Below are 270,008 nucleotides of genomic sequence, written 5' to 3'. Positions count from 1 at the left end.
GAATGAATGAATGAGCAACAAAGGCCTTCATTAAGCATAACTTCATATTCAGCAAAGTTTCCTTCTTTTGAAAAAAATATACACAAAGACTACAATAATGTAAACAGCAAAAGAACCAAACAATTAACCTGAATGCTTTGAAATTAAAATAATCAAGCTAGGTCCCAGATAAGAGTTATGGGAAGGCATCTCTCTCCAACCTCCCTCCCCCTTATTTCTTTGAAGGAAGTATTTTGACTATAGATGGAACTAAGCATGGAAGACTGCACATAACAGCAAACTTTTCCCAAAATCTTGGCTCATTTTGATGAACATTTCTTTCTCTTCTAATTCATTATAATAAGGAATAGTGTACTGGGAGAGAGGAGGGAGTGAAGGACAGATCACATTGAGAAATGTAGAAGATGCAAAACCATCAAACATTTTTTTAAAATGTAAATGAAAATAACAAAACACAAGAAATTAATGCTAAGAAGTCATAACAAGCTAGATCCTAAAAAAGAGATCTGTTTTTTCTTCCTTTTTTGTAGAGGCGGAGTATAAGTAAAGAGTAGTCATATTCTAGGCTTTAGTTCCTTTATATTATGTCTTTAAATTTTTGTTATATGGCATAACTCTAGAAAAGAGAGGTTAGGAAATGTGGGATATGTAATATATACATAGATATGTGTACATAAATTCCCAAAAGAATTTCCTTTCTTTAGGACTTTGTCAAATGTATGGAATTTGGTAAGATCATAATGTGCCTTGATGAGCACATACTTATTCTATCTCTTCAGTATCACAAACTCAACATTTTCAAAGTTAAATTTCTTTTCCTCTCCAAAAGTGCCCCTCCTTCAAATGTCCCTCTTTCTGTGAAGGATGCTATTATCCATTCAATCACCCACATCTAATAACTTCCCTGTCACTCTTAACTTTACATTTTCCCTCCCCCTTCACCCTCACATAAAATCAGGTGCCAATTCTTATCCAATTATCCAATACAGTACATCCAAATCTCTTACAACTCAACAACAATTCTTGCTTGGACTATTATAATAGTCTCTGAAATGATCTTACTTCCATATGCTCTCCCCTCTCCAATTCATCTTCCACACAGCTGTCAAAATAATCTTCCCAAGACTTTGTGATTAGGTCACTTTTTTGCTCCAAAGTCTTCAGAGGCTCCCAGATATTCTCTGGGATAAAACACACACTCCTCAAATCTGGTATTTAAAGCTCTCTGCAATCTGTCTCCAATCTACCTCTCCAACTTTATTTCATATTATACCAAATTCCAACCAAACAGAAACTATTAGCTCCTCTCAGAATTCAACGTTCTATTTTACGTCTATGTTTTTTTCAAAAATTGTTTCCAACTAATAACCATCCCCCCCCCAATTGTTAATAATCTCTCCTTTCACTTACATGAATTAGTACTGAGTGAAGTGAGCAGAACATTGTATACAGTACCAGCAAGATTATGTGATGATCTGCTGTGATGGATTTAGCTCTTCTCAGTAATATGGTGATTCTAGACAATTCCAATAGACTTGGGATGAAAAGTGCTACCTGCAGCCAGACTGAGTATGGATTGAAGATACTATTTTTTGTTTGTTTGCTTTTTCCTTTTGTATAGTTTTCTCCCTTTTAGTCTGATTTTTCTTGTACAACAAAACAATATGAAAATATGTTGAAAACTATTTTTACACATATTTGGAAAAATAAAATACTATTGAGGAAAAAAAAGACTAATCTCTCCTTTCTTAAATTACTTTTGTTAATTATATAAAAGTTGTATCCCAGTGATAGAATAAGTTTTTTGAGGGCAAGGGTTTTATATATATAGTTGCTAGGCAATTGGGGTTAAATGACTTGCCCAGGGTCACACAGCTAGGCAAGGGTCATTACTTTAAACATTTTGTCTTTGTATCTCTAGCCCTGTACCTTCTAAATAGATGGTGCTTAAGTTAGGTTTATTGAATTAAATTCCCAACTAAAAACCAACCATTAAAGGAATCCTTTGTAAAAAAAACAAAACAAAAAGAAGTCCTAGGAACTGCACTGATACAAATATAATCTAGTAATTCATTGTAGAATTTTGGCAACTATGAAAACCGGAAAGAGATATATCAAGAGGTTTTACAATAGTCTGAAGAAGAAGGGTAATTTCCTAAATTAAGGTAACACCTATGAAGCACAGTGAGGGAGGCAGCTGAAATGGAGTAAAACAATGGACTTGGAAGTCAGAAAATTGAGGGGGGGGTGGGGAGGTATCTTGACTCTGCTATTAATCCACAGTTTGAGGCAGGCCACTTCAATTCACTTCTCTAAGCCTCAGTTTCCTGATACATAAAATGGGGATTTGGACAAAGTAATCTCTTAAATCCTTTTCAGCCCTAAATCCCATAATAAATTAGCTAATATCATTTTTCCCCCTCTTCAAAATGTCTAGGTTTTTTTTACAAATGCAAGCTTGGCTAGAACAAGTCACATTTTCATGCCAAAGCCTCAAGCTTTCTCCAAAACCAGCCTTTCTTCTATATCACTGAGAGATGGTGAATGCTTCTGAAATGTTATGCAATTCAGGTAGGATTTTTTTTTCAAAAACTTTTCTCAATTTGCTTATAAATACATGTGATTTACCCACTTACATCTTGATAAATCAAATATAGAGCACTGGAAAATAAAGAAATGGTGGTGGTGGTAGGGTTTCCCATTCCATAATTCTAGCTAAATCAAATAGGTCTTTTAATCTATTCTCCCAAATTACTGAGGGTTTGTTGCATAGGGAATTGTATAAGGTAAAACTTTCAAAAGATTGTAAGTGTCTCTTCTTCTTTCACCCCCTCCCCCACCCCTCTCTACCCCAAGAAAGGGAACATAGGATCTCAGGAATGAAGCTTTAAAATTTGGGAGAGACTCTTAGAGATTATTAGCACAACCCACTTCATTTTTATATAATCTAAAAAACTGATATTTATTTTCCTTCAGTGTATTCCATCTCTAGTAAAAATCATCCAGGGCTAAAAACTTAAGATCTGTAAGAATCCCTACCCTATCTATAAGCTTGAGCAGAAGCTACAGACCAATTTTAAGTAGCAAGCTGAAGGCTCCACTCTTTGGTAGGAAATTGCTGAATGGGCACAGATGGCACAGAAATTTTTCAGAACATCTAAAATCTCAGGTTGAATAGCAATGAATTCTGGAGCTGGGATAGTCCATGAACCCTGAAACTCCTCTTTTTGTCTTTTCAGCTGATTCCTTTTATTTCTAGTCCATCTCTTCTAAATCTCTGCAGAATTTAGGATCAGGTTGTGATTTACCATTGCTGTTCATGTAAGATAGTACTATTCCTGTTGACCCAATGGGCCAGCATTCATCCACAATGGACCTAGCGCACAAGCTGCCTAATTTGTCCTATGGAGTAGCAATAACTACATGTCAAAGTGAAGAGCCCATGTTATTATTCAATGCAATGGCTGGCAGGTTCTGGTTTTGTCCAAGGTTTCTGATCAGACCTAAGACAAGCAACCACCAGGGGGCCAAAATCCCCAAAAGCTGCCTGCATTTGACTAATGCAGTTACTGGATGATGACAACAGCAATTTTCAAAATATACTGGGCAATATTCCTGGATAAGATGACCTTCAGGTCAGTTGGATTTTCAATAGCACAAAGTTGCTAGCACAAGCTTTTCCCAAGTTGTCTAAAGATTTATAATGTAGCTGTCGTTACCCTTCCATCCATACACAAGTAATTAAATATTATATGTATATGTATATATACAAATTATATGTATATATACAAATATTATATGTATATATACAAATTATATGTATATGTATATATACAAATATTATATGTATATATTCTTAAATATTATATGTATATGTATATATTCTTTCATTTGAAAGTCCACATTAGTGTCATCCAAGTGTGGTTTATCCTGACCCAGTCCTGACTCAGTTTCTCTATTTGTTCTACTTCAGTTTATAATTATCAGCTCAAAGCTCAGTCCTGCAAAACCTCTTCTCCCTCTTTATCAGAATATTTGATAAGGATAAAAGATCTTATGTTTTAGAATATCAGAATGCCTCTCCCCATCCCAAGCTATCGGAAGACAGTCAGATACCATCTTATCAAGATGCCACCCCCATCTCCAGTGGCTTACCCCACCCTGTCAGAGTCCTGTTCTGGCTCTCAGTACCCTGACTCTGCCCCTGCCTCACTCTATCCCCGGAGTCTGAGCCATGTATATATATTTCATTCTTCATTCAACTAAAACTTCTTTCTTCAAAATTACGAGTTCCCTTAATTGCCAAATCTAGTATCTTTTTCTCAATCTTCAGTCACCTGGATATCTCTGTAGCATTTGAAATTTGGTCCCATTCTCTTGGATATACTCCTTTCTCTGAGTTTTCATGATTGCTTTCTCCTTGTTCTCCAATTTGTTTAAACACTTCTCAGTCTCTCTCTCTTGCTGGTCCCTTCATTGATTGAGATCATGTCCACTTTGCAGCAATTCTCCATGACTGGCTCAATCTTCTCTTTTCTTTCATTTTATTTCCCGGCAATTTCATCAGTTCCTACAGATTCATTTATGACTTTCTGATCCATTTACCTACCTCTAAACTTCTTTCCCTTTCTCTAGATTGGAAGTCTTTAAAAGTATTGTAAACTCAACATTTCTCTTTCCCCTGGGCTCTTCTATATTCTCAATCACTCCAGGGTCAGTACTACCGTGTCATCTACTTCTCACTCTCACTCAACCAATATATTCCATTCATTATCAATTTTTGTCATTTTTGCCTTGACAGTATCTTTTATATAGGTTCTCTCCACTTACACAGTCATCATCCTAGCTCAGTCTTCATCTCTTTCCTGGACTCTTTTAAAAGCTTTCAAATTTGTCTCTTTACTTCAAGTATCTTTACTCCAAATCTGCTGCTGCAAACCAGAACTATATCAAAAGCAAGCTGCCACAACCCATTTCTAAATGGCTACAGTTACGAGCTTGTATTGATTATGGTAGATCAGCTCTTGCAGTTCTACAGCCCAGGGATGGGGGTGGCAAAGGGGTCCGATAGTTTGCCCTTAGCAATTTTTTTTTTTAATTCAGTTAAAACTTTAGTGAAATTTGATTGGACTAGACACCAGAAGGCCTGTGTTCCTATTTGGTTGTTCCCCATAATTCACACTGTATTGTTAGGAAAGTATGAGAGCTGTACAAATATTGTGATGACATGAATAGCAAACCAGAAATAAAATGAATTGAATAGCCTTTTTTCCTACCTTCAAGAACAGAGATACATAGGATTGAATCTGTGTCTAATTGTATTTGGCTTCCTTCCTAACTTTTTAGGAAAATGTTCCCAAGTGTTCAGACAGAGCCCTGGATGACTTACAGATGAAGAAAATGTTCTTGAATTCTTAATTGCAAGAACCTCACTTGGATGACACTAATGTGGACTTTCAAATGAAAGAACATATATACATATATATATTATTGTAACATATAAATAATATAAAATTCTGGTCTGACCTTGTCAACCTCCATCTCAGTAAACTTCAGTTGTTTCCTATAATCTGGATCAAATATAGTCTTCTGTTTGGCTAATAAATTTCTTACTAGCCTGACCCTTTCCTAAATTTTTCCAGTTTTTTGGCCAGTTTTCTCCTCCTTGTATTCTAGGTTTTTTTTTTATTCTACTTGCTGTTTCTGTTTCTATGCATTCTAATTGCCTGTATTCATGTCTGTAATGCTTGCCCATTTCATCAATTTCTTCCATTGGTTTCCCTGGCTTCTCCCAAGACTATTCAAATCCTGCCTTCAGAAACAGCATTTCTCTCACCAGCACCAAGGACAGGGATTTACACTCAGTAGGTGGGTGCTTGAACTGAATTTCCTAAGATTTAGAACAATCCTGAGTTAGTAGACTGGATCCAGGAAACTGCAGTGAGGTACAAAGGGCTTTAGTGGCAAACCTAGGGCCATAGAGGTAGTAAAAGTTAGAGGTAAGTATTAAAACCAAGCCTTTCCCCAACTATACTAAGTCCCTAATCTTTTAACTTCAGCAAAGAATAATTCCCTTTTTGAAACATCTCACTCCATGTCTGCAGAGTGGTGCGATGGAAGAAAAAAAAAAAAAAAAAAAAAAAAAAAAAAGGCAGGATTTGGAATCAGAGATCCTGAGTTCAAATCTTTACTTTATCATTTATTCTCTGTGTAAACTCAAACAAATTACTCTCCATATATTTTCTTCTATAGAAAACAAACCCTCTCTAAATCAGAGTACATGATGTTCTGTGGTTCCTTCCCACTCGTGATAGACAATCCTCTCATCATTCCATCTCTCCTATGTGTGCTTAGTTAACAATATTGTTTTTGTGAATTTATCCATTTGAACACATGATTTTGGTGGCATAGGGAATACCCAAAGGAAATTCCAATGCAGGTCCATACATGCTCTTCAATTAATTCAGAGTCATAGACATTTGCCTGTGGCACTGAGACTGTGACTTGCTCAGAGTAACTTAGTCAGCATATGTCACAGGTAACAGATTTGAAGTGTCTTGAGGGAGCTCAGGTTTTACTGATTTGCTTGCCCAGCTCTAGCCAATATCTCCTGGAAGGTAAAGGACATAAAGAGAGCTACTGAGGGATCATGATATGGCAGAGACAGAACCCTAGATTGGGACCATTTATCTGCCTAGTTTTCTTTTTAACTCACTATGTGAATCTTAAAGTGGCTTCTGTTTAGTTTTCTCATCTGTTAGTCTTGGATAATTATATCGATCCTACCTATCACAGCAGAGATTGTGGTGAGGTATTTATTGTGAGATATACCAAATGAGGTATAATAAGCTTGAAAGTGCTTTGGAAAGTATCAAGAATCAATCAATATAGGGCATTATTATTTTTTTAACTCTTATTCAATCTTGTCTGGGCATTTAAACTTGGTGTCTGCAACTCAGTCAGCAAGCATTTATTAAACATTTTCTATTTTCCAAGTACTAGGCTAAATATTGGGTATGCAAAGAAAGTTCAAAACACCCTTTAATGGAGGAAACTACAAGCTAAAGTCTACAATACCCTTACAGTATTAATGAAAGGTAATTATAGAGAGAAGGGGGAATAGGAAAGGCCTTCTGGAGAGTATGTGAGCTTAGTCTTTTTTCCTCAATTAATAGTATTTTTCCCCAATTATAGTTTTCAAATTTTACTTTTACAAGTTTTTGCTTTTAATTTTTCTCCTTCTCCTCTCTTCCTAAGACAGCAAACAATCTGACACAGGATAATCTATTTCCACATAAATCATGTTGTAAAAGAAGAATCAGAACAAAAAGGAGAAAGAAAAAGAAAAGAAAAGAAAATCTACATCCATCTACATCCAGACTCCACAATTCTTTCTAGATAAGTATAGTATTTTCCATCTTGAATCTTTTGGAATGGTCTTAGATCACTATATTGCTGAGAAGAGCTAAGTCTATCAAAGATGACCATTGAAAAATGTTGCTGTTATTGTATACCATGTGTGAGAATGTCTTGAGGAAACCAAGAAAGATAGGAGTCAGAGGGGAGGAGGGAAGAGCACTCCAGAAATGGGGTATAGGCAGTACAATTGTATGGAATCCAAAGATGAAATGTCATGTGAAGAATATCAGAACACATTAACAGGAACACAGCGTAAGAAGACTGGAAAGGCAGGAAAAGGATCATGTTGTGAAAGGCTTTATAAGTCAAACAGAATTTATAGCTGCTCCTAGAGAAAGGTATTGGGGAAGTATCACTACTAGGTGACATCTTGCTAGATTTACAGTAGGTACTAAACTTTTTCAGTCTGTAGTAATTTTTTCTTGATTAGCTTTTATTTATTTATTTTTGTTTGTTAGCTTCAATTTATTTTTTTCATTTTTTTGCATATTCTATACTGATATGGGTCCAGGATCCTTTAGGATAAGTCTAAATTTCTGGCAGATAATGGCTTATATATTTATGGATCATATTGCTGTTATAATTTCCTTTCCTCCACAGCCTGGGAAGCCAAAAGATCTTGATCTCCCCAAATTTAAAATATTAGACTATTACATTAAAGAACTTTAAAGATGATCACAAGAAATCTTTTTTACTGGGAAGGAAACTGATACTCCCATTGAGAAAGTGTGCCCCAGGTCTTACTAAAATAGCTTTTCTTTAAAAAGAAAGACAAAAGTAAACAATTATGCAGCATTAAAGGTTACACCTGCAACCCAACTCCCTCTCCCCCAAGCAGTTAGAAAATGCAGATGTTAAGGTCTTCTAGTAAAATCCATTTAATTCATATACACACACCCCAGCCTGTGCATCATAATAGAATTTTCCTTTTCAGGTGGAGGAGATAGTTTCCTAGTGGAGACTCAGAGCAAAAGAAGTCTCCTTAAAACTTCCTAAGGGTAAATGAAATCAATTACCCTTGAAAGAAGCATCAGAAGCTTAGTATATATATATATATATATATATATATATATATATATATAAAAATAATTCTATTTTATCTTTATCAAGTTTAGATACTAATTATGATGATAACTTCCACTTTAGAGCACTTTATTTTCATAACTTAAGTTCTTTGTTATTCTGTACTTAAAACACCAATTCAAATGAATATTTCTACATATAAATAACAGGAAAAAAAAAAGATGTTCTGTAACTTTTTACAAAGTGCCTTTCTTCTCATACCATTATTATGTAACCATTAGTTATAGCTGACATTTTATTTTTGCAAAAAATATTCTCTTACAACTTACATTATCTTATTTGGTCCTTACTATTGGATAAAATAGATGTTTATTACAATTATTACTGCTTCCATTTTATAGACTAGGAAAATTAAGTTCAGAGGTTGAGTGGCTTAGGGTCCAGTGTCTGAGATTGAATTTGAACCTAAGCCTTTATGACACGAAATTCTGTCCATTAGCTACTACATCAGGCTGCCTCAGATATGGAAGTTTTTTTCCCCCCCAATGAGGAAATTAAACTTAGATGACCCAACTTGTCTAAGGTAACACAGTAAATAAGGGGGTTGAGAAGGGTCACTTCTGAGTCCCAAGTCCACCTGTTCTCTACACCAAATCCAGATTAAAAAGTCAGTTGGTAAGCGTTTATTAAACATCTATTATGTGCCAGTTAAGCTAAGCAAAACCCTGGGGATACCCTCCCCCCCCCAAAAAAATTGGCAAGAGCCAATTCCCTTTTCTGAAAGTGTTCAGAGATCTAATGGAAGAGACAGAAATTACAAACCACACATGTACAGATATGAACACACAACTATTACAAATTATACACACACATACAAAATAAATTGGACATAGTCAACAGAGAGGACAAATTAGAATTAAGAGGAACCAGGAAAGACTTCTTGTAGCAAGTGGAATTTGAGATGGGACTAGAATAGGGGCAGAGAAGAGAGGAGAGAGAGCATTCTAGGCATGGGAGAAAGCCAGAGAAAGTGACTTATCAGTAATAATTTTTTTTTGAATTGGAGTATCTAAGTAATCCTAATTTAATTTTCATTTAGCCCACACCATTTCATTTTGTTCACTAGGATATCAGAGACTTCTGTCTCTCCTGTTCGGCTCCATCTTTTGCATTTACCACAGGTTCTTTTGGGCAGAAGTGATAGATTGTCTAGTGAATAGCCACAAGGCCAAGGCCACTGAATCAGAGTTGTGAGGAGTTAAGAATACTGGAAGGGGTAAGGGTGGTAGCTTATAAAGGACTGTGAATGCCAAACAGAAGATTTTATAAAGTTTACTAAGGAAGGGTGAGGTGGTCAGATCTTCACTTTAGCTGGGAGCTGTTTGGAATGTGAACTTTGGTGAGGAGAGACTTGTGGCATAGAGGCTATCTAGGCGACTATTGAAATAGTCCAGCCCTGAGATCATGAGAGCCTGTCCCAGGATGGTAGCAGTGTCAGGAAAGAAAAAGCAATTTGAAAGATGTTAATAAGACAAATCAACAGACTTCAAAAACACTCAGTGTTGCAGGGGGAGAGGCAGGGGAGGATTGGGGACCAGGTGGAAATAAAATGAAGTATCATGGATGAACTAATGGGAGTTCACCGAGTTTCCAAATTCAATGGAATTTCAAGGCTCTCTGGGTATGAAGTCTGAATGAAGCCTTCTGATTCAGATTCCAATTCTAATTCTGATTTCAATTTACCATTGAAGGTAATCCTCTAACCCTGTTGTGAGTCAGGAAAACCCCCTATTAACCTAGAAGAAATGCGCTCAGGATTTTGCAGTGCCTTTGCAAACAGCAGTGTCTGTGTGGAGCCTCAAGAACCTTCCATGGGAGTTTAAACTTCACAGGGAATATTTTTCTCTACTCATTGTGTCTACCAGGCTAGAGAAGGCAGATCTTTATCAAAACCCGTTTTGACAGTATTACAACTAAAATGATTAATGCTGTTACTCACAGACTCTTAAGTAATTACCAGGAGGTGAAGAACTCTCTAGCCTCCTTTGCAGAGAGTGGTGGAAGCAGGTTTGGTTTGTTACTGAAATGTACATGGTGTTATTTGAACTGGAGAATAACCCCCAACTAATTTAATATTGGGTCTAGATTTTCAAAAGCATATATCCCAGCTCTCCAGCTACCTTCCTACCTGTGTTTAAAGTTGTGGAAGTTTCCTTTCATCTTACTTTTATTTTAATAAATTGAGGTCACTCATCTACATGCAATTACCACCCCCCAACTCTGTTCAAACTCAAACTACTCAAATACATTGTGGAAAAGTTTCTTTAAAAATATGAGAGTCTGTCCAGCTGGCAGGTATTAAGGCGAACTGGCCTTAGGAAAACCTGTGTTCAAATCCTCTCTCAGATACTTATTAGCTGTGTGATTCTAGATGATTAATTGCTTAACCTCTGCAAGCTTCCTCATTTGGAAAATGTTGATGACATCATAATTGTGACATGTAAAACACATATGTAGGCTGTTTTATTTTCTTTTTTGCTCACTCATCTTTTTCCTCCTTCTCCAGAACCAAAGACCTAAAGTTACTATAGGATTTATAAGCAAAGAAAACAAAACAAATCAATAGGAATTTCATTAGGAAAGTTTATATTAGATACTTCAACTTTTTATCCCTTTGAAGATCTCCAGGCACCCACAGGAGACTGTCAAGTAACTAGGAAAGCCCTTCACTCAGAATGTCAGGCACTTTCATATGACAAGGTTTAAAAAGATATCAACTATTCTTACTCCCTCTACTTCTTTGTCCCATCACTTTGACCTATCTTCTATAAATTCTTTGAAAGCAGCCACTATTTCCTTTTTCTGTCTTTGTATCATTTGTCCTTGCAATAATGTTTAAGTCAAATTTGCTGCTAATTTCCATCCAAATTCAGCTAGATATACTACTAATAAAATTTTGAATACTTTGAAATTGAATAAATGTATCTTAGATTAGGTTAGCAAAGCAAATTTTCAAAAGAGACAGATTGTTACAATGGGTCTTAACCAATATTCCAGCAAGCACTAGTTCCATTCAATAATTTATAAACAACTTTTCCCAGTCCCCCTTCAGACATAGAAGAGATGCTACAAACCAGTCCAAAGAAAGTAGGATTACAATTTCCAATTTTTGTAAATCAACTTCTTCATATCCTAGGGCAAATATCTCAAGCTTTCAGAGCCAAAATTTCCTCATTTATAAAACAAAATAAAAGCCACTTATGAAATCTAGCACTACCAAAAAGTCTGGTTTTACCCAGGCTGTATTTTCTTTCTTTATATCCTTCACCTCTTCTGATAGAGGGCCAGGACACTTTTCATTCTAACTGCCCACAGAATCCAGCATTTTCCATTCTTGCACTGACTTAGTGAGCTAAATTCATTCAGAAAAATGAAAGCCAGGTAAGTAAATCTGTAAAAGACCTCCTAAAAAGCCCATAAAGTCTTCTTCCATCCTTTGTTGTTATTCAATCATATCTGACTCTTTGTGACCCCATTGGGGGTTTTCTTGGTAAAGATACTGGAGTAATTTGCCATTTCCTTCTTCATTTCATTTTATAGATGAGGAAACTGAGGCAAACAAAATTAAGTTCTTGCCCAGGGTCACCCAGCTAGTGTTTGAGGGTGAATTTGACCCCAGGTCTTTTTGACACCAAGCATGGCTGCCCAGTGAAATAAATCCCTATTTAGATAAATATTTGCTTCATTGAAAATAATTCCCACGAAATAAGTCATTGATAAAGTGTGCAATGCACTTAACCTGCAATTCTCTCATTTGTTCCTCACAGGAAGCTAGTGTTAAAACACATTCCAGAAATTTGTAAATTTAACTTGTCCAGGATCAAAGATTATTCTTAAGTACATTCCACCAAATATGTACCAGTGGTTTAAAACAAACCTTAGATTTGGAGGAATACATTACTTACTAACTATATATACTAGTAATAGAACATAAACTTCTTGAGGGCAGAGACTGTTTCATTTTTTACATTGACTGGCTTATAAGTCACTAAACAAATACTTGTTAAATTAAATTGTCCAAGTCCCTAAATTTTCTAAGCCTCATCCTTCTTACTCATAAGATGAAGATAGGGTTGTCTTTACAAATATCATGATCTGCTATTTACTTTTATTGTATTTTAATATCCATAAAGTACTAAGAAGTTCTGGCAGGTTTGAATCATAAATGAGCTGCCTTAGATATTTAATTGGATCTTTAATGTAGTTTATTTCTTCCCCTGCAGAAATCCTACTTCATCTTGCTCATACCTTTTCCTAAATCTTCCATAGAGGCTTCAATGGGCTAGAGGGCTTCCTCTACCCATTATATCTTAAGAATTTCAGTATAGCATTTGAGCTATCCTTCCCTTTCTTATTTCTCCCTCTTAGCCTCATTTTCTCTAGCATGTCATTACTGTTCCAGTGATACCAAACCTACATTTCAAAAACCAAGCTTTCCACAGTATGATCTATAAATAGCCTTCAAGGACCGAATCCCATTGGGGATCCACAGAAGAGGTGCCAGAGAGTAAACAAATGAAAATGGGATTAAGAATTACAATACTGGTACTGTCAGTTATTGTGTTGCCATGTGCAAATTGACTAGAATTGTTTACTCCCTGGAACAACATCATAGAACCATAGAATATGAATATAAAACCATAGAATCTCAGAATTGGAAGGGAGCTTAAGGGATCTCATTTAGCCCAATATAAGCAAGGATACAGGGAGTGTCTTTTTTTTAATAGCTCCCTGATCAGGGGATCTTAGAATCCACCTTAAATGAAGAAGAACAGGAAGACCTCAACCACTATCACAAAGGCTCCTTGTAGCCCCACTGTGGGCTGCTTAACTATTTTTTCAAGGGTTAAACAAAATACAAATCAACACTTATTACTTCTGATAAATACCTTACCACTGATTCTGAGTCCTACCTCTAGGCTCTACAGTTCTCAGCAGTGTCATCCACTCTACTTATAACTAACTTAAGGATATCTAAGCTTTCCATTTCTGCCCTGCAGCTGAACTTTCTTTTACTGCGGTGTCCCCTAATTAGTGTGAGCCCTTGTAAGTAAGGGCTTGATTTTTAAAAATTTATATTCCCAGTACATAGCAGATATTATGCACTTAATGAATGTATTTGTACTTAGCCATTCACCTTACAACATTAGTGTAAGTCCTTTGCCCACAGTTATTTTTTGATAGCTCTCAATGTTACAGTGTTTTTTCTTTATGTTAAATCAATTTCTGCTTCTCTGCAACCTTCACTTTGGAGTCTTGGGCTCAAAAGTGGCAATCCAGAAACAAATCCCCCTAGACTGGGACTCAGCTGCATTTGAGTTACAATTCTTCACTAGGACAGAGAGAACTAAAGTGGGATATTTAGAAACAAGAGGAGCTCCCCCAGACTCAGACTCAATTCACAAAAGATTACCAATTTTAAAAATACAAAGATTTTTTCGATAGCATGAATGAGAATGGAATGGTAAACGCAGTGGTTTGGGGTGGGGGGGAAGGGAAACCTGATGGGGGTAGGGGAGAACTGATACAATACAACGAACTACTCCCATTCAGTGCCTGGTTTCCATTTCAATATGCTTAAGCACTGGGATGGTTTCAAAACTCTTAACACCCAAACTGAGTCATTGATTTTATTGCAAAATAGTTAGTTGCTAATTAAGTAGGAGTGAGTGGCAGGGAGGGTCATCTCCAGGCTTATTATTCCAGCTTGGAGCCAAGAAAATATAAACTGGGAACAAAATAGATAATTTTTAGGGGAAAATAATACCAATTTGGAGGAGGGATATTGTTTTGTGTACACGAGTGCACATTAGGAGTGGAGTAGATTAAGGATTTATAACATGTTATCTTCCAAACAAGAAAAGTCAGAGCACAGAAGGATGAACAGATGTGTACAGAGGTGCCCTAGCCCTTCACACACAAATTCTTTTCTTTATTTTAAGCTAGCTGCCTGCACAGCAAGGTGGTCTAATTCGGCTGTTTCTCAATTAGCACTATCTAAAGTTTTGCCTGCCTTCAGAATAATTTAGAACAAAACAAACCCCCACATTTCCCAACAGTAGCACCCCACCCCCAATAAGTCAATGTTATGATAACCACTTTTACATATGGGAAATCAAAGGACTGGAAGTTACCCCTTAAGCCGTCCCCAAAACCCAGTGCTCTTACTACACTGTAGGACAGTGAATAGAGAGGGAAGGGGGAAAGCACAGCAAGTGTGTGCTTGGAGAGAGGAGGGGAATGGGAATCTCCTGTCTCCATTTGTATATTCCCTCAGGGAATAATGCTAAAATGTGGCTTTTGCAAAAACTCTTTATTAGAAGAGCCCAACTGTTGGTCATCTTTACAAATTGTTATCACATTCTACTCTCTACTCCACCTAATTCAAACCTTCATATGAAACAGAATATTTTTAACTCTTCTTTCCCAGTGTAAACTAAATTTAATCCTCATCCTTGTTAGAAGCCCAGAAGATTTTGTTTTTAGTTATCCTCTCTGACCTGCCTAGAAGAGGTCAGTTCCTTTTACTTTGCCTCTCCCCAAGGACATAGGCATCTTTCCCCTACCCCTCACAATATTGCTGAATACACTATTCCGTATTGTCCAAAGTAAGATTTTATTCATTCATTATTCATTCAATGCCTATTCTTGAGGGGTATAGGGGAAAGATACCTAATGTTTTAGACTGGTAGGAAGATGTGGTACAAACATCAAATCTTTCAACAAATTTTTGTTAAATGTTTGATAAATGCTATAAGAGAATATAGATGACACAAGTGCCTGAAGTCTCTTCTTCCTGAATTCAGTCCAGCCTTAGTTACTTAATAGTTGTGTGATCCTGAACCCATTTCCTTCAGTTTCCTCATCTGTAAAATGAGTTGAAGGACATGGCAAACCACTCCAGTGTCCTTGCTAAGAAAATCCCAAATGGGGACATGACTGAAAATGGCTAAACAACAAATGCCAGGGACCGTTAAGTGTTGAGAATTTAAAAGAAAACCAAAAATACTGTTCCTTCCCCTAAATTCTAATTAGGGAGACATCATGCAAACAACAATACAGACATTGTAAATGGAAGATAAATCTAGCAATAGTAGGAGAGGTGGGGGAACAGGAAAGGCCAGAGAAATGGGGACAAAATGAGGAGGGAGAGCATTCTAGGTTCTCCCTCTAATACGTGACATTTAACTTTCTAGGCCGGGGGAAGATGGGAGGGTGTGGAGTCACAGGGAAAAAATGGGATGAATTTGTAAGATAGAGTCACATGGAAGGGATCTCGAGTCCAACTAGGTAATAGAATGTGGGGAGGGGAGTGAAGTGTAAAAAGATTGGAAAGTTAGAAAGGATTTTAAATGTTAAGTAGAGGATTTTATATTTGAGGAAATAAACAGAGTTGGTAGAATAGAGAATAACTTCAAACAAGCTTTTTTAGGAAGATCTGTTTCAGTAGCTTTAGGGGAGAATGAATTGGAATTGGAAGAGACTTGAGGCAAACAATAGAAAGCTATTTCAGTAGAACAGGCCCAAAGTAATGAGGGTCTGTACCTGGCTGATAACTGAAGAGACTAGAAAGCCATAAAACGTTGTGAAGGTAGGAACTACAAGACTTGGCACCAGTGTATATATGGAAAGAGTACAGGTGAGGAAGATCACAAGGTTGGGAAACTGGTGGTGCCCTCACCAGTAATGTTGGTGTTCAGTGTTTCACTTGTGTCTAATTCTATGACCCCATTTGGGATTTTCATGGCAAATACTGGAATGGTTTGCCACTTCTCTCTTCAGTTCATTTTAGAAGAGGAAATCGAGGCGAACACGGTTAAGTGAATTGCCCAGGATTACACAGCTAAGTAAGTGAAAATGGCAATGAATTTGAAATAAAAATCTGGATTCAAAAAAACTAAGTTCCACCAGTTACTACCTCTGACTGGCCCTTGGCAAGCGGATCCAGAGCGGTTGGGAGGATAGAGCAGATGGAGCACAGGATTTGGAATCAAGAAGACCTGAATTCACACCTGGCCTCAGAATTTTACTAGCTATGATAGTCCTGGGCAGTCACTTAACCTGTTTGTCTCCATTTCTTCGCCTATAAAATAGGGGGTAACAGTAGCACTTTTCAGGGTTATTATAAAGATAAAATAAGATATTTGTAAAATGCTTTGTAAATTGTAATGTGTTATATAAATGCTATTATAATTGAGTCAATCTATCCAGCCTACAATTTCTTTATCTCTAAAAGAAATTGAGCTAGATGGTCTTTATGGTCCCTTTCATCTTTAATCTCAACACTGCCTCATAAGTCTTCCAATAGGCAAAAGGGTAATAATAACAGTCATTAAGCTGGAGAGCCTCAACTGTTCTATTGTGAGCTAATGTATGTAAAGCATTTTTTGCAAACCTTTAAAGCACTATGTAAATGTAACCTATTATTCTGGGGCAAAGGAATTGTTTAAAACTATTGGAAGGCTAGGAAGTAGAATCCTAAAATCCATGATGGGCTCTCCTCTTTCAGCCTACAAAGTGCTAATTCCAATCCAAATCGCCCCTATTCTTTTAAAAAGTTTTATTGATATGTCTCGCTTTTTCTTTATAAACATTAACTGTTTACCCCTACTTCAAGAGATTTCTTGTAACAAAGTAAAAGCAATTAATTAAAATAGAGCAGCCAGTCTGAAAATGCTTTTAACACTTTTCTATAATAAAAAAAAAAAAAATTAGTAGAAATCCCTAACTTCTCCCTACTATCCTTACTTCATAGTAAAAAGATAAATTTCTTATGTATCTAGAAGGCTTATCACTATTTCCATGTATACATACATATATGTGTGTCCGTCCATCCATCCATCCATCTCATCTATCTATATCTAAGACCTTTAATTTGGCAGTGTAAGGAGTTAGAAACTTTCTCTTAATGCTAATCATCATCTGGCTCAGAAATTGAGAATCTTAAAAAAAAAAAAAAAAAAAAGAAAAGAAAAGAAAAGAAATTGAGAGTCTTAAAGAGTTGCCCTGAATGGACATTTAAAGGTTATGCGATTTACCTACAGTTTCATAGCAATGGATTATGTCAGTGGTTGGACCTGAATTCAAACCTTCTTAATTTTAAAACCAGTTTTGTGTTCATTTTTGCCACATTACTTCTCATGCTACTGCTATCCTAAGTCAATCATAATTAAGTCAAAAATTTTGAAACTTTTATTTTTGCAGGAAGTAAAGAAACATTTATTAAACACTTATTATATGTTAGGTATTAAATGCTTTACAACTATAATCTCCTTTGATCCTTACAGCACTAGGAGGGAGATACCATGATCATTGCCATTTTACAAAGGAGGAAGCTGAGGCAAACCAATAATATTGTCCTTTTCCTAAGAAATGCCAAGTTTTTTTTGAGTGTTTCTTGAGACAATAGTAATCACTTTCACTTAAGAGTGTGTGGTTCAGTAAATTTCAGTGTCCCAACTCTTAGTTGACCCCATTTGGGATTTTCTTGGCAAAAATACTGGAGTGTTTTGCCATTTCCTTCTTCAGCTCATTTTACAGGTGAGGATACTGAGGCAAACCATTTAAATGACTTTCCTAATCTAATAAATATCTAAGGCTGGATTTGAACTCAGGGAAGACTCCTAACTCTAAACCTAGCACTTGATTTACTGCGCCACCTAGCCGTCCTTGCTGGTAGTAGATGATTCACAAATGTTAAATTGAAATGACTGTATAAAATCTTCCCCGGAAAAGAGTCTTCTTATTAGATAGAAATTTCAAAGAAACAGTCAGCTCAGCGTAGTGGACAGAGAGCTGGCCAGTGGATTCAAGCCTTCTCTCCAATGTTTATTGGCTGTGTGACCCTATGCAAACCACTTAACCTTGCAGTGATCTAGGCAGCTCTAATCTCTGAGAAGATGCAGGCCTGTATTTGCAGAACTCATCTTACTAGGGAGTTCCAAAGACCAATAAAGCACAGATCTAGTCCCTAATTCCTAATACACACACACACACAGACACACAGACACACACACACACACACACACACACATACATACACACATGCAGATTAATATAGAATTTACAATTGGAAGGGACTTTAGCGACCAGAGACATAAAATTGCAGTCAGGATCACAAAGATAGCAATAAAGCCAAGATTTAACCAAGATTTATGACTCCAAACCCAGATCTCTTTCTATTATAGTATGCTGCTTTTCTACAATGCATATTGTTTCAGGACTTTAGAACAGAAGTGCAAGGTGAAAGACAGGACTGAGTGATTTAAGAGGAATCTTTCTTCAGGAGAATAAAAATTGAGGACAAGAATTCTGAAAAGTCAGGTAAGAAGAAACTAGTTTCCCCCAACATCAGAACAAGGAGAATATGAAAGTAATAATTTTAACAAAGTTTTTGTTAAAAGGATCTAAAGGGAATTCATGCAATTCCCCTGTCTCCTGCCTCTTTCCCTCATTATTTTCTTTAATCTATAGGCTATTCATTCTGGGAATACTGTTCATTTTCAGTGTTCATTATGCAGTAGGTGTTGAAAGTCACCATGAAGATAATTGGGGTATTTCCAGCCAGGTATGTCCCCTTCCCAAGTTCCCACGGGGTATTTGTCATCAATATATTCTTAGGCTACTCCAAAACTTTCACAATCTCAGTTTAGACCTTGCTTCCTAGACTGAATTCAACATATTTACATTATCTGGAGGATAAGAAAAGGAGGACCAAGAATTCATAAAGAAGAGAAGATAAGAATAGCCAACATTTATATAGCACTTTACACACCAATGTTTTCTAATTTGGTCCTCATCACAACCCAGTGATATGGATACTATTATTATTATTCATTTATGGATGAGGAAATGGAAAGATCTAGTACAATGAATCATAGAAGTATCTGAGATAGGATACACTATCTAGAGTAATATCTAGTTTCTTTGAAGAGGTGCTACCTGTGCTCCCCAGAAATCTGCCTTTTCTCCTCTCCAACTGTCCTTCCCTTATGACTTATCCCTCAAAATTGTTACATAAAGACATTTCATTCATACTAATTGATGACCTATTAAATATCTATTCAAAGCAAAAATTTTGAACTGGAAAGGAATTTAAGAGATTATTTAGCCCAATAGAGTTATTTTACAAATGGAGGAATTGAGTGCCAGATAATTGAAATATTTCCTGTTTTTCATGTTTTATTGATTTTTCTTATCACTGTTCTCTCCAATGATTACCTTTACCTCCCAGAATGAACTATCTATGTTCAACCAAAACAAATCAATTAATTGGCCAGTTCTAGAAACAAAACCTGTCCTAAATTTCACAAAAAACATCTGCCACTTGTCTGTCAAGGAGTAGATAAGTTCATACAACTGCCCCCAACTCTTGATAGAAATAGTTTCTTAGTGATGAAATAATTTTCATTCCATTCATTTAATATGCCAATTTATTCAAGACTCCCTAAGTGATGAATCTATTACAAAATGGGCTGCTATTAATTAAAAAAAAAACACATATGAGAACTTTTTACTCTTTGACTTCCTTAGAAGTGCCTAATGTGCCTAATAGCAATATTACTGACTCAAAGAATACACATAATTTAATGATTTTTAGTATAATTTTAAATTGATTTCCATAATAGACCAATTCATAGTTCTACTAACAATGCATTAATGTACTTATCTTCCTACAGTACCTCTGAAGCTTACTATTTTCATAATTTACATTAGATGACTTCCAAATAGCAGTCTAGATTCAAATCCAAATCTTTTGTCTCCCAATTTAGTGCATTTCCCATTATTTCTTGCAAAGTCCTATGTCATACGATGGGAGAGGTACAGTTTGTTGAGGCTTGGATCTATAAGGAGAATTAAGGGATATGCCAAATAGATAAGATACATAGATATAGATTTACTATTGGGGGGAGGGAGGAGGGGGAAGAAGAGAAGAAGGAGGAGGAGAACAGGTAAGGAGATTTTGCTAATGTCAGAAATGTTAGTAGTGGGGGACAACAACTATTCCATACCAGGCTTTCCAAATATATTGCCTTTTCTGCTTTAGTACCATATTGACTAAACAATATTGAAAAATTAAAGACAGCATCACATGACAGAATGACATTTTAGTCAGTGATAGCTTATCACGGTTTTCCATGGAGAGATAGTTACTAGATCGTTAGAAACAGGACATGAAATTATTATTATATTTCTCAAATTATATTTGCTCTCTGTGTGTGCGTGTGTATATATGCTGATAGAAGACGATTTTTTTGAAGGTAGGGATTTTTTTGTCTTTGTATCCCCACAACATAGCACAATGCCTGATATATAGTATCAATATGCTTTATGCTCTATGCTCTTATACTTATGCACATAGTAATGTATATTAAGAATTGGATATTCAAAACCTAAAAAAAGGGACAATTTCTGTCCTCCAGGAGCTTATATTCTTTATGTGTTTAATAAATGCCCATTAATTAACCAATTGATTTAAGAAGTGAAGACTAAACAACTCTACGTGTAGTGTTGATACTCACTTTAGAGAAAACACTTCACAGAGAAGACAAGCTTTACCAGCACTTAAATATACCATTCTATCCCATTTTTCAAAGAAATCTTTTCTCATTCTGTCCAAAGACAATGGCAAGGATGGATGGTGAAATCTATAGCCAAGTAGCTCCTTCAGCACTTTTGTGTCCATCTTACTCAATCTCAGAATCATAAAATGGCAGAATTGGAAGAAACCTCTCCGGAAATCTAGTCCAATCCAAACCCAAACAGAAATCCTTTCTACAACATCCCTGACAAGTAGCCATTTAACCTCTACCTGAAGTTCTCCAGGTATGGGAAACTCACTACTTCCCGAGGCATTCCAATTCACTATAGTCAGCTTTAATTTTTTTAGGAAGTTTTTCCTTATGTAGGACAGAAATCTGCCCCTGGAACTCTCACCCATTACTCTCAGTTCTTCTCATTGGGAACAAACAGAAAAAAATCTCATCTGTCTTCCACCTGCCAGTTCTTCAGATACTTTAAGATGGCTATCATTATCCCTACTATGTCTTTTGTTTTTCAAGCTAAAATATCCAAGTCTTTCAGTGATCATCATCTGACATTTATCATATACTATCTGTATTTTAGTCATCCCCGCAGGTGTCCTGTCTTATCTCCTCCACCCTCTGCAGAAGGAATTGAATCCTAGTTTGAGTCACTAGTAGTATAACCCTGGGCAAGTCTGGACCTTTCTGAACCTTCATTTCCTTAGCTATAAACTAAGGATAATAACACTTCTATCATCTATACCATAGGGGTAAAAAATAAGAGATGAACAGCTGTGGTATGGGAGCAGCACTATATGTGGAATCACAATGCCTGTTCTTGTTACAAAGTAACTTGCTTCATGAGCTTGTCCAAGTCACTTAGGCTCTCTTTGACTTTGTTTCCTGACCTATAAAATGGGAATCCCATTACATCCTCTTAGGGTTTTGAAGAAAATGCCCTAGCAAACTGTAAAGCACCATTGATAGAAATGTGAATTTTTATTAAAATCTCGAAAGTATGTGGTTAGAAGCAAATTAAGGAAACAAAAGGCTGTAAAACATTTTTTAATTGTTCTGCATGGTTTTCTTTTAAAGATTGGTATAAGAATTTTGACTTTTTATATTTGAGATAAAAGAATAAAAAAATTTAAAACAAAATGCTTTGTAGCTCTAAAGTATGATAGAAATATAAAGGATTATGATGATAATTCATTATTTTGGTCACAGACCGAGGCACAATGGAGCCAGATTTGGATACCCGATTTGGAGCCAGATGGACCTATTCCTTAGTGAAATGTGTGACACTGGATAAGTCAAGTTAACCTCTTGGCCTCAGTTTCCTTATCTACAAAATGTTGGGTTTCCTTCAGCTCTGAATCCTGTGAAGCTAAATTGTACAGCAAATAATTGTTGAATGAATCAAGAGAAAGTATACGTCTGGAAAATCGGTCTCTTAGTGAAGCAAACTAATAGTCAAATGATCACAGGAACCCCATAAAATCCTGTTCTCTCTCTTCCTGATCAGGGTAGAATTTCTGGGTACCAAGAAGAAACTATGAACTAGAGATGTCAAGCTCTGCTGAGGACACAGCCCAACCATTAATCTGGAGTCAATACTGAAAATGGGGGGAGGTATTGTTTATGAATTGTTTAAGGATTCACAAGCAGCTTCTTCCACCTCAAGATACTAAAATTTCTGGAAATGAGTGAAATGATTATCAAGAGGAGCACATGATGAGTGTGATCTCTATGAACTGCAATCCTGATTAGTTCTGAGGTCCCCAGATTGAGGGGGGGGAGGAGGGGAATAGAAAGAAGGGAAATGGAAGGGGATTCAAACCTGAATCAAACAAACAAAAAAATTTTAACTCCACATACATAGCCAACCGTTATAACAACAACAACAAAAAAGCAATTCTGTAATGCTTATTCATAACCCTGACATTAAATACAGTTTTCTACATCCACCTATAGTGTCCTATCTCTTGTCAAGAAGAGATAGAATATCCTCCACTTTTAATAAATACAGGGGAAATTATTTGCATTAGTAACATAGTTATTAACTAATAGATCCAGGATCCAGATCTAGGTCTTCTGACTCATGAGTCCAAACCAGTATTTTTTTTTCCCCAGGGTATATCAATAGCTAGTTATATGACTCTGGGCAAATCAATTCAGTTCAAATTAGCTAAACAAATATAAAAAGCTAGGATCTAGATCAGCTCTCTCATTTTACAGGTAAGGCTCATTGCGTAAGATCACACACTTACTCAGCAAAGTCAGAATTCTAAGTTCCTTCCATCTCTACCATTCTATGATTTTTATATTTTTTTCTTATATACATCTAATTTTACATGTTGTGTCCCAGATAGAATGTAAGCTCCTTGAAGGCAGGAATGATTTCATTTTTATCTTTGTAGCCCATATCTTGTACAATGACTAGTACATATTTGGTATTTAGCAAATGCATGTTGAATGATCGATGATTTATCAAAATACATGGATCTTTTGCTATTCTCTTTCAACCTGACAACCTTCATGACATTTTTTTTAAATAATAGCTTTCTATTTTCAAAATACATGCAAAGATATTACCCAAAATCTACTCCCATAAAATCTTGTGCCCCAAATCTCTCTTCCTCTCTTCCTGCTACCTCCTCTCTTGGACAGTAAGCAATCCAAAATATGTAAAGCATATTCAATTCTTCTATACTATTTCCACAATTATGCTGTATAAGAAAAACCAGGAAAAAATGAAAAAAAAAAAAAAAAAGCAAGCAAACTATAACAAAAAGGTGAAAATACCATGTTATGATCTACACACAGCCCCCACAGCCCTCCCTCCAGATGCAGGTGGCTCTCTTCATTTTTTCTAATTCAAAATTGAGTTATCATTTAATAAAAACTTGTACTAAGCCTTTTGTTAAACAAAGCCCAAAGACAATTTAAACACATATAATTGATTTTAGTTTCCAGTAAACGCCCAGAATTTTTTCTTTTTTAGTGTTGTAGTGAAGGTAACACTATTTTTTCTTTCTAGGGTAGGGGAGAATTGGAGAAGTGTCTCTGGCTTTCTCTCAGAACGGAGGTTTAACCAAAAAAATAGGTAGCTACTAGATAATGGCACAAGATAGAAAAGAGCCATTGTTCATTCTCCCAGTTCTCATTGAAAAACAACAATCCTGACTGGGAGCCATGAGTCTAAATAGGCATTCCTGGAGAATCCCCAAGAATCCAAGAAATGATTTTCTCCTAAACAATATGCCTTGTTTTTCTTCTCATCACTGGTCACTAGCTTCCCAACAAATACTGGATAATTTCTCAATATTGGCAGGTGAGTTAAAAAAAAAAAAAAACTTATCATCATAAAAATATGATCTTTTTTATTATCTTACAATTATGGGATTTAGAGTTGGAAAGGACCCTAGTTGTCATCTTTGTAACTACCCCAAATCCATAAAGGAAGTAAAGACTTAAACTAGGTATTCCTTCCTAATTTCTCATCACTGTATATAACTACCATTTTTTCCAGTCCCAGAATGCTTTGGGGAAAATATAGGGAGAAAGCAAGGAAAGGGATTTGGGAAAAAATTAAAAAGCCATGTCCTGCCATCTGTCTCTCAGTGCTGTTTTTAGAATATTCCCATAATTTTTTTCCAGACATTCTTCAAGCTAGGTCCTGGGCCTGGGCAAAATCTTGAGGTTTTCTTTCTCACTCAAACTCCAGTTCTATCTATCTCTGGCCACCCACAGTGGTAAGTAATAATAATAGCTAGAATTTATGTAGTGCTTTAAAGTTTTGTGATTATTAAGTCATTTCAATGTCCAACCTTTTGTGTTCTCATTGGAATTTTCTTAGCAGAGATACTAGAATATTTTGTCATTACTTTCTCCAGCTCATTTTGCATTGTTAGATGACTTGCCCAGGGTCACAAAGCTATTAAGTGTCACATTTGAACTCAGATCTTTCTGATACAGGTCAGGTACTCTATCCACTGCATCACCTAGTAGCCCTTCCTTAAAGATTTTACAAGGGGCTTTACATGTTCTTTCATTTGATCTTCATAACAACCCTGGGAAGTAGATGCTATTATTCTCCTCATTTTACAGATGAAGAAACTGAGGCACAGAATGTTAAGGGATTTAACCAGGTTCATATAGCTATTTTGTGTCGAAGGAAGGACCAGATCTCAGTTTTGATTCCAAGTCCAGTTTTATGCTATCCCACAGAGCCGACTGTACTACTTAGTGCCTATTTATTAATTTATACCAATTTAGAGCTACTTCATCTATCGTTTACTCGCCAGATGGTGTGTTCTTGGACTAGTATTCTTTTATTTATTCATTTACTTCTTTTAATGAGCATTTGGCTATGGTAATACTTCAAAAGATCTGTGATTTCATCAATGCAAATGTTTTCTTCATAGATTACAAACACCAGTACCTGTAGTAGATAGCTTACATTGGATCTGAAAACAGGATCAAATCTGGCCTTAGACACTAACTGTATAATGCGGAGTAAACCCTTTAACCCAGTTTACCTTAGTTTCCCCATCTGTAAAATGAACTGGAAGAGGAAATGGCAAATCATTCCATTATCTTTGCCAAGAAAATCCCGATTGGTTTCATGAAGTGTCAGGCATGAATGAAAAATGAATGAACCACAGCAAAATGCAATCCCCAAAATTCTACTAGGTCACCAGCCTTTCCAGCTCACATTGGAAAGTTAAGATTTGGTTCTTGAAACTCCATAAAAGCTGGCTCCAGCACATCCCTGGGTGGAAAGGAATAAACAGTACTTTTTGTAGTCAGGACCTGTAGCTCTGTTACTGTGTGACCTGTCACTGGAGTCAAGTTCCTTAGTCTCTCAGGGCTTTTGTTTCCTCATCTTTAAAATGATAGGATTAGAGGAGATGAGCTCTATAAGACTGCTTCTAACTCTCCATTCTGTGATCATTTTTAGATTGGCAAAGATCAGTAATAGTGTATGATATTATCATAGACTTTGGAGAGCTCAGGATCACCTCCAACTCAAAAGGAGGCACCAAAGCTGAGGAGAGATTTCGGCATACTTCCCTAAAATACATGACTTCTTATCCCACATGGATAGCAAGATGAATGAATTTAACTAGAATTTAATCCTGTAGATACCCAATGGTTACTTTGTAATTGTTTCCTAGGACAGAGAAATATATGATTCATGCTAGCAAGTGATTTAATTCGGGGTATGCGGGAAATAATTTATCCTTATGTTGATAGTACAATGGCTTCATTGTGAATCTTATACAGCATAATTGTGGAAATAGTATAGAAGAATTATGAGAAGAAAAACAAGAAAAACATTGTGAATATAATATTATATATTACATATATATAATCCTATATATTATATATAGGAAGTGATGAGACTTCCATAGGAGTCAACAAAGTCTTTGAAGTGTTGGTTAAAATCCCATTTCAGACATTTACAAGTTTGTGTGACCCTAGACAAGTCACTTAACCACTCAGATTCAGTTCCCCATCCATAAAATAGCAATAATTATATCCCTAGCACTTTCAGCACAGGGTTGTTGTGAGGAACAGATGACATTATATATGTAAAGTTTTGCAAATTCAAAGTACTAAAAAAATATGAAAATTATTATTAAAGGGCAGCTAGGTGGTACAGTGGAAAGAGAGCCAGATCTGGAGTCAGAAAGAAGCAAATTTGGCCTCAGATACTAGTTCCGTGACCCTGGGTGTGTCATATATCTGTTTGTCTCATTTTCCTTATCTGTACAAGGAACTGGAAAAATGGCAAATCACTCCAATATCTTTGCCAAGAAAATCCCAACTAGAACCACGAAGAGTTGGACACAACTGAAAAACAACTAAGCAAAAACTGTAAATACACTTATTTCTACTTTGTAACACTTTCCTCCCTTTTATCCTCCCTCCCCACACTGTAGCTTGATCTTCCATTCCTGGGAAAGAAATTAGAAATAGTTAAAAACCCCCAAGTTTAGATCCTAGCTATATCACTTAAGAGTCAATGAGTCAGCATTTATCAAGCACTTTTTGGATAGCAGACACTGTTGCAAGTGCTAGGGATACAAAGAAAAGTAAGAGTCTCCTCCTCGAGTAGTTTGGAACTATGCTCAAAAAGTTATCAAACTGTGCATACCCTTTGATCCAGCAGTGTTACTACTGGGCTTATATCCCAAAGAGATTATAAAGAAGGGAAAGGGACCTGTATGTGCACAAATGTTTGTGGCAGCCCTTTTTGTAGCGGCTAGAAACTGGAAACTGAATGGATGCCCATCAGTTGGAGAATGGCTGAATAAATTGTGGTATATGAATATTATGGAATATTACTGTTCTGTAAGAAATGACCAACAGGATGATTTCAGAAAGGCCTGGAGAGACTTACACGAACTGATGCTGAGTGAAATGAGCAGGACCAGGAGATCATTATATACTTCAACAACAATACTATATGATGACCAATTCTGATGGACCTGGCCATCCTCAGCAACGAGATCAACCAAATCATTTCCAATGGAGCAGTAATGAACTGAACCAGCTATGCCCAGAGAAAGAACTCTGGGAGATGACTAAAAACCATTACATTGAATTCCCAATCCCTATATTTATGCCCACCTGCATTTTTGATTTCCTTCACAAGCTAATTGTACAATATTTCAAAGTCTGATTCTTTTTGTACAGCAAAATAACGTTTTGGTCATGTATACTTATTGTGTATCTAATTCATATTTTAATGTATTTAACATCTACTGGTCATCCTGCCATCTGGGGGAGGGGATGGGGTAAGAGGTGAAAAATTGGAACAAGAGGTTTGGCAATTGTTAATGCTGTAAAATTACCCATACATATAACCTGTAAATAAAAGGCTATTAAAAAAAAAAAAAAAAAAAAAGTCTCCTCCTCCCAGTCTGATGGGGGAAGGGAAAAGGAATAAGCATTTATATAGCACCTACTTTGTGCCTGACACTCAGCTAAGTACCAGGGATAGGAGGAAGTCATATATTTTAGGGAAGTATGTTTGAAATCTCCTCAGCTTTGGTGGAGGTGACCCTGAGCTCTTGAAGCCTATGATAGTATCATATACAATATTGCTGATCTTTGCTGATCAGCTGTAAGCTGAAAATGATCACAGAATGAAGAGCTAGAAGCAATCTTACAGAGCTTGTCCTCAAGGAACTCAGTCTAATGGGAGACAAGGTACAAAACACTATGTGCCAACAAGCTATATACAAAAGAAAATGATGATAATTAGAGAATCATAGAATTAGAGCTGGGAGAAATTTTAAAAGGTAATCTGGTCCACAACTAATTTTTTTTTTTTTAATTAAAGTATTTTATTTTCAAAACACATGTAAGGATAATTTTTCAACATTGACTCCAAACCAGTTCCAATTGTTCAGTAATGAAGAGATCAGTTATAACCAGAGAGAGAACTTTGGGAAATGAGTGTGGTCAACAACATAGCATTTCCACTCTTTCTGTTATTGTTTGCTTGCATTTTTGTTTTCCTTCTCAGGTTTTTTTTTAAATCTTTGAGTAATAAGATAACTGTATAAATATGTATACACATATTGTATTTAATATATACTTTAAAATATTTAACATGTATTGGTCTACCTGCCATACAGGGGAGAGGGTAGGGGGAAGGAGGGGAAAAATTGGAACAGAAGATTTTGCAAGGGTCATTGTTGAAAAACTGCTCATGCATATGTTTTGTAAATAAGCTATAATAATTTTTTTTAAAATTGACTTTTGCTAAAACCTTATGGTCAGGTTCCTTTCCTCTTTTCCCACCTCTCCTCTAGATAGCAAGTAACACAACTAATTTTTACAGAGAAGGAACTTAAGGACCAGAGAGAAAGGAAATGATTTTAGGAGAATCAAACCGCTAGACATGGGCAGGGCAGATTTGAATTGAGGCCCTGTGATGCCAAATCCAATCTTTATGCTATACCATCCCCTCCCCCCCAACTCACTGTGAACCTGGAGCAAGTCACTTGTAATTGCTGAGCCTCAGTTTCTCAATTTGTAAAAAGGGGATAATTATAATTGTTCCTGCACTCCCTACTTCAGAGTTGCAGGGAAGAAAGTGCTTTGTAAACTTTAAGGCACAATATAAATGTGACCTGTTATTATTATTGCTGATAGAAGCAGCATACCATACAAAGGATTAAATTTGGGAGCAGGAAGGTCTGAGTTCAAATCCTATTTTGGTATATTACCATCAGCACTGCTTTTAGCTACTTTCCTCACAAGGTTGTTCTGAAACTCTGAAAGAGTTTTGAATGTAAGATGCTTTGTGAACTTTAAAAAGGGGCTAGATAAATTTCAGATCTGATCACTATACCTCAATATTCTTGGGTCATTGCATTGTCCTAGTTATAGGACACCTAACTGGGTGCCTGTCCTTTGTCTTAGCCACGTCTCTTTCCTGTGGTAGCAAGTTTATTATTCTTCATGTCCCTTTGGTAACTTCTCATATTCAATGACAACTCAGTAGCTTTGCTACCCATATCCAGCCTTCCTTTGATATAGAATGTTAAGTAAAGTACCAGATGTGAATCTAGGACTTGAATCCTGATCTTCTAACCGATGACTCTTAGCCATTATGGCCAAGGGCAAGTCAAATCCTCTCTAATGGGAATATTTAACAGTAATAATATCAATATCCAGCATTTACACAGTATCTAAAAGCTTTACAAATATCATTTGTATTTCTAGGCATATGAAAAGATCAGAGAAATGAAAATTAAGACAACTCTGAGAAACCACTACACACTTCTCAGATTGGCTAAGACGACAGGAAAAGATAATGACGAATGTTGGAGGATATGTGGGAAAACTGGGACACCAATACATTGTAGGTGGAGTTGTGAATGGATCCAACCATTTTGGAGAACAATTTAGGAACTATGCCCAAAAAGTTATCGAACTGTGCATATCCTTTGATCCAGCAGTGTTACTACTGGGCTTATACCCCAAAGAGATATTAAAGGAGGGAAAAGGACCCATATGTGCAAAAATGTTTGTGGCAGTCCTCTTTGTAGTGGCCAGAAACTGGAAACTGAGTGGATGCCCATCATTTGGAGAATAGCTGAATAAATTATGGTATATTAATGTTATGGGATATTCCTGTTATGTAAGAAATGACCAACAGGATGATTTCATAAAGTCCTGAAGAGACTTACATGAACTGATGCTAAGTGAAATGAGCAGGACCAGGAGATCATTATATACTTCAATAACAATACCATATGATGATCAATTCTGATGGACATGGCTCTCTTCAACAATGAGATAAACCAAATCAGTTCCATTTGTTCAATAATGAATAGAACCAGCTACACCCAGCGAAAGAACTCTGGAAAATGAGTGTGAACCACTACATAGCATTTCCAATCCCTCCGTTTTTGTCCACTTGCATTTTTTATTTCTTTCTCAGGTTAATTTTACATTATTTCAAAGTCCAATTCTTCTTGTGCAGCAAAATAACTGTATGGACATGTATACATATATTGTATTTAACACATGTAGCATATGTATTAACATATGTATTGGACTACCTACAATCTGGGGGAGGGAGGAAGGAAAGGAGGGGAAAAGTTGGAACCAAAGGTTTTGCAAGGGTCAATGCTGAAAAATTACCCATTTAATTGCTTAATAAAAAGCTATTTAAAAAAACCCCACAAATATTTTGTTTACTCCTTAACAACAAACCTTGGAAGTAGATGCAGTTATATCTTGTTTACAGGTCAAGAAACCAAAGTAATTTTTCATAGTGGCAAGAAACTATAAACTAAGTGAATACCCATCACTTGAAGAATAGCTGAATAAGTTATGGGATATGAATGTTATGGAATATTATTGTTGTATAAGAAACAATCAGGAGGATGATTTTAGAGAGGCCTGGAGAGACTTACATGAACATCTGATGCTAAGAGAAATGAACAGAACCAGGAGATCATTGTACATGGCAACATCAATATTGTATGATGACCAATTCTGATGAATGTGACTCTTTCCAACAATGAGATGATTGAGGCCAGTTCCAATAATCTTGTGATGAAGAGAGCCATCTATACCCAGGGAAAGGTCCATAGAGACTGAGTAGGTATCACAACATAACATTCTCACACTTTTTGTTATTTGCTTGCACTTTGTTTTCTTACTCATTTACTTTCTTTTTTTGATCTGATTTTTTTTTTGTGCAGCAAGAGAATTATATAAATATTTATACATATTGGATTTAACATATATTTTAACATGTTTAACATATATTGGATTGCTTGCCATCTAGGGGAGAGAATGGGGGGATGGAGGAGAAAATCTAAAACACAAGGCTATGCTATGCAAGGGTTAATGTTGTCAAATTATCCGTGCTTGCTTTGAAAAGAAAAACCTTTAAAAATTATTTTTAAAAAAGAAAGGAAAAGAAACAAAGGCAAGACAGACAGACCCCAAGTGATTTGCCCAGAATCACACAGCTTATAATTTTTTGAGACTGTATTTGAACCTAGATATTATTGACTACAAGATCCAAAACTCATCCATTATGCCACCTTTCTACATCACATTACTGTAGAGAAGATCAGAGTATGGCTGTACAGTGCTTTGAAAACCTTGAAGTACTATAAAACTATCAACTATTATTATTACTAAATTTAAAGTCTGAAGAAATTTGCTGGTAGAAGATAACATTCTTATGGAATTTTCATGTACATGGCAGAATATTTTTGTAGTACACAGATGTGTATGTAGATAGATGGTAGATAAAGGCAATATGTATAGATGTAGTGTGGAGGGTCATGAGTACAATTATCTCCATCACCTAATATAATGCCTAGCCTAGACGAGAGTAAACTCTGTGGATTATTATTTAGTAATATTATTTGAACCTAGCTTTATGCCCCTTAGTAACAAGTGATTAAATTGATTTGTTAAATTGCCCAGCGGCTAAACTTTCAGTAGCAGTCCTCTCCACGCTTCATTTGACTTTCTCAAAGGCCAAATATCTAATCTTTTCCCAAGTCCCAGCCTTCAAGAGTCCAAGATTCCCTAGGTACCACCATGAGGCAACTATTTTAGGGAGGATCTCGGCACCATTGCGACTTTGCCACAGAAACATCAGCTCCAATCAAGAGTTATAAACAACCTTCAAGGAGGAAATGCTGCCTCCTGGCATTAACTGGCTAAATGCCACTGGCCAGAAACACCAGCCAAGGGGGTGACTCAGGCTTGGCACTATTGGCTCCCTTCTCAGATGCCCTGGTTCCTCTTCTTTGAAGGTTCTTGGCAGGCTTCTGGCTCCTCCCTAAAACATCCGTGCAAAGACCTTTTCAAGTTGTACACCAACGGGAGCGACGCCCAGTCCCAGCCCCATCCAAACAAGGCCCTCAAGAAACACTTGTTACTAAAGGAATTCTTTAGCAATATTTCAGGTCTTGTCTCTACAGAAAGGAGATGAGAAATTGACAAACAGGCCTAATCCACACTTAATCCTCCCTAATGCAAAGCTGTGATCGCACATGTTGTCCTGTGATTATATTTCTTCAGCTGCTTATTTAGTCACTTATTAAAAGATACCAACCGACTTTGGGCATTTAAAAAGAGAAAAAAAAATTGGAGACAAAGAAGGGAAGAAGGAGGGAAGTTTGCTATGTACAAGAGCATGTTTTAAGAAAAGGAAATTTTTAAAAGGCAGGCTTCCAAAGAGCCCCAAAGCCTGCAGCCCGGGCTGCTGGAAGAGGCTCTGCAGCAGGGTGGAGAGGCAGAGGCAGCTCCTTTGCATGATCTGGACATTTCGACATGGCCTTTTGGAGATGTGTTGAAAACCAGATGTGGGGGGTGTCCTAGATATGTTGATAACCAAATGGGAGGGAGGAGGATTCAGTAGATGTGTTGACATGATAACCAAATAGATGTGTATGGGGGGAGGGGGCAGCAGATGTGCTGATAACCAGCTGGTGGGGGCAGCACCTGGGTTATTTCAAATCTTGATGTTGGAAGAATCTGGGTCAGATTTTATTATGAGAAAAGAGCTGCAGATGCAGGTGTAGCACCAGCACCACTGGTTAGAAAGAGGCTATGGAGGTGTGTGTTCAACCCTTCCAAAGGGACCTTTTGAGGGCAAATATCAAAAAGATCCTTTTTTTCCCCAGTGGTAAGGGACCACGGGTTTGGAAGAGTGTATACATACCCAATGTCTTTATGTAAATCGATTTTGCTTAATTGACTTTTTATTTTACATGTGAATATTCCCTGGAATGAGTGGAATTATAGAACAAAAGACATCAACAAAATCTAATATAAATGGCCTATTTCAATAGGATATTTCTAAGAATCTGGATCTGAGTAGCTATCTTCCCAGATAAATTTCTGGAGGATACTTTTATTAGTTTTCCCCACACACATAATGCAATTTTTGTAATCCCTTTGGTACAGTAGTTATGCCCCACAAAGTCAAATTAATTTGACTTTCCTTTGACCTTGTTCTCAGAGACATCTATAAAACTTTACAACATACACTTAAGTACCTACTGTGTACAGAACATTGTGCTAAGGGAACAGATGCCAAATCTTAAAAACATAATCCCTCTACAGAGAGAGTAGGACAGCAACTACAACATTATAAGATGGCTATAATATACAATATGTATCACAAAGGAAATGCTTTAGAGTTACAAAATAAAGTGTTATATAGGATCCAACTCAAGAAAAAATTAATAAACATTTATTAAATACCTACTATATATGCAGGATCAATAGTAGGTTCTGTGCTTACTACTGCAATCCAAGATGAGAAATCATTAGTAAAGAATTCCAGAAAAGGTTGAGGTAGGAAGTTGGGCAGAATTCAAAGGATCAAGAGAGATGAAAAGAGCATTTCAATTATAAAATTCAAAAGATAAGGAGGCATGAGAATATTGGATATGTTTGGAAACAGGCCTATTCAACAAAAGCCTAGGGTCTATAGAGGAAAGAATTTTGAGCTGAGGCTGAAAAGGAAAAATGGTACCAGACTGTAGAGGACCTTGAATGTCAGACACAATCTGAATTTTGTTCAGCAGGCAATTGAAAGCTATTCAACGAAGTCCAAAAGACAGCTCATTATCTTTCTTCTCAAACCTTCCCTTCTCCAAACTTGTCCATTTCTGTCCAAGACACCACCATTCATTTCAATCACTCAAGTTCAAAACCTCAAGTCACCCCCACCTCCTTATTCCTCCTAATCCCAGAAATGTGGTGGATTCTACCTCCACAATATCTTCAAAATATGTCCTGCATCCAATCCTTTCTCTGCCCCATGGCTATTACCCAAGTTCAGGACATCATCACCTCTTAACTGGATTGCTACAATGACTTCTATTGGGTCTCCTTGCCTTTTCTTACCTCTGGAATCCATCCTTCATACATTTGCCAGTGCTTTTTCCAATATGTAGATTATGTCACTCCTCTATTTACTAAACTCTAGTTTATTGCCTCAAGAATTATATACAAAAAGAAAAAAAAAATCTGTGCAAACTCCTCTATTTCTCATTTAAAGCTTATTTTGACTTTGTTAAACAGGTTACCCTTTCAGTTTCATTAGAATTTAAACTTTTTGAGAGCAAAGGTTGCTTTTCATTGTAATATATCTTCCCAAGCTTATTAAAAGTACCCAATACATAATAAACTCTTACAAATGCTCACAAACTGATCATTCATTATTCCCCTTCACTAACCCCATACATGTGGACATTGATGGCTCTTACATGTGAAAATCCATCTTGTCTTTTTTGTATTGTCTGTCTCATAGACCTGAGATGCAGTCTCTCCTGCCCTGTCTCTTACAATCTTGCCTTTCCTTCAAAGCCTAGCACAAGCATCACCTTTTATCTGAAGCCTTGGTGTCTCTTTCCCCCAAATTACCTGGAGTTTATTCTCTATATCCTTACATACTTTAGAATATAGCTAGAATGCAAGCTGCTTGAGGGACAGGCCAGTTTCATTATTATCTTTCTAAGTCTCACGGCTTGGCACACTACCTGGAATGGAATAGGTGCTTTTTAAATATTCTTTATTTGACTGATAGTAAAGTTTTGGTCTATCTACTTGATATAAGCTGGCAAATAATATTTTCAGCATTTTTCTATTGTTTTGTACTATGAAATGTTCATACCGTAGCTGTAGAAGTGACTTTCCCAAGCCATGTATGATATAGTCTCAAAAAGTGGGCATTTCCTGGATGGAAAGTGACAAAAACAAAGACAAAAGAATCTGGAACAAAGATGAGGGGTCAAGGGAATGATAGGCAATTTGTTTTTTGTTTGTTTTTTGTCTTATCCTGTAATTATTTTTTTAATTGAAGCTTTTTATTTTCAAAACATATGCAAAAATAAATTTTTACCATTGACCCTTTTGTTCTAATTCCCCCCCTTCTCCTAGATGACAAGTATATGTTAAATATACTTTTATTTATATGTTAATATATGTTAAACATGGTATAAATATATGTAAATCGAATATAGGCATACATAGTTATACAATTATCTTGCTGCACAAGAAGAATCAGATCAAAAAATAAAAAATAAAAAAATTCAAGCAAATAACAACAAAAATAGTGAAATTACTATGTTGTGATCTACACTCAGTTCTCACAGTCCTCTCTCTGGGGGGCTCTCCATCGCCACAGTATCATTGGAACTGACCTGAATCATCTCATTTTTGAGAAGAACCACATCCATGATAGCCAATTTGAATGGAGTGGATGGTTCCTAGAAAACAGTCATGGGAGATAAGATAGAAAGATAGAGTCAGGCCAGAACTCAAAAGCAATTGTAACCTTGTTTGTAAAATGGTAGTATTGCCAGTCTGGTGAAGTCTATGTACCACCTCTCAGAATGTTTTTAAAAGCATAAAATAAAATCCAGAGGATTACAAAGAAAATTATGTTTATGTAATAATCCAAAAATACATAAATATTTTTAAAAGTTCATAGACTCCAATGCCTCAAATATCAGGCTAAGGAGTTTGGACATTCCCATTAAATTTCAATTAAATTGTGGTTATTCCCAGTTTCACTGTCACATTCACATCTGGCAATGAGTTGTCTTTAAACTGTAAACCAACAGTTACATGATTGGTTCCTCAAAGAAAAAGAGGTCATAAGATCATAGACTTAAACCTGGAAGAGATCTCTAAAATCATCTCAGGCCCCCATTTTGCTTTAAAGTGCAAAGAAAAGTTTTACTTGTCCAGGGTCACATGAGTGAGAAGTAACATGGGGAATGATGAAAACAAAAAAGTATATTAGACTTAAGCAAACCTCATTTTGTGTTTTGTATAGTCTTTGCCAAAAACTAACTTACCACAAGTCCAGAGGACTCATGTTGAAACATACTCCCCACTTTCTGAAAGGGAAGTGATGGACTCAGAGGGCAGATTGAGGTAAACATTTTTTGGACATGATCAATGAGATAATTTGTTTTGCTTGACTACTATCAGGTTTGTAGTAAGAGTTTGCTTTTTTTTCTTAAGGAGTGGGAGGAATTAAAAAGGAAGATTTTTTTAACTGAAAAATGTTTTTATTTTATTTAAATAATAGTTTTTTATTTCAAAAATATATGCCAAGATTGTTTTCAACATTCACCATTGCAAAACCTTCCTTTCCCTCCCCTACACAGCAAATAATCCAATAAATGTTAAACATATGCAATCCTTCTATACATGTCCACTCACACAAAAAAAACTTTTTAAAGACTTGCTATAGGATCTCAAGCAAATTTAGAAGTGGAATGACCCCAGAAAATGTGTTTTTAGTCTATCAACAACTAAAGACTGATATTAGTGAGAAGAAAATAGATGGCTAAATTTGCTCTATATGTTGTTCTCTAATCCAGTCTCCCAAACAGTGAAATTTCTCAAGTATATGGTACTTGCCATAGAGTAATAGTCTGATAAATGCTGATTTATGGTTTGATCATCTGAGTGCTGTTGTACAGAAGATGAACATGAATACTGTTGAGATTTGTTGAATTGCATGCCTGCCCCAATACAGAGGATTTTAGAAGTTCCATGTATGAACCTCTATGATGTATGATATATATCCATGACATATCTGATAAATGAAAGGAACCTCAGAAAGGATCTGCATAGGAATGCAAACTGGAATACTTTTCCTGAGTCTGAATGAACAGATGTTTTTAAGTTGCAGAGCTTATATAGAAAGTTGGCCAGTGGACAGGGTTGGAAGGGAAAAATTGCAATTATTTTACAAACACCTAACCAAACTAACTAGGCAAAGACTAAACGTTCTCTACTCAAGTCCAGAAAGAACATTTGGTTCTCCAAGATCCTGAATTATTTGCAAACTGAAGCACAGTTTCTCCTAGAAAAAAGCAAAACCCAGAAAGGAAGCAACAGGCACTTTCTAGATTACAAATGAAAAAAAGAAGTTTGAGACTCCCAGCATATTCTTTGAATTCAAGACCAATTCATTAGTAGTGACCCCAAGACAACTTGATATATTATGGCTCCTGGCAAACTGAATCCTCTTCTCCAAACAAGACTATCCATAACACTATAATTATGGAAAACAAGACTGTGAGGAGCACGTTGAGAACAGTTGAAAGACAGCTCAGCACGGAAGAGATTGGATCACAGGTCTGGCAAGAAGAGCTGCAGAACCTGATCCAGTTGACTTCATCACAGGGCCAGCTGGATTCTTCAGTTCCTCAGTTGAATCTCACTTTAGGGGGCTGTAAAGTAACTGCTACAAGCTCAGAGGCAAAGAGAGAGGAGAGGAGAGGACAGGATGACCCTGGGGAAAAGTTAATTTTATTCTCTTAGAAAATAAAGGGCAAGAAAGGCAAGAAAAGTAGTTAAAGATGGTCTGGGAGTTGGTTTTTGTCCAGCTTTCCAAAGCTGAAATTTCTCTCCTCTGACTTTGGCTTTGCCAAAGTTTGCCACTAAGGTAAACATCCAGAGGAAAAAAAAATACCGACATTGATTTGAAGTGAAATCTCAAGGTTTTGGTGTATAGAATAACCCCTAAAGATAGGAAGGGCAGGAAATTGCAGGTGAGGACCCGTGTTCAAATTCTGGGTTTTTGTGAATCACTTTTCCTTTTCTGATATTCCTTTTTCTAATCCATCAAATAGAAGGGCTGAATTAGATGATTCCTAATCCCTTTTAACTCTAATACTTTAAAGTTTAATTTGTAGTGAGAAGGGGAAAGACTAAAAACACACACACACACATACATACACACACGTGTGTGTGTGTGTGTGTGTATATATATATATATAAAATCTTAGTCACAAAACCTAGAATATGCTTCAATATATGGAAGAATTAGGCATATTAGGCACCGAAGCCACCTTTCCTGACCCAGCACAATCTGATAGGAAAAGGTGGCTTTGGCCAGACGAGGTCAGCACCCACTGAGGTTGTGATTTTAAGGTAAGCAGCAAAGTCTACATTTGAATTCAGGTGTCTATATACTAATACATGTTCTTAAATGCACCCAGGAATAATGCACCTTTTTTTTCTGCCACAGCAATGACCAAAGAATTGGACCAGCAGGATCAAACTTTATTCTTTCTGGAAAATAGAATAAGAACATGGATAGGGACTGGACCTGAGATTTTACTAGCATAGGGAACTCACAGATGAGGAAACTCTCTCCACCAATACAAGACTGCAACTTCCAATCTCAGTGTTGTCTAGAGCAGCAACAGGTTAAGGTCACATAACCTGTAAGTGTCAGAGGCAAGACTTAAATACAGGATTTCTAGTTGAACACCAGCTTTCTACCCAAGTTTGACCATGTATTAGTTCAATTCAGCTTCATTTTTATAGATGCTAGCATGGAAAAATACTGCAAGTTGCCTGTCTAACCTTCTCTCTTCTCTCTTCCTTTTTTTATTTGAGTGCCAGCATAAGATAAATTTTATCACTATGTTCAGTTTGACATATGTGTTCTTTTCATGTACAAAGATGTCATGATAGCCATATCACATTTACTCAGCTTAATGCAGAGAGCAAAGGTAGGGGATGTACATAAGTAAATTTTAACCATTTAGGATATAATTCTTTCTAAAATGTACTTTCCTACTATCTTAAATCTTTTAGAGGTTATCATAGTACCTGGCACATAGTAGGTGCTTAATAAATATTTAGACCGAATGACTACTTTTTCTTCATGATTCAGATCATTTCTACAAATATACATTATTCTATTATAATAATATTGTCTACTTTTTCATTTGTCTCCTTCCTACTTTGACATCAGACTTTTCTTCCTGCTTTCTGCCTGCCTCTAAGAACCTCTACCTCTCCTAATTCCCTGGTTTTTCTAATCCTAACGGGTAGTTGCTTCTTCTATATTATGAGCTGGAAACCGGACAAATCGTTAAGAACTTGAAGCTCATCTAAGATTTAAGGGTTCTTTTCTCTGGCTTTAATAGAGGGAGACTTTATGCCCCCTAATTCATGTGCTCACTTGCATCCTGGTGTTTTGGAAAACTTGAAGTCTATAAAAAGCATGACCTTTGTACAGGATTTGAGTTGTACTGGTATTTTCCCTTAAATGGGGACTATGTATGTTAATCTCACATTTTCCAAAATTCCTCTTAGCCAGTTTAATCATAACCAAATAATCTCAGAAAACACAGACTCAGTAATGATGATACATGTGATCTTATATTTTGACCAAAGCTAGTTTGACCTTTCCAAGGTTTGGACTCCTAACCTTGGATTATTTGACCAGTTAGTTCAACTTATAAAATACTATATTATCATTGATAAGCTCATTATCAATTGATAAAAATACTATGTAATGTATTTCTTAGAAGCTGCCCTCTTTAAACTAGGCTACATCATGATCATGCCCCTAGGAAATCTCGTTACTAGGAAATCCACCATCCTTTTGCGACTGGATAGGCTTTAGTATTTATACCTCTTCAGTACTCTTAGTACCTTCTGCTCCTCTGATTGGAGAACTGGAGGGCAAAGCAAATAACTTCCAAAGCCTCAGCTTGAAGAAGACTCCCCAATTTGGAACTATGCCCAAAGGGCTTTAAAATTGTGCATACTAGTATCCACTGCTAGGTCTGTATCCCAAAAGGATCATTAAAAAGGGAAAAGGACCCATATGTACAAAAATATAACAGGATTTTTTGAGGGTAGAAAAGAACTGGAAATTGAGAGGATGTCCTTGAATTGGGGAATGATTGAACAAATTGTGGTATATGAATCTAATGGAATACTATTGTTCTATAAGAAATGATAAGCAAGTGTATTTTGGAAGAATCTGAAAAGACATACATGAACTGATGCTGAGTGAAGTGAGCAGAACCAGGAGAACATTATACACAGTAACAGCAACATTGTGTGATGATTAACTGTTATAGACTTAGCTCTTCTCAGCAATACAATGATTCAAAACAATTCCAAAAGACTCATGATGAAAAATGTTATTCATAACCAAAGAAATAATTATGGAGTCAATGTAGATGAAACACACTATTTTCATCCCCCCCCCCAATTTTGTTCTATTTTTTCCCACAATATGACTAATATGAAAATATACTTAACATGAATGAACATAGATAGCCTTAAAAATATATTAAAAGAAAAATAAAGAGGTATCCCAGGCCAGTCAATTCTTTGTTTCCCACCAGCTGGACTGACTCTACCATGCCTTATCTATGGTACCTTCTTCTCCCCTTTCTAGCTTTTTTTGTATGTGTGTGTTTCTCCTATTGGTCTGTAAGCTTCTTGAGAGCATTTATTTTTCTTATTCCCCAATGCTTAGCATTATGCCTGGCATAGCAGGTGCTTAATAGATGTTTATTGATTGTAGAGTCAGTCAAGCAAAGGAAATGTAGACACATGGACAGTTAGGTGAAATGCAGAGTGCTGGTCTTGGAGTCAGGAAGACTCATCTTTCTGAGTTCAAAGACATCTTCAGACAGTCAATAGCTCTGTGACCTGAGGAAGTCATTTACCACTGTCTCAATTTCCTTTTCTGTAAAATGAGACTAACAGCACTTACCACATGGGGCTGTTGTGTGAGATAAAAGTTTGCTGTTGTTATGTCACTCAGTCCTGCCCAACTGGACCATTTTGTCCATGGGGTTTTCTTGGAAAAGATACTTAAGAAGTTTGCCGTTTCCTTCTCCAGTGGATTAAAGCAAACAAAATTAAACTTGCCCAGTCACTAGTAAAGGTCTGAGGCCACATTTGAATTCATGTCTCCCTGACTTTAGGTCTAGCATTTGGTCCCCTGTGCCATGTAAGCCGCTCCTTCTTACATAGTACCTGGCACATAGTAAATCCCGTGTAATATTAGCTGCTATTATGATCATTATTATTATAATACAGTGTGAGAAAAGGACAGAACTAGAATTCTAATCCATAATCCAGGTTTATTCAAGAACAAATAATTACCTAATCCTTCTGAGCCTTATACTCCTTATCTTTTAAAGGAGAATTTTCTAGTCTAGCCTCCTTAATCACACCATGAATTCTTAGAATCATGGGGTGTGAGGTCAATATTTGCCATCTAAACAAATAATATAGATTCACAGATTAAATTCATATTCATTCATTAGTGTAAAAAGGGATGAGAGATCATCTTGTATAACATCTTTATTTTATCTCTTTCCAGCATTCTTATATCTTACTCTTTGAACTAGTGACACTGGCTTCCTGGCTTTTCCATGAACAAGACTCTTGATCCTGGAAATTCTCTTTGGCTTTCCCCAAAGCCTGGAATGCTCTCCCTCCTCCACTTCAACTATTGACCTGTCTGGCTTCCTTTAAATCCTAAGTAAAATCCTGCCTTCTGCTTCTTAATTCTAATGCCTTCTCTCTATTGTTTCCTATTTATTTTGAATATAATTTATTTTGTAGATAATTGTTTCCACCAATAAATAGTTTAAGATCTTTGAGGGCATGAATCTTTGAGGGGTACTTAGCATAGTGCTTGGCACATAGTAGGCAATGTTCATTAATCAATTGATTGAGATGAAGATATTGAGACTGAAAGAGTGACCTGTCCCTAATTGCAGTCAGTTAACAGCTGATTTGAGATTCAAACTCTCCCAGTTCCCACACCTAGCTTTTCTGAATTGTAAATCTAGTCTTTCTTTAAAATGAATATATGCTTGTTGACTATTACTGGGTTAGGAGAAATAAGATGAATACAAGAAAAGCATGATGAATACAGAAAATAGTTGAAATAGCTCTCTGAACTGATGCAAGGTGAAATAAGCAGAATCGGGAAAACTAAATCCAATGATTATAACAGTATAAATTAAAAGAACAATAACAATGCTGAAATTAATGTTTCAAAACCATAATACCTAAGTTTGGTCTCAAAGAAGAAAGATGAAAAGTCATTTCTTCCTACTTTCTTACAGTCGTTGGAGTCTACAGGTGAGCAACATTACATACAAACATCAAACTTATTTCATGTGTTGAATGGTTTCAAGGAATATTTTTCCTCCTCTATTCTGTGTTATGAGGGATTGATCTCAAAGTAGGAACAGGGAAAGAGGAATGGGGATTGAATGATGGGTGCAGGGAAATATAGATTATGTAAAAACCAGATATTAAAAATATTTTTAAGAAAAAATTTAATATGTTCAATGTACTCTTCTTAGATAGGCAAAGAAGGTACAAAAGGAGAATCAGAAAAACAATACGCAGAAGGTACAGAGATAAAATTTACCTCTCTCCTTTTCTATAGAGAGAGGGAAGACTATAGATAAAGGAATGTTGTATACACCGCCGTGTGGTGACTGAAGCATTGGTTTTGTATAATTTTTTTTTTAGTTATAAAAAGGGGGAAAGATCTCAGTGAAAGAAATCCAGAAATTACTAATGAAAAAACAAAACCCTAATAATTCTTTCTCCAAAGGAAAGCTCTGTTACAGATTCTCTGGGCTTTACTATGTCACCTTTCTCCTCTACCACTTTGGTCATTAGCTATCTCCCTTCTTTCATAAGAATGTAAATTCTTAGAGAGTAGAGACTTTTCTTTTTGATTATATTTGTAACCCCAGCACTTAGCTCAGTGCCTGACACATAATAAATGCTTAATAAGTATTTGTTGAAAAAAAAATTGACCAATAATTTTTTGAAGTTAAAAATGAATAAAATCTATAAGCCAGATAGAAAAGGAAAAAAAAGAAGGCAAAGAATTATAGAATTTTATGAAAAGCTTTACTCCAAATTGGTGATAAATTGTCAATCAGGCTACAGAAAAAGGCTATAATGTAGTTAAATCCTCCAGAATTAATGATTTAGAACATGGTGGAACCTAATGTGTTTCAGTGACTGTAATCTCATTTCCCCTCCCCAATGAATTCCCTCGGCTCCTCATTATCTAGGTATACCAATATCCAGCACTAGTGCCAGAACCCCCCCACCTTAAAGGCATTGCTTTTATTCAAATTTCCTCAGGCAAATTCAATTTTTCTTTTACATTAGTCATGAAGTATGCTATTTTTCATGGCCACACCAAAGGGTTTTTCCTACCTGGAAATTACAAGACCTTTATATGTTTGTGATTCTTTCATATGCCCCAAAGTGTCTAGGGAAGGACTTTCTCCTACCAACTTAAGTGTGGTGTTGCCATTTCATTATTCTTCTTCCTTCTCTGAATGCTAATCTCCCTTTTCATTATTACTGAACTCTACTGTGACTGAAAGATTTTAATGGGACTTTTCCAACAATTTCAGCGAGTTCTGTGAGTCCATATTCCTACCCTAAGCAGACATCTGCTCTGTAGGCAAGATGTCAGAGGGCAAAAATCTCATTAAATGAACACTGAAATTTCAGTGAGAAAACTGAAATTCAAATCTTAATTTTTCCATTTACTCTTTGATCTTGTACATCTCATTTCCCCTGCTCTTCATTTCCCTGTAGCACTCTTATGGATTTCTGTCTCATGACCCTAGAAACCTCATCATACTGCACAATCAAATTAACCTTGGTGTTCACAGCTCATTATACTGTCTCTTTGATTGGAAGTGAGAGTGAAAAACTCTTCCAAAAATCCACAATTGAGCTAAGTGTTGAGACCAGAATCATCTCTACATTTCCCATTAGTCTTGTATTTAGGATTTCTCCATCTTTATTTGCCCATCAAACTCCTAAAGTGGATATTTCCCCCTCCCCTTCCTTTTATGTGTTTTTCCCCAATTGGTAGTAAGTTCCTTGTGGGCCAGGGCTATTTACCCCCCACATTTGTATTTCTAGAGCTTAGCAAAAAGCCTGGCACAAAGTAGAAACTTATATAGCATGTGTTCCTTACATTCAGTCTCCTTAGTTTTTTCTCTGGTTGCAGATGGCATTTTCTATCTAAAGTCTATTGGGATTCCTTTGGATTACTGAACCTAGAAGAACCAAGTCTTTCATAGTTGATTGCACATTCTTGTTGTTACTGTGTACAATATATTCCTGGTTCTGCTTGTTTCACTCAGCATCAATTCATGTAAATCTTTCTAGGCCTTTCTAAAATCAGTTTGTTCATCATTTCTTATAGAATGATAATATTCCATTATCCTCATGTACCATAACTTATTCAGCCATTCCAATTGATGGCTATCCATTTATTTTCAGTTCTTTGTTACCACAAAAAGTTGCTACAAACATTTTTGCACATGTGGGTCCTTTTTTCTCCTTTATGATTTCCTTGGGATATAGACTCAGTCAAAGGGTATGCAGTTTGACAGCCCTTTTAGCATAGTTCCAAATTGCTCTCCATAATGGTTGCATCAGTTCACAACTCCACCAACAATGCATTAATGTTCCAGTTTTCTCACACCTCCTCCAACATTCATCATTATCTTTTCTTGTCATCTTAGTCAATCTGAGAGGTATGAGGTTAATGATGTATAGGAATATGAGAGAAAGAGATCCCCTCTGCTTGGAGCAGGTTCAAAAGCTTCACAAACCCCAAAGTCTGTGGCAAAAAAGGGAAGTTTTATTTTTCACTAAGAGGCTTTCCTTTAGTAGGGCAGATTTCTTAATGAAGAAATTTGCAAAGAATAGATCAGCAAAAGCCTATTTTATGAGCAAATCTGGGGGCAGTTTGAACTGATTATCAGACCAGAATCTCCCAATTGAATGAAATTATTTTGAAGGCTTTTTCAGCTTGAATGGGGGGATCCGGATTTCCCAAAAAGATCAAAGGGGGGAGGGGGAGCAGAGAGATTTGCCCAAGATTTCCAATTGAATGATACTGGTCTGAAAAATATGCCTCTTCCCAGACTCTCTGGAGCCTTGGGGACTCCAATCTCTCTTCTTTTGCAGCTCAAAGGGGACATAGTTTCAGTGATTATTTTACACAATTTTTACAAAGTTCACCCGCCAAGGTTAATAAATGTTTATTGATACACACTGACTTTGGGCCTCATTTTCCTTATATGTAAATTAGAAGGTCATTGAATTAAAAGCTGTAAGGCCTGTCCCAATAGAAAATCAATGATCCTAAGATGCTAAAAACAATAATATTAGTATGGCAAGAACAAAAAGCAAATGGGAGCCAATGGTCCATATAGCTCCCCTAAAACAGTCTTTCCAATGTGGACCTCACGTGAACCACTGCTAAGAGAAGGACTAACAAGATAGTAAGGGCCTAAAGACCATTAGGCCTTATCATGTGCCTTGCAATGGTCTCTCAGTGACACAACTGGACCTTCCATTCACCAAGGAACTGAGAATTCTTATAAATGTTGCCTTTCATTTTTAGAATGTGAGTTTCTTGAGAGCAGGGACTGTTGAACTTTTTACTTTTATCTTTGGAGATAAGCAGAACATTTGGCACATAGTAAGTTCTTAATGAGTGTAATTTGTTAAAAATTAATTCATTCCTTTACAAAAACCTCTCCATTCAAGGAGAAACAAATGTAGTATAAGGAATAAATAAGGAATATGGAATATCCATCCAGGGAGATTTTCAGGAAAAGCAGATTCAACCTGTCATCCGCTTTAGCTCTCTTCTCCCTGACAATATCTTCTCATCAAAAAGCATTTATAAAACACTTATTCTATATCGAGCACCATGCTAAGATCTGATGGCAAAGGGAAGCAAAGCAAAAACACTGACAGTTCACACTAGGCAAACAATATATATGATACACTGGTGTCAAAGGGAAGGCACACAATGTATTGTGTGGAAGGACAAGCCAGTTGGCTTCTAAGAAGATAAGATTTGAGCCAGGTCTTGAGGACTGGGAAACCAGAAGGTGGGAAGTGGGGAGGTGAGGGGGGAGAACGTTCTGGTTGTGGAGGGCAGTCAATGAATAGGTAGAGTCAGGACAGGGAATATATTTGTCGAGGAATAAGAAAAGGTCAGTGTTCCTGGATTATAGAGAACAGGAAAGTCAAGACTAAGATGATTTGAAAAGAAAGACAGGAAGGGTCAAGTTAAAAAAGGCTTCCAAAGCCCAACAGAGGATTTTATATTTGGGCCAAAAGATGAAAGGGAGACACTGGAGAGATTGGCCCAGATCAGAAGCCATAGGGTGTTAGAATTAGAACTGAAAGGAATTTCAGCAGCCAAATAACTTAACTCTCTCATTTTACAGATAAAGAAATTGGGGTGAGAAGTTAACTGGCTTGTGTAAGGTCATACATAGTGAGAGATAATATCTAACCCCATATCTTTGAGATCCCTTCCATTTGTAGGACTTGAAGATTTAATACCTCTGCTCATTTTCTAGTTTAACCTAGTTAAAATACCATAAATAAATGAACAATTCAAATTGATGGAATAAAAGGCTGATAGTCTTTGGTCTCTAAATATTAACATCTATTTTGAGAATTAGATGTTTTTCCTAGACTTGGTGGAAGTTCTAAATTTAAATTTACATCAGATATCAGCTATATGACCATCGGCAAAAAAATTAGTTTATAAACCTTGGTGTTCCCATCTGTAAAATGGACCTAATATTTGTAGACACTTCACAGGGTTAGATAAAAGTTAGCTATTGTGATATCTATGGCCAATCTTCATTCTACTCCTACTGTACTTTTGACTTTCTAAACTTCAATGCTACATCCCTGTGTTGGTATTTTCATTATCTCCCAAACTCTTTTCATGTATCCTTTGAAGTTGTCTTCTCCCATGAAGTTAGGGACTATCTGGCTTGAATAGTCAAGTACTTAACATTGTAGTTGACACATAGTAAGTACATAATATTTGTTTTTTCATGAATGGTTACTTTATGAAGCACATTGTTTATGGTAATTCTAATATCTCTCAAAGATTCCTCATCTCATGCATCTGGGCACCCCTCAAACTAACACATCCACCCAAGCCTCTTCATACTTTACCTCAATAGACAGTCATGAGGGAACTGCTAGTCCCAAGCCCCCCACCCCTAAAAAATATTGCTTAAATGGCCCAATTTCTGATGATGAGCTCTTTTCAGCTCAATTAGATTAGTGTACAAATATACAGGAGAGTCATACATGGAGCATTTCCAGTTTACTATGATCTTACAGAGCTCAGGCTCTGCTGCTATAGGCTTTGTGAATCCCAGGACACCTACCTACCAAGATGCACCAAAAAGAAGACTTAAGAGTAGACAACTTAAAAGATTCTAACTTCCAATTAGACTTTAAGATCCTTTTCTTTGTTTGTATTGCCATTTTACTATGCAAATTATGTGCCAAATGCAACTTTCTGAGGATGGAATGTTTCAATTCAATTCGAAGGAGAGGTTCAAGGTGAATCTTTTGTGATCATTTTGGCTCACTAAGAAATATGGTACAGATAGATTTAGTTTATTGTTGCTGATTCATTTCTATTAATCCCATCTAATCATGATCCCAGAGAAAAGGAGAGCTCAGAATTAAGAGTGGAGGGGGGAAATATTTTAGTATTGGGGAATGATTTGAGCAGAGAGGTATGAAGTGAATCAGACTCATGCTAGGTCTCACGGGCAGCTTTGGAAATTGGGAATAAAATATCTAGGCATCTTATTTTTAGTTGTATAGGTCTAGGCCAGAGTCAACCTCTGAAAGAAGGACCATAGTTAACACTACCTGCTTCTTTATGTTCTTATGAGGACAGTACTTTACAAGTGTTACAAAACTATACTGATATGAGATATTATTATTAGTGATGGTATGAATACCTTCAACAACTGGATCTTATGCCTTAGATCTGGAAGTATTAAAGTCTAGTTTTACAAATGAGGAAATTCAGGTCAGGGAGAGAGTAGGTAATTTTCCCCAATATTTCACAGGTACAAGAATTGAGCAACCATAGTAACATATAATATCATTTGTCTTAACACAAAATAAAGGGCTGCCTGTCATAGAAAATGGATCTTTTGGGGGTCACTGAAAATGTGCATTTGTAGAAAGTGATATTAAAAAATAGATTGCATACTACAATATGTGGTTGCCTATCTTGTCCAGTCTCAATATTGACAGGGTGGAATAATTTTAGAGAAAAGTGCACTAAGACATAGCACTTAGTATAGTGCCTAGCAGATAGTCTACATTTAATACTGCTAATTGACTGAGACATTAAGAAGCATCATCTGGCCTCTGGGCAGTGAGGAAAGAAACTGAGAACTGTTAAAAAGCAAACATCATTTTATATAGCTCTACACTTTTATAAACTTCAAGCTCATATTGCTCACTATATTCTGGCAAAACACAATAATTAATGCTCATAATGGTGATCCTAGCCAATGAGAAGACAAAGTGAGCACTGAACTTGTCCTGTTTTGATCATCAGATAGAAATCTTGCAAATATGTAAACATGCATCTCCTTGAAACACAGACCACATCTGTTTATCTAGGTCCCTTAGTGGATAGAATATTGCTTTCAGGATCACAATGATCCAAGTTTAAATCTTCATTTCAGATACTTAATACCTCTGTGTTCTTGAGCAAGACACTTAATCCTTGAAGCACTATTTCCTCATCTGAAAAAGGGGATAGATAATTCACAAACATGCAAAGTGTGTGTGTGTGTGTGTGTGTGTGTGTAAAATTTGATTTGATTTTATATACACACATATAATTAGATCTAAAATTTTATTTATATATACATATAGTGTGTGTATGTGTGTGTGTGTGTGTGTGTGTGTGTGTGTGTGTAACTACATAAAATTTAACTATCATAATGTGTGTGGGACCATGAATTCTTGTAGTAAATTTAATAGATTAATGGAAAATTTATGGATTTTAAGATGTGAAATGCATTCTATTTATATGGAGGTAGAAGAAACTTCTACCAATCTAGGGAGTTGCCCTTTAAAACAATTATGGTCAGAAAACTGACGGTTTAAATCACTTGCCATATGTATCAAAGTTTTTGCTAGCTCTGAAGCCAGCTTTCTATCCATTCCTTCTTATGAGCCTAGAAGATGCTTAATAAATGCTCACTGGAAGAGAACCTTGTATAATGTACAAAGAGACAACTTTGTAATAAGATCTAGGTTCAAGTCAGTCTTATCTCTGATACATAAGAGCTATATGCCACTGGGAGTCACGTAATCACTCAATACCTCAGGCAACTTTTTAAAATTGCAAGTTACAAAACAGGTGCAAATCTATACTGATAAGAGGCAGTGAGTCAATAATTGGAAATTCCTTATACCAATAAAATCACAGATCTAATCCAAATAAACGTTAGTTGATTGAATCAATCCCTAAATCATGAAGTATGTGAGCAAAAGTATTTATTACCCCCATTTTACATAGTTGAGGAAACTGAGGCTCAGAAGTTGTGATGAGACTTGCCCAATCCATATTACTAGAATGAAAGAAAAACCCAGGTCTTCTGACTTTGATCTAATTCCCCTTTCCCTATCACTAGGACTATCTTAAATCCAGTTCTCACACTGAGGACAATAGAATGGAAACCCCCCATTAACAACAACCTAAATAAGGGATTTTTTCCCAAACTGTGAAATGCTCCACTCTAAATTCTTATTACTGTCCAGGGATTAAGAACCCACATACAGTCTATTCCTGTGCCTTATAAACTACATCCCAGTTGACACACAGACTAATGGTAGAAAAATGCTGTTAATTTCCCATCTCATAGTACATGTGCTTTGATCTACACATCTCTTAAGAACTCACTAGCATTTTCCCTTCCTCCTAAAGCATTTCCAAAGTTTTGCATTGTATAGGACATCAGATCCATCCAGATCCAGAAAGAAACATGGAGAAAAGGGGACTAGAAACACGGAGAAACGGGACAAGAGTCTTATATCTGAAGGAAGGGAACCTTCCTTTTATCTTTTTAAAAATTATTTGTCAATATAATCATTGAAGCCCTGAATAACACTGAAAAATGAAAATTAAAGAATGTTTTTTTCACTGTCTTGCCAAACAAGTGAGTAGCTGATTCCATTTCAATTCTTCTAGTTGATCTAGAAAAAATAAAGCTGACAGCCTCTTGATAGAAACCTCAAAGATTTCTCATATATAAGAACTCAACATTTCTATGTCCCTTTAAAGTTAACAAAAAAAGTTTCCTCATTTCATCACAAAGAAGAGAAGGGAAATTACTCATCCAAGATCACAAAGCTGGGAGGTGTTGGAGTAGAGATTTGAAATGGTCTCCTGATTTAAATGTTCTTTCTACCTCAACACATGATCTCTAATTTACATGGAAGTCAGCGAGGAGAGGACTAGAATTGAGTTTCTCCTAACTTGGGGAAGACTTCCCTTGCTAACAACTTCCAAGTTTTAGGTAACTCCTATTTTCAGGTTCTTTTTCTCTTTCCTAGAATAAATGGGTTGGAGTCAATTATCTCTGAATTCCAGAAAGAGGACATGTCTAGTTTTGAGAGTTCCCCTGCTAATTATTTCTAATAGAAGTCAATGCATAAGCACCAAATGAGTATGTATCTGTCATTCTCATTAGAATATAAAATCCTTAAGAAAAGGGATTATTTTATTTTTGTCTTTGTGGCTGCAGTGCCTAGCACAGTGTTTGACATACAATGAAGACTTACTAATTGTTTGTTGAGTAATTTTAATCCGAGTATTGAACCTTCTCTTTTAGTGCCATTTAGTGAGTCGACTTGGTTCTCAATGGGATGGATTGTATAGTCTATAGGATAATCCTAGTAAATGTGATTCCAGAAAATACCTCCCAAAGCCTTTGCCATAGCTTTTTAATTCCTTCATTGATGGAGACAGAAAATCTTACATTTCCCTGTTCTTGTCTATCTTTTCCCCCATGATTCTTCTAAAAAAGACATAAAAGTTTTGTTTTTCTTAATTTTTTTCCCCATTGATCAAAGATCTATTTTCTCTTTTACCTCACTTTCCCACAAGGAAAAGAAAAAAACCTTAGAATAAACAAACAGATGTTTCAATAGATAGATTTATGGATGCAAAGACAGACTGGTAGATAGGCAGGCAAAACTAATGCCTTCATTGTCCATATGTAAAATATGTCAATTTATATTCTGAGCCTTCTGGTCCTTTTTATTTTGGTTGGAAGTTTTTGATGCCATCAGGGTTAAACGACTTGACTAGGATTACATACTAATAAGGCCTGAGACTAAATTTAAACTCAGAAATGGTGCTCTATACCACCTAGTTGCTCCTGCTAGTCCTTGTAATACTGAGCTGCCACTTACTGGCTATCTATAAGTAGTCTTACATTCTTATTCTCCAATCAGCCTATCTATAGAGTTATGCATGGCATCTACATTGCTTTCATTCCATTTCCTGATACAACTTTTTTAGTACAAAATATCACAGAATCCTCTTCTCCCACCCTTTGAGCCATAAAATGGCCTCTCTCCTCATCTCTGCCTCCTGGCTTTCCTGATTTCTTCAAGTCCCAGTCAAAATTTCAACTTCTATGGGAAGCCTCTTAATTCTGGTGCCTTCTCTCTTTTGATTATTTCCTGTTTGTTATGTATATACCATGTATATATCTGTCATGTATAATTATTTGCATCTCCCTGAAGGTAGTTTATCTGTCCAGTGCCAAAGCACAACAAATGCTTACTGACTGACTGAAGGAGGATCTGGACTGGAGAAACAAAGCAGGAATGGGGAAGGGAGGAAAGCTGAAGAATCCTGCCATCCTTCTGAAGTTTTTCTGGGACTGAACACCCCAGGGCTGCAAAGCTAGTAAAACGAATGAGTTGGAGAATTCCAGATGAAAAAGTATCTTGACTGGGTAGAAAAATGAATCAAATTGAATAATATTAAGTGTCCTAGGGATAAATATAAAGCTCATCGTTTAAGGAAGATCAGTCAGGCAACACAGTGTGCCAGACCTGGAGTCAGGAAGGCTCTCTTCATAGTTCAAACCTGGTTTCAGGTTAGCTATGTGACCCTGGACAAGTCACTTAACTCTGCCAGTTTCCTCAACTGTCAAATAAGCTAGAGAAGGAAATGGCAAATCATTCCAGCATCTTTGTCAAGAAAACCTCAAATGGGATAACAGAGTTGAACACAACTGAAAGTTAAATGACTTTTATGGAAATATTTTGCATAGCTTCACACATGTCTACTCAATGGGGGTGAGATGGGGAGAGAGGAAGGGAGAGAAGCTGGAACTCAAAAGTTTTAAAAACAAATATTAAAAATTATTTTACATGTACCTGGGAAAACAAAATATTAAATGGAAAAAAAAACCTGAAAGTTTTTCACTCACTACCCAAGCAGATCCTCCATATTGCACTTTAAGTAGATAATCTATATTGAGTTGCTCTAGCCAGAAATTAATGTCTAGTTTTCTAGGTCTGGACCTCTCTCTACCCAGATAACAGACATACAGTCCCCACAGCTCCATCTCCACTCCAAACTTTTCTAATTGGTTAGGACTTTGCCAGAGGTTATGATATATTAGGACATACCACACAATTACCTCTGACACCCTGAGGTATCCAAAGAGGAATTTGGTAGAGGCGGAAAAAAATTGTACTGGACAAATAATAGCATCATAGGACTTGGAAGGAAGGGGATAATCCTTTCAAGTGTTAAGCATGTACTCTGCTTAGTACTATATAAATATAATCTCAACTATGGAGACTAAATACATATTGAAGCATATTCTTTTCACCTTTTAAAAAAAATTGACTTTTTCTTCCTCATGTTTTTTCCCTTTTTGTTCTGATTATGGTTAGGTGACTTGCCCAGGTTCATTAAACTATGAAGTATCTGATACTGAATTTTAACTCAGTTCTTCCTGACTCTAGGCCCAGTGCTTTATCCACTATGCACTTAGCTGGCTAGAATTAGATCTAGAAGGAATCTTGGAAACCATTTAACTCATATCAAACGCCTTACTTAACAAATAAGGAAACAAAGGCGTTGAGATATGAGGAATATTGCCCAATGCCTTCTAGGTGACAAATATAAAGCTAGGCAGATGTCAGCTTTAGACTCTGTTTCACTACCTGTCTAAACCTCAATTTCTCCAGCCATAAAATAAACAATGAGTTTTAAGAGCAGTCTCAGCTCTAAATCCATGGTCCTATGAATAAAAATAGAGATAGTGACTAATCTGTGATTTCACTATAAGGACTCTCCCAAATGAGGAAATTCTATCAATGGAGCTCAGCACTTTCCTTAAATATTAGGGTCCTATAGAGTTTCCCAGAACACTGAGAAGTTAAGACTTGTCATAGTCAGGGTGTTAGAGAAAGGGCTTGAAACCAAATCTTCCTGACCTCAAGGATCACTCTCTAACTCAATCATAATGACTTTCTTATAAATGATAATATTTAAAATATAAATCTATGTTTTTAAAGCATCACATGAGAGTATTTTCTTTACAAAAGCTCTTTGAAATATTTAATTAGTAGATATTCTTTACCCATAGGTTTTATAGAAAAATTAACTAATTGTCTCTGCTAGGTCTATATCTCTAAGAGATCATAAATAAAGGAAAAGGACCCACATGTGCAAAAATGTTGTAGCAACTCTTTTTGTAGTGGCAAGAAACTGGAAACTAGAATGGATGCCTATCAGTTGGAGAATGGCTGAATAAGTAATGGTATATGGATGTTATGGAATATTATTGTTCTATAATAAACAATCAGCAGGATGATTTCAGAAAGTCTGAAGAGACTTATATGAACTGATGCTAAATGAAGTAATAGAACCAAAAGAATATTGTACACAACAACAAAATTATGTGTAAATTAACTGTGATGGACTTGGCTCTATTCAACAATAAGGTGATTCAGGCCAATTCTGATAGACTTGTGATGGAGAGAGCCATCTGCATCCAGAGAGGGGATTATGGGAATTGAATGTGGATCACAATTTAGTATTTTTACCTTTTTTGTTGCTTGTGTACTTGGTTTTTTTCCCTCACTTTTTTTCCTTTCTGATCTAATTATTCTTGTGCAGCATGACAAATGTGTTAATATGTTTAGAATAATTGCTCATGTTTAACCTATATTGGATTACTTGCTGTCTAGGGAAGGGGGCAGGTGGGGAGGGAGAGAGAAAAATATGGAACACCAAGTTTTGCAAGGGTGAATGTTTACGGGTATTTTGAAAAAATAAAAAGCTATTATTATGAGAAAAAATCCAAATAACAAAGGGAGAGATTAATAAAATTGAAAGAAAAAAAGGGAACTAAGACTACTAGTGACATCATTATCATCATCATAAATAACACTTTAAAGTTATAGTATCTCATTTCATTTTCACAACTTGGGAGATAGGTATTATTATTATTATACCCATTTTATAGATGAAGTAGAGATTAAATTACTTTTTAAGTGTCTGAAGTTGCATCTGAAGTTAACTGATCCAGAGCTCTTTATCTCCTTCTCCACTTAGCCAGAACACGATCCCTTGGCTAATAGAAAAGTAAGAATTTGAACAAAGGCACCCTGGCTTGGAGTCCAATTCTCCATATATTCCATGCTTTAAGCTCTTTAAATCATCAAGATGAGGTTGGAAAACAGACTAGAAAGACTTAAAAAGCTAGTGAGAGGAAAGGAGTCAGTACTCAAAAGAATTTAATTACAACTAAAAGGAAACAACATATACTAGCTTTGAACAGTGCAAAGAGTACTGTTTTTAGATCCCAAATCCATTTTCTACCTGTGAAGTAACTAAGGAAAAATCATTTCTATTCCTGGGCTTTGATTTTCCCATCTGTAAAATTAGGAAATAGAATTAAATAAGTGTTCTGATTCTTCTTCACTCTGGAATGTAAGTGTCCTAATGAGTGATTCGTGGTAATTAGCACTGTTAATTAACGTTTACACATCATAAATGAGATCCAGAAAAGTTCAATAACTCATCAGAATTCATCAGCCTGTTTAGTCAGTAGAGTTCATGGTCACCACTACTAACCATTGGAGATGTCTCTGGTGCTTAAGCTACAACAAGGACTGAGTCAATTCAATGAGCATTTATAAAGTACCTATTCCTTGCAGGGCACTCTGGTAGACACCGAGGACATAAAAATGTCTGGAACCTGGAGGAGTTTTCTATTGGTCACAAGTAAATCCCACAAAATAATTCCCCGAGGGAAAGAGCATTAACAATAGGGGGAATCAGGAAAGGCTTCCTGTAAGAAATGGCACATTAGCTATGTTCTAAGGGTGTTGGTCATGGGAGTTTCCTAACTGGGTTCCTTGAAGCCCAGGAAGAATTTTATTTACCACCAGATCTGTAAGACTTCCTGTCAAATAAAAGGAGTAGCCAAACTGAAAGGAGAAGAAATTTATTAGCACATTAAGGAAGCCATTTGGACTGATAGTTTCATTTTCTTGGAGTATACATAGGGTTTTTATAGCTTTCCCAAAATGTACACACCTCATTGTTCATCTTCTTCCCCCTTGGGAACTAAAGATTGATTCTACTGGGGGAAGGAGAAGAAAGAATGAGTTCTTGGCAAGGGAGGACTGTGCAAAGGCTAGAGGCTGAAGAAAAGTAGTATATGGTAAAAAGATAGAAAGCCAATTTAATTGAAACATTGCGTGTGATGGGAAGTAAATAGTAAGGCTACAAAGGTAGGTGGGAGCCATAGGGTTATCACCTACCTTAGGCAGTAGCAACAACAAATGCGGAGTGTTTCATCTTTATGAAGTGCATTAAATAAAATGAGAAAAAGAGTTTGCCTCAGGGTTTGGTTTGGATTGGCTGTTAAAAATCTCATTAGGATTCTCAGCCTTGGTTAATAGTGGCTTGCTTTCCACTTAGCTAGTAGGCTTGGCAAATGGATTTTCTGCTGCTCAAACACCTTTATTTCCTATTTAATCTTAGAGGAAGAAGGAAGATTTATAGGACTTCTCCATGAGACTATCCCTGACCTGTTTTAGGAAGTATAGCATGAAAGATTCTGCTTATATATACATCGTGACTTCAGACTTTAAAAGTTTAAAGGATTACAGAGAACTAGTGGTGAAATATGCATCCTGCCTCCCATCCAAAGGGTGGTGGACCACATGTGCAGGATGAGGCATGTATTTTCAAACAATCAATATATGGATGTTCTTCTCAACCATATTCCTTTGTTTCTATTGATGTGGGGGTGGATGGGAAGAGAGGATTAAGAGGGGGAGAGCCATTGGGAAGTGACAAAGATTTTCTTAAATAACCATAGAAAGGTCCAGATGTTGTGATACACACACTATGAGACTTGTAACACTTACAGAGCTATAGCTTATGAACATTAATAGTGGTCAGCTAGTCTAAAATTTATTAAACTATGGGCTGAGACCCCAAATAGGGTCACATAACTGAATGTGTATGTGTGTGTGTGTGTGTGTGTGTGTGTGTGTGTGTGTTTGTGGGTATGACAAAAAAAAATTTGGCAACAGTAAAAAGATTCTGAATGCAATTACCAAAAATTAATTAAAAATCAAATGAATAATAATTCCAAGGTGTTTCTGGCAATGCTTGCTCATGTATTTTGAGACTTTACTACAGCTTTGATTTTGAACACACAACATGTACACTTTGCATTGCACATGCACGAATGCTTCCAGAAACACTTTGACTCAGATTTGAAACCGAGTAAAAATTTCTCTGGGGAAAAGGGATCACTGAATCCTGGAATTTTAGAAAGTTAGTTTGTGTATTAGGAATAGGGGACAATCCATGATTCTCTCCTTCTCCTTGACATTCTATTTTCTCTAGATTTTTGAAAGGCTAATCCTTGGTTCTTTTAATTATCTTAACTGTTCCTCCTCCATTTCTTTTGCTGGATTTTCAAACTGATCATACCCTCCCCATCTATGGGGGTTCTATGAAACAAAGCCATCTTCTCTTCTCTGTTAATTCACTTGGTTATCTTAAAAGTTAGGGCTGATCTATCCAGTCCCAACACTTCTGGTGGACTTCCAGTCTTGGAGCATCTTCAATTGCCTTTCAGACATCTCAAATGAGAGGTCTAGTAGACATCTCTGACTCAGTATGCCCAAAACAGAACCCATCTTTCCCCTTTATTTCCCCCTTACTGTTTAGTGCACCCTATCCTCCCAATTCCTCAGGATCACAACCTAGAGGTTTTAGTGAACTTCTCAGTCTTTCTCACCTTACATATCCACTCCGTTGCCAAGGCCTGTCTAGATTTCATCTTTTTAACATTTTTTTTAACAAGAGAACTGTTCGGTTCTGCACACATATATTGTATCTAGGGCATACTGTGACATATTTAACATGTATAGGACTGCTTGCCATCTGGGGGAGGGGATGGAGGGAAGGAGGGGAAAACTCGGAGCATAAGTGAGTGCAAGGGGTAATAAAAAATTACCCAGGCATGGGTTCTGACAATAAAAAGTTAATTTTTATAATTAACTAATTATTATATAATTAGTTTTATAATTTAGTATTTTTATAATTAACTAATAATTATATAAAATTATGAAAAAAATAAATAAAAATAAAATAAAAATTGCCTTCCCACTATTCATTATTTCATCCATTCAATTTACATATCTTGTTCCTGCTATTATTTCATCTTTCACTTATATATCTTGTTTGTACATAGTCATTTGCATGTCATCTCTCCCACTGGATTGTGAGTTCCTAGAAGGCAGAAATTATCTTGCTTTTTAAAAAATCTTCTGTACTTAAATGCTGGCACACAGTGGGCACTTAATGCTTATTGACCCCCTAAGTAATTCATAGTCTTTAAGTATTTCCTGAAACAGGATCTGAAATCAGGTCTCCAATCTAGGCTTGAATGCTTGCTTTTTATCCACTACACCAAAGCTTCTTTAACTGAGTTTTGAGCAAAACATGTGACAACAGTAGTCAAAAGGTTTCTGAATGGTTTCAGTCCTGCAGTATGAAATATTCCACCAAGATTTAATCCTTTATTTAAAAATAATATACACACATACATAAAGAATTGTCTTAAAATAAATTTCTTTAGGATTTATTATTAGTAAATATTTGATTATTACTATTTGATTATATACCTGGGGTCACATAAAAATTCCTTGGGCAAAAGGGCTTCCAAAGGACAACTAGGTGGTACAATGTATAGAGAACTGGCCCTGGAATCAAGAGCCCGGGAATTCAAATCTAGACTCAGGCACTTTACTTGTTGTATGATCCCAGGTAAGTCACTTAACCCCAATTGCCTTTAAAAAAAAAAAAGGGAGGTGGGGGGAGAAGTCGAGAAAATAGTAAAAGTTTTTAAGAAGCCCTAATCTATATCATAATGCCTTTGGGTTAGCACTGTTATCACAAATCAATAAACATTTTTTCCAAGTTCCACATTCACTCTAGGAATACAAAGAAAACAAACCATGATGGAATGCCTCATTATTCACATTGCTCAGACAAGCCTCATTTTCCTGTGTTGGGGTACATTGCTTCTCCTGGAGAATTAGGAAAGTTCTTAAGAGAGGAAATCTTTTCTCAGATTTTAGTCTTGTAAAGGCCCTCTTGGAGAAATATACTCTAATCCTGTATGTATACAGAATATTCTCTGCAGTGAATAACCCAAGCTCTACTAGAAGATCTCCAGGGATGTAAATTCATTACTCCACAGGAATGAGAATCTATTGCTCCCCAGGGAGCCATTTCCAATTTAGGATATTGGTAATTTAGGAAGTTTGCCTCACTACAAAACTGAATTGCTCCTAGTTTTTCCCTTTAGGACTAAGGGGCTTTATCAAGTCTAGTAACAGCAGAAGATTTAGGATTAGATCACTTGGGTGGGTCCAGATTTGAGACTCCCTTGCAAGGGGCAGTGGGGGAGTGGGAGCAGGGAGGGGAAGTCAGAAACGATTGCAAGAGAGAGATATTACAGCCACAAAAGGTTCTTTAGGGAGTCAGACTACAGAAATTCTACTCAGAATTCAAATCATTCAATCCAAGCTCAGTGTATAAGATTTAGCCCCACCCTATCTTTAAGTTTAAGGCTTTGATCTCCAAAGTAAAAAGATCAGATAAACTCAAAACCATGAGTTGCTAATAACTGATAACTTTTACTTAAAGTGTGACCCACCCTGGGGGGAATTTAAAAAGCAGGTTTGCTAGGAAGAAGGAATGGGGGAGTAACTACACTGGATTCCACCAGTTAGGAGCCTCCACTGATCTACTACAAGAATCTTTGATTTTAAGATTATAGCATTTCAAAATTACACACAAAGTTCCAATAAATATAAGAAAAACAACAGCAACAAATCAAGGTTATCTATTGGACTGGCCTGGAATCAAGAAGACATGAACTTTAGAAATTAGCTTCGTGATGTGACCCTGGGCAAATCACTTAACCTGTCTCAGTTTCTCTTATGCAAAATGAGGATAATAATACCTACCTACTAAGACAGTAGTGAAGATCAAATGAGATAATCATTGTAAACATCTTAGCACAGTGCCTGGTACACAGTAAGCAACATATCAAACGTTAGCAATAAAAACCATCTAGGGTGTAAGGTAAATCTAAGCCACTTCCATTAATAAAAAAAAAAAAAAAATTAATGAAAACTTTAACAAGTCATTGTACAATTTACTTACTAGAAAGGTAACATGCTTTACTGTTTAGGGAGGGGAAAAGAACAAGCATTTATTTAAAAACCTATTATGTATTAGGCACTGGGCTAAGTGTTTTGAAAATATATCTCATTTGAGTTATACAACAATCCAGGGAGGTAAGAATTTTACAAGTGGGGAAACTGAGGCAACTAGAGGTCAAGTCACTAAATTACTAACGTTTGAGAATTGAACTCCCAACTTCTAACTGACAGAGTGGATGGTCTTTCAAAAGTTTAAATCACTTCTCTGTGTGACCAAGGTAAGTCAATTAAATTCTTTGAACCTTTAGGCAAACTCTCCAGGACTTTTCTATTAAGTTATAGAGGATTAGCCACAAAGGAAATCACAGACCCTTGAAATATTGATTTACTGGCTGTGCCCTTGATTTCAATTCTGCTTTCCTCATTCTGACCCACTTTCTTGAGCTTCCTGTGTTTTTTTGCATTCCTCAAACTTGTGATAGTAAAGCAGCTCTCCCCACCCCTCCCAGTCAAGCTATTGGCAAGACCTACTGATTTCACTTTTGCAACATGTCTAGTATGCATTTTTCTCTCCTCAGATATTACCATTACCACCTTCATGGTGCAGGTCCAAGTCATCACATCTAGATTATTGCAATGGCTTGCTGGTGGGTCTGACTACCTCATGTCTCTCCTTATTCCAACCCATTGATTCAGGCACTAAAAAGTGACTTTCTTCAAGTGCAGATATGATTATGTCATCACATATCTCTCTCTCTCTCTCTCACCCCCAGCCTCACTCAATAAACTCCAGTGGTTCCTTGTTGTCTCTAGGAGAAAAAGCAAAATGCTATTTGACATTCAAAGTTCTTCTTAGTCTAAACCCATCTTACCTTTCCAGTCTTCTTACACCTTCCATCACTCAAGATACTCCCCAGTTCAGTAGTAATGGCCCCCTGGCTGTTCCATGAAAAACAGGCTTCAACTCTCCCTTCCAGGAGTTCTCTCCTGCTGTCCTCCATGTTCTTCCTCTCAGATTATAGACTTTACTATATTCCTTTAAATCCCAACTAAAATACCACCTTCTGCAGAAAGCCTTCTCTAATCCCTCTAAATATGGGAGCCTTCCCTCTTTTAATTACTTCCTATTTATTTGGACATTACTTGCTTTGTATATATTTGTTTGCACAATGTCTTCCCTTTTAGATTGTAAATTCCTTGAGGGCAGGGATTATCTCCCCCCCCCCCTTTTTTTATGCCCAGCATTTAAAGTATCAGACACATAGATGTTTACTAAATGTTTATTGAATGTTTTATATTTTTGTAATGTCAAGTCCTTGGGATGTGAAAGGATGTGGCCCAGTGGATAAAGTACTTTAGAGTACAGAAGACCTGAATGCAAATCCTGCATTAAGATATTTACTTTCTATGTAATTCAAAGCAAGTGACAATTTTTCTGAGTTTCAGTTCCTCATCCGTAAAATGAGAATAACAAAATTTCTCTCTTAAGGATTGTTCTGAAGGTCAAATGAGATAATTTATATAAAGCACTTTGCAAACCCCAAAGTGCAATATAAATACTATGCTGTTATGTAGCTCCTAAAGTACTCCTCTTTCCCTTTCTCAGCTCCTTTTCTTTTTTCTCTTATCTTTTTCTCTTCAGCTCATCCCAGCCTACTTTCCCACTCCCAGCCTCCCTTATCTCGTGTTTATGCCTTCAAGGACATTCTCAGGACCAGCTCTCTCCTCAGTAAAGGATGAAGAACACTAGTCTAGACTCAGTTTCGACTTCTAAGACTCAACCTCCAAGATATTTACAATAAAAAGCCTTGGCTTTGTTATGTAGGAAGGAGGCAAAACCTATCTGGTAGTCAGTCCTCAAAGAACATTAAGTGCCTACTATGTGTCAAATACTATACTTAACACCTAGCACTGAGGTCTGGGGAATACTAGGTAAGCAGAAGTCAATCCTTGCGTTCAAGGAATGCACAGTTTAATCTGTAAAAACACTATGTACAAACAAGTGATCTATCAGGTCAAATTAGAAATAATCAAGAAATGCTGAGTGAAATGAGCAGGATCAGGAGATCATTATATACTTCAACAACAATACTATATGATGATCAATTCTGATGGACGTGGCCCTCTTCAGCAATGAGATGAACTAAATCGGTTCCAATGGAGCAGGAATGAATTGAACCAGCTACACCCAGAGAAAGAACTCTGGGAGATGACTATGAACCATTACATAGAATTCCCAATCCCTCTATTTTTGTCCGCCTGCATTTTTGATTTCCTTCACAGGCTAATTGTACACTATTTCAGAGTCTGATTCTTTTTGTACAGCAAAATAACTGTTTGGACATGTATACATATACTTTAACATATTTAACATGTATTGGTCAACCTGTTATCTCGGGGAGAGGATGGAGGGAAGGAGGGAAAAAATTGGAACAAAAGGTTTGGTAATTGTCAATGCTGTAAAAATACCTATGCATATAACTTGTAAATAAAAAGCTATTAAAAAAAGAAAAAGAAATAATCAAGAAAGAAATCCCTAGAATTAAGGGGGACTGCTTCTTCTCTCTAGACTGACCTCCTCTCCTGTTTCTATTGAGGATGCTGCCATCTTTCTAATCAACTCGGTTCAAATCCTTGATATTATTCTAGTTCTCCCCAAACCCATAAGTCTAACTAGTTGCCAAATTCTTCCTTTTCTACCTTTAAAATTCTTCCATTTCTACCTTTATAACATCCCTAGATATTCAGATCCTCATCATGTCTTATAATTTCTGAATTGACCTCCCCAAGTTTCTCCCCACTCCAGGTTCACCCTACATTCTATTGCCAAAATGATTTCTGAAGGACTGGGCTGTTCCCCTTTTCAATAAAAGTACACTAGCTCCCTATTCAGGATTAAATATTAAGTCTTCTGGCATTGAAAGTCCTTCATACTCTAGCTTCCATCTGTCTTTCTAGAGTCAGTGGGCATCATTCCCCCTCCATTACGCTGCAATCTATAGTCGCCAAATTGTCTTTAGACATGTATTTTTGCGGCAATAGGGGTTAATTAAATGACTTGCTCAGAGCCACACAGCTGGAGGACTAAGTGTCTGGGATCACTCAGGACCGCCAGAGCTGGTGCTCTACCACAGCGCCCCCAGCTGCTCCTGTACTAATTCTTACACCTGGTACTCCATCCTCCTGACTCCTTTGCACAGGGCTTTAGTTGGAGACTTCTGTCAACCCTGCCTGAAATGTACTCCTTCCTCGCTTCTGCCGCAGAGTCCCTGGCTTCTTCCAAGCTCCAGCACCACCTTCTCCGTGAACTATGGGTTCCCGCAATTACTGGTGCCCTCCCTCCCTCCTTCTGTAGCCTTCCATCTATTTTATATCGATTCACTCAGTAGAATATAATCTCTTTGAAAGGAAGGACTTGGTTAATTTGACTTTGTATCCCAGCACCTAGCACAATGTACTTTGATAAATGTTTGAGTGAACGACCTAGATTATAGTTTATTAATGGCAGAGAAAACATCTTATACTTCCCTCTTTTTCTCTGCTAAATTCCTTAAGAAAGCTTCAACTTAACGTTTCTGCAGCACTGGACACTTCTCATCACTTTTCCCTCTTGGCCACCCTCTTCTCTCTCTGGGTTTTCATGCCCGTGTTTTTTCCTAGTTCTCATCTAATCCATCTGACCACTCTTCAGTTTCCTTTGTCGGGCCTGATCTATAACTGGCTCTGGAAGGGAAAGTGAGGCAGGGGACCTTGCCAGCCCTCTCTCACCTAAATCCAATTCACTTGCATATCGTGGTATCTCCTCCCTGATGTCTTAGTCCTCTGGAAAAAAACACTAATTTCTCCATCTTTGTCAAGCTCACTAACCAAGACGGTTCTGGGGTTTTTTCTCTTTCACTCCATAAAATCACACTTCATGATCTCATCTGTTTCTTGGATTTAATTATCATTCCAATGCAAATGATTTAAGATGTATATATTCCATCCTAATTTCTATCCTGGGGTATAATCCTTTCTGGGCCACACTCCTAACTTTTCCTGACATTCTCCACAATGCCCCCAAACTTCATCCTGACAACACATTCCACACCTAAACTCACACTGGAAGTATTCTCCCTTTCTACAATCTCCTCTTATCTCTCAAAACTTCCATTTTAAGGAGGAGGTCTAAGCCAGCTGGATTTTTATTTCTCTTCAGCCTCTACTCCTGACTCTCAGACTTTCTCCACATTGGTTTCTTTTCTTTATCCTTCAACCCCTTTCAGCTCTGTTTTCTGTGTTATCTTCCCTCATTAGAATATAAATTCCATAGGGCAGAATATAAGTTCCATCTTTCTTTTTGCTTGTACTTATATTCCCCAGGCTTCGAACAGTCTCTGTCTGACATATAGTAACCATGTCATAAATTGATTTGATTTAACAATCCCATAACACCAATTGCCTTTTGGCTAGCACAAAAGTCTCAGAGCCATGTCGGATTCAATATAGACTTTCATAGTCTCATCTTCAAACACTTTCTTCTCAGCTGCCAATGTGACTTTATTTAATTTATTTTATGTCATTCTTCTAATTATTTTAACCTCCTACTCAATAAACTCCTCTAGGAACCAGAGAAAATTGTCAAATAAAGGAAGCTAGATGGCAAAATGGATAGAGCACCTATGCTGCAGTAGGGGAAAATCTGAGATCATATCAGCACTTAGTTACTAGTGTGATCACTGGGCAAATTATTTAACCGCTATCTGCCTCAGTTTCCTCATTTGTAAAACAGGAATAATAGTAGCACCTATTTTCTAGGCTTAATGTGAAAATATTTGTAAAGCACTTTGCAAACCCTAAAGTACTTTATAAATGGCAACTATTGTTACAAAGCCTAACACATGGCATTTAGAGTTATTCCTTACTTGGCTCTTTCTAACTTTTCCAGGTTTTTTAAAACTCATCTTCCAAGGACTTTACAATCCAACTACATCAACCCATTTGCTATTCCTACAAAAGGACATTTTGTTGCTATCTTCATATCTTTGAGCTGCCTGTCTTACATACCTGGAATGTTCTCCTTCCTGACCTTAGTCCCTTAGTTTCCTTCAAGACTCAAATCCCACTCTCCGATAGATCTTTCCTCATTCCTTCCACAGCTAATGCTTCTTACTCTTTATATGTACCTAGTTATTTACATGCTGTCTCCATTAGAACATGAGTATTTTTTCTTGGCAAAAAAACCCTGCAGTCTCCCTGACTTCAAGCCCAGCACGTTATCCACTGTGTCACCTCATAGCATATAGTTCGCTTTTAATAAAATGCTTGTTGACTAAACTTAAATAAGTCACGGCAACTGGAATATTTGGGTAAATGTTTAATAACCAGCTCTTTGGTAAGGGGGATATGCAGGGAAGAACACTTTTAAGTTTAATACGACTCCTTAATTTTTTCTCCATCACTTTCCTAAGTCTAAACAACCAACAAAATAAGAAATCAAGCTATTGTTTGCAGAGTGAGGTCAGACATGTAAATACTCACACAGAAATTTTAACGATTGTTGAAAGCCCTTTAGAGCTGGCTATGGCACACTCCTGCACCCGAGTGAAAGCCAGTAGATTATCTTTACATAAAACAGGACTGCTTTTCCTGGAGGGGATTGGGGGGGGGGAAGGGGGGGAGAGTCACAGGGCATTGAGGTGGCACAGTGAATAATGTAATGTAGAATATCTTCAGGAAGTCTGGATTTTCCTTCAGTCACTTAACTGCTGTGTAACTGAGTAAGATACTTAAGATTTTCTCACTCAGTTTATTCATCTGTCCAATGTGGGTAATCATAGCACCTACACATGTCACTGGGTTGATGTGAGGGTCAAATGAGATAATGTATGTAAAATGCTTGGTAAACTTTTAATAGTTTGGTAAATACTTGCTGTTATTATGAATGAGAAAGAGAGATGCTGAGTAGAGCTATAAAAGCACTTTGAGTGGGACTAGGAAAAGAACTGACTCAGATCAAAACAACTGGAAGGGTTCAATTACCTTTCCAGTTCAATCTCTCATCCTAGAAAATCCCACTATTACTCTCAGGAACAAAACAATGACTAAGGAAGAAAGAATGGAGAATTGTTTATGGTGCCTCCCTCTATGGGTCTCCAAGCTCGCCTTATTTCTTTTCATTTGCTAATTCACCCCAGAGACACTGACCATACATATCCTCTGAGGTCGAGAGATACAACAAAATTCCATTAAGGAATTTCAGTGGGATTGCCAGAGTACAATTATGAACAAGGCAGCCATTCTCCTGGGAGAAAGAGAAAGAAAAAGTCATAAATCAAATCCCCATTATGTTTTTAGTTAGGAAGAAAATAGGACTTAACATTTCCTTCTCTGTTCAAGAAACTATAACTTTTGTCTATATAATAAAACCAAAAGGTCAAATTCCTTAGGGATTCAACCCACTTTAACCTGGCCCCACCCTACTATTCCTTTTCAATTAACAAGTACCTATTTTCTCTTCTACCTCCTCCCCACCCATTTTTTAAAAAAGAAAAACAAAACCCTTATTATGTAGAAGTAAGAAGAATCATGAAAAACAGATTCAAGCATTGGCTGAATCAAAAAAGAAAAAAAAAAAAAGCAAGTTCCATTCTGCATAATGAGTCTCATCACCTCACAATCAGGAGGTACCCCACCCTACTTCTTCAATTTTATTTTCTATCACTTCCCAATCCAGAATACTTTCCTCCATATAAGGATGTTGTCATTCTTTCCAGGTGAACATTCCATCTTTTTTTTTTAAACATTTCCCAAATAGTTTTCCCTTCTCCATCTCCTTTTCATTTTGCTCCTAATCCTGGAATACCTGAATTGGAAAGGATTTCTGAGGTCATCTAGACAATTCATCCTTAACAAACATTTGTTAAGTGCCTATTATATGTAAGACATTGCTCAGAGTGTTTAAGGATAGAAAGAAATAAAATCACCTACCTTCAAAGACCTCAAGGGGGGAAGGGATAGAGAAGATAATCACATATATACATGTTTAAAAAAAAAAAAAAAGGAAATTTGAGATTGGAGAGAATTGTTAAAAATGGGAAGGAAATCCTGGGAGGTTCCAGAAAGGTGACTGAGCGGAATTGTAAAGTTTGCAAAATGTTTTACATACTTAAGTACTTATCTCATTTGAAATTCACAAAAACCTGTAATGTAAGTTCTACCGACATCATTTCCATTTTATAGATGGGAACCAACAGAGGGTTGGAACTGTAGGTTAAATGACTTGATGCATTTAAAAAATTCTTGTGACTGCCTGAGGTCAGGCTGCTATTTAAGTGTTAGAGCGGGGATTTGAATCTAGCCCTAGCTGACTCCAGGCCTAAGTTTCTGCCTACTACATCTCATTTCAAAGGAATTCTAAACACCTGGTACACCTCATATAAATGTATGGAGGCAGGAGATGGAGTTCCAGTTTCAAGGAGAAATCTATAATGACTGGAACATAAATAAATGAAGAGAGTAAAATAATAAAGTGGTATTGGAATAGGAAGTTGTCTTAGCCATATGGAGAAGGAACATCTTTACTGTTGAGGGGAATGTGTTGAATCTTAGGCAGATAATTTTTTTTATGATTTGGGAAGGAAGCTAGGTGGAGAATAGCTTAGAACAGAGAATAACTGGAATCAGGAAGAGCACTAGAAACACATGTAAGAAGGATTCACAAAAACATACAAAACATTTATTATACAAAATATTTAAAACATATGTTACTATTTATAGCCTTGAGTCTGGAAGATCTCTTTCAAAATCTAACCTCAGACACTTATAAGCTATGTACATCTGGGCAAGTCACTTAATCTCAATTTGTTTCATCTTCCCAATCTGTAAAATTGGGATAACAATAGCATCTATCTCCCAGGGCTTTTATGAGAATCAAATGAGATAATGATAAAGGCTTAGTGCCTGATACATAACAAGTGCTATATAAAAGTTATTGTTCTTGATAGAGAATTAAACATAAAGACAAATCTTTTGTGAACAAGTTGTACTTATAGGGTTTGGAGATGGATGATAAAATAGCAAAGAAGAAACAGGTAATTTATTTAGTACACAAACTAATTCAGTTGGAAACAAGGAATTTGATTTAAATATCAACTTTTTCTTTTGTTTTGTGGGTAGTCTTCTCCAAAAAGTTGTTAGCCTACTTATGATAAACCTCTCAGTGAAGTTAATCCATTTTGTGATGAGGTCTGGTTGCATCTTGTGATGGACTCTGCCAAAGCTTGGCAAACAGTTTGGGAATGCAGGGTCATCCCTTTGCCATGTCATGGTTCTGGAGTAGAACTTAAAAATCCAGTAAGAAAGTAAGAAGATGTAAAACTGAATATTCCTCAGAAGACAACAGGGAGACAAATGGAGGGTTGTGAGCCAGCTATGATTCCTAACTAATAGAGTTATAAAGCATTCTCCACAGTGGGAAGTTGTATGATCTGATGCAGAGTGAAGTGAGGACCAAGAGAAAATTGATATTGGGAATGCAAATAAACTTGAAAGCTTTAAAAATTCTGATCAATGTAACAATCAGTCACGATTCCAGAAGACTGAAATGAGACACTGCTCATTGGACATGGGCAATATAGAAATTTGTTTTCCTTGACTATATTTATTTGTCACAAGGTTTTGTTTTTCCTTCCCTCCTTTTTTTTGTGGTGGAGAGAAATGAAAGGGAGAAAACAAAATAAATGCTTGACAAGTAGGAGGAAAAAAATGAAAACTCAGGGTAAAGAATGTCATCAAAGAAAAGTCCCACAGAAGAAGATGACTGTTTCCATGGAAAGGGTCTGTTTCAATGGAAAGCCATTGGCATCTCTATGATGTTACAAGAAACTGAAAAGGGTTCCCAACATGCTGAGTAAATCCCCTAGGGTGAACTTATGGGAGGGTATGAAGAAGAATCCCACAGGATGGGAAGGCACTGATGGGTTATGACATGCACTGTTGGACAGAATAGGATTATCCAAATGAGTAGTCTCAAGTTCATTTGAATACTTAAGAAATGATAGTTTAATTATGGACAAAAGACTAAGCATTTAGGAGAGACACATATTGAACTATAAACCAAGAAATAAATGAGATAATACTTGTAAAATGCTTGGTACAGTCCATGGCACACGGTAGGCACCTGATACATGTTTGTTTGTTCCCTTTCTCTTCTTTCCTTCTCTAACCTATTTCCCCTTTAAAAATTGGAATGGAACAGCCAAGGTGACTTCCAGGAAGAATGTGAATTTGCCTTAAAATAATGATGGGTAGGATGGAATGTTGGACCACTTGCTGGATTGTTGTTAGGTAGAGCTGGGACTGTCTAATTGCCGTTTCTTAGACCTCATTCTCTTTTCAACAACTATTAACACTATTCAAAATATTACCTCCTTCAGGGTGAACCAGAAGAGAGGATGGTGAACTTAGAATCATGAAGACTTGAATTCTAATTTCACCTCAGACATTTAATAGCCATATAAACCCTAGAAAATCACTTAATTTCTCAGTCTCAATATGTTTACCTATAAAATGTACTTGTAAACACCCTAAGTCCCTAGTTCTGTGATTACTTAGTTTATTGACCTTGTTCTTACCTGGTTCTCCTCCTACCGGCCTGTCTCTTTCTTGCATTAGAATTTCACAAGATAATCAATTTGCAAGAAAGAAGAGATCTTGGAACTTAGAGGAACATGGATTTAGGAGGCAGCGGGAAATTCAGAGGCTGTTTTGTTCAAACTCATCATTTTATCACCGAAGAAACTGAGGCAAAGAGGAATTAAGTGACATGTCCAGGATCATGCAGCTAGAAAGCTTTAGGAGCAGCAGCCTTCCTGCCCTATGCCTGGTTGCTCCATCCACTGAGTCACCCACTCGCTCGGCTCCACAACCATCACCATCCCTTTGGAAAAAACAGCCGTCTCTGTTCAATGGAATAGGTTTTTGCTGCCATCTGCTGGCAGAGTTTTTTTCCTTGCTTTAAACAGGCAACTGCCTTGAGGAAGCTGGTTGTATCAGAATTAGGACGCAAGGATGACGTCAAAGGTGTGCTGCTGTGGCTAGTTAATTTTTCCTTGTGATCCAAGGCTAACCAATAGACTTTGGAAAGAAAATGCCATCTGCATCCAGAAAAAGAACTATGGAGATTGAATGTAAACCAACACACGCTATGTTCACTTTTTTCCTCTTCTATAGTTTTTCTCTTTTGTGATGATTTCTCTCCCAACATGATTCATAAGGAAATGTGTATTTACAACATAGTTTTCCACTCTTTCTGTTGTTTATTTGCATTTTTGTTTTCCTTCTTAGGTTTTTCTTTTTTTCTAGATCTGATTTTTCTTATGCACCAAGATAACTGTATAAATATGTATATGAATATTGGATTTAACATATATTTTAACATATTTAACATGTATTGGACTACCTGTCATCTATGGGAGGGAGAAGGGGGAAGAAGGGGAAAAGTTGAAACAGAAGGTTTTGCAAGAGTCAATGTTGAAAAATTACCCATGCATATGTTTTATAAATAAAAAGACATATATAAGTAATGTGTATTTAAAATAAATGAATCAAGGGCAGCTAGGTGGTGCAATGGATAGAGTTTGGACTTGAAGTCAGAAGGCCTCAGACACTTAATACTTCCTATCTGTGTGATCCTGCGCAGGTCACTTTGCCCCAGTTGTCTTAGCAAAAAAATTTTAATTAAGTAATTGAAAAATAACTTGAAAATGGGGCATGGGGGTTACACATAGCATACTTTTATATTTAATGTTCATTATTAACATTTTCTTCAGCACTTTCCTAAGTCAAAACAATCAACAAAGCAATGACTGTAGCATTTGGTGATTTCCAAAGTATAACTAATCACCAGGAAAAAAAATTTTTTCCTAGTTGTGTCCTTTATTTTTTCAATTAATTAATTAATAATTATTATTATTGTTAAGGCTCTGTGCACAATGGAGCACCTAGCTGCCCATTTATATATAATTGTTTGCATATGGTCTCAACTGTTAGATCACTGAGCTCCCAAGATAGTTTTTTGCTTTTCTTTGTTGGCACTTAGCACATAGTAGTCATTTAATGAATGTTAATATTTATTTAGAACTTTAAGGTTTTCAGAGTGCTTTACATATATTGTCGTTTGATCCTCACAACACCTGAAAGGTAGGTACTGTTATTATCATTACCATTTTGCTGATAAGGAAATTAAGGCTGAGAAAAAATGTAACTTTTCCAGAACCTAGTAGCTAGTATGATTTGAACTCACTTTTGTGGTCCACGACCAAAGCTTTAGCCACTATGTCCTCTGCACAATAGAAAACAAATTGACTCCACTATTGCTTTTCTGGAAGTGGAAAAGACCAGAGTCCTAAAGCTTCTGTGGATGTTCATGTTTTCCACGCTTGCAGTGTAAATTATTTTGTTGATAGACTAAGAAGATAAGCTTGACCCGGAAGGACAAGAAGAGACTGCAGATACTTGGTCCCTGCCCTTATGGAGCTCGATTCTTTGATTGTTGGGGACATAAACTCAACAGCAGAATCCATGGGGAAGAGAAATGCACAGAAATAAGTGATAATAGTGTAACACCAACGGGGATAGGGGTTGGTCTACCCAACGCAGTTTAGACTGAAACTTAGTCTTAGGAAAAAAAAGGGCTCTTAAATTTTTTTTTCTTTAATTTTGTTTCATAGAATCCTTTGACAAACTAATGAAACTCTCAGACAGCTTCTCAGAATGATATATTTAAATACATAAAATAAAGTAAGTAGGATTAAGACGGAAAGCATTTATATTAAGAAAAGTTTATGGAAATGATTTCAAAAAGCAAATTCCTAGAGAACAAGTTTTAAACCTTTTATGTTCAAGTAGTGCTTAGAGTATTGAAAGTGATTTGCTTATAGTCATAAAGCTAATAATATGTCAGTGAAAGGACTAGAACCCAGGTCTTAAGATTCTGAGGTAACTCAGGCTACTTCTAGTAATACTGAGAAAGACAATTTCACAGATGGCCCATGTGTTCCTCTGGTATTATTCTAGAGGGTGAGGAAGGCCCCATCAAGGCTGAAACCTAGATTGCTCCCACTATCTGCCTATCCCACTTCTACTCACATGTTAATGAACAAAGCTACAGAAAGTCACACAACCATATTGAGTGGGCAGATTATAAATTGATGTTACACAATTTTAAATGAGCCCTCACTGCTTTAATTCTTCCCTAATTGATCACATCTCACTCTCCGCAAAAGATATTTTAAACTTTCTCTTCTCTCAAGACTCCCATACCTCTAGGGGTCGGTAGATGGGGCAATAGACACCAGGAAAACGAGAGTTCAAATTTGATTTCTAACAAGTTATGTGATCTTCGGCAAGTTACTTAATCCTAATTGCCTCAAACAAACAAACAAACAAACAAACAAAAAAAAACCCTCTCATATCTCCCTCTTTTTTTCACCTGAGGACCTGGCCTTCTGCTTTCCTGAGAAAACAGAGACCTTTCACTATGAACTCTCACTTTTCCCCTTCTCTTGGTTTCAAACCTTCACATCCTTTCCCAATCTCTCCTCCTTCCCCCTTATCTTGGACGATGAGGCGGTCTTTCTCCTTTCTAAGGCCAGCCCCTCAGCAATGGCTCTGAATCCATGCCTCAGGCACAGAACCTAGGAGCCGCCCTGGATTCCTTACTATCTCTCACCCCCTATATTCAAGCAATTGTCAAACTGTCCATTTTATTTTTCCGACATCTCTCGAATGTGCTCCCTTCTCTCTGCTGACACTGGCACCTTTCCAGGTCAGGCTCTCATCGCTTCATACTCAAATTATTGCATTTGCATGTAGGGAGGTCTGCCTGCCTGTCTCCCTCCACTCCAATCCACCTTCTTATTAAGCTACTAAAGATTTTCCTAAGAACACAGGACTGACCACGTCACTCTCTACTCCCCACTCGACAAACTTCAGTAGCTCCCTATTGCCTTCAGTATCACATCCAAAACGCCCTTCATAAGCTCTTTATAACTACTTACCTTCTTGGTCTTCTTATACTTTATATCCCCCCATATATTCTTCAATACAATGACACTGACCTCCTGGCTATTCCACAAACAAGAGACTTCATCTCTCTGCTCAAAGCATTTTCTCTGGCTGTCCTCCATGCTTGGAATGCTCTCCCTTCTCCTTTTAGCCTACAGACCTGGCGGGCTTACTTTGAGGCTTTCAAAAAAAAATCACATCTACTGGAAACCTTCTCCACCCCTCCACCCACTTCCATTCCTTTAGATTCCAAGTTCCTTGAGGGCAAGGACTTGTCTTTTGCTTCTTATTGTATCCCCTGAACATAAAGCACATTTGTACTTAATAAATGTTAATTGATTGCGTCTCATTTTCTCTAGCAGATTGCCTCCTGTTCTACTTTGGGATGTCTCTGACTTCACCATACCCAGGAAACTCTTCATTGGGATGACTTCATTATCCTATAAGACTATAAACTTCAAACCTCCATTTTAAGAAGAGCGCTAAATTCAGACTTCTCATTCCCCACTACTTTGGGTATTATTTTGGGGCTTCTCTGACTGACTTTTCCATCAGGTATCCCTTCCACCTCTACCTTTCAGCTTTCTTTTGTGTTTCCTTCCCCTTTAGATTGTAAACTCCTTGAGGGTAGGAATTTTCTTTTTCAATAAAGCATTTAGCTCTGTATTTGGCACAATGGAAAATGTTTAATAAGTGTTTATTGATTATTGACTCACCATCCTTTTCCTCACCAACTTTTTTTTTTTTTTTTGGCTGAGACAATTGGAGTTAAGTGACTTGCCCAGGGTCACACAGTTAGGAAGTGTTTAGTGTCAGATAAGATTTGAACTTTGGTCCTTCTGACTTCAGGGCTGGTGCTTTTTCCACTGCATCACCTTGCTGCCCCATCCTCCCTTACCAACTTTCAATCTCTACTTACATTTTACTAGTTTCAAATAAGCCCAAATCTCCCCTATCCTTAAGTCCTGTCTTTTGTTTATGATGTTATTCTTTATGTCTAGGTCCTATAACCATTTCAAGCTTGTCTATGTGAGATGTTAGTCTATGTCTATTTTCTGGCCAGAATGTTTTTAGAATTTTTTGAAGCAGTTTTTATCAAATAATGGATTCTTATCCTAGGAGCTAGAGTCTTTGAGTTGACCAAGCCTTAAGCTACTATACTATGTACACTGGCTTTGCTGCATACTTAATCTGTTCCACTGAATAATATCTCTATTTCTTAACTAGTACCAAATTATTCTAATGATTACTATTCTGTAGTATAGTTTGAAATCTGGTATTGCTCTTGACCTCTTTCTTCTTTTTTACATTATTTCCTTCATGGTCAAGTTTCTTTAAAAACTGTCAGTAGACCCTACACACATGCAAATTATTGTCCCATATCTCTACTCTTTTTCTCAGCTATACTTCTTGAAAAAGCAATCTATATACTTCCTTTTCTCTCTTGACTCACTTCAAATACTTTTCAACCTGATTTCCTACTTTATTATTCAACTGAAATTGTTCTCTCCAAAATTGATTTCTCAAATACCAAATCTGATGGTCTTTTTTCAGTGATTGTACATCTTGGCCTCCCTACTGGATTAGACACTGTTGATCATTCTCAATATTCAATCCTTTCTAGGGTTTCATGATACTGATGTCCTCAGCTACTACTATCTGCCTGACTTCTCCTCTTTTTTCTTAAGTCATCATTCTTATCATACTTCCTAACTGTGGGTACTTCTCAGGTATTTTCTCAGATTCTCTTCTCTCCTTTCACTACATACTTTCTTGGTGACCTCATTAGTCCCCATAATTCAATTACCATTCATTAGATTAACCTCAGATCCAGTTCCCCTCTCTCTTTGGAGTTTTATTTTCACATCAGCAATTGCTGTTATTTCAAATTGAATGTCCAAATCAAAACTCATTCTCTTCCTGTCCATTTCCAAACCTGCCACTCCCAATCTATTCTTCTGCCAAACATCTCTATTTCTGTTGAAATCACCACCATTTTTTCAAGTTTCTCGGGTTTCTAACTTCTTCATTAGCCTCAACTTCCACTTTGTCTCAGATATTAAGAGTAATCAACTAATCTTGTCATTTCTACCTTCAGAATATCTCTTAAATCCATACCCTAATACCTATTTACACAGCCCCTATCTTATCTCAGGTTTACATCTTCTCTTATCTAGACTATTACAATGGCAGCTTCATGGACTTCCATGCCTCAAGTCTTTCTCCATTCCAATCCATTCTCCATATAGCTGCCAAAGTAACATTTTAAAAATTGTAGTTCTCGCCACTTCAACCCATACTCAACAAACTTCCATGGTTCTTTGTTGCTTTTAGGATACAACATAATCAACATTTATTAAATGACTAAAAGGTGCCAGGCAATGTTCTAAAAAATTGACTACAAATAAGAAAAATCCCTTAAGGAGCTTACAATGGATTGGAGAAGTCTATGCAAAAGGAAGCTGAAAAGAAAGGTGGGATGGAGTAGACCAGAGATGGGGGTTGGGAGAGGAACATGAATAAAGATGGTACAGTACAGGAATCTAAACCAAGCAGAGCAGTTGGCTTTGGAAGTAGTTTTTTTTTTTTTTTTTTTTTTTTTTTTTTTTTTTCCTGCCCTCCAGTTTTATAATCAGAGGGGCAAAATCAATTGAGGGTTGTTTGATTATTGTTCTTTGTGATAGAAGAGAACCAAAATGACATCATTATTTCATGGTCGAGGAACAGTGAGTCTGACTGGCTGATCAGACCAATATGAACTTAGAAGACTCTACCACAGGTTGAGCACAAATAGTCCATGTGAATGTTTGAGTTTAAATGTACGTGTCTCATGTTTCTTTGTGTTACTGCAACTTTGTTTTGCTCATGGACACACCATGCTGGATGATCCTGTTGTCAATGTCTCCTGATCAAATCCAGAGCTTTTCAGAGAGAATTGAGAGTGTCCTTGTATCACTTCTTCTGACCTTCATGTGAGCACTTACCTTGTAAAAGTTCTTTGTAAAATAGTGTTTTAGGTAGTAGCATTTGAACGCTTGGCAGTTCAGTTCAAGTACTTTGGCTTGTAGGGCTCTTTTCAAACTGTCCCTAACTTATCTTTCCAGCTCCTTTAGACATTACTTTTCTATCCACCCTGTTCAATTCATCCAGTTGGAACCCTTTACCTGTTCATCAAATGCAAAGTAGGTAGGTGTGCTTTCAAAATTGGTTGTATTGATGAGAGTTCTGTTACCTTTATTATTGTTTTCCTTTATGTTATTGTGATGTTTATATAAATTTTTCTTTTGGTTATGATTATTTTGCTCTTGATCCTTTCCATACAAGTCATTTTGATATAATTAGTCTTTCTATAGAACATTTTTAAGATTTAAAAAGCTCTTTACATATGTTATCTCATTTGATCCTCCAACAACTTTGGAAGGTAGATGTTGTTATTATCCTCATTCTACACATAAGGACTTGGGAGTCAGGAAGGATCAATGATCTATCGATTGTCACAAAACTAATAAGTGTCTGTGGTTACATTTAAACTCAGTTTTTCCTGATTCCAAATCTAGTATAACATGTATTATCCAGCTGCTTGGATCTATTCCTTGATTTGTTGTAGTGGGAACAACTCACTTCTCACTTTGTTGTAGTGAAGCCCCTTCTCACTTTGATTTCAATTCTATGATTCCAATTCTATAAAGTACAAGCAGTTATTCCAGGAAAAAAAAAAAAAAGGCATTCTTAGAAATTTCAGAAAAGAGAGAATATGTTCAGTTGAGGGGGATGTACTTAATAAATCAACTGAATATTAATCTTTTCCTATGTGTGTTTGTGAGAGTGGGTGAGGTGTGCAGATACAATTAGAAATAGAGATGATTTTTCATAGAAGTATTTCACACAGAATCTCTAAGGTGGATGATACCATGGGAGACTGATCAGGATAGGCTTCCTGGAAGAAAAGAGATTTAAACTTGATCTTGCCTCCTTTTCACCTATTGATAACTGAAAATACTTCATTGGCAGAGAGGGAAAGGAGGAGAAGAAAAGAATGGGAACAGAAGTATGGAGTTCTGAAAGTGCAAGATATCAGTCAATAAACATTTAATAAGAGCTTACTATGTCCAAGCACTGTGCCAAGCACTGGGAGCTTACTATCTAATAGGAGAGACAACCTCTAAACAAATAAAGTGAGCTATATATAAGACTGTGTGGAATATAGAGAGATAAGGTGAAGAACTTACAGGAATGTATGAATTCTTTTTCTGTATTTTATTTTCATTATTTCTGTGTTTCCCCTATGACCTGTATGATATGTTCAAGCTCATATTTACTTGAGCCTTGGCCAGCTATAAACATATTTACTTAACCTGAGCTGATGACATTTATCAGTATTTGACATTTATCGATATTTAGTCTATTAGCTTGACCACTATCTGCTTGATTAAGCCTGAAGGCCTGATTTTCTGTTTTCTAGAAATCAGGAGATTTCAGGGAAACAGAAACCTTCCATTCCAATCTCTCCAAATAGTAACAACCAATTAGATGCCTCCCCCTCCCCTTCTCAATGCTCTCTTACTTGTGATATAATCTCTTATATAAAAGCTATGTATCTTTTCTACTTCTTCAGCCCTCCTATCACGAGCTTTCTTTTTCTTATCTTGTGATGGGATGGCTCATCCTCCGGAGGTTTTCAATAAACAACTTTTCTGCTTTTTACTGAATGATTTCCAAGTAGTCGTTTTGGGTAAGGGACATCCCTCACAAGACAAATGGGAATAATTAAAAGAGGGAAGATGCTGGAATTAATAAAGGTTGCAGAAGTAGTATTAGACAATGACAGGGCTGGCTTGTTTCTTAATGTTGAAAAGTAAACAGCTGCCTCCCAGCATGGTGTGACCTTAGGTTAGTATCAAACCAACTGAAACTCAGATGTAAAAGGAACTGGGTTTTTTTGTTTGTTTGTTTGTTTGCCTTAATAGAAGGGTGAACAAAAAGGGACAAGGTGACTTGTAACTTGTTATGATTCTATTGCTTAACCCTTCAGTGTGTCTACCTATGGGATTTAATATTTGCTTAATCTGACAGAGAGGCTCTGGGTCACGATTTTAAAATCAGCTTTGTAAATGGCAGCTTGACCACTTTTCCAAAGCAGAATAACAATCAGGCCTTTTGTACCTTAGTTGGCATAAGTCAGCTTCCTGGGCAAGGTAGGCAGGAAAGAAAATCTTTGATATTTAGCCCAGCCTAGCAGCAGATCCTCATCTTCTTGGTGAAAGAGGGAATGCTATGAGTCGGTCGCTCCCATCACTTTCCTCCTCAGCTCCACTTCACAAATCCCACACTGGACTCTTACAATTGACCTTCTTCCCTCAAATTTCTCCCTCCTAATCCACTCTGTACCCAACTGCCAAAGTGATGTTTCTAATGTGCAATTTAGACTAATTCAACCCATGTTCAACAAATTGTAGTGGATCTTTTTGCCTTTAGGACACAGTACAATAAGCATTTATTAAGTACCTACTATGGCTCCAAGTCATTATTAATCAGAGAAATGCAAATTAAGACAACTCTAAGATACCACTACACACCTGTCAGATTGGCTAAGATGACAGGAAAAAATAATGATGATTGTTGGAGGGGACGCAGGAAAACTGGGACATTGATGCATTGTTGGTGGAGTTGTGAACGAATCCAACCATTCTGGAGAGTAGTTTGGAACTATGCTCAAAAAGTTATCAAACTGTGCATACCCTTTGATCCAGCAGTGTTACTACTGGGATTATATCCCAAAGAGATTATAAAGAAGGGAAAGGGACCTGTATGTGCACGAATGTTTGTGGCAGCCCTCTTTGTAGTGGCTAGAAACTGGAAACTGAGTGGATGCCCATCAGTTGGAGAATGGCTGAATAAATTGTGGTATATGAATATTATGGAATATTACTGTTCTGTAAGAAATGACCAACAGGATGATTTCAGAAAGGCCTGGAGAGATTTACACGAACTGATGCTGAGTGAAATGAGCAGGACCAGGAGATCATTATATACTTCAACAACAATACCATATGATGACCAGTTCTGATGGACCAGGCCATCCTCAGCAACGAGATCAACCAAATCATTTCCAATGGAGCAGTAATGAACTGAACCAGCTATGCCCAGAGAAAGAACTCTGGGAGATGACTAAAAACCATTACATTGAATTCCCAATCACTATATTTATGCCCACCTGCATTTTTGATTTCCTTCACAAGCTAATTGTACAATATTTCAGAGTCTGATTCTTTTTGTACAGCAAAATAACGTTTTGGTCATGTATACTTATTGTGTATCTAATTTATATTTTAATGTACTTAACATCTACTGGTCATCCTGCCATCTGGGGGAGGGGTTGGGGGGTAAGAGGTGAAAAAATTGGAACAAGAGGTTTGGCAATTGTTAATGCTGTAAAGTTACCCACGCATATATCCTGTAAATAAAAGGCTATTAAATAAAAAATAAATAAATAAAATACCTACTATGGTAAAACTAAGGAAAAAAATCTGGGAATTTGGTGAATGTGAGCCTATGGATCTTGTGATTAGCAGAGCCACATTTTAGGTTTGCTTGACACAGAGAGGGTTTGTCAATAATTCAGGCCTCTTTTTTTTTTCTCCATTCAATGATTTCAATACACTCTTTGTGACCCCATCTGGGCTTTTCTTGGAGAAGATGATGGAGTGGTTCACCATTTTCTTCTTCTCATCATTTTGCAGAGGAAAAACTAAGGAAACAGGGTTAAGTGACTTCTTCAGGATCACACAGCTAGTTAGTGTCTGATGCCAGATTTGAATTCAGAAAGAGAGGCTTTCCTGATTCCAAGCCCAGCACTTGATCCACTTTAAGGTCTCTTAGGTCTAGTTATCATTGCCATAAATGCATACTATAAAAACACTGCAAAAGTAAGAGCTAGAGAATTTCAGGCTTCCATAACTAGTCAAAAGGCAGGATTTAAGCTCAATAGAAGGTTCACTTAGGGAGTAATAAGTTGGTTTGGTCTGCATCTCTGGGGAGTAGGCCACTGGGAGGTCAGTGTAGTAGTGGTTAGTATCACCAGCAGCCAGAGAGCCCTTTGGCTCCCAGGACATCCAGTTATACCAAAGTCCCCAACTCAGCCTAGATGTAATGAAGAAATCATATGGAAATCTCACAGCAGTTTAGAAATCATATAAAATCATGAATATGAACCTAGTAAGCTTTGTTTTCACTTTGGATATGGTAAGTTCAATTCAAAGTAGTTCAGCCAGTGTTTTTTGTGTCTCTTCTAATTGTAAGGGCTAGGCATTGAGAAAGGGAATTAGATTTAGGGGAAGAAGTTTAGATGACAAGGGTAAGGGTAAAGATAGAGACTAGATCTGATGACTCATGGTTTTGAGAGCTCAGGAATGAGGAAATTCCCTTTTTCAATGCAGATGAACACCTTCCTTAAAATTTGAGAGAATTACCTAGATGGAACACTGAGGTACAGTGCCTAGAATCATATCTAGCATGGATCAGAGGTAACCCATAAATCTGGCTTCAAGAGTGGCTTTCTATTATTCCATGGATGGGGAAAGGAAATGGGGTGGAGTGGTAAGATATGGAGGCAGAAGGACACCAAAAAATGTCATCCCTTGATATTCATGGGCTTCACATCTGTGCTGATAATTAAAAGAAAATTTTTGGGAAATATGGTACATACTTTGGAAAATTGCAGATGATTCAGGTATGTAAAGAAAACCAAAAAAATTTAGTAAGTCATACAAAAATAAATACTGTCTATTATAAACCAGTTTTTTACCATTTATGACCTTAAGTATACCTAGATACATTTATTTAAAAAGTTAAATTTTGTGGAAACTGAGTGGATGCCCATCAATTGGAGAATGGTTGGGTAAATTGTGGTATATGAATGTTATGGAATATTATTGTTCTATAAGAAATGACCAGCAAGATGAATACAGAGAAACTTGGAGAGAATTACATGAACTGATGCTAAGTGAAATGAGCAGAACCAAGAGATCATTATATACGTCAACAACGATACTGTATGAAGATGTATTCTGATGGAAGTGGATTTCTTTGACAAAGAGACCTAATTCAGTTTCAATTGATCAATGATGGACAGAAGCAGCTACACCCAAAGAAAAAACACTGGGAAATGAATGTAAACTGTTTGCATTTTTGTTTTTCTTCCTGGGTTATTTCTACCTTCTGAATCCAATTCTCCCTGTGCAACAAGAAAACTGTTTGGATCTGCACACATACATTGTATCTAGGATATACTAGGACATATTCAACATATATAGGACTGCTTGCCATCTAGGGGAGGGGGTGGAGGGTGGGAGGGAAAAATCGGAACAGAAGTGAGTGCAAGGGATAATGTTGTAAAAAAAAAATTACCCTGGCATGGATTCTGTCAATAAAAAGTTACTATAATAAAAAAAATAAAAAGTTAAATTTTGTTAAAAGTTTTAGCATGCTAAAGAACTTTGGGCTTTGCACTCTTTGGGAATGTCTCTTCTTTGTCTCTACCAGCCAAACTCAGGCATGTGATTTTTTTTTAGCAGAAATTGTATCTTGTTTATCCTTTTTGTAGAAGGAAATTGTGAAGCAGTTGCAATAGCTGTGCCAGGGCTTCAAAGATTCTGCATAATGTGCAAGATACTAATCTCTCTCAAGTAATAACTGCAACTTATTTTATGGGTGCAATGTATTGTTGTATTTGTTCTGCGTATTAAATAATTGTGATCAGAATTATTAAAAAACAAAGATTTGGGGTGGGATCTAGAGTTATTCAGTTTTTGACATTGGCAGGAGTTCTTTACCCCTGATGCCTGAGAATGTCGACAGATTAAAAATTGTATAAGATTTATGTGCCCAGTAGCTATCTTGAAGAAGAGAGGGAAGGATGGAAAGGAGAAAGAAAAGAAGGGAGAATAAAAGGAAAGAGGAGAGAGAAAAGGAAGAAAGATAAAAGAAAGAAATTAATGAAGTACTTTAAAAATGCACAGAATAAAGTTGAAGGAAATTCAGAAAATAACACAGGTGAGCAGGACTGATTTGATATTGCTATGTTAAAATGTGTGTATGTGTTTGTATATTTATACACATATGCATAAATATATATTAAACATATATATATATACGTTTATAATACACATTTTAAAAATCAATAAATGTAACAGATGAAATGTTTCATTCAAAACCCTTCTTTTCTGGCATTCTTTACATATGAAAATGTTCATGTTTGTTGATAAAAAATTTCTCAGTAATAATAAAGTTAAAATATTGTTGAATTGGATTGGATTGATATACTATCCGGGGTCTTTGTTTCACCATTTCACTGATTTCTTGTCCAGGCTGCTCAAGTTCACACTCAGATTGTATCATCCACATTGTCTTCTTATGATTCCTCTTGGAGTGTTGGTGACTTTAGGTTCTTAAAGCCATTCCTCAAAAACTGTCCTGGAGACGGGCTATGTGCCAGCCATTCAAGGACCAGCCTAGCTAGCTAGGTCTAGACAGAATCCTCACCAAATGATGAAATTTTTGGCTATAGCATCTCATAAAGACCATCTCCTAATGTCTGGAGGAGGATGTTTCCCTGCCCTGGTGAAAACAGCACCTGTACTGAAGAAATCAGGGATCTTTTATTGTATTGAAGGATTGTCTTAGATACAAGTCAGTCAAGACAATGCAAATAATTTTGAAAGGATTCATGGAAGAGGCAGGACTTTTAATCTTAATCAAAACAGGCCAGGTATAGGCCAATTCTCTTTCAGACTTTTCTGTGTGCAGGCTCTAGACAGGCTCTAGATTGAGGTGATTATAGATGGCTTGTGATGCCTTTTGGGACTGCCTTATACTGTTCTCACATGTCTCTGGGGATAAGCAAGTTGTGAGAAGAGGGTGGAAGGAAGCAAAACAAATCAGGCTTCCTCTGAAGTTTGGCTGAGAATCACAGAATTCCAATTTAAATTCTTTTTGCTTGTAAGCTACAGCTGACTTAATTTGCCTGGTGAGGAGGCAGGGAGGTTCCAACAGCCTCAGCTATTGATCTCTGTGAGAGGCTGCTTCACTTTCTAGCTCTGTGGTAACTTCTGCCTGTTTTGTCCCAGTTCTGCCCTCTGGGGCTACGTAGAATATTTGAATCCCTTGTTCTCTCCTATTCGGAACCTGCTGTCATTTCCACATGATAGGTTTCCAATAATCTTCCTTCTGTTTGACTAAATATTTGGGGCATGGCTGAGAGAGCTCTGGGTAAGATATGGCTTCCAGAGACTTGCTATTCTGGACACTCTAGGTTAACAGGGATCAGATAAAGGAAAGTCTGTTTTTCCCAGTGTGATGCACATGTGTACATATCTGTCCCATTAGGAACTTCATTTCCTATAAGGCTCAAAGCTCCAAGATTTGGGCCTTCAAATTCCTGTAGAAAATTGAGCTGGCTAAGACAAATTTCATAAAAAGATGGGAAAAAAGAGAGAAAAGAGGAACTACATCGGAGAAATAGCAAAAGCATCTTGACTCATTAAGTTGACCAAAACCAGAGCCAAGGAAATACTGGACAGACAGGCTACTGGCCCCACTGTAAGGGGATGAGCTAAAATAGCTGCCAAAATATTAGTGGTACTGTTTTCTCTAGACAAGAATCTGGGGGGAAAGGAAGCTAAATTTCTGGATTATGCTGGGAAAGAAGAAATTAGAATTATACTCATGTGAGTTATGGTTGTTGAGATGGTTTCTAAGGTTTGTTTCATTTTCTTTTCCAGTTAAAATGTGGTACTAGCATATTTTATGTTATTCCTATTTTCATGATTTATTGTTTCAATGCTATAGTTTGTCCAGGTTTTTTGTTAGCATTGTGATATCTATCTAAATCTAAAATGATTTTTAGAAGTTCCTAGTTTTATTCAGGGGCTCATCAATTTAGGTAAACTTATTTCCCAAAACCCTCACACTGAACTCAGTAATCTGTGGGAATGCCAGGGTAGAGTGGAAGAAAATGGGGCATATGTAGTAGTTTTTGGCAGCTCATTTAAAGAACAGCATTTCATAGCTTCAATATACTCTGATGCAAACTTTATATTCCTGTATTAATGTAACTACTTAAAAAGCTAATCTATTCACTGCCAGAATGAATGAGGACAATCAGCCAGACCAAATTTTGAGTATCACAAGCTATTTCTACATTATACTGTTGGCTCATTTTGACTTTACAGTCAACCAAGACACAGAAGTCGTGGGTATGGACTAGTGTTAAGCCTCCCTCATTCTGTGTTTGTTTAATTCCTTTTTTTTTCTTCCTCAATTTAAATGTAGAAGATTAGCTAAGGCTCAAAATCTAGAACTACTGCCTCATACTTTTCCCTAGTGTTTCATACTGTCATAATAACTTGGGACTATTGCCTTATACGATTTTCAAATATGGTTTTAATATTCCCTTTGCCTGTGCCATAGGAGGCATGCTTCTCAAATTAAGGACAATAATTTAAATGAAACCACTCACCAATCTGCCACATCAACATTTTTATCCACCTAGGTGTTTACATTTACAGGACTCTTTACTCAGCCATGACCTGTTCAACACTATTAACTGTCTGAATAATCATATCTAAATGTATTATTACTTTACCTCTTTATCAAACATACAAATCCTTTTCCTATCCACAAGAATATTGTGAGAGACTTTATCTCAATTTCAAACACTTTATGCCTTTGACCTTCTTGGGTACCAGTACCTCACAGTATACAGTACATCACTAATATAATGAACCCATGTCGACTCCTAATGATCACTGCTTTCATTTCCAATTGCTTACAAGTTATGTTAAAAATGTTTGTCCTTTCCTTTATTCATTTACTATACAAATTAAGCAATACCTGTTTACAGAGCACTTTGCTTGGGAAATCCCTTGTAAAGATGCATAATTTACATAGATGCTGTTACAGAATTAATGGTAGTGGTAGTGGGGTCTCTGTGTGTGAGTGAGTGTGATATTCTAGTGTACACAAGCACAGATAACAAAATAAGATTTTGGATTCAATTCATTTAGAGAACTTTCACTGAGGAAAAAGAAAGAATTATCTTAAATAGCAAGAGAGGCAGAAGGATTTGCATTGGGTTACACACTCAGTATGAGGGATGGCTTTGCATTCAGATATTACTGACTCTAAGGCTTTTTCTCTATCCATTAAGTCATGCTGCTTCTCAGATTATTATAATAAAAATAAATAAATCACAAGTTCATTAGAGTGATGGAAAATCATTACTAAACTTGGGGAATCAGGGAAGGTTTCAGGAAAGAAGTGGTAGCTGCATTAGGTTCTAAAGACTACGTAAAAGGAAAAGGGGAAAGAGGACATTCCAGGCATAGGGCAGAACATAAAAAAGGCACAAAGGCAGGAAAGGATAGGAACTTTGGGGAAAGAGGAGAGAATAATACAGTTTGGATTAAGGAGGGGAATAAATAGAGGGAAGAAATAGAATAAAAGGCCAGAAAGTTGTAATGTTAGAAAAATAGAATGTTAAAGTATTTATTAAAAGGCTACTATGTCACAAACTCTTTGTTATAAGCTCTGGAAATCAAATGGAAAATGGAGTTCACTAATGGGGGAGATGACCCAATATAGGAGAGTTCAGTTGTAGTGCAGATGGTAATAGGTAGGATTAACTATAACTAACCTGAAGGCCTATTCAGACAGTCCTTGGGAAGGAAAATTGTGGTGAAACAAGAGCAGAAGATGGGCTGGAATACTGGGGAAAGGATCCCAAGCTGACCAGGTAGTTTCCTCCCTTGAGACTTGATGTTGGACATTCCATTTACCATTATTACCAGATGGTGGAAAGGTCCGAAGGCTAAGCAAAGAAGGTTTTGGAATATACATAACATGACTAACATTACATCATAGAAACTTAAATTTAGAGCTAGAAGTCTAAAAGATCAATGAATCCAATTCACTCATTTTCTTGATGAGAAAAATAAAGTCCAGAGAAATTGTGATTTGCTTTTAACACTAAGAAAGGTTATTCCTTCCAGTTTGGTGAATAAAAGGCAAGAGGTTAGGAAGAAGGATGGAGGCAGATAGCCCTCTTATGAGCTAGTTGAAATAATGTATGTGAATGTTCAAAGCCTTTACCAGAATGATAGTTCTTGGATTAGAGGAGAATATGGATACTAGAGATATTGCAGTATCATAAATGTTATACTAGAGTTGATGGTATCTGACAGAAGGAAAGAGATGAGAGAGAAAGGGTTCACAGATAACTTGAAAGGTTTCTAATATGAGAAACTGGATACAAGATGTTATGGGCCAGAACTTTGAACTTGAAACAAAGGATTCTTATAAGGTACTAAGTGGAATTGATGAGACAATGGTTATCTATTTTATCATGGTGCTTAATAGTTCTCTAAGTTCAGTATGATTGATTTAATCTTATAACAAATAATGGTTTCCAAGAGATATAATGATTGGTTTATACTCAGCGTAGAGCATATAAACTGGAAGCCTCAGCTAGATTCATTCAGAGGCAAAGAAGACAAGACAACTGGAGGCAGGAGCTTAAACTCTCGGAGCCAATGAGAGATTCATTTCCACCTTCAGTCAGGCTCCTGGTGGCAGGCTCTCCTTCTGCATTTTCTCCACTGAAACCAAGACTCTGGAAGGTCTTTAAGAAAGCTAACTCAGCCCCGGGAAAGGAAACGAGACTTTGAAAGAGATAATAAAGGATTTGGCCTTTAACATCTGACTGTACTTATGATTACTGAACTGAAACAAAGACTGCCTCCAGAGACCCCAAGGAAACCGAACTAGAGAACATTACAAAAAGATGCTACTATAGAGAGAAATAGAGAAGTCAGAAGGAGGAGATGGTTAAATAGGAAAGCTAATTAGTTCAGTTTTAGATATGTAAATTTGGAGTGTATTAGGACATTCAGGTAGAGATCGAAGAAAACCAGCACTTATTGTGTGCTAAGTACTTTTAGAAATATTCTCTCCTTTGAATCTGGGAGATAGATGCTCTTATTATTCCCATTTTACAGGTGAAGAAACTGAGGAAAATAGTGGTTGAGTGTCTTGCCTAAGGTTACACAATTAGTAAGTAGGTGAGATTTGATTTGAACTTCCTGATCTGATCTTCCACTACACAACTTAGCTGCCTCTCTTTAATTAGAGAAATTATGTGAATAGCTGGAGATTTTGGTATAGAGATTAGAAGAAAGATTCAGACTAGGGGTATAGATTTGGAAGATCTGTACAGAAGAGGTAGTAGAAGCCATATCAGGGTGGACTGTGTTTTAGAAAGAGATGTTCGTATGTTGCTCAGTTTTATATTTTTTTTTCTTTCCTTACTTTTGACCCTTAATATGGATTTTAAAATTTTTTTTCTAATTACATGTAAAAACATGTATTTTTACTGTTTTTAAATTAAATTAAATTAATTAAAATAAAATTAAAATTAAAAAATTTAACTGTTGGGGCTTTTTTGTTCATTTGTTTTACAATTTTAAATTCTAAATTCTCTTCCATCCTCCTTTTTTTCCTCCCATCATTGAGAAGGCAAACAATTTGACATGACTAATCAACTGAACAACAATACATCTGCAGTCTTGCAAATATATTTTGGAATATATATATTTTATTCCAAATTATATATTTTGGAATATAATTATTAGTCTTGTGGTAAAAAAAAAAAAAAAACAGACCAAATCTCTCCCCTTCCCTCAAGAAAAATAAAATAACAGTATGCTTCAATTGCATTTTGATTCCATCAGTTCTTTCTCTGGAGGTAGATAGCATTATTCAGCATAGGTCCTTCAGAACTGTCTTGGATCTTTCTATTGTTGAAGATAGCCAAGTTATTCACAGTTGATCAGTTTTAAAATATTGCTGTAAAATATACTCTACTTCAGTTCAGCCTTTTAATTTTCTTTGAAACCATGCTGCTCATCATTTCTTTATTTATATATTTAAGAAATTTTATCTCAATTACATGTTAACAAAATTTTTAGCATTCATTTTCTTCCCTTAATTTTGAGTTTGAAATTTCTTCCATTCTTTCTTCCCCCTCATTGAGAGGGCATGGAATTTGATATATACACATGCAGTCATGCAAAACATTTACATATTAAACATGTTGCATCAGAAATCCTTTGGAATTGTCTAGGATCACTGTATTGCTGAGAATAGCTAAGTCATTCTCAGTTGATCATTGTACAATTTTGCTATTACTGTATACAATATTCTCATTCTATTCACTTCACTCAGCCTCAGTTCATGTATTTCCAGGTTTTTTCTGAAAGCATCCTGCTCATCGTTTCTTATAGCACAATAGTATCAATCATATACTACAACTTATTCTGTGATTCCCCAGTTGATGGGTATCTCAATTTTCAGTTGGTTACCATCACAAGAGCTGCTAGAAATATTTTTTGTACATATAGGATCTTTTACTTTTTTTCTTTGATCTCTGTTGGGTACTGACCTAGTAGTGGTATTGTTGAGTAAAAAGGAATGCAGAGTTTTACAGCCCCTTAGGCATGGTTCCTAATTGTTCTACTTAATGGTTTGATTAGTTCACAACTCTACCAATAGTGCTTTAGTGACCCTATTTTTTCATATCCCCTCCAACATTTGCCATGTTCCTTCTCTGTCACATTAGCCAATTTGGTAGGCATGAGATGGTGCTTCAGAGTTGTTTTAATGTACATTTCTCTAAGAATAATTTAAAGCATTTTTTCATATGATTATAGTTTCAGTTTCTTCTGAAATTTATGCTCTCATAAATTTGACTCAGTTCTTTATATATTTGAGAAATAAGACCTTATCAGAGAAAGTTGCTGTAAATCCTTTCCCTCCCCCGACTTTTCTGCTTTCCTTCTAAAACTTGGCTGCACTGTTTTTTTTTTTTTTCTTTTAATTTTTATTAAAGCTTTTTATTTTTCAAAACATATGCGTGGACAATTCTCCAACATTAGCCCTTGCAAAACCCCATGTTCCAATTTTCCCCCCTTCCCCACACTTTCCCCTAGATGGCAAATAGTCTAATATATGCATATATATTGATACAATTATCTTTCTGCACAAGAAAAATCAAACCAAAAAAAAAAAAAAAAAAAAGAAGCAAAATAAAATGCAAGCTAACAATAACAAAAGAGTGAGAATGCTATGTTATGAACCACACTCAGTTGCCAGAGTTCTCTCTCTGGGTGTAGATGGCTCTCTTCATCACTGAACAATCGGAACTGGCCTCAATCATCTCATTGTTGAAGAGATTCCCCATTCATCGGAATTGATCATCATATAATCTTGTTGGTGCCGTGTCCAATGACCTCCTGGTTCTGCTCATTTCACTTAGCATCAGTGTATGTAGGTCTCTCCAAGCCTCTCTGAAATCATCCTGTTGGTCGTTTCTTACAGAACGATAATGTTCCAACATTATCGTTCTGTAAGAAACGACCAGCAGGATGAATACAGAGAGGAATTGATGCTAAGGGAAATGAGCAGAACCAAGAGATCATTATATACTGTATGAAGATGTATTCTGATGGAAGTGGATTTCTTTGACAAACAGACCTAATTCAGTTTCAATTGATCAATGATGGAACAGAAGCAGCTACACCCAAAGAAAAAACACTGGGAAATGAATGTAAACTGCATTTTTGTTTTTCTTCCCAGGTTATTTTTACCTTCTGAATCCATTTCTCCCTGTGCAACAAGAAAACTGTTTGGATCTGCACACATACATTGTATCTAGGATATACTAGGACATATTCAACATATATAGGACTGCTTGCCATCTAGGGGAGGGGGTGAAGGGTGGGAGGGAAAAATCGGAACAGAAGTGAATGCAAGGGATAATGTTGTAAAAAAAAATTACCCTGGCATGGATTCTGTCAATAAAAAGTTACTGTAATAAAATAAATTAAAAAAAAAAGAAAAAAAAACATTCATATACCATGATTTATTCAGCCATTCTTCAACTGATGAGCATCCACTCAGTTTCCAGTTTCTTACCACTACAAAAAGGGCTGCCCACAAACATTTTTGCACATGTGGGTCTCTTTCCCTCCTTTAAGATCTCTTTGGGATATAAGCCCAGTAGAAACTGGCTGCACTGGTTTTGTTTGAGTAAAAACTTTTATATGCAAGTTAATCAAAATTATCTACTTTGCTTTTCCATAATGTTCCCTGTCTCTTGTTTGATAATAAAACTTTCCTTTCTCAATAAATCTGCCAGGTAGATATTTTATAGTCCCCTAATTTAATTGTCTCCCTTTATGTCTAAATCATGTATCTATTTTGACTGATGTGAGATGTTGCTCTATACCTAGTTTCTGCCAAATTATTAATATACTTTAAAATTGAATATTAGTACACATTAAAAATGTTTCTTTTTGTTCTAATTTCTCCCACACACTTAATGGTATTTTTTCCAATTATATGCAAAGATAATTTTCAACATTTTTTTTTTTTTTTTTTGCTGAGGCAATTGGGGTTACGTGATTCGCCCAAGGTCACACAGCTGGGAAGTGTTAAGTGTCTGAGACTGAGGACCAGTCAGGTCCTCTTGACTTCAGGGCTGGTCCTCTATCCACTGCGCCTCAACATTCATTTTTAAAAGATTTTGAGTTCCCAAAATTTTCCCTTATTTCCTTCATTCCTTCCTCTCTAGGACAGCAAGCAATCTGATATGAGTTATACATGTACAATCATTTAAAATATATTTCCATGTTAGTCATGTTGTGAAAGAAAAATTAGAACAAAAGGGGAAAACCATGAGAAAGAAGAAAAAAGTGAAAATAGTATGATTCAATCTGCATTTAGTCTTCAGATTTCTTTCTCTGGATGTGGATGGTATTTTTTTTTTTTTTAATCACAATTCTACTATAATTGTCTTAGATCACTGCATTGCTGAGAAAAGCCAAGTCTACCATAGTTGATCATCACACAGTCTTGCTGTTAACTGTGTATGATGTTTTTCTGCTTCTGCTCATTTCATGCAGTATCAGTTCATGTCTTTCTAAGTTTTTCTGAAGTCTTCCTGCTCATCACTTGTTATAGAACAATAGTATTCTATTACATTAATATATAACTTATTCAGTCATTCCCCAATTGATGGGTGTCCTCTCAACTTCCAAATTCTTGACACCACAAAAAGAGCTGCTACAAATATTTTTGCCCATGTGGGTCCTTTTCCCCTTTTTTATATCATCTTTGGATCCAGCAGTGCCACATTGAGTCTCTAGATCAAAGGATATGCAGTTTGATAGCCCTTTGGGTATAGTTCCAAATTTCTCTAGAATGCTTGGATCAGTTCACAACTCAACCAACAATGCAAGAAATGACAGTTTCAAAGGATCTGAGAAGACTTGTATAAATTGATGCAGAGAAAAATTAGCTGAATCAGGACACAATTTTTGTTCTTTTCTGTGTCCTCCTGAGTCAGCTCAGCTCTCCTTATAGTGCCCCCCCACTACCAAAGAAGGTCTTTTCTATATGCATCATGAACTTAGTTTGGACACTCAATCAGCTTTAGCTCCACTTCAACTCAGAAGTTCCAAACTCAAGTGATCAGTTAGTCTCAAACGCCCTACAAAGTAGACTAAAGGTTTGTGCCACCATTCCTAGCATAGCTAATTCTTGAAAAGGACATGACATCAGGAAGGTGATCTTTTAACAAGCAAGTGAACTGGACTTAAGTGAGGGAGGGCTGGGCAAGGTCCCCTGTCTCACTTTCTCCTCCAGAGCCACCTGGGTCCAGTGGCCAGACAGAGATCAGGACACCTGGAGAGGCCCTGGGTGCAATGGAAGATCTTGGCCTTTTTAAGCTAAAGTATTTAATAGGTCTCAGTCTGACTGAGGCTGCACCTCAGAGATTAAGGCTAGGTAGACAATGAGGCAAATAATCTCTTTCACCTAGTCAAGAAAATTATAATCTAATAAATCTGGGGTTCTGGCCAAAGAGGAAATGATTGCTATTTATATTCAATCTGAGTCAATCAGGACCCAAGCAGTGACCAATTGGAGCTTGGCCTAGGACCTCTTGGTGGCCAATGAGCATTAGAATAGTTTTGGTTTAAGGCCTGGTCCTTAGGAAATCTAGCCAGTAAATCCCCAAGATATCAACATTGTAAAGAAAACATCTTGACTTAGAAATCTGATTGATCCAGTGATGAAGGTGCAAAATAAGACCATTTTGAACACACCACAGAGAATTGTGCTTTTATTGATCATGTATATGTTATTAAAGGCTTCACTTAGTTTAAGTAGATCCAGACCTCATCTTAAAGCAACAAAAGTCATGAATAAACTAGCTAAGGATGCGCACAAAGATTGGTAAAATTCTTTTGGTGTCAGAGGCTCTTATTTATGGATTAACAGATTGCTCACCATCCATTCATCTGTTCCCTCTCCTTTCTCTGAGGGGGAAGGGGTTTAACCTGAGCAGACTAAGCTTGTGTAAATAATCTGTGACATGAGAGTCTTGACAAGGTAGCCCCATCTATGCCCTCATTTGTGAGAATTTGTCCTAGCTAGTCCAAATGAAATGAGTTCATAATCCTTGATGGAGATGTAGAGGTAATCCTGAACTTAACTTCTCTCAAGAGATGATGGAAACCATGGCTTGGGTAAAGAGTGCCTGAAAGCAAAACAATTCTGCTTCTTATAATTGTTCTGAACAAAACTTTATTAAGCATTTGTGCACAATTTTTGCAACCTAATTTCAAGGGCTCATACTCCGAATGCCAAATCTGCAAGGACACTTGTCCTTGATCCTAAATGACTCATATTTAATGTTTTAATCTGAGCTCATTAGAAAGCTGTTTGTACCATTGTGTTGGTTTCTTTACATTAAACTTTTTTCTCTCCCCTATAATTCATCTTCTAATTTCCTATAAAATTGACATTCTTAAGTTCCAAGTGTAAACCATGTCACTACATTGCTCAAAGAGCTTTAGTGGCTTCTCATTATGACCTTTGGGATAAAATACAAACTCCTCTTTTTGGCATTTAAGACCTTAGTCTGGCTCCAGTTTATATTTCCATGCTGATGAGGCTGATGACATAGTTCTCCTTTTTGTGCATGCTAGGCTGCTGAGACAAACTGGAATACTTTACTATTCCAGGTCTGCTTCTATCACATACTCTGAGGAAGCGACCTTTTCTTGCAACAGTTTTCTATTTGTAAGCGCCTATCTCACAAAGTTTTTGGTAAAATTCAACAAGATGCTAGAGGGAAAGTCTTGGTTAAAAAAGCTCACCATTCCACATTGCTGAACATTTTTGAACTCTGTAGTGCTGCACAAAGTTGAGAATTTGGAGTTGTGCCATCTCACTGATTTAATGGTAACTCTCTCCTAATTCCTACTCTCCCCAGTTACCAGCTGAAGTATAATAAGGTGTGCATACATTTTTATATTATAGTGAGTTCATGTGAAATTCTCAAAACAAAATTCCTACTGCCTCCAAGATTACATGATACATCCAAGAAAAGGGTCTATGTGAGAGGTTTGGGTGGAGTGGATTATGAGGGTGGTTTGAAAAAAAGTAACCTGGGAATCGTCATAAAATAGTGATTATGATATTGGTTGGAGCAGCCAGACCTGAACTGACTCATGAGCTGGCAGAGTAAATTAGCATGTTTTTTTGTGGACCAAAAATCTTAAGGTTTAAAATTTGAACCAAATCTCATTGATACAATGTGATTAAAGTACATCAGCTTTCAAAGTTTGAATCTTTCCTTCACTGCTACCCAAGTCATTATTTAACCTCTCTAATCCTCCATTTTCTTGTTGGAAAGATGAGAATGATGAAGAAAAGAAAAAAAAAAAAATTAAGTACTTACTATGTGCCAAGCACTGTGGATGTAAGTACAAAAATTAAGACAGTTCCTGACCTTGAGGCATTTACATTTTTCTTGTTTAATTTATTTAAAACTTGAATACAAAATGAAAAAAAAATAGAAAAAAAAATTGTCATATGCACAGTAAAACATCATAGGATTCAAAATATGTAACAATAAATTTCCATTTCAAGAAAATGCTAAGTATATAATAATAGAAAGACATTACATTCATAAGTGTCCATCCTTTTGCTTCCTTGTAGATTTTCTTTTGTTCTCTGCTGTGCACTTTTTACTTTATTCTCTTTTCCCCTTTCCTTGCCCCCACCTCCCATGCATGTACACATACATATAGATACCTATTATCATATACATATATAAAATATACATATACATCTTCATAAGACTGTCCACTGTTTCTTTGAAGTTGGATAACATCATCCTCGTTAGGTACAATTTTTTCTAAAGACTTGTATGTTTTTGTAAATTCATCATTTCTTATGCCACAGAAATTATCCAATCATATGCTATTCTACTTGTTTTGAATAGTCTAAAGTAATATTAACATACTTGACATATAATGTAGTTTGTCTATTTTTCTTTTTTGATTGAATCTAATTTAATTTTGATTTAGAGATCAATGATTAATTACTATCCCTGGTTTTTTGTTTGTTTTTTTTTAATTAAATTTAATTTTTTCCAAATACATGCAAAGATAATTTTCAACACTCACCTTTGCAAAATCTTGTGTTCCAAAATTTTCTATCTCCATTTTCCTCCCCTTCTCCAAGATAGCAATCAATCTGATATAGGTTAAACATGTGAAAGTGTAAACATATTTCCATATTCATTATGCTGTGCAAGAAAAATCATATCAAAAGGGGAAAAAAAAGGAAAAAAAATAACAACCAACAACAATAAAAGATGAATATACTATTGTTTTGATCCACATTTAGTCTCCATAGTTCTTTCTCTGGATAGAGAGGATCTTTTCATTATAAGTCTATTGGAATTAAGGCACTTACATTCAAATTTAGTATACAAAACACACATGGTTGAATGGTAATCAGGAGGAGGATATTAAGGGATACTTTGGAGAACAAATGAAAACATCACTTTCTAGCCTTTGCTAAGCATTTTGCAAAATTTAAGTTCTACATACATGTTAGCTAATACATACATATTATTGACTGATTTTGGTCAGGTAAGGGGCCAGTTTTTATGACTGAAATCTTTTGCAGGGAGCACCTCTCTCTTTTTAGAAATATAGATAGTAATCTAAGGTTAATAATATAGCACTATTTGCACTTTTGTGTGTATCATACGTGCCATATGATTTTATAACTTCCTAAAGCAGCAATAATATTTCAATAAGATAGAATAAAAATGTATCAATACTGGAATGGTTAATAAATCCCATTAAGAAATCTAGAGAAACAGCTGGAAATATAGATTTTTAAAAATTTTTTTTAAAGTGTCAAGTACCTAAAGTACCTAATGTTTTTTTAAAGTGTCAAGTACCTCACATGCATCATTTTATTTAGTCTTACCAAGAATCCTAAGGTAAGCAACATTACAGTCTCCATTTAAACATATGAGGAACTAAGGGCCCAGAAAAGTAATTTACCCAAGATAAGGGATAAAAGAACTTAAGACATTGATTATCCCTTAACACTTCATATTATAAAAATGCCCATGTTTTTGTTATTACACGAATTTCAAGTAAAATCTTGACATGACAGTGGACTAGATTCTTGGATCATATCCTCATTAAAATCAATTTACATGGGGTAAATTAACTCCAATAAGATTGATTTTCACTTGAATAATATCTTCATCTACACCAACATGCAGAGAGAGAATATGACCAAAAAAAAAATCAGTCTGATAAACTCTTTGAAAGGACATTACGCATTTAGTATATCAACATCTAGAGACTTAAATACTCAGATCCAATTTAAGGCAAACACTAGAAAGACATTCTTATCAATCCAATCACATGTATTAGCTCCATATGATTTTTGGCTGTTTCCTATAATCAAATCAATATTTAAAAGAGTCAGATTTACAACACTTGAAAAGACCTAAAACAATGGGAATTCTCTTCATGTCCCAGGTAGCAAAGCAATTTCTAGACATTCCAATAAGGGACCCATTTCTCAGAACACATCACTTATTAAAAGACAGCTGATACTTATTTCAAAATTATATATAAACATGAGAATTTTTAGTTTCATTGCTAAAGAATCTATATTTTATGAATAATCCAGAAAGTTCCACCATTCAAAAATAAGCTCTTATAATGCAACATGTTTGGAATTTGGAATGCATTTTCTATCAAAACAATTTTATTTCCCTTTTACTGTCAATCTAACCTTGTTCAGTTGTTTCAGTCATATCTAATACTTCATGATCCCAGTTGGGGCTTTCTTGGTTCATTTTATAGATAGGGGATGAAGCAAACAGGGGTAAATGACTTGTCCAGGGTCACATAACTGTCTGAGGTCAAATTTGAACTTGACTCTTTCTGATTTCTGGTCTGGCACTCCCATCCATTGTGCCACCTAATAGGCATTTCTAATTACAAAACACAAATATTAGCTGGTCTAATCACAAGGCTTTTCTGGACAACGATTTTGGAACCAAAATGGTATGGAGATCAACACTGTAAATCTAAATTTTCAGGTAGCATACATCAAACTACATTCCTTTTTTGTTCATAATAGAAAGCATACAAAGGATACTTGTGAATTGAATCAGCATCAAATTCTCTTTACTAATGCAAAAAATGCTTTACTTTTCCTAAATCAGAGGACAATTGTATGTACACTTTACCAAAATTTCCCCAAATTTTCAAAACTGTTACTGTTTGTTGCTCCTCTTAACAGTTTACAACCATACTACTGGCAAAATCCCTTTTTATGGTGTTTATGACATTCATTATTTCAGAGGCTAATCATTTATATTCTACTGACAGAAAACGTGACTGCATTTTACTTCAGTGTAGAAACAGCCTTAACCATCCAAATGTTCTGAAATCATATTAACTTTATTAAGGTTCTTGTATCAGATATTTATAAACAAATACACATTTGATAACTACTGACTTGGATGGAAATCTATTACGTTAGCTTTCATAACACAAAACACAAAGGAGAAAATGATATCTTTAAATGCTGAAGTTTTCATGCTTATAAAATCCACTTCTAAGAAATTCTTTACATCATCAATATTAAAAGACAAGGAGCAGGAAAGAGAATTTTCATCTAATCTGACATTCAGACTCTTAGGAATGGTACGAAGAATTATAGCTTCATGACACATTCAGTAGGATCATACATTCCAAAACTAGTATTTGACCTTTGCCCAATTTTAATACAATTTCCTTAGAGAACATAAAAGCTCTTTATTTAGGCATCTGTATCAAAATCCACATTTCTAAGATATATAACATTGGAAAAGAAAAATACACTTCAATGACCATATATTTTTGTAATTGGAGAAGAAAAAAAGTTTATACGAAAAATTTTGCCCTTACTACAACTATCTTTTTCCAGTAATTCCTCAGACCCAATTAAAATAGAAAAAAGATCACTATGCATGATGGCCAAGGAGAAAGTCTCCCATGGGGAGAATGTGTTGACTATTAGCATAATTCCCCATTTAAATAAAAATAAAACCTAAAGTAATCAGTCTCACATGACAGAGAAGTTCAAGTTTTTAAAATATTAAAAAAGGTATGAAATGAGGGAATTATTTTCTTGGGAATAGTTTATTAGTTTGTATAGTGTTTGTCAATCATTTGACTTTTTTTCTCTCTCTTACATCCAAACCAATCTAGTCAGAGTCATCTTCTCCCCATATTTCATATATCGTAATATTGTTGTGTGGATCTGAAGGGACCTCTGAGTCTGGAAGCTTGAGGGAATTCCCAGTTGCCATGGCCACTTTGAGACTTCGCACTTTAGACACAAATGTCACCAGATCCATCTCCAGTTGGGTTAAGGTATTCAGTGCATAGTCTTTGTTAGGGGCAGCATTCTGATTTTTCTTTTGTAGAGGGCGGTACAAACAGTTTCCACTGTTTGGATCCTTATCCTGTCAAAAAAAATGATTGAGTCACATACTTGGGGGTGGGGAAGGAGGAGTGAGGATCAATCTAAAATGATGGTTCTTGTCAAAGTATAACTTAAAACACACTAGCTGCCATTCCCTGCCCTCCCCCCCAGATGGCAGGATAACCTAAATATTACAGAATCATACTGTATTAAAAAATGATAAATGTATATTATAGATTATAAAATTATGTAAATGTTTATCATAGAAGGTAATTATAGAATTATTTTCATGTTGTTAGTCAGTAGGAAAAACATAGCTGTATTCAAATAGATGAGCCAATTTTCATTCAAAAAAGCTAATGCTTTAATTTTCCTGCCTTGTTAATGCCTATCATCTGAAGAAAAATCCAATCTGAAGACTTTGTGTATTTGAATCTGCTTGTGTAAATATATATATTTTTTCCGAATTAGCTTCAGAACAAGGCCTTTGGATACTTTCTGCCAATTAATCACAGAAGAAATGATGGTTCCTTATGTTGTCAAGCTTAGAGAAGTTTAAAAGGGCTCATTTAATAAAGCTGATTCCCACTGTGAGTTCTAAATCTGTTTGGCCAGGTTCTCTTCCTGACATAAAGTTATTTTTTAATCCAATGATTTCCTCGACACAGGTATCTTCCGTTTCCACTGACATTTACCTCTTCTGCCACCTATATTGAAAATAAAGCCTGATCAAACTCACACAGACCAACATGTGACACAAAATGTAAAGGCAACCCAATACTTCTCTTCCATTCAGAACTGGATCCTCACCTTATTTTTGTCACCTTCCCCTCGGAATCTTACTACAGCATAGAGCAGTCCAACAAACAACAGCCAGATCCATTTGCTCCCAAGCCAGCCTTTGGCCTGGTCAGATAGATTCTGCCTTATCCGAAAGTGGCCTCCGCAAGGCACATCACCGGCAGGTTCTTTGGCTTTTTCTCTCAGAGAAGAGAACATAAAGGCATATCCTAAAGTAGTGCACAGCAGGAAGAACAAAAAGCATCTCAGCATATGCATGATGAGCAGAGAGGGGCGAGTATTTGCTCATGGTGAGTGTGTTTCCCCAGGCATCTGGGAACCTGAAAGCCAAGTTGTCTGAGTCTTTTGTGACATCACCAACTGTCTGAATCACCAGAATACATCACAGCTGCTCAGAGGATGGGGGGGGGGGGGGGGGGGGGGGGGGGGGAAATGTGTATGTAATGGCCAATCCCACCAGGCCAGAGAGAAGGGCTTAAAGAAAGAAGCAGGCAAGAAAGATTGAGGGGGATTAATATGAAAGGGAATCTACTTCCCTGTTCCTTCTTTATATTGCCTGTGTCCTACAGCCTTGATTCCAAATACATCTTCCCATATAAACAATACTTTGATTTCTAGGAATATCTTTATCATAGATTGCAAACTTTTTTTAAAACTCAACATAAGACCAAATACCCTAGTTATATATGGAGTCGTATACCAACGTGTATCCTGAAGTTAGGGATATTCTATACTAAGTTTGGAAAACAGGGATTGATGTGAGCGTGTGCACGTGCATACGTGGGCAGAGACACACAAACACACTCATTAAAAAATGACTAGCAGTACAAGGTAGGGCATTATCAGGGCAAAATTGCCTGAGGCTGATAATAAGGTGGTATAAGAATTAACAAAAGGAAAACAAATTATGGAGCAATCACAATAGAAAAATCTCACAACTGAGAAACTTCTGAGAAGATCTAAGTCAATCTATGTGTAAACAAGAATACCTCCAACCACATCTCTTGAAGACTTCAGTGATATCCATGAAGTCAGGGAGCCTTCAAGGAGAAATAAGGTTGTATAAAGGAAGGCTTCATACAGAAGCTAGTTAATGAGGGGACGTCTTGCCTATTTTTAGGCAACAGATATATGCTGCTCCATGAGGGAAAGGAAGTAGCAGTGGATTTCATAAAACAAAGTAAAATTCCAACAAATACTCAATTTCAGAATTTTCAGTATTGGCATATATATCTAGTTACAGAGTCAACAACAGGGAAATTATGCTTATTACATAAATTATTTTCCTTTCACTCTTACGTAAGAAAAGTAAAAATTTTTACTTAAAAGAATAGGAATCCAAAGGAGTAAAACAAAGAAATGTTAGCTCATTGGTTAATATTGAAGAGCTGAGTCTAGAGAAGATAAACAATATCTAAGGATGTATTCATTTAATAAAAGCTTAGGCTCTGATTAAGGATTCTCTTCAGGAATTATACTTGGAATGAAATATAATGATTTCAGATCTATTTCTGGCATGTGTTTCATTTGTCTCCTTCTCTTCTTCACTAACCCAATTCAGGACTTCATCATTCTCCCTTCCCCCCCAAGCTATTTTGCTTTATTATTTTTTCAAAATACATGCAAAGATAATTTTCAACATTCACCCTTGCAAAATCTTGTGCTCCAAATTTTTCTCTCTCCCTTCCCCCACTTAGATAGCAAGTAATCCAATATAGGTTAAATATGTGTAATTCTTTTACACATATTTCCACATTTATCATGCTGCATGAATTACTTGCTGACTAGGTTAGGTGAGAGGTGGGAATTGTTCTAACACAAGGTTTTACAACGGTGAATGTTGAAAAAACTCTTTGCATGTGTTTTGAAATAAAAAACTATTATTAAAAAAAAAAAAAAAAAAAGGAAACAAATAAACAACAAAGGTGAAAATTACATATTGTAATCCACATTATTTCCATAGTTCTCTGGGTGCAGATGGCTCTCTGCATCTATAAGTGTATTGGAATTGCCTTGAATCACATCATTGTTGAAAAGAGCCAAGTCCATCACAGCTGATCATCACATAATCTTCTTGTTACTGGGTACAATATTCTCTTGATTCTACTCACTTCACTTAGCATCAGTTCATGTGAGTCTTTCCAGAAACCAGCCTGCTCATCATTTCTTGACTCTAGGACACAAGCTTCTTGAGGATAGGGAATTTCATTTTTGTCTTGGGGTGTTTGGTTCTTAGCTTATCGGTGTTTCACAAATGTTTGTTGAATGAGATTGAAATCTTGCAAACAGTCTCCTGACTATTCTCCCCTACTTTCACTTCTCTTTCTCCTTTAATCAAGCCTACAGAGTAGCACTTCTACATCATGCAAGAGTAAGAGAGAGTCACTGAAAGATTACCTAGCCAAAGGAGCAGTAAAGCCATTCATAATGTGTCCTCCATAAAGTGGCACAGACCTGGCTTTCCTGCCTTCCCTCTATTTCCCTATCCTGCAGGTGCACTGGAATGCTCTTATTGTAAACACTCCAGAATTTCCTTCATCTTCTTGCTACTGAACATGCCATTCCACTAGACTGCTCTCCCCTAACTACTCCACTTGCTGTAATCTTAAAACATCCTTCAAAATTCTTCTAAACTTCTCCCCTCTTCCACTAATACTTTCCCTTTATTCCACAAATTATGGGATCTTTGAGTTCCAGGAGAATTCTCCTTTCTACTACAGAATTGTGTACTTTTAAGAATTGGAAATAATAGTAATCATTTGAATTCAACTCTCTCATTTAAGGAGAAAGGGGATGTGACTATACAAGAGCACAATACTGGCTACACAGTCAGTTTTGACCTTATCTCCCCATGTTTTTAGTTCATTTCCTGATTATCTTTTGCTCTGCATAGCATAGGCACACAGTGTTGCTGAAATATAGCTTATGACAGATGATTTCAATTCAACATTAGGTATGTAATAATTACAAAATGACCATGTCAATTTGGGACAAATTATGGTGCTGCCCTTAAGGAAACTGTATTCTATTGGAACTTATATCTATGCATCAATCAAAATATTAACCAACTTCTACTGAAACAACCATAAAATGAAAAAAAAAGAGGACATACATAATGTCTTTGAATGGAAATATACAATGAACCACATTAATGGGAACATTTAGTATATGAAAATGCTTTTATAGAAAAAAACTTCTTATATGAAAAAGTAGTGTTGAACATCAAAACTATAACTAAGAATTAAAACCTTGAGAGCCAGAGATATATCCAAGTAATAGGGGACTCTTCATTTGATTACATTAATCTGATTTAGATAATAATACCAATGTCCTAAGACATGGCCTAATAACATTATATAACATTAATGAGCTAATGCTCATTTAAAGATTGTTCTTTTCACCTATTTGACCTTTCACCCCAGCTGCATTTTATATACAGAATACCAGTGTCAAACTATATTCCTTCTCTCTTTAAAGTCACAGATCAAAGATATTTTCCCTAATTACTTTAGAGAAGTACAACTTTCTGACTCCCTCTATGGCTGAAGTTAAGGATATGAGATCTTTAGAAATGCCCTTGAGACATCATAATAGATATTTTATCTCCTCTGTTCAGGTCTACTTTACTGGTGGACACAAAATCAAGACAAATAAGGGACAGTTTCATTATTGGCATATACTTTATTTGAACTTAAACTGTATCTGAGATTTAAAATGAAAAAGAATATTGTTAAATTTTAATTTTTTTGATGTAAATTAAAACTTCAAAAGTCAAGATGAAATAAAAATCTCCTTTAAGCATTTAATGTTTTAACAGTTTTAATATTCTCCAAAAATAGGTTTGGAGAATATTTAAATTTTCAATTATCTGAGCATCTACCATTTTTCCTACACACTCAATAATTACAACTATTATACTTCAAACAGACAAGGGGGCAAGTTTATAAACACTTTTCAAAATATAACAAACCAGATATCAGATTACAATGGCTAGTCTATGTGAAAACTATTCTTCCTTAAGGAAGAGAAGCTGCAGTCATACAGAATAGTACTTTAGAAGCAATATGATGTGTGAGTAACCCAATTGGAAGATTCTTCCTTAGAGCGTTTGGCTGAGCTGTGTGTTGTAAAAATAGATTTGTAGGCTTCTGATTCTTCACTGTCTGCTATGGATCTCTTGGTGGTTCCAGAAGATGATTTACTGATTTTTCCTGAAGAATTTCCATTTGTTCCTAGAAAACCCAAAAGAAAAAAAAAAGGCATGAGTTTTAATTTTAGCACTTCAAATTAACATTCTTTTTCCCACTGAGGGAGAACATTCCATGTTATATTTACTTATGTCAACCTGCTCAAGTACATTTTCTTCCTATCTTCCTAATAACCATAAATTATATCAATACAAAAATTATGTGAATCACAAATTATGAATGATGATATAGTCATATATACTTTCCAAATATTGATATAGCTAGGAAATGTAGCTCTATCTTTAGTCAATAAAAGGGAATTTCTATACAATGATATTTTAATGACAGATTCATTAATATAATTTTATTTTATACTGCCCTCACATGTTTTACATCAGGAAAACAAACATTTTTCCTCATAAAATAAAGAATGGTTTGCAAAAGAGCACTATATTTGGAGTCAGTGTGAAGGACCTGGATTGAATGCCTGACTTGCTCTTGCTGTATGGTTCTGGGCAAGTAAGTCACTTAATCTGATTTGCTTCATCTATAAAATGAGTAACAATGGTAAAATGGCTAACAATCTTGAAGAGATCTGTCCAAGTCATAAGTCAGTATCTACATCACAGTTTCATTCAGTTAATTTTTTTTTTATCCTAAACGAAACAGAAACATAATCACCATAAATCAATTTTAAGAGAACCAATTTCAGGTTTTCTTATTTGCCTACTCTATTAAGCAATAAGACAGTGGGGCAAAAACAATGTGTGTTTCTAATTTCTCCTTAAACCAGATCATGATTTCTACCTCTTTGGCTGGCTCCTCCTTAGAATTTTTTAAGATGCATAAAGTAAAAGATAGTATTATGAAGTAAATCAACTATATTGAAACAGTTATGAGTGAGTATATGTGTGTGTGTGTATCAAAAGTTAAGAGACTTTAGGTTAAGAACCCTACCCTAAATTAATAATTATTTTCTCTAGAGGAACAAACCTGCAGTTTTCTGACTAGAAATGAGTTTCTTTTCTTTAGAATTTAAGCTTGTTTCTTCATATTTTAAACCCTTAACTTTTGATGATCCTGGAGATTCTGTAAAAGAATTAGAGAATGAAATTAGGAAGGGGAGAGGGCAGAGAAAGTAGCTTTTTAGCACAATGAAAGTATATTATAAAATGTTACCTTTGGTGACATCTGACTTAGAAGCCGATTCTACCGCCTTGGGCTTCTTGAATTTCTGTCAATTTAAAAAAAAAAAAAAAAAAAGGCAGGGAGGGAGCAAAGGGGGAGAGAATGAAATGTGAGATTGTATTTAAAACAAGCAGGGAAGAAGCATAGTGTCAAATATGAATTTGAAATAAATTGAAGTCTATTGATCAGATTAATGTGCTTTATACAGTAAATTTGTTCCCTTAAGGTACACCTCTGAGATTCAATTAATTCACAGGGATCACAGGATTTTAGGGGATGAAGCTATCATAGACATCCTTTAATCTTTCATTTAATAGGTGAACAAGATTCAAAGATTGTGGTTGTGATTTTTTAAGATTATTATCTAGTTTAAGCAGCAAAGGAAGTAGCAGAATCTCAATGGGGTTCTAATCTACTCTAGGGCTTCTCCTACTAAAATACACCAAAAATTCTGATAAAGTATCATTCATTTTACCTTTAAATACTCTTAAATACTTAATACTCTTAAAAATATGCTGAAATAATAAAATTATTGCAAGTCTATGTTTATCAATCCCTTGATTATACTTAATGCACTGTATGAGGAACTGGGGATACAAAGATGAGACAATATCACAAGCCCTGTCCTCTAGGAGTTTAAAATTTACTAGGGAATGGGCAAAGGACCAAAACCCAAATAACTACAACTGAAATTACAATAAAGTGCATCAAAGCTTGGACTATATTTTCTTGGAAGTATCGTCTCAACTAAAATTTGCCTAGAGCACTTGGTCTGGATTTAGGTTATACTCCATCTGTATACACCCTAGTTTGTAGTATGCTTATTTGTGAGTATAGCTAATACCAACCCCACCCCCCTTTTCTCCAGACAAAAGATCCCCAAATCATTATTTTTATTAATAGTTTTTTATTTTTCAAAATATATGCAAAGATAGTTTTCAATATTCACCTTTACAAAACCCTGTTACAAATTTTTCTCTCTCCCTCCCCTACATAACAAGCAATCGAATATAAGTTAAACATGTACAATTCTTCTCAACCTATTTCTACATCATGCTGCACAAGAAAAATCAGATCAAAAGAGGAAAAAAAGTGAGAAAGAAAAAAAAAAAAACAAGCAAGAAAATAACAGCGGTGAAAATAGTATATTATGATCCACGTTCAATCCCCATAGTCCTCTCTGGATGTAGATGGCTCTCTCCATCACAAGTCTATTATAATTGGCCTAAATCACCTCACTCTAATCATATTATTTTCCATTGAAAGAAACCTCTAGTTCAAGCCCTTCATTTAACAGATATAAGCATTTAGGTCTGCAGAGATTAAATGATTTACTCAGGGCAAAGATACTAAGTAACAAAAATGACAAAACAGACAGTGAGACCTATCCCCTCCTAATTCCAAATCTAGAATTTTTCACTGTACTCTGCTATTCATCAGAGAAGACTTCAAGGAGAAAGTGAATTCTAGGCTAGGCATTGAACATAAAGATTTCAAAAGGTAAGGGAAAGACAGTTTCAGACCTATGGGGAACATAATATACAAAGGCATCCAAAAGAGAAATGACAAAACAGGCAAGCAACGAATATTCCCAACATGACATTCCTATTCAAATTAGTGTGTTTGTCCTATTAAAAACACTTGAGAGTATAGGAACAAATGGACTTTTCCTTAAAATAATCAGTAGCATCTATTTAAAACCAGCAGTAAGCATCATATGTAATGGGACAACGCAACCATTCTAATAAGATCAGGAGGAACAAGGTTGTCCATATCACGCATTATTTAATATTGTATTAGAAATGCTAGCTTTGGCTATAAGAGCTGAGAAAGAGATTAAAGGAATAAGAATAGGCAATGAGGAAACCAAATTATCACTCTTTGCTGATGACATGATGATATACTTAGAGAACCCCAGAGATTCTACTAAAAAGTTATTAGAAATAATCCACAACTTTAGCAAAGTTGCTGGTTATAAATAAATCCACGTAAGTCATTAGCATTCTTATATATCACTAACAAAATCCAACAGTCAGAGTTACAAAGAGAAATTCCATTTAAAGTAACTACTGATAGTATAAAATATTTAGGAATCTATCTGCCAAGGGAAAATCAGAAACTTTATGAGCAAAATTACAAAACTCTTTCCACAAATTAAGTCAGATCTAACCAACTGGAAAAATATTAAATGCTCTTGGATTGGGCGAGCAAATATAATAAAGATGAATCTATTTATTTAGTGCTATACCAATCAGACTTCCCAAAAACTATTTTGATGACCTAGAAAAAATAACCACAAAGTTCATATGGAAAAACAAAAGGTCAAGGATTTCAAGGGAATTAATGAAAAAAAAAATCAAATGAAGGTGGCCTAGCTGTACCAGATCTAAAATTATATTATAAGGCAGCAGTTGCTAAAACCATCTGGTATTGGCTAAGAAATAGACTAGTTGATCAATGGAATAGGTTAGGTTCAAAGGATAAAACAGCCAATAACTTTAATTATTTAGTTTGAAAACCAAAGACCCCAGTTTTGGGGATAAGAATGCATTATTTGACAAAAATTGCTGGGAAAATTGGAAATTAGTATGGCAGAAACTAGGCATTGACCCACACTTAACACCATACACTAAGATAAGGTCAAAATAGACTCATGATCTAGGCATAAAGAGTGAGATTATAAATAAATTGGAAGAGCATAGGATAGTGTTTACCTCTCAGACCTGTGGAAGAGGAAGGAATTTATGACCAAAGAAGAACTAGAGATCACTACTGACTACAAAATAGAAAATTTTGATTATATCAAATTGAAACGTTTTTGTACAAACAAAACTAATGACAAGATTAGAAGGGAAACAATAAACTGGGAAAACATTTTTACAGTCAAGGTTCTGATAAAGGACTCATTTCCAAAATATATAGAGAATTGACCTTAATTTATAAGAAATCAAGCCATTCTCCAATTGATAAATGGTCAAAGGATATGAACAGACAATTTTCAGATGATGAAATTGAAACTATTACCACTCATATGAAAGAGTGTTCCAAATCACTACTGATCAGAGAAATGCAAATTAAGACAACTCTGAGATACCACTACACACCTGTCAGATTGGCTAGAATGACAGAGAAAGAATAGCTGGAATGTTGGGGGATGTGGGAAAACAGGGACACTGATACATTGTTGGTGGAATTGTGAACACATCCAGCCATTCTAGAGAGCAATTTGGAACTATGCTCAAAAAGTTATCAAACTGTGTATACTCTTTGATCCAGCAGTGTTTCTACTGGGCTTATACCCCAAAGAGATACTAAAGAAGGGAAAGGGACCTATATGTGCCAAAATGTTTGTGGCATCCCTATTTGTAGTGGCTAGAAGCTGGAAAATGAATGGATGTCCATCAATTGGAGAAAGGTTGAGTAAATTGTGCTATATGAATGTTATGGAATATTATTGTTCTGTAAGAAATGACCAGCAGGATGAATACAGAGAGGATTGAGACTTACATGAACTGATGCTGGAGTGAAATGAGAGAACCAGGAGATCATTATATACCTCAACAACGATACTGTATGAGGATGTATTCTGATGGAAGTGGATTTCTTCGACAAAGAGAAGATCTAACTTAGTTTCAATTGATCAAGGATGTACAGAAGCAGCTACACCCAAAGAAAGAACACTAGGAAATTAATGTAAACTGCTTGCATTTTTGTTCTTCTTCCCAGGTTATTTATACCTTCTAAATCCAATTCTCCCTGAGCAACAAGAGAACTGTTCAGTTCTGCACACATATATTGTATCCAAGATCTACTGTAACCTATTTAACATGTATAGGACTGCTTGCCATCTGGGGGAGGGGTGGGGGGAGGGGGTGGAGGGAGGGAGGGGAAAATCGGAACAGAAGTGAGTGCAAGGGATAATGTTGTAAAAAATTACCCTGGCATGGGTTCTGTCAATAAAAAGTTACTAAAAAAAAAAAAAAAAAAAGAAATTAGAGTGTTTGATAAAAAGCTAGTAGAGTATTCGGGATGCTTTTAGAATTAAGGTATTCTTCAAAGACATTTAGAATAAACATGGAAGTCCCCAAGCTAAAGAATCACTTTAAATCAGTGAACTCAGTTAATTTTACCATCAAATTCCACAAGAATGCAACTCCTAAACACCCCCTCAAAACAAAAACAAACCCACTATGTAGCAATATAAAACTTGTAAAGGTTTAAATATTGGAATGAACATTAGATTATGAATGAGGACCCTTGGGTTCTAATCTTAGTTCTTTGACTAGCTTGCTGGGGAATCTTAGACTATCTCATCTCTCTGGATTTTAGTTCTCTGTAAAATTCCCTGTAAAATTAAGGGAGTTGGAACAAAATATCTTTAATATCCCTTCTAGGGCCTATCATTCTGTTATTTGTCCTTCCTTCTCAAAGAAGACCATGATATCAGGGAAGTGATGGATGCCATGTAAATGAATTGGATTTAAGTGAGGGAGGGTTGTGCAAGGTCATCTGCCTTACTTTCCCCTCCAGAGCTATCTGGTTCCTACCATTCCACAGAACTAGGAATCACTAGAATTAAGTATTACTTCATTGGCATCCAGAAGGTGGTGGTAAAGAGACATTCCAGGGCGTTTTAGGAACTCTCAACAACCAGGTACCATCACCAGCAGAAATTTAAAAACAAAACAAACAAAAAATACAAAAAGTAGAATCATTGTTAAATGATAGTTCCCTATTTTTTATTAAAGTTCCTGCTCACATAAATCACACTACATTGTAAATTCAAAATTTTGTTGTTTTTAAACTACTTCTGTCACTTTTCATATAAGAAGCCTGATATGGTGGGAAAAGGGCTGGATTTAAAGAACAGGTTCATGGAACTAGGGCTTGAAACTCAGTCCCTGCTATTTGCTATCTGCATTAACATTGACTACCAGCACCTCATAAGCAATATTCACTTCAAGTTGAGACAATTTCCTAAACATGGCACCTTCTAACATTATCATAAGTTGACAGTGTAAGGAATCTCTAAACTGCTAATAGAATTGTACTTTAATTTCAGTGGACTTAAAAATATTTTTCTTGTCTTTTGCTAGTACCTACATTTCCCAATGGATTCTTTCTTCCTCTTAGAGAGAGCAAACTCTTATAAGAAGACTAAGGAAGAAAAAAAAATAAGCAAAACTATCATTTTCATTGGCAAGGTACTTAGCAACACTGCCATTCTCTGGTTTTCTTTAAAATAATAAGCTTTAAATACTTTGATAAAAATTCTTTGCAAAAAGAAACATGGCTAAATAAAGTGCTAATTTTTAAAAGCTAAAAGTTTCTTCAAAATTTTCTATTGTTCATGCTCTCTCTATATATACATAAATATAACCTGATAAATTGCTCTCTATTTTGAAATTGTGGTGACTTTTATGGAATTTTCATTGCATCTGATAAAATAAAATACTAGTTAAGGAAAAACCAATGAATATATGGTCACCAGTCAGTGATGTTGGCTGTGCTCTCCACCAGGAGTTCCTTAAACTCTTTGGTCTCAGAACTCCTTTATGCTCTTAAAAATTAGTGAAGAATCCCTCTTCTCAAAAGCATCTGTTTATGGCGATTATATCTATCAATATTTATATTATAAATGAAAATCTTAGAATTATGAAAACAATTTTGATCTTACAGACCACCATCTTACAGACCATGGGGCTGCCTAAGGTGTCCTAGTCCACACCTGGAGAACTGCTGCTTTACACAACAGCTTTAGCAAATCATTTGTGTAAAAAAAGAATCAAAAAATATCCCAAGAGTTCTTTCATGTGGGTGGGTTAAATGTATTCTTCAAGATTCTATTTTGAGTCCTCTTTTCTTCCTTCACATATAATCTCTCCAATTAGAAAGGCAAGTTTTTTGAGAGTAGCAACAGTTGAATTTTTCTTTGCATTCCAAGAACCTTGCTGAGCCTGAAAAATAGGCACTTAATATATGTCTGTTGAATTAAATTGATTTGGCAATCCCTGAAGTTCCTTCTAAGTTTAAATATACAATGAATATGGTCTCATCAGCTTCCAGGGGTTCAATTACCATCTCTATCTAGCTAACTCCCAAATTTATATATACAGGTTTAACATCTCCCCTGGACAATATTATTAACTATTGGATATCTTCAGATGACTCGTATGCATCTCAAACTCAACAAAAACTCACCCATCTCTCCACTAACTGTTTTCTTCTCCCAATTTTCCCCTTTCTATTAAGGAAACCATTATTTTTCTAGTGACCAATGTTCTCAACTCTGGAGGCATCCCTTGATCTTTTCCCCAAATTATCCTTAATTTCTATATCTAATTAGCCAACAAGATATAGTTTCTGTTATCACTACCACCATCATTATCTTAATAGCTATCATTTATATAAATGCCTTCCTATGTGTCAGGCAATGTGCTAAATACACATATCTGAATCTCACAACAAGTGCTGTAGGGTAAGTTTTGTAACTATGGCAGAGATGAAGTGGCTTGCTCATGGTCAGTTAGTACATGTCTGAGGCCAAATCTGAACTCAGTTCTTCCAGACTCCAGGCAAGGCACTCTATCTACTGTACCACCAGCTTCCAACATTTCTTTTTACATATCTCTTGCATTTGTCCCTTTTTCTCTACTCTGAGAGTTTTATATCTATAGTTCAAGTTTCTCAATTTTCACCTGCATGAATAAGCCTCCTAATTAGTCTTCCTATTTTTCATCCCTTCCTTTTTGAAGCATCTTCCAAATAACTGCTAAATAAATATTATTAAAGCAGAAGTTTGATCATGCTACTCCACCATCCATTGTCTCCCTGTCAGTTTTTAATGGTTTCCTATTACTGAGATAAAAATACCAAATCCTTAGCCTGGTTTTCCACAATATGTTTCCCACCTATCTTTTCAGTTGTATTTCATTTATTGCCTCTCTTTGTATTCTATTACAATCAAACTGTCCTATCCTATTAACTGCTCTTCCTATACAACATTCATTCCTGTTATCTGGAACTTTGTACGGCTCCTTTCTCATGTCATTAATTTTACCTGCACCTTACCCCCCATAGAACCCTAGCTTTCCTCAAATCACAGCTCAGAAGCAACCTCTCAAAATGAGGTCTTTCCTGATCCTTTCATTTATGGTATACTATCTACCACCTGAAATTAATATTTCGCTTTCTATATAATTAGTATTTGCCTACTTGGGCACAAGTTTTGTCCTTCAACCCAGATGAAAGCAAACTTTTGGAGGGAAGGGACTATATTGTCTTGCCTTAGTATATCTCCAGGTCTGAGTCAGAGAATTACAGAATTTCAAAGCTGGAAAAAACCTCAGGAGGTATCTAGTCCATCCTCCAAATGACTCCTCCCACAATAACATACTTAACAAAGGATCATTCATCTTCTGCTTAAAATTCTCCAATGGGGTATAAGTGGGCGAGTGCTACACTTCTACCTCCTGAGGCAGCTCAATCTACTTCTGACCCCCTCTTAATTATTAGGAAGTGTGTCTTTAGGGAATTTCCAACCATTGCTTCTACCATTTGAAGCCTAAGAAATCTAATTCTTTTTCTATGTAAAGGCCCTTAAAACATCTTAACACAATTGTCACATACACTTTGAGTTAAGGTTAAGCATCTCTAGTTCCTCCAACTAATCTTTCTATGACTAACTCAAAGCCCTTTAGTATCTTGAGTGGCTTTTGTATTCTCTACAGCTAATCAACATCTTCCTAAAATGTGAGTCCAGAATCAAACAAAAATATTCTAGATATGATCTAGGGAAGCAAAGCACCAAACAGTTCTCACCTCCTACTTTCTTGATGCTGGGTCTCTTAATGCTTCTTTGGTTACCACATCATAGTGATGACTCATAATGAGCTGGCAGTCCACTAAGCCACCACTTTTTCCAGTCAAACTAATGGCTTTTGTGTCATCCTAGTGCTGTATTAGGCACTCCAGGAATATTTCTGAATTGAACTGTTTGTGTCTTTGCTTATCAAGTCTGTTTTACTTTTCTTTTATCTAATGACTTCTGTTCATTTTGGAGTCTTATATTCCATTGTGGTCCAGACCTGACCTTTTCTATTCAAAGAGTCACCAAATTTTACTATATTGTGAACACTTCACTCTGAGGCAAAAAAAAGCTGGGTTAAATGGATGCTCATTTAAACAAGAGAATACTGCCATAGAATACTAATAGTTCATACATTTACATAAATGTTAAGGTTTGTGAAAAGCTTTATAGACATAAGGTCATTTGATGCTCATAATAATCCTGCAGCATGGATGTCTCTATTATCTCCATTTTATAGACAAATAAATTCAACCAAGGTCTCACTGTCTGAGGCAGGATTAAAATCCAGGTCTTCCTGACCATTTTCCTGACTTTACTGAGTCCAAACCTTCTCTCTTGTTGATTGACATTTACTGCAACACAAAATTCAGGGGGAAAGATATGGAGTTTATTAAACCACATGAAGTCAATCCTTACAATCTGTGAATTCCACATTTGCAAACTTGTTTGTTCACTGAAATTTGTTTTGTATTCCTAAATTCAATGCCCGCAATGCTTTTGCAGTTATTTGGGGACATGCACAAACAATGAAAAAATCTGAATCATCTGCCCGAAGTGAAGTCAAGGCAATTTTTCTGCCTTCTTTCAGTTCTCACTGTAAATAAGCGACCTTTCCACATTCTATTTACTGCCATGTTTTTCACATTTTGTGAACGATGGTTCAGCATTTGCTAATTCAGTGTTCAGAGACTTTATAAAATTTAACTATCTCAAATGACAAGAATTAACTGGATTCAGATGTAGAATCTTACTAGCCATCTAGTTTAACCCTTCATTTTACAGATGAGAAATAAATGTCCCATTGAGTTTTCAGTTCTGTCCAATTCCTTATGAACCCCAATTTGAGGTTTTCTTGGCAAAGATACTGAAATGTTTCATCATTTTCTTCTCCATCTTATTTTATAGATGTGGAAACTAAGGCAAACAGGGTTAACTAATTTGCCCAAAGTCACACAACTAGAAAGTGTCTAGGACTAGAATGGAACTCAGGAAGACAAACTTCCTGAGGCCTGGTACTCTATTCACTGAGTCAGTTAGCTATCCTGCTCAACATTAAAAAGTATTAACCAAGGGGAGATTCAAAATCAAATATTCCAAGTCCAACATTTTATTACCTACATCCTAAATTTTTAAATTCGCATTCCATGATTTGTTGTCAATATAACATATATAAAATGCTTTCAAATTTGTGAAAAGCTTTGCAAGCAATACTTACTTCATTGTTGTCCTCTGTTCCTTTCACAGAACATACCAACTCTTACCTCTGTGAATATTAAAGGACCTGTGAACCTAGGATTGGAATTCTTTCAACGATGCAGATTTAGTAGATAAAAAAAAATTCTCCAGGAGTTTCTAACAGTAGGCAAAGGATCAGTGATTTACTCAGGGTCACAAAGTTAACAAGAAAGTCTGGATTTGAACTCATATCTTTCTGAAAGCAATTCTGGCCCTCAATTTATTATGGCACACTGGCTAATGTAGCTGAAACCGAAGTGAAACCGATGAATAGCAATTCAGTAATTCTAAACCCTTGAACTAGATAACTGGCCAATGTTCTTTAATTGTCCTAGATTAAAGTGGAAATTATAAAGACTTTGCTCAAGATCCTCTTAACAGTTATTAAGAAGAAGAAGAATGTAAATTGTATTTATCCTCATTAAAAATACATTTATGATTATTCAGCTGCCAAGAAGACATTTAAAACCATTAAAGATAAGCAAACTGGCATATATGCTGGAGAGAGAACAAAGTATATTACCTTTTCCAATTTCATTTTGAGTCGTCTGTCTTCCATTCTCTTCTTTAATACATCTACATCCTCCTTATTGCCATTAAGTACAATGACATCATCTTCTTGAAAAGGAACACCACACTGAATTAAGGGAAAAAGAAAATAGAAATTGATATACTACTGTTTTCTAAGTTTCTTTCTCTTTTTCCTAAATTTTCTATTATATATGACTCCGAAAGTCAGAGTAAATATATTTCCTCACTCAGCAAATACAAACAATTACTTAGTATTTACATATGAGCAAGGAGTACAATTTTGGATAGTCACTGGCAGGGTAGAAGATGGATACAGAATTTTGCTCAATTATACATGCTAAGAAGTATTCATATTTACATCATTATGCAGACATAGGTCATTAACAATATGTAAAAATAATAACAATAGCAATAACATTTATATATAGCACTTAATTATAAATCAGTCACTATGCTAAATGCTTTACAATTATATCTCTTAACCATTCCCAATAAGATCAGGGTCATGGTTGCCCACTATCACTATTACTATTCAATATTGTATTTGAAATGTTAGCTTTTACAATAAGAGAAGAAAAAAGAGATTAAAGGAATTAGAGTAGATAATGAGGAAACCAAATTATCATTCTTTGCAGATAATATGATGGTATTCTTAGAAAACTCTAGAGCAGTGGTTCTTCAAAGTATGGTCTAGAGAATCCTGGGGATCTCTGAAACCTTTTTAGAGGGTCTACAAATTCAAAAATATTTTTTATTTCCAATATGGTAAATGTCTATAAATATAATCCAGATAACAAAAACGCTTTGGAGAGATCCCCAATAATTTTTAATAGGATAAAGATACTGAAAACAAAAGTTTGAGAACCACTGTTAGTGAATCAACTAAAAAACTACTAGAAACAATTCACAACTACAATTATATTTCTTGATTCTTACAAATGCCAGAAAGTAGATGCTATTTTTATCCACAGTTTACAAATGAGGAAATTGAGGCTAACAGAGTCTTGTTCAGGATCACACAACTAATGCCTGAGGTGGGATTTGAAATCAAGTCTTTCTGACATCATGCATAGTTGCTTTATCTACCATGCCAGGAAAACTATCCCTAATATATATATATATATATATATATATAATAAGAAAGGATACTAAGGATTCACATGGACTAAAATTCAGAAAGGAAAGTAAGTAAACCCTAGAAAGAATGGATAACTCAAGAGTAAAACTGTGGAGACACAAAAACAATAATTTCCAATGTAGAAGAACATTTTGAAGATACTTAAAGATAATTATATGAATACAAAAGAAACTCACCAACAATTTAAGATTTTTAAAGAGGAAAAATAACACCATCATTTGTGTCTTTTTAAAGTTTCTAAAGTGCTTTTTATATATTATTTCATTTAAGCTTTAAAATGAATCCTGTTAAAATAGGTAGTTTTATCTCTATTTTATAGATGAGCAAACTGAGATTGAAAGAGGTTCAAATAACTTGCGTAGTTTTTATGTATCTGAAGCTGGTTTAAAACTTGGTTCTTCCTGATTCCACATGCACTCCATGTTCTATCCACTGTGTTACCTAGCTGCCATGTCAAAATAGTGTCAAGAAGGCTAAAACGCAGAATGAGGTCAGGCTGGCAAGGTAAACAAAAAGCATTTTTAAAAAGCTAGACTGGAAAAAAAGACAGAAGGGGAGGATCACTACTGTCAGAGAAGATGGAGCTATCCATTCTGCAGGGCTGTGCAATGGAAAAAAAACAGAATGACAAGACCACACCCAAGATAAGGGCTTAAAAAAGGAAGCCCCAGAGGTTTTCCAGTAGATTCTGGCTAAAGTAACAGCAACCAGAAAGAATTGGTGAGATTACTAGTAGAGTCACTTTCAGTGAACTCCTGCCTGTATCACAAAGGGTAAGATGAGATACTATAAAGTATTTTGCTGAAATCTAGATCCATGATGTATATGGCATTCTCCTGACTGACCAATCAAATCATTTATAAAATGCTTTCAAGTTTGTGAAAAGCTTTGTGTACAATGTATCACTGTTGTCCTCTGAGATAGGTACTACAGTATGCTATGGTTAACAGAGCTATCACTACTTATTCTAAATTGTCACAAATATATCACAATTCTATAATTTTTCAGGAATGAAAATCAAGTTCATTAGTCAAACCTCAGAATCTACCTTTTCTTCTTCTCAAATAGAATAATTCCTATCTTCCTTCCCCCTGAGTGTTCCAAAAACTTAAAGAAGAATATCAAGGAGAAATGTCAAAGGTTACAGAAAAGCTGAGAATGAGGATTAAGAAAAAAAGGCCATTAGATTTGGCAACTAAGTGATCACTGGCAACTTTGGAGAGAGCAGTTTCAGTAATATTATGAGGCGGGGAGCCACATTATTAAAATTAAGAAAGAGGAGAGAAAGTAGAAGCATCTAATTGTAGACCTTTTCAAGGAGTTTAGCCAGCCACAAAGGGCAATTTTGTGTCATCTGTAAATTTGACAAGTATATATCATCTATGTCTTTAAATCATTGCTGAAAATGTTCAGAAAAAAAAAAAGGATCAAGAAAAGATCACCAAGTTTTGCTACTGAAGTATTTCAGGCTGATAATGACTCATTAAACAATTTTTTGCATTCAGCCAAATGGCTGTTGCAAAATCATACTTTCCTTTTAGCTCCTCTAAAAGAGTATGAAGGATTTTATCAAATGTATTGCTAAAATCTAATTAAAATATATTCAGAATGCTTCTAATCTGTCAATCTGATCACCTCATTAAAAAAAAGGAAATAAAATTAGTTTGACATGATTAAATCTTGATGAAGCCATGATGGCTCCATATACTCAATGCTTCTTTTTCTAAATGTTCACTAACCTTTCTTTTAAGATGTTTTATAATTTTACAAGGAATGTAAATCGAATTTATTAATCTATGTTGTCTGAAGACTTCACTTTTTCAAAAATTAAATTTAAAAAAAAATAATTGCTTTATGAAATCATGTCGGGAAAGAAAATCAGAACAAAAAGGAAAAACCATGAAGAAAGAAAAAAAAATAAACAAAAAAGAAGTGAACACAAACATGGGTTGATTTATATTCAATCTCCATAGTTTTTTTGTCTGTTTGTTTGTTTTTAATGTAGATGGCATTTTCTATCCAAAGTCTACTGGGATTGCCTTGGACTATTTTTTTTTTAAATTAGAAAATCAGGACAGAATTTATCTTTCTTCAATCCTGAAGTGACGGTCCTCTCATTTCTTTTATGACTTTTCAAAGATCATTCAGAGGGTTTCATTAACCGCATCTACCCATCTACCCCATAATTTATCAATTGGCCAAGTGACTTGAATTTGTACAGGACAGCTCCTATCTTTACCTACTGATCTTGGGTTAGTCACTTCTGTCGTTTTTCTCATTCATTGTCTTCTACAGAGAAAAATGAAACAAAATAAACAAGAAGCTCCATTTCTGTTTACTCATTATCACTCAATGACAATGGTCTTTTTTGTCCTCCCCCACTCCCCATTTAGGTTTAAAATAAAAACTTGTTGTCTGTTTACCACACCAATCTCAGTTCTGAATGTTTACCACTTCTAACACTATTCCTAAAATAGCTTATTTTGCTTTTGCATTTATCTCATTACCTGGCTTTGCTTCCATGTTTTCTTGAAATTTTAAAGTTGGTAAATGGCTGACAGCCTTGAATTTCTAACTATGACAGTTTAAATATGTGGTTAAAGAGTTCTGCATGTAGAGGGAGTCCATTCTTGTGAAAGAAAATAATATAGAATTGTACAGGATGGATGAAGATCTGCACTCTGAGTAAGAGCTACACACAAAGATATGTAGTTCTATAAAAGACAAAAAGTACAGATTCATCTGAAGGATTCAAGAAAAAACTATTAAAAACAAGACTAGGGAAAAAATTAAGACAATGCACTTACTCAGTTAAGAACCTGTTTCTGAGGCCATGGAAAAATGACCTAGTATCTGCTGGCTGAAATTCACATATAAAACCACTCTGCCACTTACTAAGTCTTTGTGATTATAAGCAAGTTATTTAAACTCTGGGTCTCATTTCCCTCATCTGCAAATGATGAGGTTGGACTAGAAGATCTATTAGATCTCTTCCAAATTCAAATCAAGGATCACAAATCTTTCAGGAGTATCCTTGGTGAACCAGTTCTTCTATCATCTAGTCTCTGCTTCTGTAGGTCATGCTGACTTCTGTCTTTAAAAAATCAAGCTACAGCTATCAGTATCAGTTTGGGACAGAAACTAAGAATCATTTGTGAGTCATGACAGGAAAGCAATATAGATTTATCTGGCAGGAACAGAGAGCAGAATATGCTGTCTTCTTCCAGATATGAAAATGAAGGGTCGTGATCTTGATCCTGATTCTGAATGACAGTACAGTCTAAGAATAAAAGAATTTGGAATGTGCTAATGCCCTTAATATAAAACTGGGTCTTATCTTTGTGTCTTTCCTAGAGTCAATTCTTATTGCAGTACAGAATTATTAGTAAAAGTCAAACAAACATATTATTAACAAAATCAGGTTAAAAAAAAAAAAGAGCTGGCTTTTACCTTCCCCCAGTCCTTTGTAATAGTTTTGGGGAATAGAACAGGTTGTTATGGTATGGGATCTTCTTCAGAAATTCAAAGAATGTCTCATAATCTCTGAACTATCATTTATGATAATCACAATTTATTTTTCCTGTAACAGAAACTAAGCTAGAGAGCAAAATTGGCATCATTCCCTTTTTCCATTTCAAAATTTGGACAGTTCTTATCCAACTGCTTTTTCTTTCTTATGGGGAAAAAAAGTAAAAGCATGTGAAAATTTAAGCCATGTTTTTAAATTTAAAAATTCCCAATAAATTAAGGATGGAGAGAAATTAAGTTCAAGTGCAACTTTATTTTATCTTAGTCATTATTTCATTACAATTTAATGGCTTGAGTACATGATACACGTATTAAAAAGAAGTAGCATAGGCAAAAAAAGGGCTCTTTTTTTTTAATCTTATAGGTCCCTTATTCCTTTCAATAAAGAGAAACCTTCATGCCTTAAAGAAAAACGTACTTTTGCATATTTTTTCATGTTTAGCTAAAATTCTGCTCCAATACCCTACTATTGCATGCAGGTGAATTGGGTTTTTGAAGGTACCTGCTTTTGCACTTTTTCCAAGATGGAATAATTTAAGAGTAGAGGGGCTCGTCACCAAAATAACCACAGGGTGATAAATTCAGCAGCCATGGTAATTTAGAATACACTATACACTAAATGGTAAAGGGCTTGTGAAAGGCACTATCCATACTGATAAAATCAGAAATCAAAAATTCCTGAAATACTCAAGTAAGCTCAGTGTACAGGAAGAAGCCTAAGCCTAAGGACAGTTAATGTGCTATACTAAATACTGGGTGGAACCAGGATGCTGGCTTATTTCCTATCTAAGCAATGAGAGACAGAGTTTGTGTTTAAGAAAAAAAAAAAATCAGACTGGTGTTTAAACTATTGTTCAGAATTCAGGATGTAACTTTTAAATGAAGTATTTGATAATGAGGATAGATGTGGAACTATTGCTTATTTTCCTTCTGAAAAGGTCATTTATTCCTTCAAGAAGTTTAGTGAGAAGCAGTGCAAAGAGTACTTGTCTTGGACCATGGAAATTAGACTTCAACACTTACTAGAAATGTAAACATAGAGAAATCATTCAATGTCTCAGAGTTTCAGTTTTAAAAAATGTTTTAAGGATATATTCTTTTTTTAAACATCATTTTCACCTCCCAATTGAATATTACTTGTCTTAGTTTTCTCATTTTACAAGTGAGAAAAATTATAGGGCTACTATAAATAAAGTGCGTGGTAAACTTTAAGATGCTATAAAAATGAATTATTTTTTGTTATCAAGTAACATTTATTAAGTATTCACTATTTATAATATACTGCACTAGAAACAAAGGACTCAAATCAACCAAATACTTCTTCCACAATGTCGATCCTTCAAATTCTTGAAGAAAGCTATCATGTTCTTCCTTCCTCTAAGTTCCTCCCTCCTTCCCTCTTTTTAATAGTATTGATAAGAGCTAACATTAATATTGTCCTTTAGGGTTTGCAAAATCCTTTTTCATATTTTACACTATTTCACTTTTGCCACAGAACAACACTGGCAGGTAGATGCTATTATTATGCCCATTTTACAGATGAAGAAACTGAATCCAAAGTTAAGTGAACTTGGACAAGGTCACACAGCAAGAATCAAATTTAGTTTCTTCCTGACTCAAGTCTAGAGCTTTATTAAACTAAGCTGCATGTCTTCTAAACGAAACATCTCCAGGTCCCTCAAATCCATCCTTTTACATGCTTCTACCTTCAACATTAATTTCCAAGTCAAAATTCAGTAGTTTAATCAACACATACTTAAATGCTCGCTGTTTCTGTTTCTGTTTCCATGCTCTACAGGCTGAAGTGTCAAACACATTATCTAGCAGTCTGAACTAGATTAAAATGCAACTAGGAAATAATAAAATAAATAGAAATATAATAAAACACAGATAACATTACATTTTAAAACTAAGTCATTATATGGCCTGCAGAAAGTTTAAATTGATGGCCCTCTTTTCTATTTGAATTTGACAGTATTGTTTTTAAGATCCTTCCCTGTTAGTTTGTGGTCTAAGGAAGGGTTTTTTTTTGTTGTTGTTGTTTTTTGCTAACGCAATTGGAAGTTAGGTGACTTGCCGAGGGTCATACAGCTAGGAGGTGTTAAGTGTCTGACTCCAGATTTGAACTCAGGTCCTCCTGACTTCAGGGCTTATACTCTATCCATTGTACCAGCTAGCTGCCCCAGGAAGGGTATTCTTAATCTGGTATCTCTGAATTTTTTTATTTCAATATTTCAAAAACTAATACAATTAGTTTCTTTTGTAATCTTATGCATTTTATTTTATACACTTACACATACTACTCTAAGATGACATCAATAGATTTCATCAGACTGACAAAGCAGTTCCTAACACACAAAAAGATTAAACTCCTGGTCTAAGCTCTCTTTCAAAGTTGACATTCTCTGACATGCAAGGCACTCTTGCTAGACCTGAGACTACAATTCCAAACCAAAACAGATTCTAGCCCCAATAAGCTTATATTCTAGAGAAGGATATGACGTACACACAAAAAAAAAATAGAGAAGGAATCAAATGAACAAGAAGTGACAAGACACCCAAGCTAGTTTCTAAGCTTATTACTCAATTATCGCTTCACCATGTAATAATGCTTTGTTTTATACTGATTTGTGTTTGTGTCTTACTAGACATAAGCTCCATGAAGGCAAGGGGCTTGTCTGTCTTAATCTTTCCAACTTCCCCAACAACTCACACACACACAGTTTGGCTTCTAGGCACTTAACTATTTGTTGGCTGACTATATGTTGAATGAATCCTTGGCAACAAACTTATAAATCTGTGAGAAGCAGCAGTTCAGACTGGAAGTTAAGAGTCCCAAAGGCACCAGAGAATGCTTTCAGTAACCATACTCTTTTCCTCAAAATTAACCTTAGCAATCCACTACAAAATATAGCAGGATCAACAGAGATGCTACACGTACTATATTTGCTAAAAGCTAGTCTTTCCCATTCACAAAGGTGCTTTTTATTTATTTTGCCTTTTGTTGCATGAAATTAGCACCCCCCCATCTCACAACTTTACAACATGGCCTTATTGGATTTCAGTAATTCTAGAAAAGAGAAAAATATCAACATTTTCCTACCTATACAAATGGAAATTCTGGATTCTTCCAAGGAAATATTTCAAAATTTGTCTTCACACACAAGATAAGTCTCACAAGATCAAGGAACCATAAATAAATAAAATCTGCACTCATTAATTAAATACAAGATTCACCTGATTCAGATGCATAAAAGAAAAGGCTAAGAGATTACAAAATTATCAACTACTTAGGTCCATTTTCTGCCTGCTCCTCTATCCCTAAGAGATCTGGAAATGTAAAAGCAATAAAATTCAGGGAATGTTTTTAGTGAAAGTGGGAAGATTTTAAAGTAAAAGCATCCTGCAGATGAAGGAAAAAGAGACTTCCTCTTTGCAATGTATTTTTGACCCAGCTCTACCAATGATGGAGTTTATCACCTGCAGTCTTAGAGGACAGAAACACTGCACAGGCTTACCAGAGTCACTGAAGTGAAGTACCTAAGAGATTAATGCTGAAATGTCAAGTATTTAGATTTTCCTAAATGCTAACATAAACCTGAACAAATTGTCTAATACTAGTTTACCCTCTTAATGAAGCAGTAGATAAAATATGGTAGGTGTGACATTTGGTCCTAGCACAATTTATTTAAAGCAGAGGAATTTGATCTACTTCTGCTCATTATTTCAGCCAAAAGAATTCTTAGCTTATGTGAATCATCATCTTTTAACCTCCACCGATAAGTTTCCAAATCTGATGCTATGAAAAAAAAAAATCGCTGTACTAAGCTGAGCTAATGCTTTTTGCTTCTTCAAAGACTCACAGCTAAGAGACCCACAGGTCAAAATAAATGAGACTGAAATTCTCAGGGGACAAAAGGGCAACAAAACCTGCCAAGCAACTCTGTTCATGTGATTCAAGCTGGATCTGTTGAAAGAAAGGACACTGATAGAAGTCGAAAACAAATCCAGGAATGAACCCTGCTGTGATTTTGCTCCGTGGGATCTGAGAGTTGCCTTTTAGTGAGTGTTTCCTTTAATACTGTTGGGATGTAAGTGGCATGTGTTAAAGCTGGTATTAGTTTGGAACAAAAATGTTTTTATTTGCTCCCTTCTTTGGATTTAAACCAGCCATTACAGCAGTTACATTTTGAATTGAAGGATTCTTGGGCATCTCTTTCCTCACAGAGCAGCTGTTAGCATTCTGTTTAAATCCAGGAAAATGAATGGGGATATGTCAAAGTATTATAACAACTGTACTTGAAATATACTAGTATTGTTCTTAAATTCAGATATAGAAAAGAATCATTAAAGCCCTCTTCTTTCATATTGTGCTAGGACTAAAAGCCAACGTCCCATTCTGTTGCACCAGTCATGCCTTAAAAATAAATAAATAAATAAATAAATGAATAAATAATCTTGTTTCCATATATATGGTCCTTAAAATTCAATAAAACTCTAATTTAGATTTTAATGGTATGTATCCTTAACTGTTTACATGAAATTTTAGTTATAAACATGTTTTGTAGCTAATTTATTTGATTTTGAAGTACTGTGGCATTCTTTTAGGGTATCTTCACCATTATTTTAGGATTAAAAATAAGTAAATTACAAATATACATTTTTCATTTATGGAAACGTCAATACTTTATGGCTTTTTCTGGACAAATAAAAATCACACACAATTCCATTTACTTCAGTAAGTAGAAGAAATAATATAATATTTAAAATTCAGTATTGGGATAGAGAGAGTAAGGCTAAGAGAGCAAATATCCAGCTTTATGTCATCATATTCTTAGGGCTACTTTGTTTTTTTCAGTTTCTTTATAGTTAATATTTATTCAATCAAATTGATGTCTATTTCTCTGCATTACATATAAAAGTTAACAATGAACTTTTAAATCCTTTGAAACTGTATACAACATACCCAGATACATGCTAAGGGGAAGAAGTGCCTAAAGAATACTTTTATATTTATATAGAACATATTCATCATCAGTCAGAGAGATACAGCTTTTCTCTCTAGAGAGAAAAGAGGTGGGAGAGAAAACTGCTACCCCCCCCCCCCATGGAAAAAAAAAAAGCAGCATTTGATACAAGAGAAATCCTATTTAAATAAATCAACCCCCACCCCCCAAATAAAACAAACAAACAAACAAAAAAAACCCTGCCCCATACAATTTTCTATAATCAAAAACTGTCTATATGAATTATTGATACTTTTCAGAGTACTCAGGACAGAAGCAATGAGATAGAATTAAAATTCTGTATTGCTCACTGGCTCTCACTGATAAAATACCTTGAATTTTACCACTATGACACAGAAAATCATATACTGCCACCTGGGAAGAACAGCATGCCTCATTAACCCTTACAACCAGTAGACAAAATCAGATATGGAAATGCTGCTAACCATAAGTAGAAATCATCTCTATAGAACTGTAGCATTCCAGATCTTATGTATAAAAAAACAATTAAATTAAACAGATCTCATTACAAGGATTTTTTTCTATAAAGTATAGGCAGCCAATTGAAAGGACTCATTAAAATTTTTACAAAACTAAATTATGAGAGGAATTTGTAGGTTCAGAAAGGGAAAAAGAAAAAATAATTAGATTTTAGAAAAGAATAAAAGAAAAATAAAAAATCATTTGTAAGGAATTGAATGGAATTATAATGCTATAGATTAACAAGATGTTTAAGAATTAATGGACTTTGAAAGTCCTATCAAAGGATTATATTGATCCTAATATAAGCCAAATTTTTCCCCTGAAAATCTGACTATAATATAAAACACAAGAGTAAACTAAGAAGTATCTTTTTAAAATCACTGTATACATATATAAAACATATATTATATATTTTCTTTCTGAATGTTTTACATTTGAACCAATATAGTATTCTAAAAACACATAAATCACCATTGACATCATTCATTCAGCCAATAAAATGTAGTGTCTACCAAGTAAAGTTTACTATAATTAGTAAAAAAACAAAGGTACAAAAATAATCTAAGACAAATCCACCCTTAAAGACCTTACAATTTAATAAAGGGAAAATAATACAAATATATAGATAAATACAATTTAGAGAAAAATGTTAAGTCAGATGAAAAGAAATTTCCAGTTGTTCCATGAAGGAAGCATTTAATCAAACCTTGAAGGATGGGCAGGGCACAGTCAGAGATAAGAGGCAGGCAGTGTGGGACCAGACTTGGAGTCTTAAGACCTAGATTTGAATCCTATCTCTAACCCTTATTGACATAAGGAGGCCTAACTACCTAAACCTACTGTTAAAGCACTTAAAACAAATTAAAAAAAAAAAAAAATGAAGAACAACATATCTCTATCTAGTGCCTACCATATGTCAGGTCACTGTGCAAGGCACACTCCAAATAATCTCTCACTGGATATTCACAACAATCTTGGAAAGCAGATGCTATTATTAGCTCTATTTTATGGATGAGGACACTGAGGCAAACAGAAGTTCTATGACACTTACTCAAGGCCACATAGCTGCTCAATATCTGAGTTGGGATTGAACTCAGGTCTTCATAACTCCAGATCCAATGCTTTATCAACTGCACCACTTAGATGCCTAGGTGAACAATTAAATGATGAGATTATAGTTTTCTTGATTCTGAATCTTTGAAAACTGGGTTTTGTCTCGCGGGTTAAAATATAAGTCCCTTGAGGCAGGGCCAATTTCCCTTTTGTCTTTTTATGCTCCACAGTGCCTGGCATACAGACAACTAATAAATGTTTGGATTATATATACCCTCATCTACTTGTCACAATCCTTCTCTTTCACTATTCAACTCAGATATTACTTCCTCTGTGAAACTTTCCCTTAACCTTCCAAACGTTCTGCCCTTCCTCATATTCCCCTAGAGTATTTTGTGTGGTACTTTCCTTTGCACTTGACATTCCTTACTTTATATTTTAAGCTCTAAGGTGTCCTATCACTACCTTCCAGAAGAATATTAAGTTTCTTGACAGCAGGTACCATGTAATTAAAAACACAAAACTCTAGTGTCCCCTAGACTTAATATGTTTTGTGCTTAATTAAGGAGTGTTTATTGGACTGTATTGAAGAATAGCAGACCCTTGAACAGTGAAGCCTTCAGAGCCTCTGGCAATAGTTAAGAAGTGGGAGAGAGCTTTATCTCTAGCACCCATCATCTCTTCTAATGTGTACATAAGAATCAAAGTTATAATGATTAGGCCTTCATCTCTAATGGACTAGACTGTTAAAGCACTGTCCCAAGTGACTTCCTGCCTCAGTCTCACCTTTCTCAATCCATTCTTTGCACAGATGAAATAATAATCTGCCTAATGCTCAGGTGTATCATAGAATCCCCCTACTAAAACAAGACAAAACAAAAAACCGTCTTTTATGGTTCCCTTATTTCCTGTAGACAAACTCCTTAGGTTGGCATTTAAGATTCTCCACAATCTAACTCCAACCTTTCCAACATACTACTCCCTCAAGAACAGCTAACTGAAGATCAGTTATGTTTTCTTGATTTTGTCACCCTCTGAACCTGATATTCCTATCTTCATCTCAATCTACTGAAATACTTAAATGCTCAGCTTAAGTATTGTTCCTGGTGAAGCTCATTAGTCCCCAGCTGAAAAAGTTTTCATACTCCTCAAATTTTCCTGAAGAATTTATCTCGTTCTTTCCTTTGTCTTATTGCATACTTATTTGCCTTCCATACACACAATCCTTCCCCCCCTTTTGAATGTGTAAAACGCCTCAAAAATAAGAACTATCTAATTTTTCATTTTTTTTTTTATCCCTATAGTGCCTAAAAAAAGGTCTGTGGAATGGACTATAGCAAGTCTCTTGAATAAACTTAGTAAATCAATTCCTCTCTTTCAGTCAATCAATAAACATGGTCATGTGTTCTGCTGCATCAAACTTTTACTAAGGAGAGCTTGATGGGAAAAAGAGAGACACTGAGATAGCAATTCATTTGATTTTGTAAACCTTATATGCTTTGAAAAGCATATCTTTAGTAAAATGAAAATGATTACTACTACATAACAGATACAATCATAGAATATTTTTCTTAAATTATACAAAGGAAGGCTTAATGAGTTCACCAAATTTCCAAAATTAATCTTTAGAGTTCTTCAAAGAAGAACTGTCTGCCTACAAAGAGTTAAATCTATTGGGGATTTTCATATTATTCACTAGATCTGTTAGCAATCTAAAGGTTAAAGCTGCAGCAAGACTATTTATAATCAACAGCAATGCAGTCTCCACAGATCTCATTTACAAAGACCGGCTTTGCTGCCTTAAAAGGCTTGTACTGGAACAATGACACAAAAGCAAAAATCTGGAGGCCAGCAGGCTCCCATTCCATATTGCATCTGAGAGGGCATCAGATTCCGAATTTTTAAAGGACTTACAACTGAACAAAGTTTCTACGGGCAACTTAGTGATGCTGGACTAATCCAACTAAGCAGAAAGGTACAGATTAATATTTAACAAATTTCATGTGACCGTATCAGAAAGATGTAATGAACTCAGCCTGAGTATTGCCTGAAGGATAATGGATTACATATGGGATTTACCTTCATTTAGCTATCACAAATTACTTAAGGAAAAATACATCCATCCATACATATACATAAGTAAATTCCCATGGCTCTTCTACATGAGGTATGTTTAAATGTTTCAATTTAACCTTAAATATTCTATACTTTGTCAATTACCTGAGTGCTAGAATCTAACTGTAGTATAAATTGTTGTAATGTAGTGTTTAAAAATGGCATCAAAGAAGCCTTTTCAGATGTTTTTTGAGTGAAAATATTTAATATACAAAAACAATAAATGTAAAACATAGCAAATCTACAATGTATAGGTTATTATTCAAAATTCTTGATTATATATATATATATATATATATATATATATATATATATATATATATATATGAATGAATAACCTTTTTCCCCCCAAGGGGGTTTATTACATATCTTAGATTTTTAAATGTCATACAATAAAAACTAAAACAATAATTTGAAAATAAAAATTTAATGTAAAGAATTCACACATTTTATACAAATTTATAAAATAAATAAACCTCCTGCAAACTAGAAAACCAAACCACTTATTTTCTTTAAAAAAGAAACTGAAAAAACTGAAAACACTGCTACTTAGTTTTTTTGATAATGCTGAATTCAGAGTCTATAACTTTTATTTCTCAAATTTCCCCCTTTTATGTCTGTTATATATTGACATTTTGATTTTTATCATGCTTAAACCAAAGGAGAAGTCAAGACTGCTTCAACTTTATTTCAAATAATTTTTTTTTTGAAAAAAAGTTTTTTTGTTTTTAAGTGTGAAGGGCTTGGAAGCAAATTGTCAATTTTCAAAATAGTGATAAAATTGCTTTCCTCCTTTCCATTCAAGTAATAAAAAGCAAGAAGATATAAACTTATTCAGAATCGCAACTGAGGCAAGATTAGCTTATTATCTTTAAAAAGAACTTTATTACATGTGGGTATTAGGGGAACTAAGGGTTGTAGAAAAGAGTAGCAGGTGCAACAAAATGATTAGATTGGTGGGATAATAGTGTAAATTCCCAAATGATCTATATTAATAATGGGAATGATGGAAATACACATTTGTTCATCTAGTTAATTCTCATATACCCCCTGACACTAAATAAATATTAACTGATAATGGTATTAGATGTTTATCCTAATTTAATCAGTATATATTTTATTGTCACCCTAATATTTAGTAAAATAAGTTATCAGATCACTCCAATGAGTAGCAATAAATAATATAAGAATTTAGACCAAAGTTTGTTCATATAGAAATAATTTAATAGAAACAATAAAAGCTGTTCTTTATTGCTAACAGTGCCCCTTTTCCCTTTATAAGTACAAAATTAATTCTTGTTTTTATATGCCCAGATGACTTTATCACTTAACTGTAAAACACATTTATGTAATAAAAATAGTATCTGTAGATCTCAATGCTTAATGATTGACACAGAAAAATTTCATCTTCACAAATTGATAATTATGAAAATAATTGCATTATATCATGACCCTTTAAAAAAGAAGTCTGACTCTATGCAATTTTCATTCCAAATCTATTACCAATATAACTCTCCAAAAATGATTTGACTAACAAATACACTTATAAGTACAGCTTATGCAAAGATTTGTTTTAAATTCTACCAGTAGTAAATGTTCCAGAACATAGGAAGATAACCTATCATCAAAATGGGTGTTTTGAATTTAACTCCCAATTATGATGGACCACACCTAGGTATTCATACAAATTCTGACCAAAGATATACAAAGATATGAGATGTTGGCTACTGCAAAGGGTATAGAGTGAAGTCATGAAACAATCTTTCTTTTAGCTAAACCTAATGGTCTGCATGGAAATAAGTAATATTTTCAAAATGGCACACTGCCAAACAAAACCTCAGTCCATTGAGCTCATTTTTAAAAACTAATTAATTCATCCTTAAACTTGCCTTGATAGAAAATAAATGTTCTCTCCATACTAAAAGAGAATTTTCTTTCCATCTTAAAAAAAAAAAAAGGAAGACTATCAATTTGATGTTCAATTTTTGCCACTCAACAATTTAAATTTGCTCTTCATTTTGTTTTGACAAAACAGGCTCTTTTGATAATAAAAGATGGAAATCTGATTCCTTGCTTATGTAATAGTTAATTTCCTTATAAGGAATAGTAAATCATCACTGTGATTTACCTTACATAGCATTTCTAAGAATTACTATATTCATTTTTTGGGGGGAGGAAGGGAGTCTCTTTTCATTGCCTAAATAATACCAAAGTTTTAAAAGACAACAAAAATGTATATACATATTTATATGAATTTTTATACCCCAGGAATGAAGAAAATTCTCAATTACATTTGTTAAAACGATATCACAAAGTTATACAAGTAACACTCTATTGCAATGAACTCAAACTATTCAAATTTCTTATTGTATAAAATACTTTTTGAAATTCATGTCTCTTTAGTTGTCAGATTTCTATTGTTATTTTTCTGTTATTATTATTATAAAGACATAAAACCTAAGATGTTTTTAATTAGTTTTGAATTTTAATATTATTTTGCAACAAACACTACTTGGTGTTTACCAAATCAAACTAACATTTCTTTTTCCTTCTTGGAGTATTCCCTATTGAAAGGCATTATCGTATCTTAGTCCCTCAATGCACGCACAAGCCTTCTCCCCTTCCCTCCTGAGGTTTGGCTACTGGGTACAGAATGTCCATCAGTTCATCTATTTTTGGAAATGTTTTGTTTTTCAAGTAGCATGATAAAGAGCCCAAATAAGCCTATCTTTTTTTTTTTTTTTTTTTTTTTTTTGCTAGGGAAAATATCAGATGATCACTTCCCCAAATCTCCCACATTTTCCAAATAAAAACCTTGAAAAGGCAGAATTGTACAGTGGATGGAATACCAGACTACTAGGCTTAAACTCCACATCCACTGCTTTCTAGATGTGAGATTCTGTTCATTTAATCATTGTATACCTCAATTTCCTCATCTGTAACATGAGGGAGCTTAAACTCAATGGCCTCGAGTCCTTTCCAATTTTAAACTATGATAATATAAAGACAATGCCAAAAATTCAAAATAAGGGGGAAAAAAACCACAAAAATTTACTAGAACTTGTCTATATTCCATATTTACTTGTCTCGACACAACCTACCCTACTAAAAACAAAATGCCTAGAAAGCAACATTTTTCCTTAAACACATGCCAAGTTCATATGCTGCCAAAATGTGTAATCACAACATAGTATCAAATGGTTCAATATCTAAGCTTGTTTGCAACAATATTTCATAAGCTTAAAAATGGCATTTCCTCTGTTATCTTGCTACAAAATTTCTTTTTAAGGAAGGATTGTTTGCATAGTCTTTTTCTCTTCAAGCTGAAAAAAACTGGGGAAAGTGTTGATACAGCAAGAGATTAAATCTTAAAATCTTCCCCAGCTAAATCTGTTTTCCTATAATAGTATTTCACTTATCAAGAAGCTACTTATTTGGCAACAACACAGCAGTGAACCATTAATCATTATGTTATCTGTAAAGTACCTCTTTTTCAGCTCTAAATTCTATGATTCCATGAACCAGAAAGTAATGCAAAAAAGCCTCTGGGGAACCAAAACAGGCATCACTGTCTATGTATTGAAGCACCTAAACATAATACTCATAGAATGCCCCTTTGGTTCTCATTTACAGCCTATTTATCTTTATTTTGTACACAGTTCCAATAAGCTTACTTAATTGGTTTCATGACCCATGCTAGGTCAGAACCAATAAATTAGAAGAGAAAGTAGTAGCAGGCACAATGAAAAAACATTACAAAATGAAAAGTGATAGCTTGACAATCAGAGAAACGATAGAAAAAAAACTATAGGCAAAAATTAAAATGAAGCACAATTCAAGCTTTACAACGGGGAATAAAAATAGCCCTATGTTACTTAAGAGTACTACTATATTGCACCAGATAATATTTTATTCTTATATTGATGATCCTGTGTTATTAAACAATATATTCTAAGAAGTCAGGTATATTTAGAAAAGCTTTTCCTTATTATAATGTTTGGATATTCAAAGAAGTAGGCTTCAATTGTATTCTTGCTATGGTCTTTGTTAATGGGGGATGGGAAAGAAATCAATATCCTAATTTAATAAGAGATAATTTGGGTCGTAGTGTCCACAGGAAATATGACTTATAGTAATACATTAAGAATATAAACATGAACAAATTTGGAATGGGAAGAGGGCATCTAACAAAGGAACTGCATTCAATTTAATTGAGCAAATATGCAGTAAGTACCTATTTTGTATTGACTGTACTGGAGATATAGAGATGCCTTTGAGGAACTTATATATGTAGACATCTACAAATAACTCAGCAAATCTTTAATTTTTATAGATAAGGAATCTGAGGTTTAGAGGGATTAAGTGATTTGTCCATATTCACACAAGTAGTAAGTAGGAAGGCTGAGATTGGAATCAGAGCCTACAAATCTAGTGTAATAGGATTGTAATCTTATCCAAATAATGAAATTTGCATAAATTACACACCAAGGCATAAGAGATTCTATGAGGAAAGAATTGTTTCCTCTTAGGTAAATCAGAGAAAGCTTTATGTAAAGGGTAATTAACTGGGCTGGGCCTTGAAAAAAAGATGATACAGGTAACATCTGTTCAAGGAATAGACAAGAGAGTGCATTAATGTCCAGAAGCAGGAGATATCAAAATGAAAAAAAGAACAATGCCTGGATGGAGATAACATGAATGGAGACATGGGAAGTAAAGCTAATGATAGGGGCCAAGTCAGATTGTGAAAGGCTGTGAAATGTTTGTAAGAAATATATATTTTATTTGTAAGCAATGGAAAGCCACCAAAATCCTTTGGTCTTGTGTATTTCAGTAGATTACTTTGGCAGTCTTGTGAAGGATGGGAAGAGGGAGATCTAGAGACCAAAAGGTCCAGAAGTCCAGTTAGGACAGGGAGAAGGGAAGGAAGGAGAGAGAAGGAGGAGAGAAGTGATAAGAGGGAAGGAGAAAAGAGGAGAGAGGAGAGAGGAGAGAGGAGAAGGGGAGAGGAGAGGGAGAAGGAAATCTAAGGAGAGAGAGAGAGAGAGAGAGAGAGAGAGAGAGAGAGAAGAGGTAGAGAGGGAAGAGGTAAAGAGGGAGAAAGAGAGTGTGAGAGTGTACGTATGTGTAGAATCTTAACCTTTTTTTGTGTCATAGAACCCTCTGACAGTCTAGTGAAGTCCATGGATCACTTATCAGAATATTTCTAAAAGTATTAAATATATACAAAGGAAACTAGAGGCTAGTAAAAAATAAATATGTTTTGTTTTGTTTTTTTTTCCCTTATCTAAGTCCTCAGACCCAACGTAAAGAACCTCTGGGTTAGGCAGCCTTTCCATGGCATGCATGAGAGCCGATTAGGGACTTAACAAGAATAGTGGCATTACAAGTAGAAAGGAAAGAATGGATAAAGGGATGGATACTATCTTAATGTTGCAGAAGGATATTCAATAGTCTTTAGTGATTTAATAATTCGAAGTTTGGAGTAAGGGAGAGATAAATGTCAAAGATGATTTGGGAAAATAATTGTTATCACCAAAAATAAGAAGTAAGCTTTCCCTAGTTGGGGAAAGAAGAGTATTTAACTATCTGAGAGAGTGAAGTATTTTCAACATAATGTATTAAAAGTACTCATAAGTACAACTCTAAAACAAAAATTTTATCAACTCTAAAACAATTTAACTCAGCTTCAAAACTTTACATTATTTGTAAAAAGAAATAAAGAACACTTGATCCATTAACTACGAAATGAAATGATAAATCAGAATAATTGTTTTTCTTTCCTCTTAGGAGAGACTCTGGCTTAAGCTAATATTTCAGATATAATGAAATAGCATCCTTGCATTACATACATGGATTCTATCTAATGTCAAAAGCAGGTGATTTTTTTTTAATGCAACGTCCTAAGAACAATTTCTGACAAAAAAAAAAAGTTGGTAAATCAGCAGGAAAGTGCAATTTAATAAATTTAGCACAAATCATACGAAAATATGACCTACAAAAAAGTGATATATTTCCCAATGGTAGAATGTTTCATACTGAACATACAGCTAACCTCTAATACTTATAGAAAACAATAAGCTTTAGGGATTAAAGGAACCTTAGGGACCAGCTATTTTAACAGCTTGATTTTATTTTTTAAAATACATTTTATTGATGCTTTTGTTTTATAACATGAGTCACTTCCTGCCCCCCTCTAGACTGAATAAATTTTCCTTTGTGTGACAATGAAAAATAATTAAACAAAAATATCCAATACAAAGACCACATCTGATAACATATGCAATGTCCTATTACAGCAATTCTTCCCCTATGCTGTGAAGAATTATGTTTCATTATATTTTCTGAATTCACTATTTTTTCATTACTCTTTTCTTTATTAACTTAAACAGTTACTAAATTTCAGGAATTCTACCTTTAAATCACCTACATTCACTTCCTTCTCTTCACTCACACAGCCACTACCTCTAGCCCAAGCCCTCATCATCATCTCTCACCTGGACCAGTATAACAGCTACTCCCTATTTCCTAGCTCCCAATTTCCTCACCTCTCACAACTCAAACTTCAAACAGCTGCTTCAAACAGTGATATTTATAAAGCACAAGACTGAGAAGTTTGCCCACTCAGCTCCAAAAACTTCAGGGACTCCCTTTTGCTTCTATGATAAAATCCCTCTGATATTTAAAAAAAATCCATGTTTCCTGCCTTATGTACTCAACCAAACTGGTCTACTTCCTATCCTCTATGCACAACAGGACATTTCATCTGCTATGTCTCTGCGTAGGCTGTCTCTTTCCTCTGTGCCTTGAATGAGCTCCCCTCTTCTCAACTGCACTTCTTGGAATACCAATGTTCCCTTCAAGGCACAGTCAAATGCCATGCTACAAGAGGGCGCTCGTTCTAGTTCTTCCAGCTAAGAGTACTTTTCCCTTTACTTCCAAAGTTTTTAATATGCGTTCTGTGTTAATTTATCTGTGCATACCAGGGGGGAGGAACTTCTTATCCATGGACTTTTATAAGGCCCCATGAAATCATTTGCTAAGGCAATTGGAGGTGATGATGGATGGAGCTGAAAGCTAGGTACAACAACCTCCCACTGCTGAAGTTCTATAAGCTGATAAATTTTTTTTTTTTTAAGATAAAGCTTTTTATTTTCAAAATACATACATGGATAATTTGACAAACAATGACCCTTGCATAGTCTTGTGTTTCAGATTTTCTCCTCCTTTCCCCCACCTCCTCCCCTAGATGGCAAGCAATTCAATATATGTTCAACATGTTAAAATAGGTTAAATCCAATATGTATAAACATATTTATACAAGTTTCTTACTACACAAGAGAAATCAAACTGATAATTTCGTATGGCTTGTGAATGTTGCAAATCTCCAAATGTCTCCTCTGACAGAATATAAATTCCTTGGTGCAAGTTATATTTTTGTCTTTGCATTCCTAGAATCTGGCACAGTATTCTAATACATAGTAGGCATTCAATAAAGAGTTCAACTGTTTTTTAGTGTTCAAAATTTTTTTACATCATCATAATCATGTATATAATTGTCTTGTTCTGTTTATTTTGCTTTACATCAGTACATACAAATCTTTTCATAATTCTCTGAATTTCTCCTATTTTCCCTTACTGCATGATGTCTCATTTATAATTGTATATCACAGTTTTTCCAGCCATTCACCAATCAATGAGTGTCCACTTTGTTCCTAATTCTTTGTAACCATGAAGAGTGCTGACATGAGAACCTGCGACTTCCTCATTTTACAGAAGAGGAAATGGAGGCCCAGAGAAGTTAAGAGATTTCCTGAAGGTAATACCAACAGAGGCATGAGAATAGGGCTGCTGGTGGGTTTTTCTTCTTTCCACTACACCAAAAATCAATTTGAACATTTTCAAATGTATAAGTGAACTGAACTATTTCCATTTTTTTTTTTTTTTACTTTTTAATATAACAGGATCATAGATTTAGAGCTGAAAGGAGCTACACAGTCAAGTTTAAACCCCCTCCTTTTTATTTTCAAATAAGGAAACCAAGTCAGAGAGGGGTTAAACTGGGGAATTCCCAAGGATCATGCAGTTAGTATGATTAGAAGTTGAGTCTTTCTAGTGCACCATGAGGCTTCTCAAAAACACTGTATCCTTCTTGTTCTAGGTACTCCATAAAAGTATTCAGCAATTAATTAAGGTGCTATCCAAGATTCAAAATCAGTAAGTAAAGAACAGCAAATTACCAGTGGGGGGAAGAGGGGAAGACAAGGGTCTGCATACATAAACTACTTTGGAGTTTCTTATATTGAAATGAGATAAATCTATCAAGCAACCTTCTTTCCCTGCTTTTTTCACACTCTCTTCTCATTCAATTGTCTTAAGAAAAAGTGTCTTATACTTTGCATTTTTCAAATGGAAAATGCTGAATTCTTCTCTAATGACTCCAGAACAGATGCATATGGATTGAAATGTTGGGCTTCCTACACAAAGGATCCATACTCTGAGGCTTAAATGGGAATCCACTGCTTAACAAAACCTGCAGCAAGTCAATTCTCTAGAATCCTCCTGCTTCTTATTTACTGAGGTAGATCCTTGGTGGATTGCCTATACACCCTTCTGTTGATCCTTATCCTTATTCCTACATTAACTTCATCCCAGACATCCATTTTGGGAAGTTAAATCTCAATTAACTTGGGTAGCATTAAAAACACTTAAATGAAATGACTGAGACCTGCAAAGGAAGGAAAAATAGACTGAGATTCATACATACACACACACACACACACACACACGATAATATTAACAAAAACATAGAAGAACCTTGTCAAGCCTATCTTTTTCATCCTTTAGAAGGCTAAAAAGACCATTTCTTACAACCTTTCTTTTCAACAATTTCATCGGCTACCTGTCCCAATTCAGGAAGGCTATGTTCTCACTCATTTTCTTTACTTGGCTGAAACATAGGAGGGGAAGGGACGTTGTTCAGCTCAATTCCTCTTTATTCAACCATCATGACTACTTCCCACCATACTTCAATCCAAACTGAGAAGACCTAGACAGGCCTAGACCCCCTGATTTAAAAAACAAATAAACAACCCACCCCCCCAAAACCCCAACAACCCAGATCCCTTAAAGTTGGTCATTTTTTTTTTTAAAAGGCCTTCATAGCTTAATAGTGCCTTAACTACTATATCAATAATATGATTTTAAAATTCAGGATTTGGTTTCACTGTGAAAAATGAACAATAACAGGGTGTGGGGCTGTTTCCTGATTGTTTCCTTTTAAACCATAGAAGCCTCAAGAGCTTTTCAGACTTGTTTTTTTCTCCAAACTCATAAAAGTTCCTAGATAATTTTGGAAGCAACATAGAGGGCACATGTGTGCAGACAGAACAGAAAGAGGAGAGGAAGAAAAGGAAGATTTTGGTTTACTTTTAAGAGGCAATTTTTTTCCTAAACCAAGGAGGAAATCTTTCAACTGTAAGAGGACTCATGACTGACCAGAAAGAAATGATCATAAAAAAGAGGTAGGAATCCATGGGAGAGGTATCAGATGGTTTAATATAGACAAAATTAAGAAGAGAGCTAGCTCTATTTCACACCATTTTGCTGTGAATAAAGTTCTTTTTGCTGTAAAAGTATGAATCATCTCCAGGTAAAAGAAAAGGGAGTTTGTACTAGAAAACAAATTTGATGAATGACATTTTAGAAAATTAAGGAGACCCCAGGGCAAAATCTATATTAACAGGCTCATGCTGCATAAACCCCTTCCCACAGAATCAAATCTTGAAGTTACCTTATAACCCTTTGGTATCGGCTCTGTTTTAAGGCTAAAACACCTAATACCCACCAGGAAAAGGAGGGAACTTATCTACTGAGCAGTAAGGAACATTATGGCTCCTTATATTTGTAACCATTAGGGAAAGAGAGAGGTAAAAAACATTTTTGGGGGGGATGGAGGAAGTACTATAAAATGGAGTACTCTCCCTGTTTCTCCCTTCATTTTCTGAAGAGGAAGATTGCTAGGAAATGACAGGGAACCCAGGTAGCAGGATCCAAGGTAAAAAATAAATAAATTTAAAGAAAATACAAAAATGGCAAAGTTAAAAAATTAACAAAAAACATTTGAAAAGCATGTTTGAAAGTAAAATTCTGTATCATTTCATAGATTATTTTGATTTGTGTTAATTCAACTAAAGCAAATTGGTCATATTTTCAATTGATCTCTTTGGGTTAGAGTTCTTGCTAGAAAAAAAATCAAAATGGGTTCTATTAATAAGACACAAATTAAGAAAATCTCTTTTGATAAATCTTATTCTGTAAATTTTCACTATCTTAATATACTCCATAATCATTAGTTTTATCAGGGTTATCAGTTCTCAATTATTCAGAGTTGTAAATATCCTCCCAGTCCCTTGCCATTTCACTCATTAGCATCTTGAGGGAGTGATAAGATGAGGAGTAATCAAGACAGATCAAAATCTGTATTTTTCAACTCTTCAGGTCTATTAAATATGCTTTACAGGGAGGGGATGGAATGGAGGAAACTAAGGTATTTTAAATGAGTCTCGCATTTTCTTTAAGTTGCTTTTAGTTTATCCATTGTTATTCTAAGAGCAAAACTTTGTAAGTATACCTCTCCCCAAGACACCTAAATAAAAAAAGATTTTACCTAGAAATACAAAAGCCACAAAATGTTAAAAATTAAAAGCACCTTTGAAAGCATCTCCAATTCTCTGTTTTTACATACGAGAAAGTGAATTTATATCAAGTTTAAAAAATAAAATGAAGCAAGGAACTTTTTTGATTCTAAGGGGGAAAAATAGTTTATTCTTCTACACAGTTAAAGTCTGACTTAATAAGAAATGGCAGGATTCTCACACACACACACTCCCAAATAATCATTACAGATTAAGATACATTACAGTTTAAGTAGTTCAACGAATTTTTTTAAATGACAAAAATAAACATTTAAATATAACCCATATCTTACAGATACAGAAATAGAGACAGCCTCCTATAATGGAGAGGGAATTAACAACACCTGGATTAAAGTTCCTCTTCTGAGATAAATTGAGGGTGTTAAGTTTAGATGAGTCTCTTTCAATGTCTCATTGCCCTCCTTCCCCAAAGATGACAAATTGCAGAGCAGCAGCAGAATTCATAGGGAAAGGCAGTTTCCTTACATGGATTCCATAAATCAATTAATAAGACACATGAATTATTCTCAGAATAAGAATAAGAATTCTCACAATAAGAAATTACAGGCCAGGCTTTGTAGGGTTGGGAGGTCCCTTTGCCTGTGTAATATACAGTCCAGCAGGAAGAAGGAACCCCAAGATGTATGTGGGAGGGGTTCTGGTGGATTATGATGCGAAGATTCACAGAAGAAGCTCATACCCTAGGTTATGGCCAACAGGTCTTATGAGTGTGAGGCAGATTCTCCCAAAATGGCCAAAACGGGATATGAGCTGTAGCTGTTGAGGTCTGGAGAGGTGCAGTCTAGAAAAGATCCTGGGCTGTAAAGGCCACTAGTCCTATGAAGTCAGCCTCATGGAACTGTGATAGCTAGAGTGCCTATTGCTCTAGGGGTGGGGCAAATAGGTTCCTGAGGAACAACATCATCATTCAAGAGTTGTGGGTAGGAAGGAGCTTTGATTTACAACCCTCCATCACAGTGATAGAATGTAAGCTCCTTGAGGGCAGGGGCTATTTTTTTGTTTTGTTTTGTCTTTGTCTCTTCAGTGCCTAGCAAGTAATAGATATTTAATAAATGTTTGTTGAATTAGATTGGTCAGGGTAAAAACCATTTTTTAAAATAAGTGTAGTATTTTTTTTTAAAGTTATACAACTGGAAAATAAGCAACACACCCTTCAATATTTAGATCCAAAAGGAGTAAAATGCTGTGGCAATATTAGATGACCTGGCTCTTGATAGGTATGTAAGCCTAGGCAAGTCACTTAATTTCTTTTAAGTCTCATTTTTCTCACTTGCAAAGCAAGGACAGTAATATTTATATTAGTTACTCCACAAGGCTACTATAGTAAAACTGCATAAACTATAAAATGCTAAGTGATTTAATGTTACTATCTATAACAATATGGTTTGCTATACATATACATATTTTATAGAGCATTTTTTAGCAGTTCTTTTGTATTTCTTTTATTTTTGTTACTATTTTTGTAAAAGCAAAGTAAATTCTCCTCTCCCCAAAAAACCAAACCTTCCCCAAAGTTTGCTTTTAAGTCTATTTTTAAAAAGCTATCCTTAAATTTCATGTACTTTTTTTTAGGAGGCTTAAACAAATATTTGTTCAAACTATGGTGAGAAGAAAGTTCCTGAAGGATAAAAAATGAACCAGCTGGATGCAACAAAGTCAGGATTTTTAGTGTGCATTGGTATTTGCATTTTTATCTTCATTTTTCTTTATGTGAGGAATACAACTCCAGATGAACCAAAAGAAGAACCAACCTACCCAGAATCAACAGAGTGTGGCTTTTATCCAGATGAAATATGTTCAGCTCTTTTTGAGGGGAAAGGGGCTGCCCCTCAAATCGGACAACTCTGTCAGCAAAACACTCAACAGACTGAAATAACCCCTTGCCTAGGGACACCAGGCAGTTGTAACTGCTCTCTGATTTTTCAGAGGCTACATTTCATTACAAGACCCCTGTCTGCAGAAGAGGGGAATTTCTCCTTGGCATATATTATAACCATTCATAAGGAGTTAGCGATGTTTGTGAAGCTTCTCAGAGCTATTTATGTCCCTCAGAATGTTTACTGCATACACATTGATGAAAAATCACCCCAGAATTATAAAACTGCAGTGAAAAACTTGGTTGACTGTTTTGAAAACATCTTTATTTCATCAAAGAGAGAGACTGTGATTTATGGTGGATTTTCAAGACTACAGGCAGATATTAATTGTATGAAAGACCTAGCGAGCTCCACATTTCAGTGGAAGTATGTAATAAACCTTTGTGGACAGGATTATCCAATCAAGACAAACAAAGAAATCATACAATACATCAAAAGCAAATGGAATGGTAAAAATATGACCCCAGGAGTAATTCAGCCTGCGCACATGAAATACAGAACACACCAAAGTTACAAAGAATATGTTCATCAAGGAAATGCTTATGTTTATCCAACTAAAAAAGAAAAAAAAGATCCCCCACATAACTTAACAATATATTTTGGAAGTGCTTATTATGTACTCACTAGGCAGTTTGTTGAATTTGCACTGACAGATATCAGGGCAAAAGACTTGCTTGAGTGGTCAAAAGATACATACAGTCCCGATGAACATTACTGGGTTACACTGAATAGATTAAGAGGTAAGAAGAATGGTGGACTGTTAGGGTTCGAGGAGAACAACGGATAGTAGGGAGCAGTTCAGTTCCAGCTAATAAGCTTCGTTTCATTTCAAACTTTACCCATTTCCAACAATTTTCTTACAAGCTCTTTAAGTTTTTGCCAAGTGTGATGTATAACATCCCATGGTAGGAGTAACAAGGCACATCTCTTTATCAATGGTATAAAACCAGCCAAGACTAAGGCTTCAAAACCTGTGGAATTGGCTCTGATCCCTTCTTTTCCCAAACGATTAAAAAGACTTCTCAAAAAGCCTCAATTTTAAAGATATGAAAATTTCCCAATACAATTTTTTTGGATTGCTATTTAGAAAGAAATGCTATTTATAATAATATTTGTGGCTATTACTTTCTTTGAGTTGTTTTAGTAACTTCCAAATTTAATCAACTTTTTAGGAAAAGAATTAAAACAAGGATATCAAATTTATTTTCTTTTATATTAGTTTTTAAAGAAATCTGTTTTACAATTTTACCAAATCTTAAAAGAAAACTGACTCGTTAGTAGACTTAAAAAAAAAAAAAAAAATTCTTGTGTTGTTACACAGTTAAGGATCCATTTTGTGTTTAAGAAGCAGTCTCTCTTTATCAAGGCTTTAGTAATTGATCATGTTTGATTCAAACTGGAATGACAATGACCAACTGCTCTGATATAATACTGAAAGAAACACAGAGGTGGTAAAATAACACACAAAATGTATCATTAACTTGTATGACAATCTTGGATTTAATCCTTTCTCATCCCAATTAATTCTATTAAAATAGATCAACAAGCACTTGTTAAGCACTCAGACACTGTTAGGCTCTAAGGACACAGAAAAAATTAAAAAGTCAGTTTAGCAGACTACTATGGAAAACAACATTATCAGGGCAAATGTTTCATCATAAGGACAGGAGAAAGGAAATCTAAAAACACAGCTATGTTATTTGATGTGGTCAATTTTTTTAAAAATAAGATTTCATCATTTTAGTTTTATTTTAGTTTTCCTTTAGTAAACAGAAGTAACTTCATGGATACTTAAGAGCTATATTCTATACTTATATTCTATACTATCTATGAGATAATTTAAGAAAATATTTAGAAAAATAGTGATTCAGTTTATGCAGTTAAAATGGATAAATTAAAGTTATGGCTAAGGACTGAAGTGATTCTTTATGGTTTAAACTAAGGTTAAGAAAGAATGTTAACTTCTGTTAACATTCTTTTAGTTCTTTTAGTAATTCTGGACCCATAATACTTTACATATCACTATCAACTGTTGACAAAAGGGGTTGCAAGTTTGATTCATTTTTCTCTTTTGCAGAAGCTATGATTTCACTTGAGGGTAAAACAAGGCAAATATTTCTTTCTAATCCTACAAAAAGAGGTGAAACTGATAAGAGAAATCAAATCCTTATAGCGAATAATATTTAGCTGGGATTGACAGAATTTAGAGTTGTGATGAACCCTAGTGATCATTTAACAATATCTGAGGCCCAGAAATCATTTGTTAACTTTCAAGGTTATTTGGATAATAAGAGGCAGAGGGGCAAGGTTCAAACCCAAATTATCTTAATTCCAAATTCAGTATTCTTTTTACTAGACAATGTGTTACCCAACAAAATATAAAAATACTAATTACTTAATAACTTCCTACATTTATTTTTACATTCTGTTCTAAAATGTTAAGTCACTAATTCTTGAATATGAAGAAGGAAAAGTATTCTAAGGGGATAATTGAGGTTACTTTTAACCTCTTCCAATTGAAATTCTCTTTTTTTCCCCTTAGATGCTCCAGGTTCTACACCAAATGCTGACTGGGAAGGTCATATTCGAGCTATTAAATGGAAAGATATGGAAGGAATTGTTCATAATGGTTGCAAAGGTAATATTGAAGATCAAATTATACTTAAATATATAATTAGCTCATTGTGAAGAATAAAAAAGGGTGTTACAGAAATAGAAAGTCAAATGTTCTGACTTTGTTAGGTGGGAAAATGATAGTGGCGTATTACTTATAGACCAGTAAATTTGGTTTTAAATTGTTACTAATATTCTAAAATATACTATTAATGGTTTGGTTTGTAAAATCTATATAAGTCATTAAGAACAGGCAAAGTCAGAATAATTTCTTCTTTTTTTTTTAAAACAAGGTAAAGAAATTGATAAGCCAAAAGAATGCTATACACATAGATTAAATGGATTTTAGCAATGCACCAGCCAAAGTTTCCCGTGCTCCTTTCATGTGAGACATATGAAAAAGATGGCAGAGTAGGTATAAGGATTCAAAACTGAATAACTGCTTCCATTTCATCTTGGAAAAAAGTATGAGTTATCGAGTGAAGGTGGCATGTTTATTAAATGTGTAGGGGGGGGTGGGAGGAAGGATGAGAACTGTGTTCAAGTATCAAGAATACTATCATATAGAAAAAAAAAGATTAGATTTCTCTTACTCTACTATAGAAAGTCAATAGTGAATGCAAATTGCAGAGGTAGAAGATTACGATTTAGAAGAAACACTTCCTTCAAATCAGAGTTGTTTTGGGAGTTAAGGGGTTAGTCCTCACTATAAGTCTTTAAACAAAAACTGATTAACCATTTTTCAAAAATTTTATAGAAGGGATTCTTGGAGAACCACATGTTATACAAGGTTGTCTCTGAGATCTCTTGCAACCCTGTTATATTCAAGTAGCAGAATAATAAAAAGCACTGGCTCTTAAACAGTACTGTTCCACTTGACAAGAACATCTCTACTTAAGTTGGATATCATCTTATAACTAGTGCTCAATATTTAACTAGGCTAGATATGATTTTTAAGGTTTTGTAATGAAATAACTGTCAACCTGTCTCTATAAAACTGCAGAGAAAGTAGAATATAGTTTAAAAATTAGGTTTAAAGTACAACATTATTTAAATTTTGGTTCAAAATATTTAAAGTGTAAAAGTCAACATCCCATCCCTTCAATGACATACTACAGAATATGTTTCTGTCCATTTAAATGATTAGTGGCATTCTTAAGTAGGAAAGTCAAACTCATTTATTTACTCAAGTTAAACATGTTAAAAAGACCTCAAAAAAATTATTCCTGTCTTTTAAAGTCTACTATATTTAGTGGAGGGAACATATACAAATACAGGATATACAAAATTAATTTCATTGTTTATAGGCTATTTAAGCAAAATGCTGGAGAGAAAATTCTACCCAACCAAGCATATCTGTAATACTTTACATATCACTATCAACTGTTGACAAAAGGGGCTGCAAGTTTGATTCATTTTTCTCTTTTGCAGAAGCTATGATCTCACTTGAGGGTAAAACAAGGCAAATATTTCTTTCTAATCCTACAAAAAGAGGTGAAACTGATAAGAGAAATCAAATCCTTATAGGGAATAATATTTAGCTGGGATTGACAGAATTTAGAGTTGTGATGTGTGATAACCAATTATGCACTCCATTGAGTTGAAGGCAGCATATTTAGAAAGCACCTTAAGATTTGCAGAACGCTTTATAGACACTGCTTCATTTAATTCTAGCAGCCCTGTGAACTACATAGTGCTACCATCACCATTTCCATTTTACAGATTAGGCAACAAGCTCTGACAGTTTGAGAAGCTTGCTTATTATTGCACAATCATTCCTTATGTGACAAAGCAGGATGTAAATCTGGGTTTCCTGATTTCATATCTAGCACTCTATCCATTATAACATACTGCCTCTTACCATAACGAAAATAACCAATTTACTTTATTTTTACATTACACAGAATATTTGTATTTGTGTAAGATGAAATGAATTCTAGGGAATGAACTTGCAAATTCCCAAGTTCAAATTCAGTGCCAACTTCATTTGATTATGATATACTCTTAATCATATATGATCATGCAAATGAATCAGGTATACCAGGCCAAGAAGCTGGAAAAAAGCCAGGTAGGACTGCCTAAAACAAACAGAATAAACAGACTAAACAAACAGAAAAACAAATTTAATAAGAATTTTAATCACACAAGGACAAGGTCTCACCACCAGGAAGTTGGTCACCTGTTAGATTATTTTTTGCCCAAAATAATTTATAAAAACCACCGATATTCAGGCTTATAGAAGTTGTAATATCTTAATGAAGAAGACATTTGATGATGATAATGTTGATCTTTTGAAGTATTAAGAGTAAGGGAAAAAATATGATCTTCAAGCAGTAATATTCAATGGCAGGATCCTTTGAAAGGTAAATGTTAAAGATTTACAACCAGATTTATACAACCAAATGTTACCCGATTTACAACTAGAAACTGAAGACTAGGGGAATTAAGTGACTTGCCCAAGGTCACAAAGATAGGAAATAAAGTGAGGTCCTTTCAGAGACAGTTTATTTAAGGCTTATTCAATAGCTGTTTGCATGTCCAATAAACGAATATTTTAAGGATCTATCATTTCATTGGTACAGGGACCCTCACCGTCAATAAACAACAAAATCCTCTATAACTTTAGTAGGTGATCTTTGAGTAATGCTTTGAACTAAAAAAAATTCATTACCCTGAGACCTGCCTGGTGATGGTTGGTCATCAAATAAGAGACAAACTGTATCAATGGCCAGTGATGCTTGCTGATTTATTGGTAGGTATTTTACTATTAGTTTTAATACCAGAAGCCATGTTCAGTTTGGTAGAACCTGACAGAGCATGTACTCTACTGACATAGCCTTTAAGAATCCAGGTCACTTTCATGTTATGTGGGAAAATTAGGGAAGAGATTTTAAAGTCAAATAGAAAGTGGTAATATATATTATTTAATTATATTGTTAAATTTTATTTTACTAACATTACCCAATTTCATTTTAATCTGGTTTGGGAAACACCAGAGAATGCTGTGAGTTGTACGTGGTGTACAATGGTGTACAGCTCTGCATTAGAGTTTTTAGTTGAAGGCTTGTTTATCTAAACAACACTTAACTACTTCCACTGCAACTTTAGAATTATTGTGTTTTCAAAAGTTTGAGGAACTTGAGTTTTACCAGAAATAGTTGGAGCGCAACACTTATACTAATCACTTATGTCAATTATGATCTGACAGAAAAGATGGTACATAAAGTTAGAAAGCAGTTACTATTATTAGTAAGGTAAGAGAGAGAACTCAAATTTTGGAAATTTTATGACAAAATTATTTTTTTTGCCAAAGTTAAACTTTTGCTAGTAATATTTTACTTTCATTCTGAAATGTAAGTTTTATTTATATTTAACCATATTTTTAGACATCTCTATTTAAACATGCATTCATATTCCAGAGAAATTTAATTCACTTTACAAACATTGTTTAAGCAATTACTAGTTACAAGACACTGTGTGAGACACTGGAAAGAAAATGATAAAAATGAGTCACATATTTAAATCCCTGAGAAACTTATCCTGTTCTGAGGATATGATATGAACATAGGTTGTAAAGCGTATCATAAAGTGGAGAGTAATGGGTACAAAAGAGATTACTTAACAAAATGTTCTAGAAAAATTTGCAGCTGAAAATAATTCTCTTCCTCCTCAAATTTAGATATTAAAAAAAAAATCAATCTTGGAGCTTTAAGTCCTAGTTATTAAAATTTTTATTAGGAATAATAAAATAACTATGCTCTCCATTTGAAAACCATTCCTTAAAATTTTAATATATTTGTCCATCTAGTCTAACACAATATAACACTACAAACATTTTTGGCTTATCTCCCTCTTTCACTAGGTCTTAGATCATCAATCAAACAACTCTGTAATGCCTTAGAGGAAGCAATATTGGCTTGCCTTATTTTTGTGCCTCTCCCCTTTTTGCTTTTCCAATACAGTTCCCTTGTGCTTTTAGCCAGCCAAAGGATTCCACAGCATTCACCCATGGCAGCCATTAAACTTTGTTCAAAAACTATAGTCAATGGGAATAAAAACTTCCAATTAGCTATTTATAAACCAAATTCTAAAAGCCCCTTCCATCAAAGCTACTATGGAAACCTAAGGTAACCAGTTTAATTCTAATGCACAGCAAGCAAACCAACAAATTCACAGGTAACATCATGTAACAGAAAATTATTTTTACAAAATTAGAATTTTATTGTGCAAACAAAGTCAGCTGAGCTTGTACTAACTATGGTTTTAATTTATCTTAACAGGACATTATGTTCGAAATATCTGTGTGTATGGATTGGGAGATTTGCAATGGATTATTGAATCCCCTCATTTATTTGCTAACAAATTTGAGCTTGCAACATATCCACTTGTGATGGAATGCTTAGAGAGAAGATATAGACTTAAAGTACTAAATCAGGCAGAGATCCCTTCAGAATCACATTGGCATTTACAAGAGACTTCCTATTTTAATATGAAAATAAATATTTGATCAGCAAGTAATGTATACTGTCAAGAATAAAGAAACTATCAAGCTTTCTAGTTCACTTTTTTGAGTGCTGTTCCTTTAATTGCAAGGGGACACAGATCCAAATAAGATGAAATAAGTACAAAAATAATGAAAATGTAGATATCCCTCAATGATATAGTTCAGGCCTAAAACCATTAAAAATTGAACAATGGATTTAGAAATGCAGAATGTTTTATACTGAACTTTCATAAATTCAAAGAAAGTAAAGAAAAAGCATAATGTCCCATTATTTATTGAAGAAAGTCTAAAAGTTCAAATTGCTTCACATGATTCATTGAAAACTAAAATTACCCCTTAATATAGTTCTAGAATAATTAACAAGCATTTGCTAAATAGTAAGCACTGGAAATACAAAAATGTTCAAGAACAAATCAAGGGAAAATAAAGGCTGGATAAAATGAGATCATATTTTAAAATTCTATGCTATCTTATAGAAAGCTGTACAGGGGGGGAAAAAAAAAATATATATATATATATAATTCTAGAATATTTTAATCAGCATTTGAAAATGTAATCTGTGTCCCAAGATCCATTGGTATGGAACTCTCTCCTTACTAGTGAAAATGAATGCCTATCCTGTGTAAAGGGCCTGGCAGAGTTAGTCGGGTCCTCCTGACTTCAGGGCTGGTATTCCATCCAGTGTGCTACCTCGCTGTCCCAAAAACTATATATTTTAAAGTTCGTCTATAGTTACTCTTAACAGTAAATCAAGCAACCTTATAAGAATCCCAAGATATAATAAATACTGTATTTCTCAAAAAGAAAAATATTATGGTAAACAGTCATTAAGCAGCTTATTGTTTATCTCAAGATTGTCAACTAACCTTTTAATATCACTATTTGGTCTGAATCATTCTCCAAATTCAATGACGGATATTTAACCAATGGCTATCAGCATCCTAATTGAGGAGATAAAGTTATAAAGTATCTTTCCTCCAAAAGAGTTCAAAGTAACTCAGAACAACAAAAAATGAGTATGTGAGTGTGTGTGTGTGTGTGTGTGTGTGTGTGTGTGTGTGTGCGCATACAATAACAACACAAGGCAAAACAATAAAGAAAATAAAGAAAGAACCAAGACCAAGTGGTATTAAAAGGGAAGGGCATCATAGAAAAACATATGAAATATAAGCAAATTATGAAAGCCCTCAGAGCTACCCAAAGTGGTAGCAGAAATATAGGACACTGCCCTTGAAAGCTAGTCAAAGAAAATTAGAATAATCTACCAAATGAAGAAAAATCAATTTAATTTTAAAATGCTACTTTTTGAAAACATTTCTCACAAGATATTTGTAGTTTTAATAAATACTTAAAGTACTGCAAAGTTTTTAGAAAGAATTTTTTAAAAATCAATTTATTTACAGCAACTCTCCTAAAACTAACACATATTTTATAAACAAAAAATTTCTTCTGAGACTCATTCAAATTTATTTGAGGTTGGCTGTTTATAAAGCTTAGATTCACCATAATTATATTCTCTAGGTTATTAAATATAAAGTTTAAAAAAAGTATAAATCTCACACACACAAAATAGACTTTTCTGAGTTATTTGAATCATATGCCCAAATTAAGTTAAATTTGGGCAAGTAACAAAGAACCTTTGCTTAGTGACAAAGAAACATATCAGCAAAATTTTTAAAAGCTGGACATAAAAGTCTTGCTTAATTATATTTAATTCCCTTTGATTACCAAGGTGAATTATGGTAGTAGGGAATTGGGTGAGGAAGGGGACCAACAGTATCCAGGAAGGCAAAAAGTGGGTCCTGACAGCAAAATAGGCACAAGATTAATTTCTAAGTTGGAAAGAAGAAATATGTTTGGTCTGAATGCTTTCAGCTTAAAAATAGAAGACAAGAGGCAATGGACTTGGAAAATAAGACTTTAAATGGGTAACATAACAGATGAACAAAAACTCCTTTTATATCTTCCGAGGTAAAGAATACATCCCTGCATTTTCTGTTATACAAAGAAGTAGGGAAAATGAATTTTAAAATTAAGAATATTAGATAGAGCAGAACAGATTCCTAAGAGACCTAATACAATGTCCAAATTTTAGAGATGAAGAAATTAAGATCCAGAAAGGTTAAAAGTCATATTGCCTAAGGTTGTACCGATTAATAAGCAAAAATGAGACGAAAAACCTGGTCTTCTAACATAACGTCCTCAAGCATTTTTCCCTGCTTCCCAATGTCTTACAATATTCTACTGAGGGCACAGTTTGACTTAAGACTACAAAAGCCTTTTTCTTTTTAAAGAATGATGCTCAGACTAAAAGAATTAATAATTCTACTTACTAATTAGAACATAGCAGAAAATAATTAAGTATTTTCTGAAGTGCAACTATAAGCAGAAGTAAGTGAATTCATAAAATTAATGAAAAACAAGCACTGAATATTATGCAAAAAGTACAATAAATACTATTAAAAGGACTCTGTTAAATAGTTTCAGGGTTTTTTAAATTGAAGGACATTCTTCTATGGTTAGCTAAGTGAGCTTGAAAGAAATGTCAGTTTCTATTTTGTTTTGAAAATATATCATGGATCCATATAAAACAAATGTGTCATTTATCTTTGTTACTGGAAAAAAATAAGACTTGGAATAGTTAACAGACAATATGGCTCTGGAAGTATTATTTGGGATAATCACAAACTCAGACTCAAAGAATGGGTGAAGCAAGATGATCATCATGCCCCTTGGATAATAATATTCACTACAGAACCTGGAAATTAGAATAAGCTTTACAACCTGCAGTGAGGTTTCTTCTCTTATTTGAAACATATGCACACACACCTAAAATCTGTAGTCCATATGGTTATACCTTATTTGTTGTTTCTCCTAACAAAATGCACTCACCTACCTATAAGTTGTTAGTTTAGCAGGATTTTTTTTTTTTTTGTTTATAATACAGAAGACATCATTTTACAAATATTTCACTTTCTTAACCTAAGCAGTCTGGAAAACTAGTTAAGTTTACTATTACTAAATATATTACTAACATATCATAGAATGCTGCATTGTTTAGTGCTGTGCAACTTATATTCACCCCAATTTGTTTCTCATTATTACATGAGGCACAAAAAACTGTGGGGAATACAATTAAATTTTCTTTTTAATATAAACAAATCATTAGCAAACAGAAAACCTAGCAACCACATCTCTTAGGAACCCATTTTCTAAAACTATTGCTCATCCTATCTGCTTCAAAATATGGAACTAGAACAATTTCAAACATTACAGTCTTGTGTATTAAATTGGTTATCAAGATAATCAATGGTAGAATGAATAAGAAAGTTGTCATTCACCTGTCAACTATCACTGAGGTTGAGACACTCAAGATTTGGAAGCTTCTCTGGTAGAGGTGACAGAATAAAATGGTTCATTAATTCACTGTCAAAGATAAACACTGTAGCCTATGTGAGACAAATATGTGTAGTAAATACAAAGATTAAATCTTAGGAAAAAAACCATAATGACTATTACATAGTGTAGTTAATACACACTGGAGAGCTTTTCCATATTAGTGAATTTAAAATTTGGAAACTTTATAGAACTAGAATTTTGGTTTTTGGAACTAGAATTGGTATTATTTGAAAGAAAATACTGTTTAGACAATTTAATTTTGGCTCTTACAGAAATAAAAAATCTCACAGGTAGAAATCTAGTCCAACTCCCTCCCTTACAGCTTAAGAAACTGAGGCCTACGGAGGTCAAGGGCCTTGTTCATAGTCCAAAAGAGAGTGATGGAGACAAGAAGACCTTTAGTTACGGGCCTTTTCTACTCACCACCTACCTAGTCATTTGCCAAATCTTATCAATTGATGAAAGAAATATCGAGATAATTATAAATTATATTGTGACCAAGAGAACAAGAAATTATATTCAAAAGGCACTAATTTTTCAGATTTTTTTTCAGTATTTCAAAATACTGAAGACTAGAAGCATAACATATCCTACCATTTTTTAAAAATGTAAATTATTGAAAAGATTAAAAAAATTTTAGATTAAATCCTTATATCTAATTTACTTCCTGATTCAAATACAAACTATTTTTTTTAATAAATTAAGTTTTTCTCTTCTCTAAAGTTCAACTGGAATAAATTAAAACCCATTCTACCTAGAAAAATGAATACTTACTCCCTTTATCTTCATTAGAGGAATATATAAAATAAAAAAATCTGTAAAGAATTTTTCTGCTAGATATTTTCTTCTATTACTGTCAACTCTAAAAATTTCATCTCTATCTAAATTGCATATCTTTTCTCATAACAACACCTAGCACTGTGCTTGACATATAATAAGCATTTAAAAACATGTGTGAAATAAAGTGAAAAGAAAGTCAACCAACTCAAAACACAATTTTATATTTAAAATAAATTTTCTGTAATGTACTGACATACTACATACAAGTACAGGAGAGGGCAAGCACCAATCAGCACCAAAAAATGAAACTGACTATGCTGACAGAAAAGAGCTGGTTAATGGCTATTTCCATTATCAACAAACTTGCCTTCAACTTAAACCTCTACCCTTTATGTTCCATTCATCTTCTGATGTTTAAGAAGATCAAGCTTTGCACAGAAAGACACGTCATTTCTCACCACTTTTCCCAGTGCTTGGGTGTACCTTCTTTCCTGTTCCCTGACAGGTCAGGTGTTATGGGCCAGAACTCAGAACTTAAAACAAGGATTCTTAGAAGGTGTTAAATCAGTGGAATTGATTAAGACAATGTTTATCTAGTTTAGTGTGGTGTTTAATAGTTCTCTAGTTTAGTACATGTATTTAGTAATTAATATAGTTCCACAAGATTCATACCTATGATAATGGAGTATTTAACAGCCAGCAAGGACTGGGCAAGATTCATTCCATCTTCCATCAGGCTCTTGGTAGCTCTCCTGGGGGACTAGGAGGCTGGAGACAGAACCAGAGAAGACAAGCAGACTGGAGAAGGGAGCTAAAGCTCTTGGAGCGAAGGAGAGAGAAATTCATTTCCATCTTCATCAGCCTTATGGTGGCTGGCCTGGCCTCCTGCATTTTCTCCACTGAAACCAAGTCACCTCTGAAGGCCAAAAGAAACCTAGCTGAGCACCAGGGGAAGGAGGCAATAAAGACTTTTGGACTTTAACAACCTGGCTATTCTTATGGTGATTACTCTGTTGAAAGGAAGGCTGCTCCAAGACCTCCAGAAAATTAAACAAGAACACTATAGTCAGGAAGGAAGAATCAGCAAATTTTTTTCTTCCTTTTGCCACATCCAGATTCTCCTATCATTCAGAAATCTTTCCTCTTCTGAAAGTTACTCTAGTCAGAAATAGCACTTAGTCAATAATATCCTGTTTCTATCAGTATATACTAAACCTTAGGTCCTCCTCTTTCCTTTCTAAAGAGTTCAGAATTAGGCTCATAGTTTTCCTCTCCACACCAATTAGTCCTCTTGTATAAAAGCACTTCAACATACAAGTTGATGTTCTCTCAAACACCATGGTTTTCTTGTTCTTTAATCTTCTCAACTCTTATCACCTACTTCTTGACTATATCAGCCAAAAACAAAGACTGTCATACTATTGATCTCACCATTATCCAAAAGTATTCCACTTCACTGATTAAAAGGAAGGATGGAAGGAAGGTAACAAGCATTTAATAAGCACTTATAATGTGGTAGTCATTGTGCTAAGCATTGGAAATAAAAATACAAGAAAAAAGAAAAGACACTCCATATGTCTGTGATGACTGTTACATTCTAATGGGGAAAGACAACAAATGTGACACCATAACAAACAAGACACCCAGTACAGATAGATACAATATCTGGAAGCCAAGAATAGGGTTGGGAGGAGAATAAAGGCCCCCTCCACAAAATGAATGATTCAGGAGTAACGCGTTAATGGGAAAAACTGAGTAGAGCTTATGAAGGGATGTTCCAAGCTGAGAAGTCCAAAAGGATAGCTAAATTGCTCTAGGAACCATTCGAGGTTGATGAGACAACATGATTTGTAAGACCAGAAAGAAGTAGACTGAATAAAATCGTGTAGTCCAAGGCCCCTCACAACAATAATCTAAGAACATCAGACAAAGCAGTCAATGGGAAATAGGAGAAACCATAGTAAGTCACCTTTCCATCCCAAGGACACCAATTAAACTTATAGGCAAATAGTAACCAAGGCAATTCAAAACCTTGAAAAATAGAAGAAATTGCCAGGATGACAAACATGCATAAGTTCGGATTTTACAAAATAAACTTTTCAAGCACTCAAAAAGGAAACATTCAAGTACTCAAGAACTAGTTAAGATCACACATGATTTAGCAGATACAACTTAAAGGAATAGAGAGCATAGATTATGATATTACAAAAGACAAAAGATATAGGTTTATGACTAGGAATAACTTACATAGCAAAATTGAGTTATAACCTTGGGGGGGGGGGGGTGAAATTTTAATACAACAGAGGACTTATATGCATTCCTAATGAAATGACAAGTAACTAAAATGCAAGTATAGTAGTAAAAAGAAAAATAAAAAGGTAAATACAAGTAAGCAATCAGAAAATACTTTGAAAATATTAAGTATTAGAGAGGGTGAGAGGGGGAAGAGAAAAAATGATATAAGCATAACTTAAGACCTATAATATCATCAAGAGTGAAGAGAAGGAATTGAATAAATAGGGGTCTTAAGAGTGATTTTTATTATGTTTTTATGATCTTGAAAGGGAAGTAAAAAAAAGCACACACTGGGGAAGAAAAACAGGAATGGGGGAGGCATTTATTCTTTCACAATCAAGAAGCACAAGCTGAAGTGTATATAAATGAGGAAAGGGTAAGGGGGAAAATGATGTTAGTAGCTGAGCATTACTTTCTCACTTTCATCTGAACTGTTCAGGGAATGACAGAATATACACATGCAAATGTTTTGGTACATAAATATATTCAACTCAACAGAGAAACAGGAACGAAGAGAGAGGAAAGGTTAAAATAAAAAGGAAGCAAAACAAACTCTAAGTATATAGAGGAATGATCTGATGACAGGTTTAGAAGGAAAAAAAGAAAGGGATATGGATGAGAGGAACTGAATAGGGCAAGATTCAAGAAACTGTTTTCATCAAACAGAACACTGGTGCTGAGCACACTCCTATTCTAACACCCTCTTTTTCTATGTAAAGAGGGAGATGGGAGCAAAGAAGGAGGTACAATGGGATAGAGGGAAATACAGAAAATTAAAAAGCTTTGGCATAAATAAATCCATTGCTGCTGAAATTCAAAAGGAAATAATTAACTATGGGGGAAAAAACTGCAGCAAGTTTCTTTGATAAGTTTCATTTCTAAAATATGTAAGGAACTGATTCAAATTGATAAGAATAAGAGTTACTCCCCATCTAATAAGTTGCCAAAGGATATGAACAGGAAGTTTTCATAAGAAAAAATTCAAGCTATCAACAATCAAGGGAAAAAAATGCTCAAAATCAGTTAACGATTAAAGAAATACCAATCAAAGCAATACTAATAACATCCTTCAGACTGGTAAATTTGGGGAGGAAAGGAAAATGAATAGAGTTAGAAGAGCTATGAGAAAATAAGTTCACTAATGTACTAATAATGGAGCTGTGAACTGCCCCCACCCATCTTGAAAAGAAATTTGCAAACTATGGCCCCCACCAAATTATTCAACTGTGCATATATGCCTTTGACTCAGCAAACCACTACTAGACCTATAAGCTATTGTAGGGTATACCTCAAGAAATACTTTAAGGAAATCAAAGAAAAAGGGAAAAGATCTATATATACAAAAATATTTATGGCAACTCTTTTTGTGGTCGCAAACTGGGGGGAAAATAGGAAGTGCCTATCAACTGGGGAATAGCTGAACAAATTGTAACATATGAATTTAATAGACAACTATTGTGCTAAGAAATATGGTTTCAGAGAAACTCTGGAAAATGTGTATGAACTATGGCAGTGTGAAGTGAACAGAACCTGGAGAATATTCAATATTGGAAAAATAATTTTTAAAGACTTATCTGATTAATCCTGAATCCAAAAAATTAATGAGGAAGAATGAACTTCTTTACAAGAAAGTAATGGACTAACATATAGAATGAAATACAAATTTGGGGACACTGCCAATATGGCAATACTTTTGTTGACTATGCAAAACACAAAATCACATCTTTTTATTAGCATTCTCCAATATCGGGCATACTACTTGATAGATAGTAATTTGACACCTTAATAAATACTTTTGCATTCATTTATTTATAATGAGTATATACTGTGTCTTACCAAAACTTTGTATTCTCCCACTATAGTAGTTTTCCTCGCAAATAGCAGCTGTGATAAATGTATGTAGAATAAATGAATGGGAAACAAATTAAGGCTATTTTTCCTGGCAATATTATTATTATTATTATTATTTTTGCTGAGGCAACTGGGGTTAAATGATTTGCCCAGGGTCACACAGCTAGGAAGTGTTAAGTGTCTGAGGCTGGATTAGAACTCAAGTTCTCCTGACTTCAGGGCTGATGATGTATCCACTGCACCCCCTAACTGCCTCCTGGCAATATTATTATAATAATAGTCAGATGAACTCCAATCTGACATTTCCAACTGTAATGTTCGGGCTAGCTTTCTGGAGGTCCTTTGGACGGGCCTTGGTCTCAGCATTCTCAGACACCATGAGAATGGTCAAGAATAGAATCTAGATTCTTTATTCTGACCCAGTCTTGATCTTAGTGCAGGAGGCATGAGAGCTACCACAAGGCTGGTCAATGTCTCTCTTCCAGTCCTTCTTAGCCCTTATAATACATACCTTATTGTAATTATCTCATTACGGCATACTGATTATATGGGAACTTAGAGAACCATTACATCATCATGCTAAGCACTAAGTAAAAACATGAACTGGAGAATGATCATCTCATCAATTCCACTGAGTTAAACCTTGTTTCATGTAGACTTCTCTAGAATTCCTGTTCTCTATACCAACTACCTTTTAAGCATCTCAAAGTGGAAGTTCAGTAGACATCTTAAGCTTAACATGTGCAAAACAAAATTCATTTTTTCCTCAAAATTTACTGTCCTCTCGATCCCTTAGGCTCCAATTTAGGCGTCATCCTGGTTTCTCACTATCTTACACACACACACATACACACACTCTCAAGCTGTTTTCAAAGACTACTGATTTCATCTTTGCAACATCTCTTGAATTTGCTGCCTTCTCCAAGGACAGTGACACCATTCTAGTGCAAGCCCTCATCATCTCACCTCTTGATCACTACAATAATGAACTAATAGGGATGCTATTTCAGGTTTCTCCTCATTCCAAACCATACTCCAATCAGCCACTACAATGATTTTCCTAAAATACAGATCTGATCACATCAAACAATCTGATGACTATCTCAGTAAACTGATGTGGCTTCTTATTGCCTTCAAATACAAAATGATCTGTTTGGCTTTCAAACGTTTATAACCCAGCCCTCTCCTACTGTTGGAATCTTTACAAACTGTTAAGCCATTAGAGTTGATAGAGACAATAATTATCTAATTTGGCATGGTTCAATGATTGATTTGATCTTGGAAGGAGATGTTTTGGGCCGGAACTTGAAACAAGGTACTAAGTACAACTGATAGATACGATGCTTGTGTTCACACCTTTAGAGAGCTCATAAGTATTTAAGTACCCATTGGAGTTTACACCTTTGGGAGATTTCAGGGTTTAGAAAGAGATATGGGAATTCACACCTCCCTTGAAGTTCTTAGGGCCAGAGAGCACTTTGGGAGATAACCCAGAATCCCATTCTCTCCAGAAGGAGGAGTTAACCTTTGGGAGATCATATATATAGAGGAAGCTCTTAGAGCTTGAAAGAATTACTTGGGAACATTCCCAGGGGTCAGAGAGGAGCACTCTGGTAGGAAGCCCACAAGCCCTCTGTCCGAGGCAAGAGAGATTCATTACAACTTTCACCTTGGTGCTGGCTGGAGGCTGAAGATAGCAGAGGCAGGAGCAAAGGAAAAAGCTGCAAGAGCTCTTGGAACCAAGCAGAGAGATAGGCCTGAGCTAACCGGGCTATATTGAAGGACATAATAAAAGATCTGAACTTTTACCAGCTGGCTGCGATTTTGGAGTAATTATTGATCTGAACTGAAACTAAGGCTGCCTCCAGAAAACCTCCTCAAGAAACCTTCTCCCCCAGAGAGAACCATTATTATTTTAAAGAAGAGAAAAACACCAACATCCTACCTTTTCAGTCTTCTTAAATCTTACTCCCTAACACATACCCTTTGATTCAGTGACACTGGCCTGCTGGTTGTTCCCAAACAAGACACTCAATCTCTCAGCTTCAAGCATTTTCTCTGGATATTCCCCATGCCTATAAAGCTTTCCCTCTGCTGATCTAAACCCTCTTGGTTTCCATTAAGTTCCCAAATAAAATCTTACTTTTTATAGGAAGGCTTCTCTAAATACTCTTAATTCTAGCACTCTTCCTCTTTAAATTATTTCCTTTTTATGCTACAACATAGTTTGTTTTGCATATATTTTGCATAAGTCTCCCCATAAGATTGTAAGCACCTTGGGAGCATGGACTATTGTTTGCTTTTTTTGTGTATCCCCAATGATTAGCAGACTGTCTGGCACACTAGGTTCTTACTGTTTTCTTGACTGATATTACCACTATCAACACTTATGAACTTTCCTGGCTTATCACAGAGCTATTTGTGACTCCTCAATTATATAATGTTGTAGAACCATGCTGTGTCAAATCAAATGCTATTCTCAATAGACTATATGGCAGAAATAATGGATTTCATAGGATTTACTTACTGTATGACAAACTTCAGCTTTGATTTCTTTCAAGGCTCGTTCAGAAAATACACAACCACAGCAGCGTAAGAAGCAAAACCTTAAAAATTAAATATAAGAATTATTTATTATTAATACTTAACTATAAATAATAATCACAATATCATCATATTGCAAAGTAACAGCATATTATTACAATTATAATAAATTATAAACACATAACATAAAATATTATGTTATAAATTTGATAATTATATTTATTACCTAACATTTGTTGAGCATAATTTGCATTCCTATAATACATCCACATATATCATTTTACAATATCACAGTTTAAAGTGACTGATTCTATATGTAGAAACAAGCCCTGTGAAAAGAGCCATGTCAAAAAGAGAGAGCATTCATCTCCTTTTTTTTTGTTTAGAAATTCTATTTTATTCTATGGAATTACAGTTTCTAAATTTGTGAATTAATTGTCTATAAATCCTTGAGGGTTAAATGTATTTTAATAATCTTGCTAGAAAACACACTGTATCCTAGAGAAGGTTAATATCTTGTAATGAGACACTAGATGCCTCCTTTCCACATGATCCCTTGTGGCTGATTGGGGAAAGACATATATTAGGCATAGTATATGCATAAAGGCATATGCATAAAGATTTTCCTTATAGAAACCACTCATCCTAGATTTTCCATAATTCTCATTTCAATAAAAGTGTCTGCACTTAAAAAAAATTATTTATTCTTAATACAACATTGCTTTATGAAGCATGTTGTCAGAGAAAAATCAGAGCAAAAGGGAAAAACCACGGGAGAGAAAAAAAAAAAACATAGAAAAAAGAAGTGAATATATCATGTGTTGATTTAAATTTAATTTCCATGGTTCTTTCTCTGCATTTTCTATGCAAAGTCTACTGGGATTCTTTGGATCACTGAACCACTGACAAGAACCAAGTCTTTTATAGTTGATCATTGCACATTCTTGCTGTTATTGTGTACAATGTATTCCTGGTTCTGCTTGTTTCACTAAGTAACTATAAATTAACAGTTCGGCTGAAGAGTTGTGAAGACATCTGTCTACAGCAATTTGAAAAGATATTTGACTAATTCATTAGAGGGGATGTGATGTGTAAAAATGAAAAGAATACCTATGTGATGAAAGAAATGACTACCTTTTTAAGTACTGAAGTGAGAACAAATTCAAGACTATTTCTTTATTATTATCTGCTGGACAAAGAGCCAATGCACCAACCACACGTCCTATAACATTTTTCCACTATGGTAAATTGTAGTTGTAATTACAAGGAAAACAAAATCACTTTATGGGAAACATTTGCCCTTTACTTCCTTTCCCAGGGTCAAGTATATCAGGCAACCAAACAGCTTTAAATGTGTCACATGTGGAAACTAGTGTATAAAAGAGAACATTTTAAAATGTACAAAGAACTCTAAAATCCAACATTAAGCTTTCCTACAATAAAATGCTGACTGGGAAGTGAGCAGAGCCAGAAGAACATTATACACAGTAACAGTAATATTATGTGATGATCAACTATGACAGATTTAGCTCTTCTTAGCAATACAATGATCCAAGACAATTCCAAAAGATTTGTAATAGAAAATACTATTCATTCCAAAGAAAGAATGAATGCAGATCAAGGCATACCATTTTCACTTCTTTTTTGAATTTTCTTTCTCATAGTTTTTCCCTTTTGTTATGATTTTTCTTTTACAACATGACTAATAATGGAAATATGTTTTAACATGTTTGTATATGTATAACCTATATCAGACTACCTGTTGTCCTAGGGAGGGAGGAGAGAAGGGAGGGAGAGAGGAAATTTGTAACTCAAAATCTTACCAAAAATTAATGTTGAAAAATATCTCTACATGTAATTGGGAAAAATACTATTAAGCAAGAAAAAACAAAAAAACAAAAAATGCTGATTGGAGTTAGAAGTTACATTACAAATGGATTAATGGTAAATACCCATTTGTGACTTAATAGCACCTTTAGAAGATAAAATCCAAGGCAGGACTTTATGCCAATTATTTCAGAATTACTGACCTGTGCCGACCATTCATCTCCAGACCTACAACAGGGCAAATAAATCGAGCACGCTGGAGGTCGTCATATTTATCACCTTTTGTATTTCCTTTATCACCACTCCAGGATGGATTATCAGAGAGCTTCAGCTCTGTCACATTCTAGGAGAAAAAAAAATCAACATTTTAAATAGTCAGTTTATATACTATTTCCCCTTAATAATTAATAAAATCAACACCAAAATTATTATTTTGCTCTCTCCCTTCTTATGCCATCTCCTATATAAGGACTATCCTAATCTCCCAATTGTTAATGCTTTTTCTCCATCAAAGAAGTTCTCCATATTTACTTATATTTGTGTGTTGTTTCTTATTCCACCCACAGGAATATCTCCTTCAGGATAGGGATAATTTTGCCTTAAAAAAAAACCAACTTTGTTATCACCAATAAATAATAGATTTGGAACATACTAAATGAATATTAAATGTTACCAAATGAATAAATGAATCAGATCATCCAAGTAACTCCAAACCTGCAAAGAATATCACTCTAAAATTAGGAAAGGAATTAGTGTTTTACTTATCCAAAGATGAACTAAATAAAGACATTTGAATTTTTTAAATTTTATTTTTAATCATTTTAAATTTCAATTTTCAACTTAATCCAAATAACATAGTGAATATCTGCTAAATGCAAAGCTCTATTTTACTATATTTTGAGAGAAAGACATAACTTTCATAATTAAAAATTAAATCTTGAGACAAAAACTCCACTAATTCTAATAATAAAAGTACTTTCTTTTTCTCTTTATGAAAGAAATATCACTAATAATAATTTCCACAAGACAAAATGAAAGAGTATGACATAACAAGAAAAAGAGAGAATTCTGAGAATTAGGAGACCACCCAGACCCCAACCTTCCCATTGACTAGTTGTGTGACTTTAAAGCAAGTCACTCAATTCTTACACCTCAGTTTTCTCCTGAGCAAAATGAAAGGGAAGCATTTGATATTTATGTTCCATTTCTGATCTAAAATTTCATAAAATTATTTTCTACATCTAAAACAATAGGAACTGTCCATTAACCGTTACAAATATTACCTGGTATTTATATGATAGTTTATAACTTTAAAAGCTTTTTTGACATCTATTATCTGATTTAATCCATCTCAAACACTCTGTAAAGAAGGTAAATATTATGCCCATTTTCAGTATGCGCCATTTCTGAGGACATTAAGTGACTAGCTTAGAGTTACACAGTAAATTAATAAAACTGTTACTGGAACTCACCTCTTATGATTCCCATATCTTTAAGCATACCAGTAAGAAAGTAAACATTTGTGACCCTTGAATTATTTCAGAATTATTAGTATTACCTTAATGCTCTTAATGTGAGATGCTGCCTGTCCAAGAGCTTTGTCATTAGATTTGTCCAATAAAAATTCAATGACTGCATCTTTGTTATAAAGTCTGTAACAATAAAAAGTAGTAAAAAGTTATAATTATAGACAATATCTGTGCTGAGGCAGATTCATCAAATACTTAAAACAGTAATAAGGATGGCATAAAACTGCATTTGACAATGGAATGGATTATATGATGCTGCTTCTTTTTTTTTAATAGCTTTTTATTTACATGTTATATGTATGGGTAATTTTATAGCACTGAAAATTGCCAAATCTTTTGTTCCAATTTTTCCCCTCCCTCTCCCCACCCCCTCCTCTAGATGGCAGGATGACCAGTAGATGTTAAATATATTAAAGTATAAATTAGATACACATATACATGACCAAACCATTATTTTTTCTGTACAAAAAGAATCGGACTCTGAAATATTGTACAATTAGCCTGTGAAGGAAATCCAAAATGCAGGCAGGCAAAAATATAGGGATTGGGAATTCAATGTAATGGTTCTTAGTCATCTTCCAGAGTTCTTTCGCTGGGCATAACTGGTTCAGTTCATTTCTGCTCCACTGGAACTTATTTGGTTCATCTCATTGCTGAAGATGTCCAGGTCCATCAGAACTGATCATCATATGCTATTGCTGTTGAAGTATATAATAATCTCCTGGCCCTGCTCGTTTCACTCAGCATGATGCTTCTTTTTAAAATATTTCAGAGAAATATAAACAAAAATGTATTGTTTATCAGTAACTATGTGTATAGTGTGTAGTGTGTTCAAGAAAGGCAACTAATTTAAAAAGTGATTTTAGGACAGGATTGGATTTGAAGAATCTGATTCAAATATACTTGTGAAAAAAGAAATACAAAATGAAAATTTACAAGTAGACAATATCCCTATTTACAAATATAAATTTACCTTAAATTCATTTTTTAAAGAAAGTGATAATTCAAATAATACAAGCATACCTGCCAAGTTCACAAGCTACTATTGGTCTTCTTAGAATTTCTTGACTTAATGTACAATAGTTCCATTGGGCCACTAATTCAGCATTTTTGTCAACCTAAGAAATGAAAAAAGAAAAAAAAATACATTTGTTTTTAAATTACTTCCATCTTCTGTTTGATATGTGGTTCAGATTTCTTTTCTATTATTTATTTATTTACTCCACTTCAATCAAACATAGAATGATGACACATGGGATCTCATCACTATCCGCAAATATTTCACTTTCTTAATTAGAAACTCTGACATTCCTTTATCTGACCACAATATTCCATAATTCTATCTCTCTCTGTTCTATCCCTCCTGAACCAATACTTCATAAGTTCACTGACATCTCCAATCTCTTTGTTTTCCTAGACCATTAGGTGCTTCTCTAACTCCCTTTTCCAATTTCAACCCTATAGTTATCCATTTGAACTCCATACTACTACTCCTTTTAGAAAAAACAAAATAGAAAAAGACTAAAAAGAAAAAAAAAGAAAGAAAAAACACATCATGTTCTCAGCAGCACATCAGGGAGGAATTTCCATTTCAAGAAAGCATACATAATAAAAGAAGACACTGTATAACTGCCAATCTTATCTTTGCTTCCTTGTTAAGTTTTCTTTTGTTTTCTGCTATGCATGTTTACTTTATTTTTTTTTTCCCCTTTCAGGGAAAAACCTAGATTTTCTCCCTAAGCAGGCTGCAGTTAAGCTTAGATACATTTATATATACATTTATATGTACAAAACCTTCATGTACACACATACACACATATATACATACACAAATACACAGATATATACATCCTTCTAAAACAATATTAATATGGCTGATATATAGTGCACATTTTTCTCTTCTAGTCTGGAATCCCCTGTTCTACCCTGACATCTCTTTCCAAACCTTAGCACTGGATAGCTATTCTTACTCCTTTATTCTTTTTCACAGGTAATTTAATGGTAATTTAAGGGAATAATACAACTGTACTCAAAAAGTATATTATAAATTCATATTACTAGGGCAGGTAGGTGGTGCAATGGATAGAACACCAGCCCTAAATTCAGGAGGACCAGAGTTCAAATCTGGCCTCAAACACTTAACACTTCCTAGCTGTGTGACCCTGGGTAAATCACTTAACCCCAATTGCCTCAGCAAAAACAAACAAATAAATTCATATTACCCAATTTCAACTGGACCTTCATTGCAGCAAGACAGACCTTTTATTTCTCTTATTAAATTCCTTGTCTTATTCCCCAGATACTTTTCTTCTCTCCTCAAATCTCACATACTTCCCCCTTCCCTACTTTTTTCAGAAAACCTTGCTTCTTACTTTACTGAGAAAATTGAGGCCATTTTACATGAATACCCTCTTCTTCCATTCTCTTCATTTCAAAATTCCTTGATTTATCCTTCACTCATGCCCAGATATGACAATAAGGTGGATCTTATTCTTTCAAGGCCAGCCTCTCTACAGGCACATTTGACCTCATCCCTTTCTTTCTTCTTCAGTAGATTGTCTTTTACTCACTTGAATCTTCAACTTCTCTCAATCTATGGTTCCTTCCCTATTTGCCTTTCAAACAAGACCAACTCTACTACATTCTCAAAAAAAGCAAAAACAAAAAAACAAAAAAACCACCTTTCACTAACTCAACCACTCCCTTAAAGCTATCATTAAATATATCTCTTCCCTTCCTTAGTCAAACTAATAGAAAAATCACTCTATACTCACTGCCTCCACTACCTTTCTTCTCACTTACTCCTCAATCCTCTGATATCAGGCTTTTGACTTCATCACTCAACTGAAACTGCCTTTTCCAAAGTCATCAAAGATTTGTTAAAATCGAATGGCCTTTGCTTAGTTCTCTTCCTTTCAAGGAACCTTCTCTATTTGACAATGCTTAACCACTCTTTTCCTTGGATCCTCTCTCCAATCTAGGTTTTCATGTATTACTCTCCTGTTTCTCATCCCATTTGCCTAATTGATTCTTTTTCTTCAACTCCTTTGCTGGTTCACCATCCATATCAAATTCCCTAAGTGTGGGTATTCCCCAAGGTACTGACCTAGGCCCTTTTCTCTCCCTGCAATTTCTCTTTTGGTAACCTCACTGGATCATGTAAGCTTAACAAAATCATTCCTGTGAAGACTTGCAGCTCTATATATTCAGTTCCAATATCTTCTTAAGCTTCAGTCCTGTATCACTAGTTGCTTACTAATCTTAAACTAAATGTCTCAAAGACATCTCAAACATTTTGGCTTCAACATGTCCAAAATGGAACTCATTATATTTTCCCCAAACCCTGTCCTCTTCCAAAATTTCCTATTTCAATGAAAGATTTCACCATCTGGAGTTGTGAAATGATCCAACCATTCTGGAGACTAATCTGGAACCATGCCCAAAGGGCTATAAAACTCTGTATACCCTTTGATCCAGCAGTGTAATTACTGGGTCTGTATCCCAAGGAAATCCCCAAGAAGGGGAAAGGACCCACATGTGCAAAAATGTTTGTAGCAGTTCTTTTTGTGCTAGCAAAAAATTGGAAAATGAGCGGATACCCATCAATTGGGAAATAGCTGAAGAAGCTGTGGTATATGAAGGTAATGGAATATTATTATTCTATAAAAAATGATGAACAAGCCGATTTTAGAAAGGCCTAGAAAGATTTACATGAATTGATGTTGAGTAAAACAAGCAGAACCAGGAATAAATTGTACACAGTAACAGCAAGAATGAGCAATGATCAGCTACGAAAGCCTTGATTCTTCTCAGGAGTTCAGTGATCCAAAGCAATCCCAATTGACTTTGGATAGAAAATGCCATCTGCATCCAGAAAAAGAACTAAGGAGCTCTGAACATAAATCAGCACATGCTACATTCACTTACTTTTTTCTGGGTTTTTTTTTTTCTCTTTCCCATGATTTTTCTCTCCCAGCATGATTCATAAAGTAATGTATGTTAAAATTAAAAACAAAACACAAAGATCATTTCCTAAGGACATTGTTGAAAGAAAAGAAAAAGAAGCATTTGTAGAAAAAAAAAAGAAATAAAAGGAAAAAAAAGAGGTTCCACCACCCTTCCAGTCTCATAGGTTCCAAACTTGTTATCATCCTCAGTATCTCACCACACTGCCCCCTCACCCCACATATCAAATCAATTGCCAAATCTTAGCATTTCTACCTTCTCAATATGTCACTTCTATTTTCTTTCTCTACTCACAGCTAGCAGTTTCATTCAGACCTTCATCATGTCACCTAGATTATTTTTTACAGCCTTCTTTCTAAAAGGTGTCCTTGCCTCGAGTCCTCTATTCCAACCCATTCTATATATTGCTGCTAAAGAAATTTTCCTTAAATGAAGATCTGATCATTTTACTCCCCTACTCAATTAATTGGAGTGACTGACTATTGCCTCAACAATCAAATACAAAATTCCTCTAGTCAACTTTTAGAATTATTCACAATCTCTTTCCAAATACCTTTTTGGCTTCACTGGAATTTGGTCAAACTAGTCTACCAGTCCTCATACCCTGCCCTCTTTGTCTTTATACTGACTGGCTCTATGGCTAGAATGAATTCCTCATCTCTGCCTCATGTGTTTCTATTTTTTTCTTCAAGATATAGCTTAACATTATATATAATGGGGAAAAACTAGAAGCATTCCCAATAAGATAAGGGATGAAATATGGTTGCCCACTATCACCATTACTATTAAATATTGTATTAAAAATGTTGGCTTTAGCAATAAGAAGGAATTAAAATAGGTAATGAGGAAACAAAATTATCACTCCTTCCAAATGATGATGGTATACTTAGAGAATCCTAGAAAATCAACTAAAAAACTACCAGAAACAATGAACAACTCCAGCAAAGTTGAAGTATAAAAAAAAAAAAAAAAAAAAAAAAAAATCCACACGAATCATTGGCATTTCTATATGTTACCAACAAAGTCCAGCAGCAAGAGACACAAAGAAAAATTCCATTTAAAATTACTGTAGATAATATAAAATATTTGGGAGTCTACCTGCCAAGACAGAGTCAAGAACTTTATAAACAAAATTACAAAACGCTTTCCACACAAATAAAGTCAGATCTAAACAACTGTAAAAATATCAGGTGCTCGAATGTTTGTGGCAGCCCTTTTTGTAGTGGCTAAAAACTGGAAACTGAATGGATGTCCATCAGTTGGAGAATGGCTGAATAAATTGTGGTATATGAAAATTATGGAATATTACTGTTCTGTAAGAAATGACCAACAGGATGATTTCAGAAAGGCCTGGAGAGACTTACACGAACTGATGCTGAGTGAAATGAGCAGGACCAGGAGATCATTATATACTTCAACAACAATACTAGATGATGACCAGTTCTGATGGATCAGGCCATCCTCAGCAACGAGATCAACCAAATCATTTCTAATGGAGCAGTAATGAACTGAACTAGCTATGCCCAGAAAAAGAACTCTGGGAGATGACTAAAAACCATTACATTGAATTCCCAATCCCTATATTTATGCCCACCTGCATTTTTGATTTCCTTCACAAGCTAATTGTACAATATTTCAGAGTCTGATTCTTTTTGTACAGCAAAATAACGTTTTGGTCAGGTATACTTATTGTGTATCTAATTTATATTTTAAAATATTTAACATCTACTGGTCATCCTGCCATCTAGGGGAGGGGATGGGGGGGTAAGAGGTGAAAAATTGGAACAAGAGGTTTGGCAATTGTTAATGCTGTAAAGTTACCCATGTATATATCCTGTAAATAAAAGGCTATTAAATAAAAAAAAAAAAAAAATCAGGTGCTCATGAGCAGGCCAACCTAATATAATAAAAATGACAATTCTACCTAAATTAATCTACTTATTCAGTACCATACCAATCAAATTGCCATGAGTTACTTTACAAAGCTAGAAAAAATAAAATTCATCTGGAAGAACAAAAGGTCAAGAATTTCAAGAGAATTAATGAAACAAAATGCAAATGAAGGTAGCCTGGTTATACCAGATCTAAAACTATACTATAAAGCAGTGGTCTTCTAAACCATTTGATACCAGCTAAGAAATAGAGCAGTGGATCATTGGAATAGGTCTGGTTCATAAGACATAACAGTCAATGATGATCGTAATCTAATAATTGATAAATCCAATTTTGGAATAAGAACTCACAATCTGACAAAAATTTCTGGGAAAATTGGAAAATAGTATGGCAGAAACTAGGGACTGACCAATGTCTTAACACCTATATCAAGGTAAAGTTGAAATGGATTCATGACTTAGACATAAAGGGTAAAACTATCTGTCAGATCTGTGGAGAAAGAAGGAAGATTTAGAGAACATTATGAAATGTAAATGGCTAATTTTGATGAAATTAAATTAAAGAGGTTTTGTGCAAACTCTTTTGTACAAACAAATCTTATAGCCAAGATTAGAAGGGAGGCAGAAAACTGGGAAAAAATTTTTTTACATCCAAAAGCTATGATAAAGGTCTCATTTCTAAAATATAGAGATAAATGACTCAAATTTATAAAAATACAAGTCATTCTCTAAATGACAAATGGTCAAAGGATATGAACAAATTACAGCTTAAGCACTATCTCCCATAGGAAAGCCTTTTCTGATCCAACAACTACTAACTGGCATACCCCTTCTTAGACTTTCTCCATATTGAACTACTTTGTATTTGCTTGTTTTTTCATTCTTTTCATATTTCAATGAATGAATGAATGAATAAAGCATTTGTTAAGCATTTACAATGTGTAAAGCATTGTGCTAAGTATTAGGGATACAAATTGAAATGTCCCTGTTCTCAAGGAGCTCATATAATAATGAAGGAGGTTTCAGCTACAAAGATCCTAGAGTCTTTAGGAACTAGTGGCAAAGCAAATGGGAATGCTGCTTCTTTAATGTCATTTCCACTGAAAAATCAGACAGGTTTCTGATGTTAAATCATTTTAAAATGCCAAAGTTTTTGATGATAACTTTGTTTTCTGGGTCTCCAACAGATGTGACTGTAACAGTGAAAAAAGCAATTGCTAGGCCTCATCTCAAAGAAGTTGCTTCCTTATGTCAAGCAGTGGGCTGTAAACACTGCTATTCCCAAAGTTCTTAGGCTTTGGCTTCTAGGCTGTCTCCATTGAGGTCTGGGGAGGGTTTTGTGTGTGTGTGTGTGTGTGTGTGTGTGTGTGTGTGTGTGTATGTGTATGTATGTGTGTAGGGGGTAATACCAAGGTGGTAGTGTGTATGTATGTGTATGTGTGTGTGTGTGTGTGTGTGTGTGTGTGTAGGGGGTAATGCCAAGGTGGTAGTGGTAGTTAGACCTGGCTCCTATCACTTCCTGAGGGTGCCAAGGTACTTCAGCTAGGCTGGCTCCTCTGCTTTGTGTATGGCAATTAGTTGGCAGCTGGTGGGGATGACTGGCCCTTCAAAGGATTTGCTTCCCCAGTAGCAAATAAATATTTATTCTGTATGTACTTGTTTCTCCCACTAGAATGTAAGCTCTACAGTAAGGACTGTTTCATTTTCTGTATTTATATCTTCAGCACAGAGCAAAATGTTTGAGGCATTTAATAAATATTTGTCAATTGATAGATGAATATAAAGACTTGATTATAGAATTTTATAATTATACAATGTTTGAACTTAAAAGGATTTTCAAGGTGATTCTCTCCTTGCCAAAGCTAACGGCTGTTCATGTACCAACGATCTTCAAAAGACTATCATCACTATAATTCTTACTTTCCCTCTAATCTTATGTTTCTTTCTTTTCCCCTTTCCTTCCCTGGCACCTTTAAAAGCCTCATTTGAGCCTTCATTCCCATTGTCTATCATATATTTTTCCTCTGCATCTCAGTTAAACTTCTTGAAAAACCCCATCTACATATGGTCTATTCCTCTCCTATTTCCTCTCCTTTCCAATTATCTTGTATAAACCCTCTGCAATTTGGCTTCTGACCTTCCTATTCAAAGTGACCAATGAACTCTTATCCTTCCTGATAGTTCTATAGCATTTGACACTAGGATCATCCATATTCAAAATCTTTCCTTGATCCTTCTTAGCCTGGACAATTATCTAAGTCATATTCAATAATTGTAGATATCTCCTAAGGCTTCTTTCTACACGAGTTCCCATAGGAACAATTATCTTTAAATTATCTATAGCAGATGATTCCAAGATGTATACATGCAGCCTTCATCTCTCTCCTGAACTCCAATCCTGCATTATAAGCTGCCTTTCAGCAATTCTGAAGCAAAGATCCTGCAGGTATTTCAAATTCAGACAAACAGAATTTAGTCTTCCTCTCCCATACCTCAAACTTTCCCTTCCCTTAAATCTCCCCAAACTGTTGAGGTCACAACCACCCTTTTAGTAACCCAGATTTTCAACTTTACTATTTTAATATCCAGAATTTATATAGCACTTTTAAAGTTTGCAAAGCACTTTACATATTCTCTCATTTGATCCTCACAGTAATCTTGTGAAGTAGGCACCATTATGATCCCCATTTTACAGATAAGGAAAAAGGCACAGGGTGGTTACATGACTTGCCCAGGGTCATTGTTAATAAGTGTTTTGGCAGTTCTCCTGAATTTTCTTGACTCTAAGTCTTATGCTTTATCCAACATGCTACACAGTTTAAAAGATTACCCTCAACTTTTCGCTCATATTAATCTGATATAACCAATCACTTGTCAAATCTTGTCTGATTTTGCCTCAACAACACCTCTCACACCATCCCCTTTTCCCCATCACAAAGTTTGAACCCTAGTTTAAACCCTCATCATCTCTCACCAAAGTTATATAACTAGTCAAAAACAAAAGTTTCTTAAAATGCTAAGGGAAAAAAAATCTTCCTAGCAAGCTATTTCTTTGCACGGGGACAGGTTAAAATTTTACTTCCTGTTCACCTTAGCTTCTGTGACTGAGAGATTTAGTCTAGACAGTTCAGGGATCCCTTCTATTGCTAAATCTATGATTCTGTAAATATTTGAGAAAATGGAGTAAGCAATAAAATGTATGAAAACAAAAGAGATTAAAAATAGCAGATTTTAAAGATTATAAGAAAATATTATTATTTTCTTTTAGCATAGCTTTTTTTAGGTTCAATTAAAATCACAATACCATCAATTTAATTAAGTATGTCATAATTTGACCACCAGGGGGCATATCATGCATTAAATTTGGATTAATGTTGACACTGAGTTGTAAACCAAAGTATTATTTAATATATAAAATACAAATATAAAATCTTGAATAGTACTGAACTCATATACTTATCCAGATATCAATCTCTCTCCTTTGTCATTAGAAGAATTCAAAAGAATAAGATTACTGGACCTCAAGAATAAATCTAGCAGAAAAACAACGGGTAGATAAAGTATCAAAAAAGTCTTTCCCACACATTCTCTCCCCCTGGCGCCTGAAACTTTATTAGAGTTGATACAGCACTGTTGATTAAACATTCTTCCATGCTATGTCTGATGTATCTTTTAAAATTAAAAAATTCAAATGTTATTAAGGCATTGTTTTGAACTTCTTAACGTTAAGAGTTCAGCAGAGACCAGTGGATATCTGGGCAAAGTAAGAAAAGATAGAGATACTCAAATATTTTACCAGTTTACAGAGACTAGATGGTTGTCCAGTGTCTATCACTGACTCATACAAGTGTGATACCAGGCGGGTAGTTTTCCAGATTTGTGCCTAAAACTAGGTCCTCAACTCTTAATCTAGTTTGTTTTTCTCCCCTTTATGCAATGTGATTCTTGACTTCATGCAGTATTTTAAGTCTGTTAATTTCCATTATCTGTTTTTCTGTAAAATATAGGTAACAGTAGTTGCCTTTAATCCACTTCATCACAGTTTGAATAGATTGCTGAATTTATGTCAGCTGATTGCTTTGAATATTTCAGGCAAAACTCACTATTTAAATAGGAATAACAGGGATGACAATATTGGAATTAGTGGTTGTGGGATATTAGCCTCCATTAAAAAGGAAGCTTGGTGTGATTAATTTCTAAGGCTCCTGTACACTCTGAAAGTTAATCTTTGTTTATGATATAGTCTCCTCCTCCCAAATCTCAATACACTCAATCCCCAATATGCAAAATGATTTCTTTGAAGGGGGAAGTGGAAAGGCTGTATTAGTTTTAAAAATCATATAATCCCCTTTAAACAGCTTCAACAAGTAGTCATCCATTAAGATAATAACAATGATATAACTATCATTTATAACATTTATATTGTCCTATGTGCCAGACACTAAGTTAAGTGCTTTACAATTATCTCATTGGATTCTCACAACAACCCTTTGAGATAGCTGCTATTATCTTCAAATGAAAAAATTGAAGCAAACAAGTTAAATGACCTGCTCAGGATTACACAGTAAATTTCTGGGGATTGATCTGACCTCAGGTTTTCCTGATTCCAGGCCTAGCACAATGCACCATCTAGCTGCCAATATTACAGACAGTGAGATTACCATATCTTTTGTTCTGAACATTTAACAGTGTTCAAACATTTTTGTAGCCATATGGGCATATAACAGGTGATAATTAATCACATGTCTACTGAACTGAATATGGCAAGGATTTAAATAATGTGTACTTTTAAAAATGACGGCATTTACTTTTTAAATCATAAGTCAATATATCAATTTAAATTCAAAATCCACAGATTCATATATTATATGGGAGTTTGAAGGAAAAAATAAGTCAAGGATGATGCTATGATCCTAAGGCTCCAATGTTACAATGCTATGATTTGGATTTGGAGGCAAAAGAGATCTTAGCTGACATCAATTGTCGATTTCGAATAAGAGAAAAATGAAGTCCAGAATAGCTGAATGATTTTCCTATGATCACACAATAATGAGTGACAAAGCCAATATTCGAATTTCTGTCCAAAACAAGCTCTCGTCACTACACCGAGTTTTCCTAAGCCAGAAAATGATTAATTTGATTTCATTTTTATACATTAATAAAATGAGATGAAAAATAATAAAGCCCTTATGAAATCAGACTATATATAAGGCATTGTTATTACTACTGACTTACATTAGGACTTAGGACTGCTCTACAGTCCCTTCACTCAGTCTTTCCCTGGCTCTGGACATCTCATTATCCCTCCACATAAATCTCTGGATACTAGAGGCAGAGGAGTATGAAAAGAACTGACAAATTACACTCCAACACTTAGTAACCAAAGCCAAGTCACTTAACCTCCATATAGACACTCATAGTTGTAATCTTCCAAAACCACTTTGCCTATCAAGGTTATACACACACTGGCTCTGACATACCTTATGTGTCTCATCTAATGAAAGTAATCTATTATCTACAGCTAGGTGTTGCAGTGGGTAAAGCTGCAGGGCTTGCAAGACAGACCTTGGAACTCTTATGAACAGTTAACAAAATACTTTTCACCCAAACAGATCTAAACAACTGGAAAAATATTAATTGCTCATGAATAGGCTAAGTCATGACAATTCTACTTAAGTTAATCGACTTAATATCATCCAAATAAACTACCAAAAATTATTTTATAAAGCTAAAAGAGAAAATTTTTAGAAAACTGATTTAGAAGAACAAAAGGTCAAAAATGTGAAGAAAATTAATGTGGGGAAAATGTGAAGGAAGATCAAATCGTACCAGATTTCAAACTGTATTATAACACAGTAATCATCAAAACAGTCTGTTACTGGCTAAGAAAAAGTTTACCAGAGGAATAAATTAGATGCACAATACATTGTAGTAAATGACCATAATGATATATGGTTGGATGAACCATATTATTTGTCTTAAGAATACAAATTATTATTTGGACAAATAATGTTGATAAACCTTAAATATCCAAACTTTGGGGACAAAAGCTCACTATTTGAAAAAAGCCTCTGGGCCTGAAGTCAGGAAGACTTGAGGGCAAATCAGCTCTCTGGTGTGCCTCATGATCAGCCTGAGGCCTTGGGCTTAGTCGGGGAATGAAGTGATGGAGATAGGAGAGCAGACACATGGCTGGTCAAAGATGGAGTCTAGTCTCTGGAATCTGGAGCCTGAAGTCTTCTCTGTGGTTGTGATCACTGCTGCCAAGAGCCCCCTGTCTCTGAGACTCCCTTAAATACCCCCGGCACAGCTACATTACGACACCACACTCTGGGCATGAGCAGCTGTAGAACATTACATCCACTAGCGCGAACTAGACTGACCACATCATTACATTACATCAAGTATGTGCTTAGACAACCACCCTCTCCCACCAAGTAGGTACTTAATAACCATTCTGCTGTCTTAGATTCAAGTACACCCTTTCAGAGTTTCGACCTGCTACACAAATCAAGTCTTAAGACACTTATTGGCTATGTGACTCTGGACAAGTCATTGAATCTATTTGCCTCAGTTTCCTCAACTTTAAAATGAGGATCTTGATAACGTCTACTTTGGAGAATTACTGTGAAGATTAAACAAGATAATATTTGAAAAGCACTTATAATGTCTGGTAACAGGCACAATAAATGCTTTTTTCCCCCTTAAATATTCTACAATTGGGCCAAATTACTCTCAGCCTCATCATTGTGTTCATTCCCTTGTTCATATGATCTTATGCACCAGGAATGATCTTTTCCATCATTCATCTTCATTTATTTATGGCCCTTCCAATTAATTCAAGGTCCAATTTGGATGTTACCTTCTCTATAAAATTTCCTCCTTCTTCCCTACTCCAAGATAAACACACAGCTGAGAGCAATCTCTCTCAGTGCTTCAGAGCAGTTTGCCTGAAGGATCACAATGGAAACATTACTAAACTAAAAGTCAAGAAAATTGGGCTTGGGTTCCAATTGTCCTGAAAATTCCTGTAACCATGAGCAACTCACTATCTTCTTTATGTGCCTATGAATTATAAGATTGTTATGGGTTTCATAACACTAGAATTGCATCAATCTATGGTTTCTCCTTTGCACTTTTCTCATGTTCCACTTATTTGTATACTTTTCATACTCTCAGAATGGAAGTTCCATAAAAATAGGGCTTATGTAAATTTTTTTCATCTCAGTGTTACTGAGCACAAGTAACTGAACTGAAAATGCTGAATGATATTTCTAGTTGTAATATCATGGAAAAGTCACTAAACCTTTATGAATCTTAGTTGTTTCTTTGTAAAAACAAAAGAGTGATAATATTATCAGTATCTATCACTGAGTATAAAAAACAAGTCCCTGCTTTTGAGTTTTCACTCTTACATCATGGATACAGATGATCCAAAGTACTTTGGATCTGTCAAACATTAGCAACTAATAGGAAAGAGAGCAAGGATGTTTTCACAAAAGAATTGATGTCTGAGTTGAGTCCTGAAGGAAAGTCAAGGTCCTCAAAGGCAGAGATGAAGAATTTTCAAGCATGGGGGATAGCTTATACAACTACAAGGAAGGGTTAAATGGAAGATCCAAGTTTGGGGAACAGGTAATAAGTAGCTCAATTTTGGATGAAAGCTTTTGAAAAAGAAATAAAGTAAAATAAGACTAGAAGGGTAGGTCAGTGTCAGATTGTAGAGGTAGATATATGAATGCCAAGCTCAGGTATTTGTCTTGTTTCGACAAGGAATTCTGAGGAGAATAGTAAACCATTGATAATCTTGAATAAGAAAGTTATAGGTCATATCTATGCTTTAGATGATTTTGTCAGCTATGTGGAGAATGGATTAGATAAAGGAGACAAATGAATTTGGGGTAACCAGTTAGAAATTATAACAACATTTCACTGAAAGGTGATGTGGGGCTGAATTAAGGCTAGGAATAGAGCAGAAAAGGGCAGGTGCAAAGGATATAGATATAGAAGCAACAAGACTGTGCCAAAAAAAAAAAATGGATATGGGATTTAAGAACAAGGAAAAGTATAGGATGAATTGGCATTAATGATACCTGATAACTGGGAAGATGGCAATGTTCTTATCAGAAATAGATTGGGAATATTTAGAGGAAAAGAACTAAGTTTCACCTTGAAAACTACACATTTGAGATGTTCATAGGACTCTCAAATGGAGATGCCCAACAGGTAACTAGAGCTGTGAGTGTGAGCCTGGGTGTGGGAGAACAGCTGGTGGCAAAGTGAGGAGAGCCTGGAGCCTAGAAATAGAAAGATTTGAATTCAAATATGGCCTCAGACACTTAATAGCTTACATGACTCTTAGTGAGTTACTTAACCTCTTCTCTGCCTCAGTTTTTTCATCTGTAAAACAGGGATAGTAATAGCACCTACCCCCAGGGGGTTGCTATGAGTCACAAATGAGCTAATAATTGTAAAGTGCTTACCAAAGTAAAGTGCCTGGCACATAGTAAGCACAGGACAAATGTTAGTCATTATTATGTGGGGCTGGAGTCCTGTGGTGAAATTAAATCTGGGAATCATAAGCAGGGAGAAAACTGAATTCAGAAGAGATGATGAGACTATGAGACTAACAGAAAACGATATGGCCCACGACAAGGATTGGGGCTCTCATATAGAGACCTGAAGGAAGGTCATTTACACCGACAGCAAATGATGGTCCTGAAAAGGAGGAGGAGAAAAGATAAGGAGGACAAACAGTAGAGAGGAAGGTTATAAAAGAAAAGATAGAGGAAAGCATTCAAGAAGAGGATGGTCACAGTATCAAAAACTAGTATCAAAGAAAAAGAATTCTGATAAAAAGCTTTTTAATTTAGTTATTAAGAAAGCACTGATTGAGCCTGATTCTTTTTGTACAGCAAAATAACGTTTTGGTCATGTATACTTACTGTGTATCTAATTTATATTTTAATGTATTTAACATCTACTGGTCATCCTGCCATCTAGGGGAGGGGGTGGGGGGTAAGAGGTGAAAAATTGGAACAAGAGGTTTGGCAATTGTTAATGCTGTAAAGGTACCCATGCATATAACCTGTAAATAAAAGGCTATTAAATTAAAAAAAAAAATAGAAAAAAAAAAAGCGCTGATTTTTGAGGGGGGGAGGGGAAAGGTCCATTATAATTGGTGGTGATGGGGTTAGATGCCGTATTATACAAGGATTGAGAAATGGAGGGTAGTGAAGAAGTTGAGGTAACGACTACGCACAACTCTTTCCAGGAATCTGGCTCTGAAAGGAGGAAGAAACACGCGATGCCAACGTAAGGGACAGCGAACTCAAGCGAGTGCTGTTGATTTTTCTCAGTTTTGAGGAAACCAGGGCACATCTGTAGGCCCAGAAAGGAGTCAGTCCGTAAGAAAAAACAAGAGCAGGGAATGATCCCAGGCCGAGATTCAGAAGGACTCAGGAGGAATTGTCCTAAGAAAATGACGCTTAAGGGGGGGAAGGGAGGAAAAGGTGGTGGTCAGCTCCGTCCCCCCCAAGACATTTCAGAACCTCCGCTCCCCAAAACTCCCCCGGGAGGTGGCCCTTCACCTGATTCTCCTCCCTGACATTATGACCCGGCTCTGACCTTTTCCACTTTCTTCGGCCCCTTCACCAGCTCGTGCCTTTTGGGAATCGTGCCCCCATCGCAGCCCATCTCTCTTCAGTACAATTCGTTTCCACAGTTTGCCCCACCGGTCGTCGCCAGAGTCAAGAACACAAACTTCCGGCGCACTGAAATGACGCAAGAGACTGCCGTTGACATGACGACATTGATTGGCGGCGGGGCGGGGCGGAACTCGTTTGGGGAAGTGTATGGTTCCTATGGAGACCGTTGCCAGGGAGCCGCGCCTTCTGTCCTTGGGCGTCTGCCTGGGAAAGAGAAGGGAGGCGAGGTAGCTGCGGAAATGAGGAAGCGGGCGGCTCACCACGGCTTTGATCCTCTTTCCTCCCAGCTCTGCTCCACCCATGCCTGTCGGGGCCTCTGTTTCCTTTTCTTTCCCTAGTCACTGCTTCCCTCCCATCTTTCCCGAGGATCTTGTGATCCAGCCTGGTCGCTAATCTCTTCTTTTTCTTCTGGAGGAACCCTTTCGTTCTGGGGGAGATCTGAGTAATTTAAGGCTCAAACTACACCTTATCTCCTCTGCCTTAGTTTCTCCATCTGTACCATGAGGGAGCTGGACAATCCCTAGGGTTCTTAACCTTGTTTCAGGGCAATCTGGCGAAGCTTACGGACCTCTCCTCAAAATAAGTAATGGAAGGAAATGGCAAAATGTCAATGAGAGACTAGTTAAAAATAGATTCTTCCCCCCTCCCCCCATTTAAATGCATGGACTCTAGAGGGTTGGGAGACTGGGAACTTCCGGTTAAGAGCCCTTGGACGCTTACTCTTGATCCGGAAGAAGTCTTCTCCAGCTCCAATAATCATAGACAGAGGCACAGGTATGAGTCCTGGACGGAAAGTGAAAAGGTCTTGGTTTTATTTATAGCTCTGCCTCTGATTATCTTTGATTTTAGATGAGTCCCCTCCCTCTCGAGTCGGACCTAATCATCTCCTGTCTTTTTAGCAATGAAATTTTTTAATCCAAATGATGATAACCAACCCCTGACTACCTCACAGAATTGGTAGGTAGTTGTGCCATTCCTGTTACCTCCAGGATCACAAGTAGAGTGTTCTGGCCGTCCTGGCTCTTCCCTAAACAAGATGCTCTAGCTCTAGCTCCTGTGGTTTTTCTTTGACTGTCCCTCCTACCTGGAGCGCCCTCCCTTCTCATTTCCACCTATTGCACTTTCCTGATTTCAACAATCAACTAAAATCGCATCTTTTACAAGAATTCTTTCCTCCTCAGTTTCAATACCTTCCTTCTGTTAATTATTTTCTTCTTAGCCTGAGCGTTAGCTATTTCTCACTGTAATTTGCTTTGTATATCCTTGTTTTCATGTTGTCTCCCCTATTCGATTGTAAGGTCCTTTGAGCGTAAGGACTGTGTTTTGTTGCTTTTTGTTTCATAAAAGCTTAGCACGCTGTGTGGCATAGACAGTTATTAATGTTTGTTGATTGGTTACTGCCTTTTTATCTTTGATCCAAAAAAGCCCAAGTGTTAATTATTTCCCACTTATCCTGTATAGAGTTTGCTTTGTATATACTTGTTTACATGTTATCTCCCCTATTAGATTGTAAGACCCTTGAGGGCAGGGACTATGTTTTGCTGATTTTTTGTACCTTAAGGACTTATGTGGCCTATAAGTTATTTAATGTTTATTGATTGATTACTGCCTTTTTATATTTAATCCAAGAAAGCAATAGGAAGCCGCTGCAGTTGATTGAATAGGTGAAGGCCATGATCGCATCTCTTTTTTATTTATTTATTATATATTTTATTTTTTTAATTTCATAGCCTTTTATTTACAGGTTATATGCATGGGTAACTTTACAGTATTAACAATTGCCAAACCTCTTGTTCCAATTTTTCACCTCTTAACCCCCACTCCCTCCCCCAGATGGCAGGATGACCAGTAGATGTTAAATATATTAAAATATAAATTAAATACACAATAAGTATACATGACTAAACCGTTATTTTGCTGTACAAAAAGACACGATCACATCTCTTAAGAGAAATTATCTTGGCATCTATAAAGAAGATAAATTGACAAGGATTGAGACTTAAAGGGAAGATAACCAATCAGAAAAACATTACAATAATCTAAACCTGAGGTTGATAAGGGCTTTAAGATGTCTTTGTGACTATAGAGAGAAATCACTGAAAAAGATGTGGAACTAGATTTGACACCTGGTTGAATATATAGGTTAAGAGAGTGAGGAGTTCAGGATAATAGATGGTGCAAAAGTGGGAGTTAGGGAGGTGCCTTTGACAGAAACAAGCATGTTTGGAAGAAGGGTGAAAGTGGAGGAAAATAGTATAAGTTCTTTTATAGACGGAAGCTAGGTTTGAAATGTCCCTGAAACATCTACTTTGAAATGTTCAATAGGCAATATCATAGCATCTCATCAGAAAGATTATAATGTTTGGTTTTATGCCAAGGTAATTTCTTGTGTACTCTACACTTAATCTTCTCATATTACCCTTTATATCTAAAACATTATTAATGCATTAGGAATTAGGAATATTCCTAATATTAGTAATATTGTAAGTGTAATTTATCACATCAATAACAAAGACAGCAGAAATCACATGATTATTTCAATACATGCAGAAAAGGCTTTTGACAAAATAGAATATCCATTCTGTTAGAAACATCTCGGAAGTACAGGAATAAATGGAACTTTATTTGAAATGGTAAGTAGTATTGATCTAAAACCAAAAGCAACCATTATCTGTAATGGGAATAAAATAGAAGCTTTTCCAAATAAGATCAGAAGTGAGTACCAAATAGTATTGTGCTAGAAATGCTAGTTTTAGCAATAAGACAAGAAAAAGAAATTAAAAGAATAAGCATGGACAATGAAGAAACAAAATTATCACTTCTTTGGGTTATATGACTTAGAGAACTTAGAAACTCAATTAAAAAACTAACTGAAACAATTAACTTTAGCAAAGTTGTGGGGATATGAATTTTTTAAAAAGATCAACATTTCGTATATTACCAACAAAATCTAGCATGAAGAGATAGAAAGAGAAATTCAATCTAAAATAATTACAGACATTTAAAAATACTTAGAAAGATATTTGCCAAGAGGTATACACAGGAACTATGTGAACACAATTACAAAACACTTCACAGAAAGACATCTAGGAATATTACTGTTTTGTAAGAAATGACCAACAGGATGATTTCAGAAAGGCCTGGAGAGACTTACACGAACTGATGCTGAGTGAAATGAGCAGGACCAGGAGATCATTATATACTTCAACAACAATACTAGATGATGACCAGTTCTGATGGATCAGGCCATCCTCAGCAAGGAGATCAACCAAATCATTTCTAATGGAGCAGTAATGAACTGAACTAGCTATGCCCAGAAAAAGAACTCTGGGAGATGACTAAAAACCATTACATTGAATTCCCAATCCCTATATTTATGCACACCTGCATTTTTGATTTCCTTCATAAGCTAATTGTACAGTAATTCAGAGTCTGATTCTTTTTGTACAGCAAAATAATGTTTTGGTCATGTATACTTATTGTGTATCTAAGTTATATTTTAATATATTTAACATCTACTGGTCATCCTGCCATCTAGGGGAGGGGAGGGCGGTAAGAGGTGAAAAATTGGAACAAAAGGTTTGGCAATTGTTAATCCTGTAAAGTTACCCATGTATATATCCTGTAAATAAAAGGCTATTAAATTAAAAAAAAAAAAAGACATCTAAATAATTGGAGAAATATTGTTCAAGACTAGGCTGAACCAATATAACAAAAATGACAACACTATCTAAATTTACTAATTGAGTTCCACACCAATAAACAAATTATTTTGTGGAGCTAGAAAAATAGCAAAATTCATCTGGCAAAAGGTCAAGAATGTCAAGAGGATAAAAAAAAAAAAAAAAATTGGAAGGGGGCTTAGCAGTACCAGATTTTAAAACTATATTACAAAGCTAAAATCAAAACAGTTTGGTACTGTGTAAGAAATAGAAAGGTTGATCAGTAGAACAGTTTAGGTAATGCGATAGATAGAAGCAAATGAACACAGTAATGTCTGATAAACCCAAAGTTCCTAGCTATTAGAGCAAGAACTCATTAATTGACAAAAATCTATTGCGAAAACTGGAAAAATAGACTTAACAGAAACTAGGCATAGACCAATATCTCATACTGTATACCATGATAATCTTAAAATGGGTTAATGATTTAGATATAAAGGGTGATATGAGAAGATTAAGTGTGGAGTACACAAGAAATTACCTATCAGTTTATGACCACTATAGATTTGTGGGAGATAACATTGATAATTAAGATTACATAAAATTGTTTTTACATAAGTAAAACCAATGCAGCTAAAATCAGAAGAAAAACAGGAAACAGAAAAATGTTTGCAGTAATTTCTCTGATAAAAATCGCATTTCTAAAATATATAGGGAACTAAGCTGAATTTATGACAATAAAAGCCATTTCTTCAAAAAGATCTGAATAGACAGATTTCTGAAGAAATCTAAGCTTTTCATATAAAAATGCTCTAAATTACTAATAATTAGAGAAACGCAAAAACACCGAGGTATCATTTTTCCTATCTTGGCTAAGATAATGAAAAAAGGTAAATGACTAATGCTGGAGATGTGAGAAAATGAGTACATTAATGTACTGTTAGTGGCATTGTAAATTAGTCCAACCATTCTATAAAGTCTCATAGGAGACTGACAGAAAGCTATTAAACTCTGCATTTTTTTTTTTGACTATCAATGCCATTACTGAGTCTATATAGAGATTTAAAAAGAAAAAGGGAAGAGGCTCATTTATATAAAAATATTACAGCATCTTTTTTGGTTGTGGCAAACAATTGCAACCTGAAAGGAAATGCATTAACTGGATATTGGCTGAACAAATTAGGACATATTAAGGTGATGGAATAGTAGTCGTTCTATAAGAAATGATGAAAGAGATTGTTTCAGGAAAAATCTGGAAGACTTAATATGATCTTATATGTGAAGAGAACAGAAGCAGGAGAACAATCTTCACAGTAACAAAATATTGTAATAAATTGTGAAAGATTTAGCTATTCTGATCAACACAATGACAGAACCCAATTCTAAAAGACTTAAGATGAAATATATGATCCATTCCAGATGGAGAACTAAAGGATTCAAAATACATATTTAAGTATATTTCTTCCTTTTCTTAACTTTATTCCTTCTTTCTTTCCTTTCTCCTTTTTAGAAGATGAATAATTTTGTTTTATAACCATATTTGCAATACATTTTGTTTTTCTTGCCTTTGCAATGAGTAGGGGAGGAAAAGTGGGAAAGAGGAAAATTTGGAATAGCAAATAAAAGTCTGGGCACTTAAAAATGTCCAATGGTTGGTGGAACTGAATTGAATGAAGCCAGGAAATAGACTGGGGCTGGGTTTATAGATTTACAAATCCTAGCTTCTCAGCCCCATATGGGATCTCAAAACTGAATGTGTCATGATATTATGACATCATTAAATATAATATTTTACATACCTATATACCCAGTATCATGTGAAAATTTTTCATTGACTATTGTGTCTTGTGAACCAAACCTATTTCATTGATCTCTATATTTCTTAGCCAGTACCAAATGTTTTTGATCATGTTGCTTTATAATATTTTAGGTCTGGTACATCTAGGCCACTTTCATGTGCATTTTTTCAATAATTCCCTTGAAATTATTGCCTTTTTGTTCTTCTAGATGAACTTTATTATTTTTTCTAGATCTGTAAATTTGATTGTTATGGCACCAAATAAGTAGATTAACTTAGATAGAATTGTCATTTTTATTATATTAGCTTGGCCTACCCATGAGCACTTGATATTTGTTCCAATTGATCAGATCTGACTTTATGTGAGAAGTGCTTTGTAATTGAGTGTGAAAATTTCTCATACCAAAAAGAGTCTCAAGTAGAAAAAGTTTAAGACCACCAGTTATAAATCGTCTGCACAGAGATGATAATCAAATCCATGGAAGAAGTGTGTAAAGAAAAGAGAAAACTGAACCTTGGGTAACACTCATAGGCGTCAAATGAGATTAAATGAAATACTATATTTAGAAGTTCATAAACTACAAAGTATAAAACCAAGTTATCATTTGGGGCCTAACATAACTCCTGATACAGCAATGATTTGACTAATTTGAGAGATGGTATAGGTAAGGAAAATTAAGGGACGATCAGTTATTAGACATTTATAATGTTATACTTCAGTAAGTAGGCATGTAGGTCTTTCTAACATTTTGGGGAATGAAAACATTTGGGAATTTAATCTTTGTTTTTCTCCATCTCATATCTCATGTATGTGGTAACTATCTTTTAAATGAATAAATTTTTTCCTAGGACTTTTGATTTCATTGGTGTAGGGATCTTCTTGAGTAAAAAGTCCTTCTACCAATACAGATCTGCATTTCTTTCATCCTATAGAGTTGACTGGGGGTACTGAGAAATTAAGTAACTTACCCATGATCACAAAGCTATTATATGTCAGAAAGTGGAGTTCTTCAGTGTCTGAATTTTTCAGATTAAAATTTTTTTTAAAGAACATTCTCCAACTGATAATTGGTCAAAGAATATGAACAGATAATTTTCAAATGATGAAATTAGGGCCATCTGTAGTCATTTGAAAAGATATTCTAAATTACTATTGATTAGAGAAATTCAAATTAAGACAACTTTGAGGTACCACCTCACACTTCTCAGATTGGCTAACATGACAAGAAAAGATGATAAATGTTGGAGGGGATATGGGGAAACTGGAGGGGATGCATTGTTGGTAGAGTTGTAAAATATTCTAGCCATTCTGGAGGGCAATTTGGAACTATGCCCAAAGGACTATAAAACTCTGCAACCCCTTTGATCCAGCAGTAGTACTACTGGATCTCTTTCCTAAGGAAATAATAGAGGAAAAAGGATCCACTCGTGCAAAAATACTTGTAGCAACTCTTTTTTGTGGTGGCAAAGAATTGGAAGTGAGTAGATGCCCATCAATTGGGGAATGTCTGAATAAGTTGTGATATATGAAGGTAATGGATTATTGTTCTATAAAAAATAAGTTGATTTTAGAAAGGCTAGAAAGATTTACATGAAGTGATGTTGAGCAAAACAAGTAGAATCAGGAATACATTGTACATGGTTCCAGTTAGATTGTGTGATGATCAACTATTAAAGACTTGGTTCTTCTTAGTGATCCAAGTGATCCAGTGATCCAAGGCAATCCCAATAAACTTTGGATAGAAACCACCATCTGCATATAGAGAACTATGAAGAATGAATGTAAATCAACACATGTTATATTCATTTTTTCCCTCTCATGGTTTTTCTCTTGTTTTGATTTTTCTCTCCCAACATGATTCATAAAGATGTATTAAAAAAAATAATGTAAATGTATAACCAGAAAAATAAAGAAAACAATTAAAAATGAAGTATAAAAAGAACTATCCAAATATAAAGAAGAAAATTTTAGTACTTTGCCAGTATAACTACACTTGCCCTTTCTTCATAAGATTATTAGAGTATGACTTTGAATTAAATGGATTTATAGACAATACTGCAAAATTCAGTAGCACTTGAAAGAGAAAAGAGACTGAAGATCTCCATCTGGTGGATAGTATTGTCTAGGGAGATACAGCTAGAAAAGTTTTATTTTCCCCATTGGAAGAAATGCATTGATAATTAATATCACTCAGTTCTGACAGGAATCATTTGTACCCATACCTAGACAATGACATGATACTGAGCCCTCTCTATTTCTGGAATAGGGCAGTCCACTACACACATAGCAACAGATTCCCAGTTTTCTGGCATCAATAGAGGCAGCACCGTCAGTTATAACTAGAAAGGTAGTGTGATGGGCTTGAAAGCACTGGCGTTAAGAGTCAGAGGACATGAATTTGAATTTTACCTTTTGTCATTAGTGTGACCATTAGAAAGTTCCTTAATCTTCTGAATGTCAGTTTCCTCACCTATAGATTTGACTGGATGACCTCTAAGGGTACTTCCAGTTCGTAATCTATGATCCTGTGAGCTCCTGAACACTCACAAAGCAAGCAACATTAAGGACCAATTAAGGACCCATTACCAATGTTTGTAGTGGCTCTTGAACCTTGTATGTCCTTCTGTTCACTGCATATGAAAATAGTTTTGGGAAAGAATTCCAATTTGGAAGAAGAGGGTAGGATAGTAGATAAAGGGTTTTTGCCTAAGTGATTAAAATTTTTTGTTGATGTAAGAGAGGTTGATGGTTAATATAAAGGAATTAGAGAATTTGTCTCTTCTAAATGAGGATTTTGGTGTTAATTTCTCTAAATAGTTTTAACTACAAACTTCAAGTTTTACTGTTAGTATCATAGAACTACCAGTTAAAGGAAATGTTTGATGAGTAATTGGGGCTATAGGAGCTAATAAGTCATGACCATCAAGTAACTTCCAGACAGAACAAGGGAAGAAATGTCAAGTAGTTGAACACCGGGTGATTAAAAATATGTAGCTACATACTTCCTTGTCACCTGTCTTGAGTTGCTGTTGTGGGAACAAGTTCTTCTAGTGCCAAATTGATGCAAGTAACAGCTGGATTCTTAACATTACTTTTATGTGTATAGATGATACAACAGTTTACTCAGGCAGCATAGTAGAATAGGGGGAGGAAGGAAGAAAAGAATTTGGAGTCAGAAGACTTAAATTTCAATCCTGGCTCCATTACTTGCTCCCTATAAGATCACAGGCATAATAACTTTCTGGGTCTCTTGGTTCTCATCTAGAAAATGAACAAATTGAACTAGATAACTACTGAGGTCTCTTTTCAATTCTAAATTTAAGAATAAGATGAAATTTAATAAGATGAAGAAGCAACAAACTAAATAACCAAAATTTTTGAGACAATAATAGAACTTGACATTTGTATAGTACTTGTATAGTGCTTTATATACTTTATTGGAAGCAACTAGGTGACACAGTGGATAACTGGACCTGGAGTCAGGAAGAACTGAGTTCAAATCTGGATTCAAGTGCTTACCTTGTAACTCTGGGCAAGTCACTTTAACCTCTGCCTGCTTCAATTTCCTCATCTGTAAAATAGGGATAATAAAAGACCCTATTTCCCAGAATTGTTGTAAGGATAAAATGAGATCATTTGTGTCAAAATTTTACAACTATTTTACCCATATAGCAACTCTGGGATATAGGATCTGGTCTTATGGATCCTTGGAATTTAATAGATTAAAATGATAATAATTACCATATAGATAATATAACTATTATTATCTTAATCTATTAAGCACCAAGATTACATGGTTTTTCCTATGGAGTTACTTCCTCCAACCACCAAAAATTTCAACTCTTTTACAACTTGGTGGATAGATGGTATTTGGATTCTGCTAGTTGTGGTGGTTCCATAATTCATTACTCAGGAACCTATCTGAAACTCATAGTTTGTATATATAAGTGGTCATATTCAAGGTCTTTCTAGTTTGAGAAAGTTAGGAAATTTGTTCAATCATAACCAGTACTTCATGACTCCTTTTAGAGTTTTCTTGGCAAAGATATTGCCAGGTTGTAGGTTGGTAGGACAAGGACAAATGTTTTAGAAATAAAGGTTACCTTCTTTCAATGAAGCATCATTGAAACAAAAAGCCACTACAAAGGAACAAAAAAGGAAACAAAAAGGTGGGAGTAGCAAAGATCTTAAAGTCTCCCTATAGAAGTCCCTACTCTTCCATTAAGTTTGGAATTACATTTCTGATTGCTATTAAAACAGCCTTCCCTTTTTCCATTTGTGCTGTTTCCAAGGATACAAACATATATTTGGTCAAGTATGTTTTCTTACTGTGTTTTTGTAATAACCCCAAAATAGTTTTCCTTCCACTTTTTAAAATTCAGAATCGTGCAGTTGAATCTACATATTGAAAAATTCCTCCACCATCTCCATCTTTTAAAAAGGGAAGGAAACACATTTAGTTAAGAATAGCCTTTTTCTACTGTGGTTTTACTTCTTCAGTTTGTATTTTGTCTTTGGAATGAAGAACCTTGATTTGAACTTTTATTTTTCTTATTTAAAAAATGCAAATACAATCGAAGATGTAAATTCGTTTTAGGAACTTTTGTATTACACGTAGGTTTCAAAGGCACATGTCAGTTTTAAAAATCGTCCATCTCCACCCTAATTCTACTGTTCAAATTTATGGAACAAACTTCACAAGAAGAAAGAATTCTTTCCATTCCAAGAGACTTAGCTAAATGAGAATCAGCAAAATTCTAGCAATTAATCTTTATTTTGTATGTATTATGATTCTATTCCCTATATGCATATGTGGCCAAAACAGATAAATAAGGCATGGTTCTTATACTGGAGAAATTCAAAGAAGGGTGTGACCATAGCCTGAAGAATTTTATCAAGAGTTTCATAGAGCAAGAGTTTTAACTTTCTTAGAGGTGGTGAAGATTACTTGAGAATGCTTTTATACTACTTCCCTGCTATACTTCTATTTGTCTAAAAGAATCAACAGTACTTTCAAAGGCCTCAAAGACAGTTTATCATTATGGCAAATGGAGACAATACAAAGAAGTCAATTTTTTGGACATGTTCTGGAAACAGATAAAATACCAAATGTGAAAATGATCCCTTTTTTAATTATTCTAAATGAATTTTTTAACCTATGTTTGAGATCAAACATCTTGGGACATAGATCTCTCCAAAGGACAAAAATGATGCTATAATTAATGCTCTTGCCTCATATTATTTAAATGTTATATTTAAATAAAACTATAAAATATACAGAACTGTGATGACTAACAAAATATAAAAATGTGTGCACAATACATCAAACTGTCACATCAAAATAAATTAACAAGAAATTCAAAAGATAAGAAAATCCATGGATTTTGTGAATATAGCATGAATATTTAAACTGATTAAAATAAAACTTCAGGGGATGACATTTTAGTGTAACAAGCAATTATAAAAAAGTTTGTATTTTTTCCTAACAAAATAAATTCCAAAGAGGGAGAGGGGGAGTCTAGTATGCTTTTCATAAAAAAACAAAAGAAAAATGGACTTAAACATTTTAACCAATATAAAAATTAACTTCTATAAAACAAGCATAGAACTTAGAGTGACAAGATCTAGTTTTAAATCCTGGCCTTATAGTCATTAGCTGTCTCACTATGAACAAACCATTTAATTGCTTTGAACTTCAGTTTCCTGTCTGGTTATAATAATACTTTGCTTCCTTTACAAGGTTGTTGTGAGGTAAATACTTTATAAGCTTTCAGGGGCTACATAAATAAGAATTTCCTATACTATCAACTCTAAGAGGTCCAGAACTATATCTAATTTTATATCTTCCCCATTGCTTTGCATACAGTAGATGCCCACTAATAGTTTATAGAAAAAACTTGCATCAAATTACTTTACATGCTGATCCCAGACATGTTTAAAATCCTTGCTTAGTAACGCTTCACTTTGTGCCAGGGTTTCATGTGGAACCAATGTCCTGGAAATTCCTAGCAACATATGTACCATAATCTGTAGGTGTTGATACCAACACCTAAGTGTATGGGCAGAAGCTATTAGTAAAACTAACCCAGCAAGGATTGCTGAAGCTTTGTAATACATCCAGGACTGAAGTTAAGATCTCATTCCAGGGTTTCTCTGACTTGTCGTGTGTGTTTATACAGCTTCTCTGCTTCCTGCTGAAGTTCTTTCATTGCAGCATCATTAGGATATTTGAGGACTGCATTCTTAGTGGCCACAGCCAGATTCTTCAATAAGCCACAAAGCTGACTGCTACTGCAAAGAATCTCATTGCGAACATCTTTTTCCTTTGTTTCTTGACAAAGGGAGTCCACCAACTTTTGGCCTATCATGATGATCAATTTACTCTGAGTGATAAAAATTTCAGGTGGCTGATTATTGCTAAGGCTGGTATTAAATATGCCAATGGCTTTAAGAAGCCCACCAAAGTAAAGTCTACAGTGTTCTGAAAGGTTGATTTTCTTCTCTGAATCCTGACTATTCAGTTGTTTGTGGTTTGTAGAAGAAAAACTCTAGAAGGAAAGAAAAAAACATGCTTCTATTAAAAAGTAATTAATTTTTATCTTTTTAATATTCAAGAAGGAGACCTGATATGATATATAGTGAAAAGAACAGATATATGAACATTTTAAGACTTGAATTTAAGTATAATTCTAGTTATACTATGGCTAGTACATGCCAGTCATGCAGTTTTGGGCCTGTCTTTATAGTCATAAAATTTTAAAATTTGAAGGGACCACAGCTAGAATATTATTGCTCAAAGGGACTTTAAAATACAGAGTGTCAGAGTAGTGAGGACCTATGGAACAAAGAATATTAGGGCCACAAGAGTCTAAAGAACATAAATTGTTATAGACAATATTTTTGATTTAAGGTCAGATGGTTAAATGGTCTCACAACTCTTTTAATTAAGTTCTGAGATTATTAAATATAGAGACAAACATGCTAATCAGGATGAGCCTTATAACAACAGAGTCAGAAGCAAAGTAAAATGCAATTGGGAAATATTTAACCAAAATAAAAATACAGTAAGACATAATTCTAATATATGCTTTTTACCAAGTCAATGTGCAAATGGCAGAATTCTTTGTATAAGATTTAGTGGCCCAATTTCTATTTGAGTTTGAGATCACTGATTTAGTACAGGGCTTCTTAACCTCATTGGGGGAGAGGAGGAGTTAAAATTAAATGGGGGGTATCACATTTTTATTTTTATTAATCTCCATCTGAAATTTAGCACTTCAATTATTTAAAAATGTTATACTGAAAAGGGAGTCCAAAGGTTTCACCAGACTGCCAAGTAGAACCTACAACAAAGGGTTATCAACCTTTGATCCAGTGCCATGAGTTCATAAAATGTCATCTTATACAGGAGAAAATAAGCCTTAAAACAGAAATGAATTGTCTAAGAAGACCTATTCTTTCCTAGACACTAGTTTCCTTATGCATAAAACAAGAAGAATCTCTATCATTCCTACTTCACAAGATAATTTTGAGGATCAAATAAGGCAATGGCTATAGAAATATGTTTTATCAGTGTAAGGAGATACTATGTTATTCCCCAAATAAAGTTGTGACTACATAATATGGAGTGGTAGATAGATTCTGGACATCTTGATTTGAATTCTCATAGAGATGTGACTATGGGGATGTCACAACTTCTCTGTCTTGGAATTCTCATTCATGAAATGAAGGTAATAAAAAAATTTCAATGCCCCAATCCATGATCATGAATACAAGTAAATCACTATGCAAATATGAGTTACATATATATATATATATATATATATATATATATATACACACATACATACACACATATATATCCCAAAACAGGTAGCTCCAAAGTAAAATAGTCATTTATGATGAGTGAACATTGCATCTAGATATTAAAAACTTTCTGATTTAGGACATCATTATATACCAGGAATACTTAAGATTTTTGTGTTTGTCATTGATCCCTTGGGCAGTCTGGCAAAATTGATTGGACCTCTTCTCAAAATAATATTTTCAAATGCATAAAATAAAATACTTGAAATTACAAAGAAAACCAATTATGTTTAAATAATTTTCAAAATATTTTTTAAAAACACCAAAGGTCACAGATAAAAACTGACATATGGATAAAATTTGAATTAACAATCACTAAAAAAAATCCCAATTACATGTAAACATTTTTAACATTTGTTTTTAAAATTTTTGCGTTCCCGTGCCCAAAGAGCTTTACAAAGAGCTTTGGTCCAGCAATACCACTACTAGATATGTATTCCAAAAAGATTTTTAAAAGTGGTGGGAGAAGGACCTATTTGTACAAAATTTGTAAATATAGCAGTTTTTTGTAAAGGCGATGAACTAGAAATTAAAGGCATCCCCATCAACTGGGGAATGGCTAAACAAGTTGTGGTATATAATTATATTAGAATATTACTATGCTATAGGAAATGACAAGCAGGCAGATTTCAGAAAAACCTGAAAAGAGCTATATGAACTGATGCAAAATGAAACAAGCAGAACCAGAAGAACATTGTATGCAATAACAGCAATACCATACAGCAATCAATTGTGAATGATTTTGCTGTCTTTAGCAAAAGAAAGATCCAAGACAGTTCTGAAAGACCTATGATCAAAAATCCTATTTATCTATGGAGAAAGAACTGATGGTATCTGAATGCAAATCAAAGCATACTATTTTTTACTTTATTTTTTGTGGTGTTTCCCCCACCCCTTGGGGTCTGTGTCTTCTTTTACATCATGACAAATAGGGTAATGTTTTACATGATTGAACATGTATAACATATCAAATTGCTTACTGTCTCACGGAGCAGGGTTGTGGAGGGAGGAAAAAATTTGGAATTCAAAATTTTCAAAAAATTAATGTTTAAAATTGTCTTTACATGTAACTGGGGGAGGGGGATGGAACTAAAGTTTTTTTAGTTCCAAAATCTCTCCTTACCTCTATCTCTCTTAGCCCTGCTCATTGAGAAAGCAAGCAATTTGATATAGATTACATGGTTGTGCAAAGTATATTTCTATATTAGTCATAACTATTTTTTAAAAGACATAACATTTTGTATGTAGTGCCTCTTTTTGTGATTTGAGATGCTTGAAATTTGTTATTAGCTTAAATACCTAATCAATAGAGCAGACTTCTCTGTGTTAATGGCTTAAGATTTAATGAACATAAAATTTTTTAAAAAATGAAGCAGTGTGGCATTGGGAAGACAGATTTAAAAGACAAAAGGCCAAGGTTCTAGTACTAGAGATGCCATAAATATGTGGCCTTAAATAAGCCTCTTGCTTTTTTGGACCTCTTATTTCCCCATTAGTAAAATGTTGAAGCTGGATCAGATGATTCTTAAAGTCCCTTTCAGTGCTGGGTCTGTGATCTCAAAGGTCTTTTTAGAACTTAAAAAAAAAAAAATCTCTTAATCTATCTTTTTGTTAGTGTGTTGGATTGTTCATAGCATTTGAAGTGTTGTTCAAGGATAGAAACATTGACAGGAAAAATAAGTATCATACTGTACCTTTGCTTTAAAGTCTTTTTTCTTTTCTACTTGTTTGAAAAATGGTTTCTGTACATCTTCCAGGTTCATTGTCTTCTGAAATGCAAATATGCCTTAAAATATTCATTTATTTCAAAACTGTTACAATCTCTTTAAATTTTTAGAACCTTGAGATACTTCTCATGCAACCTTTTTACTGTCTGAACTCAGCTTATTTTAGGAGAAATCACAGGCTGTTCAGATAGAGGAATTAATAGCTTAATGTAGTATTTGCCCTTTCTTTTTTCTTTTAGCCCTTTCTTTTAGTTTTCTTTAAACAATATTGTATAAATCTGAAGATTTTTAGAAATATGTGTAAATTTTGTATTGAAATTAGGACTTTTATATAGAAAGGATCAAAACATTGTCAGAGGCTACACTTGTTTTAAAGTTACCTATGGCCAATGTATAAAAGGAACTTGCATTCCATTAATTTTTAGTAGAAATCTGTTGTTGTTCCCTAAATGTTAAAAATATGTCCATCATATACAGAGGATCCCTCATGTTTCTACACTGTTCCCCTTTCTCTTCTGTGGTTCTATACCATCGATCTCAATAATCTCATTAGCCCTTCAACTGCACTTGTCAAAGGTTGTTTGTCTTTCCGTCTGGAACAGGACATGATATCTGGGAGGGAATGCCATGACATGACATGCAAGTGAGTTGGATTGAAATGAGGGAGGTCTATGCAAGGTCCCCTGCCTCATTTTTCCTTCCTAAGCCATTTGAATCCAGTGGATAGATTTAGATCAGGACGACTGGAGATGGCCTTAGATGCAATAAGAGACCTTGGCCTTTTTAAACTAAGGTCTTCCACAGATCTCAGTTAAAGCTAGGTAGCAATGGAGGCAAAGAATCTCCTCTTTCATCTAGTCCAAAAAAAAAAAAAGCTAAATAAATAAATGGATGGATCTGAGAGGGGAAGACCTTAGGGTTTCTACCCAAAGCAGAAATGATTGCTATTTACATTCAATCTGAGTCCATCAGAACTCAAACAATGAACAAATGGGGCTTGGCCTAGGACCTCTTGGTGGCCAAAGAATCAGATTAGTTTTGGTTTAAGGCCTGGTCCTTAAGAAAGAAATCTAACTTCCAGAACCATGTATACACGATTAATTTCTCCCCTGACCTTCTATTCTGCATCACCAACAGCCTACTAGATACCTACTTCTGGATTTCTTATAGGCATCTCAAATTTAACATGTCCAACAGAACTCAACTTCTTACTATCCTTCTTAAGCTGCTCCATTTCCATCCAGGATACCACCATCCTTTCAATTACTCAGGTTGGCACTCCTGTAGTAATCCTTTACTCTTTACTTTCTCTTAAACTCATGTGTTATCTGTTGTCAACTTTTGACAAATACCTTTACAAATATCTCTAAATCTTTCCCTGTCCCTCAACTCCTAAGATCATCCCCTAGTCCATACCCTAATTAACACTCTCTTGGATTGCTATAACATCCTCCTAATTACTCTTCCTGCCTCAAGCCTTTCCCCTTTCCAATCCATCCTCCACACAGTGGCCAAATCGATATTTCTCAAGCACAAAGATTAGCACCCTATTCCACTACTCAAGAAGTTTCAGGGGCTCACTTTTGCCTCTGTATTCAAATATAAACTTTTTGATTGACATTTTATGGCCTTCAACTTTATGATGTTTAATGGCCTTTGTGACCTGACTTCAACCCATCTTTACACACTGATTTCACAGGACTTCCCTCATGCACTCCACATTGTTGTGAAAGCAGTCCTATTTCCTTCTTCCAATACATGACATTCCATCTCCTTCCTCAATATTTTTTGCACAAGCTATTCTCCTTACATAAATGCAGTTTGCATTCACCCTCCACCTTTTAGAATCCCTAGTTTCTTTCATGGCTTAGCTGAAATCCCACCTTCTACATGAGACTTTACTTTCTTTACTCCCATCCCACCAGGTGCTGGTGGCTCTCTACCTGAAATAATTTTGTATTTAGTCAGTCAATAAACATTTATTAAGCTTCTATGTGTCAGGCACTATGCTAAGCACTGGGGATATAAAAGAAAAACTCAAGGATTTCAGTCTAATGGAGAAAGACAAATGCAAACTTTATATATGCAAGATACTTACAGGATAAGTTGAAGATATTTATTTAGTTTGTATAGTATATGTTTTATATTGGTTTATTTGTTTATTTGTATGCATATAATTCCCTCACCCTCAATAAAATTTTGAGTTTAGAAACTGTTTCTTTTGTAATCTATAAATTTTTGAGTTTAGGAACTGTTTCATTTGTAATCTTTGATTCCCAATTGCTACTAGCCTTGCATATAGTAGTTGTTTAGACTGGAGACTTTTTTTCCATTTTTTTTTTTTTTTTTTTTTTTTTTAGCTGAGGCAATTGGGGTTAAGTGATCTGCCCAGGGTCACACAGTTATTAAGTGTCTGAGGTCAGATTTGAACTCAGGTCCTCCTGACTTCAGGGCTGGTGCTCTATCTACTACACCAACTAGCTACAGCTACCCCTTTAGTAGTTATTTAATAAAAACCTGTGAATGAATAAACAAATATTATTGAGTTTTCTAGTTTAGTGCCATTTTTATCAATTTTATTTTCTAGCACATTTTATTAATTCGTGTGTCTCCCCACCCAATTCCCTATTACTCTTAAAACAATAAACTACACCTTTTTTTTTCTGCTAAAAGAGATTCTTTAAGTTGTATCCAATTTAGTTGTCACAATCCAAGCTATCTGTTTCTTCTTTTTTAAAAATAAATTTCAATAAATTTCACTAACCTGTGATATATCTTGGTCACAGACATTCCTCATATTCCTACTTGATGGCTCAGAAGAAAATTTGCTTTCCCTTGGTTTACCAAGAGCAATAGTCCCTTGGTACAAATCAAAATCTTTTCTTCTGGGGACCTGAGTGAATGTTTCAAGTTTATGATCTGTTTTCATCTCTTCTTTATCATAGTTCTGTTTAAAAAGGAGCTTCCCATTTGCAATGATGATGGAGACAAAGCGCTTGATGTCTTCTGGAATTGTCCGAGCCACCATGACAAATCTGTCCAGATCATCAGGATTGTTCTGAAGTTTGTCAGTAATAAGAATGTCCAGAGACCAATTGCAGTTATTCAGAGCTTCCCTTGTTTCTAGGAGAATCTGGTAGGAATCTGAAATAATCTGTAGTTGCTTTTTTATCCTGACTTGAAGGTTATTGTCAGTGAGATTGCTAGCATTCACACTGACCAATTGGGCAAAATCCAGAAATTCTCCCAGTGATGACTTGATGTGATTAGCAGCTCTATGGATCCCATCAATGTTTGCTTCCAAGTATTCTTTGAATCTCCACTTACTGCTCACAAAGATCATTAGACTTGCTATAGAGCTAGCTACTCTGTGCTGTAGATCTGTTACCATCTCTTTGACCAAATCCAGGTCCAACATAATCTCTTTGCCTGGTTCTTCTGATGAGGAAATAGATGAGGGATCAGTAGAAGCTGAGGAGCAAGAAGATATACTAGTTCTGCTATCTATACTGGAAATGGATAATCTGTCTTGTTCGGAGAGCTCAGGGGATATTGATCTTGGATGTCTTGGTAGCCAAGAGGGAACACGATAAACACAGTTTTCTGAAGCATCATTTTTCTTTTCAGGATCTTTTCCAAGCTGAGGAACATTCCCTTTGGGAATGTCATAAATATTGGGCTTTGTGTTCTGCTGCTCCACCCGAGGAATCAGAAAACTGGGGGGAACAGCATATTCAATTCTAGGTTTCAAGGGTGGTACATCTCGCGAGGGTGGAAATGCATATACAGGTATTTCTGGGGCACTGATTTTTTTCTGAACTGGGCATATATTTCTGTACTGGTTATCATTTTGTGGTTGGAGTGTCTTTGATTTATCATTTGGTGAATTTTCTAAGGTTGATATACACCTGGGAGGTGGGATATCATAGAGCACCTTCTGTTCTGGGGAATTTGATGGGGATGCTTTTCTCAAATCTGTTTTTTCTGGAGACACTGGGGTGTCATAAATCCATTCAGGCTTCTGAGGACTGGGCAAAGTATTATAGCAGCCTTTTTTAACAGATTTTGTTGATGGAGAAACAAAGCAGGGCATAGAAACGACTCTTGCAGTTGGAGGGGGTACATCATAAACCTATGCAAGAAAGAACCCAATAAAGATTTAATAACAAGAATACCTCCCATAAACAAAAGCTAATTGTGTCTTTTATAATATATTCCATCTCCTGACTAGGGCATTTTCTTCTCTCTCTCTCTCTCATTCTTTCTTTCTTTCTTTCTTTCGCTTTGGCTAGGCCCAATTTAATGTTTATTGAGCAAACAAGTGAAAAATTATTTGTGGTAATTGTCAGATGTTTTACTTTTTCTTTAGTGTTCTCCAGCCTGCTTACTTTTTTCCCCCCAAAGTTAACATATATCTTATTTTCCCCCAATTACATGTTAAAACAGTTTTTAACATTTGGGGTTTTTTTTAAGTTTTGAATTTCAAATTCTGTACTCCCTTCTTCCCTCCCTTCTCTTCTTCCTGAGATGGTAAGCAATCACATATAGATCATATATGTGTAATCATGTAAAACATTTCCATATTAGTCATTTTGTATCAGAATACTTGAATAAAAGAAAGAGAATGAAAAATGGCATGCTTCAGTCTGTATTCGAACAATATTAGTTCTTTCTCTGGTGGAAGGACTCTGCTTCATTAGTCCTTTGGGATCATTGTATTGAATCATTGTATTGTTGCGAATAACTAAGTCATTCACAGTTCTTCATTGAACAATATTGCTGTATAATATTCTCCTGGTTCTGTTCACTTCACTTTGTATCAGCTCATATAAGTCTTTTCAACATTTTTCTGAAATCATCCTTCTTGTCATTTCATATAGTACCATAATACTCCATTGCAATCCTATATCACAACTTGTTTAGCTGTTTTTTTGATGGGCATCCCCTGGATTTCTAAATCTTAGCCACCACAAAAAAGAACTTCTATAAATTATTTTGTACATTTTTTTTGATGTCTTTGGAATATAGATCTAGAAGTTATATTGGATCAAAGGGTATGCCCAGTTTTAAAGCTCTTTTGACCTAGTTCCAAATAGCTCTTTAGAATGGTTGGAATAGTTCACAACTCCATCACCAGGACATTAATGCCCTAGTTTTCCCATATTTTTTCCAATGTCCAGCATTTTTTTTTCTTTTTTTGCCATATTAGTCAATCTAATCAAGTGGTTACCTTGATTAAAATTAAAGTGTTACCTCAGAGTTGTTTTAATTTGCATTTCTCTAATCAGTAGTGATTTAGAGAATTCTTTCTTGTGACTAGATAACTTTGATTTCTTCTGATTAGGGAATTTTCATTGACTCTCCTCAGACCTGGAATGCCCTCTTTCATTCATTTTTTCCTTATGGCTTCCCTGGCTTCCTTCAAATCTCAGCTAAAGTACTATCTTTTTTTTTTTTTTTTTTCTTGAGGCAATTGGGGTTAAGTAACTTGCTCAGGGTCTCACAGCAGTAAGTGTTAAGTGTCTGAGGAAGATTTGAACCCAGATCCTTCTGACTTCAGAGCTGGTGCTCTATCCACTGCATCAACTAGCTACCCTACAGTCTTATCTTTTACCAATTATTTTCTTATTCTGTTTATTGCTGGTGCCTTCACTCTGTGATTATTTCCAATTTACCCTGTATATCTGTGTGTGTGTGTGTGTGTGTGTGTGTGTATGAATGTTATTTATTATTTGTTATCTTCTCCATTAGAAGATGAGATCTTTGAGAGCAGGGATGTTTTTTGCCCTTTTTTAAGATTCCCAGTGCTTAACACAGAATCTTTATGTAGTAATGTTTCTTGACTGATCACTTAATTATGCAATAACTCAATATCTCTTTTGAACCTCACAGTTTTACTGTGAAATAACATGAAATGATAAGACAATTTTTTTTCATAGGGGGGTAGTGGTGTAAGGAAACAATTGAGTAAGTGACTGCCCAAGGTCACAGAACTAGTGTCTGGGGCCAAATTTGAACTCGGGTCTTCTTGACTCTAATGGGAGTCAGTGTTCTGTCCACTATACCACCTAACTGCCTTGACAAATATGAATTCCATTATGGTTTCCTAATTGGTCACTCTGCTTCAAGTATCTCTTCACTCCAGTCATCCCCATGTAGCCATCAAAATGATTTCCCTTAAGTGACAGTCTAACCATGTCATTCCTCTGAGTAGTAACTATTGCTTCTAGGATAATTTGGGTAAATTTTAAAGCTCTTTGTAGCTTGGCAATAGCCTATCTTTCCAGGCTCTTTACTGAGTATTACTACCCTTCTCATACTTCACAACCTAACAAAGCCAGATTTTTAAACATAGTAGTACTCCATTTTCCATCATCCCTTTGTTTACACAGGCTATCCTCTATGACTTGAATATGCTTTTTCCTTATATCTGCTTCAAAGAATCCTTCTCTTTATTCAAAATTTAATGTAAGCACCTTCTTTTCTATGAAGCCTTTTCTTGTCCCCCTAGATGCTAGTGCTCTCCCTCCCAAATTATATTGTATTTATATTATTTATTTTGTCTATTCTTCTACATGTACATATTGTTTCTCTTGCTAGAATGTAAGCTTCTTGTGATCAAGGACTTTTCATTTTTTTTCTTTGTATTCTCGTTGCCCAAAACACTGCCTGAAAAATATAAGGTGACTAATAAATGCTCCTTGATTGATGTGCAGATAACTACCTAAGCTGGTATGTCTAAATCTGCACATCTATTAAAAGCATTTACTAGATAGTTTCTATGTGCCAGGAGTAAGACTGACAGTCTCTCCCAGTTCTCCTTTCCTAAATTTTTTGCTCTTTTGCCTATACTAAACTAAAAGCTAAAATGTTGCAACAGTCTAAAATAATAACAATGGCTCCCATTCAAGGTTTATAAAGCACTTTCTTCCCATTTCTTGATTTTAACAGTTGTATGGAACAAACAGGTATAAGAGCACCTGACCATGAATTTTTGCTTCAACTTAGGTATTGCCAAAAGATATAGATTTATAGAGCCAATAATAATTACAAAGCCTGTCAGCAGCTATCTTATAATAGCATGCTTTAATAAATATGTGGTTTTTCTGCCTCAAGTCTCTTCCTGATCTAGTTCATTTCCATTCAGCTATCAAATTGATCTTATTAATCACAAATCTGTGTTACTCACAATCAAAAAACTTCCGTGGTTCCCTGTCATCTCCAGGATGAAATTTAAAATCCCGTATTTGGCATTCAAAGTCCTTTACAACCTGCCCCCTCTTACATTTCTAGTCTTGTCACACCTTATTTGCTTTGTGTACTCAATCCAGAGACACTGCTTTCCTTTCTTTTGCTCCTACATGACTCCATCTCTAGACTGTGGATATTTTCATTGATTGTCCCTTATACCTAGAATATTCTCCTTCTTCATCTCAGTCTCCTGGACTCCCTAACTTCTAGTTCCAGCTAAAATTCCACTTTCTCTAAAAAGCTTTTACATTCCCTCTTAATCCTAATTATAATGCTTTTATTGATTATCACCAATTTATCTTGTATATATCTGGTTTAAATGTAATTGTTTTCATGATGTTTCACCCATTTGTTTTTACAAATTCTAACATTGAGTGATTACTTCCCCCTCAAGATTCTTATAACTTAGATGTATCATCTAGCTAGCTAGCTATAGACTATGAGTTCCTTTAGAGTAGAGATTGTTTTTGACTTTCATTTTATCTTTAGCACTTTACATAGTGCCTGGTAAACAGCAGATACTTAAAAAATGCTCATTGACTGACTGACAGATCTCATTCATGTGGATATTCCTGCCAGTCATGAAGGTCAAGATTTAGTTATGCATACTCATTATTTGTGACTCTTGCTCATGTTCTTCCATTAGTTTATCAGAGGAGATCTTTCTGTTAATTATATGATGGTAAAGATGTAGTTTATAGTGGAATATCACTTGCAAAAACCTGACTGTGCTTTTTGATGTACATATAATTATCTTAAAAAATTGTAAAGAATAGAAACTAGGTTTATGGATAAGTAGTTATTGATGTTCTCTCTGTCATCTTGTTTTGTAAACAAAGTCTAAGACTAACAAAGTCCATCTTTGGAGTCTTCTTCAGATCTCTTAGAAATTAATTCCTTAGAACCTTCAAAATCTTTAACTTCCAGAGTAAATCTTTAACCTCTAGAGTAAATCTTTGTTCAGCTGGTACAACTGCTTTTCTTCCCTCTTTTTTTTTCCAATGGTATTTGAGACTATAAGATTTGAGTATAAGTATACTACTTCCATTGTCCTCGATGTGAAAAAAAGAATTTTGTTGGCTGTCTTTCCAAAAAGTTTATTTAAAATATTTTTTCATCTACTTATTGCTATTTTATAAGGTGCTGCTTATAATCTTCCACTTTTTTTCTTAAGCTTTTAAAAGCAATTTTATATTCTAAACTTGGCTCTTTGCTTTGTCAAGTCAAGTGTTTGTTGATTAAGGTGGTTTGTATGTGCTTTTGTTTTCTTCATTATGAAATTTACATTTATGTAAGTATCAGATTATTTGCTGACTATGATTTACATTAGATAAGCTTCTATATGAAATTGTTATAATTACTGTCAATGCCCTTTCTTCTACCAGTGTCCCATTTGTTGGCTTTAATAATATGTTTAAGTAGGTGAAACCAGAATTGTTTTAATTAGATATTATATCCTTTTTCATTTTTATTTTTTATCCTAGTTTTGCATTAATTTTTATTGTTCTTCTAACAAATCAATGCCCTGACTCTACAAAGAGCTTATGGGTTATTTTCTGTCTATTAAAATATAATCAATTTTCCTCCATATTAAAGCAACATGTATTTTGATATTGAGTCACCTCAATGCAAAGGTGAGTGAGTATAAGATGTACTATAGAACAGTGATCCCATTCTTTCTTTAATCTTCCTTTTTTTCCCCTTTAAAAGAGAAGAAAACAAGACAAAAAATATTTCACCCTTTTTGTTATATTTAGATTTCTTTGCCAAACTCAGCCTATTATGAGTTTTGGCATTACTGGAACTCTGTAGGATCATGTCTCACTTTACTCCTTCTCCTTTATTAACTTTTTTCTGTTGTCCTTTCTTCAATTTTCTGTGTGTGCTTTTAAAAAATCTAAATTGGTTAATAAGTTCACTAAGCATCAATATTGGTATTTTTACACAACTTTTTCTTTTCTTTTTCACTGGAGTTGTTTCTTTTTATGTCTTCAGAATTTCATTTATGAGTGCTTCCCCTCATTCCTGAGCTGACTTCTCTTGTAGTATTTTCAGTCAAAGGCCATCTTTCCTTTCTTTTAACCTTTTAAGATCTATTTCTTAAAAATCTAAAGTATATCCAGCTTTTCTCTCCTCTATGACTCTATCACACATTCTAATGTTGAGTGGTTGTTTCCCCTACAAGATTTTCATACTTTATGTATATTCTCTCTTTCTCTCTCTCTGTCTCTCTCTCTCTGTCTCTCTCTCTGTCTCTCTCTCTCTCTCTCTCTCTTTCTCTCTCTTTTTCTGTTCATATCCATCTATCTATCTTATCTGCCTCTAGATCTAGACCTATTCTCTTAACTTGGCCAGTGTGGAAGTGCAGCTAAGGACCAGTCTCATTGCTGATTGGTAAGAAATTTTGACTTGTTCTTTCTCCAGCCTGGCCCAGTTTACCCTTTCTTAGTTAGAGTGGTGGTCTTAGTTCCTCATACTGTTATGGTACTAAATGTAGAAATTCAGTAGGCTTTATCCCTAATATTGTTCTCAGTGCTTGAGTTCAAGTAAACCACCAACCTTAGCCTCCCAAGTATCAGAGATTATAGAGATGCACCACCACAATCAATCATTTCTCTCTGTATTTGTTTTTCAGATTTCTTGATGCCTTTTGTTTTTACAGCAATCATTTCTGAACCAGATCACCCTTTTAATTCTGAGACTTGTAATTCCATGAGTTGAACCTAACTGGTTTGATTTCAAATACAATTCTTATTGCCCTGGTATAGTTGCCTCCTTCTTTTGGAGTCAATCTAATATAACTTCTGGTGCTTTAAAGCTTTTTAATAACTTCATAAAACTATTTTAAAATATTTATATAATTATCTATATCATACTCACATGGCTTTTGGAAACTTGGTTTCCTCCCTTTTCAGAGTTGGCTGGAATGTCATACACTTGTTGCTTCTGTTCCTAAGATAAATTTAACAGAGAAGAGCAAGATGATCACTAATCTTTTTTTTATTATAGCTTTTTATTTACAAGATATATACATGGGTAATTTTTCATCATTGACAACTGCAAAACCTTTTGTTCCAATTTTTATTATATCAAATTGAAAAATTTTTGTACAAACAAAACTAATGCAGACAAGATTAGAAGGGAAGCAATAAACTGGAAAAAACATTTTTACAGTCAAAGATTCTGATAAAGGCCTCATTTCCAAAATATATAGAGAATTGACTCTAATTTATAAGAAATCAAGCCATTCTCCAATTGATAAATGGTCAAAGGATATGAACAGACAATTCTCAGATGATGAAATTGAAACCATTTCTAGCCATTTGAAAAGATGCTCCAAGTCATCATTAATCAGAGAAATGCAAAGTAAGACAGCTCAGAGATACTACTACACACCTGTCAGACTGGCTAGAATGACAGGGAAAGATAATGCGGAATGTTGGAGGGGATGTGGGACAACAGGGACACTGATACATTGTTGGTGGAATTGTGAACACATCCAGCCATTCTGGAGAGCAATTTGGAACTATGCTCAAAAAGTTATCAAACTGTGCATACTCTTTGATCCAGCAGTGTTGCTACTGGGCTTATATCCCAAAGAGATTTTAAAGAAGGGAAAGGGACCTGTATGTGCACAAATGTTTGTGGCAGCCCTCTTTGTAGTGGCCAGAAACTGGAAACTAAATATAATGAATCCCTCTATTTTTGTCTGCCTACGTTTTTAATTTCCTTCACAGGCTAATTGTACACTATTTCAAAGTCCGATTCTTTTTGTACAGCAAAATAACTGTATGGACATGTTATATATATATATATTGTATTTAACTTATGTTTTAACATGTTTAACATGTATTGGTCAACCTGCCATTTGAGGGAGGGGGTGGGGAGAAGGAAGGGAAAAATTGGGAGAAGGGGTGGGGAGAAGGAAGGAAAAAATTGGAACAAAGGGTTTTGTAATTGTCAATGCTGAAAAATTGCCATGCATATATCTTATAAATAAAAAGCTATAATTTAAAAAAAGAATATTTTAAAAAAAAGAAGATAGCCTCACCTTAGGAATCAAGCGACCTTGGTTTTGTGGGGATGGAACATCATAAACTTGTGAATTATAAGTTGATACTGAGATTGGTTTGGGAAGTGTAAAAAGGTCCTGGTAATGAAGAAGAAGGAGAAAATGATTAAAAAAAAACTTTGGATATTAAAATACATATTCAAAATTAATTTCTAATTGATAAAGATTATTCTAGTGTGTAACCAAATAAAGTAGAGAGATGGTAGTGTAATGGAAAGAGTACTAGTTGGAATCATGTCTTAGATTAAAATATTTATTTTAATACTTAATAGTTCTATGATATTTATTATTCCTGTGAATTTTAGGACTATTAAATAAGATAGTTATTTCTGAGCTTCTGTTTCTTCATTTACATAAGTAGGATAGTAAATATTTGCCTTATATCCCCTATTTATTCATTAATTCATTAAACACATGACTAGCAAAACCTTATCAACTCCTCTTACAAAGGCAGTACATGTTCTGAAGTACTCTAACTTTCAGTCACACTGATAAGTGAGGGCACCAGAAGGTATATCTTTCTATCTGGATTCAAAGAAGCCCATAGATGTTGGTTATGGTAGTTTTCTAATACAACATAGCACATAAGGTCCTAATATTAAGCTTTCCTCCATGTTGATCATTTGATATCAATTAGCCAAAGGTGTTAGAGTAAGAATAATTGGTATGAAATATGTCCCCTAAAGCATGTGACACACTGCCCCATCACTATATACAGATTTCAGTAGGAAAGTGGGCTTAAGCTACAAGAATACATGTTACAAAAAAGTAATTCAGAGCTCCTAGAAATGTTTTTGCTTGAGTTCTCAAGATATTCCCACTAGGGATGATGAATTTTTTTGTTGGGCTTTTTGAAATTTCTGAGTGTCTAGATTGTCCTTAATTCCCAAAGTAGACAGTAGTAAATTTTTCAAAATTATGAATGATTGTTTTATTGAAATTGAAAATTAACTGAAAGATTTAAATCTTTCTCAGTTGCATCTTGTTTTATGTAAACCAATATTGAGGATGTGTGATTTAGTGAAAAAGAACCTAGTCCAAGAGTCAGGAAATCTGGTTTTTAGTCTCTGTTGTTTCAGTACCTTGTCATGTGACTTGGGTTTAGTTACTTCCCCTCTCTGGGATTTTTTTCCTCCTTTGTAAAAATCACAACCATATGATCAATCGATTAATTGAATTGTCAATGAGCAAGATTGATTCAACATTTCTATGAAAATCCAGATTTTAAAATAGTCAAATTAGGATGAGATTATTGTGCATATATGGCAGAAGAGGAAAGGGTTAGAGAATTAAATTTAAATGAATTCAACTAACACTAAGAATCTACTGTATGTATACCACTGCTCTCACCATTAGTGGATCTATATACTTTAGATGAAATATGTTCAGGGGGTTGCTAGTAAATGTTTCCCAGCTAGCTGTCTGAAGGAAAAATATACTCACGACATACTTTTGTGTTTGGTCTTCATCTTCTTCATCATTGTAAATTTAGATAATCAACAACAAAAAATGAACTAAGCCCTTATTTGTAACATTTACCAATTTCTAAGGTTTAAATGCTTACACTGAAATTGTAGCAATTAGTGTACATGGTTAACCTATATCAGATTATTTGCTATCTTGGGGAGAAGGGGAAGTAAAAATGGGGGGAAGAAAAAATTTGGAAAACAAAGTCTTATCAAATGAATGTTGAAAATTATCTTTACATGAATTTGGAAAAATAAAATACTATTGAGAAAAAAAAGAAAGAATATGTAGCAATTAGCTCTTATGAGTCCTTACAAGCTGATGTCAGCGCTCATCTGAATACGTATGTGCCTTACTAATATCTCTAGTAAGGAGAGATAACTATGTACAAAATAATACCTAATATGTGTGTAGAAATCTTGGAGAAAAAAATATTATGTGAAGTTTAGGAACAGGGAAGCTCATTATCAGTGGGGCGAGGAAGAATTGTTAGGGGAGAATTCATGAGGATTTTGGAAAAGGTCTGATTTTTCAGTTTTTAAATACTGTGGATAAAATACCATTGGATCATTCTGTTATCTAGAAGGACTTTGGGATCACAATCAGATGAATTAAAAGCAAGATAGTTAGTCTTCTGATTTTTTCACCAACTAACAATATATTTTCATTCAAATTTATCCCAGTGAAGATGTTACTAATGGCCCTGATGTGTTTTCAGTTCCTGTGGTTTAGCTAATTTTGTCAAATATGTGCTAAATAACCACTATGGAGGCCCCAAACCCTCAAAGAAAAAAAAGAATTTTCATAAGAAAATTTCTAATAGGGAAATACATACATACACAATGAACATATTACAAAATGCCCACTTCTCAGAAAATAGGCTTAAAGAAGGAATGCAATAGAGAACAAGAAGTATATAAAGTCAAAAGCAAAAGGAAAAACAAGGGGTTATAGGGTATAAGAATCTCCAAATCAGGAACAATCCAAATCAGGATATTCCCAGCAAAGTTGACCCATGAAACATACATACTGTGAAATATGAAAAAAAAAGCCCCTTTCCTCATTTTAGAGTTTTACCCTGAACTTAAATTTGAAACCAGTTAAGTTCTTTACATAATTTAAAATAAGGAAATCAACTCAGTTTATAATTCTAAGAAAACTGGAGTGGTGGTGGTGGTGTATTTAAAATAACCACAAGATTTCTGGTCCTAGGTTTTTGATCCAGTTCTGTAACTGGATCACTCTGAATTTAGCGAGGCATTTTACATGTCTAGGCCTCAATTTTCACGTCTGTAATATTAATGATATCGCCTAGATGAGTAAATGAGAATCTCTCTTCCTTTTAAAAAAAAAATGTTAAAAGCAACAACTACAGTGAATGGATGCAATTTTCTGAACCACCTTTCTACAAAAGAGGGTGAAGTAATTCCAGATCCCTTTCTGGGGCAATGAATAGTTGTTAGAATTACTTAGAATTTGGCTCATTTTAGTGTCCTTTTTATTTACTTTATTATAGTTATTGTGCATATTTTTCTCCTGGTTCTGCTTACTTCACTTTTTATCAGTCTATCCATATCTTCCCATCTTTCTTAGAATTTATCATAGCCCTAATTTTTTTAATGGCACAATAATATTTCATGACAATTGTCACAAACTGATCATTCCTTCATCTAGTCCAATATTTTATAGATGAAGAAACTGAGACCCAAATAAGTTAAATGATTTGCCCCAGATTACCCAGATAGAAAATTAGAAAGCTGAGATTCATAGTTGGGCTTTTTGATTACAAATCTAACATTCTTCTCCCTCCAATACACTACATCCAATAATGACCAAAAATTGATAGTAATTATATTGCTTTCTAAAATTTGCAAAGACCTTGACATACCTTAGTTCATTTGATCCTTATGATAATTCTGTGAAATAAATGCAAGTGCTATTATCCTTGCTTTACACATGAAGAAACTAAGATCCAGGGAAGTTAAATATAGGCCCACTACTCCCAAATGTTATATTGGGGATTTCATTTTAAGACTTCTGTCTTTTTTAGTTTTCAATAACTCTTAAATTAAAAGTGCCTAATGACTTTAAGATATGAACAATAACATGGGATTGTCATCAGAATAGCTTTGAGGTTTGTGAAGTACTTTACAAATATGGTCTTATTTTATCGTCAAAAAAACCCCCAGAAGTTAGATGTGATTATTATGTCTATTTTTACGTATGAGGAAACTGAGGCAGGCAGCGGTTGAGTGACTAACCCAAGATCACACAACTGGTAATTGTCAGAGGCCAAATTTGTACTTGAAGCCTTCCTGACTCTAGGTCAAGCCCTCCATCTCTGTGCCACCTTGCTGCTGCACTCTGGGTAGGCCTAACAGCATAAGTGTAGCTAAAGGAGAAGAAATTAGTGGTTGAGATTTCTATAATTCTATTACTATTCCTTTACAAGAATATGTATGTACATATGTGTACTAGAGATCTGACATATGCAGACTCCTTCAGCTTGCTAAGATGATAGCTCCACATGTGGATTCTAAGGAACTCTTTCCAGGAGAATGGTGATGATAAGTAAAGGACATGCATTCACGGGTTATATATTCTATAACTGGTTCCAGGTGACCTACCATTGATAGGGAGGAAACATTTTTTTATGGGCTACTTTAGCCAGAACTGTGGAAGTTCGAGGGTTTTTTAGCTTCAGTGATTTTTCTTTATATACTCTTCTTGTCTTCTTCTGCCCACTGATGATATATGAATCAGATGGAGAGACTATGCTTAAGATAAAGGGCTATGAGGTCTTCCCCCTTTAAGACCACATGGCCCCTAATAGGGACTTCCTTGGCCATTCCATTGGTTCTTTTTCCATTTGGATATATGGAATGTGGTTTCTAATATGGGGAATTTGGGAATTTCAAAGACCAGGAGAAAGAGAAAATGGAATCCTAAAGTTGGAAACTAGGTTAGGCTTTGTAGGCAACACAACCTTGATGCCCCCAAGGAATGAGAAAAGATTTTCAGGAGGTATCTTCCTTTGGGAGTGATCTTTTGGACTCCCGTCTAATTGAAGAACTCATTTAGCAGCAGTACTGCCTGGCCTGAACTTGGTGGAACCAATATGTGGGAATTGAGTTAAGTTATAAACTCAGTCCCCATCTCCCCTGACCTGGCCCTAGAGACCAGATAGTATGTGAAAGATGATGTCCTAGAGATATCAGAGAAAATGATATTTCTTCTTGCTATATCTTTAAAACAAATATTCCATTGTAAAAGCTATCTGATAGAACTGACAGTGATAATCACTGCCATCCCCTAACAAACTCAGAACAACATAACTGAAGCTCCCATCTTATTACTGCTGTTCCATTAATGAGGATAGGGGCTAGACTTAGATGATTTTAAGGTGTCATCTAACTCTAATTTTATAATCTGTACCTCTTTGTTCCCCTTAGTAAATGTTCTGAGAAATGTTTACATTTTCTTGCTTGTAGTTACTTAAAATATGGAGTTCAGAAACCTTTAGCATGTTTTCCACCTAGGAGCAAGAGAAATCATTATCATCTCCTATTGGTGCAGTGGAAAGAGTGTTGGATTTGGAATCAGAGGACCAAGGCTCAGATCCCTTCTTTTTTCACTACCTATATGACCTCATACAAGTTGCTTAACCACTCTGAGTCTCAGTTTCCTCGTCTTGTAAAATGTGGGGGTTGGACTAGATGGCTCCCAAGATCCCTTGTAGCTCTTTAACTATGATACTATGATATCACAAATATGGAGAAAAGGAAAGAAAATAGACACAACTTAATAAAACACTGAAAGACCTGAATATTTCCAAAGTCTCTAAGTAGAACTGAAAGCCTGCTGCTAGGAAGTTCTAGTTTTTAGTTTCCTTTTGGTTTCAGATGATTTGTTGCCACTACTGAAAGCATGTTTTTACAAGTTGCATGTCAATGATTAACAAACATGCAAAAAAACAAGAAAAGACAACCGATCCAGCATCAAAACAAAACCCAGGAGATCTGAATTTAAGTTCCTTTTTTAATACTTACTATGTGTTCATGGGCAATTCTTATAACTTTTCTGAGACGTTTCTCCTTTGTGAAGTGGGGATACTGATATTATTTTATTTGTGAGGGATGTGCTTTGTAAAGTATTTTAATGTTATTTAATATTATGGTATAATTACATGTTAAAGTCTAAGGACTTTTCCCAAAGAGAATGACTTTAAAAGTAATGATGCCTTATGCCTTCTAAATAACGATTATGTAATTTAAAAGTTTTTTATTTTTAATTTTTTTTTTCATTTCTGAAGTGCTTCCAAGAATGGTAGATTAAGCACAGGGCACTAAAGTTGGAGATCAACTGTCCAATTTAATCCACTACAATAAATATTAATCAAGTACCTATTATGTGCAAACCAGTCCCTACCTCTAAGCCACTTACATGGTACTATGCCCCAGGGCATATTTGGGTTGGTTAAGGGAGATGGCAGAGGAATACCCCCTTCCAGTGCCCCCTCCCCCAAGCTAGAACTAGAAGCAACCTCAGAACCATTTAGTCTAATTTCCTCATTTTGCAGGAGAAGAAAACTGAAATCCAGGGTCACACAAAGGCAAGATTTAAACTCCATGCTATACATGTTCTGTTAGTTGAGTAAAGAAATTAAAAATATGGAAAGGACTTAAATTACATTCATAGTGGCTTGGTTTCTTTCTAAAGGACAACCTTTTGGTAACTTTATTCAGCTGTCCAGGAAACAGCTGAGCACATGAAAGTCTGGATTCCATGGCAGTTGTTTCAGAGAAATGATCTGGGTTGCCTGAGTTGCTTACTTCAGTAAGACAACTGACAACTTTATGATGCTTGTACCAAATGCCGAAGCACAATGCAATTGTTTCTTGTAACAACTGTGTTGTTCTTTAAAATGTAGCTCAGGGATTTATGAAATGCAAACTATTCAGAATCTTTTAATAGCCTCCATTTTCTGATGCTGACTGTGAAAAGAGCATTGGGATAGTAAATTGGTAAATCATTAGACTTCTAGTAGGACAAAGAGATCATAAACTGAAAATCTTTCTATTCTCTCAACTCAATATTTTTAGGCTAGCATATTCTCAAAAGTAGCATCATTCGCCATTTGCTGGAATAAATGTGGTATGAAATGTGAGTTTGTAATGTGAATGGAATAAAAAGGGAGGGCAAAGAGAGGGGAGAAAAATAAGGAATGGATCCATAGGTGGGGAGAGGTTAAGTATTAGCCATGCAAGTTAAGGAGTAGAGTTAAAGTAGAACAGTTAGCAGGGATAGGAATTAAGATATATACACAAACACTATAACAAGGATCAAGAGAATTCAGTAGAGAAAAAAAAAGGGCAATTAGTAATCATTGATCTCAGACAAAATCAAACTTAAAAGAGTCAATTAAGAGAGAAATCTATGCTATATTTCAGCCATATTAAAATTCTTAGATGCATATCTATAATGAGTAAATGTACATATATGTGTGTATGTATGTATGTATATAAATATATATTGATATATGTATGTGGATAGGTAGGTGGGTGGTTATGAATATATTTGTATAAGTAAATATATCAGTGCTTAACTGTAGCCTGCTAGGGGGAAGTAGGAGGATAAAAGGGGGGGAAATAATAAAGTAATCAGAAAACAAAAGCATACCCTACAAGGAAGCCACAATGGGCAATCATATATATATATGATTGAATGTATATGAATATATATTCTCTTTTGTTATAATGAATATATAATCTCTTTTATTATTATATGTACTTTCTTAAAATGAAAATTTATTGTTACATCTTTTGAATTCCCCCCCCCCCCTTGTTTTGCTGGGCACATGACAATGTTTTGTTTTTCCTTTTCTGTCTTTATTTTTCTATTTTTTTCTTATTTTGTATCTAGTTTTAAATAAATGAAATTTTAAAATAAAAAAAGAAAGAAATATGAGTCTGTGATGACAAAGGAGGAGATGATAATTCTGAATAAGGACATCTGAATCTATCTTGCATTTTCAGTATTTGATGAAGCTTTGTTTTTTGGAGGGAAAATACTTTATGGTCTTTCTTCCCCTTTCCTTTGTATATCTTCCCTTTAAATCAATAGAAATGGAATCTTGGCTATCATCTCTCTATAATGAATATCATGAACATGTCTTTGGTACTATAACAAGTCAAAAGCTTAAAAAAAAAAAAAAAGCCATTAAGAGACCATTCACTTTCCTGTGAAATTTGTTAAATGCATAGGAGAACATTTTTTCAAACAACAAAAAAAGTGTTAATTGTAAGTTAATAGAGATAGAAGGGCCCATAAATTAATTTTTAGTTCAATCCTTCTACTTTCTAATGGAGGAAATTGAAGCTTACAAATATAAATGACTTCCCACAGTTCCCCCTTATGACAGAGCTGAGATTAAAAACTCAAGTTTTGTGATACCCTATAAGATACCATTTTGGCAAAGCAAATGAAAATCAGTCCTTATTCCAAATACATCCTACTATCTCTTACTTATTCATGTACGAAGAGAATATCAGTGACTATGGTTTAACTCATCTGGTTTAGAAATAAATGTAGCACTTCATAGAATGTATTTTAACAATGGAAATGTGTTGTAAAGCTCTACTTCAAGTAGATGGTTAAACATTTTTTTAACTTGTCAATCAAACTTACATGTCAAGAAAAGTTAACAATCATTAGGAAAAATATTAGCTTCAGTACATACTTTAAATATGCTGTTTTTTTTCCCTCTTAGCAGATGACTTTGCTGAATGTCAATCTGTCCTGTGTGTGGACTATTTTGTACTCTTATTTTGTTTTCTCTAATAGTGGTAAAAGAGTGAACTGAATGATCTCTACTTTCTCATGTGTTCATAAGATACTTGTCCACAAGCCTGGGGAGACTTTTGGAAATAATTTGTGTTTAGGAAATAGAATTTTTATTTAGCATACCATTTGGCATATACTAGATGCCTGAGATATATCTGTTGAATTTAACTCAAATAAAACAATATCCAAACAATCAATAACATTTATTTAGCACCAACTATGTGCCAATATTGTGTTAAATAGGGATTGAATTCACTATTATATCATTTTATCATCCTTACTATCACCAATAGTAGCAGAAAAAAAATTTTCTTAATCACTCGATTCATAAGACTGGAATTTTAAAAAAGAAAGAAAGAAAAGCAAGATTCTTGAGAAACTTACAATCTGACTGAGGACACATAACACAAAAATGACAAATGATGATAGAAGGTAACATAAATTAAATGCCATAGAAATATCAGGTACAATCAGTGATGCGAGAAATCAGAGACGGGAATGATCATATACAGTACAGAAAAGTTTCATGAAAGCTTATTAGCACCATAGCTGGGGGAGAAATAGAGAAAATAGCAACTCATTCTCTCAGCACTATAACCTAAGAAAACAGCAAAGTTGGCCAACCTGTTATTGGTATGTGGGGGCAATATAAAGTTTTGAGACTTAAGGAGGAAGAATAATGGAAGCAAGACTTGATTGTAACAAAAGGTTCAGATTCAGTTAAACCTATAGAGATTTGGAAGGGATATGAATGTATTATTTTTTATTCTCATAAAATATTTTAATATAGCTATGTCACTATTTCTTTTCCAGTGTACTTGCCTGTGAGAAAGTGCTCAGTGGGACAGTGTTGTGTATGCGTTTCCTGACTTGTTCTTGAACGTCTTGTGTGCTATAGCTATACTTGACACCTTCTTGGTGTCTAGAATTTTGGTACTGATGAGTGTGTGATGATAAAACTATTCTGAGACAACTGGGATACATTTCTGACTCTGACCCATTCATGGCAAGTTATGTTTGAGAGCCTAAGATGTAACAGAGTTGATATGGAAAGGAAAGACTTGGATAAGTGGGTGATAGTGAAAGACAATTCCAATAGGAAGGGAAACAATGTGAGTAAAGTGAAAAAGGAATATAATGTGGTGTTTAGGAATAATAACAACCAACTGAACTTGTTAGCCTAGACAAGAAAATTAATGAGTAGCACACAGTATTAATTCTATGAGCAATATATTATTTTCTAAAAATTTATTGAATAATACCAATTACATTCAAGATTATACAGCAATCAATAGATTTTCTTAAATGTAATTTCTCAAGTTCGATACTGAATATTTTTTAATATGTATGCCAAGGTACATACCTGTTTAGCAAAAGATAGAGTCTTTTCAGTGAAAATTTTTGCTGTGGTCAGTGGTGCAGGTTGTTCATACACTTGATCAGCAGAGGAAGAAACTATAGGCTGAGATTTAACCCAACCAACCATTTGCTCATATACACCTGGTGGAGGAGGTTTGTTGAGCTCAGAGGACACATGGCAAGTCTTTTCTGGACTGCTGGATAATTCTTCCAAATTATTCTGGGGGGAGAGAGAAACTCTACCTTCTTGAGAATCAGTAAGGAGATGGAGACGATTTGCAGGGGCCAGCCCTTGTCGACCATGAAGTGAACACTTCCACCACCCCTCACTTTCTGGGACATTCTTTTCCAGAATGGTCAGAATGTCTCCTCTCCGGAAAGCCAACTCATCAGCACATTCAGCATGGTTATCATATAATGCTTTCGCCAAGATACACTGCTGAAAGAAAAAAGAACAAATTAATAATGCCTGGTTTAAGTTTTTAAAAGATTTTCACAAATATGTTCTCTTATTTTGGCAATAATTCTGTGTGGCAAGAAGTAACTTCTATATTATAACTAGGGGAAACTAAGGCATTAGTGCTTAGTCATTTGTTTAAGATCACACAAGTATTCAGTTGCAGGGCATTAACTCCCAGATTTATGCTATTGTCATTGTGTTCCATACTACTCTGTCCAATGTTCATTAAAACACATTATTTCAAAAGGTTACAATGAATAAATCTCACTGTGCCCATATTTTCCAATTCCAATAGACAATGTGGTTTTTAGGGTTAGTTGTGTATTGCTGATAAACATAATCATAATTATAATAAAATCCTATTTCACTGTCTTATCCAAAGTATGGAGATAACCTTGGAAGTACAAATCCCGGCAAGTCTTGAGAAGCTACAGTCTTTCTGTATAAACTAAGTGACATTGTCTATAAATGTAAAGACAAACCTTGTTAAGTTCAAAGGGGCTCATCAGCTAAGAAGACTGATCACCAAGAGATGAGGCTTTCTTTTTTGCCCCAGACTGAATTTTGGTTGATTATACAGTATAATCACAGATCCTGAAATTTCATAATGAATATAATCACATATACCAAGTTATGTCCATCTGCATTAAGAGAGTTTTAGGCTATCAGTAAATTACCTTCCCTTTTCAGCTTTACCTCTCAGAAATTTTAGTTTCTTTCAAAGTGTAGCTCAGGTACTTTCTCCTGCAAGAAGACATCCTAGATCCCCCTAATAGTACTCTCTCCTTCAAATAATATATTTTTTGACCACTCAAATGTTGTTGTTCCCTCCCTTCCGTAACACTCCCTAAGATTGCCCCCCTCCTCACTAGAACATAAGATCTATGGAAGTAGACATAGTTTTTCATTTCTCTCTTCCCCTTTTTTCTTTATATCAGCAGTGCCCAGGATAGGGTCTTGCCACAATAGATACTTAATAAAGGCATACAGAATTGAGTTTAATTACTACTGTACTTATTTCTGGGAATGAAACTTAATAAAAGTGAAAATGAATGGTATTACATCCTCTTTTCTGGTAAGGGGAGTATTTCTCTCTAGTCTCTACTTCCTGTACCCATTCCCAAAAAAAGTCTATCTGAGATTCTGTGGTTTACTGCACCAATTTAAGCCTTAATTTCTTCAGGGGTTTAGAGAACATGGGATCAAGTTATTGGAAGCATCCAGATTTTCCCAGGCTACATACTTCATGCTACAATAGGATCTGAGGATTATGGATATAATAATAATAGTAGCTAATATTTCTGTGTGTCAGGCATTGTGTTAAGTGTTTTACAATCATTTTCTTTTTTTATCCTGACAACAACTCTGGGAGGAAAGTGCTATTTAGCAGCTGAGAAAACTGAGGCAAAAACAGACGTTAAGTGACAGAGATAAATGTTTGAGAACAAATTTGAACTCATCTTCTTGACTTCAGACATAGTGTTTATCTATTATATCATCTAAAAACTAGTCAGCCCCCCCCTACCCTAGAGTCCCCAAAGGTCACACTGGTAGTAGGTGACAATTGGTATTTGAATTCTGGTTTTCTGACTTCAGAGTTAATCCCCTTTCCATTGCACTATGATATCTTGTTGGGTTTTTTTAAAATAATATTTTATTTTTCCAGATACATATAAAGATAGTTTACAACATTCATTTTTGTAAAACTTTATGTTCTAAATTTTTCTTCTTCCTTCCCTTAACCTCTCCCCTCCCCAACAGCAAGCAATCTGATATAGGTTAAATATGTACAATCCTTTTAAAGATATTTCCGTTTTTGTCATGTTGTGTAAGGAAAAATCAGACAAAAGAGGGAAAAAAAACACAAAAGGACAACAAACAAAAAGATGAAAAGATATGCTTCAATCCACATTCAGTCTCCATAATTCTCTCTGGATGCAGATGGCACTTTCCACTTCCTTTGGAATTGCCTTGAATATCTTATGTTAAACATAAAAGCTGCAAATTGTATGGTGAGAAGGGACTGTCTTTATCTAGTCATTAATTCATTAGCACAGGGCTAGACAAAAATAGAAATCTATGAAAATTTCACAGTAGTCAAAGAATCATAGACTTAGTGCCATTTGGTCCTACCTTTCATTTTGCAGATGAGAGAAGAGAGTTCCAAAGAGATTAAATTCATATATATAGTAAATGTCAGAGGATTCAAATCTAGGTCCTCTCATTCAAATCAAGTCCTGACATCTCACTCTAGAGCCAGTGCTCTTTCCATCAGGCCATAATTTAGGGGAAAATATCCCAAATTTGTGAGAAACTATCTTTATTAATTTATTAACACAGGATTAAGCCCATGGATGGATGAAAGAGGAAACAATTTGTGGATAGGCTCATCTTTTGAGTTAAGAGATTAAGAGCCCCAATATAAGTATTTATATGTAAGCAGGCCTGGCTTTCTATTTTTTTTTTTCTATTTTCTATTAACATTTTAGCACAGCTCTACTTAACACATTAACTTGGAACACAGAGAACAGAACTCTGTAACCTTAGGAAATAGCAGGGAGAAATGCATGAGGAATAGATTGGGCAGAATGGTGAAGGGGTAGTACAAAAAAGAAAGGGAATGAACACATATAGAGTGCTTACTGTGTGCCAGGTAGGGTAAGATAAGGAGCACAGTGCATAGTGTCAGGCAGAGTCAAGAAGAGTCAACTTCATGAATTCAAATCTGGCCTCAGATCCTCACTATCTGTGTGACCCTAGATGAGTCACTTAAGCCTGTTTGCTTCAATTTTCTCATCTGTGAGTTGGAGAAGGAAATAGGAAATGTCTCTGTTCCCAAATGGGGCAGGAAGAAGCAGATATGATTGAAAATAATTGAAGAACAAAAATGTGCCAGGTACTGTGCTAAGCATAGCTTTGAGGTGGAAAATTATTATCTCTATTTACATTTGAGGAAATTGACTTGGCCAGATTCACACAGTAGATTTCTGAGCCTAGATTTGAACTTAGTTTTGCTTGATTGCAGGTTCAGTACTCTGTCTACTGTGCCACTTTTGCTTTAAGCCAGAGACTGCTCAGACAGAGAGTAGGTTCACCAAGTAGTCCACCAAAACAGGAAGCCCATCAGGGCTTTTCCTGGGCACAGAAATCTGGGGGTGGGGGGAGAGACTCAAAAGAAGCATGGAGGGGAACCCAAAGATATCAAAAGCAAATTTCACTGAAGTTGCAGTTTTGCACCATCAGTCTGTATCCCTTCATGTTGAAATGTTAATGAGGCAGCCATGTACAAATAAGTGTTCACATGTCTTAATTATTTTTAGTAATGGGAGGTAGAAAAATCAGGAGTAACTGAAATAAAACATAAAACAGATTAATCAATTTTGAAATCTCTGAGTAATCCCAGACTTGCAGTTCAGACTTTTGTTTCACGCTCTTATCTTCCCCTCCTGCTTTTTAAAATGAGAATAGTGACCAGTTAACAAATGGAATGATGTGGCTTCTGATCTCCCATTCCTTTCTTATTCTCTTATTCTTATTGCCCAAAAATGGGCAAGTCATTGTATTATCTACAAAGAGGGTCACCAATTCCCAAACAACTGAGGACTAGTGTGGTCTAATAGAGTTCTCATTTAGGCCAATTCAGGGGGCATGGTAGAAAACTAAAAAGGAACATGATTTTAACATCTGCATTGTACAATAAATACATCCTGGGAGAAGAGAAAACCACAAACCCAAACCAACTACTGAATTTTCCATGAAAGGCATTTCAAAGTGGGTTGAGGAAAAGACTACAGCCCACAAAGAACATACAGAAAAGATAACACGTGCCCTGGAAATGTGACTTTGTGCCTTTATTAAGAGCAATTGCTACAAAGCAACAGCTGGTCTGAAGTGCATCAGGAAAAACGAACTGTGGCAGATGATAGAAATGACTTGTGGATTGCAAGACCACCTCCTCAGTGATGGCCACAGAACAATGAGCTCTTTCTATCCTTCCAGCCCATTCTCATCCCACAGCTGTTATGGAAAGCCATCCACAATCTCTTCTTCTCTCTTGAAGATTAGCATATTTCATTAATATGTTTCTTAGCTTTGAATGTGTTAACTAACTCAAGTCTTGATTCTAAGACATAGATGACTTTTAAATATTTACATTTCTATCAGTATTATATAAAAATCATATTACAAAGAAGATCCCACTCTAGGTGAAATTTTGGTACATGTCACCAAATAAGCAGCATATTTATTAAAATATTTGAAAATGTATTTGTTACTAAACTGAATAATCATTAAAACATTGGAAAATATATTTAATTTTAAACTGCACACTCATTAAAATGTTTTATGATATTTATTAATAACTTTTATTAAATGTCTACTTTGAGGAACAGCACAGTAAAAAAAAAAAAAAAAAAAGCACTAAATTAGGAGACTTGGGTTCAAGTATCAGCAGCTAGGCTTACTATCTATGTGATTTTAGACAACTTTAACTTTTCTGATCCTCCATAGCCTCACCTATGAAATACTAATCTACCTGATAATGTTAATCTGAGGAAAATGCTATAAGAACTGAATTATCAATTCATCACTGTACTAAAAACTGCAGGGGTTACATGAAGAAGTATTATATGGTCTATTCGACAAGGAGTATGTAGATTAATTATCAAAAAAGAAAGTACTAAGCTTGGATATTTGGAACTTGGGTACAGCAGTTGCCGTTATACTGTAGATGTTTAGAAGGGCCAGTTGGTAGAGAGTTCCTCCCATCCAGCAAAGTATTTGCTAGTATAAAATAATAGGCCAGGATTTCTCATTACTTCCCTAGATCGGTTTTTTAAAAATTCTTTCATAAAAACACAAAACCCATTCTGAATAAACTTTTAAAGACAAATTCAGATGTGAGGAAGGGAACAATAGGGAAAAGAACTGAGGGCCCCTATCAGACATATTAGCTGCCTTTTAAATAAAAGTAGGACAGGAAGTGGGGTGAGGGGCAGGGGAAGGAAGGAGTGAGCTGGGGCAAAACTTGAGGTGCCAACAGAAGGAAGTGTGCCATCTAGTAGCTTCCTATATTAATTCAATATTCTTAGTAATTAGGTGCTAAATTCAGTTGTTTTTGCAAAAAGTGAAAATGCTATTAGTGGCCTCTAAATGTTTGTGCCTTAGGCAAAGCTCCAGTCACCTGCCTCTAATTATGGCTTTGTATCTTATTACAGCCAAAAAAGGGGAAAAGTCAGGGTAGGCCTATATTCAACCACAAATAACTGATAGCACCCCCAGATTTCAAAGATCCTGAAGTGTATCCCAAAGTTTTTTTTTTTTTTTTTTTTTATCAATCTTTACTCCACTTCTAGCTTGTGTGTGTGTGTGTGTGTGTGTGTGTGTGTGTGTGAGTTTCCTTAGAAAAACTTTTAAGTTCTTTGAGGGTAGATGCCTGACATCTGTGTGTGACGTCATGGTGGAGAGAGTGCCAAGATTGGAGTTAGGAAGACCAGAGTCCAAATTCAGCATCAGACTTTTCCTAGCTATGTGATCCTGAGCAAATCACTTAACCTCTGTTTGTTTCCTCATCTATAAAATGGGGGTAATAATATCTTCCTCACAAAGCTGCTGTGAAGATTGAATGAGATAATAACTGTATCCCATTTAACACAGTGCCTGACCCATTGTAAGCACTATATAAATGTTCGCTGTTGTTAGAATGTATTAAATTAATTAATTTAAAGATAATTGATCATTAATAATATTTAGTAAAATATTAGTAGTAGTGTTAATATTGTTGTTTAATTTTTATAACATTGAGAAGAGAAACTAATATTATAAGACACAAAAAAATCCTTATATTGGACCAGTAAACTGGTTGGGTCTCAGTTTATCACATTATGGTGGTGCTTGCACCATTTAAACATTCAACATTGTCCAGTATTGTTCATTTCTTATTGCCTCAATTTGATTGACCATAGCCTACCATCAGCTAACTAATCAGCATTTCCCTAATTGGTATATTCCACAATGGAAGGATGAACTATGTTAACCCCTGGGTAAAAAGTTTCAAACACTGGTCAAAAGGATCAACTAGGTAATACTACAGCCTCCAGGAAAACTTTTTTTTTTTTTTTTTTTAAATCAGTAAAATACAATGATTTAGGGAAGATACTTAGTCAGAAATCTGTGACCTCTGGGATGCCTAATCTCAACTTTTTACAGACTTGACACTGACTGATCTCCAGAGATATATAGAGGTGAAATCAGAAGGCTGGGCAGAAATACTTGGCTAAGAACCATCCAAGAGAGACTTCATCAGCCTAGATAGGAGAGCACTCATGTGACAACACTACATGATAGATGTCCTTTTAACATTGCTTTTTGAACCATCAAAAATTGAAGCAGCTAAGTGATTCAGTGGAAAGAAAGCAGTAGGTTTAGAGCAGGGAAGACTTGATTTCAAACCCAGCCTCAGATACCAACACTAGCTGATTGATCCTAGGCTTGACCCTAGATTATCACTGTCTGTCTTGGTTTCCTCAATTGTAAAATGAGGGTTATGAAAATGCCTCTCTCACAGGGTTGTGAGGATCAAATAAAATAATCTCTGTAATCTGATCATGTATGTTATCTACTCTCCTTGCCATTCTTCAATAAATTCTAGTGACCTGCTGCCTCCAGGATTGAATATAAAATTCTGATATTCAAAGCCTTTCAGAACTTAATCCCTTTCGTTTTTTCTAGTCTTCTTACATTTTACAAAACAGAGACAATTGTTGTTTACATTATAATGTAAACAACAATTGTCTCTGTTCTGAGGGTTTTCCCATCCCAGATAAATATTTTTTTGACTAGGTAAAAGAGGCCATTTTCCACCTAATTTCTTACCTAGCATTAATCACTGATTCACGGTTACCTCAGTCATACTGAGACCTGTTAAAGACTTTAGCTTAAAAACGTCAAGGTCTCCCATCCAGGACCATCTGCAGTCCTCCAAATCTATTATCTGGCTACTGGACCCAGATGTTTCTGGAGGAGAAAGTGAGGCTGACGACTTAGTACAGCTCTCCCTTACTTAAATCCAATTCACTTGCATATTGTAGCATCACTTCCCTTAATGGAGGACAAACAAAAAACAGCCCACATCAGCAGAGTAATCTTTCTAGTAGTAGATGAGGAGAGATTTGGTTTCTTTCCTCCCAGCTCTGGAGTGTAGAGAGGGTTTAAGCACAAAAGTGGTGCTAATGGATTAACAATGAGTTAACACTTTTTTGTCTTTTTATTAAGTATGAGCGCCTTTCTCTAACTGAATTAGAAAGAGCAGGGATGGTGATGGTAAAATGTCAATGGCCAAGTTTAAAATTAGCCATGCCCCTGGAACTTTTAAATAGCTATACCCTGCTCTGGACCCACAGTCAGGCAACTGGAATCAGTTCTATCTGAGACTCTTTCATAAGAGTGTCATCCAATAGGATGAGGGATGGCTGCAGGAGAATTTCTCTGAAGATCACCTCCATCAGTCATGGTGTCTAATAATTTGCTATTCATCTAGGAGACACAGTACATGAAGAGTTAGTTCAAGATAGTTTGAATTATGATTGAGGAAGCAGAAACATTTCTCAGACTGACATCCATATAAAGAAACAGGCATTAGAGACAATCATCTTCAAAGAATATGATCCCTGGCTGTAGAGAAGAGAACCAATGGTTATAGACAAAAGAGAGCTACCAGTGGTGATGATTCAAAAATGCTTCATAGCCAACTATGTCCAGGGCTGTTATTTAAAGTCCCTCCTAGATTGTGATCAGTTTTCCCCGAGAAAGGAGTTAACATTTTGGTAAAAGAAACTTACCTTGTTATTACATTCACACCTCATTATCTGTGACTACAACCCACCCTTCATCAACTGATTTGGGAAGAAAAACAATCCTCCTTTACACTATACAATGCTTTGACCATGACAATTTTGTCTCTTGTCTCTTTTCCCTGAGGCAATTGGGATTAAGTGACTTGCCCAGGGTCACCCAGCCAGGAAGAGTTAAGTTTTTCAGGTCACTTTTGAACTCAGGTCCTCCTGACTTCAGGGCTGGTGCTCTAACCACTGAGCCACCTAGCTGCCCCATGACATTTCTCTTTTTAAAAATCTGCTTATTAAGCAGCTTCTCATTGCCTACAAAATAAAATATAGATTCCTTAACTAGGCTTTCATCATCTTTTGCCTCTATATTTTTTTCCAGCCTCTCACTATTCCTTTACAATTTAGCCAAATGAACTACTCTTCATTCTTTGACTGCACCTTTCTCAGCTCTATGTTTTTGCTCATTCTCTTCACTCGATCTGGAATGGCTTCCCCTTTTATGCCTTGAAATCCTATCCATCAGTTTAAGATTCAGCCCAAATGCCACCTTCACCATGAAACCTTGTAGGACCACTCTAGCCATAATTCATCTATCTTCCCTTTAAATTTCTGTAACATATAGAAGTTACTTCTTGCCACACAGAATTTCTGAGTCACTTTCATAAACAGTGAACAAGTATGATAATACCCGTCTACTTGTAGCCCCTCCAAAATTTAATAATGTTTTCTGTATATATTTTATATCATCATTTCTCATTTGTCTTTTCAAATTCTTACAGTTCTCATTTCCCTTCTTATGTTTTTCTTCAGTTCTCTTATTAAGCTTCCTAGTTAATCTTAGGAATTTTATTGCAGTTCTATTTTCAGTAAGAGCCTTGTATATACTAAGCACATAGGTGCTTAATAAATGCTTGTTGAATAACATAATTTCAGGAAGTCTAATTGTTGTTTCAGTTTCTTAGTCTCTATAGGATATCGTGCATGCTTTGTCTCCTATGCATACATGTCTTTAGAACTCAGTCTTTGGCAATCTTCTCTTCATTTTTAGTGATCATGAATGTAATTTTCATCCCTAGACATATATCTCTTAAATCAATAGAAAGTCTAGGCTAAAGACTATTACATTACACATATTCTATGTATAATTCAGGTAGAGATATCAGTATCCTTTCTGCTTTCTGCTAGCTCATCTTCCTTCTTCATTCTCACCCTGGATTCTTAAGTAATTAAGGAGTGTTTTTTTTTTTTTTAATTTTCACATTAATAACATTACAACATCTCCTCTTATTGATTAATCATTTAGCTCAGGGCCTCCACTCCAGTTTATTAAATATCAGTGCTCATTTCTATATCAAATCAACTTATTTCCTAGGCCTAAATGTCATAGTTACTGATTGTATTATTTATTAACAGTATAACAGACAGTAAAACAAAGAAAGAAGCAATTATTTACACTATTTGAGATATGAGACAGATCACAGCTCAAATACTTCTTATCACTACAACTGCTGACTTATCAATTTTGGGTACACAGTTTCAATCTTCACTTCCCTCAAGATATCAATTAAAGTCTCTTGAAAAATTCTCTTCCTGATTTTGTTAAGATAAAGATAAAATAAATATTAAATTCAATTATCTCAGGAAATAAGTTCTCGTAATTCTTTTTCTTTAACCTCTCTTTAACCACCACAGTCAACAATCTCTTCTGCAACAATTAAACTTTCAGTCTTTCACAAAGAGTAGAATGATAGGCAACCTATCCAAGATTTCATTCCTTTTAAAATATTTATGGCCTCTTTGAGAAAGGATTTGAAGTTGGTGTTTTATGCACATACGTTTACATGTACATATACATATACATGTATAGACATGTTCATATATGTTATGAGGGGTGAAAATTTTATATATATACACATACAGACACAGGGGCATGTGTATGTATACATAGCTAAAAAAACATCTGAAGCAGGATTCAAAGCTGGTTTTCCTGATTCCAAGTCCAAACACCTGGTTTGCATCATTCATACTGCTCTTTATCACATAATGCCTTATGTTTTAGTTATTTGTATATATGCTATATCTACACTGTAACAGCTTGTATTTTATGTAAGACCTTAAGATTTACAGAATGCTTTGCTCAAAACAACTGTAGGAACAGTGCTGTAAATATTATAATGACTTTTTATAGATGATTAAACGGACACATTGTAACTTTCTTTCTAGACACATAATTAGTAAGTGTCAGATTCAGGATTGGAATGCAGGGCAGAAGGCTCCAAATCCATCTGTTACATTTATACCACTCCTGTCTCTCACCTATTTTTTTTTTTTTTAATAAAGTAGTCTGTCTAAAATCTTTCATAGGGCCTATTGAAATGCCTTGTATATAATTGTAGTCATTAACTACTGCTAAGTGAATTAATTGGTTAAAATATAAGTAGGATAATTGATGAAATTGCACACATCTTTTAAAATCAGAATTCGTTTATTGTATTTTAATTCTTTAGAGTGTAGTAAAGCAGGAAAGGGAGCAACTAGGTTCCCCTGTGAATAAAGCACTAAGTTTGGGATAAGGAAGACTCATATTCATGAATTCAAATCCTGCATCAGACACTTATGACCCTAGTTTTATGACTAAGTAAGTCACTTAAATGTGTTTGCTTCAGTTCCTCATCTGTAAAATGAACTGGAGAAAGAAATGGTGAACCGCTCCAGTACCCTTGACAAGAAAACCCGAAATGGGGTCACAAAGAGTAGGACATGACTGAAATGACTCAGTAGCAAAAAGCCCCCCAAATCAGGAAGAGAATAGACAAGAATGTACCCCCTTGCTGTACCACCCTACCAGAAAAAATAAATCTTAAGTCGCATTAAAATTTTCTCTTTTTTTATAATAATGGCTTTTTGTCTTTTCAAAATACATGCAAAGATAGTTTCAATATTCACCCTTGCAAAATCTTGTGATACAAATTTTCCTCCCCTCTACCCATATCCCCCCTCTCCTAGACAGCAAGTAATCTGATGTATGTTAAACACATGCAATTCTTCTAAACGTATTTCCACAATTATCATGCTGCACAAGAAAAATCAGATCAAAAAGAAAAAAAAAGAGAAAGAAAACAAAATGTAAGCAAACAACAACAAAAAAGGTAAAAATATTATGTTATGATGCACATTCTCCCCATAATCCTCTCTCTGGATGCAGATGGCTCTCTCCATCACAAGTCTATTGGAACTGGCCTGAATCACCTCATTGTTGAAAAAAGCCATGTCCATCAGTTGATCATCATATAATCTTGTTGTGACACTCTATATATAGTATCCTGGTTTGCCCAAAACATCTCACTTTCCTGATCTTGCTGAGTAGTGGAAAGTTGGCTATTCTGGCAATCTTAGTTCTATAGGATGTGTATTAAAGAAGTAGTAAAGCAGTCATTAAAATACATAAAAAGAAAATTCCCTGGTACAAGAATTATAGAAGATCATTGAAATTTAGACCTAGAAGCACTCAGCTGCTCATTTATCTAGGGAGGAAACTGAGGCCCAGAGAAAGGAAGTGACTCAGTCCTGATCTGCAGCTGAAACAAAGGAGCTGAGAAATGAGCATGATGAGTGGGGTGGGTGTCGCTCCTGGGGTGCTATTCTGGGGATGAACAGAAATAAGGAGAGAAAGGGGAAACCCTCTGTTTCTTCTAAAGGAAAAAGAACCAACAAATGTTTCAAGTACTTAACAGAACATTAGAAAGTTGCTTGCTATCCCTTCATTCTTGTTCTGAGCTATGACCTCAGGCTTCTCCTTTATTCCACTATTAATAGAATGGTAAGCACCTTTCTCCTCCCCCCCCCCCCCACTTTTGTCTATTTCCTTAGTGGTTGTGGTTACCCACAATGATTCTACAAGAGTGGGAGTGCTTTAGTTTGACAACTTACAAGTACAATTTTCTTCTATTTACTTGGAAAACCCAAGTTTGTTGCAACTATGGACAGAGCCCTAAAAGTAAAATGGAGATGTGAGAATATGAGCCCTTCCTTAGTCTCCTTTATTTTAGTCCTCGCAAGTGAACAGATTGATGGGACTCAGTGGGGCCTCTAATATCTCTATTTTTATCATTAATCAGTCCTTAAGTCTGACCATTAGGCCAGGTTTTGGAGATATCTATGCCATGTTGAAAAAAGAAAACTATATAGGTAAAATGCACACATGAAATCATTAAAAAAACAATACAGTAGGATATAAGTGCAAAAAGAAGTGTCCAGACAAGATGTGCTTTTGGAATTCAGAGAAGGGAAAATTGGTTTGAGCTAAAATGATCATGGAATCCTTCAAGAAAGACCTGGGCCTTAAAGGATAGGAACATTCTTTCATTGCCCAAGTGATTGGACTTTCTCACCTCTGTTTTCCTATTCCCTTTTTCTTTTCTTTTCTTTTTCTTTTTTGCAAGCAATTGGGATTAGGTGACTTGTCCAGGGTCACACAGCTAGTAAGGATCTGAGATTAGATTTGAACTCAGATTTCCATAGTTCTATCCACACTTCCACCTAGCTGCCCTTTCTCTTTCTAAAAAAAAAAAATAAATAAATAAATAAATAAAAAATCTGTTCACCTATTCTTTGTTTTCCTTTTTATTTTTCTTCTCTTCTTATTTAAACCAAAGGTTCTCAAACTTTTTTTTGCTCATAACTCAATATTCTTTGCCATGGTAATATCCCTCAACAGACTCTTGGTGATTTTGAGGAAGGAGGCTGGGAACTGGGAAAGACTCCTTCATCAAGAGGCCTCTTCCTGAATGTTTCCTGAACCATTCTGTAACAAAATCCTGAAAGAAGGATTTACCCGAGTCTTGAAGGAAGCTAGGAAATGGAGATGAGAAGGAACATTCTACAAATGAAGGATAATGCATTCCCTAAAAAAGGGGAGGGGGAAAAAACTTCTATCTAAAGTTCCTTTAAAATACTTAGATCTAATATGATATAGAATGGCATATTTTGAATCAAAGTCCTTCTTTCTGACATGAATGTGAATAAGAGGGAGCTCCAAATTTGCCTTAGTGGAAAGAGTTCCCATCCCATCAGTAAATTCCTGAATTTCCTGCTTATCATCAGTATTTCTGACATGACACCATTATTCAGAATTTTAACTTTTCACAAGTTCTATCAGTCCCAAGAATTCACTATGACTTTCAAGCAAAAATGATGAGTTTTTTCCTACTTCCTTTAAATGACAGACTATTTAGTTATTTTATACAGATTATTTTTCAAAACTAAAATGTCACAAATAGTGAGCCATATATACTATTGATACTTAAGGTTGCAATTCTTTTTATGTATGTTAAACGCAGGTCATGTTTATGTTGTCAGAGTAATCCCTAAAGTCCATGGAAACCCTTCAAAAAATGTTCCTTCCTAATATTAATGAAAAATTTACTCATCTCATTCTTATCAGAGAACCAGAAACAGGCTCTTAGAGCCAGGGGATACTGATGGGGGCAGCTGTGTAGGGCCCTTTGATCATCTTCATTAAATTTTGTCTTCCTTTCAATGTATTTGGGAATAACTTATATTATGTAAATATGAAGATAGGCCAGGAAAGATCAAAGCATAGAAAATTGTGTTGTTTGCATTAGCTGACTTTTGCTATTTTTCCAAATAACATATGCAAGGCAAAGTTTCTGAAGTATTTTTTAAAATCCTCTTATTATCTCCACTATTCCTACTTACGTGCCCTAAAAAAGGAAGAGGAGAAGGAGGAAAAACCCAGAGGAACTATTATTTCTCTGGGGAATTTTGATGGGCAACCTTCTGCAGAATATTTCATGAGCTCAAAAGGGAGACACTACAGAAGCAAAAAAAAAATTTTTTTTTAAATGATCACAGAATGACTGTTGTCTATTGATTACACAGGACAGATTTTAAAATATAGAATTTTAGCACTGGAAAGGAGAAATGTGGAAATAGAGACCTCAAGAGGAAAGGGACTTCCTAAGATCATACAACTATTGGTGGCAAAACTAAGACCTAAACTCTTGTCATCTATTATCCCAGTCCATTACTCTTCTGCTCCCTCTGAAGAGCCTTCCTAAGCGTTCCCAAACCAGATTCCTTCTAGTTTCTCAATCATCTGCTTCACAGTTTTATATTCCTTTCAAACAGTTAATTCTGCCACTACCTGGTCTGATCCAGTGTCAAAGGTTTGATTGATTTAGAAATAGATTTTATATATATAATAGATTTAGAAATTGAAGAGAGCTTAAATCATCTAGTCCAATTGCTTGATTTTACAATTAAAGAAATTGAGAGAGAAGTGAATTGCTTACAGTCACATAGGGAGTTAAGTGGCAGGGCCTGGATTTAAAGCAGTTTTGTCAAATTATAAATGCTGAATTATAAATTCAGCATACTCTCAATTGCATAATTCCTTATAGACTGCTAAAGCTTGAAGATTTTCAAAAATCTCTTTTTTAAAGACTTCATTAGGTTTTAACAATAGATATGGTCAAGTGTTTTATGCCTTGTATCAATAGATATGTTTGAGTGTCATAACACTAAGTCACCTGTGATCACTCAGGGTTATCTTATTGTTATTCAAAGTAAACATTAAATAACCATAATTCACATTTATGTAATATTTCATGATTTATAAAGCCCGTTCCTCTCAAAAACCTTAGAAGGTTATAATAGTGCCAATCTCTAGAATATTTGGGATACATCTTCCAGTTAGAAAATTTATTAATTTTGCAGAAGATTAAGAATAATTATGCTATGAAGAATGTTGACAAATGTATTGATTATCCCAACTCTATGTTTCTGGGAAAAGGAGGTCATTCTGGTTAAAAACAAAAAGTGTATGAGCTATGAAGGTGGCGGGGGGGAGGTGTTTCTATTATAAGAATTGGCTAATAAGGTGCTTCTATGGGAATTAAATGGTATATTTCCATTTTCTGGTGGCTTGGTGATACCTAAGATAAAACACTGGGCCTAGATTCCAAATTTGAGTTACAATCTGGATGCAGAAAACTGTGTGACCCTGGTCAAATCACTTAACCCTCTTTGCCTCAGTTTTTTCATCTTTAAAATGAACTAGAGAAGAAAATTGCAAAACACTAATAATTTTCCAAGAAAACCCCAAATTAGGTCACAAAATGTTGGATACAACTGAAAAATTACTCAACAACCAGAACAAATGCCATTCTCAGGATTCAGGTCAACATGTATTCAGCTAATAAACAAATTACTTTTAATGATTACTCCATGTTTTTCTACTCAGACTTCACAAAATGATCATGACCCCTGAGTTATGGTACACAGAACAACTTTCTCAGCAAATCTCAACTCTTTGGAAATAAAACTTGGCAGGATCAATGGAAAAAGTGCTGAAAGGGGAGTCTTCTGTCTCTCCTGGCTTCCTTCAAGTCACAACTAAAATTCTACCTTTTATACTACAAGAAGTTTTTCCTAATCCCTCTCAATTCTAAGATCTTCCCTCTATTATTTCCTATTTATTTGCACAATATTTACTGATACATATTTGTTTGCATGTTGTCTATCCCATTAGATTATGAGCCCTTTAAGTGTAGAGATTATTTTTTGCCCTTCTTAGCATCCCCAGCGCTTAGTTGTGCCTGACACACAATAGACATTTAATAGATTCTTATTGACTGTCTGATTGGAGGACCTGAGTTAAAGCATATTTCAAGAAGGAAATCTAGCCATTTCCTGGTTCCTCTTCAAAAGCATTTAAGGTTATACTACCTAAAGGGAATCCTGCCAGACCTTTTTTCTTATTTCAGTCTTTCTCATTTATCTTCTTTCTTTTCCTTAAAGGTCAAGATCCCCCAATGTATCGAGGACTAGTCATCCTGATCAATATCTGGCCCCTGGACCCAGGTGGCTCTGAAGGGGAAAGTGAGACAGGTGACCTTGCACTGTTCTCCCTCACTCAAATCCAATTCAATTCTTTGTGACCTCCTTGATGTCATGGTTCTCTTCTAGAATGAGAGACAAATAACAACAACAACAGTCTTAGCAATCCTTTTATATCACATCCCTCACTCCCTCTTTATTCATCTATCTTCCTTTCCTTACTCTTTCCTCTCTCTTAGTCTGCAGATCGTCCCCCTTTCTTTTTTCTTTTCTCTCAAAGTACAATGGCAGTCAGGGTGACTTGGAGTCCTGAACGCCATGAACTAGCTCACTGAGAAACCCTGGGTAAGTCATCAGTAAAATGAGGGATTAAACAATGATTTTTTGAATTTTCAATCTCCTCTGAAGATTATGTTCTTATTCAAACACCCTCCTCCCCATCCCCATCCATCCCATTTGTTACTTTTATCTATGTTTTGGTGTCTGACTCTGTCTCTGTCTTCATCTATCTCTGTCTTTTTCTCTCTACCCTTCCCTCCTGCTTTTCCATTTTCTCATCCTTGGAATAATTTTCTAAGAGAAAAAAAATACTCCTCTTGAATTTTCTTAGGATCTGAGTTGTCCTAGATCAGTAAGAATCTCAATATGTTTGTCTATTTTAATATCTGCATTTAAAAGTAAAATGCAATTAGTAATGAAGAACTGAATGTTACTTAAATTGGATAGAATGTGATATTTTATTATTTTCCTTCAAAAATGTACTTACTTTGATTTTTATTTTCTGTCTTAGGAAACCAACAGAAATATGTAATATTTAGAATTATTTTTCTTTCCCTTGTCATGGCAAATTTATGTCAAACAAAGAGGACTATGGTATTCACAGAATAGCATTGATCACTCAGGATTGTTGCAGCAATCTGCATTTCTTTCACTGTTATATTTAGAATGTTTTGCTGTTTTGTTTTTTTTTAATGAGGTGACAGCTAAATAGTTACTTCTTGTATCTTGTACTTTAGGATAGAATACAATTTATTGCATTCTTAAAGCTATTCAAAAACCAAGTAATCCAAATGAAGGACAGAAAGGTAAAACTCTGTTGTCCTCTTTGAGTTTAACACAGACTTGTTAAACAACTTAGAAAAGATTATTCTATTTGTGGCTCAGTTTCCTCTCTTGGAATTATAAAAAGCATAACTGGATGTATATGTGACAAGTAATATATGTATTTATCTAACTCTTTAAAATTTGCAAAAGCATCTTACATATATTATCTCATTGTAAGGTAGATGCCACAACTATTACTTCAGTTGTATAAATGAGGAACCTGAGTCTCAGTGAACTGTGCCTTTCCATGTGGCCACATAGATAGGAAGTATCTGAATATCAGAATATTTGAAACCATTTTACAGTACAATAAAGTTTTATTCAAGCCCTAGTAATATTTGTATTTTAAAACTTGATTTAATCAAACCAACACCACTCAATTTTAGATTCTGAGTGATGGAAAAAATCATTATACTTTTCCTTAAATTAAAGAAAAAAATTGAAACACAACTCTATAAATTCATTATCCCAGGCAATTCAAAATATTCTAGAAAATATGTCAGAAAAAATAAGTTTGGGTACTTACATTGACCTTCATCCTGCCCCCACTTTAAAAAAAAGGGGGGGATGCCTATTCCATCTCCTGGAAAATCCCAGCAGAAATCTGTTCAAATGGGGAAAGCTTCCTACACTACTTTGCACTGGAAATTCTGTGAGGGTTGGTTTGGAATCTCAAATAGTTGCACCCTGGACTATGCTCTCTTTACAGCTGTTCATATTGGGAGATACAGTCTGAAATCAACAGCCACTGGTAAATGAATGGGGCTAGTTACATAAGAAATTCTAACATTCTGGTTGGCTCCTAGTCAAGTGTATGCAAATGATGTTCATGATAAATTGAGCTTATAATATTAAATTTATAGAATCTTAGAGTTGAAAGAGATATTAAAGAACTTATCATTTCAACCTATGCTTAGTTTTTCTAGATCAGGAAACTGAGATCCAAAGAAAAGTAATGTCATAAAAAGCTTACCAGTGAGTTAATATTGGAACTGGTACTAGAATTGAGGTCTCCCAAATCTGTTTAATATGCTTCCCACTATATCATGATGGATGGAAAAGAACAATAAAAGTTCTAAAAATATCCCTGGACTCATGTGGAATATTGTGAACAAATGCAACTTTAATTTATTGTTTTTCCCTCCTGGATTGAGTCCAAGTTCCTTTTTTGTGAATGCTTCAAATTCTCCATTACCACTCAAGTGGAAAGGACATACAATAAAGGAACACTTGAAATCACAGAAGACATTATGCCATCATGCAATTTGAGGGAAAATGAATTTGATCAGAAAAGAAAATTTCCAGGAATCAACAGCAGAAAATAAAACACTTTCCTTGATGCCTAAATATTGGAGTTTTTCTTGGGGCCTCTTAGAATTACTGTTAGAATAAGGCTGTTGTAACTGGAAGGAACTTTAGAACATAGAATATCACAGTTGGAAAGGATCTCAGAAGACAGAATGCTAGAGCTAGATGAAATATTAGAGATTATCTAGCTCTCTCATTTTCCAGCTCAAGGACCTGAGGCTCAAAGATAAGAAAATGACTTACTTTAGATTGTGATAAGTTAGAACTATAATCCAGGTTTCCCTCATATAACAGAATGTGTTATTATATATAGCATGTATATGTATATACATACATGTATATATAACAGCTTAAATTAAATTAGTTTACCCATGCATTATTCCCTTCCTATTAGAATCATGGGATTAAAGGTTGATATAATGTACAGAAAACTGACCTCAGATTCAAGAAGAATCTGGGTTCAAGCCCAACCTTTGATAATTACTGGCTATGTGAACCTGTGTAAGTTATTTAATCCCTTAGGGCCTCAAGCAGCTCCCAAAGAACCAGCCTGTGTTCATTCTTAGAACAAGTTCTACTTGGGGAATTCCCTAGATGAATAAAATCACTGATTATTTAAGATCATCAATTTAGAGTGAACTGAGAAGCCATCTATTCCATCCTTTTCATTTTACATAAGAGGAAGCTAGGGTGTATTTTATATTTTTTAAAAGTATTATCGTCAATTCATCGCCACAAGGCAGTTAGATGGAACAATGGATAGAGTATCAGGTCTTCAGTAAGGAAAATCTGAATTCAAATTTGACTTCATTCTCTTACTTGACCCTTAGAGCAAGTCACTTAGCCCTGTTTGCCTCACTTTCCTCATCTGTAAAATAAGCTGGAGAAGGAGCAGCTAGATGGCGCAGGGGATAGAACACCAGCTCTGCAGTCAGGAAAACCTGAGTTCACATCTGGCTTCAGAAACTTAACACTTCCTAGCTGTGTGACCCTGGGCAAGTCACTTAACTCCAGCTGCCTCAGCAAAATCAAACAAACAAATAAAGGAATAAATAGATAAATAAAACAAACTGGAAAAGGAAATGGCAAACTAATCCAGTATCTTTGACAAGAAAACCCCAAATGGTGTCACAGGAAGTTCAGACATAACTTAAAAGATTATACAACAAAATAGCTATACCAAGGTAAATGATAATAGAATGGGGAAGAAGCTGCTGTAATAATATGGTAATTTTTGAGTCAAAATGATAAAGGAGGAAGAGACAAGAAACTTGAGAGGAAATAGAAAGGAGGAAGACAAGAACCTTATTTTAAAGACTTTCCCTAAAGGTGATATGACAACAACAACTACAACAATAACAAACCAAACTAAAATTTATTTAGTATTTTTCAAATGCAACTCATTTAAAACCTCATACCACTTTCAAGGTAAATGGTGCAATCATGATTATCCCTTTTTTATCATGTGAGGAAACTAAAGCTCAAGAATACTAATTAGCTTTCTCTTAAAGCTATCTGAGGTTGATTTTGAACTCAGATTTTCTTGATGTCACATCCAAACCTACTCCATCACCTTTGTCATAGAAGGAGACATAAGATAGGAAAACAAAATTTGCAAATAAGTGATTTAGATCACTGTTTGAAAAAAAACTATTAAGATGCTTTTATATATATCCAAAAGCCAAAAGATAAATAAGGTTTATATAAACATGGAAGTTTGTCCCATAGCATTATTTTTATTTTATGTGCTTTTTGTTGTTTGGAATCTTTAACACTCTTTCCTGGGGGGGAGGAGGGGGGAAGAATAGGAATAAAGCTAAGGATAAAAATAACTTGCTTTTACAGTGCTTTAAAGTTTACAAAGCTCGTTCCTCACGTCAGTTTTATAAAGTAGGTAATTTAAATATTGTCCCCATTTTACAAATGAAGAAATCTTAAACAATAATAAAGAATATTTGTATAGTGCTTTAAAGTTTTTAAAGATGGGGTATCACAATTAAATCTTATGACAACCTTGTGAGTTAGACACCATTTACCTTTGAAAGTGGTATGAGGTTTTAAATGAGTTGCATTTGAAAAATACTAAATAAATTTTAGTTTGGTTTGTTGTTGTTGTAGTTGTTGTTGTCAAATCACCTTTAGGGAAAGTCTTTAAAATAAGGTTCTTGTCTTCCTCCTTTCTATTTCCTCTCAAGTTTCTTGTCTCTTCCTCCTTTATCATTTTGACTCAAAAATTACCATATTATTACAGCAGCTTCTTCCCCATTCTATTATCATTTAGCTTATCCTTCTCTGAAATTTCATTTATCAGTCTTTCTCAGGTTTTGTGTATATAACACATATGAGTGTGTGTGTGTGTGTGTGTGTGTGTGGACACTCAGAGTCTAAGAAAGTAATATATTTGGATTATTAAGTTTAGAGAATAGAAATAGCATTCACTTTAGTATTACAAAAGACCAATGGTGTCATTAATGTGAATACTCACTGTTACATATCTTGGCAGTATCTTCACACCATCTTAGTCTATCCAAATGAATTTAATTGAATTCAATTTAGACAACTACTATGTTTTATACAATAGGGATGTAGTAGGAACAGAAAATAAAGAGCCTCTTCTGTCAAACAGCTGACATTCTATTTGACCTACATCTCTCCATCTTGTTTACAAAGATATCTTGAGACATTTCTTCAGATTAGGATGATTAGATGGCCCATAGAGCCTCAGTTACTTCATTATTTCCCTAGTTCTCATCATCATGAGCACTCTCTCTCTCTAGCAGTACAGACTGCAACCCCTCAAATCTTCTCATTCTAATTCTTATCTTTGTCTTTCTGTAAATACTAATAAGGAGCTCCAGCACATCACTTTTTTTTTTTTAATGTTTGGTAGATGCCACTGCAGCACTTGGGCTGTCTAGTTGTTTTCTTTTATTCTTGTTATATGATAGGCCCACTTTTTGATGATTATTGTTCTTTTTTTAATATTTATTTTTAACTTTTTTTTTTTTGCTTTTTGCTGAGGCAATTGGGGTTAAATGACTTGCCCAAGGTCACATAGCCAGGAAGTGTTAAGTGTCTGAGACCAGATTTTAACTTAGATCCTCCTGACTTCAGGGCTGGTGCTCTATCCACTTATCACTGTACCACTTAGCTGCCCCTAACGTTTCTTTAAAAAAATTTTTGAGTTCCACTTTTCCCCTTCTCTCCAACTCCACCCCCACTCATTGAAAAGGCAATCAGTATATCAAATACTGATATACTGATAATATCAACAGTATATACATGTGAAATCATGTGAAACATTTTCATATTAATCATGTTGCCAAAAAAAAAAAAAAGGCAAGAAAAATGAAGTTTAAAACATTATAATTCTATTTACACTCAAAAGTTTATCAGTTCTCTTTTTGGGAGTACATAGCATTTTCCATTATAATTCCTTTAGAACTGTCTTGGATTATTGTATTAATCAGAGTAGGCAAGTCTTTCATAGTTGATTATTATTATCATATTGATATTACTGTGTAGTATGTTCTTTTGATTTTTCTCATTTGATTATATCAATTATATAGATCTTTCCAAGTTTTTCTGAATTCCCCTTGCCATTTCTTATCACAGAATAGTATTTCAATAATCATATATCATAACTTGTTCAATTGATGGACATCATCTCAATTTCCACTTATTTACCACCATAAAGAGAAGCTGTAAATATTTTTATAGATACAGGTCCTTTTCTTTGATCTTTTTGGGATACTGACCTCAAAATGGTATTGTTGAGTTAGAGTATGTACAGTTTTATTGCCCTTTGGGTATGATTTCAAATTGTTGGCTTAGTGCACAACTCCACCAACAATGTATATGTCCCTATCATAAATGTCTTTGGCAATATTTTTTGCCTCTTCACCTTTTTTACTGATGAACTTGGGATCTTTGACTTATTCCATTGCTCCATTTCTAACTTTAAACAACTTAGTGGTTGCTACCATAGCCCAGGGACCAACAGGGGATTGGCTGAGCTCACTTTAATTTAGAACTCCTGAGTTGAAGAGATCAGTCAGCCTCATGTTCCTTGCATTACAGGTATGTAATGCACCACACCACACATCACTGCTTAAGCATTCAAATAGTTGATATGCAGAAGGTAGAAGAAAACTGCCTATTTTTCCCCTACATTCAGAAATGAGTTAAGGACTCAAATTATAAAGAAAGAGCCTGCATATAGGTAGAAAGAAGAACTTCCTAATGGTGGTGGATGTGAAAAAAAAGTTGATCTGTGTGGAGGTTTTCTTGGAGACAGCCTTAGTCTCAGTTGAAATACATAATTACTCCAAAATCGCAGCCAGCTGGGCGAAAATGCAAACGTTTATTTCTCTTTCCAAATTAGCCTGGTTAGTTGAGGCCTATCTCTCTGCCTGGCTCCAAGAGATCTTGCAGCTTTGTCCTTGGCTTCTGCCTCTGCTTTCTTCAGCCTCCAGCCAGCACCAAGTTGGAAGATGCAATGAATCTCTCTGTACCTCCAGTCAGTTCCACCAGAAGAAGTAACTTCAAGCTTCAAAAGCTCCCTATATTTATGTGATCTCCCAAAGGTTAACTCCACCTTCTAGAGGGAGAGGGATTCTGGGTTATATCCCAGAGTGCTTTCTGGTCCTAAGGAAGGTGTGAATTCAGATATCTCTTTCTAGACCCTGAATCTCCCAAACTGTGAACTCCATTGAGTTCTTAGAGCTCTCTAAAGGTGTGAACACAAGCATTGTTTCCATCAGTTGTACTTAGTACCTAGTTCAAGTTCTGGCCCAAAATATCTTCTTCTAAGATCAAATCAACTCCAATGTCTTAACACTTTGTAAAGAAATGTCTTAACACTTTGTAAAAATTCCAACAGATCTGAGAAAGATCTAGAGACTTAATGAATTGCAAGCTAAATGAATCAATAGGATCCAAGAAACTAAGTAGTCTTGGGCTGCATTAAGAGAGACAGATTATTGAGGGATCAAGGAAAAGATGATTTTCTGTATTCAACCCTGGCTGGTTCACACTTAGAGTATTATGTTCTACTCTGGATAACACATTTTAGGAAGCTCAGTGATAAATTGAAGAGAACACAGAGATTGACAAACAGGATGGAAAAGGACCTAACATTCATGTCATATAAGTATTTGTTGAAGGAACTGGGGGTATTTAATCTATAGTAGCACAAGGGGAATGAGAAAACTGTGGTTAAATGCTGGAAGGATTATCCCTGGAAGGAGGGGTTAGATTTGTTCTAGTTATCCCCAAAAAGCAAAATTGGAGCAATGGATAGAAAATGAAACCAAAACAATAATGTGAAAGAAAAAAAAAAAACTTCCCAATAATCAGAGCTATTAAAAAGAATGGGCTAACTCTGGAAGGTCCCTTTTAGTCTTCTAGTAAAAACTTGTAGACAATTTGTTGGTTATTCTGAAAAAGGAATAATTATTCAAGCCAAGGTGGGCTTAGATGGCCTCTAAAGTCTCTTCTAGTTCTGAGAGTGATTCTGTGTAAAGCAATTTAAGAAGGCCACCTAGACTTAAGGGTAAGACTTAAGGATTGGAATCATGTGAACCAAGTTCATATAGTAGTCAAAACAATGACCTTGGTCTTTGTACCAGCTTCTAATGAAGTTGTACAAACTTTTAATGAGCGGTACAAATACAAGGCTAACAGACAAGGAAGAAATTGAATAATTTTCAGAACTCCATATTGGGACAACCAGAGTTCAGATCAAAAGGGATAGAGGCTGTCACATCAGGATCAGGCTAGAACTGGGGAGTTAGAGAAGTTTTACTCTCCCAGACATTTTCAGAAACAGGAAGTGTTAATGTTGCATATTTTTCCACAAAAGATTGCAGAAGCTCAACCATTGTTCCCTGTCCCATCCCTGTGACTTTTCCCCCATCATGGTGCCTCCCATTCAAATCTCCTCCTATTTTGCAAAATACCTTCAAGCTCATTGATTTCATTGGATGACCATTCAGATTTGATCTGCTGAAGTATATAGTTCTGTTTCCTACACTCATAACAATGGCTTCAAGACAGAAACATTAGTAATCTCTAATCTTTAAGAGGGTAATATAGGATCACTGTTTCTTTTCCCTCAAAGCTTTATTTTCCTCTTTTTAAAAAAAGATAATTCAAAAGTATTTCCCCTATTACCTTAAGAACTGTTACAGGTACTTGCTGTGCAAATAAAACTCAAAAAAGCTCACTCCTAAAGGAAACTCTAAAAAATAGGACTCTGAAAGAGGAAGAGAAATATTTGATACCATCTTGACATCTCTTTACTCTGACCAAATTTTAAATACTCTGAAAACTCTTAGATTCTATCTCTGTATCACCTCTCATATCTCCTCCTTTCCCTTCCTACTATAACTACCTAAGTACAATCCTTTGTTATCTCTATACCCTACATTAGTTTAGTAACTTGATTTTTCAAGTAACTGATTTTTCTACTTCTAATCCAGAATATATATCACTACTAGATCAAATCATATCACTTCTACATTAAAACAAAAAACAAAAAACTTTCAATTGCCCTCCCCACCACCAGCTAAAAAATGAAATCCAAACTCCTTACCTCTTTAGAGCAGGACTCCTTACCTCTTTAGAGCAGAAACTATCTTTCTAATAGTATTATCACACTTCTGTCCAATCTTAAGCTACTCATGCTCCCTTCTCTCAAACCTTTCTGGCGCGTTTTCCTTACCAACATATTCTAAAAATTTTTTTTTATGCTTATAATGCCAAGAAAGAATAACTTACTTCTTACTTCTGCATGTTGAAATTTTATCAGCTCCATGAGTCATCCTTACCCCAAAGATAATATCTGACTTTACATTTTTTTTTTGGTACCTTTTCTTGGTGCTAATTCAACTCTATTATGTTTATTTGTGTAAAGTTTTCATTTTTCTCATTTATTTTAAGTTTCTTGAGGGTGAGAAACACATCTTATTTATCTCTGCATCTTCCCCAGTGGCCAAGTTCAGGGCATTGCACACAAAAGGTGCTCCTTGCATATTGAGTTAACAACAAACATTTTGTTTGGTTTTTCATTTAAAGCCTTTGTCTTGACCTTTCCTGTCTTATCCAACTCTGTCCAGGGAATACAGAATAGGCACCAAGTACCTACTATGAAGGAAATGGTACAGGGAAAAGAAGAAACATTTTGCCTATAGTAGAAAACTGTCTAAAATGAAAGTTCATCAGAATACAGAAATACATGGGTCAGAATGATGCGGGTGAACTCTGAAATTGTGTCCCCTTTAATCTGTAAAATAATCACTCGGAAATTGTGTCCCCTTTGATTCGGGAGTCTAGGAGAAGACATATTTTGCAGACAAACCTTTTCTTAAAATAATCGGCTTCATTTACCTGGAGATCTCAGGCAAATCACCACCCCTCCCCCACCTCACTCCACCCTCATTGATCTTTTGGGTAGCTGGATCTTCAGGAATTTCATTCAATTGGAGATCTGGGCCCATTGAGTGGCTTGAAACTCCAAGATAAGTATCTAGGCCTGAGGGCATTAGCTGTCTTTTCAACTGGAAGCCTTAAAGCACAATTCTAAACTCCATATCTTTGCAGAAGTCTGGGGTAGGAATTATGCTTTTGCCAAGGGACCTCTCCTCTTAGCACAGCTGCTTACCAGTGCTAACCTTTATTCCCTAAAGGATTTCACCACTGAGAAGTCTGCCTTCCTAACAAAGCTGACTTCTCAGTGCCAATAAACTTCCCTTTTGCTATTCAAACTTTTTGGGTTTGTGGATTCTTTTTATATTGGACCTGTGCCTCCGACCAAAGAGGGGATTCTCACATCAACTCTCTGCACTGCCACTAGAACAGCATCAAGAACATTCTAAGATCAGCCAGTGTCTAAAAAAGCATAAGAGACTGGGAGATCTAAGACTAGGCCTAAACAAAATCTGAGAAAGATTTAAGTTTGAATAAGTATTTGAGTTGGAAGCAAATTATTAAGGAAGAATTAACAGATCAAAAGCATAAACCAGAAATATGATTTAGAATAAAGTTTAAATTAAAACTGGGTCTTGGTATGAACTACCTAGTCATCAAGAAACAGATAAACTACCTTCAGAATCAAAACCAGAGATTACTGAATTTTGACAGTCATTGCAATTTACTTCACTCATTTTGATGATGGTGTGCTGCTATGCCCCTCATTCCACTATGTGTCAAGATTGTTATTTAATAGGCCCTATGGACATGACCTTCCTTCCTGGACCTAAACAATGTTCTTTCCTTAGTGTTAATCAAGTATTGTAAGGTCATTTGCTTTTTGGCTAGGGTTGAATGTGAAGAATAAGATACTCATTTTAAGATACCAATATTTGTTAAATCAGTTTTATGGCTCAGAAGGCTCCTCCTAAATGAAAACAAAACAAACAAAACATTTAAATGTCTATATGCAAGACACTATGCCACAAGCATACCAGTTTAAAAACTCCTCCAGAAAACTATCCAAAGTAGTACACATTTTTTTTCATGTAATGTGAATTATAGGAGAAATTGCTTGAAGATGGTTTTAATGGAGGGGAGGAATGTGTTCCAGAAAATCTTATTCTTTTGTGAAAGTAAAGTTTTATGTATTCTCCTTGAGGAGACCATCTATTTTACATGGAGTGAATATTGGTCTAAATTAAGCTGGTTAAAAGTAAGTGTGGCATAATGTAATGCAGCGCAGTATAATATAGTACAACATAATAACTCCTGTTTTCATCCTATCTTTCAGGAAAGACTAGGAACTAGACATCTGTTCTCTACCCTTTATTTCAGCCTTTTTACTTATGACTCTACCCAGAATCCCTTTAATTTTGATAGATTACCCAGATTAAAGTTTTCTTTTATGACCACTATTTTCTGTTCCCTCATACTCATCTATGTCAGTCTCATGTATAGAGTATTTCCTTATCCCCTTCATCTCTACTCTCCTATTGTGGAGCCCCTCTGGAGTCTCCATTCTATCGTTAGAAAACTGCTCTTCTTATTATGTTTATGTCTCACCACCCCACCCCACCCCCAGCAAAAAAAAAATTTTTTTCTCTGTCTCTTAGTTTTTGTCTCTCTCATCTGTCTCTGCTTCTGTCTCTTTGTCTCTACTTTTGTCTCTGTCTCTCTTTGTCTCTCTGTCTCTGTCTCTCTCTCTCGCTCTCTCTCTGTTTCCTGTCTCTGTGTCTTCAAGACTCCCTCTCCTCTTTCCCCTATCTGTCTTCCCCCTAGCCCTTTTTCTGTAATTTTTCATTTACTTTTACATGTACATGTTGTGTTCCTTAATAGAAGGAAAGTCTCTCGAGGGCAGGGATAACCTTGTATTTTGTCTTTGTATCCCCAACTCTTTTTTTTTTTCTTGCTGTTATTAATAGTAATTTAAAAAAAAAATTTAATAGCCTTTTATTTACAGGTTATATGTATGGGTAACTTTACAGCATTGACAATTGCCAAACCTCTTGTTCCGATTTTTCCCCTCCTTCCCCCCACTCCCTCCCCTAGATGGCAGGATGACCAGTAGATGTTAACTATATTAAAATTTAAATTAGATACACAATAAGTTGTATCCCCAACTCAACACAATTCCTGATACACGATATGTGTTTAGTAAAAATTCATTTAATTGAATAGAATTAACCTCAGTAGTTGTGGGATAATAAATTATTCTTTTAATTTTTTACATTAAAGCAATAACAGAAAGCACAGCATATAGAAATTATTTGAAAATAATGATATTCTTTTTTTTTCTTTTTCAGTGGCAAGAAGGTTTAAAAAAACTTTTTATGTCTCTTATATTAGTATTGAGAGAAATGATTATTAACAACCAGTTATTTGGGGAGACCTAGAATCCTCCCTCCTTTTCTCAAGCCTCAGCAGGAGAGAGTGGTGGCAGATAGGATTAATTTTCTCCTAGTGATTAGACTCCACCCAACTTTACTAGGAATTTGATCTAAATTAGGAAAGCTTATTGTGCTCTATTTACTCAGGTATGGGTGGGGATAAATTCTTTGATTAGATTTCTCAAGTATGGGAAATTTGAAGTAAATTACATAATCAAATTATATCCCATAGTTTCTCATTAGAATAGATCCACTTCTAATTGTAATATTCATTCTCATTAATTATTAATCAATCAGAATTCATTGCCATTCTCAGAAACACCCACTTCTCCAAAGGCATATAAGTTGTGAGCCCATCTCCATGACTCATCTTTGTTCCAAGAAAGATGACCAAATGACCATTGCTTTTAGTAATAAAAATGTTAGAGTTATTAATAAAATGATTGCTTACCCAGAAATTATCTCTCTCAAACTTTTTAACAATATCTAACTTTTTTGATAGTATCTAGTCAAATCCAGCTTTTCTTTGTTTATTAATTTGTTCCTACTAATGTTTCTCTTTTCTCTATTTTTTGATCTGTAATTTACCCTTCCTCTTTTTGAGGAATTGTTTAGCAGTTTTTTTTCAGAAGTAGAGATTTTAATCACCAATTTCTAAGTCATTTCTTTTCAAAGTATCCTTTGTGGCTACCTAGGAAGGCACCTAGGAAGTTGCTCACACAAAGCAACAACTTTACTGTCTTCCTGAACCAAAGTCCACACTATAATAGCTTTCTGTCCCCCTTCTACAAAAGTGAAGAATCCTTAATCTATACCTGTCATAGTACGCAAGATTTCTAATAATCAGAGTTGGGGTGAACATTCACTCCTAAAAGCAACACAGTAAATTAAAACGTTCCCTAGGCTTTGGCTCATGGCTCACTCCTAACTTGTAACTTCCAAACTTGCTGTCTCATATGGCCATTTTTGTTGCTGAGCTGTCACATCTGACTCTATTTTGGGATTTGCTACTGGAGTGGTTTGCCATTTCCTTCTCCAGCTCATTTTATAGATGAGGAACTGAGGCAAACAGGGCTAAGTGCCTTGCCCAGGGTCACACAGTTAGGAAGTGCCTGACCTGGATTAGAACTCATAAAGATAAATCTCCATGATTCCAAGCTTAGTGCTCTATCCCCTGCTCTACCTAGCTGCCCCATGAAGGTGCTACCAGTAGGGAAAGGTCACAGCACCTAAATTCCCATACAAATGAATGATCCTAGATTTGCCCCAAGAAGGGAGCTCTGGTAAGTGTTGGTCCTAACAGGATCTCCAGATACAATTTTATGGAGACTTTAAGAAAGTCTCTTTATGCCATCCCAGGGGCGCAGCCACACCATGATGACTGATCTAAAGACAATCTTGTTTTTTGTTTGTTTTGGGTTTTTTTTTTTTTGCTGAGTCAATTGGGGTTAAGTGACTTGCCCAGGGTCACAGTTAGGAAGTGTTAAGTGTCTGAGGCCAAATTTGAATTCAGATCCTCCTGACTTCAGGGCTGGTGCTCCATCTACTGCACCACACAGCTGCCACAGTATTGCTATATTATACTTAAACAGCTTTTCTTTTGTGCCTGTGTCTCAAGAATTCCCTGTGCATGAATAGGGAGGGGCTTACCTGACTTCTTGGTATATGCTTGTCACCCACACACTTGAAGCATCACTACTATTTAGATAATTGGGGCAGCCATGAGATGTTTGCATGTGATTCACATAAATAACGTTAACATGGATTAGACTTGTATCCATTCATGCTTATAGCAATAAATATAAAGTGCTGTTGTAGTATTTCTTCTATGCACTCAAGTAAAAAAATTGAAACAGTGTGTTCATTTGGTTGTCACTGTTTCAAACTCCTAATTAAAACAAATACAAAATTGAAAGTTATGGAAAATGTGAAAACTTGAGCTGTGAGCTTCCCTTTCTTTAAGTATGAGTAATATCCTCTCTGTTGCTATAACAACTTTCAAAAAAGTAATTATTTTTTCAGTTAAAATCATAAAAACTCAAGGTTGCAAAGGATCTCTACCTTCTCACTTTATAAATAGGGAAACTGAAGCCCGCAGAGGTAAATATGTGAGAATATCCTGATTTTATTCAGAGATTTCGCATAAAAAGCAATAGACAGAAAGAAATACAAAATTTGAAGATGCAGCAAAAGATACCTAAATTATCTAATAAACAGAGAAATGAAAATGAAGACAACCTTAAGAGGTTACTTTATATCTACTTTAATGACAAAACAATCCTAGAAATGGTAAATTAATGTCGGTAGGGCTATAGGAAAACAGATTCTGATAAAATTTTTAAAATAAAATAAAAACTAACGAATTATTAATATGAATGCTAATTATGGTAAACATCTCAAAGAGCAATCTAGTAATATGTAATATGGTCTATTCAACTATTTATAACTTTAGATCTAGTGATTCCATAGTGAGGTAGCAGAGTAGACAGAGACAGAAAAGTCACTTAATTTCTCATTGCTCCAAGTAGCTCTCTAAGACTGAAAGTTGCAGAATGATTATAGTTTTACATTGGGGAAGGCACTTTCTTTACCAGGAAGGGGTTCTCTACAATAATAAAATAGATCCAAACAAATCACACACATAGACACATATATCTTTATCTCCACATGTATACGCATTCATGTACATGCCTATATTTGAGAGCCAAATGTAGTTGAGTAGCAGCCTTGGAATGGAACACAGAACAAAAGCATTGTTTCTTTGGTTTTAGTTTGTTGAAGGTTTACATAAAATTTTACACATTTGTTTTCAGTGATAACTAAAAAGTTTATTAACTGATTAATATTTTGTAAATGATTAAGTTTACAATAAACATTAAGAACAAATAAAAGTAGTGCACTGAATCATGAGTTTTGGCTTCAAAAGGAAGCTATTGGCTAATAAATATTTATTAAGCATATACTAGGTACTCAGCACTGGGTTAGATGTTAGAGATTTTTTTTTTAAAGTAGAACACTTATTGATATTTGCCTGTCACTTACAAGATTTTCAATGTACCTTATACCGAATGTTCCAAAAGCCATGACCTAAAACTGAACAAAGATTTCTGGGACACCTTCTATCTATGATCTCATTTTTATTGTCACAAAACCCCCATGAATCAAAGTACTACAAGCATAATTACCTCCATGTTATAAATTATGACAATGAGGCTCAAAGAGATAAAACAATTTTCCTGTAATCATGAACCTTCTATCAGAGAAGGGATTTAAATTCTAGACTGTAAATCTAGATAATTTTCTAAACAATAATAATAATAATAATAACCAACATTTATATGATGTTTACTATGTGCCAGACATTATACTAAGCCCTTCACAATTATTATCTCATTAGATTCTCACAATCCTTAGAAGTAAGTGTTATTATTATCCCCATTGTACAGAAGAGGAAATTAAGGCAAATGGAGGTTAAGGGATTACATCAGATTGTCTCTTTTTGATTTTGCCTTTCAATGAATTTACAATTAGAAAGAATAACTAATTTACATGAACCAGCAAGAGAATGAGTAATTGTTTAACTGTGAGGTGCTGGCTTTAAATGAAATAAAAGTTCTTTTACGTGTAGAAGGTGGACCAGGGAAGCATTTGGAATAGTCATTCCTAAAAGCTTAAGTGAAATTTTAGGCGAATTTAGGAGATGATACCTGAGAACACAATGTTGATCATACAGCAGAGGCTGAATAAATACTTGCCAAATGACTATTGAGTGAGTGAGAAATGCTATTGTTCCTTTTATCTGACACACAGCTAAGAGGGAAGGATTCTCTTATTCAAATATTACTTCATATGGTTTCTGTGGGGATGAATCATTGGCAAAAAATTGCAAAGCACAGGTGTCCCTCACATTAAGTAACAGATGGTTTTAATTAACTGAGCTGATAGCCAAACAAACCATGACTCTCCCTGGTTCCATTAGAGCATTTGTATCTCTTCTGTGGTAAAGATGAATTATTACATTTAGCCAAATTATAAGTACCCATGTCCTATTCAGAAGGGCTATTCCCTTTCTTTTTCCTCTTTCTCATTTAAATAACTGGGGTTCACTTACCTCTGGAGAACTGTTCATTTTGCTGGTTCCTTTCAGGTTTGTCATGCCAAATAGTATCTCTTGTAGTATGACAGACAGTCACAGTGGGTTAAGGAGGAGGATGGATGATTAGGCAATGTCACTTCTCAAAAGTGTACTTCTAAGGCGTCATCTGACAATACACAGGAAGGTGGTGAAAGGAATCTCCCCAAAAACAATATTTCTAAAACTGCTCTTAAGTGTAAAATGAGATGAATATATATAAAGTCATATATACTCACTCCTCACTGGTTTTCTGTCTACACCAGAGATTGTCTGACTCTGTTGAGAGTCACAAACTTACTTCATAAAACCACCCACACAATGAAAGGAAAAAAAAAAAAAAAAAGCCAGCCTACTGTTCCACAGAAGTTCCTACTTCAGATAGCTCAGTGAAAAAAGTTATAGGCTCTGGCTTTTGCATGCCAAAGCCCAATAGTTTTCATACTATGGTGAGATGAATCAGACTTACTTCTTCAAACTTTCTCCACTGAAAAGAAGAAAAGATTAATTTTACAGGCACTCTACATTAAAAATCTTCCTCTGATGCATTATTAAAGGGTTGGATGAGATAACTTAGGTAAAGTGCTTTGCAAACATTAAACAGTGTTGTTTGCCTCTGTTAACCTTCACACATGTTGTCTCACCCATTAGATTTATAAGCTCCTTGAGAGAAAGCACTGTCTTTTGCCTTTATTTGTATCCTCCACATTTAGCTTAGTACCTGGCACATAGTAGGTATTTAATAAATACTGTTTGACAAATGTTAACTATATCATCATCATCATCATCATCATCATCACATCATGGAAGTGATTCTGAGCTCTTAAAGGCTATATCAATGGAATAATTTGGGAAGTTCTTATGCTGGAAAAGCTTTGAATAGGGACTTTGCATGTCTGGTGTCTAAGTTGCAGCCCACTTAAATACAAGAAAGCTCTTTGGTGGAACACTGACCACTATAAGATGAATATGTTGACCATGACAGCCCATGAAACCATTTGTGTCCTTCCTCTTCTATAGTTATACTGATGAAGTTGTAGGAAGAGAGCAGAAGGTACTCATAATTGTAAGATTATTGGATCATTAAAAAACCCAGTACTCAAATATTCAAATAGATTTGTGATCTCATCAATGGGAATGTTTTGGGGTGTTTTTTTTTTTCCAATGATACAGATCAGAATCCATACCTGCCTGTTTCCTATGACTTTGTTAATGTCTTTAGAAAATTAGAAACATAGACAGGTACACACAGAGAAAGAAACAAAGAGACAGTCAGAGACAGAGAGAAAGAGAAACAAGCACACATAGACACAGAGAGAAAGACAGGGAGATAGAATTAAAGAGACAGAAACTGAAGATAGAGATGAAGAGATTAAAAGAGAGATATAGAAGCAGAGTCAAAGAGATAGAAAGAGAAAAGGTCAGAGAGAGAGAGAAAGATAGAAACAAAGACAGAAATACAGAGAGAACCAGATATATGTAGAGAAAAAGAGAGATAGAGATATAGAAACACAGAGAGAAATTGGCAGAGTTGGTTTATCATATGCCCAAAGGCAAGAAGTAACATCACTTCATTGGATACTTGGGCATCTTGCCTTGTAGGCTAGCTCATGATGAGCATAAGCAAGAAGACCAAACCATACATCTACCAACATCTGTTGTAGAAAATAAAGATTTAAAAAAAATCTTTAATATAATTTTATTGGTATCTTTTGTTATTAAATTACCTTAAGTTCTCCACATTCCTCCACATTTCTCTTCCAAAGAGCCATCCCATATAATAAAGTGTTTTGTTTTGTTTTGTTTTTAATGGAAAATTCCTCCACCTCTGCAAAGAAGTGGGAGGAGGTGTTTTCTCACATTTCTTCTTTGTGGTCATGCTTATTCTTTGTAATTTTATGACATTTTATTTTTAATTGTTTTGTGGTGGTCATTCTTTACATTTACTTTGTTTTAGTCATTATGTATATTATTTTCTTGATTCTTCTTACTTTTTTCTGTTATTTCATGTAAATCTTTTTATGCCTCTCAATGTATATTTATCATTTCATATAGCACAGTAATATTCCATGTACAATATGTACAACAATTTGTTTAGCCATTCTTCAGCCCTCAAGCATCTATTTTATTTCTCAGTCTTTGCTTCCACAAAAAAAAAAAAAAATGTTACTGTAAATATTTGGTTTATGTGGAGGATTTCTTTTTATCAAAGACTTCTTGGAATATATGTTTAATAGCAAAGTCTCTGCATCAAAGAGAATGTATGTTTTCATCACTTTAATTATCTGATTCCAAATTTCTTTCTAAAATGGTTGTAATAATTCACAGCTCCACCAAAAATGCAATAGTGTACCTATCTTTCTACAACCACACTAACATTGACTATGAAGTTTGAAAAGCCAATCAAACTTTTGAAAAGATCTTCCATAGAAATCAATTTGTATCTTGGCACATTAAAATAGCAAAGCAAAGTGAACAGCAGGGTGAAAATTATGTTGGAAAATATGTGAGTTCAAGAAATGAAAGAGGCAAAAGACTTACAGATGCTTCAGATGCCTCATATTTATAAATCATGAATACCTCCTAGAGGAAGAAAGTTGTAAAACATTAGATATAAAAACATCAAGTAATAATTCCAAAAAGTGAAAATTATTATATTTTAGTAAACAGCAAGTCTGGTCATGAACATTGGAATAATTTCTGAGACAGCTATACACTGTTTTCAGTGTATAGTTTGGTTATTAACTGGTTGAAATAAAGGAGTAAATTAAAACCAACCTGGAACAAAAAATAAACATTAAAATAAGACATGTGTGATTGCAGCAATTCTAACTGAATCTTTTCAAATCTTTTCAAAGAGGTATCATTTTTCCCATTATTTACATGATAAAGACATTGTATTTATCACTATTTATTAGAGATTAATTGATGTGAAATATTAAGTACAAGGAAGCTATAAGAACTCAGAAACAGCATTATCCAATGAACATTTTATTTTATTGCCAAGTGCAGACATAAGACAGTTAAGATTAAAATTGTTTTGCATACAAACTTGTTTACAAAACATTTCAGAGGAGGATGGAAAATTGAGTAATATTGCTTCAACAAAACAGTGAGAGCATAAAGAATACTTACAGAAATGTTAACAGATAATTAATTTGCAGAGAGGCTGGTCTCAGATATATACTTAAGCAAGATTATTTTGAGAGTGCTTATAGAGGAAAATGAGCATTTATTAAGGTCTTACTATGTACTATGTGATAAGCAGTGGGAATACAATTAAGAAAAAATACAAAAAGAAAAAAATAAGTAGGAAAAAAAAAAATCTCTGCCCCCAAATAGCTTACTTTCTAACTGGGGAAGACAACACATGAAAGGGAGATTCATGAAAGGGGGGAGAGACAGAGATAAGGAAGAGCTTATCCATTTGGAGACAAGTTGTCCAGGGAAGAGTGGAAAATATCTAACCCCTGGACCCTTTTTCAAAATGGGCATTCTGGGAGTAAGTCATCAATAGAAAGAGGGGCCACAGGAACAGAGGGATATTGCAGTTTGAGAAGGCAGCTGAAACATGCTGACTAAGTCCAGAGGCACAGAAACAAAGCAAGGAGGAGAAATATTTTCCAGCATTTCTATGTTGAGCTGTGCTCATCAATTATGAAAGCATGATACTTAGATTCTACTGCTCAGTATTTATTCAGGTATTATACCAGAAAGAGGCAATGGTATTGAAGAATATAAAATTGGGAAGAAAGGCATGTAGTGTGATTTCTAGAGTCCCCAAGTTGGGGTGCCAATATGTACTATTCTTTCTAGAGTCCCCATGCTGGGGTGCCAAAATGTACCATCTATGCTAGCTCTCTTAGGACTAGCCTGAGTCCTTAGTCTTAGTGGAGTGATGAAGCTGGGATGGTCAAAGATGGAGTCTATTTATTTCAAGTCCTCTCAGCCCCTAAATACCTTAGTACAATTACATTACCTACAGCACACTGAGCAAGTGCCAACTATAGTACCATTATATCACCACAGCCTACTGTGCAAGTAAGCACCCTGCTATTAATATGTAAATGACTCTCTTTACTGTAAGTACCCCTGCTTCAAATAGAAAACAGGTGGTCCCGATCTTTTCCCTTCACTCCCCCACTTCTCAGGGAAAGTGAGAGCTAAACCAGACATTGTCAGCAAGTTCCCTCTGGGCTGAAGGGTTTTATACCTCACTCGGAGTTCCCCCACTGTGTGTGGCTCTCTATAGGGACAGATCCTGATCAAGTGCAGAGAGCGACATGATAAAAGAAAATATACTCTAAGTTTCTCCTCTATAATGCAAGTTAAAACCATAGAAAATATGCCAGTCATAACCATAGAAAGCAATTTTTTTCAATGATTCATTATTAATATCAAGTGAAGTATAAATTATAGAGTACATGCTCATCTAAAATGTTTGCCATTGTCGTGAAGTATATCACATTTCAGAGTTGGAAGATACTTTTGAGACAATTGACTTCCTCCTTTATCTAAACAAGAGTTCTCCGTTAACATTCCATATAAGAAGACATGCAACCTTTGCTTGGTGGGTCTCTCCGTTTCAAGTCTTTTCTCACTCCAGTATACTCATGATTCACTAAAGTGATTTTTCTAAAATGCAGATCAGATTTCATCACACACATATAATAAACTCAGGTGGCTTCCCATTTACCTCCAGGAATAAATGCAAAATGCTGTGTTTGGCATTCAAAGACCATTATAACTTAACTCCCTCCTATCTTTCCAGTTTTCTTATAGCATATCCCTCAATTCTTTGACCCAATAATATTGGCCTCTTGGCTGTTTCAGAAACAAGACCCTCCCTCTCTCAGCTCCAGGCAATATTTCTACCTATTCTGAATGCCTGAAATGTAACCTCCCTATTTCATCTACTGACCTTGACTTTCTTTTGTGTTGTTCAGTCATTTTCAGTCATATCCAACTCTTCACAACCCCATTTGTTTTTTGTTTTGTTTTGTAAAGATACTATGATTTCCTTTTCCAACTAATTTACAGATGAGGAAACTGAGGCAAATAGGATTAAATGACTTGCCCTTGATCATATAGCTATCGTTTGAGGCAAGATTTGAACTTAGGTCTTTCTGATTCCTATGCCAGTTAGCTGCCCTTGGCTTTCTTTCTTTCTTTTTTTTTCAGTTAGACTAGTTTGAGTTTATTACTCTTAACTGGAATATTGAGGTTACAATTATACAATATAATTCAAAGGACAATTTTTTTTTATCAGTGGGTGTTTTAATAAATATTGTTCTGGGACATTCTGACAAGTTTTCTAACTGGCACATGCATTTTTGAGAGGACACATGGAAAATGTCTAGGCAACTGGTCTCAGAGTCAGTAAAGCCTTATTTCAACTTCTGTCTCAGATGCTTATTAGTTGTGTGATCCTAGGAAGGTCACTTACTTCCTTGAATTTCAGTTTCTTTTTTTTTTTTTTTTTTAATTTTATTTAATAGCCTTTTATTTACAGGTTATATGCATGGGTAACTTTACAGCATTAACAATTGCCAAACCTCTTGTTCCAATTTTTCACCTCTTACCCTCCACCCCCTCCCCCAGATGGCAGGATGACCAGTAGATGTTAAATATATTAAAATATAAATTAGATACACAATAAGTATACATGACCAAACCGGCTTGTGAAGGAAATCAAAAATGCAGGTGGGCATAAATATAGGGATTGGGAATTCAATGTAATGGTTTTTAGTCATCACCCAGAGTTCTTTCTCTGGACGTAGCTGGTTTAGATCATTACTGCTCCATTGGAAATGATTTGGTTGATCTCATTGATGAGGATGGCCAGGTCCATCAGAACTGGTCATCATATAGTATTGTTGTTGAAGTATATAATAATGATCTCCTGGTCCTGCTCATTTTACTCAGCATCAGTTCGTGTAAGTCTCTCCAGCCTTGGCTTTCTTTTAAGTCTTAACTAAAATTCTATCTTTTACTGGAATTTCCCCCCAATCTTTCTTAATCACAATGCCTTCCTTCTTTTAATTATTTTCTCCTTATTCCATATATATTTCACTTTGTATATGTTTGCTTGCATATTGTCTCTCCCATTAGATTGTAAGTTTCCCCCAACCTTTCTTAATCATAATGCCTTCCTTCTTTTAATTATTTTCTACTAATTCCATATATATTTCACTTTGTATATGTTTGCTTCCATGTTGTCTCTCCCATTAGATTGTAAGGGGAGACTATCTTTTGATAGTTTTTGTAACCCTAGCACTTTGCACAGTAACTGGCAAATAATAGGCCCTTTAAAAAAGTTTACTGATTGATTAAATAACTCCAGTGAAAGGGTATCCATTGTCTCTTGAATCAATCTATTTCATTTGGTATAGCCATAATTTTTAGGAAGTTTTCCTTTTATTGAACTCAAAATTGGCTCACTGTAACTCCCCTACATTGATCTTCATTCTGCTCTGTGAGGCCAGTCATAAATCTAATAGTTTCTTTTTCCTTCAAATAGTTGTATATGTTCTACTTCAATTTTCTCTTCTTATAAACATCTCTACTTCCTTCAAATGATTATTATATGGTGTGATCCTTTGATATCCTGAATATCCCTCTGGATACTCCTCATTTTATCAGTGGTCTTTCCTAAAATGTGATGCTTATAACTGAACACAAAATTCTCGCTAATGTCTGAACAGAATAGAGAAGAGTAGGATTATTATCTGCCCTTTTTTTTTTTTTTTATTTTTTTTATTATTTTTTTTTTTTTTTACCCCTGGACACTACTGCTTATAATTACCTAGCTTAGAATGATGGCATCTTTTTTGATTTCTTTGTCATACTGTTGATTTGTTACTATTGCTGTCCATTAAGAATTCTCTGTCTTTTCTCACACAGACTCCATTTCTCTTCTGTCTTATGCTATGAAGTTGATTTTTTTAACCTAAGAATAAGACTTTCCATTTATTCACTGTTTCATTTTAAAAAGTTTGTTGTTCAATACTATATGATGATCAATTCTGATGGACGTGGCCATCTTCAGCAATGAGATGAACCAAATCAGTTCCAATGCAGCAGTAATGAACTGAACCAGCTACACCCAGCGAAAGAACTCTGGGAGATGACTAAGAACCATTACATAGAATTCCCAATCCCTATATTTTTGCCCGCCTGCATTTTTGATTTTCTTCACAGACTAATTGTATACTATTTCAGAGTCCGATTCTTTTTGTACAGCAAAATAATGGTTTGGACACATATACATATATTGTATTTAACTTATACTTTAACATATTTAACATGTATTGGTCAATCTGCCATCTAGGGGAGAGGATGGGGCAACGGAGGGGAAAAATTGGAACAAAAGGTTTTGCAATTGTCAATGCTGTAAAATTACCCATGCATATAACTTGTAAATAAAAAGCTATTAAAAAAAAGTTTGTTGTTTTCATTTTTTAAAATAAAGAATAATTTGTTTTTGTTGTCTTTCCCTCTAATTCCCCACTAATTATAATTAGTGAGCAAACTAAAAACAAAAAACAGGTCCAAAATAAAGCCCTCCATATATTGCTGCACAGGTTGGGAAAACAAATTCCTATATTAACCAAATTTGAATACATATGTCTCTTTTTACATACTAAATCAGGAGGCAAGAGACATGTTTCATCTTTTTTTTTTTTTGTACTCATGGTTTAGCACTGTGTTGATCTGAGTTCTAAAGTTTTTCAAACTATTTTTTCTCTATAATGTCATCATATAAATTGTTCTCCTAATTCTGTTCATTTTGCTCTATTTTGTTTTATGTGGATCTCTTCAGTTTTCTTTGAAGTTGTCCATTTTATCATTTTTTATGGCAGAATAATATTCCATTATATTCTTATACATGATTTGTTTAGCTGTAAGAGTCCTGAGAGGAACTTCGCATAACGCAATAAGGAAGTAAAAAAGGCTTTGATGGCTGAGACACCTGGATGTGATCTCTGCAGCTAGTAAGTACCTCCTCCTGAGTGGGAATTCTAGTCGCTTTGAGGACGTATCATCAACAAGAAACGTCTCTTCTCTTATTGGCTGTGTGTGTGACTTCATAGACCCAATATAAGTAGTGGGGACCAGGAAGTAGATAGAGTGCAGAGGAGTGTAAGATGTGATCATGTGAAATAAAGTCTTGGCTTGCAAGCTGCTGTGTACAGGCATTCTGTTGAACATAGAACCACTGATTGGTGAGGCAGTGACCAGGGATTTCTGAAGCCCTGGGATTAGAGAAGACTGGCAATCAGTAACCTCTGAGGGGGAGGTTACATTTGCCCATTCTCCAAATGACAGGCACTCCACTTCTACCTCCCTCTTCCCCAAGTTTTCAGTTCTTTACTCCACTTAGTTTCCAATTCTTTGAAAATACATACACACAAAAAACTCTGCTATAAATGTTTTTGCATATATGGGTCCTTTTCCTCCTTTTTTGATGTCTTCAGGGCTTATCCCTGGAAGTGATGTGGCTAACTAAAAAAGTTGCAGTTTGGAAGCTTCCTGGGCATAGTTCCAAATTATTTTTGAAAATGGCTGGACCAATATACAACTCTATCAGGTGTATTATTGTACCTGTTTTCCTATTCCTTCAACATTTGTAATTTTCCTTTCTTGTCATCTTTGGCATTCTGATAGGTGTAAGACAGAATCTTCAAGTTACCTTAATTTATATTCCATTAATTATGAGTGATTTAGCACATTTTTTCATAAGATCATTGAGAGTTTAGATTTTTTTTTTTCTTTAAAAACTGCCTCATAGATCCTTTGGCCATTTATGTTTTGGGGGATGGTACTTAGTCTTATAAATTTGAACCAGTTCCTTATATATCTTGGATATGACACCTTTATCAGAAAAACTAGTTGAGTAGATTTTTCCTAATTATCCATTTCCCTTCTAATTTTTACTTTATCAACTTGTTGATCCTTCATTTTCAAAGAGGACCAATTATATCAAGATATTGGAGTGGGGGTACAGAAAAAAGTGATAGGTAGTAGCTTGACTTATGTCTGAAGTGAATTTAAGTGAGGCAGAGATGCATAAAGCCAGTAGCCTCACTCTTTTCCAGAATCACTGAGGTCCTGTGATATGACAGAAGTCATGGTGATAGTTCAGAATGCAGCAGATGACCTTGGCATCAAGATGTAATCCAATTCTAACTCTTCCACCACTCGTGCTTCAGCTAGCCTCATGGTCATTGAAACAAATGGTTCTCGTTCCCCCATTTGGGGTAAGGGGAACAAAGAGGAGTTTTTACATGCCTGAAGTAGACATTTCCCTAGCTCACTGATGAATTTGTGAGCCATTGGTTACCCTTAATCTAGTTTAGCCCTCAACTGCTGAGACAGTTTCACCTGGGTGTAGCCACTGTGCATACTACAGCTAATATTTAAGTAAAATGGGATTAAAAGTAGTTTGATCACATATATTTTATAGGGAAATATGAATGTAATATAAAATCTAAAGAAATAAACATCATTTGGGTACAACTCAATCATCATATAGATTAGTCATTATAAATAAGTTAATAAAAAGACAAATTTGCTTTTCATTATATTCTTCCCAGCAGCTCATTCTGAATACTGCATAACTTCTTATATGATTTATATGTGTATTATGTCTCAGCTTACTAATAGAGTTCCATACCATCAACTCCTTCATCCAACCTGCATACTTTGGATTGGTGTTTTATTTAGATAATACGCCATTAACTTGGATCCTGTCCTGCTAAGGTTCGCACTATAAGTGCCTTATAGTACAGTATACTCTATAACCTTCCTGAGCCAGATGCTGGTAGACAATGTGGTATTTCTCAATCTGGCCAGCCCTAGATTATTGGAAAGCTATTTCAAAATATATTAGTAAATTCCTAATTTAATCCTTTCAGTTAAAAATCCATCTCTAATTCCTTTTCCTACTATTACTCCTCTTGCTAAATCTAACCATATCCCTCACCTCCCCCCAAATAATCAATAATCCCTACTTACTTGCTATCCCTTACCTCAATCTATCCTTACTATTCCTGTTTATTCTTCTATTACTTTTTTTTTTTTGCTGAGGCAACTGGGGTTAAGTGACTTGCCCAGGGTCACACAGCTAAGAAGTCTTAAATGTCTGAGGCCAGATTTCAACTCATGTCCACCTGACTTCAGGGCTGGTGCTCTATCCAATGCACCACTGAGCTGCCCCCTATTATTACTTTCTAAACCTTCCTAGTTCTTTAGCAGTATAATTTGTTATAAAATATATGTATATCTAAAATTGATATTTTTAAAAGAACCTTTATGGTCTAATTGGTGATATCAAATATCATAATAGAAGAAAAAAGGATAATCAATCAATAATAATCAATCAACATACAATTCAATCAAAACAATCAACAAATAGTCAACAATAAATCAATACTGGATAAAATAGATTAAAGCAATTACTTTTTTAAACTGGAAAAATAATATTTACCCTTTAAAATGAGAGTTCAGAGGCTATTAAAATGTGCAGAAAAGTATTGAAATTGCAATTAAAGTTATCTTTTAAAATATATAAAAAAAGAAAATCATATAAATGGGAAATAAATTACACCAAACCCGAGTTTTTCCTTATTTATTTCCCTTCCAATTTTTATTACATTGTGGGGAAAAAAAAATCAAAAAAATTTTGAATTTTATGTAATCCAAGTCATTCATTTAATCTTGTATAATCTTCTCTATCATTTATTTATGTTTTCCCTCTCCATAGATCTGAGAGATAATTTTTTCCTACTCTTTATTTTATTATGTGATCTTTAATAATCATGTCACATATCCAGTCAGAGCCTATTTTGGTGTATAAGGTAAAGAGTTAGTTTAAACTTATTTTCTGCCAGACTTCTATCCAATTTTCACAGATGTTTCCCAGAGATTGAGGTATTGTGTCAGTCAGTCAATAAGCATTTATTAAACATCTAGTACAAGCCAGAAATTGTGCTAAACATTGTCAATACCAAGAATGTCAAAAGAATGCCTCCAACAGAAGTAAAAATCTAACATTCTATTGAACACTATATTATTGTTTGTTTCTAGACATATTATACTTAATCCATTCCTCCGATCAAGTTTCTCTTCTCCCACCCCCATCTCTCTTTCTTCCTCTTCCTTCCTTTCTCTCATCTCTCCTTTTCTTTTCCCAGTACCCTCTCCCCAGTTCCAAATCATTTTCATGATTACTGCCTTGTAGAACAATTTGAGAACTGATACTGATAGATTTCTTTTCTTTCCACTTTAAAAAAAAAATTGCTGCCTTTGAGATTATTTACCTTTTATTCATCCATATAAATTTTGTTAATATTTGTAATTGTTTCTAAGTCCAAAAAATATTCTTTTAAGAGTTTGACTGGCATAGCACTGAATAAATAAATTAATTTATGTAGTTTTAAATTTTTATTATATTGCTTGAATTACTCATGAACAATAAATGTTTTTCTAATTATTCTGTCTACATTTCTTCAAAAAAGGTTTTATATTTATTGTTGTGTGTATATGTATATATACATATATCTAGTCCCTGGGAGAGCATTATTGGATATTCTCTCAAATATTTTACAGCTTCTCTAGTTTTTTGAATGAATTTTTTCTTTATAGCACATCCTGCTGGGTTTTGTTGGTTGTATATAGCAATGCTGAGGATTTGTTTTTTGAGCTGCTATAGTTTGCTGTTCTCATTTTGATTAATTTTTTAGTTGACTCTCTAAGGTTTTTTAAGGACACCATCCTATCTTCATCAAAAATGATAATTTTTTCTGTTCTGTGCTTATTCTCAATTTCTTTTTCTTGCTACTAGTAGCACTTTTAGCACTATGTTAAATATAGTGGTGAAAGGATCCTTGCTTTATTTCTAATCTTACTAGAAAGGTGTTATGAGCCAGAACTTGAAACAAGGTGATAACTCAATGGAATTGATAGAAACAATGCTTAATTTAACACCTTTGAGAGTTCACACATTAGCTCACACATTAGTTCACACATTTGGGAGATTTCAGGGTTCAGTATGAGATAACCAAATTTATACCTCCCATAATCCCACTCTCAGAGGAGGAGTCAACCTTTGAGTTTACACCTCTAAGACAGCATAAAAACAGTTGAGCTGAGGATAGTTTAGTTGAAAAGATTGAGAGGGAAGTGTCAGTTGGGAGAGAGAGAAGCAAGATTCTGAAGCTGTAGACAAGCTGCAAGAGCTCTTGGAATCAAGGAAGGAGGTGATTATTGATCTGAACTGAAACTAAGGCTGCCTCCAGAAAACCTCCCCAAGAAACCTGCTTCCACAGAGAACCATCATAATATAGGAAAAAAAAAAAAAAAAAAAAGAAAAAAAAAAAAAAAAAAAAAAAAAAAAAAAAAAAAAGAACACCACATTTTGGCACCTGAACATGGGACTGACAGGATCCTGATCTCAGTGGAAAAACCGCTGATCCTGTTCCAGTGGAAAAGTATCCTCAACCCAGAAATTAGAGTTTGTGAATACAACAAAGAAATTTTGTTAAAAGAGTTAAAGTAGAATTTCAGCTAAGATGGGACAGATGTTTAGAAAACAGCTTCTGTTTCTGTTTAAGGAAAATGTTTAGAGAGCATTGTCAAAGTTATGAAAAATCAAGGTTTGATTATAATTTTGGAGCAGATCACTGAACTTTTAGAAATTGTAAAGCACATATGTCCTTGTTTCTCTATGGAAAAAGAATTGGATCTAGAGGAGTGGAAATTAGTAGGAGAGGATCTTTGTCAATTCTACAATAAAAATAGACCTGACTCAATTTCCAAAGACACACTTAATACATATAATTTAATACAACTGGCTTTAGGAAATTATATAAGTGTTAGAATAAGGAAAAAGAAGAAAGAGCAGGAGGGGAAGGTGCAACTAAACTAGGTAAAAAGGATGAAGAATCAGATTTACAGCAGGAGAACTTAGATCATTCCTCATCTCATGATGGTCCCCCCTCAATTAACCCTTCATGGGTGGAGGGAGGAGGAGGGGGAGAGGCAGTAATGAAATTAGAACCACCTATTAAGGAGCCTGTGACAAGATTAGAAAAGGCATTAAAGCAAAAAATGAAGTACAAGTTGTATCTGATTTTATAAATGCATATCCTGTGATTGAAGAGCTTGACTCTTCAGGTCAAAAAGGGAGAAGATACACTCCTTTTAATATGGAAAAAATTAAGGATTTAAAAAAGGGTTGCATTCTTTATGGGGCTACATCATCTTATGTTAAAATGTTACTAGATAATTTGTCTTATGAAATCTTAACACCAAGTGATTGGAAATCCATAGCTAGGACATGTTTAGAACCTGGACAAAATTTGTTGTGGCTTTCGGAATATCATGAATTATGTAGGATTCAAGCCCAACACAACAGGCAAACGAGTTAATGTATAAATCACTTTTGACCAACTAGCAAGTGAAGGTCAGTATGGAGAGAATTCAGAACAGATTTATTATCCCAGAACAGTGTATGAGCAAATTTCTAAGGCTGCAATAAAATCTTGGGATTCCCTCCCCGGAAAGAAAGATGGAAGTAAAGCCTTCACAAAAATAGAGCAAGATCCCAATGAACCTCTTGCAGATTTTGTGGACATTTGCAAACAGTTGTAATAAGAACCATTGGAGAAGATGCAGCACAGAAATAATGACCAGACATCTGGCTAAGGAAAATGCCAATGAGGTTTGTAAAAGAATTATATGGGGACTAGATAAAGATGCTCCTTTAGAGGAGATCACAAGATGCTGTGCCACAGTGGGCACAAATGCTTATTATACCCAGACTATGATGAACATGGGAAGACAGGGTCCTTCTTGGCAAAGGAATTCTGAGAAACTCGTCGATGTTTTCAGTATGGAAAAGTTGGACATTTGAGAGCTCATTGTAGATATGGAGATAGAGTGAGAAGACAGGGTGAGAGAAAACCTAAAACCCCATGTCCAAAATGCAACCGAGGCTTCCATTGGGCCTCAGAATGCAGATTGACCCAAGGAAATGAGAGGCAGGGCCCAGCTCCAAGATATACAAAAGATAGATGAGGCATGATGGCAGCTGAGGTTACACCCAGAGAGTCTTTAGAAGTTCAGGACTCTGATGTGATCAACCAACAGAAAAACAATCAGGATTACAGTTGGGGAGAATACAGGTTTTTTAACCCAACAGAGCAGTGTCCAGTGCAAACAGCTCCAATGAAATTGTCAGATGATGATGAGAAATCCCAAAAGTGGTTAAAAAAAAAAAAAAAAGAAGGGAATTAGATAGGTTAATTGCTAGGGAGAGAGGGTTTGCTTGTGTTCCTACAAATAGAGAAGGAAACAGATGGGTGGCAACGAGCACCTGGAGAGAGACAGAAAAGGAGAAAAACCTCAAAAACAAAGGAGAAGATTAAAGAAACATCTGGAACTGAAAGAGCATGGATGATAATGAGACTGTTAAAAGAACTTGAAAATCTTCAGGAATCATTGGATTCCCTAACACACTGTTTCAAGGACTTGAAAACCAGCAGGAATCACTGGATTCCTTGAGATGAAAAATTGTTGATGAGACTATTGCAATACTTCAAAGCTTGCAGGAATTATTGGATTCCTGGCACATGAACTAATGGACAATGGATTTCTTTTGGACTATTTCTAGAACTTATGGAAATGTATAAATTCTCATGTTGATTCATGCTATTTGTTACATTACTACTAGCCTGTGTTATATTGCTATGTGATTATGTAATTATGTGTAATGCCACCCATATTAATGGATTTATGTATACCTGTTTCAAGTGAGCCCCTTCAGAAACCCGCTAATCTGATTTGATTTCCCATTTCCTTTGGTGTTTTCATCTCCTTTCCTGAGAAGTCAGGGAGGGTGTGACCACCTTCTTTTTATGGTGTTTTTACTTCTTTTTTTGAGCAGTCAGGGAAGGGGTGATCACTTTCTTTTTGGGGTTCTCACTTCCTTGAGAAGTCAGGGAGGTCAAGACCACCTATGTTCCAAATCAAAAGAAAGCGGGAGATGTTATGGACCAGAACTTGAAACAAGATGTTGACTCACTGGAATTGATAGACACAATGCTTATGTGCTTAGGATTTACACCTTTGGGAGAATTCACACATTAGAGCTTACACCTTTGAGAGTTCACACATTAGCTCATATATTGGAGTTCACAAGTTCTGGAGATTTACAAGTCAGAAACCCACAATCCCACTCTCTCAGAGGAGGAGTCAACCTTTGGGTTCACACCTTTAAGAGATCATATATAAGAAGCTCTTAGAGCTTCAGTCATTCAGTCAGTTCAGGAGATTGACAAGCTAGAGACTGCAGTCGGGCAGAACGAAGGATTCAGAGTAGAACCAAGATTCAGAGGGAGCTGGAGGCGACAAAAGACAAGTTGCAAGAACTTTTGGAACCAAGGAAGATAGGCCTCTAAGAAAACTAACCAGGCTACTTTGGAAGAGACAACTCTTGGCTGTATTTCAAGTGATTATTACTTTGAACCAAAACTAAGGCTGCCTCCAGAAAAACCTCCCCAAGAAACCTGCTCCACAGAGAACGATCATATTTTAGAAAAGAAAAGACCACAGAAAGGCTCCCATTTTTTTCCCCCTTAGATTTAGAGAAATGCTATGTACTATGTTAAAGGAAGATCCATTTATTCCTTTAATTTCTAGAATTTGTATTAAAATGGATAATTTATCTTGACAAAAAGTCTTTTCAGCATCTATTGATATATGGCTTTCATTATTTTAATTTTTAAGTTTATTATAGTCTTCCTTAGGTTGAACCAAGTTTACATTCTTTGTATAAATCCAAACTGATCATAGTATATACTTTTCCTAATTTGCTACTGTAGCCTCCTGATATTTTATTTAAAATTTTCCAATTAAAATTTCCATCAATATTCCATTAGATATATTTAGTCAGTAGTGTTCTATACTTTCTCTCTTCTTGATTGTTATCAATACCATATTTATATCATAGAAAGATATTGGAGAGATAACTTCTTTTGTTGTTATTGCAAATAATTTATGTAGTATTAGAATTTTTTTGACTTTTTGTTAAAATTAATTTGAAAATCCATTTGGTTCTGAAGTTTTTTCCTTTGGAAGTTCAATTTCTTTTTCTGTTATTATGTTATTGAATTTGTTTTTCATTTTGTTAATTCAGGTACTTTAGATTTTTATAAGTACTCATAAGTTGTTAATTTTGTGCAAAGTAATTTATTTCTTCTACTGCTATTGAGAGTTCTTTTTTAATACAATTTTTCTTCTAAAAAAATCAGGTTAGCTATGTATTTTAATACTTTTGATTTAAAGACCTTTTTAGTTTAACTTGCCATTTCAATGGTCTTACTAAAATTTTAATTTTAATAATTTCTTTTTTATTGATTAGATTTATTTGCTGTTGTTCAATTCTTTTTTTTTAATTGCATGCTCAGTTCATTATGGTTTTCTTGTGATAACATTTAGAAATGTAGTTTTCCCCCAGAATAGTTTTGCTATGTATATATATGTATATGTATATTTTTTGCTGAGGCAGTTGGAGTTAAGTGACTTGCCCAGGGTCACAGAGTTAGGAAGTGTTAAGTGCCTGAGACCGAATTTGAACTCAGGTCCTCCTGACTTCAGGGCTGGGGCTCAATCCACTGCATCAATTAGCTGCCCTTGTTGTATTCTTTAAGTTTTGTTTTGTTGTTCTAATATTGCTATTTTCTTTGATGAATTTTTTTCTTTTTAAACAAAATGTTTTATTTTATTCCCAATTAAATGTAAAAATGATTTTAGACATTTTAAAAATGATTTTCAAATTCTTTCCCTTCTTCCCTTCCCTGTACTCTGCCCCCTCTTTGAGCTGGCAATAGAGGCTATATATCATGTAAACCATATTTCCATATTAAGTCATGCTGTCTAAGAAGGCACAAACTCTTCCTCCCCCAAATGAAAGGAAAAATAATATGCTTTGATTAGCATTTAGAATTTATTAGTTCTATCTCTGGAAGCATATTGCATTTTTTATCACAAGTCCTGTGGAATTGTCTTTGCTGAGCATAGTTAAATCATTCAAACTTGAACATCATACAATATTGATGTAACTGTGTACAATATTCTCCTGGTTCTACTCACTTTATTTTCCATCAGTTCTTATTAGTCTTGCCAAATTTTTCTGAAGTCATCCTGTTTGTCATTTCTTATAGCATTATTGTATTCCATTGCAATCATATATCATAACTTGTTTAGCTATTCCTCAATTGATGGTCATTCCCTCAGTTTTCAATTCTTTGTCACTACAAAAAGAGTTTCATTTCTGTTATTCCACTTGGTGATAGTGTATGATCCTTGAATTATGTTGCCATGTCTTTCCTACTATTTTATTTAATTCTTTTTGCTTCAATATTCATTAGGGAAATTAGGCCACAGGTTTTTTTCTCTTCTTGGTTTAGATATAATTACCATATTTGTGTCTTAAGAAAAATTTGATAGGACTCATTCTTTGCCTATTTTTCCAAATAGTTTATATGGTGTTGGAATTTAAAAAAAAAGTTTGGTAGAATCAATTTGTGAATCCATCTAACCCTGGGGATTTTTTTGGCTTATTTTTGATGGCTTATTTTCCTAAGATAGGTAAGTATTCTTATTTCCTTTTCTGTTAATCTGGGCATTTTATATTTTTATAATTATTCATCCATTTTGCTTAGATTGTTAGATTGGCATAGTTAGATATAATAATTCCTAATAGTTGCTTTAATTCCCTCCTTAGTAATAGAGATTTCATCCTCTTTATTTTTGATGCTAATTTGGTTTTCTTATTACTTTTTAAAAAATCAAATTAACTAGTAATGTATATAGTTTAATAATTTCTCCTCATAAAACCAGTTCCTAATTTTACTTATTAGTTTAATGGTTTTCTTTCAATTTTATTAATCTCTTATTTGGTTTTTAAGATTTTCAATTTGGTGTTTAATTGGGGATTTTTAATTTGCTTTTTTTTTCGCACTTGCACTTTCTGTCTATGCATACTTCTGCCTTAATAGTAATAAAAATTAAGAATTACAAGTATCTTTCTGTGTAGGAATGTAAAATCAGTCTTATTGAATCCTTTTATGATTTCTCTTTTCTATTTACCTTTTAATGTTTCTCTCGAGTTTTTTATTTTAAAATAAAATTTTCTGTTTAACTTCGGTCTTTTCATCAGGAATGCTTTAAAGTCCTTTATTTCATTGAAGATTTATTTTTTATAATGAAGGATTACATTTGTTTTTCCTGGGTGGATGATTCTTGGTTGTAATCCTTGCTCCTTTGCCCTCTAGAATATCATATTCCAAGTCCTCTATTCCTTTATTGTAGAAGCTACTAAATCCTATACAATCCTGGCTATATCTCCATATTTGAATTGTTTCTTTCTAGCTGCTTTATTTTCTCCCTGACCTGGGAGTTCTGAAACTTGGTTATAATATTCCTGGGAGTTTCCATTTTTGAGATCTCTTTCAGGAGGTGATTGGTGGATTTTTTTCAATTTCTATTTTACCCTCGGATTCTAGGACAGTTTTCCTTGATAATTTAAGTATTATGTCCAGACTTTTTCTTTTTTCTTTACCATGCCTTTCAGGTAATAATTCTTAAATTATTTCTCCTTGACCCATTTTCTAGTTTAGTTTTTTTGAGGTATTTAACATTTTCACATATTTTCTCACCTTTTTTATTTGTTTCTTGATATCTCAAAGAGTCATTGGCTTCCATTGCTCAATTCTGAGGTTTTCTATTATTTCTATACTTTATGATTCACTTGTTCTTTAGCATTATGGTATTTAATTTCCAAGGGCTTTTTATTGAGAATAATTTTTATTATATTATTATTAGTAATATAGTGTTTGATTTTTCTACATGTTTTTAATATTATATTTCTTAGATTTTGTTTTTTCTATCTTACAATTTTGATGAGCAGAGAAGGGGATAGAGGATACTTCTAAATATCACAGGGGCATTTTTGAACTGTTGGAAGAGCTAGAGAAAGGCCTTCAGTATATAATGTGAATCAAAAATTTTCAAAAAGATAAGGATGAGAATTGGAAAGAATGAGAAGGCTTGGAAAAGTTATAATCTGTACTCTTAGAGAGAGTATCTTACACTGATTAAATTGATGGGAAATATTAAAAGCAAATATGTTGAGGGCTGGAACTCTGGAGAAGTATACATGAAAGAAGGTGTTAACTCACTCAGTAGAATTGATGAGATAATGGCTCTCTAGTTCACATATATCTAGTATGATATGATAATCATTCTAGTTTGATATAATAATATAATCACTTTAGATATTGACTTATACCCAGTATACTGTACTGGGTATGTGATGTAATTGTAAGGTATTTAAGGGCTGAAAGAATTGGGGACAAAGTCGGACTCAGACTGGGTCAGACTATGACAGACACAAACTGTGATGGAGACAGATTGTGAAGGAGACAATAAAGACTTAGACTCCATCCAATAAAGACTCTATCCTCATGGTGATTATCCTACTGAGACCAAGGCCTTTCTAGAGGACCTCCAGAAAGCTAGCCTGAACATTACAAATCAAATTGGTCCCATGCTCTTGATCCAATATAATTTCCCACTATTAAATATTAACATTCAAATCTAGACAGAATAATCTCTCTTCTGTTTTCTGAAAGACAAAGTAAAGTCTTAAAGATAGGCTGAGCAAGAACAAAGCATATTATAAAGGATAACTTGTATGCAAAAAAATGGTTAAAAAAAAAGATATCAGTAGGGACATGTTACAAGAATGAAGCATAAAAAGAGATGAGGGATTCCATTCTGTACTTTTGTCTACAAAAACATTTAAAGAACAAAAGAGTCTCAAAAGGTTTGGGTAGCTCCTTTATGGAAGGTTTATGGGAAAATATGAACAGAAATTAATATAGGATGAGAAGGTATGGAAAGATAGCAATCTACATAGCCAGACAGGTCTACTTGTTATTAGCACAATAACAAGAGGCATCTCTTGCCTCTGGGACTTTGCACTGAGTAGTTCCCTTAATTGGAATGCTACTCACCTTCAACTCTTCATCTCTCTCTAAGGCTCAAGTTAAGTGCCACCTTCTAGAGGGGGACTTCCCCATTAGATTGTGAACTCTTTTAGAACAAGATCTCTATCTTTTAACCTTTCTTTGTATCTCTGCTTAATACAGTGCCTGGTACATAGTAGGCAATTAAATGTTTATTAATTTACTGATTCCAAGTGTTGCTATCCTAGGGATACTGCTAGTATAAAAATGAAAAAGTCCAAATCTTCTAAGGTATGGAGAAATAAGAGAAGCCTAATCAAAAACAAGCTCTTTTCTTCCCTGACCACTCCACCCCACACCCACTTCTTGAAAAGGTCCTTCATAATTCACAGCAAATGTTTCAGTTCCAAAGCTGGCTCTTTTTTGTTTGTTTTTTTTGTTTAGGCAACTGGCATTAAGTGAAGTTCAACACAGCTAGTAGGTATTAAGAATCTCATAGCAATGGAAGCCAATGACTCCTTGAGAAATCAAGAAACAAACAAAAAAAGATGAGAAAATGATGTAATAGTTTCTTCTTCACTAGTTAGTTGTGAGAATCAAATGAGATAATGTGAAGCATTTGATAAGCTTTAAAACTACATAAATCTTAATTATAAAAACCCTTGAAAGCTACTGGATGAATTGTAGAAACATTAAACATATTCAGATTTTCTGAGGAAACCTGTTCATGAACTAGGATTTTATTTCTTCAAAACATGAGCCATGGGGCAGCTAGCTGGCACAATGGATAGCGCACCAGCCCAGGAGTCAAGAGAACCTGAGTAACTTACAAATAAGGAAACCAAGACTAGGAGAGGTTGACATAACAAGTGAGACAGGTTTGGAATTCACATCAGCCAGTCTCCAAATGTAGCTTTATATCCAGTATGCCACCTACCTGCCTAAACAAAAATCTGACATATTTTTGCTTAGTTAAGGTAACAAGGTGTAAGTTCTTATTCTTTAAAATAAAGGTAGGTAATTGATCAACTAACTCAATGATCCCCACCCTTACACCTAGATTTCAATATTATCTACATATGTTCTACTGTTGGAAACTCTGACATACCTCTTTTATGTCCATAAACTCTGATCATTTTCATTCCTTTTAAATCTGTCATTCCATTTCATTTAAATCTCTTCTAATCCTATTTCTCATTACTTTCTCAGGTTATAACCAATGATCTGAAACCATTCAATGTGAGCTCCCTCTTCTCCCATTCTCTTTATCTCAAATCCCCTTTACATCATCTCCTACTCTTTTCTCCCATTCCCCAGTCTGACAATGAATTTGGTCCTTCTTGCTAAGCCTTCACTGTTCACTTGATCCCTCTTGCTCCTTTCTCTCCCAGTATATTGCATCCTCAACCATTCATCTTTTTCCTCTTAAATCTTCAAGCTCTATTAACTGTTTTCTTCCTTACTTTTCTTCCATTTCCCCCAAATTCTCTCCAACCTTAAAAAAACAAAACCCCAAAGTTTTCACTACACTCTACAATCCATTCAAGCTAATGCCATCTATCTCTCCTTTTTCAAACTCTTTGAAAAAGCTGTTTACACTTGCTGCATTCATTTCGGGTCTAAACTCTGCAATCTTGCTTCTGACTTTTATTACTCAATTGAAACTTCCTGATCTTTTCTCCCTCCCCAACTGCTAGTGCTTGCCCTTCATGTTTATCACTAGAAAAATAGGCCCAGCTGCATAACACAGTGGATCTCGCATCTGCCCTTGAGTTAGTTAAGACTCATCTTTCCAAGTTCAAATTTGGCCTCAGACACTTACTGTGTCATCCTGATCAAGTCACCTATACCCACTTGCTCCTGCTCTTTAAAATGAGCTATCTTTGCCAAGAAAATCCCAAATGGTGTCATGAAGAGTTGGGTACAACTGGACATTCATTTGTATTTATTAACTTTCTATTTATGCCATTTATTCATGTGTATTTGCCTCTCCCTAAGCTCCTGTGAAGAGGAACTGTTGCTTTCTTTGTATCCTTAGTGTCTGGCACACAGTAGAAATGTAAATGTTTTTCGAAAACCTATCAAGTTGCACAGGAGGCAGAGTTGCCACAGTGATGACTTCATGGATCTTTTTAAAATATAAGAAATACTTTATGAGCAAACATAAAGCAACAGTAAAGTAGCAGATAATGTTTCAATGTATCTGGAGTTGTATCAAGACATCTTTTTGGAATAACATTCCTTTCCCTTTTCTCTTTTAATTTTTTCTTACAACTTCATCAATACAATATTCATGAGCAAGGCCAAATTTTTCAGAATAGGCTATATTCTAATTAAATTATTCATCAGAAGTCCAAATGATTGTTTAATATGTAGAAATCCTTTCATGCTTAGACTTTTTGATTTTTTTTTTATCTGTGAGGAATAATAATACAATTGGGAGATCAGTTCAAACATTGTCCTATAATTCATTCTTTTCCAAAATGTCTATGGGCCAGCCTTAGATTCTATTGCTATCTAATTGGATGTATACATCCCAATAATAATGTAAATCTGTATATAGGCAACTAGGCAAAAGATCTCTAGTTATTCTAAGTAAATCTGAAAGTGAAGGGAGCATCTATTGATAGTGTGGGGTAAGGGAAAGGGGAATCTGATTATACTGGTTTTTAAGCATAAAAAAATGTGTAGAGCTTTATGTTTTGCACATTGCAAGCATTCTACTTGTTTCTACAATTAATTCTATTTTGGTTAGACTTATCAAACATGTAGCATATTCTTCTGGAACTTTGACCATAGGGCGGGCCCTGATGCTCTGCTTTGTGTATCATCTGCACTCTCTTCTGGCAATCTTAGTCATATTTCACTTCTCTCCCTAGTCTCAGGCAATTTCTTGAACTGAGGGCAGACTTTTTATATTTGTAGTTCTAGCACACATAGATGCTTACTGTTTTTTTTTTTTTACTTATTTATTCAATTTCATACATGAATCATATTTATGTCACTGATTACCTTATAAAAAGTTCCTATTCTAAACTCTCTTAGCTCCTAGAATAGTCTCAGCACATGACATATACCTAATATTGAAAGGGAGAAAGGAAAAGAGGGGAAAAAAAAAGGAATAATGATCTAGTGCTAAGATCTATAGTTTTGGAATCAGTACTAGGTTCAAATTTTGGCTGTGACATTTACTAGTTGTGTGACCTTGCAGTAAAGTCACATCACTGGAGTCATGTATTCTGGCCTGTAAAATGGGGTCAATGATAAATGTCTTCCTTCACAAAGTTGTGCTTAGCCCCATATCGCTAAATATTGTAAATTTTTTCTTATCTGAAAGCATAAAAATTGAGCATCAGTAAATCTTCTGTTAGGATATTGACTGGTCTGGGAGAATTTTATAGTCCCTTTGCAAAAATTCTCTATAAAAGTATTTTCCCAATGTCAATGAATCATTTACATTTCTAAGTAGTTTTGAAAAATTCAAACTTCCCAGATTTATCAAGAAATCTGGGAGGGGTGAAATCTCTCTAGAATGAGAAAAATTACTATCTTCAAAAATCCTTAAGAGCCAGCTTTGAATATTGTTGGGATTTTACAAAATTGTTCTAGGAAATCTGGTGGCTTTATAAAACATCTTTAAAAATCCATCCAATATTTTTGTGCTTTTTTTGTTGTTTTCCTTTTAGCAATTTTAGTCATTTAGTGCTTTACATCTTTTCTTAGTTTTACAATCATTGTCAAACCAGTCTACAAAAATCCTTAAGCCATCTTCTCAGAGATCAGAAAAAAAACAAAAACAAAATAGGACAACACACTAAATCCTGATCACAAAATCCAAAAGAAAAAAAGTCACTGTCCTTTTTCTGGTTTAGGCTGGCCTAAGGAGATAGAAGGTGTGGGAATACTGGGGGATTGATGGTTTAGCCAGCAGCACAGGTGGAAACTTCTAGTGTAGGCACTAAAGAAAGCTATACACCAGAGCAGGAAGAGGTCCAAGAACCAGCATGAGGGGCTTGACTTTGTGCAGAGACTAGAAACAGATGTTAATCATTCCTCAGAGCTGGATAACAACTGTCATGAAGATTGAAAAGAAATGTAACTCAAGGTGGTGGTAAAGCATGAAAATTCCATTCTATAAAAATTGATGAACGAGCTAATTTAAGAAAGGCCTGGAAAGATTTACATGAACTGATGCTGAGTGAAAGGGACAGAACAGGGATACACTGTATACATATACATCATCACAAGAATGTGTGATGATGAACTATGAAAGACTTGGTTCCTCTTAGTGGTTCAAGGATCCAAATCAATCTCAATAGACTTTGGACAGAAAATGCCATCTGTATCAACTAAGGAGATTGAATATAAATCAACACATGCTATATTCACTTTTTTTTCCTGTTTTTTTAATGTCTTTCATGGTTTTTCCCTTTTCCTCTCATTTTTCTCTCTCATGATTCATAAAGCAATGTATATTAAAAATAAATAAATTTACTAGGGAAAAAAAAGGCAACATAAGACTTAAAAGACACAAACCCAGAAGAGAATGATTCTAAAACAT

At 35.1% G+C, this 270,008-nt stretch overlaps 4 protein-coding genes across 11 annotated transcripts; 1 reads left to right on the top strand and 3 right to left on the bottom strand.

The window, feature by feature from the left end:
• Positions 1-97,641: 97,641 nt before the first annotated feature.
• Positions 97,642-99,130, bottom strand: LOC100914516 (protein FAM209A). The gene is made up of 2 exons (XM_003757676.4): positions 98,754-99,130; positions 97,642-97,983 (listed from the first exon to the last, which is right to left on the bottom strand). Exons 1-2 carry the CDS (start codon positions 99,000-99,002, stop codon positions 97,723-97,725), a joined length of 510 nt encoding a protein of 169 aa, XP_003757724.1. The 5' UTR covers positions 99,003-99,130; the 3' UTR covers positions 97,642-97,722.
• A 3,277-nt stretch (positions 99,131-102,407) lies between these two features.
• RTF2 (replication termination factor 2) lies at positions 102,408-176,882 on the bottom strand. Its single transcript, XM_003757670.3, has 9 exons — positions 176,721-176,882; positions 162,259-162,353; positions 161,265-161,358; positions 159,910-160,049; positions 157,863-157,941; positions 113,968-114,081; positions 104,111-104,165; positions 103,925-104,020; positions 102,408-102,976 (listed from the first exon to the last, which is right to left on the bottom strand). The coding sequence occupies exons 1-9, from the start codon at positions 176,787-176,789 to the stop codon at positions 102,798-102,800; spliced, it is 921 nt and encodes a 306-aa protein (XP_003757718.1). The 5' UTR covers positions 176,790-176,882; the 3' UTR covers positions 102,408-102,797.
• LOC105749029 (beta-1,3-galactosyl-O-glycosyl-glycoprotein beta-1,6-N-acetylglucosaminyltransferase 7) lies at positions 122,617-147,068 on the top strand. Of its 8 annotated transcripts, XM_031951662.1 has the most exons (7): positions 126,971-127,158; positions 134,972-135,117; positions 135,460-135,515; positions 136,638-136,822; positions 139,589-140,633; positions 142,436-142,531; positions 146,787-147,068. In XM_031951662.1, the coding sequence occupies exons 5-7, from the start codon at positions 139,649-139,651 to the stop codon at positions 147,011-147,013; spliced, it is 1,308 nt and encodes a 435-aa protein (XP_031807522.1). In that variant the 5' UTR covers positions 126,971-127,158; positions 134,972-135,117; positions 135,460-135,515; positions 136,638-136,822; positions 139,589-139,648; the 3' UTR covers positions 147,014-147,068. The 8 variants fall into 8 exon arrangements, with proteins under 8 accessions (XP_031807523.1, XP_031807526.1, XP_031807522.1 ...); XM_031951663.1 differs by lacking the exons at positions 126,971-127,158; positions 136,638-136,822 and adding an exon at positions 122,617-122,703; XM_031951661.1 differs by lacking the exon at positions 136,638-136,822.
• An 8,944-nt stretch (positions 176,883-185,826) lies between the features above and the next one.
• CASS4 (Cas scaffold protein family member 4) lies at positions 185,827-245,709 on the bottom strand. The gene is made up of 7 exons (XM_012539683.3): positions 245,394-245,709; positions 212,851-213,285; positions 203,157-203,255; positions 201,986-202,057; positions 194,619-195,986; positions 191,822-191,896; positions 185,827-188,809 (listed from the first exon to the last, which is right to left on the bottom strand). Exons 1-7 carry the CDS (start codon positions 245,436-245,438, stop codon positions 188,399-188,401), a joined length of 2,505 nt encoding a protein of 834 aa, XP_012395137.1. The 5' UTR covers positions 245,439-245,709; the 3' UTR covers positions 185,827-188,398.
• Between the last annotated feature and the right edge of the window lie 24,299 nt (positions 245,710-270,008).

The sequence above is a fragment of the Sarcophilus harrisii genome, chromosome 2 (genome assembly GCF_902635505.1).
Source record: "Sarcophilus harrisii chromosome 2, mSarHar1.11, whole genome shotgun sequence".
Lineage (NCBI taxonomy): Eukaryota > Metazoa > Chordata > Mammalia > Dasyuromorphia > Dasyuridae > Sarcophilus > Sarcophilus harrisii.
The sequence above is the reverse complement of the archived record's forward strand: the minus strand, read 5'-3'. Positions and strand labels throughout refer to the sequence as shown.

Bases quoted from the DNA above. Each gene is read 5' to 3' on its own strand.
- LOC100914516 (XM_003757676.4), bottom strand. From the start codon at position 99,002: ATGCATATGCTGAGATGCTTTTTGTTCTTCCTGCTGTGCACTACTTTA. The intron at 97,984-98,753 runs GTGAGGATCCAG...TTTTTTTGACAG, and splicing joins GGGAAGGTGACAAAAATAAG to GATAAGGATCCAAACAGTGG.
- LOC105749029 (XM_031951663.1), top strand. From the start codon at position 139,649: ATGAACCAGCTGGATGCAACAAAGTCAGGATTTTTAGTGTGCATTGGT. The intron at 140,634-142,435 runs GTAAGAAGAATG...TTTTCCCCTTAG, and splicing joins TACACTGAATAGATTAAGAG to ATGCTCCAGGTTCTACACCA. The intron at 142,532-146,786 runs GTAATATTGAAG...TTATCTTAACAG, and splicing joins TGTTCATAATGGTTGCAAAG to GACATTATGTTCGAAATATC.
- RTF2 (XM_003757670.3), bottom strand. From the start codon at position 176,789: ATGGGCTGCGATGGGGGCACGATTCCCAAAAGGCACGAGCTGGTGAAG. The intron at 162,354-176,720 runs GTCAGAGCCGGG...TTCATTTCTTAG, and splicing joins GGCCGAAGAAAGTGGAAAAG to GTTGACAAAAATGCTGAATT. The intron at 104,021-104,110 runs GTAACATTTTAT...ATTCTTTTACAG, and splicing joins TAAGTCAGATGTCACCAAAG to AATCTCCAGGATCATCAAAA.
- CASS4 (XM_012539683.3), bottom strand. From the start codon at position 245,438: ATGACAAACCTGAAAGGAACCAGCAAAATGAACAGTTCTCCAGAG. The intron at 203,256-212,850 runs GTATGTACCTTG...CTTCATTACCAG, and splicing joins CTCTATCTTTTGCTAAACAG to GACCTTTTTACACTTCCCAA. The intron at 202,058-203,156 runs GTGAGGCTATCT...AATTTATCTTAG, and splicing joins AAGGTCGCTTGATTCCTAAG to GAACAGAAGCAACAAGTGTA.